This window comes from Pistacia vera, unplaced genomic scaffold (assembly GCF_008641045.1).
Source record: "Pistacia vera cultivar Batoury unplaced genomic scaffold, PisVer_v2 Contig495, whole genome shotgun sequence".
NCBI classification, from domain to species: Eukaryota; Viridiplantae; Streptophyta; class Magnoliopsida; order Sapindales; family Anacardiaceae; genus Pistacia; species Pistacia vera.
The window spans coordinates 473,481-761,838 of NW_022196329.1; the positions used below are offsets into that span (position 1 = coordinate 473,481).

General features: G+C 34.9%; 16 protein-coding genes, 1 non-coding gene and 1 pseudogene across 26 annotated transcripts in view; 11 read left to right on the forward strand and 7 right to left on the reverse strand.

Annotated features, from left to right (window-relative positions):
• Positions 1-184, forward strand: part of LOC116105182 (protein DETOXIFICATION 40-like) — a 4,929-nt gene extending 4,745 nt beyond the window's left edge. The window contains exon 7 of the mRNA XM_031391614.1: positions 122-184. Within this exon, the coding sequence (XP_031247474.1) occupies positions 122-184 (63 nt within the window). The remainder of the gene's footprint in view (positions 1-121) is intronic.
• A 1,272-nt stretch (positions 185-1,456) lies between these two features.
• LOC116105172 ((S)-2-hydroxy-acid oxidase GLO1-like) lies at positions 1,457-5,579 on the forward strand. 2 transcript variants are annotated; one of them, XM_031391596.1, is made up of 12 exons: positions 1,457-1,609; positions 2,277-2,449; positions 2,574-2,698; positions 3,378-3,424; positions 3,597-3,674; positions 3,885-4,009; positions 4,157-4,223; positions 4,316-4,378; positions 4,480-4,549; positions 4,649-4,749; positions 4,914-5,018; positions 5,239-5,579. In XM_031391596.1, the coding sequence occupies exons 2-12, from the start codon at positions 2,313-2,315 to the stop codon at positions 5,422-5,424; spliced, it is 1,104 nt and encodes a 367-aa protein (XP_031247456.1). In that variant the 5' UTR covers positions 1,457-1,609; positions 2,277-2,312; the 3' UTR covers positions 5,425-5,579. The 2 variants fall into 2 exon arrangements, with proteins under 2 accessions (XP_031247456.1, XP_031247457.1); XM_031391597.1 differs by having other exon boundaries at positions 1,462-1,579.
• A 23,650-nt stretch (positions 5,580-29,229) lies between these two features.
• Positions 29,230-30,058, reverse strand: LOC116105220 (protein TIFY 5A-like). The gene is made up of 3 exons (XM_031391654.1): positions 29,854-30,058; positions 29,659-29,764; positions 29,230-29,554 (listed from the first exon to the last, which is right to left on the reverse strand). The coding sequence occupies exons 1-3, from the start codon at positions 29,964-29,966 to the stop codon at positions 29,345-29,347; spliced, it is 429 nt and encodes a 142-aa protein (XP_031247514.1). The 5' UTR covers positions 29,967-30,058; the 3' UTR covers positions 29,230-29,344.
• Positions 30,059-36,206: 6,148 nt separating this feature from the next.
• LOC116105195 lies at positions 36,207-43,505 on the reverse strand. Of its 4 annotated transcripts, none has more exons than XR_004124044.1 (7): positions 43,156-43,505; positions 42,526-42,637; positions 42,233-42,325; positions 40,703-40,903; positions 39,514-39,756; positions 37,278-37,365; positions 36,207-36,715 (listed from the first exon to the last, which is right to left on the reverse strand). XR_004124044.1 is itself a non-coding variant. In XM_031391630.1 (6 exons), the coding sequence occupies exons 1-5, from the start codon at positions 43,470-43,472 to the stop codon at positions 39,523-39,525; spliced, it is 957 nt and encodes a 318-aa protein (XP_031247490.1). In that variant the 5' UTR covers positions 43,473-43,505; the 3' UTR covers positions 36,731-37,365; positions 39,514-39,522. The 4 variants fall into 4 exon arrangements, 2 of the variants coding, with proteins under 2 accessions (XP_031247490.1, XP_031247491.1); XR_004124045.1 differs by lacking the exon at positions 36,207-36,715 and adding an exon at positions 36,731-37,190; XM_031391630.1 differs by lacking the exon at positions 36,207-36,715 and having other exon boundaries at positions 36,731-37,365.
• A 4,352-nt stretch (positions 43,506-47,857) lies between these two features.
• On the forward strand, positions 47,858-50,857 carry LOC116105193 (pyruvate dehydrogenase E1 component subunit beta-3, chloroplastic). The gene is made up of 4 exons (XM_031391626.1): positions 47,858-48,156; positions 48,242-48,345; positions 48,430-48,473; positions 49,640-50,857. The coding sequence occupies exons 1-4, from the start codon at positions 48,048-48,050 to the stop codon at positions 50,610-50,612; spliced, it is 1,230 nt and encodes a 409-aa protein (XP_031247486.1). The 5' UTR covers positions 47,858-48,047; the 3' UTR covers positions 50,613-50,857.
• Positions 50,858-56,891: 6,034 nt separating this feature from the next.
• Positions 56,892-71,654, forward strand: LOC116105209 (pyruvate dehydrogenase E1 component subunit beta-3, chloroplastic-like). Its single transcript, XM_031391643.1, has 5 exons — positions 56,892-56,916; positions 59,694-59,726; positions 59,809-59,912; positions 69,250-69,293; positions 70,437-71,654. The coding sequence occupies exons 1-5, from the start codon at positions 56,892-56,894 to the stop codon at positions 71,407-71,409; spliced, it is 1,179 nt and encodes a 392-aa protein (XP_031247503.1). The 3' UTR covers positions 71,410-71,654.
• Positions 62,554-66,750, reverse strand: LOC116105176. Its single transcript, XM_031391604.1, has 5 exons — positions 66,381-66,750; positions 65,751-65,862; positions 65,458-65,550; positions 63,928-64,128; positions 62,554-62,981 (listed from the first exon to the last, which is right to left on the reverse strand). Exons 1-5 carry the CDS (start codon positions 66,695-66,697, stop codon positions 62,748-62,750), a joined length of 957 nt encoding a protein of 318 aa, XP_031247464.1. The 5' UTR covers positions 66,698-66,750; the 3' UTR covers positions 62,554-62,747.
• An 18,015-nt stretch (positions 71,655-89,669) lies between the features above and the next one.
• LOC116105184 (9-cis-epoxycarotenoid dioxygenase NCED2, chloroplastic) lies at positions 89,670-91,781 on the reverse strand. Its single transcript, XM_031391621.1, has one exon. It carries the CDS (start codon positions 91,728-91,730, stop codon positions 89,919-89,921), a length of 1,812 nt encoding a protein of 603 aa, XP_031247481.1. The 5' UTR covers positions 91,731-91,781; the 3' UTR covers positions 89,670-89,918.
• A 21,097-nt stretch (positions 91,782-112,878) lies between these two features.
• On the forward strand, positions 112,879-117,384 carry LOC116105171. 4 transcript variants are annotated; one of them, XM_031391594.1, is made up of 4 exons: positions 112,891-113,016; positions 113,503-113,586; positions 116,292-116,570; positions 116,688-117,384. In XM_031391594.1, exons 3-4 carry the CDS (start codon positions 116,561-116,563, stop codon positions 117,254-117,256), a joined length of 579 nt encoding a protein of 192 aa, XP_031247454.1. In that variant the 5' UTR covers positions 112,891-113,016; positions 113,503-113,586; positions 116,292-116,560; the 3' UTR covers positions 117,257-117,384. The 4 variants fall into 4 exon arrangements, with proteins under 4 accessions (XP_031247451.1, XP_031247452.1, XP_031247454.1 ...); XM_031391595.1 differs by having other exon boundaries at positions 116,302-116,570; XM_031391591.1 differs by lacking the exon at positions 113,503-113,586 and having other exon boundaries at positions 112,879-113,016.
• Positions 117,385-119,892: 2,508 nt separating this feature from the next.
• On the forward strand, positions 119,893-121,997 carry LOC116105170 (F-box/kelch-repeat protein At1g30090). Its single transcript, XM_031391590.1, has 2 exons — positions 119,893-120,024; positions 120,680-121,997. The coding sequence occupies exon 2, from the start codon at positions 120,704-120,706 to the stop codon at positions 121,910-121,912; it is 1,209 nt and encodes a 402-aa protein (XP_031247450.1). The 5' UTR covers positions 119,893-120,024; positions 120,680-120,703; the 3' UTR covers positions 121,913-121,997.
• Positions 121,998-124,063: 2,066 nt separating this feature from the next.
• LOC116105218 lies at positions 124,064-124,665 on the forward strand. Its single transcript, XM_031391652.1, has one exon. The coding sequence runs from the start codon at positions 124,223-124,225 to the stop codon at positions 124,454-124,456; it is 234 nt and encodes a 77-aa protein (XP_031247512.1). The 5' UTR covers positions 124,064-124,222; the 3' UTR covers positions 124,457-124,665.
• Positions 124,666-126,193: 1,528 nt separating this feature from the next.
• LOC116105174 (cullin-4) lies at positions 126,194-134,992 on the reverse strand. 3 transcript variants are annotated; one of them, XM_031391601.1, is made up of 18 exons: positions 134,731-134,992; positions 133,463-133,734; positions 132,207-132,322; positions 131,751-132,097; positions 131,372-131,552; positions 131,045-131,167; positions 130,657-130,944; positions 129,837-129,962; positions 129,594-129,695; positions 129,459-129,512; positions 128,157-128,263; positions 127,983-128,043; positions 127,757-127,888; positions 127,512-127,649; positions 127,331-127,411; positions 127,020-127,100; positions 126,822-126,902; positions 126,194-126,580 (listed from the first exon to the last, which is right to left on the reverse strand). In XM_031391601.1, exons 1-18 carry the CDS (start codon positions 134,802-134,804, stop codon positions 126,467-126,469), a joined length of 2,478 nt encoding a protein of 825 aa, XP_031247461.1. In that variant the 5' UTR covers positions 134,805-134,992; the 3' UTR covers positions 126,194-126,466. The 3 variants fall into 3 exon arrangements, with proteins under 3 accessions (XP_031247461.1, XP_031247459.1, XP_031247460.1); XM_031391599.1 differs by lacking the exon at positions 133,463-133,734 and having other exon boundaries at positions 134,504-134,992; XM_031391600.1 differs by lacking the exon at positions 134,731-134,992 and having other exon boundaries at positions 133,463-133,936.
• Positions 134,993-138,580: 3,588 nt separating this feature from the next.
• Positions 138,581-139,019, forward strand: LOC116105210. Its single transcript, XM_031391644.1, has one exon. The coding sequence runs from the start codon at positions 138,660-138,662 to the stop codon at positions 139,017-139,019; it is 360 nt and encodes a 119-aa protein (XP_031247504.1). The 5' UTR covers positions 138,581-138,659.
• Positions 139,020-160,502: 21,483 nt separating this feature from the next.
• On the reverse strand, positions 160,503-160,609 carry LOC116105224. Its single transcript, XR_004124046.1, has one exon. It is a non-coding gene; the product is annotated as a small nucleolar RNA R71 (small nucleolar RNA).
• Positions 160,610-228,179: 67,570 nt separating this feature from the next.
• On the forward strand, positions 228,180-229,198 carry LOC116105211. The gene is made up of 2 exons (XM_031391645.1): positions 228,180-228,521; positions 228,707-229,198. The coding sequence occupies exons 1-2, from the start codon at positions 228,180-228,182 to the stop codon at positions 229,196-229,198; spliced, it is 834 nt and encodes a 277-aa protein (XP_031247505.1).
• A 14,225-nt stretch (positions 229,199-243,423) lies between these two features.
• Positions 243,424-249,772, forward strand: LOC116105212 (disease resistance-like protein DSC1). Its single transcript, XM_031391646.1, has 9 exons — positions 243,424-243,642; positions 245,972-246,202; positions 246,322-246,473; positions 246,687-247,746; positions 247,887-248,017; positions 248,114-248,201; positions 248,308-248,389; positions 248,750-249,171; positions 249,245-249,772. Exons 1-9 carry the CDS (start codon positions 243,424-243,426, stop codon positions 249,770-249,772), a joined length of 2,913 nt encoding a protein of 970 aa, XP_031247506.1.
• Positions 249,773-281,369: 31,597 nt separating this feature from the next.
• LOC116105213 (leucine-rich repeat receptor protein kinase EMS1-like) lies at positions 281,370-284,293 on the forward strand. Its single transcript, XM_031391647.1, is given in 4 exon segments — positions 281,370-281,450; positions 281,992-282,121; positions 282,869-283,814; positions 283,816-284,293. Coding segments are annotated over 4 exon segments (1,446 nt in total). The 3' UTR covers positions 284,105-284,293.
• Positions 284,294-285,699: 1,406 nt separating this feature from the next.
• The window catches only part of LOC116105214, a 5,134-nt pseudogene continuing 2,475 nt past the window's right edge, over positions 285,700-288,358 (reverse strand).

A 288,358-nucleotide genomic window follows, 5' to 3' on the forward strand; every position in this document is an offset into this window, starting at 1 on the left:
ACCTGCAAAACTTATTATCCGAATGATAAATTTGGAAACCGTAGGGGTAGTCTATGGGGAGATTACCGCAATGAATTCATTATTCTGTTTAATTAATTCTTAAATTTTTATTGATTTTCAGGTTGAGAAAACAAAGAGTCGTTTGGATAAGTGGGAAGACCAGAAGGAGCCCATTTTGAATTAGTTAAAGCCCAATTTGAATTTGGGCCCAGTAACAACAATCATAGGAAATTCCTGATCCAACTTGAATTTCAAAGATCAGCCGTTCGTTAGTTCATCAATATTTCTTGCAATCTTCATTTTTTGTTCTTTCTTTTTAAGAGTTTGGAGTTGCAGATTTTCATTTGATCATCCATGTCTTATTATCAAGTGTGTAACTTTCAATCGATTTTATTTTCTTTTTTTACTTGGAAATTTAATTTCTTAAGGTTGATTTAATAGTGTCAAAATTAAAAATATTTTAATGTGGTAGATGAATATCTAGTCTGTGACCAACTATTTGTATTGGCTATTGATTAGGAAAAAAAAATTCAGTAAAATATTTCATGACCGGAGGTGGCCGACATATTTCAATTAATCTTTCGAAACCTTAAAACTACCGACTGGATAAAAACTCTATAATAATCACCTTTATTAACAACTGTGTGAACTCAAAATCAAGAAATCATGATATATGCAAAAAATCTCACCAAATTATTAGAAATTTTAAAAATACCCAAATTTCTTCTTTCTTTTTTTCTTTTTGGGTAACCAAGGTGCGCAGAGGTGTCCGGGTTAACTTACGCGTACCTCAACTAATCTCCAATATCCATTGAACATCCTACAAGCTTAAAGAACCAGATAAGCTATAATATTATTATAGTAAGTGACCCTAAAGTTTAAACCCAATAACCTCCTTGGCTACGGGTCAATCTCTCAGAGGTTAAAATACCCAAATTCATATATAGAGAATCTTATGAAATTATTGATGCATATGACAGAAATATTTATATGCAAAGAATCTCACCAGATTATTGTATTAATAAGTTGTCACGCGACTCATCAATAATATAAATATGAAATGGTCTTCACCAAACCAGAATGCTAAGATAATGATATCATCCCATTAAAATCTGTCAAATATTACCTTTTAAGACAGTTTCAATAACTATTGTTTCGGTCGATGATTTTGTTAATTGACAATAAAGTAAGAGTTTTTTCAGATTAATTGCATGGTAGATGGAGATGTAGATGGAGGGTGATATGCACTGGGAAGCAGCGAAACAAAACCCTTCTGTCAATTTCCCAAAAAGATTTCTCACCATCGTTCTTTCTTACGTAAGATGAGCAATGATAAGAGATGATAATGATAATAATTCAAATTTCAAGCCCAACTGTCACTGTTTTTTAATATTCGTGTGTCAGTCATCCGTGAAGCAAGATTTTGTCGCATTGAATAATCAAACTTGTCAATCCACATAAACCGCCACCATTTATATTTTTCTCTACCCTTTTCGTCTTCACTCCCTTTTTTTCTGTCTTCAAGAGTTTTCAGTTTCAGAGAGTTCACTCTTATCTCTTCACGTTTCCTTTTCTTCAGGTTTTCTTTCTATTGCTTGAGGGAGCAAAGTTCTCTTTATCAGCCATTACTCTCTTTCTATATGTTAATATCAGCTCTTTCTTATATTTTGACGTTATTTTCATGATTTTAAGTTTTAATTATCCGTTTATTTCATCTGGGTGTAATCAAAATCTATATCAAATTTGGTTTTTTTCAGTGTTTGGGTGATATGTGTTGCATGCAGGGTGATTATATATGATTTTAGTTGGTGGGGTTAATTCAAAATGTAATTTATTTTTTTCTGCTAAAACTTTTAGTTTAGAATTGAATCTCTTAAATCTTATTTCCACTACTATTGTTATGATGATCATGATCTGTTAGGTGGGGCTCACTTCCCTTTGTGATCAAAAGTACATATGTACTTTTCGCTTTTCGTTTTTACAACATTCAAGAACTTTTTCCTATGAAATGGGAGTAGGAATTTTGTCAAGAATTAAATAATAATCAATCATGTATATTTGGTGGTTGTCTCAATGTTTCCTGAAGTTCATAAAATTGTGGTTTATAGAACTCTGGTTTTGTTGGATAGATTGTATTGTTCTTTCTCTTACAGGTTCTTAGTTTGATATTGGAGTATAAATTCTACAAAATATGTCTCATGCCTTGTATATGTTTATTTTTTATTTCTTGATATTGGAAGCACTTAAAATGGATTCAATGTTATCCCAATTTACAGATCATTCTGGGATAGAATCACATAATCATCAGAAAGATGGAGATAACTAATGTGATGGAGTATGAGACCATTGCTAAGCAGAAATTGCCAAAGATGATTTATGACTACTATGCATCAGGTGCAGAGGACCAGTGGACTCTTAAGGAAAACCGGAATGCGTTCTCTAGGATTTTGTAAGCTCTTCTGGATTTTGTAATGAGTGAATTTTTTTGGTGGATTTGATTTTGCTTTTGATTAATGCCTTCCATCTTTTATTCGCTTCATTTCTGAAAGAAGTGTTCTTTTTTGTAAAAAAAGGTTTCGACCACGCATTCTTATTGATGTAAGCAAGATTGACATGACAACAACTGTGTTGGGGTTCAAGATTTCAATGCCCATTATGATTGCTCCAACTGCTATGCAGAAAATGGCTCATCCTGAAGGTATAAGTCCCTGCTTTCATGAACGTTTCCTGCTTGTCTGAGTTGCTGATGTTTGGAATGAGTGTGATAGGGTAAACTGATATGTGCATAGATGCATATCGACTTGCATTCACATGAGCAGCTTTGTCTGCATATATGCGTTCACAGAATGTACATACATAAAAAGATACATATATCTGTGATACCTGTGATGGTATCGACCTTAAAGCTCCATTGATCTTATGGTACTTGCAGACACAGTTTCACAATTAACATATCCTAGTGTGTTGTTGGTTTGTAACGAATTGTAAAGTTCATGTACATATATGTACTGTCAAATTTTCGTGACAGGTTGAATATATTTGTTTGGTCACAAGAAGGAAGCATAGTAGTGAATTTTGACTTCTTTTGTTGAACAATTTGGAATAGTTAATATACCGGTTTAATGATTTTAGATGAATACTAAGTGTTATTACCTCTAAATTGGACCTATGGAACGTCATTTTCTGATTTAGTAACTGTACATTCTTGAAAAATAATACATCTTGAACACTGCTTAGATAGTAACACAAATGTTTCATGTCCTGTGGTAGGCTGTTTGATGTCTGATCATTTAGTTTTCCTTGTGACTCCCTCCTTACCTTCTTTATGACCATAAATAAATATATAGAAACGACCATAATAGCATATTTTTATGCAGGAGAGTTTGCAACTGCTAGAGCAGCCGCTGGAGCTGGCACAATTATGGTTTGCATCTCATTCCTTTTGTTTTCACTTGAAGTTGCATTTTACAAGTAGGCTCCAGAGTTGCTTTCATAGGCGCATCAATAGGGGCCTGCCATTCTTTATCGGTTGCATAAAGTTATGATCGAGATAGTCTGTCTGTTTTACTCAATTTAAGAATGACTTGTTATTTCAGACGCTTTCCTCATGGGCTACTTCCAGTGTTGAGGAGATCGCTTCAACAGGACCTGGCATTCGTTTTTTCCAGCTCTATGTGAGTTTGAAAATTGTTTTTCACTTTCTGTTGTTCCTCCCTTTCTGCTTCTATAAGAGATCCATGAACACACAGTCCTTAAATTTCAATTGCCCTGTTTGATTCATGAGTTTCAAATACTCCACGGTGCAAATATTTTCTAAATACTGAATATTTTTCCTATCAATTTGTCTCATCTGGCCTATCAACGCTTTTCCTATCTGAACTCAGGTGTACAAAGACAGGAATGTGGTCAGACAACTAGTGAGAAGAGCTGAAAGGGCTGGTTTCAAGGCGATTGCCCTTACTGTGGATACTCCAAGGCTTGGTCGTCGAGAAGCTGATATCAAGAACAGGTGAGTATTGTTCCAAAGCAAGGCATAATGAGCAATAAAGAAATTCTTTAGAGGGATTTAGTTTTAGACCCTTCAATGAACTTAAATTTTACAAGATTAATTCTGTATTTAAGAACATATTTAATTTCTCAATGGCTTTCTTGGCAGGTTTGCCTTGCCTTCATATCTGACTTTAAAGAACTTTGAGGGCTTGGATCTTGGCAAGATGGATAAGGTGTGACATAGTGCTAACTGATTTCAGTTTATGCTTTATGGTTTCTATATGTTGTACATTTTCTTTCACATTTATTATGGATGACCTTGTAGACTGATGACTCTGGATTAGCTTCATATGCTGCTGGCCAAGTAGACCGATCACTTAACTGGAAGGTAAGATATCTGTTTTGGTTCAGAGATTTGAACATTTTCAAATGTTTTTTTTTTTTTTTTTTTTTTTTTAATGCATAAATATCACTATGGCATTTGAACAGGATGTGAAGTGGCTTCAAACGATCACATCATTGCCAATTCTGGTGAAGGGTGTTATTACTGGCGAGGATGGTAAACAAACTGTTTCCTAAAGAAAGAATAACTTTTAAATGGACTTCCTAACAATATACGATGTGATTCAACCTTTTTTTTTTTTTTGTAAATATGCAGCAATTCTAGCCATACAGCATGGAGCTGCAGGAATCATTGTATCTAATCACGGAGCTCGCCAACTAGATTATGTTCCTGCAACTATTACTGCTTTGGAAGAGGTATATTTGTTTGCATTACTTATTTTTATGCTGTGCTCTATCCATGTTAATAATGTTCCAGACAATCATACAATTTTGAATGCACATAATTTTTTGTAAAGCTGTTTGGACTTAATATTATGGTATATAATACTTTGATTTACTAATTTCGTTGAAACTTAAAGGTCGTTAAAGCTGTACAAGGCCGAATTCCTGTTTTTCTTGATGGTGGAGTCCGGCGTGGAACAGATGTCTTCAAGGCTTTGGCTCTAGGAGCATCTGGAGTATTTGTAAGTGTATATATAAATGTGAAATATTCACCCTTTTATGGATATATAAAAAGTAATGGCCTTTCCATTTTTCATGGAAATAAATGAATAAATATAATCTTGAAAGCTGAGTAGAAGCACTCAATTTATTGAGGCTTGAATGAAGTTGCTCACAAGTTTTAGGACCTTTGGTTAGAAAATATTTTCTCATTTTGATTTGTTCCCGGTACATGAATTTCAGATTGGAAGGCCGGTAGTGTTCGCACTAGCTGCTGATGGTGAGGCTGGTGTGTGGAAAGTACTTCAGATGCTTCACGATGAGTTTGAGCTAACTATGGCACTAAGTGGCTGTCGTTCACTTAAGGAGATTACTCGTAACCACATTATGACCGATTGGGACACTCCTCGAGCTGTATCGAGGTTATAATAATCCAGTCTTCTACATCAATACTGAAGCTGCTGAAGGTCTGTTGTTTAAATAAGTTAATCCCAGATTGAAGGGTTGATTGTATTGGAAGAACTATTACTTTTGTAGCGACTATATCATATTTATAATGGAAAGGGTGTGATGATTTATCTCCAGTGAGAAAGTAGAATCAATAAACAAGGTAGACCTTCCGTAATGGCTCATAGTTCATGCACTTAAACTAGTGAAGTGACAGGTTTATCATTGAAAGATTATGTCTTTCCCCATTGAAGAACCTAAAATACAGTACTGTTTTGCATACCATCTTCTCTGAAGAAATGGTGTAGAAAGTTGGCCCCAGAAAACGGCAATTTCTTTAGCTCCCCACAATCCCAGACATCAATAGAAATCAGAGACGGAGAAGGGAATCTGTTGTTTATTAATGATAATTAAATAAATGAGAATTCAAAAGGATTAAGAAGAAGATAAATTAAAAAGATTAGGAGATTAGAGAAATCTAAAAGGATCAGGAAAAAGTTAATTTTAGAATAAAATAAAATATATTTAAATTTAATTAATTTTGTGGTTTAAAAAGAGTTTCGGTGGGCTTAAAGAACACCACTCTAATAATAAGGGCTTCGTTTGGTTGGATTTTGGGAATACTACTTTTAGTATTCCCAAAAAAGTTAAACAGTAAAATACCCAAAAACTTACAATATTATTCAACTTTATTTAATATTTTTTAAACCCCCTAAATTTGTTAATTCAATTAAATACCCCTAAATATTTTTAATGTTTTTGTTACGGCGACTCCGACCACCCTCCGACGGTGGTGGCCGGCTGTCCGTATTTGAGGGTGGATTGGGGGTGTTTTTGTTAACTTTTAATGTTTTATTATAAGGGGTGTTTTGTAAAAAAACAAACATAGGGGGTATTTTAAATTTGTAAATCCTACATCGTAATACCCTCCAATTCAACTTTTTTTTTAACTTTTTTCAAAAAAACTTTTCCCAAAAACACAAAATTGTGAACCAAACGGAGCCAGTATTCTGTATTCCTGGGCTTAAACACAGTGTTTATAAAACCCAATAATATCATTTTTACTTGACCCAATACCCAATTCAATTATTTCAAATTGATTCCGTCGCTCGACTAATCCTCAGGGATACTATCTCGCGCAACCCCTATCCAACGAGAATCGAACTTGAAGTGTGGGTTAAAGTCATTCACACTTGCACAGTCCCCTTGTTTCGCTTACTGCTGGGCTACCCATGAGCGGGTAATAGCCTTTAATTTAATTACCACTAAAAGGCAATAATATTCATTACATTTCTTTTATATTTTTAAATCATTGGCGCATGTAAAATATTTTTTAATTGAATATTTTTAAAGTATATATATTAATTTTTTGTTTAATACACAACAACAAAAAAATACAGTACTTTTAATAAGAGTCATTGAAATTAATTCTCCACCACATATAAAAAATTTACTAAATTTTAGGTGGTAAAATAAACCAAAAGTATAATTTTGTGAATACCCATTTATTATTACATTATAGTTTAAGGGATTAATTCTTTTAACTCTTTGAATAATTAAAAGTAATTTTGATTGAATATTAAAAGCAATTTTGAATAATTGATGATTGAATAATTAAAATAATAGAGGTGACTACTGGAGTTCTTATCTGACATGTAGTTTTAAGATTCTGAAGAATTAATTGAGATACGTGCAAGCTAGTTTCAAACACCGTCAGTCATAAAAAAAAATGCACTCTTAGAATAATAATAAAATAATAATAATAATAATAGCATTTAGCCCCACCCAAACTCTTTCTAAACCCCAAGATCAATACAAAATAATAAATTTAAATTGATTCCAAAATTACCCATTTTCTAATCTTTTTTAACTTTTCCACTTTCTTAATCTTTTTAACTTCTCTATTTTTTTTTTTTTTTTTTAAATTTCTTTTCTTTCTAAAAACTCATTATTTAGAAACAAGTATGGAAAATCCATAAAAACAAACCAAAACAAGATTGGAAAGAATATTCCCCACAAAATCATGAGTGAAACAACCTTGTTTTGCTTGTTTTTATGGGTTTGATAACTTTTTTCTAAATCACAGTATATTAGAGCAAAATTTCATTCACTTCCAAAAATAAACAGACAAAAAAAAAAAAAAAATCAAGAAGTTTGTTTTTAAATTGTTATTAATGATAATTAAATAAATGAGAAGTTACAGGATTAAGAAAAGATAAATTAAGAGATTAGGAAAGTAAAAGTTTTGAATGATTAGGAAAGATTAACTTTGGAATAAAACAAATATATTAAATTTAATTGATTTTGTGGTTTAAAAGAGTTTAAGTAGAGCTTAAATAGCATCACGCTAATAATAATATTTGTTTGAATAAAGATAAGTTGATACTTCTCATAACTTTTTTTTTTTTTATAAACATGACTTACATTTGATAAAATGGGACTCATTGTTAGGTAATGGGATCTTGTAAGCGACCAATTAACTAACTATCGCATTTGTGAGAAAATGTTTTAAGAAATGTTTATCAGTGCAATATACTTGTATTATCCACAAGTAATACTACACAACAACCCTCTCTCATAAACTGTTTCTCACAACCCTCATGTGATAATTTACAATTTGTCACTTGCAATTAATTAGTGGGACCCATGTAGGACCTATGTGGGACCTATTATGAATTGACCAATTGTAAACTGTCACATCGGTGTTATGAAGAAAGTTTATGAGAGATGATTGTTGGTGTAGTATTATTTTGTCCACGAAGGATATTTATGGTTGAAAAGAAGTGGGGCTTATCCGATTACTGTTTGCACTAACATTCCTAAATCAAATCAACTTGAAGATTAAGAAAACTAACTAAACATTTACAACGTTTTATATTTATTTCTTTACCTTTAATCAATCATCTTCATCTTCAAACTCAATCTACATACAATATATATCCATGAATTATGAGTAAATCATGCAACAAAAATTGAAAAAAAAAATATATATATTAATATTCTCTTCTAACCTAAGCTTACCTCAAAAAAATATAACACTGTAATTGACCATTAATAAAAGAATAAAAACAAAAAATAAAAGTTAATATATAATGTTATAGATCTTTAAAAAGCTCATGAAACTAAAAATCTGGTATATAAGAAAATTAATTTTTCACAAACACATGCCCATGAGTGAAACAATTAACACAATTAATCTGTGCAGAATCAAGCTTAATTTTCTTGTTAATAATAAGTGAAACCGTGTATATTTTCATATTTGCTATTATTAATTATAAGAATTACGAACCATGCTTGCATCATCCACGGAATATTATTTTAAAGTTTATAGTGAAAATTTGATTTGATTTTCCTTTTTCATGTTAATTAATAATTCAATATTGGAATGGGAATACTGTTTATATTTCAAATCGGTTCAATAACTGAGCATAAATTATATAAAATAAATAAATAAATTGATTTGATTCAATCAACTACTATTATTGGTTTAAGAGACATAATATGTGCGATTAAGATCGAGCAGCTGGCAACAATATTATAACAAAACCACCGATATTAATTAAATTAATATGTAATATTATTAATATTAGAGTTTTTTTTTTTTTTTAATCTGTTAATATATGCAGGTTTGGTAATCTAATTTAATATATTTAGAACTTGTAAATTAAACTCCATTTAATGAATACAAATCTTGGAGCTTCAACATTAATCCAATAATTATGTGATGCATGAGTTAAATTTGAAACCATATTTTAAAGGTATTTTACTTCGANTTTCCCCATTGAAGAACCTAAAATACAGTGCTGTTTTGCATACCATATTCTCGAAAAAATGGTGTAGAAGAAGTTAGGTACTCGGCTCATCCCCTTCCAACTCATTCCACCACTTTCTGCTTCCCCCATGACAGGATTTTCGCAAGTGTTCGGATTTTCGCAAGTGTTCAAAATCGTACAAATAATAAAGGAAAAATAACGAGTGTCGAATCCTAAGAGAACTATTAATACCAAGTACCAAATTAACATATTCTATCACTATTTGATTAATCAAATTCCTTAAGAAAGAAGTAATGAAATTAAAACAAATTAAAAATTAAATAGCCGCAGAATTTTTATTAAAACTTTGGTTGAAAACCAATACAATTAAACCTAGGGCATAGATTTTACACCAATTTAATCTTATACATTGACAATTATTACTAACCTAATTAAGTTTAATCTAAAGGCCAAATTCCCTAATATTTCACTAATTTCTCTCAAACAATTACCGGATTAACCCTTAATCATCAACCCAAGATATCTCTAAATTGAATTTAGAAGATAAAATATCATTACACTTTATAGAATTTACCAGAGTCTCATAGATTACAGTAACCTATTTTTAGTGTTTGCTCAATCTATGATTTTATTACCTTAGACTAATTAGGTTTTATCTCTCGATCTCAATGTAACCCATAAAATCATTCAAATCCATAAGAATTGAAAGCATTACATATAATAATAGAACTTAGAACAATGCTCAACTAAAATTTAACAATAATAAAATCAATACATATTCATAAATTATGCTACATCTTAACCCTAGAAAATATATTTAGTTCATACTTTTAATAAAAACAACAATTGTATTAATAAACATGAGTACAAGAAAGAATTAGAAAAACTTCTCTAATTGGCGAAACAAGACTCCAAGAACTTTAATCTCCAAAGAGTGGTTAAACTTCTCCGTCTCTCCTCTCAATTAATAGCTAAAGATCTCTCTTTATATCACTAGGGTTTTAAGAGTTTGATTAGGACAAATTCTATTATAAAATAATACAAGTAAATTCGGACTAGGCTTAACACAGCCCATATAGGCCTAGGAAATTGTTGCGACGCCGACAGAAATCTTTGCTATGACATGCGTTTTGTTCCTCCCACAAGTCTGATATCTTTAGAATTTGACGAAGTCATCAACATGAGAATTATAGCTCTCTAAATCAGCTTTCCAACATCATAAGAATCATCCAATTCCGAGGTTCACAACTCAAGTTATGATCAAAATACTGATTACGTATGGTTTCAAAACGGTTAACCGTTTACCGCTTTTCTGAACCGAACCGATTTTTTGGTTCAGAAAATTTCCGAACCGAAACCAACCGGTTTTAAAGAAAACCTTTTTTCGGTTAACCGTTTGAACCGGTTTTCCATTTTTTATAAAACTTTTTTTTTTAAATTTTATCCTAATTAAATTGTAAATAACTAAATATAGAAAAATACATATCCAAATAAAATTAAACATTTATACATATCCATTGACCACTACTAACAATAATTAAAATTGATACAAATAAAGTCCGAAATGAAATAAAATAAAAGTCCATAAAAACAAAAAATAATAAATAAGTCCCAATAGAAAAACAAAAGAAATTGGGCAAATACAACTCCACAAGTGAAAGCGAAACCAACATTAAGTCAATACGAGTAGATCTCCAATATCTGCCCAAATAAAATTGAATGTTAGAAGTTTATAAAAATTAAATCATATTTTTTTTCATTGCCTACGATAAAAACTATTAAAGAAATCAAACCTCAATAAAATGCTGCAAAACCTTCAATCATCAAGATGAATACGATGTATTTTCCCATTGCCGAAGACCCAAATTCTATAAAAATAGGTCATATAAAATATGTTAATAAAATTCAGTCAAAAATCTAATAAAGACAACAAATAACAATAGAAACAAAGCAAAAACCCTGACTCAGCTCTGCTATCTCTTCCAAGCTCCTCAATCATGAATGGTGCACGTGTAGCCCGAATCCAATCTTGTGTGCAAATAAGAGCCTCCACTGTCTTAGGAGTGAGGGAGCTACGAAATGGATCTAATACACTACCCCCAGTGCTAAATGCTGACTCAGATGCAACAGTAGAAACCGGCATAACTAACACCTCTCGTGCTATCGAAAGAAGAACTGGATACATTGAATTGACTTCCACCAACTCAAGACATCAAACATGTCGTCCATGAGCGGCTCACATTCACCTCTAAATATATCCACTCAAGATTAGTACTGTAACCTCCTGTCCAGCCATTGCCCACGCTACATACAAAACATCAATTCTTGGGATCAACACCATCCTCACATTACTTGACTGCTGTTGAGACGGGACTAGATTGCCCACGGAGATAGAACATTAGCGTAGGTCAATAAGAATACAAGTGTAGGCACTACCAAAAGTCAGCAACCATCATAAGACACACCCACACAACCAACAACTAGGATCACCACGCTAAAAACACATGATAAGATACAAATTGCCAATAATCATGCCCCTTCATTCCCGCCATAGCTAAGCCACACAACCAACCATGTGAAATCGCATTCCAGCAAAGACTCGCGCATGGATTCAACCGGTAACAAAGTGAGCGACACGCAGTAGAGTAGCACATAAAAACCAAAAAAGGAACCAGTAACGGGCTACCTCCCAATCACTAGGCATAGGCAAACCCCGACTTTTCCCCCCTAGTACAATCTTAACTAACCTTGGTATGCCAACAACTCAAGCCATTCAAATAAAGCCACATCCAACATAACGAGAGTTCCACCTTGATCTACCAAGAACCAAAGAGTTTGTTAAATCTTCGCCTACACACTCCTAAACCGTAATCTCGCCGGAAGACCTCACAATCTCACTGCAGAGCGAATTCTAAAATGGAGTCCTCCATGTCTTTTAACCCCTCTTACAATGAGACTCAATATGTGCACAACCCATGTGCAGAAAATCACCACTCAAAACACACCCTTCCAACTTCAACCGGTTCTAGGATTTATTTCCAACACATAGAACTTGCATGTCACGGTAATGGTGAAACCTTAGAAATCCACCCACTCAAGCAAACACCTCCAATGCCTTACAATCAAAACCTTGTACAAATAATTGGACAAAACATAAGATCTTTGTTTATTCCACCACACAATGAATGAGCCGCAAACAATATATTAAGGTTTTGGCAGATGTCCATGTACCGTGGTAAGACTTACTCTCCTAACTTACTAAAAAAGGCCTTCAACTTATTTCTCCACCTCAACATAAATATTAAAACAATCCTAGCCACAATTACGAGAGAGAACTTGAATAAAGGTTGTGCATCCTTCATCATATCACGGAACCCCTCACGTCTACATGCCTAAAGGGCAACTCATCAACATTATCATTCTAGCTAGAGACCGTCTAAGCCTATCTGGATTGAATTCCAAGTTGTAAGTGAAGATTTGTGTGGAGGCGGCAGCAGTACCACTTGATTGGTCATTTGATTGTGTATGTTGAAAAACTAAGATCTTTTGTTTCTTATCTATCACATTCAAAGGGTACTTTTACATCAACTTAAGAATTCCGTACAACTAGTACCACTTTTACTTGGACATGCAAGCACATCCACAATAATCACATGTGCGTCCATCATCCATATTCTCACAAGGATTTACAGTAAAATGATCCACATTGCAGAAGTATTTTCGAGTATATAAACTTACACGTTTGGGACTGTGGTGGTCGTGTCGTGGTCAGGATCATCGTAGAAGCGTGGGGCTACCATGAGTTTGGAGTTGGATCCTACTAGTTTGGTGTCCTCGGACTCTCATCAGTAAGAAGGTCATCACATGGGGTTGAGTGGACATCTGCAACATTACCACGAAGATCTTAATGTAAGTAAAAGGACCTTCCTAGCTCCCATACACTAAAAGGAACCAAATTTCATAACAAGCGACATTAAGATGCATTTACCTAAAGAATTTCATTGAATGGTTTTAACTTGACTCCAACCAGACAACAGTCTATTGCTTTAGTGAGGTGACGGGGAGATAATGGGGATGTGTGAGGTTGTAACGATGTCAAATTAGAAACGAAATATAATTTAATAGAAAAAGGCATTTTAAGTCATGGGTGGAAGTTTATTAAGCCATTATTGGGTAGAAAAAAAAAACTTTATCTCTTAGGTTCGCATTTCTCAAAGAAACCAAAACTTTATCCGATTCCTCTATTTTTTTTAAATTATTATTGGCATAATAGTCTAGTCATTCGTAGAACATTTAACATGTACCTTGAAGCTAAAAACATTTACAGTAATAGCATTAATTACAGTCACTCAATCATACAAATCAAACATATAACAAGCATGAAAGATGTGAATGTTACTTTTTCAATTTCAACCACCATTTTTCCCTTATGAATCCACACACACCACACATATATATATGCGTTATTTATTTTCAGTTTAATACTAACATATAAAATTTCCTCTATATAAAACTAAAGTAAAGAGAAAGATATAATAACAGAATCATGAAAGTAGTCATGATGTTTGAAATTAATGAAAGAACTGATTGATTCCCTAATTGAAATCCGTGCAAGTAAAAATAATCAATTAAAACTCTTCCTCCTTACTGAAAAAACTGATATTAGGATGCGTATACGCAGCTACACGGAAGTGTAAAACTGATACTTTACCTCCTTGCCGGAAGAATCCCGCGCGGAGGATAACAGTTGAACTGAGCTGATCAGAGCACTAACAATGGCGTCTTGCTAGAAGAGAGCTGGAAGAAGGAGAAGGATGATGCAGCTTTGCTGGAGCTGGAAGAAGGAGAAGATGATGCAGCTTGTTGATCTGGAAGAAAAATGAAGAAAATCGGTATTTTGAACTGAGAAGGGCCTCGGGTGCTTGCTGGAGCTGGAAGAGGAGAACGATGCCGCAACTTTGAAACCACGTTCCATGTATTTATTAATCCTTTTTCCAATCCTAACACTCTCACCATTCTTCTTTCTACCTTCCTCGATTTAGTCCATCACTAACCATTAACTTATATCTTAATTCATATCCCTGCTTTTTTTCTTTGCTCTATTTTCCAACCTACACCCATTTTTGTCCCTAGCCCTCAACTCAGTGCACATGCCTTTTATCGTCAAGATTCTAATTATCGCCCTCCCCCACCCTGCCATTCGTCGAACGCTAGAAGAAAATGAAATACTCGTAATTTAGTGAACTGCCGTAGAATGGAGTAGGCGTAGGAGGCTGCGGAAATAAAAATGGTTGAGGGCGACGTGCGAGAACTTTGGAGTCAAAGGGAAAGGGAATTAGGGATACGAGTATTTACTGTAGTGTCATGCAGATAAGAGAATAGAGAGCAGATAGGAGAGAATATAGTGATAACGTTGGGACGAAACCGGTGCATACCGGGAGGCCGGTGGGTAGTGGTGCCCGTAACCGGGATAACCAAAACAGGAAACTGCGGGGGTGGTGGAAGGGTCCGGAACCGTAACCGAACCGGGTGGGCAGTAACCGGGGTGCGTGGGGGGGGGGAGTGTGGGGCAAGGTGTGTCGGAACACCCCTACGGGGGGACAGGCCGGATCCACAGGCACTTCGACGGACGAGACAAAGGCTTCGATGCGGAGGCTCACCATCGGAGCACGGGCGAGGGGCGGATCCGCGTGCCCCAGGCAACAACCGTCTCGGCGCGGCTCGGATCGTGCTGGAAGAAAAAGCAAGTTGCTGGTCTGGGTCTGAAGAATTGAAGTAGAAGGAGGGGATGTTGACGTGCGTTCGCGGGGGGCGGTGAGGGGCTCAGAGATAGGATGCATGGAGATGGGCGGCAGCGGGGTATGCGTTGGAAGTCCATACTGAAAGGCAGAGCAGGGGCAGGGGGGGGCCAGTCAGGTTCGACCATCGACAAGCGCAGGCAAGAGCAAAGCGTCATATTCAGGTGCTGCACGGCACTTAGAACGGGCATCAACAATTGGGCATGGCATGACAAACACTAAGTTCTGGCACACTGCTAAGCGCTCCAGCAACCAAAATTGGAACATAACCGCACTAAACACACTTCAAACCGACCAGGAAAATCACACTTTACATTCTACTCCAATTCTTTCATAAATCATCCAAACTCCACCAATTCACCCCATAATAAACACTACTTCCCTGACGAATTCGAACCATCAGGCATCATCAATTCCATCAACATTCTCAACTATACAAACACATACAGACAATAAGGAATCTCTCTCACACAATTCATTGCTCAAATCACCTACTAGGGGTTGGATTTCTTACTTTAGATGTGAGCAACACAAGCACTTAAACTCTGCCCCTTTGATACAACTCGCCTCTCTAAACCCTAAGCATATAACCCTAAGAGGTAACACTTGTAAAAATAGTCCACAGCTAGGTGCAGAATCTACCTATGGTGCTGATGAGTGAAATGCGAACAAAAGTGCACCAATTCGATGGATGTTCGGGGAGTTAAGTGGAGATAAGTTGGAGAGCTTGTGGGATGAAGGGGGCATGAAAGGATAGAAGTGCGAGGTTTTCATTGCGGGAACCCGCATAGCACAGAAGATTATGGAGCTTGCCCCGTTTCCCCTGGGGCATTGCACAAAACTTGCATCGGGGCCCCTTTGGTCAAGGACAAGAAGCCCCCTTTCCATTACAGGCGCCAGTAAGCTACTGCTTGTCACGCCCCCACACTGGCACTAGGAGGGGGGTAAGACCTTTGGGCCCTGAACAGGGGGCGAGGAAGGGGCGCAAAAAGGCCAGGAGAATGCGGGCCCCGGAACGGGTGTCGGGGCCTGAGCGAAGGCGAAAGGGCTAAACACGAATTGGGGCAGGATCTCATTCCACGGCCAAAAAAATTCCTGGGCTGGAACGGCGAAAGGGAAAAGGCCAAGGGTCCGTTGTCTTCACCTGGGGCAAGAAGGGACGACGCAACAGGAAACAGAAGTGAGACAGGCGGACCGTCAAGGGGGTGGCAAAGGAAGGGGGAGGGGAAAAGGGGCAGACCAACTCGCAGGTCACGTGCCAGGCATTGTCGGGGAGGCCAAGGGTAAGAAAAACCGTGGGTAAAGATTGAGTGATCCGTCTCTATATTATTGTTGAGGTAGAGTATTTGCGGACGGGGGGTGGAGGGCGAAGGGGGCGGGGGTGGGAACAATCGCCCAGATGGAGGGCGGTCAGCGGAAGGCTGCAAGAGGATAAGGGGGAGGACGATAGGCAGATTGAAAGGGAAAGGGGAAGATGAGGTGAGCGCGATGTGAGACGGAGGAAGCAAGAAACAGGGTAACCCGGTGGTAAGGACGCAGAGGCAGGCACTGAATGTGAAACGGAACCAAAGGCTGAATCAGTGGGTCACAAATAGAGGGGAAGGAAAGGGGCAGACGAGGGAAGAAGGGTGAGCAGGGAAACTGAGTCGTGGGCCGGGCAAAAAAAAATACAAAAAAAGGGCAAACCTACAAATACAGGGATTGTTGCAATACCATCGTGCTCGGAAGAGGTGTAGAAGAAGTGTGGGACCAGCTCATCCCCTTCCAACCAGGCACACGTGCGGCTTGCCCATGACAAGTGGCCAGGGGACGGCTATCGCCAAGTAAACTAAAACGGAAGAAATGATGGGGTGGAAAGACAAATAAAGAACCGCTACTAACCAAGGATCACGAACCGATAGAGCACTAGGGGGATTAGCGGATGGCCGTGAAAAAGAAGGAACGGAATGAAAAACAAATTAAAAAGGAAACAAGAGGCAGAAGGGGGAGGAAAACGGGGGGGGGGGAAAACCAAGGAGCACGAACATGGGGGAAGATGGCACACCAATGGGAAGCGGATCGTGACCAGGATGGGGGACTGATGAACTGAGTTGGTAAAGGCCAGGGCCCCGAATAGTGCGCAGAAGGGGGCGCAGAACGGTGAGTGGAGACCGGAAGCAGCACCCAAATAGCGCGAAGGGGGGAGTGGAAGCGAAAAGCAGATACGGTGATGAGAAGTTGATTCATAAGCCGTTATTCACAGGGAACGTGATGTCGAGAGGGCTCACGCACGCGAAGGGTTGATGACCTGAACGAGGAGGGATGCAGAGCCACGCGTCACCGACCCGAATCAGGTCAAGAGCCAGAAGAAGGGGAAGCAGGAGGGCCTACGAGAAAAGCTTGAACAATGGCCAACCTAAAATAAACAAGAATAAAAGCATACATATCCATAAATGATGCATCGCAACCCAGAAAAAAGAGCATACTGAAAAAAAACAACCGTAAATAAACTAGTACAAAGAAGACTTAGAAAACTCTTCTAATGGCGGCAACCAGACCCAAGAACTGTAATCCCTCTAGGGGCAAACGCCCCTCTCCCTCCAAGAATAGCTAAAGACTCTCTTAATATCACATGGGGTTTTAAGAGTGGAAGGACAACTCAAAAAAACAAGTAAATCGGACTAGGCTTAACACAACCAAGGGCCCGGGAAACTGAGCACGACGGCACATAAATCTTTGCTACGACATGCGTCCCCCCACGCCCAATCTTAGAATCGACAAAGTCATCACATGAGAATTGTAGCTCTCTGAATCAGCTTTCCAACACATAAGAATCACCAATTCTGAGGTTAACAACTCAAGTTATGATCAAAATACGAAGCAACGCATATTGAAAAGATTTCCAGATTGCAAATCATCTTAAAAGCACCTAACTTTCTCATTTAACTCCGATCCGTTGCTCCTAATTGTCACAAATTCTATTGAGTCGTTCTTTTTCATCCAAGTATCATAACCATTTATGACTAAAAATACTCAAAACACATATTGATCCATAAAAGATATTATGGAATAATTAAGTCAAATTTCACAATTTAAACAAATTTACCCTCAAATTATCTAATAAATCACTCAATAAACATGTATTTTCAAGCTCTTAATTATCATTTCCCAAGGTGCGACGAGAATGGAAAGTTGGCCCCAGAGAAGGCAATTTCTTTAGCTTCCCACAATCCCAACACATAAAATCAGAGAGGAGAATGAATCGTTGTTTATTTTGTTGTTTATTAATGATAATTAATAAATGAGAATCAAAAGGATTAAGAGAAGATATATAAAAGATTAGATTTTTTTTTTAATTGGATGTCGCTCGACTAATCTTCGGAGGAAGTTATCCCACAGACCCCACTGTCCACGGAAATCAAACCTCGAACATAGGTTTAAGCATGCACAACCCTCTTTGGTTCACCCTTACTGTGGACTATCAATGGATGTAGTGGCGGATCCAGCCACTTTTGGCCCACCCTCAAATTTTTTTTTTAATATTAATATGAAAATATTTGAGCCCACCCTAAAAAAAATAGAATAGACAAAGTAATGTATAATAAATTTTTATGGGCCACCCTAAAAGATCCTGGACCGCTATGGATGGGAAAGCTTCAATTAACAACTAAAAAGCAAAAATCATTACCTAAATAATGTGCTAATTCAATAGAGAGAGATAAGACATATAAAGTTGAGGGTTTATTATATGTCTCCGCAAGGTTTGGCAATAAAAAAATACTATAATTTGGGGTGCATAGAAGAGATATCAAAATAATGATATAAGACATAAAAAAAGAATTTAATAAAAAGAAGACAGGTGCTGAATTTCGTATAATAAATGCAGACCTTTTTCTATAATACTCGGAAGAAAAATGGTAACATTAGTCAAAATTAAGTTTTAAAAAAAACGCATAAGCAATCTAAAAGATTAAACAAATGAAAATAAAGAAAAGACAAGATAATACAACATCATTACACACCTACATCAAGTAATAAAACTCTACATTCAATGTATTACATTGATCTAGACCAATGACAGATTATGCGCGCTAGTTCTCAAAACTAGGGTAAGGTTTCATATGGAACCCTGAAATGGCAACTTGCAGAAAATTAACCCAAATGAGGGTTTGGTATTAAGTTAAACACATAAACGTATGGCATAAGTAGAGGACCCAGAACATTACAATAGCACCCCGACGTGATAATTAATTTCAATGTTTTTGACTTTATAATATATTAATGCATCAACATCATCTCGTGCATAGTTGACAATCTACCTAATGAGATTAAACAACAGTAATCAGAATATTCTTTGCTTAATTACAAATTAACCCAAAAATAAAACCATCAATGTCAAAAAATAAAAAAATAATCACATGTGATAATCGTAGATTGCTTAGGATATGAAATGAGAGGTCGATATGAAGAGATAAATGAATAAATAAGATAATACAATATAGGATAAGACGTATATTGGTGGTGATATTCATATCAAGACGAACACAAAAGAAAATAATCAAATATTCCTTCAAATTAATTATTACAACCTATCATATAACGGCTCTTATCTTCTGAAATATTAAAATTATCATTGAAAGATTATGTCTTTCCCCATTGAAGAACCTAAATACGTCTGTTTTGCATACCATATTCTCGAAAAAATGGTGTAGAAGAAGTTAGGTACTCGGCTCATCCCCTTCCAACTCATTCCACCCACTTGCTCTGCTTCTCCCCATGACGGCATTTTTTCCAAATTGTTCTATTTTCGGCAATATAAGATAGTAGGCCCAAAACTAACTTTACTTTCATATACAAATTTCTACATACATGTAACAAAGTCTCGCAAAAATAACTCAAGGTACAATTAGACAGTGTTGCCAAACTCCTCCGCTTCTTGATGTTCCATCCAACCGCATCTCATCTATTACTTGCAAAAACAGTGAAATCAACGGAGTGAGCACTAATTGCCTAATAAGTAAACCCACTATGCTACTCCTTCTTCCTCTGTTGCTCATATTCTAAATTTCTTTCCTTACATCAAACTTTTCTATTCTTCTCTACTCTCTCTAAGATTCTAGTTTCTCACTTACTGATATGTAAGCACAATTAGTAAAACGAATTATGGATAGTAGAAATGGCATAATGTATAAGAACAAATGCATAAGAGATGCATTTTCTTTTCTATATTTTTGTTTTCTTATTATGTTTTCTATTTCTCATTTGTTTTCTGTTTCCTTTCTGTTTTCTTTCTTTTTCTGTGTTTCTTTCTTTTTCTTTTTCTGTTTCTCTTCTTTCTTTCTCTTCTTTCTTTCTTTCTTTCTATTATTTTCTCTTTTATTCTAGTTTGCCGATAGGACTCGGTTGAGGCATAGATTTAGAACCCTGGCTATGTGAGTGCATTCTGAAATTCTTCCTGGGTACAGTCCTTATCCACATGCATTTCTTACGGACTATACAAATTCTTCTTTCTATTCTGAGGCCACTCACTGAAGGCGGCGTGCAGGTGGGGCTATTCTGTTTCTCTGTCACTCACGGGTTCCCCATCGCAACAACCTTCTCTTCTCTTATCTTTCTTTTGAATAAGAATTCAATTTCTTTTCTTTTCTTTAATAATTGAATCTATAATGAATTTTATTTTCTTTCTTTCTCTTTGTTCTTTAGTGTTCTCATATATGTATGTATGCATGTAGATGGGCTTATTCTTGTTATTCTTTTTAAATTCACATACTTAAATGCAAGAATGCAATATGTCATGTGGACATGTCATTCTCTACCATCTACAAGCTCATATCAAGATCACAAGCTATCATATTCATGCATGCACTTCAACTTAGAATTTCATCAAATAATTGCATGCAATACAAACACTAAGTTGGCAACACTTCTACATCTCTCTCAAGCAACCAAAATTTGGAACAAAACTCACTAAAATCAACTTCAAACCTGGCCAGGAAATCACACTTACAATTCTACTCCAATTCTTTCATAAATCATCCAAACTTCCACCAATTCACCACATAAATAAACATTACTTCTCAGACTGAATTTAACCATCATTCATATCAATTCCATCAACAATTCTCAACATACAAACACATACATACATATAAGAATCTCTCTACACAATTATTGCCAATCATAACTAGGGTTGGATTTACTTACCTTAGATGTGAGCAACACAAGCACTTATCTTCCCTTGATACAACTCTCCTTCTTTAAACCCTAAGACTATAAACCATAGAATTAACACTTTAAAAAAGTCTCACATCTTAGTGCAAGAATCTTACCTATGGATGCTTATGATTGAAATTCTACCAAAAAGTGAACCAAATTCTTGGATTTCCTTGGAAAGTATTGGAGAAAATTTGAGAGCTTTTGGGGTGAAGGTGGCATGAAAGGAGGTAGAAGTGGCTAGGGTTTCATTTCTTGAACCCTTAATATCACATAATATTTTATACTTTCCATTTTACCCTTGCAATTTCTAAGAAATTTCATCTTTGCCCTTAGTCAATTATAATTGCCCTCATTTCCATTACATTCTCCATGTAATTCATTTTTTCACTCCCACACTTTCAACTAATTATGGGTGGAAGACCATTTTCCCTTAACCAAGTTTTCTAGAATTTTCTCAAAAATTCCAAGAATTCTTTGGGCCTTCAGCGAAGTCTAAAAATTCTAACACACGAATTGGGCAATGAGTTCATTGCCGGCAACAAAATTCCTTTGCTGCGGCGAAAAGTGAAAATGCCAATTTTCTTTCTTTCACCTTGGAATAAGTAATACTAAAAGCATTAAGACATAAGTAGAGTTACGTACCTCAATGTGGGTGTTACAAAATGAATGGAAAAGTGAATACCAAACTCATCATATTCACTTTCCATTCATTTTCTGGTATATCAATTTATATAAAAATCTTTGTAAGATTTATTATACGTCCAGTATTATTGTTTATTAATATGTATTTCTGCTTGTTGAAGTTGCTGAAGGTCTGTGTTTAAACAAATTAATCCCAATTGAAGGGTGATCGTATTTGAAGAATTATGAATTTGTAGTGACTATATCATTTATAATGGAAAGGGTAAGATGATTATCTCAGTGAGAAAGTAGAATCAAAAACAAGGTAGACCTTTTGTAATGACTCATAGTTCATGCACTTAATGTGGAAACTGGAAACAAAATCGTAATCAATTGGGGTCACAAATAGAAGAAGCATAAAGTGAAGTGAAAGTTTTATCATTGAAAGATTATGTCTTTCCCATTGAAGAACCTAAAATACAATGATGTTTTGCATACCATCTTCTCGGAAGAAATGGTGTAGAGAAGTTTGGTACCCAGCTCATCCATTCAACTCATTCCACCACTTTCTGCTTTCCCATGACAAGATTTTCGCAAGGTACAAAATCGCACAAGTAATAAAAAAATGATAATGAGTGTTGAATCAAAAAAGAACTACTACTACCAAGTACCAAACTAACCTATAGTATCACTATTTGATAATCGGATTCCTTAAGAAAGAAGTACTGAAATTAAAACAAATTAAAAAGTAAACAATAGCAGAATTTTTATTAAAACTTTGGTTGAAAACCAATATGACTGAACATGGGGTATAGATTTCACACCAATTTAATCTTATGCATTGACAATTATTGTAACTTAATTAAGTTATTTTAAAGGCCAAGTTCCTAATATTTCGCTAATTTTCTCTGAACAGTTATTGAATTAACCATTAATCATCAACACAGAATCTCTAAATTGGATATTAGAAGCTAAAAATCATTAGTTTTATGGAATTTACCAAAGCCTTATAGATCACAGTAACTATTTCAGTGTTCGTCAATCTATGGTTTTTACCTTAAACTAATTAGGTTTCATATCTCAATCTCAACCTAACCCATAAAATCATTCAAATCCATAAGAATTGAAAGCATTACGTGCAATAATAAAACTTAGAACAATGCCACTAAAATTTAACAAAATAATCAATACATATTCATAAATATGCTACATCTTAACCCTAGAAAATATATTTAGTTCATACTTTTAATAAAACAACCGTTGATTAATAAACATGAGTACAAGAAAGAATTAGAAAAACTTTTCTAATTGGCGAACCAAGACTCCAAGAATTTTAATCTCCAGAGTGGCTAAACTTCTCTCTCTTCCTCTCAATTAATAGCTAAAGACCTCTCTTTATATCACTAGGGTTTTAAGAGTTTGATTAGGACAAATTCTATCTAAAAATACAAGTAAATTGACTAGGTAACAACTAAATAGGCCGGAAACTGCTATCCTACGGCGACATAAATCTTTGCTACGACATGCATTTTGTTCCTCCACAAGCCCAATATCTTTAGAATTCGACAAAGTCATCAACATGAAAATTGTAGCTCTCTGAATCAGCTTTCAACACCATAAGAATCATCCAATTCTGAGGTTAACAACTCAAGTATGATCAAAATACCGAAGCACAGTTCATTATTGAAAAGATTTCCAAGATTCAAATTTCATCTTAAAAGCACCATAACTTTCTCATTTTAACTCCAATCCGTTTGCTCCTAATTGTCACAAATTCTATTGATGTCGTTCTTTTTCATCCAAGTATCATCTTAACCATTTATGACCTAAAAATACTCAAACACAATATGTGATCTCATAAAAGATATTTTATGAATAATTAAGTCAAATTTCACAATTTAAAACAATTTACCCTCAAATTATCTTAATAAATCACTCAATAAAAATGTATTTTCAAGCTCTTAATTATCATTTCCCAGATGTGCATGACAGAGAATGGAAAGTTGGCCCAGAGAAGGCAATTTCTTTAGCTTCCCCACATCCCAAATCAATAGAAATCAGAGAGGAGAATGGAATCGTTGTTTTTTTGTTGTTATTAATGATAATTAAATAAATGAGAATTCAAAAGGATTAGAGAAGAGATATTAAAAAGATTAGAATTTTTTTTAATTGATGTCGCTCGACTAATCTTCGGAGGAAAGTATCCCACAGAACCCACTGTCCAGCAGGAAATCAAACCTCGGACTATAGGTTTAAGCCATGCACAATCCTTTGGTTCACCCTTACTGTGGACATATCAATGGATGTAGTGGCGGATCCAGCCACTTTTGGCCCACCCTCAAATTTTTTTTTTAATTAATTGTAAATTTATATATTTGGCCCACCCTAAAAAAAATATTAATGGACAAAAATAGTAATGTATAATAAATTTTATTTTGGGCCACCCTAAAAGAATTCCTGGATCCGCTACTGATGGATGGGTAATAGCTTTCAATTTTAATTACTACTAAAAAGCAATAATTCATTACCTATAATAATGTGTCTAATTCAATTTATTGGAGATATAAGATCAAATTAAAGTTTGAGGGTATTTATATTGTCATCCGCAAGGTTTGGCATAAAAAAAATTTTACTATAATTTTGGGTTGCATATTGAAAGGTTTATATCATTTAAATATAAGATATAAGACATAAAAAAGAATATTTATATAAAGATAGACAGGTTGTCTTAGAATTTTTCGTATAAATAAATGCATGACCTTTTTTCATACTATTATATTTCGGAAGTAAAAATGGTTAATCATTAGTCAAAATATTAAGTTTATTAAAAAATAATACTAGACGTATAATAAATCTTAAAAGATTTATATACAAATTGATGTACAGATAATGAATGAAAAGTGAATATCAAACTCATAATATTCACTTTTCATCTTTTTTGGCACATCATACATCAGTTTATATAAAAATATCTTCTAGTATTAGTTCAATGTGTATTTCTTGCTTATCCAATTTGGGATTAGCGACCTAGTTTCTCAAAACTAGGGTTAAGGTTTTATATGGAACCCTAAGATGGCAACTTGGCAAGTAATTAATTAACCCAAAGTTTAATGGTTTGGTAATTTAAATTATTGGTTTTAAACACATAAACGATGGCATAAGTATGATTAGGACCCAGTAAACATTAATCTAATAGCACCCCCGACGTTGATAATTAATATTTCAATGTTTTTTGACTTATAATATATTAAAATGCATCAAACAACTATCTCTGTGCATAGTTTGACAATCTACCTAATTGATTTTGATTAACAACAGTAAATCAGAATTATCTTTTGCTTAATTACAAATTAACCCAAAATATAAAACCATCAATGTCAAAATAAAATAAAAATAAAATCACTGTGATAATCGTAGATGCTTAGGATATGAAATGAGAGGTCGATATGAAGAGGATAAAATGAAATAAATAAGATAATATAATAATTAATTATGATTAAGACGAATATTGGTGGTGATAATTCAGATTCAAGACGAACACAAAAGAAAATAAATTCAAATATTCCTTTCAAATTAATTAATACAAGCCCTATCATATCAACGGCTTCTTATCTTCGATATAATTAAAATTATCATTGAAAGATTATGTCTTTCCCATTGAAGAACCTAAAATACAGTGCTGTTTTGCATACCATATTCTCGAAAAAAATGGTGTAGAAGAAGTTAGGTACTCGGCTCATCCCCTTCCAACTCATTCCACCACTTTCTGCTTCCCCCTGACAGGATTTTCGCAAGTTCGGATTTTCGCAAGTGTTCAAATCGTACAAATAATAAAGGAAAAATAACGAGTGTGAATCCTAAGAGAACTATAATACCAAGTACCAAATTAACATATTCTATCACTATTTGATAATCAAATTCCTTAAGAAAGAAGTAATGAAATTAACACAATTAAAAATTAAATAGCCGCAGAATTTTTATTAAAACTTTGGTTGAAAACCAATACAATTAAACCTAGGGCATAGATTTTACACCAATTTAATCTTATACATTGACAATTATTACTAACCTAATTAAGTTTAATCTAAAGGCCAAATTCCCTAATATTTCACTAATTTCTCTCAAACAATACCGGATTAACCCTTAATATCAACCCAAGATATCTAAATTGAATTTAGAAGATAAAAATTCATTACGCTTTTAGAATTTACCAGAGTCTCATAGATACAGTAACCTATTTTTAGTGTTTGCTCAATCTATGATTTTATTACCTTAGACTAATTAGGTTTTATCTCTCGATCAAGTAAACCATAAAATCATTCAAATCCATAAGAATTGAAAGCATTACAATAATATAGAACTTAGAACAATGCTAACTAAAATAACAATAAAAATCAATACATATTCATAAATTATGCTATATCTAACCCTAGAAAATATATTTAGTTCATACTTTTAATAAAAACAACCAATTGTATATAAACATGAGTACAAGAAGAATTAGAAAAAAAAATTCTCTAAGTGGGAAACAAGACTCCAAGAACTTTAATCTCCAAAGAGTGGTTAAACTTCTCCTCTCCCTCTCAATTAATGCTAAAGATCTCTCTTATATCATAGGGTTTTAAGAGTTTGATTAGGACAAATTCTATTTAAAATAATACAAGAAATTGGACTAGGCTTAACACAGCCCATATAGGCCTAGGAAATTGTTGCGACGCCGACAGAAATCTTTGTATGACATGCGTTTATTCCTCCCACAAGTCGATATCTTTGAATTTGACGAAGTCATCAACATGAGAATTATGCTCTCTAAATCAGCTTTCCAACATCATAAGAATCATCCAATTCCGAGGTTCACAACTCAAGTTATGATCAAAATACTGAAGCACGTTCATTATTGAAAAGATTTCCAAGATTCGAATTTCATCTAAAAGCACCATACTTTCTAGTTTCAACTCGATCTGTTTGCTCCTAATTGTCACAAATTCCATCGATATCGTTCTTTTTCATCCAAGTTATCCTTCTTAATCATTTATGACATGAAAATACTCAAAACACATATGTGATCTCATAAAAGATATTTATGGAATAAATAAGTCAAATTTCACAATTTAAACAAATTTACCCTCAAATTATCTTAATAAATCACTCAATAAACATGTATTTTCAAGCTCAATTATCATCCTCGAATGTGCATGACGAAGAATGGAAAGTGGTCCTAGAGAAGGCAATTTTTAGCTTCCCAGAATCCCAAATCAATAGAAATCAGGGACAGAGAATGGAATCGTTTGTTTATTTGTTGTTTATTAATGATAATTAAATAAATGAGAATTCAAAAGGATTAAGAAGAAGTAAACTAAAAAGATTAGAATTTTTTTTTTTTTAATTGGGGTGTCGCTCGATAATCTTCAGGGAAAGTTATCTACAACAACCCACTGTGTCAACGGGAAATTAAACCTCAGAATATAGGTTTAGCCATGCACAACCCTCTTGGTTCGCTCTTGCTGCTGGACTATCAATGGAGGGTAATAGCTTTCAATTTTAATTACCACTAAAAAGCAATAATATTCATTACAATTTCCTTTATATTTTATGAAATCATGGTGCATGTAAAATTTTTTTTAATTGAATATTTTTAAAGTATATATATTAATTTTTTGTTTAATATAACAACAACAAAAAAAATACATACTTTTAAATAAGAGTCATGACATTAATTCTCCAACGTATTAAAAAATTCACAAATTTTAGGTAGGAAAATAAAGTAATAAACCGTAGAAGTATACTCTGTGAATACCCATTTGTTATTACATGATAGTTTAAGGATTAATTCTTTTAAGTACATCTTTTGAATAACTAAAAGTATTTTTGATTGAGTGATTTATACAATGTTGTTCACGAGAAGGATAATTATTGTTGATTGAAAAGACGTAGGCTTATCCGATTACTGAGTGTTTGCAGAAACATTCCTAAATCAAATCAACTTGGAGATTAAGGGAAAAAACTAAACATTTACAACGTTTATAATTTATTTCTTTACCTTTACTCATCATCTTCAAACTCAAATCTACATACCATTTATATTATCCCATGAATCATGAGTAGATCATGCAATATCCACGCAATAATAGATTACAGGTTATAGTGGAATTTTGATTTTCTTTTCCTTTTTCATGTTAATTATATTTCAAATTGGTTCAATAACTGAGCATAAATTATATAAAAATAAACAAATTGATTTGATTCGATCAACTACTATTATAGGTTGACGAGACATAATATGTAAGACTACGATCGAGCAGCTGGCAATAATATTGTAACAAAAACCACCCACATTTTAAAGGTTTTTTTTTTTTTTTTAAAATAATTTTAGGCATGTAGTCATTTTATAGTATAATAATGTGTCTAATTCAATTTTATTGAGAGATTTAAGATCAAATTGAAGTTTGAGGGTTTATTATATTGTCATCCGTAAGGTTTGGCATAAAAAAATTTTTACCTATGATTTTGGGTTGTCATATTGAATAGAGTTTATATCATTTAAATATAATGGTATAAGAGATAAAAAAAAATATATATATTTTTTATATAAAAGATAGACAGATTTGGCTTAGAATTTTTGGTATTAAATAAATGCATAACCTTTTTTCATACTATTATATTTCTCAGAAGTAAAAATGGTTAATCATTTAGTCAAAATTATCAAGTTTATTAAAAAATAATACTAGACGTATAAGCAAATCTTATAAAAAATTTTATACAAACTGACGTGACAGAAAATGAATAGAAAAATGAATACCAAACTCATAATATTCACTTTTCAATTCATTTTTTGGCACATCACTACATCAGTTTATATAAAAATCTACTTCTAATATTACTTCAATATGTATTTCTTGCTTATCCAGTTTGGGATTAACGACGCTAGCTTCTCAAAACTAGGGGTGAGAAATTATTGGTTTTAAACACATAAACGTATGGCATAAGTATGATTAGGACCCAGCAAACAATAATCTAAGAGCACCACCGACGTTTACAATTAATATTTCTATGTTTTTTGACTTTATAATATATTAATATGCATCAAACAACTATCTCTATGCATGGTTTGACAATCTACCTAATTCGATTTTGATTAACAACAGTAAATCAGAATTATTCTTTTGCTTAATTACAAATTAACCCAAAATATAAAACCATCAATGTCATAATAAAATAAAAATAAAATCACATGTGATAATAGTAGATTGCTTAGGATGTGAAATGATAGGTCGATATGAAGAGGATAAAATGGAATAAATACGATAATATAATAATTAATTATGATTAAGATATAATATTGGTGGTGATAATTCAGATTCAAGATGAACACAAAAGAAAATAAATCCAAATATTCCTCTCAAATTAATTAATTAATTAATTTACAAGCACTATCATATCAATTGCTTCTTATCTTCGATATAATTAAAATTTAAAATTAATTAACCCCTAATAATCAAAACAAAACTATCAGTTTCAATGCCCGTACGCGTATGGAGATGTTGCTAAAGCTCTGTGCTTTCTCTTCTGCAGGAAACGTTGAAGTGATCTCTTCATGGAAAGACCGGATGTTGAAGATGGGGTGTATAACGGAGACGGTAGAGACGGCGACACCGGTTCTGATCCTGTCAGCGTTTTCATTCTCTCTTCCATTTCCCGACTCGCCAGCGATAGAATATGTCTCGCCTGCATATAATATATTCGCAACAAATTTATTATTTATCTTAAAAAAAAAAAAAAAAAAAAAAAAGAACCAGACAAAAACGAAGGAGAAACGGTCAATTAATTACCTGAAATTCTGTAACATCGCAAACGCAAACCCTTCCATTGTAGAAAATGGTTAACTGTTGAGGCGGTTGATTAATGTGCGGGCTTGAACTTGACTCTTGATCCATTCTTCATTAACAAAAAGAAGAAGATTAATTGATTTGCAATGAGGTAAAGAAAATATACATAAAAAAAGAAAGACTGATCAGTGAGCTTACATGTTTTGGTTGTGGGGGTGGTGGAGGCCGCCGTATTCGGCCTCTAAGGCGGCGGCGGCGGCGGCGGCGGAAGGAGGAAGAAGACAAAGTTCCAAGTTGCAGTTCCGCTTCATCTTCAATGAAGTAATAATAGAAATAGGGATGAGAAGATCGATCTGTGAAGATTGAATATGGATTGAGATTTGGAGGAAGAATTGAAAAGAGGGGAGAGTCATATATAAAGATTGAAATTAGAAAGGTTTAATGAACACGAAACGCACGAAAACCGGACACAGAAACTTTCGTTGTTTATAGCACGTGGAACATGCTTTTTTTTTTTTTAAATTTTAGGTGCCACAAAAAACCGCCACGGTGTGTTAATTAGCTTTTCGTGTTTTTTATTTTTCTCGCACGTGCATGCTTTAGTCGACATGTGTTTCTTTTTGTAATTATTTTATTTTTAGGATTAGCGAAATTTATTTATTATTTTCAAACTAATAAATGTAATAATTTTCGGCTTCTCGATTTAATCTCAATGAACTCTTACCTCAAATGTTTGATTTAGTGAATGGAAGCTCATTCAGTCTTGATCTCTTTAAGGGTTCAATGTTATTAATAGGGGTGGTTATTGAAACTTTTACCTGAACTGATAATTTTAAGATCTCAGAAGATAGTTTTGATATATATATATATTGAAAAAAAAAATTACATTTATTATACGTTATTTGTATTTGAATTTTATGTGAATTGTTATTTATGACCTTTATTTATGGTATTAACCATATATTAAATAGGATATAAAGATAGTGGAAATCTTGTGTGATCATTGGAGATCTATTTAAAAATATTATATATTTTTTTCAAATGAATAATAATATTACATATTCAAGTTTTTTAATGGATGAATTATTATAAATATCAACTTAAAAAAAATATAATAAATAAGATTAAATAATAAGACATTTTTAACATAGAAAGACTTTGTATATATAGTATTATTCTTTTATGTATACATAATATTATTTGCATTTTAAAATTGACACTTATCCTTATTATAATTATCAAAAGTAAAAAGAATATATATACGTGTGTGTGCGTGCACGCTGTCCCAAAAATAAAAGAGTTTTTTTTTTTTTGTTAATTATGAACGGAAATAATTAGATATATGTATAAATATGTACGAGAATACGATGGATATTTACATAAATATATGTATTTGAAAATATATTTGACTAATTCTGGGGGTGTTTAATTAGATAAAATATGATGTAAAATGCACAAATAAAATGAGAATTAAAATACTTGGTAAGTGAATCTCACTTAAATAATTTCCATTAATTGTAGTTAGAACATGGGGCGGCCAGTGGCCCACTGCCAGTCTTCCCGACATTAGAAAAGGACGTGGAATGGAACGCGAAATTGCGGTGAATAGATAGAAGTCATAAAACGACAAGGCCAAAATGTGTTTCGCCTACCGTTGACAATGAGAAGCCAACAATCCAACATTCATAACATCAATTTTTCATCACCCTTTTTCTCTTCAATTTCCAAGTTCTTTCATAATTTTCTTATTTCTCCCATTATTAATTCTTATCCATTGTTGGTAATTTCAGTATTATTTCAAACAATCTTTTCTATCACATGTTTAAAATAATTTTTCACATTATATGATGTTATGTGTTGACGTTCGTTTTTGAGTGATTTTAATCAATTGTATGGAGTTTGTGTAAACCATGGGCTAAGGTTGAGTAAGAAAATGAGTTTGTTGACAATAAAGGTGGTTGAGTAGTTCGATAGAGACTCTTAAGTGTATTATTCAAGAAGTTTTGAGTTTAAGTCCATCATCTATTATTAATAGAAATAAACATTGGAACTATTACCAGATCAATAGTTTTAAGGTTCTGAGAGATTAATTGAGACACGCGTAAATTGGTTCGGACATCCTGATTATTAAAAAAAAAAAACTAGCACAGATATTTGTTAACGTGTCCTTGAGATTGTATCTTATTGGGTATTTGAGCATGTGAGTAAAATATCATTTCCCGCACGTGTTTTTTTTAGGGCACGACGGCTACTGAAGTGATGTTTGGTTTGGACAGAACAGAAGGGTTAGAATTAGAGGATAATGTAGTAGCCTAGTAGGGCATGAGATTGCGGCTTTGTCTTAAAAAGTCATAATTCAGAAGACAGCTCATTCTACGCAAACCTCACAACTGGCAAATTTAGAAAAAATTGTATGAAAAATGTGGAGTTGGGTCAAGAATTACATATTCAAAAAGTTCAAATCAAGACTATCTTAAAAGGGGAATTTTAGGGTTTCGTGATAATTAATTTATAATTTAAAATATAATATACATAGACAGATCGTGTTGGTTGTTGATATTAATTTAGTTTAATGGGTTTGACTCTTGTGATTTAATTAAATTACACATGGGTTTGACTCTTGTGATTTAATCAAATTACACATGTTTAATGGGTTAAGAACTTAAGATATATAAATATAAATTTTTTATTTTATTTTTTTATATTAAATCGTCTATCTTTATTATTTTAATGACAGATAACGACTTTTTCCCATTCAAATAATGGTTTAATAACACTTTTTCATCCACAGACTTTTAAAATACCATTTTACTATCTAAATCTATATCCGAGCAGTAAACAGAGAACAAACTTGGTCTAGGTTGTTGAGGCTTTTGAAGAGGAGAAGTCTATGAGTCTTTTGGTGGTGGAAGGTTGGATTTTGGTGATTGGGATTGATCGAAATTTGACTTGGGAGAGGCGACTGTGCAAACCCTAATCGCTCGAGATGATTACCTGGAGGGTTCAAGAGGAGTAGGGTTTTAGGGGTTTTGGTGAGTGATGATAGAGGAAGAGAATGGTGATGGTGTGGGCTCGCAACGATGCTGAAATCAAAACGAAATATAAATTTAAGTAGTAAAGTGATATTTTAAAAGTATATAGGTGAGAAAGTGTCATTAAACCATTATTTAGGTGAGAAAGTGTCATTAAACCATTATTTAGGTGAGAAAAAGTCGTTTACTTTTTTAATGATGATATAAAAAAAAAAACGTTGAATTAACATTCACGTTATATTAATAAAATAAATAACTAACAAATAGTATTAAATGCTTGTATTTAATTAAAGTATTAGGCTGTGCTCGGTACACTTTTTTTAATGGGATTTGTAAAATCATATTCTGAATACATTTTAGGATATGATTATGAGAATGTGTTTGGTACATTATTAAAAAACATTTTCTGAAAATATTTAGATTATTTTTTAACCCCTTACATTTGTTAATTTAGCTAAACACCCCATACAATAAAGTTTATAAATTAATAAAAACACCCCTACTCACCAAATCAACTTCCGGCAGTTGGCCACCGCCACCGGATGATGGTCATCAATCGCAAGAATTACGCACGACTAGTTTGATCTAGCCGATCGTGTGCCGATCTTACACTTTCTGGGCAAACTCACCGTGGATTTGGCTAGAGAATGTCAGATCTATGGCCAAGATATGGCCTCGTCAACGACCAGATCTCTAGCCATAGATCTAGTTGTTTTCGACCAGATTCACAGTGGATCTGGTCGAAAAAGGCAAGATCGGCACACGAACAGCTAGATCTAACAGATCGTGTATTGTTAAGGCACCGACGATGGTAGCGGCAACGGATGGTGGCAGTGATGTCGTCTGGCGGGTGATAGTGGCTTGGGTGGGTGAGGCTGTTTTTGTTAATTTATAAACTTTTATTGTGAAAGATAATTGTTAGATGTTTTGAGTTGAATAAAATATAATTGGATTTTGCATAATATTAAAACAAACACATTTTTCATTTTTTAAAATATGGTAGTAGAATATGATAGAGTGAAAATATTAAAACAAACGGAGCCTTAGGTATTTGAATTAATGGATCCTTAATTGTGTTGGGAGAAAATGCGATACACATTAGTTGAAGCACTTATCACATGATTTTGAAAAATTCAATAAATGGTATTATAAGTTATCTTTTATTTTGTGATTTCACGATTATTCCTTCTCATTAAATTAAGTTAATATATATCAACAGCTGCATACACATACATTAATTAATTTGATACTTTTCATCATGCGTTACACGATATTCCTCAATCCTAATTAATTAATAAATAATAATAATAATAGGATTAAACAAACTACATAATAATTTTTTATTTCTATAAATTATTCTTCAAGTCTCAACATCAAAGAAGACGTACCTAATTAATAAGAAATAAAAATATAAAAGCAAACTACATACTCTTGTGGATACCTATATAGTCAATCTTTTTTACTTTTCAAAGATTGTAGAGTTCGGCAAATATTCTAATTTTGAACTCAAGTTCGTAAAGCCAGTTCGAGAGATTTCTAGATTTATGGGTTCGATTTCTCTTATGAATATATGTGTGACCAATTTTATATTTTCAAGTGGTTGCAGAGTTTGGTTACTTCTAGAGATTCTAGATTAAAAAATGATTTCGATTTATTTAGTTTTATTATTAATGCACACATGAAAAAAAAAAAAAAAAATTCTACACAAACAACTTATTCATTTAAGTTTTTATAAATGTGTAAAAGTAATGTAATAAACCCACATTTCAGCACATTAAAAATCGGAGGCTCGTATACCTAATTTTTCATTTATTAAAAGAAAAAAGACTAAACCATCAGCTATAAAGATGAGTAGCTAATCAAATATAGGAATTATAAAAGAAATGCAGATATTGCATTAAAAACGTGAGAATATAGTGTGAGACCCTTCACGAGCTCCCACATGCCATTGTATTTGTAGGGCGTGGCGACTACGCATAAAGAAGAAGTGCTTCAATTCTAATTTCCAATTTTCTATCCAATTACCAAGAATTAGAGAGATTTGGTACAGTGCATCTATTTTTATCTATTTGGAAATCGAAGAATTTGGTTACATTATAGTATTAATGTCATTATGTTGAAGTGGACCACTAATTTATAATACTAAAATAAATACTATATATAATTAGAAGTCAATATTGAACACATGCGAGAAGTCCATTATTTTTCTTTATTTTTATTTTTTTATGATCGGAGATGTTCTCAACTAATCTTTAGAGGTTCTGAAACTATCAGTCAAGTAAAAACTCTAGTAGTCACTCCTATTAATAACCGAATAGAGACTCGAATTCAAGATCTTTTGAGTAATACATCCAAGAGTCACTATTAAACCACTCGGTCACCCAAAAGTTTGTTGATAAACTAATACAGCAACCCACAGCCATGACGCTCCACTTAAATCGTGGATGATCGGATGAAGAATCGAATCTAAAATCGTATGTCTATCTACACTATTCCTAATTTATCCTAACCATCTGAGCTATCCATAGATGAGATCATACTGAATTCTTAATAAGTCTATTACAAGTTCATAATTATAATTACAACGTTAAAATTCATTAAATATGTTGACTACAATCACACAACCTCGTTATAACTTGTAGAATCATCATCGGTGATAATCAACAACCAATTTGAACTATACACATCACTAAAAGGAAATTCCATAGGTTGATTAATGATAACGAATGATAATGCACAATTAGCACCATACCAATCAATTCGTTCAACAATGTAAGCAGTAACTAACTACCATTGAACTTCCTATCATTTTCATCAAACAATTACATATTATTGAATAAATATTCAATTTTATTATACTATAAAATTCATTTAAATATGAAATTGAATAACACTAAAGGACTTTTAAAAAAACTACGGGGAGGTGGGTGTGATAGAAGATGCCCAGAAAAATATGTTGTACAACATACAACAAAGATTTTGTAAGTTGCTTCAATATGATTTAATTATTCTGTTTAATATAATATTTTGGCTTCATTAGGCTTAATGGTTCACCGAATTTGACGTCTTTAACTAAAGAAAAAATGTCGGCTCTACTTGTTATCAGTTTGTAGCACCCTGAGGTTGAAAGCATTTTTTATAGTGGCTTATAAAAATAATGCTCTTACTGCAAGTAATCTGTATATTGTTACTTCTTCAAAATTTATTCACATCCGCATCCCATAATTCTTAATATGATAATATTATAAACATGTAAAATACACAAATTAATAAGTGAGAGTTAAAAAAAAAAAACAAAAACAAAAAAAAAAATATTCCAAGATTTTGATTCTATAAAAGTCAGTAATTTTTTTTTTTTTGTTATGATTGAGGTGTGTAGTTTGTTATGATTGAGGTGTGTAGACTAATTTATACGCACTTCAATTCTGAGATCCATTGAATATCTTATAAGATCGAAGCGTTCGAACTAGCTTACGCATACCTCAATTAATTTCCAAAATCTATTGAATATCCTATAAATTTAATGGACTAAATAAGTCATAAATATGATAAATGAACTATTAGTTAGCCTCCAATAAAAGACTCCTGTCTAACCTAAAGTCTTGTATTCCTACCGCAATCCCAAGTAGTTAAAGTCAGTAAATTTCATCTCATAAGTCGCTTCTTTACGACTAATTTTAAAACTTTTCTTTCATTTAACGGCTAGCAAATTGCTGCACGCAAGGGGCAATTAATTACGCCACTAGATTGAGTTTGAGAATATGTTTTCGAAAAACGCTTTATTACTGTTTTTCGAAGAAAACGTTGTAAAATGTTTTCATTTTTTAATCTTTAAAATCATTGTTTTCTATTAAAATAGATAAAGCGTTTACACTTACATCGACATCATAAAAGGTCACTTTTTTTAGCGTTTATACGCAGACAGGCAGACGACTTTGAAAACGAATAGTAGAATGAATTTAAATTATACAGCTGAATATGAATGGAAATTACCTCAAATAGTCAGAAGAGTTTGTTAATCGGTTGACCTATAAAAAAGCAACCAGGAATTAAATTCTTGAGTGGGGTCAGTCCTCCCAATTTACCTCATTGTAAACGTGACAACACTATGCCAATCAATTCAACATATAAATCACAAGGTTGTATGGACAAAGACAAACTAGGAAATGGGAATTCAGCCAACTTGACTTAAATGAAGCGCCGTATGATGTGAAACCATCTTGTATATTTGGAAATTAGGCACGAAAACTGCCAATATGTCATATGCTATCACATTTCATGCATGAAAAGAAAGAATCTTTAATAACATAATAAAAAAATGCACATCGTGGATTGAATTTGCAACATGAATTGCCCAAGTAGATGTCAAGAAAAATCGAACATAGCATATTGCAGCTCATGGGGTTGATCAAATCACGATGGAAATTTACCTAATGGGACAAATGCAGACCATTAAACTCAGATCCATGATCCATCAATGTCTTGCATTGCATGAAACACTAGCTAAATAACAAACCCACCAGTTGAGAAGCATGGTTGAAACTTGAAACAATGTGCTGTTGTCTCTCATGTATGAAGTTAGGTTCTTACCATTTACAGCAAAATATCTCTAATGTGGTTTTAGTACTTCTCAATGGTTGCTTCCGATGCATTAGTCATATCATGATGAAACAATCCCCTGTTAACACAAAGAAAATTGTGTCAAAAGGAGATGCAATTGATAATGTTTTAGGCAATAAAATTAACGAGTACTGGTATATTAGGGATATTTGTCAAATGAAGGGAAAAATAGTCATAGCAAACAGTGAAAATTTAGGGATGAGCCCTCAATGCAATGCTGATAATTGGTAAAGTTTACTACTGTTTATTAACAGATTAACAGCCATGATAAATGGCGCCCCAAAAGTTTATGACATAGCATCAAGCCCCATTGCTGAAGGTCAAGGTAAGAACAGAAGTTGAGAAAACAAGAATCATTGATAAATGATGGGAAACTTTACCAAGAGCAGGTTCTCTTTTGATAGCAATAGGAATCTGCTATGTTACATGGGGTTGGAGTTACCCCATGTGACAGCCCTTAGATCAAGGACAACCTTTTCCTGATGTCTTTGCCTTAATCCTATAAACTAGTATTACCCAATAAAAAAAAATTTAAAATAAAGGGAGGATAATTGGAATGGCCACATGAGTTTGAGAAGCATGTATGGTAAGCACATATCCTAGCAATCTGTACATATATTTATGCAAGAAACCGTATTCACATCAAAATTCAGGACCACAGACATGAACATGGTATCTAAAAAATCACATGACATGCAATAACCAAATAGTTCCCAATATTTAGTCCAAGCATGTAAGATTTGAGCCTAAATTTAAGTAACAAAATATGATTACTACAGTGCTAGTACCAACTATTAGGTTTGAAAGTGATAGAAAGTTATGCTCACAACAACAGCCACGAAAGAATGACTTAAAATGGAGCATGCCAGCCCAATCTGCAGATATCCTACCTTGTTTAACCAGGTTTTGCAAAACTATATATGAATGGAACACACCATCAAATTTTAACTCTGAAATCTGAACAAATAAGAAAATTAGATAGTTACATTTCACTGCCCCACCAAATCCTGCAGATTGAAAAGACACTACTGCAGATTCACAGGCAAGGTCTAGTCAGAAGTTAGGCTCCTAGTGCTTCTTCCTTAAGTTACTTTTTGATAGTCTTTCATGAGCTTACGCTAACAGGAGCAAGCCTCAGAATGCAAAAAAACTATCATCACAACCATCAGCTAAGGGAAGCTATTTATGACCTGAAAATCTATACTAGCTAATCCAATTACTTAATCATCTACAATCTCTCAGCAAAAGCAATTTTCATCTTTGTTTAAACACTTGGTCGTGTATCAGCATTTTTAAAAAATATTGCAAACTCGACATCCAATCAGTGGTAGAGCATTAAACTTCCTATAGTGGAATCAATCAAGGACTGATTTTTAACATCAATATCTGGTTCTACAGAAATTAAAAGATCCCAACACTTATAATAACATCGTAAAACTGCAATAAGTCAAGCTTGCAATTACGTTCTACTTTTTAATTTTTTGAGAATATTTGTTAATTTTCACTTAATTCTATTACTCCCATCATTTATGTTTAAAAGATATGAAGTTGTAGTAGTCAAACTACAACAGTATACTTAAAGGTTTTAAAACTTTATACTTAAAGGTTTTAAAACTCACATAGACCTCATAATTTTTTACCATATATAAATTGGAATAAATTCCCTGCACTTTTTTTGTGCAAATATACTTGAATCAAAGCAGAAGCATCCTCAAGATCATATTTTTCCGACTAAATATATGAAAGTTGGTAATCAGTACTCCAAATCTATTAAAACAGGTAAAAATAAACACATACACATGCTCAAGATGAAGATGACCGAAGAGGGGAAAAATGAGTGTAAACAGTTTGCCAGTACAGCTAGATCCATGCTTTACAGGATGACACTGTTTGATATGTATTTGCCATTTAAGTATTTCAATCAAGTCTAAAAATACACCCAAGTAATAACAGATTGAAAATTTGAGATGGGAACCAATGAATTCCCTCATTACAAAGGATTATCAGAACATTTACTTGCTTTACTAAAGAAAAAAGGGAGCTCAGTGAGTAACTTCCCTTCAAATGGGAAATACCATTCAGTCATAAAATATTTATTGCATACCAATGAGCGTGGCAAACCCCACATATATTGGTAACAAACTATACATAGGAAGAATAAGAAAAAGCATCTTTTAATATTGAACCAGACAACGTAAAGGCTTACCGATAACATTCAAGACCAAGGCCACTTAGCATCTCTCCATGCAAACCAACGATCCCCAATATTCCGGTCAGCCTGATATCTCAGATCACTTCCTTCAACTTGCAAATAATTATCATTATTGCCTCCAACAGCTGGACAGCATTGAAGTTTCTGATCACGTATCAAAGCTTCCTTCCTATACTCTGGGTTAGTATACCTAGGGTGTTGGATAAATGACAAATTTTTCCACCATAGCTTAATCGCCTAGAAAAACATGTTAAAAACAGATAAATAATTGATTCAATTTGAAGCACAGGGAAATGTATTTCATTTAAAGTGTTCATTAGACAATAGGTACAATATCTAATGGCAAGAAAATCAAGAATCTTTCTGAAAACTTATGTGGAGATGAAGTATATTGATAAAAAAAGGAAAATAAGTGCATTCTACAGGTTCCAAACTCATTCAAGTTCCCACTCAAGTTGCCATTTTTGCAGCTTATCCTGCAGTGAGCGTGTCTGAGAAATGCCAAAAACTCCAATTAAGCACTCAGATAAGGCTAAATTGAAGCCACCTTGAGTCAGGTGCACATCTTTTGATTGCATGGGAAAATTTTAGTTGATACAAGAAGCACAAATGGTGGCTCTTGCATCAGAGTAATGATCAAAATTTTTGTGTATCAGTTTCTGCTATTTTCAATATGTAACAACAAATCAAAATTATCACTAATGTGTCCCTCCTAGCAAATCATGAAAACAGTACTCTTGTCACTAATTAATGGCTTCTATTGATAGCTTTTGATTTGACTTAAAATTTTCAGCACTTTGGTCGGTTCATTAAAAACTTGGTTCAGTTTATGTTAATTTTGCATAAGAAGTAGACTGTATAAAGTAAAATTGGTTTCCCTTTTCTTTTCCATTTGTTAGCAGTATAGTTAAGTATTAAATTATATCAATTCTAGAATACAAACATACAGTTCTCTCAAAGAGGGGAACAAAATATATTACCCCTAATTCTTAATTTTGTGGTTCTTAATGTTGTTAGGAGACATTTATGAGTCAATCCAATCATGAAATGCATGTTACAGCAAAAAAATATTTTCCCCATGTAATATCTTTTGAAATCTCTAGTGTATCCATATTCTTTCATAGATTAGATGTTTCTATATCAAATGCATCACATTGTTTAACAATCTTTCAATTGGACTTACATGCCAATATATCCACAGTGCAACCTTATGAGGCATTAACCAGAAGAACATGGCATGATCAGACACCATTACTGAGGAGACCCTTTTTGCTCTCAAGGTAGCTACAAAATAGTCACCAAGCTGAGGATGCTGAACTGAGATTGATATATTTAAATTCTCTCCAGGAGAATTAGCCCTGATGTTCCAAGTCCCAAGCATATCCTGAAATTTTTGTGGAAATTATTGCTTGGTATCTCTTTTGTATAAGAAAGAAGAGCATAACCATGTTACATTGTGCATGATATGTGAAACTCCCAGATATAACATCAACAAAGCATGCCTTTTCAAAAGGCATGAATCTTGCATTACTCATACAATTTCAAAAATAGGATATTACTATATTTGAATTAACTAACACTAGTATCTTTTCCCTTGATTTGTACATGAGAAATCAAAACTAATATAAATCTGGACAAAGAAAATAGTAGCACTCATTACTAGATGTCAACCGTTTTGCAGGCCCTACTATGAGGGGATTTCACTGCAACCATTGTATCTTCCATTAACCATTCAATTTAACCACATAAAATACCTGATGATGCCATTTATTTTTCTTCATGTGAATCATTCATTGGAGAATAAGACTTGAAGTTCATTATAACTCTCTTTTATTTTGTCGCTACATCATGGCAACAATTCACTATTCTGCTGCCACTTTTAATCCCTTCATCAAAAAAAACAACTCATACCTATCGCTACCAATTTACTGTTCATGGTAACTGATCACTGGAAGGTTTGTTTCCCTATATTGCAACTCAAACAAACTCTTCTTTCATCCCATCAAAATCCTAAGTTTCCACAAATTATCTTTACCTGTTTCTGTTAACCAGCTAATCAAAAGCATAACTAAAATCCTTAATTTAGTTGATGCCCAGAAATGCAACCCAATTCCTCGGTGCCAGAAATCTTATCCTCCTTAAACATCAGTACAATCTGTTCTGTATCAACACAACACCTTGAACCATTCTACTAGATGTCTAAAGCCACCAAATACTGCCTTTTAAGCATTAGCCACCATAAATCAGAAATTTGAATTCTCTCAAAGTTGTACTTCATCAAGGATACCACAATGCAATCCCCTTTGTCCCCATGATTGGGCATGTCAACCAACACTTCCAGTTGATTCAAAATTTTCTAGTCATATAAGTAAGACAAGCAAACATAATTTTGACCTTCCTTTCCTTTCATCAAACCAAAAGCTTGGCAAGGATACTTATACTCTTTCTTTGAGAAAGCATTGACAGAATCAGTTAAATTTAAAGAAGACAGCCTATAGCATTCCAGAGCATATACAATTATATAGTGTAGCCATGTGTAGTGCTCCAGAACATAGTAAATTCAAAAGAATGTAAGAAAATCAATGACATCAACTAAATTTCCAAATATTATATAAAATATTTATCAATAAAGTATCTATCAGAAGCATGCGGTAGTGAAATTTATAAAATAAATAAATAAACAGTGCAATAGCAAAAGAAATGCAGAACCTACCATAAAAGGACTGACATGTAATGGTTTAGCCACCAAATCTGAATTGGGATTAAAAACAAATGTTACTCTTTCGCCCCATGGTGTATTAGTTACCTATAAGAAGAGAAACCGTCAATACCATCAGCAAAAACCTTCCAGCTTCAATCATCAATTAGATTGACAATTAATATAAAATCAAAATAAAGAAGATGCAGAAGCATAATATGCTTGATTTATTAAATGGATGGCCAATGACTTTAAGAACACCATGCTCCATGCACATTTCAAATTAAAGAAGCACATAATTTACATACCTCAGCAATGCATTTCTTCAAACACTGAGTAGAGCCTTCCACTTGATAGCAGTAATACAAACTCAAAGGATTTTGTTCATATCCCACACTACGAGGTATAGTTAAGAGTAAACTGCAAAATGCATCACAATATCAAATTGTTTGAAACACTTTTATGAATTGATTTGATATTCAAAAATAATTTTAAAAAGTAAAATATAATCCAAAATCTGTGTTGTATCACTATAGTTTTCATATCCGAAAAACTGTTTTCAGGGTTTAACTTTTTGAAAATTAGAGCACGGATCATTTTTTTTGTTCATTTTCTGATTTTACACTAGCTATTAGTATCATATCCCAAAAATGCTCGCTCTCTTAAAATCTTTTGTTTCCTTTTTTCAAAAACACAGTACCTGTGTTTAAATTCTAAGCCAAACGTAAGTTACATAACACTCAAAACAATAAACTACGTTGAAAATAAATGCAAATTCAAATGCTGCTTCAATTCAGTTGAAAATCAACAGATTAAAAAAATTTCATGAAACGAATATTCAGCATGTAACTAAAATGAATTCACTAGTATTATAATTCACATTACCAAAATATGAAATTCACGTGCTAAATAAAAAAGAATAGTAATAGAAAATGTACACTGGTCCATTAGTCTCAGCCACTCGGCGAGCTTCTCCAGCGGAGAGATGGTCAAGCGGCGCGTGGAGCGCATGGTCAAGGTCGAAGAGCGCGTAGCGTACGGGATACTTGAAAGAGTGGCGGACAGGGCGACGGCGCTCGTGCCACACGGTGCCTTCGTACAGAGAAACTGAGTCTGAGACGTCAGCGGCGGATGAAGGAGACGTCAGCGGCGGATGAAGGAGGCGGAAGACCGTGCGGAAGGGAAGGAGGAGGGAGAGAGCGAGGGAAGTAAAAAATGTGGAGAGGATTGAGCACAAGAGATAGAATGCTTCCATTCTCTTGTCGTTTTGTAGCGACAGTTTGATCGTTTTGAACTGGCCGATGAGGCTTTGACACTTTTCTTATTCTAGTAGTACACACTACACAGTTGGAATTTTATCCCATGCAACTAAAAAAATATTTTTTTTAATTAAATTATATTGGGTGGTTTTTTATTTTCTTAATTCCACCAAATATAACTGGCGTTTTATATTTTTAAGATGAGTTTGATATTTTTTATTTTAAAATTATATATTTATATTGTCAATAATAATAATAAAATAATAGTTACATAATTAACAATAAGTTGTTATTATTATATATAATGTCAATACAAATTTATATTAATTGAAAAAATTATTTTGATTTTTGATGTAAAGACTTAATAATTAAAAATATATATATTCTTGCTTTTCATTTTTCGATAATTTCTTTAATTATTTTCTTACTTGGTCAAATTTAACATGTATAATAGTTTTCTTTTTTGATAGAACCTTAAAGTGTTAAAACAATCATAATCAATTATTTCCGTTCCAATATTACATTTTCCAAAGATTAAAGGTTTTTTATTTATGATTTTAAATATTTAGAAATGAAAGGTTATAATTATGATTTTAAATACTTAAAAGAGATAATTGAAAATATATTAAAATGTTATGGATGTAGGAATAAAGGGTAAAAAAGAAACTGAATCTACCTAACCCCAGGGTTGCATTGGCAGTCAAAAGAGATTTATTGTTTTTTCTTAAGTTTTTGGGTTCAAAACCTTGAGGCCACTTATCACAATAACATTGTGGTTTACCTGGTCCTTTGGGTTTGTAAGGTGTTCAGTAAATCTCGGAGATTAGTTGAGTTATGTATAAGCTAGCCTGGACACCCCGATTACCAAAAAAATAAATAAATAAATACCTCTCGGTGGCCGAGTGGTTTGATAAGGATTATTGAGTGTATTACTCAAGAGGTTCTGAGTTTAAGTCTCTCCTCGATTACTAATAGGGGTAGCCGCTAGAGCTCTTACCTGATCAGTAGTTATAGGGTCTTCAGGGATTAGTTGATAGGGATTCTTGGGTGTATTACTCAAGAGATCCTGAGTTCGAGTCTCTCCTCGATTACTAATAGGAATAGCCAATAGAGTTCTTACCCGATCAATAGTTATACGGTCTTGGAGGATTAGTTAATATACACGTAAGCTGGCCCAAACACCTCCGATCATAAAAAAATATATATCCGGAAGTTCAATCTTCTTACCTTCCGCTTTTGAAACAAAGTATTCCTCTTTAACAGCCTTTAGATACAAGTTTTCAGCTTTTTCCCAATCGCCTTGGGATTCCTGAGCTACAAAATCTGCATAACCTGGAGGAAGACCAGGAAATTTATTTTGTAGGCTGGCAGCAAACTGTTTTAGCGTATCCTTGTCTGCCATGCTTTTTCCTCAATGTTGGAGATAGGTTTTAAATCTTTAATCAGATCCAAAATCTGATCCAGACTCCCTGAATCGTTTTACCCGAAGATGTTCTAACTCTTCCTCTAGTTGGGCTAGATCGCTAGAACCTTCAGTGTTTGGATCTTGAGATTCTCCAAACCAATATCCAATTACAGAACTTAAAAATATATATAAAAAAAAAAAGTATTCAAATCATGAATAAAATATATATATCTTCTATAAATAAATACTTTTTCAATAATTAGATATAATAATCTTATGATTATGGAACTGGAACATTTTCAAAAGCATTAGATATGACTTCTCATTTAAATTACTTTTTTACCCTTCAACCCGTCAGTTTTAACGTCCAAAACTGATGGCATGGGAGGTATTTGTGTAATATCCCACTTTTGGGTCTAACAAATTTCAGATACTTCAGGGGCGGTAGATGGTTGAAACTTGAAACCCAAGAATGTTATGTACCGGTGGATTATGTTGAAAATCACGAGGTTTCACTAAATTGAATTGTTTCAACCATACACCTTTGAATTTTTTTAGAGTTAATTGAAGAAGAGAACCTTGAAGATCAAGTGATTTGATTTTCTAATCTAAAGTATAGTAATAACGCTAAATAGTGTAACATATAAGAAACTTAAGGCCAAGTAGCAAATCTATTAGATATACGATTGATATAAAAAATTCTATTTTATGGGGCGTTTGGTTGAAGGTTATATAGGGTTATTGAGGTTTTGTCATCTTATATTACTTGATTATCATGTTTGGTTGTCAACATGGTTGTCAAGTAATATAAGATTTTAGTAATTTTCCATTATAAATAGTAGTTACTGATATGATTATCTCAATTTTCTTAAGTATTATAAGATTACTTGATTATTTTATTTTTGTTACAACTTTATCCTTTATTAATAAAATTTTGGACAATAATGCCCTTGTTTTAAAATCAATTTACATGAATCTGGCTTTTACAATTTTACCCCAATTAATTAACTTTTTGGACAAAATTACCCTTGAATTCAAAACAAGTTGCAGCCTACCCAAGCCACCACCCCACCCACTTGCCGCTATCGGCCACCAACAACCACCGCCGACGGCTAGTCGCCCTCGTCATTGGAACGGCGCACAATTCCAGCCTTCTGTGTGTCAATATGGCCGAAAAATGGTTAAATCTAATATAGTCGTTTCCGGCTAGATCCATCGATTTGGTCAAAAAACGACCAGATCCTTTTGTATGCCGTTAGGTTGCCAGTTGCTGGCGGCCAGTAGTGGCTGGGTTGGTGGGGGTGTATTGTTGATTTTTTAAACTTTTATTATGGGGTTGTTTTTGCCAAAGTTTTAAATGTAAGGGGGTTATTTAATCTAAATAATAATATTTAATTTGAAGACAATTCAGTAATTTGAATAACATATCCACTAATCTATTCCTCTCAACCAAACATATTAATATAATATACCCACCAATATATTCCAACCAACCAAAAATATTTCCCTAAACATTTCCAACAATCTTTAGGAGACGTTTGGTTGGAGGTAATATAAGATTATTGGGGTTATATCATCTTATATTACTTGATTATCATGTTTAGTTGTTAAGTAATATAAGATTCCGGTAATCTTGCATTACCAATAGTTGTTATTGTCGGTAATAATGGAGGTAATAAGATTACCAAAGTAATCTTATTTTTGTTACAATTCTATCCCTTATTAATAAAAATTTTGGACAATAATGCCCCTGTTTTAAAATCAATTTAAATTAATATACCATTTCAATTTTACCCTTGTTTAATTAAGTTTTTGGACAATAATACCCTTATATTTAAAACAAATTACAGACCACCAACGTTACCCAACCACCACTGCTGACAGCGGGCCAACCACTGCCGGAGTCCCTAAAAATGACCGAGAGTCACTAGGAGGCTTCGATATGGCCGTTTCTGGCCATATTGATGGCCAAAAACAGCCATATCAATCTAGATCCTTGGTCATTATCGGTCAGATCTTTCCATTTTCGGCCATCAATATAGCTAGAAATGACCATATTAGAGCCTCACGGTCACGGTGAGCTACTCACGGTGATTTTCGTCGGTGGTTTGCGGTGGCGACAGGCGGTGGCAAGGGATGGGGGTGATTTTGTTATAAATTAAAGTTTTATATAAGCAGGGGTGTTTTAGCTAAATTTGAAATATTGGGGGTTAAAAGAATTATTCAAAAACTAATAATAAAAATAATATTATATTAATATTTGGCAATTTAGTAATTTAAATAACATACCCACCAATTTATTCCCCCTAACCAAACATATTAATATAACATACTTATCAACTACCCAAACACATTTTTCCTAAAGATTCCCAGTAATCTTCAACGTAATATAAGATTTCAGTAATCTAACATTCTCAGTAATTCAATATTCCATGAACCAAACACACCCTAAAGATAATTTTTTTCTACTAATATAACATTCTTAATAATACAACATTTCTTAAACCAAAAACACCCTTGATATAATATATCAAGATTATAATACAAAGGTATTAATTTATTAACATAAAATGAATTATTAAACTGACACGAGCATATCCAAATTCTTAATCCTTTATTCCTTTGTGATACGCATGATGAATGAACTAATATCTATTTGAAATCAACACAATCACAACACAATACCATAGAACAATATGTATTAGATCCCTTCCTAGTACACATTAACGAGCTGCTAGTTACGGTTGGTCCAGGTGGGTCACCAACGATCCATAATCCATTACCCCAAAAAGCAACAGAGCTTACGTTACGTGTCTCTTCCCACTTAGGGCAATTCCGTAGTTCAAAATCCCGAAAAGCCAACTTGAATTGACATAATCACCCTTCAAAATTCTGACGTGGCTGCTTCCAATTTGATAGCGATTAATAAGACAGACGGCGATGTAAACAATGTTTGTGGGCTGTTAACATGTGGTAGTTCTCCCGCTTCTTCAATTAAATCGCCGAACGAACGCTACGAGAGCAACGTGAAAGAGCTCACAAAAACAAACTGGCCTCAATTTCTCCGCCCATTTTCCTTTCGTTTTTCGATATAAATTTAAACCACTGTCTTTCTTTCTTCCTTGCACTCTATAACAAGCAGCTCTCTCTATATTCTGTGAATCCAATGGCCGCGATTTTCCAGGGAATAGGAGCTGCCACTGCCTTATCACCGACACCGTCCAATTGCTTCGATTCTAAGAAGCTTCCGCTTCCTTCTCGCAGATCTCTCTCAGGTTCGCTGCCGACAGATACTCAATTACATTCGTTTTAAACAAATTAAATTAAGATTTAGAATATGATTTTTTGTAATTGAATTAGGAAGAAAAGCGAGCTTCGTCGTCGTCAGATCTGATGGAAGCACGAATTTTGGTTCGGGCTCGAGATCTCAGAAGGCTCAAAAGTTGATCACTAATGCAGTTGCAGTAAGTAATCATTAATCTCTAAGTTTTGTTTCTCTATAATTTTTCTATTCTGTTACTGAATTTGTTATTCTTGTGAATTTATAGACTAATCCTGATTCTGCGGCTTCTACTTCAGCCTCGAAGCCTGGGTACTTTTCTTGCTCTTTTACTCAAGTTTTTTTTTTTTTTTTTTTAGCTTTAGTTACTGATTAAAGTAGTTCTGGATTGACTTAATACTTAAGTATGTTTTATTTTAAAATTTAATATCAGTTGGTCTATATAACTATAGGATATTTTAATTTTGTTGTTACATAATCACCATTGATAAAGAACAAGAATTTTTATTGACATAGAGATTGTATGTTATGAGACTATACTAGTACTAAGAATTTCTGAGGCATGTTTGGCATGCATAACAGAATTGGATAATTGTATGAGCACAAATTCCCCAGAACTAATGAAATCTAATTTAGATTAAAGTTGATTAATATTTAAATTTTCTTTCAAATTAATTTAAATATTTTGTTTATAATACCACAATTAATTTTACTATTGGCTATGGAATTTTACAATATTAACTAATTAAAAAACATTTAAATAATATTTCTGATTACTCATTGAATATTTATGTACTTTTATTTAAAAGAATTAATCAGTTATGTAATTAAATAAATAAATTTAAAATTTAAAATATAACTCAACAATAAAGATTATATCCTGAAAATGTAGTCCAAAAAACATGGACAACCTGAACTCAAGGTTCTCAATGTGTTTAGTTATAGTTTGCAAGTGAGATTGATTGGTGGAGCAGGGATTATTAATCTTGTCTCTGTTAGAAAGCCGAACATGGGAACTCTCATTTACCAAATGCACCTTTACGGTATTCCTTGAAAGTGATTTTCTCGGATATTATCTAATACATTTTAGTTGATGTATCTTTCCTGTAAGATGTAGAATAATGATGCTTCTGAACCTACAGCTTTGGTGTTTCTCATGCCTTTGACAAAATATGCTCCATCCTCTGTGCAGTGGTCCAAAGTTATCCTTAAATGGAATTTGATTAGCTAGATAGAATCTAAAGGTGATATATATTTAAGTGCTTGGAATACCTCTGGAGTTATCTTTGTATTTGAGAGTCTAGTTAGGCAACAACTAAATTGACCTTTCAACTGTTTCAAGTTGCCAAATGGAATGAAATTGAGATTATTTGTTATAGCCATTATCTTCCACTAATTTCTAATTTATACAAGTGGAATGGTTTCAATGTTACTAATGGAGGATACAGTTAACTGATTTTTGCATTTTCTTTTCACAGGCATGAACTCTTGCTTTTTGAAGCTTTACGAGAGGGCTTGGAAGAGGAAATGGACAGAGATCCAAATGTATGCGTGATGGGTGAAGATGTGGGTCACTATGGAGGCTCATACAAAGTAACAAGAGGTCTGGCTACCAAGTATGGGGATCTCAGGGTTCTTGACACCCCTATTGCTGAGAATTCCTTCACCGGTATGGGCATTGGAGCTGCCATGACCGGCCTGAGGCCAATTGTTGAGGGAATGAACATGGGATTTCTCCTTTTGGCATTTAACCAGATCTCCAACAATTGTGGAATGCTTCACTATACTTCTGGTGGCCAGTTTAAAATACCAATTGTTATTCGTGGACCTGGTGGAGTTGGTCGGCAACTTGGAGCTGAGCACTCTCAACGCCTTGAGTCATATTTTCAATCAATCCCGGGAATTCAAATGGTAGCATGCTCAACTCCATATAATGCAAAGGGCTTGATGAAAGCTGCAATCCGAAGTGATAACCCAGTGATACTTTTTGAACATGTTTTGCTTTACAACCTTAAGGAGAGGATTCCAGATGAAGAATACATTTGTAATCTTGAGGAAGCTGAAATGGTTAGGCCTGGGGAGCATGTCACTATTCTTACCTATTCCCGAATGAGGTATCATGTGATGCAGGCTGCCAAAACCTTGGTTAACAAGGGGTACGATCCCGAAGTTATTGATATCAGGTCATTGAAACCATTTGATCTTCACACCATTGGAAATTCAATTAAAAAGACGCATCGTGTGCTGATCGTGGAGGAGTGCATGCGGACTGGTGGAATTGGTGCTAGTTTAACTGCAGCTATCACTGAGAATTTCCATGATTACTTGGATGCACCTATTGTATGCCTGTCTTCTCAAGATGTTCCAACTCCATATGCTGGAACATTGGAGGAATGGACCGTTGTTCAGCCTGCCCAGATTGTGACAGCAGTTGAACAATTATGCCAATAGCTGCAGTAGTTATGGCATAGTTGCGATTGTGGTAACCCTGTCTTCTCTCTATGCATATTTTCGCCCTTGCTGTTTTTTGTGGAATCTTTATTTAATCTCAGTTTTTTAGCAATTTTTGTTGTTAAAACATGCAAATGTGGATTAAGTTTGGTGGTCTTCTTTTTATTCAATGTAACTGGACTGATATCTTGCTATTAGGGAAGAAGGTGGCATGCTAAATGGTATTTTCTAATTATAGTTATTTATGTTTGATGAGCCAGTATGAACATTCATAGAATTATAGTATATTTTTCCAATTCCCATCTTTCTAAAGTATCTGTGATATGAAGATTTATGTCCTAGTAACTTTCCTATTAACGATTGCTGGCTGCTGCCGCAAGGACATCAGTTTCACTTTCTGACTTTGCTGGATACTACTGTTACTTCCAGCAAATGCCAGAAAATATTATCTTATTAGGCTGAATGACATTTTGACCCCCAGTCTATCACAAGAGGATATATCCCTCTTGGCAAGGTTTTAAACCAGGCTCGGGGTGAAACCCGACAAAGTGGTTGGGTCTCAGGTTGACCGGTTGAGCCGATGGGTCAAACTGGTGATGTCAGCATGTCCAAAGGTTTGAAATTCGGCAAAAACACCCCTAAAAATTATACATAAGTCTCTACAAGCTTGAAATCTTACAAAACACCCAAAATTACACCGTCAGCATCGACAACCTAGGCCAAATATGGTCTATTTCCGGCATCGACAACACATCCTATCACCACGAAAACACTCTCCTCAGCCTCGTGACCAAAACACATCTCATCCCACCATTGTTCCTCTCGCCAATTGGGTTGTTGCTATCGATTGATTTTTGTGATTTTCAGTCGTTTAACTTATTGGAAATCGTCTCCGTCATCACTTTTCAACTCATCGGCCCTTCCTCTTCAAAATCCCCAATATTCCAACCACCAATTATTCGTCGATCGTCGTCCTAATCTTAAGGGTTTGTCATGAAAAGTCAAAATTGGTAATCGATCCCGTGAAGGCCCCGGGTTTTAAAACATAGTCTCTTGGTTTTAGAAACACTCAAATGTGCTATGTTTGTTTAGCCATTTCTACCATATCCTATCTTTATCCTACCCAAAATACATATTTGTTTCCCAATTCCGAAAATCCAATTCTATTTTATTCTACTTTTTTAAACCCCCTAGGTTTATTAATTTAACTAAACACCCAAAAAAGTTTAAAAATTGACAAAAACACCCCCATCCACCCACATTTGTCAGATTCTGGTTATCTCCGTCTGAAGGTGGTCGGAATCTGATGTAACAGAGCACTATCAACTGGATCTGGTCGGTAGTGCATCGATTAAGCCTTTTCTAGCTAGATCCACCATGGATCTGGCCAAAAAAGGCTTAATCCACGGTCAAAGATCTGGCTGTAGTTGGTTGTCAACGACGGCAAAGATATGACTGTCATTGACCATTAACAACAGCCATATCTTTGGTTGTCGTTGACGACCAAACGTGGCCAGATTTGGCCATCAACAGCTACATCTGGTCGGTAATAGCCATATCTGGCATTAGGTCTGGTTGTAGATCTGACATTTTCCAGCAAGATCTATGGTGGATCTAACTGAAAAATGTCATATCGGCGCACGACCGACCAGATCCAGTCAGTTGTACGCCATTATGACGACTACCGGCCACCCTTCGGCGGTGGTGGCTGGCTGCCGACATTTAATGGGTGGGTGAGAGTGTTTTTATTAATTTTAAATATTTATTATAGGGGTGTTTAGCTAAATTAACAAACCTAGGGGATGTTTTTGTTAATTTTTAAATCCTATCTAGTAATAACCACCCAACTTAAGTTTTTTAAAAATCTTACCCAAAATAATAAAACAAACATAGCCTCAAATGTAGGGTTAAGCACGGGTAGCAGGTAGAACTGGAATTGGAACCGAAACCGAAACTGAAACCAGAACCGGAACTTACTCGGAACCGATACTATGCAGGTAGGTTTCGATTCCATTTTATTGGAACTGACACTATGTCAGTTCCGATTTCGGAACCGAAACTGGAACCTAGAAAAAGAACTTGTAGCGGGTACTCGGCTTGGAACCTGCAGCGGATTCCCGGTTTGGAGCCTATTTGGAACCAATGGCGGATACCCGGTTTGGAGCCTATTTGGAACCAATGGCGGATACCTAGAATGGAACCTGTTTTTGAACATGGGTTGAAATGAAATATCTATGAAGAATGGGGGGTCCATGTAATTTTACATATAAAAAAAAATTTAAATGGAAAAGGTTAAATTTTTACAATAATCTAATTAAATAAATATACGATTATACTTATTACATATAAACTACACCATATAAAAAACTTTAATATATTATAATATATTAATATTAAAGTTTTGATTAATTAAGTGTATAATTAGAATTAGCCAATTAGGATCCAATTAAAAGTGTTTTAATGTTATTAAAAGAATTATTTTTGAATAAAATAATATATTTGATTGAATAATAACATAATATTTAGTTATTTATTTCAATTATTAAATTCTAGGTCTCTACCTATCGCTACCATTTACTGTTCATGGTAACTGATCACTGGAAGGTTTGTTTCCCTATATTGAACTCAACAAACTCTTCTTTCATCCTATCAAAACCCTAAGTTTCCACAAATTATCTTTACCTGTTTCTGTTAACCAGCTAATCAAAAGCATAACTAAAATCCTTAATTTAGTTGATGCCCAGAAAGCAACCCAATTCCTCGGTGCCAGAAATCTTATCCTCCTTAAACATCAGTACAATCTGTTCTGTATCAACACAATGCCTTGAACCATTCTACTAGCTGTCTAAAACCACCAAATACTGCCTTTTAGCATTAGCCACTATAAATCAGAATTTAATTCTCTCAAAGTTGTACTTCATCAAGGATACCACAATGCAATCCCTTTGTCCCCATGATTGGGCATGTCAACCAACACTTCCAGTTGATTCAAAATTTTCTAGTCATATATAAGACAAGCAAACATAATTTTTGACCTTCCTTTCCTTTCATCAAACCAAAAGCTTGGCAAGGATACTTATACTCTTTCTTTGAGAAAGCATTGACAGAATCAGTTAAATTTAAAGAAGACAGCCTATAGCATTCCAGAGCATATACATTATATAGTGTAGCCATGTGTAGTGCTACAGAACATAGTAAATTCAGAAGAATGTAAGAAATCAATGACATCAACTAAATTTCCAAATATTATAAAATATTTATCAATAAAGTATCTATCAGAAGCATGCGGTAGTGAAATTTATAAAATAAATAAATAAACAGTGCAATAGCAAAAGAAATGCAGAACCTACCATAAAAGGACTGACATGTAATGGTTTAGCCACCAAATCTGAATTGGGATTAAAAACAAATGTTACTCTTTCGCCCCATGGTGTATTAGTTACCTATAGAAGAGAAACCGTCAATACCATCAGCAAAAACCTTCCAGCTTCAATCATAATTAGATTGACAATTAATATAAAATCAAAATAAAGAAGATGCAGAAGCTAATATGCTTGATTTATTAAATGGATGGCCATGACTTTAAGAACACCATGCTCCATGCACATTTCAAATTAAAGAAGCACATAATTTACATACCTCAGCAATGCATTTCTTCAAACATTGAGTAGAGTCTTCCACTCATAGCAGTAGTACAAACTCAAGGATTTTGTTCATATCCCACACTACGAGGTATAGTTAAGAGTAAACTGCAAATGCATCACAATATCAAAATGAATTGATTTGATATTCAAAATAATTTTAAAAGTAAAATATAATCCAAAATCTGTGTTGTATCACTATAGTTTTCATATCCGAAAAACTGTTTTCAGGGTTTAACTTTTTGAAAATTAGAGCACGGATCATTTTTTTTGTTCATTTTCTGATTTTCACCAGCTATTAGTATCACATCCAAAAATGCTCGTTTTCTTGAAATCTTTTGTTTCCTTTTTTCAAAAACACAGTACCTGTGTTTAAATTCTAAGGCAAACATAAGTTACATAACACTCAAAACATAAACTACGTTAAAATAAACGCAAATTCAAATGCTGCTTCAATTCAGTTGAAAATCAACAGATAAAAAAATTTCATGAAACGAATATTCAGCATGTAACTAAATAATTCACTAGTATTATTCACATTACCAAAATATGAAATTCACGTGCTAAATAAAAAAGATAGTAATAGAAAATGTACACTGGTCCATTAGTCTCAGCCACTCGGCGAGCTTCTCCAGCGGAGAGATGGTCAGCGGCGCGTGGAGCGCATGGTCAAGGTCGAAAGCGCGTAGCGTACGGGATACTTGAAAGAGTGGCGGACAGGGCGACGGCGCTCTGCCACACGGTGCCTTCGTACAGAGAAACTGAGTCTGAGACGTCAGCGGCGGATGAAGGAGACGTCAGCGGCGGATGAGGAGGCGGAAGACCGTGCGGAAGGGAAAGGAGGAGAGAGCGAGGGAAGTAAAAATGTGGAGAGGATTGAGCACAAGAGATAGAATGCTTCCATTCTCTTGTCGTTTTGTAGCGACAGTTTGATCGTTTTGAACTGGCCGATGAGCCTTTGACACTTTTCTTATTCTAGTAGTACACACTACACAGTTGGAATTTTATCCCATGCAACTAAAAAAAATTTTTTTAATTAAATTATTGGGTGGTTTTTTATTTTCTTAATTCCACCAATATAACTGGCGTTTTATATTTTTAAGATGAGTTTGATATTTTTTATTTTAAAATTATATTATTTATATTGTCAATAATAATAAATAATATTTACATAATTAACAATAAGTTTTATTATTATATATAATGTCAATACAAATTTATATTAATTGAAAAAATTATTTTGATTTTTGATGTAAAGACTTAATAATTAAAAATATATATATTCTTGCTTTTCATTTTTCGATAATTTCTTTAATTATTTTCTTACTTGGTCAAATTTAACATGTATAATAGTTTTCTTTTTTGATAGAACCTTAAAGTGTTAAAACAATCATAATCAATTATTTCCGTTCCAATTACATTTTCCAAAGATTAAAGGTTTTTTATTTATGATTTAAATATTTAGAAATGAAAGGTTATAATTATGATTTAAATACTTAAAAGAGATAATTGAAAATATATTAAAATGTTATGGATGTAGGAATAAAGGGTAAAAAAGAAACTGAATCTACCTAACCCCAGGTTGCATTGGCAGTCAAAAGAGATTTATTGTTTTTTCTTAAGTTTTTGGGTTCAAAACCTGAGGCCACTTATCACAATAACATTGTGGTTTACCTGGTCCTTTGGGTTTGTAAGGTGTTCAGTAAATCTCGAGATTAGTTGAGTTATGTATAAGCTAGCCTGGACACCCCGATTCCCAAAAAAATAAATAAATAAATACCTCTCGTGGCCGAGTGTTTTGATAAGGATTATTGAGTGTATTACTCAGAGGTTCTGAGTTTAAGTCTCTCCTCGATTACTAATAGGGTAGCCGCTAGAGCTCTTACCTGATAAGTAGTTATAGGGTCTTCAGGGATTAGTTGATAGGGATTCTTGGGTGTATTACTCAGAATCCTGAGTTCGAGTCTCTCCTCGATTACTAATAGGAATAGCCAATAGAGTTCTTACCCGATCAATAGTTATACGGTCTTGGAGGATTAGTTAATATACACGTAAGCTGGCCCAAACACCTCCGATCATAAAAAATATATCCGGAAGTTCAATCTTCTTACCTTCCGCTTTGAAACAAAGTATTCCTCTTTAACAGCCTTTAGATACAAGTTTTCAGCTTTTTCCCAATCGCCTTGGGATTCCTGAGCTACAAAATCTGCATAACCGGAGGAAGACCAGGAAATTTATTTTGTAGGCTGGCAGCAAACTGTTTTAGCGTATCCTTGTCTGCCATGCTTTTTCCTCAATGTTGGAGATAGGTTTTAATCTTAATCAGATCCAAAATCTGATCCAGACTCCCTGAATCGTTTTACCCGAAGATGTTCTAACTCTTCCTCTAGTTGGCTAGATCGCTAGAACCTTCAGTGTTTGGATCTTGAGATTCTCCAACCCATATCCAATTACAGAACTTAAAATATATAAAAAAAAAAGTATTCAATCATGAATAATATATATATCTTCTTAAATAAATACTTTTTCAATAATCGGATATAAAATCTTATGATTATGAAACTGGAACATTTCCAAAAGCATTAGATATAGACTTTTAAGTCAAATTACTTTTTTACCCTTCAAGCCGTCAGTTTTAATGGCCAAAACTGATGGCATGGGAGGTATTTGTGTATATCCCACTTTTGGGTCTAACAATTTCAGATACTTCAGGGGGAGTAGATGGTTGAAACTTGAAACCCAAGAATGTTATGTAGCGGTCGATTATGTTGAAAATCACGAGGTTTCACTAAATTGAATTTGTTTCAACCATACACCTTTGAATTTTTTTAGAGTTAATTGAAGAAGAGAACCTTGAAGATCAAGTGATTTGATTTTCTAATCTAAAGTATAGTAATAACGCTAAATAGTGTAACATATAAGAAACTTAAGGCCAAGTAGCAAATCTATTAGATATACGATTGATATAAAAAATTCTATTTTATGGGGCTTTGGTTGAAGGTTATATAGGGTTATTGAGTTTTGTCATCTTATATTACTTGATTATCATGTTTGGTTGTCAACATGGTTGTCAAGTAATATAAGATTTTAGTAATTTTCCTATAAATAGTAGTTACTGATATGATTATCTCAATTTTCTTAAGTATTATAAGATTACTTGATTATTTTATTTTTGTTCAACTTTATCCTTTATTAATAAAATTTTGGACAATAATGCCCTTGTTTTAAAATCAATTTACATGAATCTGGCTTTTACAATTTTACCCCAATTAATTAACTTTTGGACAAATTACCCTTGAATTCAAACAAGTTGCAGCCTACCCAAGCCACCACCCCACCCACTTGCCGCTATCGGCCACCACAACCACCGCCGACGGCTAGTCGCCCTCGTCATTGAACGGCGCACAATTCCACCTTCTGTGTGTCAATATGGCCGAAAAATGGTTAAATCTAATATAGTCGTTTCCGGCTAAGATCCATCGATTTGGTCAAAAAACGACCAAATCCTTTTGTATGCCGTTAGTTTGCCAGTTGCTGCGGCCAGTAGTGGCTGGGTTGGTGGGGGTGTATGTTGATTTTTTAAACTTTATTATGGGGTTGTTTTTGCCAAAGTTTTAAATGTAAGGGGTTATTTAATCTAAATAATAATATTTAATTTGAAGACAATTCAGTAATTTGAATAACATATCCACTAATCTATTCCTCTCAACCAAACATATTAATATAATATACCCACCAATTATTCCAACCACCCCAATATTTCCCTAAACATTTCCAACAATCTTTAGGAGACGTTGGTTGGAGGTAATAAAGATTATTGGGGTTATATCATCTTATATTACTTGATTATCATGTTTAGTTGTTAAGTAATATAAGATTCCGGTAATCTTGCATTACCAATAGTTGTTATTGTCGGTAATAATGGATATAGATTACCAAAGAATCTTATTTTTGTTACAATTCTATCCCTTATTAATAAAAATTTTGGACAATAATGCCCCTGTTTTAAAATCAATTTAAATTAATATACCATTTCAATTTTACCCTTGTTTAATTAAGTTTTGGACAATAATACCCTTATATTTAAAACAAATTACAGACCACCAACGTTACCCAACCACCACTGGACAGCGGGCCAACCACTGCCGGAGTCCCTAAAATGACCGGAGTCACTAGGAGGCTTCGATATGGCCGTTTCTGGCCATATTGATGGCAAAAACAGCCATATCAATCTAGATCCTTGGTCATTATCGGTCAGATCTTTCCATTTTCGGCCATCAATATAGCTAGAAATGACCATATTAAGCCTCACGTCACGGTGAGCTACTCACGGTGATTTTCGTCGTGGTTTGCGTGGCCAGGCGGTGGCAAGGGATGGGGGTGATTTTGTTATAAATTAAGTTTTATATAAGCAGGGTGTTTTTAGCTAAATTTGAAATATTGGGGTTAAAAGAATATTCAAAAACTAATATAAAAATAATATTATATTATATTTGGCAATTTAGTAATTTAAATAACATACCCACCAATTTATTCCCCCTAACCAAACATATTAATATAACATACTTATCAACTACCCAACACATTTTTCCTAAAGATTCCCAGTAATCTTCAACGTATATAAGATTTCAGTAATCTAACATTCTCAGTAATTCAATATTCCATGAACCAAACACACCCTAAAGATAATTTTTTTCTACTAATATACATTCTTAATAATACAACATTTCTTAAACCAAAAACACCCTTGATATATATATCAAGATTATAATACAAAGGTTTAATTTATTAACATAAAATGAATTATTAAACTGACACGAGCATATCCAAATTCTTAATCCTTTATTCCTTTGTGATCGCATGATATGAACTATATCTATTTGAAATCAAACCATCACCAAACTACCATAGAACAATATGTTTAGATCCCTTCCTAGTACCACATTACGAGCGCTAGTTACGGTTGGTCCAGTGGGTCACCAACGTCCTACCATTACCCCAAAAAGCAACAGAGCTTACGTTACGTGTCTCTTCCCACTTAGGGCAATTCCGTAATTCAAAATCCCTGAAGCCACTTGAATTGACATAATCACCCTTCAAAATTCTGACGTGGCTACTTCCAATTTGTAGCGATTAATAAGACGACGCGATGTAAACAATGTTGTGGGCTGTTAACACGTGGTAGTTCTTCCGCTTCTTCATTAAATCGCCGAACGAACGCTACGAGAGCAACGTGAAAGCTCACAAAACAAACTGGCCTCAATTTCTCCGCCCATTTCCTTTCGTTTTCTCGATAAATTTAAACCACTGTCTTTCTCTCTCCTTGCACTCTATAACAAGCAGCTCTCTCTATATTCGTGAATCCAATGGCCGCGATTTCCAGGGAATAGGAGCTGCCACTGCCTTATCACCGACACCGTCCAATTGCTTCGATTCTAAGAAGCTTCCGCTCCTTCTCGCAGATCTCTCTCAGGTTCGCTGCCGACCGAACTCAATTACATTCGTTTTAAACAAATTAAATTAAGATTTGAATATGATTTTTGTAATTGAATTAGGAAGAAAAGCGAGCTTCGTCGTCGTCAGATCTGATGGAAGCACGAATTTTGGTTCGGGCTCCAGATCTCAGAAGGCTCAAAAGTTGATCACTAATGCAGTTGCAGTAAGTAATCATTAATCTCTAAGTTTTTGTTCTCTATAATTTTTCTATTCGTTACTGAATTTGTTATTCTTGTGAATTTATGACTATCCTGATTCTGCGGCTTCTACTTCAGCCTCGAAGCCTGGTACTTTTCTTTGCTCTTTTACTCAAGTTTTTTTTTTTTTTTTTTAGCTTTAGTTACTGATTAAAGTAGTTCTGGATTGACTTATACTTAAGTATGTATGTTTTATTTAAAATTTAATATCAGCTGGTTTATAACTATAGGATCTTAATTTGTTTTTTTACATAATCACCATTGATAAAGAACAAGAATTTTTATTGACATAGAGATTGTATGTTATGAGACATACAGTACTAAGAATTTCTGAGGCAATGGATAATTGTATGAACAAATCCCCAGAACTAATGAAATCTAATTTGATTAAAGTTGATTATATTTAAATTTTCTTTCAATTAATTTAAATATTTTGTTTATAATACCATAATTAATTTTACTATTGGCTATGGTTTTACAGTATTAACTAATTAAAAAACATTTAAATAATATTTCTGATTACTCTTGAATTTATGTACTTTTATTTAAAAGAATTAATCAGTTATGTAATTAAATTAATAATTTAAAATTTAAACTATAACTCACAATGAAGATTATATCCTGAAAATGTAGTCCAAAAACATGGACAACCTGAACTCAAGGTTCTCAATGTGTTTAGTTATAGTTTCAAGTGAATTATTGGTGGAGCAGGGATTATTAATCTTGTCTCTTTAGAAGCCGAACATGGGAACTCTCATATACCAAAGTGCACCTTTACGGTATTCCTTGAAAGTGATTTTCTCGGATATTATCTAATACATTTTAGTTGATGTATCTTTCCTGTTAGATGTAGAATAATGATGCTTCTGAACCTACAGCTTTGGTGTTTCTCATGCCTTTGACAAAATATGCTCCATCCTCTGTGCAGTGGTCCAAAGTTATCCTTAAATGGAATTTGATTAGCTAGATAGAATCTAAAGGTGATATATATTTAAGTGCTTGGAATACCCTGGAGTTATCTTTGTATTGAGAGTCTAGTTAGGCAACAACTAAATTGACCTTTCAACTGTTTCAAGTTGCCAGATGGAATGAAATTGAGATTATTGTTATAGCCATTATCTTCCACTAATTTCTAATTTATACAGTGGAATGGTTTCAATGTTCTAATGAGGATACGTTAACTGTTTTTTGCATTTTCTTTTCACAGGCATGAACTCTTGCTTTTTGAAGCTTTACGAGAGGGCTTGGAAGAGGAAATGGACAGAGATCCAAGTATGCGTGATGGGTGAAGATGTGGGTCACTATGGAGGCACTACAAAGTAACAAGAGGTCTGGCTACCAAGTATGGGGATCTCAGGGTTCTTGACACCCCTATTGCTGAGAATTCCTTCACCGGTATGGCATTGGAGCTGCCATGACCGGCCTGAGGCCAATTGTTAGGGAATGAACATGGATTTCTCCTTTTGGCATTTAACCAATCTCCAACATGTGGAATGCTTCACTATACTTCTGGTGGCCATTTAAAATACCAATTGTTATTCGGGGACCTGGTGGAGTTGGTCGGCAACTTGGAGCTGAGCACTCTCAACGCCTTGAGTCATATTTTCAATCAATCCCGGGAATTCAAATGGTGCATGCTCAACTCCATATAATGCAAGGGCTTGATGAAAGCTGCAATCCGAGTGATAACCCAGTGATACTTTTTGAACATGTTTTGCTTTACAACCTTAAGGAGAGGATTCCAGATGAAGAATACTTTTGTAATCTTGAGGAAGCTGAAATGGTACGCTGGGAGCATGTCACTATTCTTACCTATTCCCGAATGAGGTATCATGTGATGCAGGCTGCCAAAACCTTGTGTTACAAGGGTACGATCCCGAAGTTATGATATCAGGTCATTGAAACCATTTGATCTTCACACCATTGGAAATTCAATTAAAAAGACGCATCGTGTGCTGATCGTGGAGGAGTGCATGCGGACTGGTGGAATTGGTGCTAGTTTAACTGCAGCTATCACTGAGAATTTCCATGATTACTTGGATGCACCTATTGTATGCCTGTCTTCTCAAGATGTTCCAACTCCATATGCTGGAACATTGGAGGAATGGACCGTTGTTCAGCCTGCCCAGATTGTGACAGCAGTTGAACAATTATGCCATAGCTGCAGTAGTTATGGCATAGTTGCGATTGTGGTAACCCTGTCTTCTCTCTATGCAATTTTTTACCATATATAAATTGGAATAAATTCCCTGCACTTTTTTTGTGCAAATATACTTGAATCAAAGCAGAACCATCCTCAAGATCATGTTTTTCCAACTAAATATATGAAAGTTGGTAATCAGTACTCCAAATCTATTACAACAGTTAAAAATAAAAACATACACATGCTCAAGATGAAGATGACCGAAGAGGGGAAAAATGAGTGTAAACAGTTTTCCTGTATAGCTAGATCCATGCTTTACAGGATGACACTGTTTGATATGTATTTACCATTTAAGTATTTCAATCAAGTCTAAAAATACACCCAAGTAAATAACAGATTGAAAATTTGAGATGGGAAACAATGGATTCCATAATTACAAAGGATTATTAGAACATTTACTTGCTTTACTGAAGAAAAAAGGGAGCTCAGTGAGTATCTTCCCTTCAAATGGGAAATACCATTCAGTCATAAAATATTTATTGCATACCAATGAGCGTGGCAAACCCCACATATATTGGTAACAAACTATACATAGGAAGAATAAGAAAAAGCATCTTTTAATATTGAACCAGACAACGTAAAGGCTTACCGATAACATTCAAGACCAAGGCCACTTAGCATCTCTCCATGCAAACCAACGATCCCCAATATTCCGGTCAGCCTGATATCTCAGATCACTTCCTTCAACTTGCAAATAATTATCATTATTGCCTCCAACAGCTGGACAGCATTGAAGTTTCTGATCACGTATCAAAGCTTCCTTCCTATACTCTGGGTTAGTATACCTAGGGTGTTGGATAAATGACAAATTTTTCCACCATAGCTTAATCGCCTAGAAAAACATGTTAAAAACAGATAAATAATTGATTCAATTTGAAGCACAGGGAAATGTATTTCATTTAAAGTGTTCATTAGACAATAGGTACAATATCTAATGGCAAGAAAATCAAGAATCTTTCTGAAAACTTATGTGGAGATGAAGTATATTGATAAAAAAAGGAAAATAAGTGCATTCTACAGGTTCCAAACTCATTCAAGTTCCCACTCAAGTTGCCATTTTTGCAGCTTATCCTGCAGTGAGCGTGTCTGAGAAATGCCAAAAACTCCAATTAAGCACTCAGATAAGGCTAAATTGAAGCCACCTTGAGTCAGGTGCACATCTTTTGATTGCATGGGAAAATTTTAGTTGATACAAGAAGCACAAATGGTGGCTCTTGCATCAGAGTAATGATCAAAATTTTTGTGTATCAGTTTCTGCTATTTTCAATATGTAACAACAAATCAAAATTATCACTAATGTGTCCCTCCTAGCAAATCATGAAAACAGTACTCTTGTCACTAATTAATGGCTTCTATTGATAGCTTTTGATTTGACTTAAAATTTTCAGCACTTTGGTCGGTTCATTAAAAACTTGGTTCAGTTTATGTTAATTTTGCATAAGAAGTAGACTGTATAAAGTAAAATTGGTTTCCCTTTTCTTTTCCATTTGTTAGCAGTATAGTTAAGTATTAAATTATATCAATTCTAGAATACAAACATACAGTTCTCTCAAAGAGGGGAACAAAATATATTACCCCTAATTCTTAATTTTGTGGTTCTTAATGTTGTTAGGAGACATTTATGAGTCAATCCAATCATGAAATGCATGTTACAGCAAAAAAATATTTTCCCCATGTAATATCTTTTGAAATCTCTAGTGTATCCATATTCTTTCATAGATTAGATGTTTCTATATCAAATGCATCACATTGTTTAACAATCTTTCAATTGGACTTACATGCCAATATATCCACAGTGCAACCTTATGAGGCATTAACCAGAAGAACATGGCATGATCAGACACCATTACTGAGGAGACCCTTTTTGCTCTCAAGGTAGCTACAAAATAGTCACCAAGCTGAGGATGCTGAACTGAGATTGATATATTTAAATTCTCTCCAGGAGAATTAGCCCTGATGTTCCAAGTCCCAAGCATATCCTGAAATTTTTGTGGAAATTATTGCTTGGTATCTCTTTTGTATAAGAAAGAAGAGCATAACCATGTTACATTGTGCATGATATGTGAAACTCCCAGATATAACATCAACAAAGCATGCCTTTTCAAAAGGCATGAATCTTGCATTACTCATACAATTTCAAAAATAGGATATTACTATATTTGAATTAACTAACACTAGTATCTTTTCCCTTGATTTGTACATGAGAAATCAAAACTAATATAAATCTGGACAAAGAAAATAGTAGCACTCATTACTAGATGTCAACCGTTTTGCAGGCCCTACTATGAGGGGATTTCACTGCAACCATTGTATCTTCCATTAACCATTCAATTTAACCACATAAAATACCTGATGATGCCATTTATTTTTCTTCATGTGAATCATTCATTGGAGAATAAGACTTGAAGTTCATTATAACTCTCTTTTATTTTGTCGCTACATCATGGCAACAATTCACTATTCTGCTGCCACTTTTAATCCCTTCATCAAAAAAAACAACTCATACCTATCGCTACCAATTTACTGTTCATGGTAACTGATCACTGGAAGGTTTGTTTCCCTATATTGCAACTCAAACAAACTCTTCTTTCATCCCATCAAAATCCTAAGTTTCCACAAATTATCTTTACCTGTTTCTGTTAACCAGCTAATCAAAAGCATAACTAAAATCCTTAATTTAGTTGATGCCCAGAAATGCAACCCAATTCCTCGGTGCCAGAAATCTTATCCTCCTTAAACATCAGTACAATCTGTTCTGTATCAACACAACACCTTGAACCATTCTACTAGATGTCTAAAGCCACCAAATACTGCCTTTTAAGCATTAGCCACCATAAATCAGAAATTTGAATTCTCTCAAAGTTGTACTTCATCAAGGATACCACAATGCAATCCCCTTTGTCCCCATGATTGGGCATGTCAACCAACACTTCCAGTTGATTCAAAATTTTCTAGTCATATAAGTAAGACAAGCAAACATAATTTTGACCTTCCTTTCCTTTCATCAAACCAAAAGCTTGGCAAGGATACTTATACTCTTTCTTTGAGAAAGCATTGACAGAATCAGTTAAATTTAAAGAAGACAGCCTATAGCATTCCAGAGCATATACAATTATATAGTGTAGCCATGTGTAGTGCTCCAGAACATAGTAAATTCAAAAGAATGTAAGAAAATCAATGACATCAACTAAATTTCCAAATATTATATAAAATATTTATCAATAAAGTATCTATCAGAAGCATGCGGTAGTGAAATTTATAAAATAAATAAATAAACAGTGCAATAGCAAAAGAAATGCAGAACCTACCATAAAAGGACTGACATGTAATGGTTTAGCCACCAAATCTGAATTGGGATTAAAAACAAATGTTACTCTTTCGCCCCATGGTGTATTAGTTACCTATAAGAAGAGAAACCGTCAATACCATCAGCAAAAACCTTCCAGCTTCAATCATCAATTAGATTGACAATTAATATAAAATCAAAATAAAGAAGATGCAGAAGCATAATATGCTTGATTTATTAAATGGATGGCCAATGACTTTAAGAACACCATGCTCCATGCACATTTCAAATTAAAGAAGCACATAATTTACATACCTCAGCAATGCATTTCTTCAAACACTGAGTAGAGCCTTCCACTTGATAGCAGTAATACAAACTCAAAGGATTTTGTTCATATCCCACACTACGAGGTATAGTTAAGAGTAAACTGCAAAATGCATCACAATATCAAATTGTTTGAAACACTTTTATGAATTGATTTGATATTCAAAAATAATTTTAAAAAGTAAAATATAATCCAAAATCTGTGTTGTATCACTATAGTTTTCATATCCGAAAAACTGTTTTCAGGGTTTAACTTTTTGAAAATTAGAGCACGGATCATTTTTTTTGTTCATTTTCTGATTTTACACTAGCTATTAGTATCATATCCCAAAAATGCTCGCTCTCTTAAAATCTTTTGTTTCCTTTTTTCAAAAACACAGTACCTGTGTTTAAATTCTAAGCCAAACGTAAGTTACATAACACTCAAAACAATAAACTACGTTGAAAATAAATGCAAATTCAAATGCTGCTTCAATTCAGTTGAAAATCAACAGATTAAAAAAATTTCATGAAACGAATATTCAGCATGTAACTAAAATGAATTCACTAGTATTATAATTCACATTACCAAAATATGAAATTCACGTGCTAAATAAAAAAGAATAGTAATAGAAAATGTACACTGGTCCATTAGTCTCAGCCACTCGGCGAGCTTCTCCAGCGGAGAGATGGTCAAGCGGCGCGTGGAGCGCATGGTCAAGGTCGAAGAGCGCGTAGCGTACGGGATACTTGAAAGAGTGGCGGACAGGGCGACGGCGCTCGTGCCACACGGTGCCTTCGTACAGAGAAACTGAGTCTGAGACGTCAGCGGCGGATGAAGGAGACGTCAGCGGCGGATGAAGGAGGCGGAAGACCGTGCGGAAGGGAAGGAGGAGGGAGAGAGCGAGGGAAGTAAAAAATGTGGAGAGGATTGAGCACAAGAGATAGAATGCTTCCATTCTCTTGTCGTTTTGTAACGACTGTTTGATCGTTTTGAACTGGCCGATGAGGCTTTGACACTTTTCTTATTCTAGTAGTACACACTAGACAGTTGGAATTTTATCCCATGCAACTAAAAAAAATTATTTTTTTATTAAATTATTTTAGGTGGTTTTTTATTTTCTTTATTCCACCAAATATAACTGGCGTTTTATATTTTTAAGATGAATTTGATATTTTTTATTTTAAAATTATATATTTATATTGTCAATAATAATAATAAAATAATAGTTACATAATTAACAATAAGTTATTATTATATATAATGTCAATAAAAATTTATATGAATTGAAAAAATTATTTTCATTTTTGATGTAAAGACTTAATAATTAAAAAAAAAAATTCTTGCTTTTCATTTTTCGATAATTTCTTTGTTTTCTTTAATTATTTTCTTACTTGGTCAAATTTAACATATATAATAGTTTTCTTTTTTGATAGAACCTTAAAGTGTTAAAACAATCATAATCAATTATTTCCGTTACAATAATACATTTTCTAAAAATTAAAGGTTTTTTATTTATGATTTTAAATATTTAGAAATTAAAGGTTGTAATTATCATTTTAAATACTTAAAAGAGATAATTGAAAATATATTAAAATGTTATGGATGTAGGAATAAAGGGCAAAAAATAAACTGAATCTACCTACCCCCAGTTTTGCACTGGCAATCAAGGAAAGGCCACTTACCAGAGTTTTTGGGTTCAAAGAAACCACTAACCATAATAATATTGTAGTTTATCTAGTTCTTTGAGTTTATAGAGTGTTTAATTGGACCTCGAGGATTAGTTGAGTTATACATAATTTGATTTGGATACCTTGATACAAAAAAAAAAAAAAAAAAAAAAAAAAAAAAAAAAAAAAAACCCTATCTTTGGATGTCGAGTGGCTCGATAAGGATTTTTAGGTGTATTAATCAAGAGGTCCTGAATTCGATCCCTCGTCGATTGCTATTGGGTAACCACTAGAGTTATTACCTAATCAGTAATTATAGGATATTGAGGATAGTTGAGTTACAAGTAAGCGACCCGGACACATCCAAATCACAAAAAAAAAAAAATTTAAAACTTAAAAATCTAAATAAAATATTCAAATCATTAATAAAATAATAAAAATAATAATTTTTATAAATAAATACTTTTCAATAAATAGATATAATAATCTTATGATTATGGAACTGGAACATTTTCAAAAGCATTAGATATGACTTCTCATTTAAATTATTTTTTACCTCAACCCGTCAGTTTTAACGTCCAAAACTGTGGCATGGGAGGTATTTGTGTAATATCCTACTTTTAGGTCTAACAAATTTCAGATACTTCAGGGGCGGTAGATGGTTGAAACTTGAAACCCAAGAATGTTATGTACCGGTGGATTAGTTGAAAACACGAGGTTTCACTAAATGTGAATTGTTTCAACCATCACCTTTGAATTTTTTTAGAGTTAATTGAAGAAGAGAACCTTGAAGATTAAGTAATTTGATTTCTAATCTAAATATGTAATACGCTAAATAGTGTAAAATAATAAACTTAAGGCCAAATAGTGGATCTATAGGTATTAATTTATTAACATAATATGAATTATAAACTAACGCGAGCAACATGATATCAAAATTTTTAATCCTTTGTGATACGTACCGTAAATGAATTAATATCTATTTAAATCAACACAATCACAACATAATACGATAGAACAACTTGTATTAGATCCCTTCCTGGTACACATTACGAGTGCTAGTTACGGTTGGTCCAGGTGGTCACCAACGATCGTAATCCATTACCCAAAAAGGCCACAAGCTTACGTGTTCTTTTCCACTTAGGGCAATTCCGTAGTCAAAATCCCGAAAAGCCAACTTGAATTGACATAATCACCCTTCAAAATTCTGACGTGGCTGCTTCCAATTTGATAGCGATTAATAAGACAGACGGCGATGTAAACAATGTTTGGGGCTGTTAACATGTGGTAGTTCTCCCGCTTCTTCAATTAATCGCCGAACGAACGCTACGAGAGCAACGTGAAAGAGCTCACAAACACAAACTGCTCAATTCTCCGCCCATTGTCCTTTCGTTTTTCGATATAAATTTAAACCACTGTCTTTCTTTCTTCCTTGCACTCTAAAACAAGCAGCGCTCTATATTCTGTGAATCCAATGGCCGCGATTTTCCAGGGAATAGGAGCTGCCACTGCTTATCACCGACAACGCCAAGCTTCGATTCTAAGAAGCTTGCTTCCTTCTCGCAGATCTCTCTCAGGTTCGCTGCCGACTGATATCAATTAATTCGTTTTAAAAATTAAATTAAGATTTAGAATTGATTTTTTGTAATTGAATTAGGAAGAAAAGCGGCTTCGTCGTCGTCAGATCTGATGGAAGCACGAATTTTGGTTCGGGCTCGAGATCTCAGAAGGCTCAAAAGTTGATACTAATGCAGTTGCAGTAAGTAAACATAATCTGTAAGTTTTGTTTCTCTATAATTTTTTTACTCTGTACTGAATTTGTTATTCTGTGAATTTATAGACTAAACCTGATTCTGCGGCTTCTACTTCAGCCTCGAAGCCTGGGTAATTTTCTGGTCCTTTATTCAAGTGCTTTTTAGCTTAGCTACTGATTAAAGTAGTTCGTGATGACTTAATACTTAAGTATGTTTTATTTTAAAATTAATATCAGTTGGTCTATAAACTATAGGATTTTTAATTTGTTGTTAAATAATCACCCTGATAAAGAACAAGAATTTTATTGACATAGAGATTGTATGTTATGAGACTAACTAGTACTAAGAATTTTGAGGGATGTTGGCATGCATAACAGAATTGGATAATTGTATGAGCACAAATTCCCCAGAACTAATGAAATCTAATTTAGATTAAAGTTGATTAATATTTAAATTTTCTTTCAAATTAATTTAAATATTTTGTTTATAATACCATAATTAATTTTACTATTGGCTATGGAATTTTACAGTATTAACTAATTAAAAAACATTTAAATAATATTTCTGATTACTCATTGAATATTTATGTACTTTTATTTAAAAGAATTAATCAGTTATGTAATTAAATTAATAAATTTAAAATTTAAAATATAACTCAACAATAAAGATTATATCCTGAAAATGTAGTCCAAAAAACATGGACAACCTGAACTCAAGGTTCTCAATGTGTTTAGTTATAGTTTGCAAGTGAGATTGATTGGTGGAGCAGGGATTATTAATCTTGTCTCTGTTAGAAAGCCGAACATGGGAACTCTCATTTACCAAATGCACCTTTACGGTATTCCTTGAAAGTGATTTTCTCGGATATTATCTAATACATTTTAGTTGATGTATCTTTCCTGTAAGATGTAGAATAATGATGCTTCTGAACCTACAGCTTTGGTGTTTCTCATGCCTTTGACAAAATATGCTCCATCCTCTGTGCAGTGGTCCAAAGTTATCCTTAAATGGAATTTGATTAGCTAGATAGAATCTAAAGGTGATATATATTTAAGTGCTTGGAATACCTCTGGAGTTATCTTTGTATTTGAGAGTCTAGTTAGGCAACAACTAAATTGACCTTTCAACTGTTTCAAGTTGCCAAATGGAATGAAATTGAGATTATTTGTTATAGCCATTATCTTCCACTAATTTCTAATTTATACAAGTGGAATGGTTTCAATGTTACTAATGGAGGATACAGTTAACTGATTTTTGCATTTTCTTTTCACAGGCATGAACTCTTGCTTTTTGAAGCTTTACGAGAGGGCTTGGAAGAGGAAATGGACAGAGATCCAAATGTATGCGTGATGGGTGAAGATGTGGGTCACTATGGAGGCTCATACAAAGTAACAAGAGGTCTGGCTACCAAGTATGGGGATCTCAGGGTTCTTGACACCCCTATTGCTGAGAATTCCTTCACCGGTATGGGCATTGGAGCTGCCATGACCGGCCTGAGGCCAATTGTTGAGGGAATGAACATGGGATTTCTCCTTTTGGCATTTAACCAGATCTCCAACAATTGTGGAATGCTTCACTATACTTCTGGTGGCCAGTTTAAAATACCAATTGTTATTCGTGGACCTGGTGGAGTTGGTCGGCAACTTGGAGCTGAGCACTCTCAACGCCTTGAGTCATATTTTCAATCAATCCCGGGAATTCAAATGGTAGCATGCTCAACTCCATATAATGCAAAGGGCTTGATGAAAGCTGCAATCCGAAGTGATAACCCAGTGATACTTTTTGAACATGTTTTGCTTTACAACCTTAAGGAGAGGATTCCAGATGAAGAATACATTTGTAATCTTGAGGAAGCTGAAATGGTTAGGCCTGGGGAGCATGTCACTATTCTTACCTATTCCCGAATGAGGTATCATGTGATGCAGGCTGCCAAAACCTTGGTTAACAAGGGGTACGATCCCGAAGTTATTGATATCAGGTCATTGAAACCATTTGATCTTCACACCATTGGAAATTCAATTAAAAAGACGCATCGTGTGCTGATCGTGGAGGAGTGCATGCGGACTGGTGGAATTGGTGCTAGTTTAACTGCAGCTATCACTGAGAATTTCCATGATTACTTGGATGCACCTATTGTATGCCTGTCTTCTCAAGATGTTCCAACTCCATATGCTGGAACATTGGAGGAATGGACCGTTGTTCAGCCTGCCCAGATTGTGACAGCAGTTGAACAATTATGCCAATAGCTGCAGTAGTTATGGCATAGTTGCGATTGTGGTAACCCTGTCTTCTCTCTATGCATATTTTCGCCCTTGCTGTTTTTTGTGGAATCTTTATTTAATCTCAGTTTTTTAGCAATTTTTGTTGTTAAAACATGCAAATGTGGATTAAGTTTGGTGGTCTTCTTTTTATTCAATGTAACTGGACTGATATCTTGCTATTAGGGAAGAAGGTGGCATGCTAAATGGTATTTTCTAATTATAGTTATTTATGTTTGATGAGCCAGTATGAACATTCATAGAATTATAGTATATTTTGCCAATTCCCATCTTTCTAAAGTATCTGTGATATGAAGATTTATGTCCTAGTAACTTTCCTATTAACGATTGCTGGCTGCTGCCGCAAGGACATCAGTTTCACTTTCTGACTTTGCTGGATACTACTGTTACTTCCAGAAAATCCCAGAAAATATTATCTTATTAGGCTGAATGACATTTTGACCCCCAGTCTATCACAAGAGGATATATCCCTCTTGGCAAGGTTTTAAACCAGGCTCGGGGTGAAATCCGACAAAGTGGCTGGGTCTCGGGTTGACCGGTTGAGCCGGTGGGTCAAACTGGTGATGTCAACATGTCCAAAGGTTTGAAATTCGGCAAAAACACCCCTAAAAATTACACATAAGTCTCTACAAGTTTGAAATCTTATAAAACACCCAAAATTACACCGTCGACGTCGACAACCTAGGCCAAATATGGTCTATTTCCGGCATCGACAACACATCTTATCACCACGAAAACATTCTCCTCAGCCTTTTGACCAAAACCCATCTCATCTTACCCTTGTTCCCCTTGCCAATTGGGTTGTTGCTGTTGATTGATTTTTGTGATTTTCGGTCGTTTCACTCATTGGAAATCACCTCCGTCATCACTTTTCAACTCATCGGTCTTTCCTCTTCAAAACCCCCAACATCTTAACCACCAATTATTCGTCGATTGTCGTCCTAATCTTAAGGGTTTGTCATGAAAAGTCAAAATTGGTAATCGATCCCGTGAAGGCCCCGGGTCTCGGTTCAACCGGACCGGGTTTTAAAACACAATCTCTTGGTTTTAGAAACACTCAAATGTGTTATGTTTGTTTAGCTATTTCTACGATATCCTATCTTTATCCTACCCAAAATATATATTTGTTTCCCTATTATGAAAATCCAATTCTATTTTATTCTACTTTTTTAAACCCCCTAGGTTTATTAATTTAACTAAACGCCAAAAAAAAGTTTAGAAATTGACAAAAACACCCCCATCCACCCACATTTGCTAGATTCTGGCTATCTTCGTCTGAAGGTGGTCGGAATCTGGCGTAACGGAGCATTACCAGCTGGATCTGGCCGGTAGTGCGTCGATCTAGCATTTTCTAGCTAGATCCACCATGGATCTAGCCAAAAAAGGTTTAATCCACAGTCAAAGATCTGGTTGTAGTTGGTTGTCAACGACGGCAAAGATATGATTGTCATTGACCGTTAACAACAGTTATATCTTTGGTTGTCGTTGACGACCAAACGTGGCCAGATTTGGCCATCATTAGCTACATCTGGTCGTTAGTAGCCAGATCTGGCATTAGGTCTGGTTGTAGATCTGACATTTTCCAGCAAGATCCACGGTGGATCTAACTGAAAAATGTCATATCGACGCACGATCGACCAGATCCAGTCAGTTGTACGTCATTACGACAACTACCGGCCACCCTCCTGCGATGGTGGCTGGCTGGCGACATTTAATGGGTGGGTGAGAGTGTTTTTATTAATTTTAAATATTTATTGTAGTGGTGTTTAGCTAAATTAACAAACTTAGGGGGTGTTTTTGTTAATTTTCAAATCTTATCTAGTAATAACCACCCAACTTAAGTTTTTCAAAAATCTTACCCAAAATAATAAAACAAACACAGTCTCAAATGTAGGGTTGAGCACGGGTAGCAGGTAGAACTGGAGTTGGAATCGAAACTGAAATCGGAACCGGAACCTACTCGGAACCGACATTATGTAGGTAGGTTTCGATTCCATTTTATTGGAATCGACACTATGCCGGTTCCGATTTCGGAACCGAAACTGGAACCTAGAAAAAGAACTTGCAGCGGGTGCTCGGCTTGGAACCTACAACGGATACCTGGTTTGGAGCCTATTTGGAACCAATGGCGGATACCCAGAATGGAACTTATTTTTGAACATGGGTTGAAATAAAATATCTATGAAGAATGGGGGGTCCATGTAATTTTACATATAAAAAAAAATTAAATGGAAAAAGTTAAATTTTTACAATAATCTAATTAAATAAATATACAATTATACTTATTACATACAAATTACACTATATAAAAAACTTTAATGTATTATAATATATTAATATTAAAGTTTTGATTAATTAAATGTATAATTAGAATTAGCTAATTAGGATCCAATTAAAAGTGTTTTAATGTTATTAAAAAAATTATTTTTGAATAAAATAATATATTTGATTGAATAATAACATAATATTTAGTTATTTACTTCAATTATTAAATTCTAGGTATATCTATAGTGAATTAGTAATTAATTAATTATATATGATAAATTGATAAACATTAATACATTAATAGTTAAATGATTACTTAATCAATTATAATATTACATTAGAGTTAAATGATTACTTAATTAATTATAATATTACATTAGAGTTAAATGATTATTTAATTAATTATAAGTTTATAATATTACATTATTAATTTAGTATATTACTTAATTAAATAATTAGAAATTTTATTAATTATAACATTACATTAATAATTTAGTACATTACTTAATTAAATAATTAGAAATTTTATTAATTATAACATTACATTATAGATTTATAGTATAATTACTTAATTAATTATAACATTATATTATAAACAAATGATTACTTAATTAATTATAATATTTTATTATAATCATTAGTATAATACTTAATTAAATGATTAAAAATTTAATTAATTATAATAATACATTAAAGATTTATAGTATGATTACTTAATTCATTATAACATTACATTATAGTATGATTATATAATTAATTATAACATTACATAGTTAAATGAATACTTGATTAATTATGACATCATATTATAAACATTAATAATTTACTAAGTAATACAATATTTAATTAAATAATTAAAAATTTAATTAATTATAATATTACATTAAAGATTTATAATATGATTATTTACTTTATTATAACATTACATTATAATATGATCTCATAATTAATTATAACATTATTTAATTAAATAATTAAAAATTTAATTAATTACAATATTATATTATAAATTTATAGTATGACTACTTAATTAATTATAACATTATATTATAAATATTAGTATAATACTTAATTAAATGATTAGAAATTTAATTAATTATAACATTATATTATAGATGTATAGTATGATTACTTAATTAATTATAATATTATATTATAATTACTTAATTACTTAATTAATTACAACATTAGTACATTACATTATAAACATTAATAATTTATAACATTAAATTTACTATATTAGTATTTAGTACATTATAAATACCCAATTATAACATTAAATTTATAAACATTAATAATTTATTAAACATTAGTTATCAAATAGACCCCTGTTCAATGTTAATATAAAACAACAGGGGGTATGTTGTAAATTTACATTTACAAACACAAAGCAAAATACCCATTTCCATTAGGGCAAATCGAATTGGTATTATCTCAATATCTCTTGATTCTCTTCTTCTCTGTTCTCTCTGCCATCTTCTTCTCCTATGTTTTCTGGAACTTCAACTGTTGATTCTTCGAGGGATACTACTCAGATTGAAGGTGCGTGATATGAAACTAATCAACTATCTTAATATTATTCTCTCTCTTTGGCGTAATTATGCTGTAATTCATATTTCTCTCTTTCCTTTTATTCTTTCTGTTCAGTTGCCTTTGTGTTGTGCTTGTGCTTGTAGGGCTTCTCTTTTGGCCCCTCAAAACAATGGTAATCAAAAGAGATTAGTGATTTGTGAACTGGTTTCATTTCTTTGAAGCAATTTCTCAAAATTATAATCCATAACCTCTAACTATAATCCACAGATATGTAATGCACAATACTATGTATGATTGTATTTTATAAATTTTTATATAACTGGACAGCACAAATTGCAGCAACTTGCAGGCTTGCAATTGCTGCAATTTGCAATAGGGGGTGTATTTGTAAACTTTTAAGGTATTTTTATTATTTTTTAAACTAATAGGGGGGTAATTGATTTTTTATAGGGTACCCGAGTAAAGAACCAGAACCTGCATTTTAGGTTCTAGTTCCTTGAATTTAAGAACCTGCACTGTGTGGTTCCAATTCCGGTTTCTTTTTTCAGGAACTTACACTGTGTGGTTCCGGTCCCTCGAAAAATGCAGGGTATCCAGAACCTCTTACCCCTGCTCAAATGTTACTTCTAGTTTTTGAAGTCAGATATTAAACTTAACTGTGAAAGGACAATCTTGTCAATCTATCATGAGTTAGTATAAATATGAGGTGAATTGATAAAATGGGGATAATAAGAGGGGAAATCCTTTTGTGGGAGATTGAGGGTCAAAATGTCATTCGGCTATCTTATTCACTCTTTCTTTTTGTCCGACCAGAACCAGCTACATACATTCCCTGGGTCTTGAAGATATTCATATGAACCCAAACTGCAAGAGCTCTAACAAAGCCCTCATATTTCTGCATGTTATTATTGAATTTGAAAATTTCATTTAAACCTTGAGTTTTATGAAGCATAAGTGTATTGACCACAGTGAAAAAAATTCATTTATTGTGAGGGAGATGATGATTACTAGATTAAGCTTAAGCAAATACCAAATGGTGAAATTTAAACCCAAACTATTTCAAAGTCCAAAATCCATTAATTTTGGGTTATTTGATGTATTGATAGGCAAGCCCATTTGGCTGTTTTTGCGTTCCACCATTTTTGGTATCCATTTCATGCTGTGTGGTAAAGTGGGATTCATACCTGGACAAGTTGGATGATCAAGTGGCTTCTGCTGAGGCTGAGCATGTGAGTGATTCATCAATTCCTAGACATGGTAATGTGAAGGCCAGTTGTTTTTATTGACCTTCAAAGGGACATGAAAGGGTGGAGGTGGACTAATTTCAACCACTTGCATATGCATCAATGTTGTTGTTTCTACTAAACCTAATTTCATCATTCTCTAAATATTTGTCCCCAATTCCAGCAATACAATTAATCAATTCTTCCCGAGATTGTTGGTCTATCTAGGCATATAGAATTACATTCATTTATTCATAAATGTCTACTTGTTACGATTAATATGTTAGTCTTTTGTATAGTCAACAATCACTCAACTAGGTTAAGAGGTGTTAAAATAGATTTAGACTTTCATCCATTATGAACGATAAAGGGATAAGGTCAAATCACTACTACTAGTATATGGTTAAATGTAACAAAGGTGTCAATTAAGTCATGAGTTGGTTCTACCATGTTACTTATATCTAGGGGTGTCAGCCGAGTCACTTGCAAGCGGCTCAAGCTCGGTTTGGTAAAAGCTCGAGCTCGACTCGTCTTGGCTATAGTGTCGAGCCAGCCAGATTTCGACTCGACTTGAGCTCGATTGGAAAAGCCAAAAAAATGAAGAATTGGCGAGTTTTTTTTAGTGAGCTTGAACTCGAATTTTCAGTCTTGAGCTCAAGCTCGGACTGTCGAGCTCGATTAGCCCAAAACTCGATTCGGCTTGGCTTGTTTACACTCCTACTTATATCTATCCATCCGCCCAACTAAATATAATACTATGATTAAGAATTGGCGAAGACTCATCGATTTGACAACACATAATTAAATTATAGAGAAGCTGAGACCCACCTGCATGTAGAAATATTCCTGATTGCACAAAACGCGTTTATTATTTAAACACAACAAAAATCTTTTCAAAACCAAACAACTGAGATCAGTTTTACTGTCTGCCCGAAACATGCACCAACCATGTCCATTTGCACTATTTTCTTCGCCATGTGACTTGTTTCCTACAAGTTGCAGCCCACTTTACAACAAGTTGCAGCGGCGCTTGATGTGGTCAGGGAAGGAATCAAGATAGTGGGTGGGCAATTGCGTTAATAATTCTTCTCTATATAGTTTATGTTTCAGCTATCTTCCAGAGCGCAAATCTTTCAAGATATGATTTGTCTCTTGCCTTGTCTATTTGATTTGCATTAGAATTAGAATTTACCCATGTGGAATCCGATTGGAATATGTGGATTCGCAAAAAGATTGCTTGATATAAACTATGATTTTATATGTTCTTATGTACCAGCTTTTTGGTCTCCACCTGCAGCCAAATTTTACAGAAGTGGGGTTTCTTTTTTCTCTGATTGCTTTGTCTTTTGCTATTGCACGTGTATGATAATAACTTAGATCGTTTAAAATTCATAATCAAATCAAACCCTTATTTTTTTTTTTTTTTTTTTTTTTTGTTTAAGTAGCATTGTTTAAAAGAAAAGAGAGAAAGAATATCACAAAAAACTATAAAAAACAAGTAGACTATAAAAAAACAAGTTATCCTACCTTTTTTTTGGTTGTAAGTAGCATTGTTAAAGAAAAGAGGAAAGAATATACAAAAGACTATAAAAACATAGACTATAAAAAAACAAGTTATCCTACCTTAAGACAGGTCTTGGTTAAGAAAACCTATGTTCGTCAAACTTAACTATACTAAACTATATTTTCTTTAATTTCCCCACGCCTAGAGATATATAAAATCATCTAGTTAGGTCGGGCCTGAGTTGATCATCTATGAATAATCTTTAATTTACCAAGTTCAATGAATTAAATTAATAAAATGCTTCATTAAAGTGCTGATTCAAGACGTTGCAAACATGTTGAAACTTGTCTTATGCCCTTGGAGACAATGAAAGATACTAAAATGCTTAATTAAAGTGCTGATTAAATAGAAAGGTACTAATTTGTTTGGTATGGAACACTCACTACATCTTAGACAATGAAAGATCGTGAATAATTGTGTCACTCACAAGAAGAAATTTTAAAGAGAAATCAGAGTCCTATAGTATAGAGATAAGGCAATAATGGCCATGCTTGTGTTAGCATCAAGTTTTTGTTAGAAACATGCTTTAAACATGTCGTGATGAGCATGTGATTTCTCTATGATAATGACCATGCAGCGGTTCTCTGCAAGCACAAGGCCCATTGGTAGCCTTTCGGCTTTTCTGTGGAAGCAGTAAAGCTTGACCAACTGCAATATTATGACTCTGTGAGGCATGGCTTTTCAGATACGTTTCTTGTTGTCTCAGATCAATTTTCCAGTATGGGAATTCATTAACGAAATCTACCAATATGGAAAATATGTGGAATCGAATTTGACTTTGTCAGCCGCCCAGTAGATATTTCAGTAACAACGTGTTGTACTTGTTGTTGCCTAATTAGATCCTTTCTTCTTTAATATTATTGAATCTCAAGAGTTTTGCGTTGAATAATTTAAAATCCTGCATCAAATTTATAAGTAAAGAGAATAAGATATCTCACTCATAACATAGACTGATCTGAATTGGATTCTAAGATTCTCAAACAATCCAAAACTATGAACTTTTTTTACCCTTGTGATAAAAAAAATTGGGTTCCTTTAAGATTTGGTTTTCCTTTATATTAATTCTTGTTATAAGATTTAGGCACCAATCGATACAATTTGATTGAGCATAAGATTTCAATGTCCAACTAATCAATATGTATATAGAAGATACAATTATATACGAAGAAGATAAGTTTTTTATGATTGTTTGGTTTGCATAAACAACCTGAAAGAAGTTTTATATAGAGGTGTGACATTGATATATCGAAGTGTAGGTTACAGTGTGGACTGTGTAAAGTGCATTCTTCATCGGTTCAGCACGTTTAACTGACACGGTGTATGGTGTAGTCAGCAAACTTTAATGTTTCTTTTTTCTTTTCTTTTCTCTTTTTTTAAGAAATAAATGAAAAATCAGTTAGGGTTTTGAGTATTCTAATATTTACCCTGGAAGTGTTTATGATAAGAAGTGTTTGTTTATTTTCTACGTTGAAGTGCAAGATTTTGAGACAAAAATTGCTTTAGGTTATTCTCTCTATATAATATCTGAATATATCATCCGAAGCAATATAAATATCGCTTAGTAGGACAATTTCTGAAAGCCGACTAAGATTGAATTCACGTGCTAGCTAACCAGAAAGATGAGGAAAATCTTCGCCAACAGAGCATCTACTTGTGCCCGTTTGCGGCAGTTTGGTGTGCACTGTTCACAAACTTTCGATATTTTTGGGGAGTATTAATGCATGCATAGTCACAAATGGGGTCCAACTGGATTAATTTTCTGAAGAGAGTTTGATTTTGTTTTGGCCAAATTGATCAACACTTTGTTACGTCACTTAGAATCTCATTCATTCAAATCCTATATATCTGTGTGTGTGTCTCCTGAAATTTTGCCCAGTTTGAGAATACGGGCCTATTCAATGTCTCGAATTCATCTGGTCACTGCTAAGTCCTAATTTCTAGCTAGGAGCCTCTCGACAGTTCTATTATTTATTTATTAAATCAAATGAGCTGTGTTATGGAGAAGTCCTGGATCAGGTATAAAGGATAGTAAATATAATATTGAACGAAAATTACGTATATTTATTTATTTCTTTACACATGGTTTCCATTTTATTAGAAATATTGTCTGGTTAGGTTGGCTAGAAAGAGGTCGAAAGGTCAGGGAACGAGAGCTCCCATGCAAGCCGTACGTCAATCTCTTAACTGTTCATGGCATTCAAATTCAATTATATTTCCAACCGAAATCTGGGGAGCCTTTGACGCGTGATACGTGGCTAAGTTTTCTCTTGACACATTCAGATTTTCTGTATATCCACATCCACATTTGGCTATACACATGTTCTCTTCTCCAAGCCCGTGGGAAATTTTGTGACGCTATCGTGAATTTATTGCCTTGTTGTGCTGCCTGCTTGCCGTAGTTTGCGGTGGTTGATAGTGTAGTGATTCACTTTCATTATATATATATGAGAAGGATCACGTTAGCAGCTAGCTGTGATATCCTTGGAGGCTTTCTTGGAGAAGAATGTCTGATGTCATGTTGTCTCTCCTCAACATATGCCTCTTCGAACTGGATATACTACTAATATGTGGAGAAAGCTTCTTCTTACACGTCTGACTACAAATAATAATTTTTTTTTTTAATTTCTTTTACATTAATATCTCCTTGCATAGTTAGTCATCTCTGCCATAGTTTACTTCATTTGGTGTGAAAAGAATAACAATGTGTTTAGCCATGAGAGCAAGACGTCATGTGTGATCATCAATGAGATCTTTTTCATAAAGATCGAGCTACTGACCTAGCAGCCAAATATGCCATCCATCCTTAACTTAGGGCTATCTCGAGTCTGCCCAACTAATTGATCTTGTTTGTTCTGAGCATGTGCCCTCTTGTCGGGCTCCTGTGCCCGTTTCTCTTTTCTGCTTCGTATGAGCTTGTGAGATCCTTTAGGGTGCCATATTGTAACTCAAAGTTCTTTTCTAATACATCTCTACCAACATTATGATTGAGGCATAGATCCATCATCCATCTAATTTGAGCGCGTTGGCTATAATACCACATTGCATACATATGCATTTTATAAGTTTTACGTTTTTTTTGTTTTCTTTTAATTTGCAAGTTTTACATTTATGATTTTACAAATTTTATGTAGATACATTAATACAATAACATATCGTAACAAAACTATTGAAGTCCCACACTGATTAGGCACACTCAAGCCTACTGGTTTATAAGAGGGGGTAATCCTCTAATTCAACAAGACCTTATTGGGTGAAGAGTTCGACCACCTCAAATTCTATAATGGTATCAGAGTCCAGGTTCAGTTAAGCTAAGTCCTTGACTAGTGGGTGAGGAGTTAGTTAGAGCCGACAACTACCTCCAATAACAGGCATGACCCAACATATGAGCTCGACCTTGAGGAGGAGTGTTGAAGTCCCACACCGACTAGGCACACTCAACCCTATTGGTTTATAAGAAGGGGTAATCCTCCTATTCAACAAGGCCTTATTGGGTGAGGAGTCAGACTCACTCAAATTCTATCAAAAGCCTCTAATTTGAGTTTATGCATGGAAAAACTAGGGTAAGNCCCGTGGGAAATTTTGTGACGCTATCGTGAATTTATTGCCTTGTTGTGCTGCCTGCTTGCCGTAGTTTGCGGTGGTTGATAGTGTAGTGATTCACTTTCATTATATATATATTTTTGAGAAGGATCACGTTAGCAGCTAGCTGTGATATCCTTGGAGGCTTTCTTGGAGAAGAATGTCTGATGTCATGTTGTCTCTCCTCAACATATGCCTCTTCGAACTGGATATACTACTAATATGTGGAGAAAGCTTCTTCTTACACGTCTGACTACAAATAATAATTTTTTTTTTTAATTTCTTTTACATTAATATCTCCTTGCATAGTTAGTCATCTCTGCCATAGTTTACTTCATTTGGTGTGAAAAGAATAACAATGTGTTTAGCCATGAGAGCAAGACTTCATGTGTGATCATCAATGAGATCTTTTTCATAAAGATCGAGCTACTGACCTAGCCTCCAAGTATGCCATCCATCCTTAACTTAGGGCTATCTGCCCAACTAATTGATCTTGTTTGTTCTGAGCATGTGCCCTCTTGTCGGGCTCCTGTGCCCTTTTCTCTTTTCTGTTTGGTATGAGTTTGTGAGCTCCTTTAGGGTGCCATATTGTAACTCAAAGTTCTTTTCTAATACATCTCTACCAACATTATGATTGAGGCATAGATCCATCATCCATCTAATTTGAGCGCGTTGGCTATAATACCACATTGCATACATATGCATTTTATAAGTTTTACGTTTTTTTTGTTTTCTTTTAATTTGCAAGTTTTACATTTATGATTTTACAAATTTTATGTAGATACATTAATACAATAACATATCGTAACAAAACTATTGAAGTCCCACACTGATTAGGCACACTCAAGCCTACTGGTTTATAAGAGGGGGTAATCCTCTAATTCAACAAGACCTTATTGGGTGAAGAGTTCGACCACCTCAAATTCTATAATGGTATCAGAGTCCAGGTTCAGTTAAGCTAAGTCCTTGACTAGTGGGTGAGGAGTTAGTTAGAGCCGACAACTACCTCCAATAACAGGCATGACCCAACATATGAGCTCGACCTTGAGGAGGAGTGTTGAAGTCCCACACCGACTAGGCACACTCAACCCTATTGGTTTATAAGAAGGGGTAATCCTCCTATTCAACAAGGCCTTATTGGGTGAGGAGTCAGACTCACTCAAATTCTATCAAAAGCCTCTAATTTGAGTTTATGCATGGAAAAACTAGGGTAAGTTGCACAAGTTATTTACTAATTAGCTACTTATCCTATCGCGAGTTCAAGTTCTTGTCTTTATATTCTAAAGTTTAACTAGCTAGCTTGTTGAGGTTCAGGTTCCACAGTATTGCTGTTTTTAATTTAGGGAGCAAAAAACCCCTACCATATTGGAGAAGATCAGCTTTTCAGTTTTCACTCCAAAAACTAATCTTCCATTGGCACTAAATTATTAATGTAGGCGTTGTTGCTTTCCATTGGCACTACCTCTGAGGAACTAAAGAATGATACATTGATAATCTGCAAACTAAAAAAATATCTGTTATGCTGATGATACTTATCTTTGAACATAATTTAGTTGATATCATTAAGAACATGAACAAAGTATTAAATAATATCCCCTATAAAAAATCTGAAGAAGGCCAAAGTGGAAAAAATACAGGTGGGATTGAGACAAATTCAGTCATAATCATAAGTCAAGTAACTATTAACGGTTCATGAATTAATATAAAGAACACGCTTTCTATAAAGTCTTTTGCTTGCTGTTCTACATTGGCCAATTAGTAGGAGAGATTGCCATTAATGGAATACCCATGATAAATAGACGCAGATATGTTATATAAGTAAAGCTCATGTTTGGTTTGTGTATTAGAAATGAATGGAATAAAAGTATTATGCTTGTACTAAGGGTTGAAGGAATAGAAAACTATTTGTTGCTTTTGGACGAAAATGTCCTTCATTTTTTATTTAATAAATATAGTTTTTATTTTTTATTTAAGTATAAAATTTCGAAATTCAAAAAATCTAAAACATTTAAAATAAAACAAAACTAAACCGGTTAATTTTGCCAGTCAGCAACTTTTTGTCAGGCTGTCAGTGTCACTGTCGGCGCATGAATTATCAAAGACAGTTGATCTATCGACGTGACGTCACGCGCGGTTGCCTTGATCGACGACCATTGCGCTTAATATTGCTACACCGGTTTTCAGTGATTGGGAGATCACCGGCCTCTAATTCGTCACGTGTCAACAATGACACCAATAGCGTGATGGAAAGTCGTCGGCTGGCGACTTTGATCGGCTTTGACAGGTTTGAAATTTTTTAGGTTTTTGAAATATTTAAAAATTTAATTATTTTAACAAAATAATTATTTATTTAATAGTTAAATTATTAATTAATTTCTTTAGAGATAAAGAGAAATTGAGATTTAAAAAGAGTAAACTGGACAGTTTAACATTCCATTACTAGTAATGAATATCATTCTTGATTCCCTATTTTGGAATGTATGCTACTCTATCAATTTTTTTTTTTTTTTTTTTAATGACTGAGGGTGTTCGATTCAGCTTGTGTATACCTAAATTAATCATTTAAGACCGTGAAACTACCGACTGGATAAAAGCTCTAGTGATTACCTCTACATTTTTTACTCTCGTTATGAATGATTCTCAACAATATATACCAAAATAGCCACAAGATAAAGAATATAGACCATTAATATATATGATCCCAATTGATCTTATATTAACGAAATTTGTAGTGGTCGTCAATGTGCTGTTATATTAAACTGTTGGCTCTAATGTTAGTTGGAAGAGGATAAACACATATATATAGATATATATATATAATTTAATGTTTGACCGACCACAAGCAAGGTACACTTTTAGGGTTTCTTTTGTGTATTTTATACGATTGGTGTTATAATGTCAATGCCCACCACTTAAATTTATACAATTTTTTTTCTGGATTTTAAGGTTTCTTTTAGTTTTCTAGGTTTTATTTATTCTTATCCTCAGACCACAATGGAAGTTCTATACCTATCCATCCAATGGAAGTGGATAAAGCAAGAGTGGCCACTCCCTCTGAAAATGAAAGTCTCAGCTGATAATTTATATAAATAATGTTTCATTAGAAGACTAGGGGATGGGGTTTGGTAAATGTGAAGATGACATAAGATAATAAATATATAAATAATTTGTCGTAACGTAAATGCACAAACCTTTTTATAAGTTTATGTATTGTTTATCAACTGAATTAAGCATATTAAAATTGCACTGTAAATTTTATAATGTTTGTGCTTGAATGAAATCATTATTTTTTCCTTTAACAATGGTAGAAGTTTACATCACTGTCTTCGTCATGGTCCACAGATTTTCAGTATTCTCTGAAAAGGATCTGTCGGTAATCCAGCTCTCTCGTTCTTTCCTTCTTTCTTTCTTTCAAGGATTAGAATTAACAAAGTGAAAGGTGTGGCCTCCACTTCATTTTCTTGAGCCAAAAAATAAATAAATAAATAACTACAGGGGAAGCGACGACGTGTCCGCCCGCCGCAATCGTGCACTGATAAAAATTTCAGAGTTACTGAGATTTCGGCCTTTTTGTCAGGACGAACCAACACCTACCAAACCAAGGACGGCCGTTGTCGACTCTGACGCGACCATTTTTCAGCAACGTCACTTTTTCTCTTTCTTCGATCCTTTTTTTTTTTTTTTAATCGATTAATATATTACGTGTACTTCCTCTCTTCTCGTTTTTTGATTTCATTCTTTTGTTTTCACGTGTGTTCCACTTCCATATCTCTCCATACACTGTTCCAACTTTAATTTTATTGGAAATTTTTAAATTATATTTTAGCTTTTCATTCAATTTTTTATACCCATATAGTTTGACTACAATTTTAGCTTTATATATTTACAGGGTATATTGAAATTTCAGAAATCTAAATTATAATTTATCCATTATTTTCTGTTTGTATTTTGGTAGTGGGAATTAATTTTTTTTTTTTAAGTATACGAGGTATTCAGACGAGTCTATTTAATTATTTTTTGGTTGTGAGAATTAATTATTAGTATTATTTTTAGGTATTTAAAGTATCAGACTCACAGGTATGCTTGCCACTCAAGCAAATTTTGGTAAGTAGGACATTTTCAGAACATGATTGAAGTTTCAACTAAGTTTTTTCTAGTAGATTCTATATTATAGCATTTCAACTCTATTTCTTGGGCGGTGAGGAGCATTTGACTACTTGAGCAGACCTTTAAAAGCCACAGAAAAATCATGCGCGGTATGGCTAGCCATTCAAGACTTCAAGTCGAAGAATAGTAAGGGTGGATTTTCTATTTTTATCATATCTTATTTTTATCATCTTCAAAATACATATTTATTTCTTTATTCTAAAAATATTATTATATTTTATTTTATTTTTTAAACCCTTAAATTATTAATTTAACTAATCACTCCTAAAAAAAGTTTAGAAATTGACAAAAATAACCTCATCTACCCATATTTATCAGATTTCAATCACCACCGTCAAAAAGTGGTCAGAATCTAGTATAATAGTACACTATTGACTGGATCTAGCCAGTAGTGTGTGGATATAGCCTTTTTTCGCCAGATCCACCATGGATCTGGTAGAAAAATACCATATCTATGGTCAAAGATCTGGCTATTGACAGTTAGATCTTTGGCCGTAGCTAGTCGTCAATGATAGCCAAGATATGACCGTCGTTGACGACCAAACGCAGTCAGATCTAACTATCAATGACCAGATCTAGTTGTAGATCTGACCTTTTCTGGATAAAGCCACAGTGGATCTAACTAAAAAAAGTTATCTCGACTCATGATCGGCCAAATCCAGTCGATCGAACTTGCCAATTACCGATAATTAATGGGTGGATGAAGGTGTTTTTGTAATTTTTAATGTTTTTATTACAGAGATATTTAGAAATTTACAAACACATAGAATATTTTTATTAAATTTTAAATTTTACCTCAGTTATTATTATCCCATTCTTACTTTTTTTTTTTTTTTAAATACTATCCAAAATACTAGCACCTCAGTTATATATTATTTATGCCTTGTAAATTTGTAATCTGGTAAAGGCTCACAATTAATATAAATTGTGAATAACAAATACTGACAGTACTAAAAGTAAAAGTTTCAGATTGCAGAGAATAGTCAATTCATAAGTTTCAGCTGGTAGTGATGAAGTGACAACCGCAGCTTCCCCGTAAGTAACATTTAACTGGACCTGCAAAAACAGTCCATTAGTCTTACTTGAATATGATACATCAACATCACCTTTTTTTTTTTTTTTTTTTTTAAGAATAATTCTCAATATATAAACTATATACAAAACAAACCGACATGATATGAAATTAATAAAAAAGTGAATGAAAATAAAAAATCTATCTCAAATGAATGATGTTGTAAGTAAATTTAATACATAAGTTTGTTATATAAGAGTTTCTATACATACTTTATATTTGTAATTTTATTTTTCTTCTGTCATGAGACATATGTATACATACATTTAATTTATTAATGAATCGAATAATTTAAGTAATTAATATTTAACTGTAACTTTATTCAGTGCATGGCTATTGGTCGGCTATGGCAGCTTAGACTCCCGTCTATGACAAAATATTGTTTCATATATATATATATATATGTTTGTGCTTTGAGTGCTCGAACTTTTGTCATTTGATACATTCAAAAAGATACAATATATATATGAAACAATATTAATAGCGGTTGGCAGTGTCCACAGCGGCTGATATAATTAATTACCCTAATCTTGTTATTAATATTTTGATCAAAGTCTTCTTAATTACAGTTAATAATGGTGAGTCTTCAAAACTCTATATATATATATATATGATTAATACTAATGGTCGCTGGGAACTTGTGCATACGGTGACAAGTTCTAAAAATTGTCTATTACCCTCATAGGTGTGAAAGCAGTCGAGGAAATTTATTGAGGGAAGCAATGAGGGACCAACATTAGAGACCTTAATAAAGCAGATAATGGGACCAAATAAATTAATTTATATATGATGGAAAATCACTGTATTTAATTGGCAATTTCAACCTATCAGGTTGCAGCCAAATGCACATTAATAGCGGTTGGCAGTATTAATATTTTGATCAAAGTCTTCTTAATTACAGTTAATAATGGTGATTCTTCAAAACTTGTTCCAGCAAAGGACCAAAAAAATAAGATGAAGAGTCGCAGTTTTTGTCTTGGTAGTTGAATATTGATCACGTGGTGGGCACTGAGGTTTCTTGTAAGAGAATAGGTAAAGTTTCTGGAAGTATATTACTGCATGCGCAAAGGATAATAATAATGTTTTGCATGGATTTGATTTAAGAAGAAAATTCACAGGTCGGTGGATCCATTTGTTACGAAAATTATTCTAATTCAATGTTTTGAAAGAGAAAAAATAAATAAAAAAATAAAAGTAGGGTTTTGTTATTAGTCTTCTTCTAAGTGATCTTTTCGAGAATAAGAGACTTTTTGAACAACCTGCGATAAAGCTTTAGTGGGACATTTTTGCTTCCTCCCTCTCTCTCTAAATTACAAACCTAAACATCCAAAGTAACTGTCATTGCCCACAAAACACCTTTTCTAAAGTTGTGGCTAACATTGATTCTGCGGCAAAATAAAGAATATTAAATAAATATTTCGGGTTTTCATTATATATTTATGACCATACGTTTCAAGAACTGAATTGAAGAACATGCCTTCCTTTTTATAATTCTCACGTGATTCATTAAAAAGGATAAAAAATGTACAGAAAGATCATAAAAAACCGATCATCCTACCTCAAAACAGGTCCTGGGATAAGAATAAAAACACAAACCTAATAGGCTGATGAGATAGAGGAGAGGAACAAGCAAAAGAATACAAAAATAAAAACATCTTATCACAGGACATGTCTGGATTTAAAAAAAAAAAACTGCTATACACAACATCATTTAATTCATATTTCATGGTCGTTTTCGCAAGTAGACAAGATTGCATATGGATGGCTAATTCACACACAAAAATCTCTTGATTAAAAATTTACTTGGTGAAATTATTAATCGATAATTAGTCAATGGGTATCAACTTTCTTTTTACATAAAGTCAATAGCCTTCTGGAAATGGCATCTCCTGCTTTCCCCGGCAAACATGTTTCATGATATTGAAAGATGTCCAATTACATTGAGTGGGTTGGTGACGTAGCTGGGCCACAATCCCCTGATGCAATCTCATTTCGATTTTGATCGGAAGGAAAATTCATTCATTATGTATTTGATCGGGTGATGAGTCAGACGCACCTCAATTTCTATCGTTACGTCTCAATCAAGTTACCAAGTTGGCCAAATTATTAGCCATTTCATTTTTTTTCAATTATTAATAAAGCTGTTAATTGTATTATTTCCTGAACGTGCCCCAATGATTTCTTGAGTCAGAGAATTGCAGGCCAAAATAATATTAGTTCTGAAAGGAGAAACGAAGAAAGATGTAATAGAAGAAGAACAGAATTTGCAAGACGACAATATATATCCAAAAAGGTGCTGAAGTATTATATAGAAATTGGCAAATTTGTGAAACTGATAAGCGAGACATTTGTCATATCGTATCAGTCCTTAATATCTCCACACGTGATATGTGTACTACTGCATTTACGTCTCCAAGTCTAAGTCTAAGAATTCTATTGCTCGAGTTTATAAAATTATCGAATAGGTAAAAATTTTTAGTAATCACTTTTATAACTGTTGGGAGAAAGTCGATCTGAATAGTTTTTAAATTTTTTTTGTTTTTTTATTATCAAGTTATTTAATAGTGATTTAAAAAAATTAAATCTTAAAAAATAATTTAGTCAAACAGTTTATTTTCGACAAAATTTGAGCCGCAATCGGCGAAAGTGCAAAAAATTTCAATGATATATTTATATTATATATAACAAGAAAGAGATTATTGGTTCTTTAAGGCTACGTGCATTAAATATTTTATCGACAAAACTCAAAAGAGAAGAAGTTTGATACAATGAGAGAGATAATATTCTCTTTCTTTTACAAAGGTAAATAATTTTAAAATACAAAATTCAAAAGAGAAACAGAAACCAGCTGAGCTCGAATTCTACCTATATGTCATAAGCTACAAGCTGGTTCCTTGGAAACTACAATAATAATGACAATAAACGTAACAAAAACAAAAGGGTTGCTAGGGTTTTCAAATCTCCAGGAGAATCCGAGGACCTGTCTTCTCTGACGCATCGATCCCTATGTTAAAATCTCCCAGTAATTTTCTCAAAAACTCACCAACAACACATTTCACAAAAACCTTTTCCTCTATGCTTGGTTCACCAAATCCTTTGCCTCCACAAACGTTCCATGAAAACCGTACGGTACTCTTGAAGGTAACTTAACCGAAGCTTCAAGCTGTAAATTATTGGCGTTCACAATCTGTAGCTCTGATTTCCATGTCTTCTCGTTGTGAACAAATGCAAGAATATAACCATCATCTTCATTTTCAGAATTTGCATCTGTTGGTAGGAAAAATGGCTCACCACCGTATTTTCTATCACCATAAATGTATTTTTTTACCTCTCCAGTAGAAAGATCCACTTTGGCAAAACCTGATACTTTTGGCCACGGCTCAGCAATGGCAAGATAAGCAAACCGGGTTTTTCTCCCGAGTCGGTTCCGGTTCACCATTCCAGCCTCTAAGTTCACTTGGTCAGATTGAGAAAGTATGGGTCGGCGTGTGGACTTACCAGTCTTTAAATTTAGCCGAATTTCAGATAACACACTCTTCAAACTCTCGTCACATTCATTGAAAATTGAGTCAGCCGGTGTCATGCATGATCCTATAACGACAACTTCATCAGATTCCGGTTCCTCCCAAGCGTTCCACAAATGGAAACAAAACGTATCCGGTGATTCAATCCAAATTATATCTTTAGCATCAGTCGCATTTTTCGCCAGAATCCCAAACCTGGACTTCTTGTTCTTGTCATATATCACCGGAGACCCTCCCTTTATCATTTCTTGAAGCTTGAACACAACTTGCTGATCCGGGATCACCACAAAATTCTCAGTGATAGCGAAATCATGCATCATGGTTGGCATTTCAAGAGGAATTTCAACGTCCGGTGACTTCGTTCCATCCGGAGAAAATCGGAAGTATTTAAGATAAGGCTTTTGAACGACATCATAGCTCAAAGAAAACAATTCTTTGGAAATTGGATCAACTTTAGGGTGAGCTATCATAGTTGAAGTTAATTGTTCATCAAAATTGTATCTTCCAACAGTTTCAAGATCACCTGAAGAAGAAATACGCACTTGGTAAGGAAGATCATCTTCTGACATGGCGAGCAAACGGTTATTGAAATAAACTAAGCCGGCGTTAGCCACTCCAGTGCCTTGTTTGTGATCAAGAAGACCGAAAAGTCCTCTTGCATAGAACAACAAGAGACGAGCTACACCATTGTGGCCGTGTAATTCGCCTATGGCTTTAGGAAACACTGGGCGACCAAGCTCTTTCTCTTGAACTAATCTTTGTGTTTCGGTGAAACGACAGGCGTAGCTTGCGTTTCCGTTGTCAATGCTAACGGCGTGAACCATGCCGTCACCGTCAAAGAAGTGGTGACCAGCGACCGGCTGGAATAAAGGGTTGGCGCCGTTACGAATATAAACGCCGTTAATGCATTTGGGGATGGAACCAGTGACTGGGAGAGAGTGCTGGACGGGCTGTTCCAGTACCGGAGCGAAGTTTCCACAGATTTGAACACGTGGGTCAGCGGTCTTGGGGAGTGGGTGTTGGCGCTCGCGTGTGATCAACGCGCTTTCAGCCATGTCAAAGGCCATGGCTGCAGCTCGTTGAAGCAGGTTCCACTGATGGTGGGTCTTTGTGGGTTTTACGGGAGAGTTTTCTTTGGGGATTACTTGGTTTTGGTAAGGTTGTTTAGGGAAATGGAGGACTGAAGGAGAGTGTAAAGCAGAGTATACCCTACTATTGGGCTTCTTCTTCTTTAAGGTGATGGACTTTGATGAAAAGCCCAAATCTACAAAAGAAGATGATGAAGAAGAAGAAGAGAAAGGATGAAGAAGCTGAGATTTAGCCCAACTATTAGAGTTGGGTGTTAGTGTAGAAGCAGCCATGGCTTTTTAGCTTTGATTGTCGTCTCAGGTTGAAGGCAAAGAGGAGAGTTTTGTATTGAGAGAGAGAGAGAGAGTGGAGTGCGTTTTGGGGGAAATATGGAGAGAAAAATTGGGTATAAATAGAGTTTGAGGAAATGGTGATGAAAGAGAGAGAAAACTTATTAACGTTTGCTTGAAGTAGAGGTCCAACTCAGACATCTAAGAGAACACCACGTGGTGGATTTGTGGAAAGGGCACTTGGGGATTGATTGACATTACATTAGACATTAAGACTAGACTAGAAAAAGGGTGTTTTTCATTATTTTTTTATTTTAAGAAAATTAAAAATAAAATAAAATAAGAATTTTAGGTTGCTTATGACACAACACAACTAAATATTTAAGGGGCTATAATTGGATGGAATCCTAAAATTAAGGACCAATAAGAGTTAAGTGTTTTGTAATGAGAGAAACACGAAGAGAAATAGTGAAAATTCAGTGAGGAAAAGCCCATTAATTGTAATTATTTTTTTTTTTTGTTTTGTTGGTTGGTCTTCTTTTAATTAACTCCGCGTTTTGCCCTTCCCACAGAGGACAGAGACAGAGGCCGAATTCGCTCGACTCGACCCCCAACCACGTGGCCGTTTTCCACTCCCTTTCAACCACAAATCTTGGTCAAAATCACTTAGCCCCACACGCTCTCTCTCTCTCTCTCTTTACCCGTCTCTTCTATTTCATTTCATATTCATTCGTACAACACAAAACGGTCATCCCCAACAGTGAGCTACTGTATATATAAAAGAAGAGAACAGAGACCCCTCTCTGATCACTCTCTCTTCTTTCTATCAACATCCTTGAGCCCATTTGCCTGCGATCACCACACTCCGTACAAAACAAACCATTATCTCTCTTCTCTTCTCTTCTTTGTTCTTTCTTTGCCTAATTTCTCATTAATTTACTTTTAAATTTGATTTTTTTACCGTCATTTTAATCGCCTTCTGTCAATGCATGGTATTAATTCAACAAATTTGTGTTTAGGGTTCTGATTTTTTATCGCCTTCTATCAATGTATGGTATTTAATTTGCTTAAAAGAAAATAAACTATACAGAAAACTAAGGATATACCATATACCTCCAGAAGACGTCTAGAGAATATTAAATTAGATGTGCCCATCTTTTTGGGAAAAACCGCTCAAAAGGGAGTACACAAGCTCTAAACAAAGGAGGGAGATGGGCTTAAACACCCTAACAGAGCTCTTAGATTCAAACCAAACAGAAAAGAGAAACTGGTAAAGACGCACAACCAGAGCGCACAAGCTCAGAACAAACAAGACCCATTAGTTAGGTAGAGTCCAAATGGCTCTAAGCTGATGATGGATGGCATACTTGGAGGCTAGGTCAAAATTTGCGTAGCTCTATCTACATTTCAAGTCAAACATTCTCGTGTTTTGAAGGAATATATATATATATATATATATATATATATGTACTTTGGCTTATTAAATAGATATTAAAATTTTTAATAAAATAGTTGATAGAGGGGGATGGTTTCAATAATATCTCACTTATCATAAGTGTCACGTCAACAAAAAAAAATCTATACAACTAAAATAAATATCATCTTCAAATAGTTGTAATTTTTAACGTATGCCACTCAAATATTACATTTTCATGTTAAATAAGTTATTATAAATATTGAAAATTATAGGTTATGATCAATATCTAATATGCACTTATCAATTGATCCATGTCGTATTAAATAGAGTATGGGAATATTTGTTACAGCATCAAATATGAAAATAACATTTTCGATATTTTACAAAAGATAAAACGGTGTAGCATTAAATATAGAGGTCCCACAATGGGTTCATCTATGCGGAAAAAAACGAATTCAATTTCACAATTGTAGCATTCAAGACGAAAGATGAAGCAATTAATGCTGGAGATAGCTAATCGTGTTATCCATTTGGATTGTAGTTAATTCTCTACCTGCGGTCCTCACCGGACCAACCGGCGACATTGTCAAGGGCCACCGGACAAAGAAGGATGAAAACGATGGCTGACCCTGATGCCTATCCGTTCTCCTTTTAAACCTTTCTCTTTAACATGAACCAAAAGTTGTGGATGTTATGGAAAACTTTTAGCTCTAAAGAATTGGCTTGTCGAATATTTAGAAATTTTTTTAACATCTTGTGACCTCTTCCCTTTTCGCCTCGTATTCTTCTTGATAATGTGACAATCCCACCATGGCAATTTAATAAAAAAAAGCTTAATATAAACTAAAACGATTTAAGAATTAATAAAAATCAGGGCACAAACAATTTATGGGTGGCCAAGTGGTTCGATAAGGATTCTTAGATGTATTACTCAAGAGATCATAAGTTCGAGTTCTTCCTCGATTACTAATAAGGGTAGTCACTGAAAATTTTACCATATCGGTAATTCCAAAGTCCCAAGGAATTAGTTGATATTGCAAGTAAGCTACCCGAACACTCCTGATCATTAAAAAAAAAAAAAAAAAAAAAAAAATCAGGGCACATGCATAAATAAAGCATATAATTTGCTGCTCCATTTTGTTCCTTTTTTTAATTTTTTTTAATTTTATATAATACAATATTGTTAACTACCATATATAAACAAAATCAAAGGGGGATTAGGAGAAAATATTCTCTGTAAAAACTTAATTATTGTTAATATTATTAATAATGTATATCTTATACTCCTCCATTGGGGAGCAAGTGAAAGTTAGGTGTCCTAATTATATACAGCATTGTATATCTGTTCATATTGTCAGTTTTCGGAAGCAAATCTTTCATGTAAAGATTTCATCTCTCTTAAATTAAGAAAAGAGCTTTCTCTTTGTCTTGAGTTAATGATAAGAGACCTCTAACCTCCAATGATAAACTTACAGATACCTCCTCCTTTTACTTTTTTTTTTCTAATTAATATATAATTAATCAAAAAAGTTTAGTCCCCCCTCATGTCATGGATGACCCTTAGCAGCAGCAACTGCAAAATTTATATCCTTCTTTATCATATATTTATAAATTAATAACACTAAATGGGCAGACATAGATGCTCTTTTCAAATAATACTGCGCTCCTCCATTCATTTTCTGACATTACATATATATCCAGATGTCGAACATTTATTCTTAATATAATGTTAATTCGTGATAATATAATATAATGTTAACCCTTTTCATGGTTATTTCGAAAGGTATAGTTGTTTGAGATTTCAATAGTGCAGTGATGGTCGTATAAATTGATCGAAAAGCGAGAGAGAAGGATAGTTGAATTAGGGTTATATAAATTAATTTTTCTGCTTCGTCCAAGGTTAAGGTTGATGTATCTTAGGATCGAGAGCACATGTAAATGAAATTCCAGTGATGTATTTTTCTCATAAGATAATCAGATGATTAGATTGCATACATGATAAAGAAGATTTTGTTGTTGGCAAAGATTCTTAAATTTCAAAATATTTATTTTACTTTGCATGGCAGTAGGTGAGGCCGCGCCGCTCAAGGGAAACTTTATATACATATAATCATCTAAACCATTTCTCTCAAATCATATCAAACTAAGATCTTTCAGAGTTGTCATATATTCCATGACAATTTTTGTTTCATTTTTATTTTAAATCCCTTCTTCTTGGTTACAATATAATAAACAATTAATTTGCCAAAGTGTCCAAATCCATCCACTCATGCTCACCTTGAAAGATTAGTGAGTAACACGAACCAATAACAATATTAAACATACAAATCACAAATAGTAAAGAGTAAAAAAACCACGCTCGATTTTATTCTGGTTCGCTCAATTAACAGACTATATCTAGTAGAGTTAATATTATTGCAATACTGTCTCACCTCTCTCGTTTACAATGAGTGTAATTTACCCTATGATTTGCTATCATACTCATACTAGAGAAAAATATGTTATATACTAGGTTTAAAAGACTAAAATATGATATTATAAGGATTTATATTCTTATATCCAAACCCAATAATGGATTAATAACTTAGAGAAATTCTTCAGCTAGAACCGAATGCGTTTACGTGGCTCCTAATTGTTGAAATAGTCAACAACTCCGACGCACCTGACCTATTTCTATTGAAAGAACTGTAAGTATATCAAAATATGTTATTGCATGAAGATGCATTAATTTTGATGTCTATTCATGCAACTTGGTATAAAAATTGTCGTGTGTGTATCCAATCAAAAGAATAGATCATTTCAGCACCATGTAAATTATAGCTGAAGCTATTTAATTAAAACATGCACACTTCCTCAAAGATTAGGGAATTGGGGTTGGGGCATGGGGCCTCTTCGCTACCAGCTAATTAAGCAAAGTGACAAGCTGATATGATAGACATCGATGCTGCGATTTTATTATCCATGTGACAATCAAGAACAACTTGCATAACTTATCCATCTGGTTAGTTCTTAGTTTTGGCTATTGGCCAATACCGCTACTTGGGATCGAAAATGTACTATAGTTTCTGCTTGGCCAATTAAGCAAGTTCAATTATCAACCATGTATATTGAGAAATGATAAAATCCCACTTCATATGGTTCGTCCCATTGCTATGACATTGACAATTAATCCAGCAAGTGGCTTCATGTTATGGGGAATTGGGGATAAGTGTACCATGTTGTGAAATGACACTTGTACAGATTAAGTACTGCTCGTGATTAATTAGTATATGTTTATTTAACTATGTACGTACGCCATTATTGAATGAAATCAGGGTTTTGATTGGGTCGTTATTTTTCTATGTTATTTTAAGGAAGAAAGTTATTGGTATTATTTGTAGCATTATGAGAATTGAGAGGTTGATTGTTAGTTTATTAATCTTTAATACTTATTATATACAAGAGTGGATTATCCATAAAATCAATGGAATCATAGTATAACTAGTGGTTGCCTTCCACGGTGCCTGTAAAAAGGTTACTTGGTTTGCACTAAATTAAGACTTATTTCAAGAGTTAACTGACTTTTTTCTCATCCAAATAATGACTTAATGATATACTCTCACCGATAAACTTTTAAAATATCACTTTATTATTTAAAATTATATTCTGACGATAAATAAAGAGTAAACTTGGTTCAGGATGTTGGAGTTTTTGAAGACGGAAGGCCAATGAGTCTTTTGATGATGGAAGGTTAGATTTTAGTAATTGAGATTGATCGGATTTGACTTGATAGAGACAGCTACACAAACCTTAATCGCTTGATTGTTAACGATTGTTGGGGTCGACGGGAGTAGGTTTAAGGGATTTTGGTGAGTGATGATCGGGGAAAAAAATGGTGGTGATATGATGTCGTAACAATTTCGGAATTGAAAATGGAATATAAATTTGGATAATAAAGTGATATTTTAAAAGTCGTTTACTCCTTGTTTAAATTCCATATAAGATGATTTTAATTTGCTTTTTTTATAATTAGTATTGGAGTTTTAATCGTTTGATTAAACATTAGAAGACGAAGTTGCGAGAAACCTTAATTAAATATCAAAGTATGTAAATTACATATCATTAAACATTAGAAGACTAATAAATGTTAGTATCAATACTATATGTTAAACACATGATACCATTTATGAGTGCAATTTTTTTTTTTTTTAATGATTACCCCCCTATTATATACACAATTTAAAAACCATACAAGTAGTTCTTGACGTTATTACTTGTTAATTATTATATCACTGACCAATAAATAACAATTAATAACCAATTTTGGGTTATATATAAGATTTAATTAAAATTTTGGGTTACATGTAAATATAATTAATAATTAATAACCAATAAATAATAAGACAATTAGTGTAGTTGACCAATTAAAAGTGATTAATACGTAAAATCTCAAGAGCCCAAGTTCATGACCAGGTGGCTTATCTAAATGCGGTACCGTTTCAAGGTTCAACCACTAGAAATAAGACTTGCCTAATTGTCCCTAATCATGAGCATTATTAATCTATTAATTAACCATGTCTTTAATTAAATTAATCCTAACAATGATTATGGATCAAGATCGCATGACTTTGAAATCTAATTGGTTCAATTCTCTTTTGACCGCAGAATCTGAATTTATTTCTTCATTGTCTAAACATATATATCATTATAAAACCAATAAAGATCGGTTGACAAACGAATCTTACACCTTCTCTCACAAGTCTGATTTGGTAGCTGATAATTAGTTTTTGATTAATTTTTCCCGCTTGTTAACATCGCTTAGCGATATGGTGGGAATTCCACGTCGAGTTTATAATAGAAAGTTTATGAGATTTGTTTCTCAGGAGCTTACCAATTTTTTAATATAAATAATATAATAAATGCCCAAAATATATAAATTTAGTCACAATAAAAATAATTAGCAGCTCAGCCCACGTGTGGCACGTGCGACCATAGCTTAAAATTTTCTCTAATAAAACGGTTGGTCCATTCCCACGTGTACACGTGGGTGCACATTATTTTTATAAAGATCTTCTTAAGCATATTCCCGAATATAATATATAAATATATATACACTTTTTTTATTTTAATAGATAGTTGAATACAAGTGTTCGAATTAATCACAAATGGTATATAAACAAAAGCTTAACCTGTTTAAAATTTGACTAGCAAAAGAAACTTTTTCTTTCTTTGTTCTTAGGTGTTATAAATGGTCAAGGCAGGTAAGATTAAGCAAATCAAACTATAGCTTATTGGTATATAAATCGACGGACCTTCCCAAACCGGCCATATATTTCTATATAAAGTATTTATTTTATTAGTTTAAGATAAAGTTTTTCAACACAGGGTCATTAATCAGGGAAATTATGTATGGGAATTGGGATGCAAATCATGCGGTTCTCTTCTCTTTGTTTATATAAATAACTAAATAAATAAGTATATATATAATAATATGTGATCGCCCATAAATGTTAATATAAAATTTGTGCGATTCCTAACTGACCTGACTAACCAGAAAAAACTACTAACTGCCGCTCTCCACCTAACAATGGCAGCCAATAAAAACCCTAATGCCATTAATTTTATACTATATAATATAATATAATAAATGAGGCCTGCCTTTCCTATCTTGTTCTTATTAGTCTTGTTAATGAATTATATTGGGGATTTCGATTTCACACTCGTTAAAAAAAAGGGTCTAATTCTTCTAGAAAATAAAATAAAATAGATTTATCGATGATCATAAAAAGAAGTCCATTAGGTTAAGGGAAGGAAATTAATTAAGGAATGTTTGGAGCTTAGTCAAAAGGTGACAAAGACAAAAGGTAGGTTCTTTAATTAATTAAAGAGATAGAGATGGAGAGATTTTAATGGCAATTGTGTTTGGTGGCACATGGTATGCATATAATATAGGGAGAATGTGCAGTGGTTGGATATATATTCTTTGGGAAAATTATATTGATCGATCGACCCTTTACCCAGAAAATTAAAGCTTTATTTGATCGATCATCCTCCATTTGTTTGGAACTGATTATTTGTTTTTATTTTTGTTGTTTTTTCTAGGGTTTAAGAGTAAAATAAAAGAATAAACCAAAATGGATACTTTAACCGGTATTATAGAATTAAGTGTGTTTGAGGGAATCACGCATTCTAATCAAGAGTTTTGCACGTTATTCTTATATAAAAATCTCTTCCCATGGCCTCAGCAAATTTCCTCGAGGGCAATTATAGCAGCTGTTCATGGTCTCAACATTCTCTTATTTGGCTAAACTCCTTTCTTGGGTTAAGATTTCCAATCGTCCTGATGCATGAACCCGACAATTAATTGGATTTCTCAGTACTGTCATATATCATATATAATTCTCCTTTATAAAAGTAGTGATCATCGATAATGCTCCAATTTCAAGGTAGGTAAGTCGTAAAGTGGAAGAAGATATTGTCAAGGTTAGGTACTATACATATATTTACTTCAAACTTTTATAATTTCATTTCTTTTGGAAATCGTACACCAAGATCAATGATTAATTTTAGACACGATTCATTCAAAGAACCTGGTAGAATTTTTTGTGTATATTACCAAGAGGTCAAAAGGGTTGAAACCCTAGTGATATTTTAGTCGGTTGATCAAGCAAAGTTTTGATTTACTCAGGCGGACAAGTTCATGGCTCTTTTTGACTTCGAAAATGACCTAGAAATGATCGTTTTAACAGGGACAGATTTCCGAATCAAGAAGAAATATTTTTTAACGGAATGAAAAGAAACTTTATTGACTGATTATTCTTGATAAACCGATGAATATCAACTTATGGACAAAATTAAAAAGATAAGAGTCTCCCTCTTTACCTGATCAACTTGCCTGCATGTGTGTGTGAGGAGAAATATTGAAATATGGCTGCTGCCGAATGTATTGAAAATTTGGTACGTAAGAAGATGTAGGCATATATCATATATATATATATATATGTTGATTCAATTGGACGCAAGCTTTCTGGAACAAGCAAGTTGCTAAGTTGGGAAGAGTATACGTCAACTGGAGCTGGAGCTTTCAGAGAAGGTTGATTATATAAATTTTGTTGGCCATTAAGCACAGTCACAGACCACCCAAAATGATCAGATAATACTGCGTCCACTTAAAGCTGCCCGATACTCCCTATCATTAAAAAAAAAAAAAAAAAAAAAAAATCAGGGCACATTCTAAATAAAGCATATAGTTTGCTACTCCTTGGTTCCGTTTTTTTTTTTTTTTTATATAATACATATTGTTAACTACCATATATAAACAAAATCAGGGGATTAGGAGAAAATATTCTCTGTAATTTTGTAATATTATAATATAATATTAAAGCTGTTAATTTAAAAAAATAAATGTATATCTTATACTCCTCTATTGGGGAGCAAGTGAAGTTAGGTGTCCTAATTATACAGCTTGTATATCTTTTCATATTGTCGTTTTCGGAAGCAAACTTTCATGTAAAGATTTCATCTCTCTTAAGTTAAGAAAGAGCTTTCTCTTTGTCTTGAGTTAATGAAGAGGCCTCTAACCTCCAATGATAAACTACAGATACCTCCTCCTTTACTTTTTTTTTTAATTAATATGTAATTAATCAAAAAAGTTTAGCCCCCCTCATGTCATGGATGCCCTTAGCAGCAGCAACTGCAAATTTATATCCTTCTTTATCATATATTTATAAATTAATAACACTAATGGGCAACATAGATGCTCTTTTCAAATTACGCGCTCCTCCATTCATTTTCTGACATTACTATATATCCAGATGTCGAACATGTATCTTAATATAATGTAATTCGTGATAATATACATAATGTTAACCTGTTCATGGTTATAAATTGATCGAAAGCGAGAGAGAAGGATAGTTGAATTAGGGTTATATAATTAATTTTTCTGCTTCGTCCATAAGGTTGATTATCTTAGTCGGAGCACATGTAAGCAATTCCAGTGATGTATTTTCTCATAAGATAATCAGATGATTAGATTGCATACATGATAAAGAAGATTTGTTGTTGGCAAAGATTCTTAAATTTTCAAAATATTATTTTACTTGCATGGCAGTAGGTGAGGCCGCGCCGCTCAAGGGAAACTTTATATACATATAATCATCTAAACCATTTCTCTCAAATCATATCAACTAAATCTTTCAGATTGTCATATATTCCATGAAAATTTTTGTTTCATTTTTATTTAAATCCCTTCTTCTTGGTTACAATATAATAACATTAGTTTGCCAAAGTGTCCAAATCCATCCACTCATGCTCACCCTTGAAAGAATATGAGTATACGACCAATACAATATTAAACATACAAATCACACAGTAAAGGAAAGAAAAATAAGCCGTTTTATCTTGTTCACTCAATTACAGGCTATGTTCAGTAGAGTTATATTATTGCAATACTATCTCACCTCTCTCGTTTACAATGAGTATATTTTATACTACCACCATACTAGAGAAAAATATGTTATATACTAATTTTAAAAGATTAAAATATGATATTATGAGGATTCATATTCTTATGTCCAAACCCAATAATAGATTAATAACTTAGAGAAATTCTTCAACCCAAACAATGCGTTTACGTGGCTCTTAATTGTTGAAGATAAACAACTCTGACGCACCTTACCTATTTCTATTGAAGAACTGTATATATATCAAATATTTATTGCATGAAGATGCTTAATTTGATGTCTATTCATGCAACTTGGTATAAAAATTGTCGTGTGTGTATCCAATCAAAAGAATAGATCATTTCAGCACCATGTAAACTATAGCTGAAGCTATTTAATTAAACTGCACACTTCATCAAAGATTAGGGAATTGGGGTTGGGGCATGGGGCCTCTTCGCTACCACTAATTAAGCAAAGTGACAGCTGATATGAATATAGATAGACATCGTGCTGGATTTTATTATCCATGTGACAATCAAGAACAACTTGCATACTTTCCATCTGGTTAGTTCTTAGTTTTGGCTATTGGCCAATACGCTACTTGGGATCGAAAATGTACTATGTTTCTGCTTGGCCAATTAAGCAAGTTCAATTATCAACCATGTATATTGAGAAATGATAAAATCCCACTTCTATGGTTCGTCCCATTGCTATGACATTGACAATTAATCCAGCAAGTGGCTTCATGTTACGGGGAATTGTAAGTACCATGTTGTGAAATGACTTGTACAGATTAAGTATTGCTCGTGATTAATTAGTATATGTTAATATGTACGTACGCCATTATTGAATAAATCAGGGTTTTGATTGGGTCGTATTTTTCTATGTTATTTTAAGGAAGAAGTTATTGTTATTATTTGTAGCATTATGAGAACTGAGAGGTTGATTGTTAGTTTATTAATCTTTAATCTTATTATATACAAGTGGATTATCCATAAAATCAATGGAATCATAGTATAACTAATGTTTGCCTTCCCCGGTGCCTGTAAAAGGTTCTTGGTTTGCATCAATTAAGACTTATTAAAGAGTTAACTGACTTTTTTCTCATCCAAATAATGATTTATGATATACTCTTACCGATAAACTTTTAAAATATACTTTATTATTTAATTATATTCTGACGATAAATAAAGAATAACTTGATTCATGATGTTGGAGCTTTTGAAGACGGAAGGCCATAAGTCTTTGATAGTGAAAGTTAGATTTTAGTAATTAGATTAATCGAATTTGACTTGATAGAGATGCTACCAAACATTAATCGCTTGATTGATAACGATTGTTGGGGTCAACGGGTAGGTTTAAGGATTTTGGTGAGTGATGATCGGAAAAATGGTGGTGGTGTGATGTCGTAACGATGTCGGAATTGAAAAAGGAATATAATTTGGATTATGATATTTAAAAGTCTGTGAATGATAAATATTTTAAGTCATATTGGTGAAAAAGTCGTTTACTCCTTTTTTAAATTCCATATAGATGATTTTAATTTGTTTTTTTTATAATTAGTATTGGAGTTTTATCGTTTGATTAAACATTAGAAGACAAGTAGTTGCGAGAAACCTTAATTAAATATCAAAGTTGTAAATTACTATCATTAAATATTAGAAGACTAATAAATGTTAGTATCAATACTATACGTAAAACACATGATACCCATCTATAGGCAATTTTTTTTTTTTTTTTTTTTTTAATGATTTCCCCCCTATTATATACACATTTAAAAACCATACAAGTAGTTCTTGACGTTATTACTTGTTAATTATTATATCACTGACCAATAAATAACAATTAATAACCATTTTTGGGTTATATATAAGATTTAATTAAAATTTTGGGTTATATGTGAATATAATTAATAATTAATAACCAATATAATAGAACAATTAGTGGAGTTGACCAATTAAGTGATTAATCGTAAATCTCAAGAGCACAGTTCAGCCAGGTGGCTTATCTAAATGCGGTACCGTTTCAAGGTTCAACCACTAGAAATAACATACGACTTGCCTAATTATCCCTAATCATGACACTTATATTTATTAATAACCATGTCTTTAATTAAATTAATATCCTAACAATGATTATGGATCAAGATCGCATGACTTTGAAATCTAATTGGTTCAATTCTCTTTTGACCGCAGAATCTGAATTTATTTCTTCAGTTTCTCCTTTTAAACCTTTCTCTTTAACATGAACCAAAAGTTGTGGATGTTATGGAAAACTTGTAGCTCTAAAGAATTGGCTTGTTGATTATTTAGGAATTTTTTTAACATCTTGTGACCTATTCCCTTTTCGCCTTGTATTCTTCTTGATAATGTGACAATCCCACCATGGCAATTTAATTTAAAAAAGCTTAATCTAAACTAAAACGATATAAGAATTAATAAAAATCAGGGCACAAACGACTTCTGGGTGACCGAGTGGTTCGATATGGACTCTTAGGTGTATTACTCAAGAGGTCATAAGTTCGAGTTCCTCCTCGATTACTAATAAAGGCAGTCACTGGAGTTCTTATCCGATCAGTAGTTCCAGAGTCCTAAGTAGGCATAGCAATGGGGTGAGGATCTCATTCACCGTACCTATCCCCACCTTCAAAATCACTCCCCACCCCCGTCCCATCCCTGTCACGGGGATTAAAAAAATTCTCCTTCCCCGCCCCATAGGGAAATGTTGGAGGCCCATCCCCGCCCTGTTAATTTTACATAAACCTAAATTAATTTGAGCATTACCAAACATAATAGTTAATTCACATCCACATGACAAACATTTAAATTAATCATTTAAACATAGTTAATTTTACATAAATATGGGTTAGGGATTGTTTTTGTTCAATTGTTTAGGGTGAGAGAAATTGGAAAAATATGAGTTTATATAGGCAAGATAATTGTGTAATTAGGTGAAATATAGGGGTATTAATGAAAAGTAAGTATATATATATATATATATATTTTTTTTTTTTTTTAAATTTTATATATTATATACAGGGCGGGGCGAGGGAAAGGCATCACCCACCCCCGTCCCATCCCCAAGGACGGGGATTAAAACACCTCCACACCTGCCCCTATCCTCGAAAAAACTAGGGCTTCTCCGCCCCAGATGGGGTGGGGCGGGACGGGTCCCCGGAATTTTGGGGAACACTGCCATGCCTAGTCTCAAGGGATTAGTTAATGTGCACGTANGATTAATAACTTAGAGAAATTCTTCAGCTAGAACCGAATGCGTTTACGTGGCTCCTAATTGTTGAAATAGTCAACAACTCCGACGCACCTGACCTATTTCTATTGAAAGAACTGTAAGTATATCAAAATATGTTATTGCATGAAGATGCATTAATTTTGATGTCTATTCATGCAACTTGGTATAAAAATTGTCGTGTGTGTATCCAATCAAAAGAATAGATCATTTCAGCACCATGTAAACTATAGCTGAAGCTATTTAATTAAAACATGCACACTTCATCAAAGATTAGGGAATTGGGGTTGGGGCATGGGGCCTCTTCGCTACCAGCTAATTAAGCAAAGTGACAAGCTGATATGATAGACATCGATGCTGCGATTTTATTATCCATGTGACAATCAAGAACAACTTGCATAACTTATCCATCTGGTTAGTTCTTAGTTTTGGCTATTGGCCAATACCGCTACTTGGGATCGAAAATGTACTATAGTTTCTGCTTGGCCAATTAAGCAAGTTCAATTATCAACCATGTATATTGAGAAATGATAAAATCCCACTTCATATGGTTCGTCCCATTGCTATGACATTGACAATTAATCCAGCAAGTGGCTTCATGTTATGGGGAATTGGGGATAAGTGTACCATGTTGTGAAATGACACTTGTACAGATTAAGTATTGCTCGTGATTAATTAGTATATGTTTAATTAACTATGTACGTACGCCATTATTGAATGAAATCAGGGTTTTGATTGGGTCGTTATTTTTCTATGTTATTTTAAGGAAGAAAGTTATTGGTATTATTTGTAGCATTATGAGAACTGAGAGGTTGATTGTTAGTTTATTAATCTTTAATTCTTATTATATACAAGAGTGGATTATCCATAAAATCAATGGAATCATAGTATAACTAATGGTTGCCTTCCACGGTGCCTGTAAAAAGGTTACTTGGTTTGCACTCAATTAAGACTTATTTAAAGAGTTAACTGACTTTTTTCTCATCCAAATAATGATTTAATGATATACTCTTACCGATAAACTTTTAAAATATTACTTTATTATTTAAAATTATATTCTGACGATAAATAAAGAATAAACTTGATTCATGATGTTGGAGCTTTTGAAGACGGAAGGCCAATAAGTCTTTTGATAGTGAAAGGTTAGATTTTAGTAATTGAGATTAATCGAATTTGACTTGATAGAGATGGCTACACAAACATTAATCGCTTGATTGATAACGATTGTTGGGGTCAACGGGAGTAGGTTTAAGGGATTTTGGTGAGTGATGATCGGAGAAAAGAATGGTGGTGGTGTGATGTCGTAACGATGTCGGAATTGAAAAAGGAATATAAATTTGGATAATAAAGTGATATTTTAAAAGTCTGTGAATGATAAAATATTTTTAAGTCATTATTTGGGTGAGAAAAAGTCGTTTACTCCTTGTTTAAATTCCATATAAGATGATTTTAATTTGTTTTTTTATAATTAGTATTGGAGTTTTAATCGTTTGATTAAACATTAGAAGACAAAGTTGCGAGAAACCTTAATTAAATATCAAAGTATGTAAATTACATATCATTAAATATTAGAAGACTAATAAATGTTAGTATCAATACTATACGTTAAACACATGATACCCATCTATAAGTGCAATTTTTTTTTTTTTTTTTTTTTTTTAATGATTTCCCCCCTATTATATACACAATTTAAAAACCATACAAGTAGTTCTTGACGTTATTACTTGTTAATTATTATATCACTGACCAATAAATAACAATTAATAACCAATTTTGGGTTATATATAAGATTTAATTAAAATTTTGGGTTATATGTGAATATAATTAATAATTAATAACCAATAACTAATAAGACAATTAGTGGAGTTGACCAATTAAAAGTGATTAATACGTAAAATCTCAAGAGCACAAGTTCATGACCAGGTGGCTTATCTAAATGCGGTACCGTTTCAAGGTTCAACCACTAGAAATAAGACTTGCCTAATTGTCCCTAATCATGAGCATTATTAATCTATTAATTAACCATGTCTTTAATTAAATTAATCCTAACAATGATTATGGATCAAGATCGCATGACTTTGAAATCTAATTGGTTCAATTCTCTTTTGACCGCAGAATCTGAATTTATTTCTTCATTGTCTAAACATATGTATCATTATAAAACCAATAAAGATCGGTTGACAAACGAATCTTACACCTTCTCTCACAAGTCTGATTTGGTAGCTGATAATTAGTTTTTGATTAATTTTTCCCGCTTGTTAACATCGCTTAGCGATATGGTGGGAATTCCACGTCGAGTTTATAATAGAAAGTTTATGAGATTTGTTTCTCAGGAGCTTACCAATTTTTTAATATAAATAATATAATAAATGCCCAAAATATATAAATTTAGTCACAATAAAAATAATTAGCAGCTCAGCCCACGTGTGGCACGTGCGACCATAGCTTAAAATTTTCTCTAATAAAACGGTTGGTCCATTCCCACGTGTACACGTGGGTGCACATTATTTTTATAAAGATCTTCTTAAGCATATTCCCGAATATAATATATAAATATATATACACTTTTTTTATTTTAATAGATAGTTGAATACAAGTGTTCGAATTAATCACAAATGGTATATAAACAAAAGCTTAACCTGTTTAAAATTTGACTAGCAAAAGAAACTTTTTCTTTCTTTGTTCTTAGGTGTTATAAATGGTCAAGGCAGGTAAGATTAAGCAAATCAAACTATAGCTTATTGGTATATAAATCGACGGACCTTCCCAAACCGGCCATATATTTCTATATAAAGTATTTATTTTATTAGTTTAAGATAAAGTTTTTCAACACAGGGTCATTAATCAGGGAAATTATGTATGGGAATTGGGATGCAAATCATGCGGTTCTCTTCTCTTTGTTTATATAAATAACTAAATAAATAAGTATATATATAATAATATGTGATCGCCCATAAATGTTAATATAAAATTTGTGCGATTCCTAACTGACCTGACTAACCAGAAAAAACTACTAACTGCCGCTCTCCACCTAACAATGGCAGCCAATAAAAACCCTAATGCCATTAATTTTATACTATATAATATAATATAATAAATGAGGCCTGCCTTTCCTATCTTGTTCTTATTAGTCTTGTTAATGAATTATATTGGGGATTTCGATTTCACACTCGTTAAAAAAAAGGGTCTAATTCTTCTAGAAAATAAAATAAAATAGATTTATCGATGATCATAAAAAGAAGTCCATTAGGTTAAGGGAAGGAAATTAATTAAGGAATGTTTGGAGCTTAGTCAAAAGGTGACAAAGACAAAAGGTAGGTTCTTTAATTAATTAAAGAGATAGAGATGGAGAGATTTTAATGGCAATTGTGTTTGGTGGCACATGGTATGCATATAATATAGGGAGAATGTGCAGTGGTTGGATATATATTCTTTGGGAAAATTATATTGATCGATCGACCCTTTACCCAGAAAATTAAAGCTTTATTTGATCGATCATCCTCCATTTGTTTGGAACTGATTATTTGTTTTTATTTTTGTTGTTTTTTCTAGGGTTTAAGAGTAAAATAAAAGAATAAACCAAAATGGATACTTTAACCGGTATTATAGAATTAAGTGTGTTTGAGGGAATCACGCATTCTAATCAAGAGTTTTGCACGTTATTCTTATATAAAAATCTCTTCCCATGGCCTCAGCAAATTTCCTCGAGGGCAATTATAGCAGCTGTTCATGGTCTCAACATTCTCTTATTTGGCTAAACTCCTTTCTTGGGTTAAGATTTCCAATCGTCCTGATGCATGAACCCGACAATTAATTGGATTTCTCAGTACTGTCATATATCATATATAATTCTCCTTTATAAAAGTAGTGATCATCGATAATGCTCCAATTTCAAGGTAGGTAAGTCGTAAAGTGGAAGAAGATATTGTCAAGGTTAGGTACTATACATATATTTACTTCAAACTTTTATAATTTCATTTCTTTTGGAAATCGTACACCAAGATCAATGATTAATTTTAGACACGATTCATTCAAAGAACCTGGTAGAATTTTTTGTGTATATTACCAAGAGGTCAAAAGGGTTGAAACCCTAGTGATATTTTAGTCGGTTGATCAAGCAAAGTTTTGATTTACTCAGGCGGACAAGTTCATGGCTCTTTTTGACTTCGAAAATGACCTAGAAATGATCGTTTTAACAGGGACAGATTTCCGAATCAAGAAGAAATATTTTTTAACGGAATGAAAAGAAACTTTATTGACTGATTATTCTTGATAAACCGATGAATATCAACTTATGGACAAATTAAAAAGATAAGAGTCTCCCTCTTTACCTGATCAACTTGCCTGCATGTGTGTGTGAGGAGAAATATTGAAATATGGCTGCTGCCGAATGTATTGAAAATTTGGTACGTAAGAAGATGTAGGCATATATCATATATATATATATATATGTTGATTCAATTGGACGCAAGCTTTCTGGAACAAGCAAGTTGCTAAGTTGGGAAGAGTATACGTCAACTGGAGCTGGAGCTTTCAGAGAAGGTTGATTATATAAATTTTGTTGGCCATTAAGCACAGTCACAGACCACCCAAAATGATCAGATAATACTGTGTCCACTTAATATTTCGATCAGGCCATGTCACGTTTCCAACTTGTCCCAGTTGTTTTCAGAGAGTCTTTGTTAATTGTCACCACTCATCAAACCTCTCCCTGTCTTTATCATGATCGCTAATTTAGTTGAAGATGTGATTTGAATAAGCATTCTCGCCTTGATGTGATCATCCTCAAACTTATGAATATTTCCCTCCATCTTCTTCTTCTTCTTCTTCATTTCTCCCGTTAACGTCCATTTTTCATGTTATGTGAAGGAAAGATATAGTATTTTATTTTTAAGTTATTACTAAATGACACTTTTCTCACAGACTTTTTAAATACCATTTTATTATTCAAATTTATATTCCAATAGTGAACAGAAAGCAAACTCGGTATAAACTGTTAGGACTTTTAAAGAGGGAATGTCAATAAATCTTTTAGTGGTAGAATGTTAAATTTTAATGGTTGAGATTGATAGGAATTTAACTTGAGAGAGACAGTTGTGCAAACTTAATCTCTCCATTGTCTACGATTGACAAGGTCGACGAGAGAATAGTTTGAGAGGTTTTGGTGAGTAATGATCGGAGAAATAGAATATTAATTTGGGTAGTAAAATGAAAAAAGTCAGTTTACTAAAAAATGTGGTGCATTAATGATGTCTCAAAATGTCTTGTCATGAAACGAAGTTACAAATACCTAATGTGTTCATTGTTAAAGTCTAACTAGAAATAACCACAAGGTTTGGTGCAAAATCACTTGCAATATTCCAATATTCAACAAAATTTGATCTTGTTGGTGCCTTCACGCAAACGATTGTCCAAACACCAAAAATTCTGCAAGTTCAAGGTATATAAAAATATCAGAAAAATAATAATAAGATCGATGATATAGAGCATACTATATATATATACCACAAACATGCAGTGATTCAATCAAAGGGGAAAAATAAATAAATATTGGGCTTGCTTTGAGAGCCCAATATTCCAAAATGAACTTGGGCTATCTTTTTTTAAATTGGGACCTTCTATTTGTTTTTTTGTCTCAAAGCCCATTATGGTGTTTCAAATAACATTTATTTCCTATACCATACATTAAAAATCAACAAATCAGTAATGAAAATTCTGTGAAATAAAAAAAATATATATTAACTATTTGGGACTCTTGGGTATATTACTCAAAAGATCTCAAGTTTGAATTCTCACGACTACTAATAAGAGGTAGTCACTAGAGGCTTATCTGGCCGTTAACTTCAGAGCCCCGATGAACTAGTTCAGATGCGCACAAGCTAGTTAGACACCTCTAGATAACAATATATATATATATATAATAAAACCTCTCTATAGTCATAATAGTGGGATTAACTAATTTTATTATTATAAGGAGGTTATAACTTAATGGAAGTGTAGTTACAAAAATCATAGTTTTGATTTCTTATTTTTTAATTCATGTTTTAGTAGTACAGTATTAGGATTTCAATTCATATTTTAGTAGTATTAGGATTTCAATTCAGCGCTTCAATTGCCTACTTTTGAAATGGATAGAAGACCGTATCTTGGAACCAACAAAGATAAGTGTCATTAATGGAACTATATATGCAGTTGATACATGGTCAATTGATATGAAGCCACAGACAATTGCCAATGGTTTTAAGCATTATAAAATTAGGACTCCCGATTTCAATGAATTGTAAGTTACAAATAAAGTGGACGAGGAAAATAAAAGAGTCATTGCAAAATTGAGTGATTAAATTCGACAAGAAAATAGAAGAGTCATTGCAAAATTGAATAATCAGATTTGACAATTTCACTACACTAATCGAATGGATATTAACAGTAGCGGATCCAGAAATTTCTGTTAGGGTGGGCCAAAATAAAAATTAATTATACATTAATATTTTTGTTAGGGTGGGCCAAAATCTAGAAATTATACATATTAGTATTTTTTTTAAAAAAAAATTGAGGGTCAGCCATGGACCACCCAAAAAGAAAAGAGGCTGGATCCGCCTCTGGATATTAATGTCTTCCTCGATTATCCAAATGAGTAACAAATCATGTATGCTTTAACCGAAGAAGAAATCATTGCTACAATTAGACAAGAAGATAAAGGAAATAATTATAAGGATGATAGTACGGAAATACAAAAAGTTTCGTGCTATGAAGCTTTAAACATGCTTAAAAAGCTAAAAATATTTTGGCTTCAACAAGAAGGTGTCCATGCTAGCAAGTTATTACATACTAGCAAGGTAAAAGATGTGGTAACAACTCTAAAATATAAATCATTGTCTCAAACAATTTTAGACAAATATTTTATTTCATCTTAAACCTTTAATGTAACATAACATATATTTTTTGGTAATATACAGATAATTATTATTACGTAGAGACAACTTTCCTTAAGACGGGAATTAGAAAAATTATAACTTATTACAACGTGGAGTTTATTCTTATTTATAACTATCCCAAATTGAGACTATAATTTTTTATGATTACGTAAAGTTTATTCCTGTATAGAGTATCACTAAAGAGTAGTTTTACTCTGTGTTTGTGTGTGTGTATATATATATATATATATTTTTTTTTTTTTTTTTGAGTTAAAAAAAATTCTCTTAATGAATTCTCCCTAAGAGATCTTCGGCTCTAATCATGGAGTCCATATCGCAAGATATCTCTAGGCCAAAATAAGAATTATAACGTAGTTTTTGCACAATGAACAGTTGAACGGTTTGAAAAACTTCTCTTGTTTTTAATAATTATTCTTGCAAACTCATCATCGCACTACCTTCATCGTTGATCCATCGGGATCACACAAACATCATACGTGGTTCTATCATTGTCAATCACATACTTCTAGTTAGTGCAATTTTTCGCATTAACAAATATAGTAATACTACACTCACAAACCCTTCTAAGTAACTTTTTCTCACAAATGTGATGTATCAACTCATAATTGGTCAGCTCACAATGGGTCTCGCCTAACTAATTGCGAGCTACCATGTTAGCGTTTATGAGAAAAAATTGTGAAAAGTGTTTATCAACCTTTATTATTTTAACAAATATATAAATATATAATATTTACTATACTATATTGGGCAATTACGAAACGTTAATTATAATTTTATTAGAATTGAGAAAAAAAATGTTATATTAGTCAGATTTTAAATTGAATTTTCTTGTTCGGAATACCCTATGAGAAGTGCATTATTATTCTTATTTTATAATTTTAAAAATTACATATTACAAAATTTTTATTATTGGTTTATTTCAGTCTAAAAATTTGAGTTACAAATTGAGAGTGAAGTCAAAAGGTGAACATAATTGTTTACTTACCATAAATTTAAAATAAAATAAAAATAATCTAATATATCAAATATTGTAAATTTCCCTACCTGCCCTAAACTTTTGTTAACAAACAGTTAGACCCCACAGGTATAAAAATGATGCAACCATCCATGCGTAGTATTGCGTACCATATAGTTATCACTTACCAAGTGGTGTATCAGTGCCATCGGGCAATGTTCATGGTGGCGCTGACTATTAAACTTACAGCCGGCGACTCCGGCTCAGAATCCGGGAAAACACCGAGAAGGCAGGGCGAAACAGAGTCATTCTCTTGGTAAAGCGCTGTTAAACGTCGTTTAGTTTCATTATTTTTTGTTTTGCGTTTAGAAATTCTGTGAATTTTTAAGTATGTGCTTAGAGCTGAAACCTGAAGTCTGGACGATCGGTGATATCTTGTTATGCAATTATATTTTCGATTAGTAAATCAAATATTACTTTATAGATTAGATACTTTATAAATGTAGATTGAATGTAAATTCAGCCCTAACCTTTATTATTTTTGCATGGACTTTGGGATTCGGATCTGTGCTTAAACCTTTGTTAGCCTGAGACTGTGGCTACTTTAGTAATTATTTGATTATTGTTGATGTTTATAAGTTATAACTACAAATTTTGGGTGGCATTATTAATTCATTGTTGATGGGAGAAGAGTGAGGAATTCACTTTAGTGTATTACTTGGAGTAATGATTTATTGGACTTAGTTAAACACTTCGGACCTGTATGCTGTAAAAATATGGGATTTTGGTTCCTTATCTGCAGGTGGCGTCATGTTATATTGATATTGAGGTAGCTCTGGCTTTTTTGTCAGTAAAAGGAGTACCATATATGTTGTTTTTCATTCTGGTAAGTTACTAATTATTCGTGTTATTGGAATGCAATGTAGCGGTGATCATTAAAAGCTGAAAAACAGTTTAACTGGCTACTCGTATTTACTATTAAATTTGTGTTGTGGAGATTTGATGCTTTGTCTAGTTTAGAATAAGTGTTTGTCTCTCATTGTAGAGTTGGAACTAGTAAAGATTCTCTATGTAACTTCAAATAGTATGCTGTCACCCATGTTTGCATTCTTCAATAAGTTCCTGGATGGAATAAGAGGACCACTTTGGTGAAGCTGGTAAGTAGATAACCTTCTGTTATTTGATAACCATGTGAATCTTACGGTTGTTTTCTGCCTGCTAGAGGCAAGTTTTAGAGAATGTGTGAAACTATATAGGATAGCGTTCATAATGTAATATATAGTCATTGAATAACGGAGTGTTCGGAAGAAATTTTTATAAGGGTTCACTTTGACAATTACCTTTTTAATGCCATAAGTTGCTTCTTTTTGTATGTTGCATACATATTACTACTAAAATTAGGCAAATAATTCTTCACTATGTATTTCTGTTTGGATTAGGTAATTCAATTACGCCAAATACATCTGCAGTATTTCCAGATAATGTGTATCACTTATTTGTTTCGCTCATTAGGTGGGGCTTCATATGTCTACCTTGATACCAGCTAGTTATTCCTTTTTGGGCTAGACTTAGATAAAGCAATATATGAATCATATATGTAATGAGAAGAATGAGCATATAAGATATTGCCTACAGAAATAAGGTCAGTTCAATGTTGTTCTTTACATATTCTCTGCTACTTTTTGAGAATGGCAGCTGGAGGATCAAAAACCTATGGCTTAGCTAGCGTACTTGAGATTAAGCTGGGTTAGAATGAACTCCTCTTCTAGTGGACCCAATACGGAAAAAAAAAAAAAAAAATCTTAATTTTGTGAGTTATTTTCTTGTTGAAACTCTTGTGGCCCCCACCTTTAGGAGTCAAGCTTGGCTTCTCTTATATATTGTGTTCTTGTTATTGTGACCTTTCGCTTTCTTACTGAATTTTTCTACTCACAAAAGAAAATAGAAGTTTAAGACTCAAGTTGTTTGGTCCGACTTTCAGCTTTTCATATCTGCAATTTTGTTTGGTTAAGTTCCCCTTTTAACATTGAAGAAGTTTCGGTCTAACCATATTTGTTAAGTCCAATATTAAACCATGTCATAGTTTTTCATTTAATTACTTAGTTTTATTAATAGTCAAAATTTTATAAAATGCATGCTCAAACACGTGCAACTTGTGGTCAGAGTTGTCATCTTATGTTAGTCATTTCAGTGAAACTTTCTCTCTCCTTTTATTTAAAACGATGTATGAGGTCAACTAACTTAGATTTTCCTTTATACATATGCTTAGAGTCAATAGAACTTGTCCTTAAAGGTCTCATGTCAGCAATTTACTTCATTCATTTCTTCTCCTTTCTCTGGACTTGAGACTGAGTTTTACAACTAAAACCTAGACATGGTTACAGGCAGTTCATTTTAACTTCTATATTTCCTAAGATTACCCTGTCAAAATATAGGTTTCATAATACTGGCAGATAGATTAATGCAATTTTGAATAGACTGTTAGTCATGTAAATTATAATAGTGACAGGCTGTTCAGAATACAAACCCTCCACTCGCACGATATGTCATCCTATACAACTTGTGTAGATAACGGCTTGGATAGGGTGGATTTAAGGAAAACGATTCATGTAGCCCGTTCCCATCAGTCTGAGATTGAGGATTAGTTTAATTGAGTTGGATTAAATATGCTAGGTTTAAGTTCTAATACATATAGTCATTTATAAATAGGACGAGTTCTTAAATTGCAATTTTTATCTTTGACATTATATGATATGGATGTCCTTTCCAAACCTATCAAGCCTTCTTTTTTTTTTCTTTTTTTTTTCAAAATAGAACTTTATATCTAGATGGATGTTATTAAAATTGTTGCTTTTGTGTCTGGTGCTTGTGGACTTGACCATTATCTAGGCAATTTGGAGACTTAATGATCGTCTCATTTAAATCTTGTTTGAAGAATAAAATGAGTGAAGACCAACATTCCCTAACTGTTCTCTCTGCCATTTATGGTCGTTAGTTAGTAATTAGGAGGAGTTACTACTTTGTGCTCATGACTGCAAACTATGAAGCTATTGACTATATTTAAAATCATCACTTTCTTGCAATTATGATCTTGGGAATAGGGCCTCTTATGGCCTACTTTCATTTTATGCACTGTTTTCAATTCCCGAAGCTGCCCCTGAGCGGATGCACAAATTAGGTGACATGTTGTTTCCGGTCATTGTAATAGCTGGACTACCTTTTTCACTTGGTTTTGACATTTGATTCGCAAGGTCGTGATTCTTTCTTTAAGCATTTATGATTGTTCTAAATGTATATAATTGTGAGTGAGGCTGTTTTAAGCTGCCAATGCATAGAACTCTTCTCTGGATATTTTTCCTATTTGTGCCTTCTTTTCTTAAATGATCTTTATTAGAATTGTCGTTTTACATTAATTTTTCTAACCAATATGACCTATTTCTTTCCCCTGAACCGGATATAAAAAGGGTAAGAACTGAGGCATTCTTCCTCATCATATGGTTTTCCTGGCATTTGCTCTTTCCCTTCTCTTCTTGTTGATAGTGGCCCCATTGTGGGTCTCTTTTCCTACTCAAATAATGAATTCAATTTCAGTGTCTAACAGAGAAAATTCAGAGAAGCATACAAGTCCCTATTCTTGCCTCTATTGCAAAAAGGTGTTTCCTAACCACCGGGCTCTAGGAGGCCATCTTAAGACTCATACTACTGAGTTTAAGTCAAGGTGGAGGAGGCAACCTCCTGGTCATTCTGGCATTTCCATTGGTCTTCCTAGCACCAACGCTAATCCCCTCTCCAACAACCAATCCGGAAATTCTTCTGGAGGTGCTGGGAACAATAGTTCCTGCTCAAACAAAGTCATTCCAATGCATGCAAGTAAGTTCTCTGAATCCAGTCCTAAAAAGATCAAAACTCTATTTATTTTGTCTCCTAATCTTTCATCTGGCTGTGGCCTGAATGAAATTCACCTTTTGAACTGTTTACCGTCAACAGCATTTGCACCATCCGGTAGCACTGCAGCAACTGGTGTCCCTTTGGACCCTTCATTATGTTTGGGCATGCCTGGAGTCCGTCAATTTGGTACTGGTGAGGATCGAACTCCCCGGGATGGTATGACATTCCTCCATGGAGATGCCTTGCAGAACTTTGAGCACAACCTTAGTAAGCCTTCATTTCCTGCCTCTAACGTTGCTAATCCGCATTCAGGTCTTGATTTAAATCAGTCACCTGGCTTCAAGGATACTAGTGCTGTCGGTTCCTTCATTATGGACCCTTATCCATGTTTGGGCCATGATGAAGGTTGTCGTAACAAGATGAAAAATCTCTTTACTTGTGAAGAGGGTAAGAGGCAGTACTCAGTTGATTCCCTTGGAAATACTGACCTGGTGAAATCATCGAAAAGGCCTAAGATCGTCTCCAACCTACCTGTGGAAACAGAGAAGTTTCAAAACAAAGAACCACTTCTCTTTAAGGATGTGGAGAAGCCATTTACAGCCCTGGGAATTTCAATTAATGCTGAGCCGGAAGTTCCGGCAGATTTAGATCTGTCTCTGCATCTGTAGCTTGTTACCTTTTATCTTTATAATAAAACTGAAAGCACCATGGATAATTATGTTAACAGTGAATACATATGAGTTGTGTATGGGAATGGATTTCATACTCTTAAGAAATGTGCTATTTGTTTCTTGTGTCTTATATGACCAAAATTTTAATTTGGGTTACTTAGATTTTTGAATGTGTTTAAGAACGGATTGAAGGAGTAATCAGGTTGGATTAATATGTAGACTTCATTGACAGGAAGATCATATTACATTAGTTCGAATGTCGAGTATTCTCATCTCTGGACATGGTTGAAGGTTTTATCAATAATGTTATATGTATTCTTCTGGGCGTATCATCTGTTTTTTCTATATCGATTACAGATTAGTCTGTTCCAGAGCTCATAGTTTTACTGTAGTTTTCCATCCTCAGGCTATATCAGTAGTTTTCATCTTCTTTCTTTCTTTGTTGTCTTGATGCTATAAACATATGTTATAGATTCATTTAACAAAATATTAGTGATGTTTGCTTAATCTTCATGGGATTTTCTCTTTGTTTGTTATTCTATTGCAGATGATTTTATCAGACTGATCTCCCATGTACTGATTGAATATTGAGTTTTAACTGTTAAATGGCACATGATTTCCAAAGCTTGCCTTGTTGGGTTAATTAATATTATATTGTTGAAATTTATTTTAGTGTAATCTGGCCATATTTGGTTTTGCCACACTGCATATACCATAAAAGCATAGTATACTATTGAGTAATTCATTTGGTTATTAACAAGTCTCGATACCCTAGGAGAGATTTAAAAGTGAGTTAATGAACCCAATTGACTCATTTCACTGAACATTACAAGATTTGGAAAGTAAGAAATGATAGTCCATAAAAGACTCAAAATTCCAATCGCATATTGAGTTGCCACTCTATGACTTTGTACATCTAAGTTTTAAGAAATTATTTATACAATTTATAAAGTTAATGGCATCTTGGTTTAAGTTTTAATTATTAAAAAAAAAACATGACATTATAATTGGAGAAGAGAAGATTGACACGGCAATAGCAAAAAAAAAAAATCCCATCATTGAGTGTCATTATGGTAAAAGAATAAAAAAGTATATAAGTTTATATAATTTCTATTTATGCCCTTAATTGGGGTGGTCATTAAAACTCTTATTACTTTTGTTTTAAGTCTCGAGGATTAGTTGAGATGCGTACAAACTGCTCACCCCAATTCATTAAAAAAAAAAAAAAAAAAAAAAAAAAAAAACTTTCATTCTTCATGTCTAAACTACAAGTTTAAATAATAAATTAACCATAATTAATCATTATTTAGAGAAATCAATGGTTAATTAACATAAAATTATTATTTCATTTTAAATTAGTTAAAAAGTGCTTTTGTGGGGCACAATTTTAAGAGGATTTGCTAAACAAATTCAATCAGGAAGAGATTGCAATTGATTGAACAAAGACAGGACAGCCCACAAGCAAAAAAGATTGTTTTTTGATTGGTGGGACTAGAAAGTTGAACCGGATTCTGTGGTTGGTTTGACACCAACTCACCCTTCTTTAATGTGTAATCTAATCCTTATCTCAATCTTACCTTTATTCCATAATGGATGCTCTATTTGTTGGGTTTCTTTTTTCTTTTATTGGATTTTTTTTTTTTTTTTTTTTTTTTTGTGATGGAGTGTTCAAACCCTTTACGTATCTCGATTGATCTTTTAAGATCTTAAAGTTAACGATTAGGTATACTCTCCATGATCATCTATATTAGCAAATAGCTAGAGATGATTCAATTCAAGACCTCTTGATAATTCACCAAAAGTATTTATTCACCACTCGATACCGAGAGGTATTAAATTTTTTATTTTCATTCAAATCCTAACTTACATTATGTAAAATAATTTACTTAATTTTTTAGATAGTACTACTCTGAAAAAGTTTGTAACAGAATAAGAATACAAGGGTTATTAAATTTTTTTATTTGTTTATTCCATGTTAGGAAAATAACTTTTAATTTTAGATAATTTGTTACATTAAAATTAATGAAGTATAATAGTTGAATGGGTGGTTAAATTCAATGATTTTTTGAGATTTTTAATATGGTATAAATTATGCTCATTAAAATATTTTTTTTTTTTAAAAAAGAAACTTACATTTAAAGAGAAGACTCATATCAGATTCTTTACTTTATATGAAACTCATTTGTCAAGTTGTAATAATTATTTTTAATATTTATTTTACAAATACAAATTGATTAAATATTATTATAAAATTATTTAAACCCTGTAAGATTAATAAAATCCTATATAAATTTTAATATAAATATTAATTATTATTGATTTAATATCAAGAATTAAATAGTTTAATGACTAAATTATCCACATAATCAAACAAAGTTACCTTAAACTACGCGTTTTGCACTTTAATCCTCTTTCTCAATCCTCCACGTAATTACATCTATAATTCTCTAACCACCCTCAACCTCAACCTCAACCTCACTCACAGTCACAGCAATTGCATTTCACTCTCCCTAAACAGACAGACAACAGTACATTTACAGAGTCTGTCCACTTGCCACGTGTTCTCAACACTGTCAACTGTCGCGTGTGAAACTTGTCTTCAGAATCATCAAAACCATGTTTGCCGCAGAATAATAATATAACAACACCTTTAGGCAAAAGGAGAAGGAGAAGAAGAAGAAGAGTTCTGGAGATCACCTGAGTCTCTGCAAAATAAACCCAGAGCGAAATCTAGTCAAAAGTCCTTACCTTTACTATAATTAGCTGTAAGTTCTTGGCTTCTAAGTTCATAAATTGGTTTTTTTGTGTCTTTTTGCTCACTGGTTTTGGTTTATATAAGTTGTATAGTTCAAGATATGTACTTGGGTTCGGTTTGTTTCAAATTACCAGTCTTTTAGGTGATAAATTATCCATTTCTATCTGATTTTGTGACCTGGGTTTTTTGTGGGTTTTTTGGTTAAATTTATAGCAAGTTAGATATTTGAGTTTTTGTAATTATCTGGGTTTTGTTTATAGTGTTTTTTTGGGAGGTTTATGTATTTATCTCAGTAGGGGCATGGTGTTGCTCAGCTTTTGTTGTCTAAAGTTGCTGTCTTGATTGGCCATAGTAGTGATAGGTGTGTATAAAGAGCCATAAGGAAGATTCTGTTAGATGTAATAATTTGTTTTGCGATTGTGTTCAATGAGTTTTTAGAGGAAAGGGAATTGTTTCTTTACTTCAGTGTAATCCTAGGTATGGAAATCCATTTTTTGGCAGTAAAGTGTAAAGAGTTGACGTATTTTGATTCTAGGATATATTCTTTTCCTTGGATTTGAAGCAGAGTATATTAGTGTTGCTCTTCTATAAAATCCATTTGGAGGCATAATATAGATAGGGAATTTCATATTTGAAAAAGGATTCAGTATTTTTAATTTTTTTAGATATTGTATACTAAGAGGAGCAGGATGCAAAAGGTTCGATTATCATCTGAACAGGCGCCTGTACACAAGCTAGGGGATTCCCAAATGACATTATCCCCAAAGTTTAGGTTAGCTGTGATCCAATCTTCTTTATTAAATCCTTCTCCTGAGTTAGAGTTATCTCTTAGAGGAGAACCCCTAATTCCAGGCCTGCCTGATGATGTTGCACTCAATTGTCTCCTGCGACTTCCAGTTGAGAGCCATGCAACCTGCCGAGTTGTTTGTAAACGGTGGCATCTACTACTTCGTAATAAAGAGCAGTTTTTCACCCGTCGGAAGGAATCGGGATTCAGAGACCCTTGGCTCTTTGTTTTTGCCACCGACAAGTATACGAGAAAGATTCAGTGGCAGGTTCTTGACCTGACTCACTATTCTTGGCATACTATCCCTGCAATGCCTTGTAAGGACAAGGTCTGTCTCCAAGGATTTAGGTGTGCTTCAATCCCCCGAGAAGGTACTCTGTTTTTGTGTGGAGGTATGGGCTCTGATGTTGATTGCCCTCTTGATTTGGTCCTAAAGTATGACATGCAAAAAAATCGTTGGACTGTCATGAACAAGATGATTACAGCTAGATCATCTTTTGCTAGTGGAGTGATTGATGGGATGATATATGTGGCTGGAGGAAGCAGCTCAGACCTTTTTGAGCTTGACTCAGCTGAGGTTTTGGATCCTGTAAAGGGGAGTTGGCGTCCCATTGCAAACATGGGGACAGATATGGTAGCTTATGATGCTGCTGTTTTGAATGGGAAGCTTCTTGTTACAGAAGGTTGGTTGTGGCCTTTTTTTGTCTCTCCTAGGGGTCAGGTTTATGATCCAAAAACTGATAATTGGGAGAGTATGGCTGTTGGACTGAGAGAAGGGTGGACTGGTTCGAGTGTGGTGGTATATGGGCATTTATTTGTGGTTTCAGAGCTTGAAAGGATGAAGCTTAAAGTTTACAACAGTAACACTGATTCCTGGGAACCAATAGAAGGGCCTCCATTACCGGAACAGATATGCAAACCTTTTGCTGTAAATGCAGGTGATAGCACAATTTATGTTGTCGGGCAAAACCTACGTGTTGCTGTGGGTCGTATCTCAAGGCTAAACACCTCTGAGAAAAAGTGGAGCTTTAGGGTGAAATGGCATGTTGTTGATGCCCCAGAAAGTTTTTCTAACTTGACACCCTCGAGCTCTCAGGTTCTGTTTGCTTAGCTCTTGAAAAAAACCTTGATGTCATCTTTTGTATGTTTTTCAATAAACTGATATCAAAAGAATTATCAAAGCTGTAAAGTGGCAATAGCTGTGTGTTATTAGAATGAATGTAGCATCTTTTACAAACGTTCAGCTTTATATTTCTCTTCTTTTTCCTGGAATGGTTCCCCAAGTGATGTGTTTAATTGTACCCTTCTTTAGATATCTAATGTTTTCCTCATACTGTGGGATGAATTATTGTCTATGGCAAGATAGCATTAATCTGCTTATCTAATCATAAGAGGATAATGCTCAACTGGTTCTGCAAATTGATGCAAACGGAAATTTGACTTGAGAGATCAGCACAGCAGGCCTTTCTTGACTTGCAGAATAATTAACTTTTTCACTCATTTCTTTTACTGAATATTATGTGAGTTATTTACATGACTGAGAATCATCATTGTTCATTTGAGTCGATTTAGTCTCTAAGAATGATCTAAATCTTAGACGAGTTTAAGGCTTCTTCCAGTAAACCTATGGTGCAGGACCTATGCAGTAAGTTAACTTATTTATCAAGCTATATCTACATCTACATTCTCTTAATATGTTTTCAGCTTCTTTCTTTTTCAAAGGGCTAAATGTATAATGGCAGCCTGAAAGAGACATTAATGGTTGAGAGGTTTGGTTAAGCTTTTTGCTGTAAGTTTTATTATTTTGTCATCTAAATCAAGTTCTTTGGTTTTGACATTATTAAGGTTGGAGTTGCAGAGAGTTGTGGAGAACATGTTCAAGAGGGACAGTGTTGTAATAAGCAAGTATTGATGTTGGTATTGGTGTGGTGGGTAATCAGCTAACCAATTTGATTTAGGTGTTGGTTGGTGGGTTTGTTGAGATGTGCTGATGATGGTTTTAATGATTCTGGTCGGTTTGGTATTACAATTATATAAGGGGAAGAACAATAATCAAATCTAATCATCCTTGTGAAAAAAAAAAAAAAAAAAAAAATCTTCATGTTTGGTCAGCTTTTCTTTTATGCAATCAAATCCACGTTATGAATATGAATTATGTTCTTTCAATAACTGCTTCCTTTATAAGCATTTTTTTATGAAAGAAAGATACACCCACTTCTCTGGTGATGTTGATATTAACTCTGTTTTAAAAACCGGACCGGCCGGTCCGATCGGGACTTGGCAGTTTCTTCGGTCCGGTTTAGGTCTTAGGGGGGTTTTGATAATATTTCAAAATTATAAGGGTTAATTAGTGATTTTATAGGGGTGTTTTTGGAGATGTGTCTAAAGTTTAGGGATTAATTGGTAATTTTTTGGGGTATTTTGGAAATAAATAAAAAACTTAGGGACTAATTGCAAATTTTTAGGGGAATTTTTGTAATATATTAAAATTTGAGAGATTGATTTGTAATTTTTTAAAAATAAAATTGTCGTTGACGTCATTGGTCAAATCGGTTGGACCGGTTGACCCGTGACCTAGGCAACAAAACAGGTTGCCCTCCTATCCAGATTTTAAAACAATGGATATTAACATAACATTAATCTTTTTATGCAATGTTAAAAGAAATTTAATCAGTAATCTAACAACTTAAATACATAATTTTGTCATAATAACTCTCTATTAACATATGTTGTTTCGCTTTAGTAAGAACAATACAATCTAATAAACTATCTTTGGGTGGCCGGGTGGGGTGATAGAGATTTTTGGGTGTAATATAAAAAAGGTCTTGAGTTTTATTCCTCTTGATTGCTAATATAGGTGGTCACAAGAGAGTTTATCTTATTGTTAATTTGAGAGTCTTAAAGAATTAGTCGAAGTATGCGTAAATTGGTTTAAATACTTCGATAATTAAAGTATTGAATGGATTAAGATGTCTTGTAATTTAAAAATAACCCATTCCTTCAATCCAGTCACTTAATAAAGTGCTGCTGAATTTGCTTCATTAAGGAATTGAACTTATAATATGTCAAAAAAGGCCTTTTTTTTAAGAGTTTGTGTGGTGACAAAATACAAGGTCAAATGGTGAATAAACTATTGGAATATTCACTGTATTAAAATATATAAAGTATTAATTAGATCTTGAAGTTTATTATAAAAATCCTATTTGAAAGTGATTAAAAAAAAGTGGTTTTTTATTTTATTTTATTTTAAATCATATATTAAAATTCGAGTAGAATTTAAGACAGCTTTGCCCAAACACATCTTTTCTAAAGGTAGAGCACAGGAGGCCACATTAACATCAACTGAAAGCTAATCAAAAGTGAAAACCTCTTCCTCTTCAAAAATAAACTTTTTTATTGATCCAGAGAGAGGGGAACGAACATGGCGGCGATGACAAGCGCGTTAATAGCAATAGCAGGAGTGGTGTTGGGATGGATAGCCATAGAAATGGCGTGCAAGCCCTGTCTGGAGAAAGGCCGTGAAGCCATTGACCGATCTCTGGATCCTGACTACGATCCCGACGACAACGACGTTCGTGCTCCTCTTAACCCAGATCCAGAACAACCCAATTCTAATGCCACCGCCACTTCTTCAGAGGCGATTAAGAGCGTCTGATTTACCTCAATTTTGCCATCTCCCTGCATTTTTTTTACAAAATGAAACAAGAAAAATTGAGTGTAATTTTGGTGTGATGGTGTTGGTTTTTTTAAGTGGAATTGAATCTTCTTTTCTAGCAATGAAAGGATGAAAGTTGTTGGTTCTATGAAATGAAATCTTGAAAGCATCTCTTTTTTTTATCTTTTCTTTTTAGTTTCATATATTTATTTTTGGTGCTATAAAATTGTTTGTGAGATATTAGACATTTAAATTATAAATTAAAGAAAGAGGATATCTATTTTTTAATTTTTAATTTCTTATTGAATTAAAAGAAATTTAAAGTATTATACATGAGTTATTTTTCTCAATTTTCTAATCTTATTGCATATAAATAATTAATAATTTATATTATTTCTAAAGGCCGAATCATTTTTTACCCTTATTTTCTTTATTTGACCAGCTTTATCACTGAAATTTTAATTTTACCCTTATCTTCTTTATTTGACCAGCTTTATCACTGAAATTTTAATTTTACCCTTATTTTCTTTATTAAAAGAATAAATAGTTAATTGTATGGGAGATGAAATAAAAAAATTATCCTTTAAAGATTGAAATCAAAATATAGTAATAACATTGGGTAGCTTTTGGTTCGGGGTAATAAAAGATAACTTCAGTAATTTATCTTTTAATCCGACCATTACTATGTTGGTTGTCAAGTAATAAAAAATTTCAGTAGTGATTACTGTAAATAATATGAGAGGTAATTCAATTACTGATTAAAATGGTGTTATTTTTTTATTACCAGAGTAATCCACTATTTATACCAATTTTACCTTTAATTAGTAGACATTTTGTATACAAATACCTTCACGTGTTTACCAAATAACAATTAACACAAATGTGCGAAATGACCTTTATAACCTCGTAAATCAATTTTTGGACAAAAATGTCACTCACTGTTTACATGAATAATACCCAAAATACCCCCAACCACCCAAGATGACTACTAGCAGCCGTCAACAATCTTCTTGGGTGGCTGGGGGTATTTTGTTAAATTTTAAACTTTTGTTGTGTTGGAATATTTTAACTAAATTCTCAAATATAAGGATTAAAAGTAGTCTAAACTCTAAATAATAACAGTAAAACATACTACATAGTAATAATGTAATAATATTATTAAAAAAGAATAATAATTCAGTAAAAACCTTATAATATCTTATTCCTCCTAATCAAATATATTAATTATTTATATCCACCAATATAACCAAATATATTAATATAACATTTTTCGTTAATTTTCAATATAATATATTTTCTCATTAATATAACATTTCCAGTAATACAATATTCCTTGACCCAAACATTACTTTGGTGTTTTTAAAACAAGAGAGGTACTTGTTCTTACACGATAGATTGGGGGTCAAAATGTAATACAACCTATTTCGAAATACATTAATTATGCAATTACATATTATTTATTTATCATATAATAACACCTATATAAGATATCCCATTCTTTTAACTAATTATTAAAGTAAAAAACGTGATCAAAAATAAAATTCTAGAATGAGATATAGTATGATCCAGAAATTGGTTAATCTCCATACCTCTCCAAGGGTTCACTATAATTGAAGTGATATTCATTATAATCTAAAAGTAAATTAGAGGGAGAAAACGTTACCCTAATAACATGCCTTGCTGTTGTTTTCTTACCCTTTCTTCTAATCTCATAACCCAAAAAAAAAAAAGAAAAAAAAGAAAAGGGGTGCAACTTACTTGAAGAAACTCAAGTCCATGACGACAGTATCAAGACAAAGGCCAAATATGCTTTACAATTACAATGTTGAATTCAACAAAAATAGTTAAAGAGAAAAAAGAAAAAAGACTACGACTTTCTGTACAGTACTCTTGACAAATGGGACGTAACGTTTTTGCCGCATGAGGATTGTGGACTGAAATTTCCCATTTCATTGACAAGAAAAAGATTTTGATTTTAGATTTGTGTGTGTATTGTGACTAGGTGGTGGATTAGGCCAAGTAATTGTATATCTGCGGGTTGTTCTTGTCACGCTCCAGGTACTCCCTGTCAATCAGGCTTTCAATCCTTTTCTTCAGATCAGCTGGCTTTATGGGAAATTTGAGCTGTTCAAAACAAATCCACATAAATTTACTCCAACTCATCAATTTCTTCCATAGATCTTACTCACATGGTGCTTTCATCACCACCACTTCAGATTTTTTCAATTACATTGTGGGAATGAAGCGATCAAGAAAATAATAATGCATGCAACAATGTGACTGTGACCTGACTTTAAGGAGGCCTATACAGCAAAGATTTCATAATGCATAAGGGAAAGTAAAGATGAAATTGAATAATGTTTACCTGTTGGAAGAGCTCGGTTATCAGAAGTGTGTGACTTAGCACTTTCCTTGTCTTCATTATTCGCACAATTGCAGCATCAACCTGGAAAATATTGAACAACATAATAAATAAATCATCTAGCTAGCTCATCACTCCATCAAACATATGAGATGATGTTTGAATAAAAGTTTTGATGAACATGAAGCAGAGGTGGTGAACCTGATATTGACGGTCCTGGAATACTCTCTCGGTAGTGCTTGTGTTCTCCTCCACTGTTTCCTTCATCTGGATTGCATTTACCTGCATTTCACAGAAAATACATTATCAAGCTCCATCTTGGTGGCAATCCAATGGTCTAGCATAAAGGATCTATCACAATGTTGCTGTACTGTTCCTATTAAAATGTGAGTTGTCTACAGAGTTAGAAAATGACAGGAAAAGTAATTTCAACAAGTTTACTTTTGGTTCTTGTTAGGCTCAGGCAAAGTTTGAGATCACCATCAACAAGATAATTAAACAGAAAAGCATACCTTAATACGATAAAGAGGGGCAGTAAATCCTTCATTGAACACAAATGAATCATCATCCTCCACTTCCCTCCCTTTTGGCAACTGTAGAATATAAAAATGAGGATAAAAAGAAATTCAAACATAAACCAATTATATCAGCACAAATAATTGAGCACGAAAGCAAACCCGGGTAACAGCTCACCTTTTGCAGGACACGAACTTTACCACATGCAAGGGACTGCAGAGTCCTTCTTAATTCCTTCTCCTCTATGCCTGTCGAATCCCTAATATCTTGAAAGCTAAGCTTTTGGGCGTCATTAAAAAGCATCAAAACTACTGTCTGAAATCATACGGAAAGCATGACACAGGCAATATTAGAATTTGTGACACAAGTCATATCAATGAAAAAAAGCAACTAAATTCAAAATGCAACTAAGCATTACCAACCTGGAATAGGGAAACTGCCAGCTCTTTTTTACCTTTCGGGAACTCCGCCTTTAACACACAGTGACCTAATGAATTTTGCCACATTAAGCGCCTTCCACTGTACTTGCTTAAGTAGAACTCCTTAAAAATGTCCTGTAGCAAAAACAGATAAAAATGTCACACATATGTATACCTCACATGACAAGGACCTGTAACCAAAAAGAATCATCAGCAACTTCTACCAAACCTGATAAACATTCAATTCATGAGGTAGCCTAACATCCATGGGAGGATATGTGGGCCAATACCTGCATGCAAACCACCCAGACAGAGATTAAATTCCTCAGAATCAATAAGTGGTTAAATATCATAATGAGGTTGCTAAAATTATGCTAATATAGGATCTAAGATCTCAACCTACCCTGTTGTTAAGACATGAACACTCATCTCGATCCCCGATGGGAGTTTTGTCCGGGCTTGGGACGACTGTTTGAAGGACTCATTGATCTCCTTTGATAATTCAATATCCTGTAAACATGTGGTGAAAAAAAAAAAAAACAATTGCAAAAGACACCGCTCAGAATAATGAATATGAAGTCATTGTAAAAGCTGAGCTATGTAGTGATAAAATGAACACTACCAAAAAGATTATGCATGAAAGAGAGAAAAACAAGAGCTTTATTTTAAGTGGCCATCTAAGAAAGCAAATATTTATTTATCTTTTGATAATCCAAAAAATCCCTCAAGTTTTGAAACTGGAGCCACCGCCAAACCCTGCAATCTTTGGAAAGCGGGAAGCAATGGTCTTTGGCCATGTCAATCAATAGCTCAATTGCTACATTTAATTAATTGAAGATCACAAGGATAGTTTAATGTTAGGATCTCACATTGGAAAGGAAAGGGGTGGGCATGTGGGTTATAAATGGCTTGGGCACCCCCCCTTGACAAACCGGTTTTCCAAGAATGGTTATACCCAAGCCAATAAAAGACTCATTGCCCAGCCCAATTGTTGAGATGTTGGAGTGATTCCTATTAATTGGTATTAGAGCATGATCCTGCGCCTACGTGGCAACGCACGCATGGTAGGCAGACCCATGGCAGACTAACCTTGGGCCCGGGTTGTTACCCCCAAGAAGGGCGGATCGACCCGAGGTAAGGGGATTTGCGAAGTCACCCAAGGGGTAAAGAGGCTGACGTGGACGTTGGTTGCAGAAGCATGGTGGAATGTTAGGATCCCACATTGGAAGAGAAAGGGGTGGACATGTGGGTTATAAATGGCTTGGGCACCCTCCCTTGGCAAGCCGGTTTTCCAAGGAGGGTTCTACCCAAGCCCATGAAAGACTCATTGCCCAGCCCAATTGTTGAGTTGTTGGAGTGGATTCCTATCATCTATGCATCAAACGAGCATGCATACGAGGCAAGCATGTCATAGCAGTAGTAGAAATTTTGAACTCGACACTAAATATGAGTATGTCTACAATTTCAAAAAGCTAATTACATAAAACTTCCAGGGATGTATTACTATTATCCACATCATCATTTTGCCTTTATATGGAGAAGGATCCAATGCTTTACTTAATTTTAGTACAGATTTTAGTCACAAATGATCAATTCATTCAGAAATGTGAACACACAATTAGGGTTAAAATTGGCACAGAGCTAAATCACATTTCCTAAACATAAAAATTATTGAGGAAACGCATTTGAGGAAACGCATACAGACCTTGAACATTCCTTCAAGTTTGTTTGTAAATTGGCTGCCACATTCTGTCTTCAGCTGCATTAGCAATACATATTTGTCAACATGATAGCTAGATAAACATATGGCAAAACCATCTACTCAGAAAAGGAAATTAACCTTAGAAATCATAGATTTCTCGGCATCAATAGAAGCACTCTTCCCCAATAGTAACCTTTTTGCAAGATCCTTCTTATAGAATGCTTCAAACACATCCTTACCCTGCATTTATTTAAAATATAAAGAAAAAAGACATCCATTAGTAATTGTGATGACAATACAAAGAAATAACTATAACACGATATTAACTTTTGTCTACTGTGACAGTAATTCAATACTTTCAATCAAGCACACATTGTTTACCTGGATAAACCTGAATAAAACTAAAACTTTATCAAGTGTACCCTCTAGTTCCTCTTCAGAAGTACCCTTGTTCCCCGCACGAAGCTTCTCATCCAGAAACTTTGCAATCAACTCAGCAGGCCGATTCTATTAAATAAAGCAAACTGTTAGCCCCAAAAAGTAGAGATATGATGTTACAAATCACTGATGATGGCTATAGAACAACCCAAATGCTGCCCAGGCCTAGCAAACAATAAGAACCATGGCCCCAAGATCAACTGTAGATGGAGGCCACAAGAATATGATTTTGCATCAGTGTACTTGCCACAACAAGACACATCAAGAACCAGAGCACCTAAGGTAACACTGGCCATGAGTCTGCCAAGTGATCCTAAGCATGTGGCCATAAAAAACACTGATTCCAGTAGGAAGGCGTGGTAGCTCACATACAATTAATTTCCAAACTCAAAAGTAGTCAACAATGCCAACTAATGGAGTTATGTATGTAACTTCCCAGCAAGGAGGTAAATACAAAATTAACAAATCTGGATCTTAAAAATTGAGGAAGGGAAGAGGGAGGAAAATAGAAATTAAAAAAATTTTATTAACTCAGACGTGGTGCCAGTTTTGATATACTAACATCCTGTCAAATATTAACAATACTAAATAACAGTCTCCTCAAATGCTACTCTAGTGTCTTCACCATGATAAATAGTACTTTCCTATCCATGCAAATCATTCATTTATGCAAGACATGAAGGAATGTTGTGCTTTGTTTTATCGATATACTATACTGTTGCAATCAAGGGAGGAGAAAGAACAAAGAGTAGAACATGCTGACCTGACGCAAATTAATTAGATGCTCAAAAGCATCCTTTATGGTATTGCAAAATGCTTCATTCTTAGAAAAGCTTTCTTCCCATATTGTGTCAAGGGACGCCTTAAATTCTAAGAGGGAGGAAACCATATCTTTATCTTTTTCTTCATCCATAACAATGCCATGCCCAGTTCTTCGAATATATGAGGCAAGAGCCTGCCTTAACGATTCAAGGGCATTCACCCTCAAAAACAGCACATACATCCTCTGAAGGTCTTCAGTACGATGCCCATCCATCAGCATCGTGAACCCCTGAATAGATCAAAGAAACCATAATAATTCAAACCCAATAAAAATTCTAGCATATTAATATAGAGGACCGAGGAGTACTTTAAAAAACTCAAATCCAGACCTTGTCAAGAATTGCAGATATGTGGCGTTCAAGAAGTTGTCTTTCAGCAGTTGCTATAAGTGGCTTTCTTGTACTCACGTCCAAGTAAAGTACACATCTTTCGTGCTCTTCATGCAACCTTATCTGTCAGAATGAGTAACCCACAAATCTTACATATATCAACATATATCATATATCATATGACAAAAACAGCAAGCTATCTCAATATTCTCAGTCAGCCAAAACAAAATAATAGACCAAAACTGTTAAAGAATAACAAAATAAGAAAAACACAACAATATAGTGGCAACATCACATATGATAGAGCTACATGAAAAACAAATGTACCTCCACATGCTTCAAATAATCTGGAACATCTGATTGCTGCATGTATTTCATACCTTCTGCAGCATAAAATTCAGATGTACACTCAAGAAATGGCTTCTCAAAGCTTTCTGTGTAAATTCCTAAAGCAGTAAACATCTTCAAAAGATGATTAAGAAGAGTCCTATCAACAGCTTCACCTAATCTGAAACCAGACCAAAAAATAAATTAATAAAACACTGGGAATTCCAAGATGCAAATTATTGATGAAATTTAACCCGAAAAAGAAGATGATGATGATGGAAAACAGTTTCAAACTAACAGACATATCGACTCATTATCAACAACTATCTAGGAAATCCAAAATTTAAAGCCGTATGTAGTTTAACTTTCGTAGAGTTACCTTTCTCTCTCAATCATTCTCAAAAGGCCAGTGACAGTTTTATGCTCGACTTCTGAGTATGAAGAAAGATATTTCCGGAAAAGCTGCAAGCCCATGTCCCACAACGAGCGAACATTGGGTGTTTGTTTCACATATGTTCTATCTAGATACAAAGCTATACCACGAATCATCAACATCTGATCACAAAGATCCTGCCAGCATCTCTCAACAAGTGATAAGAAAACCACCAAATCCGGGCTTTGACCGACCAATGATTGAAGTGCTGCAGATATATGTGCTTCACACTCCTTTTCAATCCGTTGATAAAGATTTCCTCCCATCTTGTGCAGGCAAAGATCATTGACAGCCTAAGGAAAATGTTATTGTTAATTTTAAAAAACCCCACACATAACAAGTATTAAATTAAGAAAAGCTGCAGCTTTACAACCAAAGAAAGAAAAGCGTATGCATATCTACCTGATATAACTTCTCTAAGTCGCAGGAATCTGGTTGCTTCAAGAATATAGCTTTTATAGCTGACTTCAGCTTTGCCCATGTATCCTCCTCAAAATTTGAAGGCAGTGTTGGTTTACCTTCATAAAAACAAAATTTTGAGATTCCAAATTTCACAAAAGCTAGTACTAGTACTAGTATACTTCAACAAGGCTTTTTTGGTTGCATTAAACATTCACAAAATGCAGTATGAATCTAATTAGTAATCCTACGATCAAAAACTACCAAGTATTGTAATAGATACAAATGTGAAAAAAAGAACTAATCTTAACTCAGCTACAGTAAAACAGCAAGTATAAAAAAAAATATAAAGCTTGTTATTGTATCATATAGAATTAGGACATGGATCCAAACTTCATTAACAACTTTTTAGGATGACAGAATTAGAATGGGTAAAATGGGAATATCAATAAACTCTACAAATGACAAAAAAAAAAAAAATGTTGTCAAGCAGCCCGGGGAAGAGCTTATAAGGGTGCTGTTACTAAGCCTGATTTCTCCCCTTTCATTGTGTTATCACAAAATCAAAACTGTTTGTAATAAATCAAACAAATGAAACCACCCATAAAAGATGTATTTAAAAAAGGCTTGTTATGTAAAAGTAAGGTTGTGCATCACCCCAACACTTGTATGTAGCAGCCAGAAGGTAATCATATTGAAATGAACCTAAGCTTCTTTACAAAAAAAATTATTAAATTAGATCAATTTCCCATCACATACTAAAAACCCTAGCTTGGTCCCATTCTTTCCTTTCTGACCAATAAAACTAAAAACCCTAACACAGCTCTTCTTAAATGACTAACCAGACAAATTTTAAGAAAATGAGAACAATTAGATACACCTGTTCAATCCAAAAGTTAAATATTTCCTAATAACTAACAAGAAACAGATCCAAATCTTGAACCACGAGTAAGTCTCTAAGCTTGATTTATCAAAATACCCATAAGAAATTCAACTACCCAACGTTCAATTAAAAGTTAAATTTCCTCAAATGAACTTGTTAACACACGAAACCACTACCCAGATTCCACAATCCAACCAAACAAATTAAAAAGACGCATAAATTAAAGTAATTAATCAAAATAACGAGCTAAAAACCCGCCAACAATCACACAAAAACCCAACATTTAAACTTCACTAAACCTAAAAACGACACAAAACCCAATCGAAACAACAAACAAAAAAACCATAAAATTCTTCCTCAATTGTCGAAACCGTACCTTTAACAAGCTTGATGACGAGCTTCTTAGCAGGCTGAGGCGGCTGGGCTTTCTTGCGTCCCAAATTGGCGGCGGCAGGGGCACGAGAGTCATCGGTTTTAAGATCCTCATCGAGGGACAGAGAAGAGGGGTCGAAAACGACATCGTTGTCGGGGTTATTGGTATTATTAAAGTCGTGGTGGAGACCGTTCTTGGCGGAGTCGACGGAGCAGGCGACGGTCTGAGACTTGGCCTTCTTCATGGAGGAGGTGTGATTAGTGTTGGAGGTGTTGCTGATTGTGCGTTTGTTGGGGAGAGACATCAAAAACTCGTCAATTAAAGCATTGTAATCGTGTATTGAAGAGTGAAAATAATGAAGAAATGGAGATGATTTTCGAGTATTTTTTTTTTCTATCTCTTTGATGTATGAATAAGTGTGTTTGTGTGAGAAGATGGAAATGGATGGAGACGCACACAACACAAAGCCCCGTTCGCNATTGAAATGAACCTAAGCTTCTTTACAAAAAAAATTATTAAATTAGATCAATTTCCCATCACATACTAAAAACCCTAGCTTGGTCCCATTCTTTCCTTTCTGACCAATAAAACTAAAAACCCTAACACAGCTCTTCTTAAATGACTAACCAGACAAATTTTAAGAAAATGAGAACAATTAGATACACCTGTTCAATCCAAAAGTTAAATATTTCCTAATAACTAACAAAAAACAGATCCAAAACTTGAACCACGAGTAAGTCTCTAAGCTTGATTTATCAAAATACCCATAAGAAATTCAACTACCCAACGTTCAATTAAAAGTTAAATTTCCTCAAATGAACTTGTTAACACACGAAACCACTACCCAGATTCCACAATCCAACCAAACAAATTAAAAAGACGCATAAATTAAAGTAATTAATCAAAATAACGAGCTAAAAACCCGCCAACAATCACACAAAAACCCAACATTTAAACTTCACTAAACCTAAAAACGACACAAAACCCAATCGAAACAACAAACAAAAAAACCATAAAATTCTTCCTCAATTGTCGAAACCGTACCTTTAACAAGCTTGATGACGAGCTTCTTAGCAGGCTGAGGCGGCTGGGCTTTCTTGCGTCCCAAATTGGCGGCGGCAGGGGCACGAGAGTCATCGGTTTTAAGATCCTCATCGAGGGACAGAGAAGAGGGGTCGAAAACGACATCGTTGTCGGGGTTATTGGTATTATTAAAGTCGTGGTGGAGACCGTTCTTGGCGGAGTCGACGGAGCAGGCGACGGTCTGAGACTTGGCCTTCTTCATGGAGGAGGTGTGATTAGTGTTGGAGGTGTTGCTGATTGTGCGTTTGTTGGGGAGAGACATCAAAAACTCGTCAATTAAAGCATTGTAATCGTGTATTGAAGAGTGAAAATAATGAAGAAATGGAGATGATTTTCGAGTATTTTTTTTTCAATCTCTTTGATGTATGAATAAGTGTGTTTGTGTGAGAAGATGGAAATGGATGGAGACGCACACAACACAAAGCCCCGTTTGCTTTCCTTTACTTTGCCTTGCCTTCACTTTGCTCCTTGTTTTGTTTTTCTGCCCTTTATAATTTTTATTTTCTTTTTCTTGTAATAAAAAATTAGGAAAAATTGTGATCGGAAATTTTTTTTTTTTAAATAATCCTTTTAATGTAATATTCAACAACTATATATTAAAAATTTAAAAGAAGAGTATCATATTTCCTTAAAAAAAAAAAAAATTATTGTAACTTTGAATTATATATTAAACATTTCGTAATACATATTTGCTATTAGGATTCAATAATATTTTATTTACAATTGAATCATATAAAAAAGACAAAAATGAGACAAAATTCATGTAAAATGATTATTGTATCTTTTGTTTTTTTGTCTGTTTGTATAATTCAGTTATAAATATAACATTGTTCATTGGGATTTATATTTTTCATTTTTCGAAATCGTTGATACGCAGATATTGAGGAAACATGGCTAATTGAAATATTATTTCATTAATAAAATCTTCAATTGAATTTTTAGACTCTAGTAAAATTATAAATTCTCTCCCCTCGTAATCGGATGGCAAATTCTTGAGCCACTATAGGTAAACTATACCCATAGATTATTATCTTCGAGTCGCGGAAAAGACAATTACTTGGTTTATACTAACTTGTAAATTTCAAATATATATATATTATGTAGCTTTTTTAACTCTTAAAAAAAAATTGTATATTAATAATTAAATATGCTATCATGTATTTAAATTATGATACATAATTCAAACCTTTGGATTGTATCATTAACATTTAAAAAAAAAAAATTACTTTTGAATTACAAATAAAAATAAATATTTAAACTATTTTCCATTTATAATGCGGGTATTTTTTAATTTTTCTTATACCTCTGAACGGATAAAGTGGATGAGAAACGACTTCCAATAAAATCCATTTAAACGTTTGGGCTTTAAAGGTTGAATGGGCCTGCCATTTAGAAGGTCTAGAATCTTCTGGACTACCCATTTAGAAGGCTAAACCTTGCAATCTGGGCTGAAGTAGCCCAACATTTGTTTAGCCCAAGAGTTTTTTTAAAGTAATTTTTAGCCCCCCACCTAATTGATCTTCACCCTTTACTTTTAAATTTATTTTTTATTTTGATAAATTTAACCTTAATTTAAATTACTAAAAATAACATTATAATTTCTTAATACACTCATGCTCTATTTTATATATATATATATTTTAAATTTCATAATCGCTGAAACATTTTATTTTGTTTTAAATATTTATTTATTTGATAAAAACATAATACAAATTATGAAAAACATAACAGGATAAATCTGAATCTAAAGAAGATAAAATAAGTTAAACGATGTAAAACAAAAATCTAATTAAGTTTTAAATTGGGCAAAGTAGATCTAATTAGCTTTAAAATGTTATTTTTAGTTTCAAATAATATATTTTTTTATTATAAAAGAGATGTATTAACCATGACGGTTGATAATTCAATTAGATGGGGGTTAAAAATCATTTTTCTTAAAAACAAAGTTTGAGCCTGTAATAACTGTACAAGATAAACCCAATAACAATGACATAATATAAGTAACGGTAAATCCTGGCCGGTCGATCCACTATAATTCTAAAAAGGTTTATTTCATCCTTTTTAATATATTAAAGCCATTTATATTAAGTTAAAACTAAGAAACACTTTTAAATTTAACACAAATAAAGCAATTGATATTCCAATAATCACCTTGACCATGACTATAGAGGACTAAGGAGGGTTAAATATGTAAAAACACAAGTATTCAACGCAATCCAGTTGGCCGCGGTGACAGAAGGCGTCTTTGCTGCTATGAATATTGAATAAGTCATGAATAATAAGACCAATCATGAAATCTTACGTTTTCTATTTAGAATTTCTGTTAGCAAACGCAAACGGCTCCCAGGGGAGATTTGTGACAATTTTTTAAAAGTGGGAGGTAATTTTTCATACCTTTGGGGTGTGATTTATAAATCTAAACCTCAAGGGAGGCTAAGGATAGCAGTCCTAAATTAATATTTTTTTTTTTTTTTGTCAAATCAGCTTACGTATACCTCAACTAATCCATCAGAACTTTAAAATTATCGATCGGATAAAAGTTATAGTGATTACCCCTATTAATAATCAAAGAGAGATTTAAACTCAAAACTTTTTAAGTAATATATTCAAAAGTATTTATCAAATCATTCAATCACCCAGACATAATTGACCTAAAGTAAATTGCGTTTGCATGCTACGAACAAATTCCCAAGGCTAGGCTTCCACGGAAAGTAATTGGAATCAATATGGGTGTGACAAAAAGAAAATTATTGCAGAAATAGGACAAAATAATTTTAATGATCAATTGACTTTTTAAGCAGTTAATAAATTTTCCGATACTATACAGTTTTGAATCATTTGACAAATTTTATTTGAAGAACTGGTTCTTCTTCGCACCGTGTAACTTTAAAAGTCTAAAATAGTGATGAATTGATGAGCTAAAATTTGTAGGTAAAGTATCTAATTTAATTAAATATTATTATATTAATGTGCTTTGGATATAAAGTGATAGGATGTTTGATTTTTTAAATAATACATTAATAATAAATAACCTTATAAGTGGATTAGACTTATCATATTATAAAATAATATATAAAATTGGCACTTTATAAATATAATATTTCTATTTATTATGATAATTTCATGAGTTATTAAAGTGTTTGTGTTGTTCAGGCCACCAGGGCTCTCACAAAAATATTTAATTTTTATGTGCCCTTACACTTTATTGTTTTACATTTGACCTCCTTTACTTGTTAAATCTTACACATTGTCCCCCTCAAATGCAATTTCTTAAATACATTTATTATCTTTGGTCTCCAATTGTAATTTCCTGATTCCTCCACTGTTCCCACGTGTCATAATTTCACATATCACAATATATCACATATTTGTACTCGTATATATATAATTTGTATATACCTGTACATCAAGTATATATACTTGTAACTTTACTTACTTTTGGGAATATTCCTGTACGTGGTATAAATAATATCCATTTTATGATAGCAATAAAGATAAGCTAACAAATCATTCTCAATAATTTTTTTTTAGAAACGCGATATGACAGTTCACAATTGGTTATATGAGACATATTGTTGGACAAGCGAGATTCATTACTAGTTGGCCAATTGCAAACTGCTATATCTCGTTTATGAGAGAAAATTAATAATAAATATTTGTGAGCGTAATATTATCCTTATAGGAAATGGTATGCCTTACCACGGTATACGTACGAATAACGTACCATTCGTAAGTACTTAAAATCTTATGAAAATAACATATCGGGATATTTTGAGAAATTTATAGCAGTTATGAAACTGAGAAAATTATTCAGATGCATGTGGTCTAAAACCTTAGTGCATAATATTGACTTGATCGTGATTCCAAAATGCGTGCTTTGACTTAGACTTGGTGTTCTTTCAGACTGCTAGTTTTAACGGTCAATTGGTCTCCTCTCCTAACAGTCAAGAACCACACCCCGGCCGTACTCTTTTTCTTCTCTATAAAAAGTTAAAACCACTCACGAAATCAATATAAAATTATAATTCACTAGAGATTCAGCTCAAACTACTCGGAGAAACTCCCAGAAAGTTAGCGCCTTCAAGAGAAGATTCGAATCCAGTTCTCTCTTATAATAATGTCTGGTTCAAAACGTCAGGCGGTCAAAATAGTTCTTATCGATACTCAGTACGTTGAAACTGACCAAAAGAGCTTCAAATCAGTGGTTCAGCAGCTCACAGGCAAAGATTCATGCGTTGCATGGATACAAGGGAGCTCCCCCAAGGGTGCAAAAACAGAGACATTGCATAACAAGCAGCTGGAAGATAATCATGTTTATAGTTATGATAATCAAAGAGGCAATGATGGTACTACTGCATCGGCTTCTATTTTGTCAAAAGGCATGTCGTTTAACGATTTAGATGGGTTGATTTTGGAGCTTCCTGTAGAGGATTTCTCATGGTTGTATAACTATTGCAGTACTGATTCACAATGCTAGTATTTTTTTTTTTCTTTTTTTTTTTTTTTTTTTGGTTAATAAAAATTCTGTCTTATTATTATAATTTGTTGAGTACTGTGTGTTTGTGAATGTGTGGCTGCCCAGGACTCCACGGCGCATGGAGATAAAATACTTGGTGTTGGTGGTGGGTATCTTTCAGAGAACTGGCAAGTGATGAGATATCAGATTAAAATACATTAAGCTCTGAGATATTTATTTGAAGGAATGGGTGATGATTAATAAAGAATAAAGATAACAATTTACAATTATATGAACTGATAATGAGTTTCTGAAACACGGAGGAAAAAAAAAAACTAAAATATACGAACTGTCTACTACTTACAAAAATATGATTTCCCTTCATCTTCATTTCATTTTGTTAATATCATACCATAGATTAATAAATTAATCAAATTATTGTTTTACATTGTTAGAAGTTGTATTTGTTTCACGTCGCCAATTGATGAACTGTTATGTTATATATATGTGGTTGGACTCTCTCATCTCTTGAGTTAGCTTTTGCGGGTGAGTTTTACCTCTTCTGTCTCCAAGATTGACTTGGGAGCCTAAGGGATCCCTAAAATGCCTACCCCAAATGGGACTGGGATTTCCCGGCCTAGGGGATATGGTTACTCCCATCCTCGGCCTAGCCCGCCTTGATATTATTTTATATTCTATTATTTAGGTTTTTCTTATCATGCTTTATTATTATTATTTTTTTCAAGAAAAAGTAAAAAAATATTATTTTTCATTATGCTACTTGGTATATGAAAATATAGTAAAATGAAATTGTTTCTTTAAAAATTTTAAAATATAATAATATTATTATTAGATCAATTGAGCTTCAATATTATGATTTACTACTTCTTACGTTTATATAGTTAGTCTCGTAATTGTGATATTTACTTTCCATGGATAGAGAATATAATGTATAAAAATATTTATCATATTAGTAAGTTGAATTTGTAACCCAAAAAATAATTTTTATTGTAACTGGGAATTATGTATGTATCAAATTAATATTAAAGGGGAGGAAAAGCATGATTTTATTGATATTAAATGTGAAATATATATATATATACATGAGTCAGGGATGGAGCAGGCGAGGGACATGACCACCTTCGTCCCCGAGACCGGGAAATGTCATTGGGCCTAGGCTCGTCCCAGCTCCCAACTATTTCGGAGAATCCCCCACCTCGTTTGGGCAAGGGCAAGGTGGGTTTGCGACGAAGCGGGGTAAATGTCTGTCCCTAGTAAGAGTAATGCCACAATTACCGATGGTAGTACATCGAATTTGTACACCGAATGATGTGGTAAAATCTTGACCGTTAATTAATATTAAATTAAAATTAATCAACGATCAGGATTTTGCTACGTTATTCAGTGTACTACCGTCAGTGGCTGTATTATTTTTCCCCTAGTAAACGGCATCATAATCACATTTGTATGGGTGTATTTTCTAGACTTTTCCTAACAATGTTCTATACTGTTGCACTGGTTTCTGGACTTTTCCTTACGCCGTTTCTTCGAGGTTATTGTAATCTGTTTTTTTTCTTTTAAGTCTCTATTATTGTAAGAGACAAAAATGTCGGCAAAAAGGTCTCCACTTGTATGTTAGCTATGAAGAAAGTGATGGTTATATACATACATATGAGCTCCACATGTAGTGGACCGGTATTTTTGTCATCTAATGTTTATGCATGTCATTGATTCTTGACTTATCGCTACATGCAACTTATATATCAGACCGAAACATAGTACAGTATTATTTTAATTAATTTTCCAAACACAATTACATAAGACAGAGTAATGTAAAGAATTTATAACCAACAAAATTTTCAGGTCAATTTTTTATGATATCAAATAGAATAAAATTTTGAGTATTACAATGGTATTGTGTAGGGGTTGGCAAAATTTTAAGGTAGAACCATAACCGACGGGTACCTGAGTGTCGGTTCCGGTCCCTATCCAGAACCGATCGTAACAAGGTAGGTTTCCGTTCCAAAAAATTGGAACCGATACTGTGCAGTTTCGGTTCCAGTTCCAAATCAAAGGAACCAAAACCGGAACCATAACTAAATTGATATAATATTAAAGAATAGGGTTTTTTTTTTTTTTTTGATATTTTGCATATCATATAAATATATAAGAAAATTTTGGTTTTTTTTTATCTTATTATCAAAAGTCTTATTAATTTTCATTAAAAAATCAATTTTTCAAAATATTCTTATTAATATTTAAGTTTCACTGATTACTTGATTAAAAAATTAATATACATTAAGACATTTATGTTAAATAATAGCTTTTAAATGTTTATTATCGGTGAAAACAAATAATTAAATACTTATAAGTTATAATCAATCATTAAACATCAAGTAAATATAAACAAATATATTATTTAGTGTTTTACACTTAATTGTTAGGGGTGTAATTATAATTTTATAAGGGTTTATTTGTCATTTTTTTTAAATTAAGGGATAATTGATATTTTTTAAGGTACCCGAAATTGTCGGTTTCGGTTACGGTTCCAAATCAAAGGAACCAGCTGGTTCTGATTCTGGTTCCTTTGATTTTGGGTGGGTACCCAGACCCACCCACCCCTAGTATCGTGTTAGTTATGTTATAAACTTATATATCAAATGATTAAGTATTATAGTGGCATCACACTATCACTATTATTCCATCGGTCCAATTGTGGGTCAAAGTAGGTTAACTGTTAAAAACGATTTTTTGGTGTAACTGATCTGACTAAGCCCCTATTTCTCAGGCTCAGCTGGGCCAGGCTCTAAAACATTGGTCCCATGAATTGAGATACATATGAAAACAAGGAATTACATATGATGCGCTCTTATGGCTTGTGGGAACTGCTTTGACCTTGACACGCTAATAGTCTTGACCTAAAATTCAATATTTGTTGGCCCATGAATGCCCCATTTCCTCGTTTGTGGCACAAAGCAAAATAGAGACTCTCCAAAGTGGACTTTGAATTAGAGAGGACAGTTCGTTCGCCCATCATGAATACCTCATCTTTCCTGTTACATATTTGGCAAGTTTCTTACCAGCCAATCATCAACCAAATAATCCAAAATAAATAAATAAATAAAAATTATGCCTTCCAATACCCATTAAGGTTCAAAACAAATTTAAAGAAATATTTGAAACCATGTTTGTCAAAATCGTGTATTATATCGTATATCAAAAACCTAATTTTTTGTATAGCGTATCGCATAAATAAAATAATAAAAAATTCTAAAAATGAATATCATTCCGAAGATTAATTAACGAATTTTGTCATATTATTAGCTTTAAATTATGGTTTTACATAATCAAAATTAATCACAAAATTAAGAATCTATATTATTTCCTCTCAATTATTCATATCATTTCCAAGATCAATATCAATATTTATGTTATTATTATCATGTAAAATAGGCAACACATCTTCCTCTTCACTTTCTCCATGCAAAATGGGTAAATTTGGGTGGATTTTAGTGAATTGGGTTAGGTGACCCGGATCTGACCTGAAATTGTTTTTGGGCCTTTGGCCCAACTTAATAAAGTCGTATCGATATTTTTAAGGATACGAACTAATACGTATCGTATCATAGGATACATATCAACGTATCGAAAGGTTTATAATACACTTTCTGATACGTATAGTTGGTGACTCGTATCGAATCGTATGGTAGGATACGTATCGTGTATCGTAGGATACTAATAAACATGGTTGAAACATGTAAACATATTTATAAGCCTTTGTTTGGTGTCCTTGCATTGAATGAAACATGTAAACATATTTATAAGGCCTTGTTTGGTGTCCTTACTTGCATTGAATGAAACGTGTAAACATATTTATAAGGCCTTGTTTGATGTCCTAACTTTTTTTATTTTTATTTTTATTTTTTATGATCAGGGTGTCTGGATCAGCTTATGCGTATCTCGACTAATCCTTGTGATCCACTGAATACCCTACAAACCCAATGTTCTAAGATAAGTCACAAATGTGATAGGTGACCCTAAGATTCGAACTCAAGAAATCAATGAAGAGAGAAAATCTTCTTGACCGTCAGACCAACCCCTTAGAGTATTATTCATATCATTCCCAAGATCAATGTCAATATTTATGTTATTATTATCATGTAAAATGGGCAACACACCTTCTTCTTCACTTTCTCCATGCAAAATGGGTAAATTTGGGTGGGTTTTAGTGAATTGGGTTGTGTGACCTGAATTTGACCTGAAATTTTTTTTGGGCCTTTGGCCCAAAGTAATAAAGTCGTATTGATATTTTTAAGGATACGAACTAATACGTATCGTATCGTAGGATACATATCAACATATTGAAAGGTTTATGATACACTCTCTGATATGTATCGTTGGTGACTCATATCGTAAGATACATATCGTATATCTTAAGATACTAATAACCATGGTTGAAACATGTAAACATATTTATAAGCCTTTGTTTGGTGTCCTTGCATTGAATGAAACATGTAAACATATTTATAAGGCCTTGTTTGGTGTCCTTGCAGTGAATGAAACATGTAAACATATTTATAAGGCCTTGTTTGGTGTCCTTACTTGCATTGCATGGAACGTGTAAACATATTTATAAGGCCTTGTTTGATGTCCTAACACTTTTTTGGTGATATGGTTTACACCCTACTCCTCGCCTAGCTAGCCTTGATATATTTTATTTCTATTGTTTAGGTTTTTCTTATCATGCTTTATTTTTTTTTTCAAGAAAAAATACATTATTTTTTATACGCTACTTGGTTGAAATATAGTAAAATGAGAATTGTTCTTTAACAATTTTAATATAACAATATTATATAGATTATTGAGCTTCAATATTATGATTTACTATTCTTACTTATATAGTTATTGTTCGTAATGTGATATTACTTTCCGTGTGATGGCAAAATAACGGGCCCGAGACCAGGTAACCCTTGGCGCTAAGGCCTAAGCCCCACCTAGGCAAAGGCCCAAGCCCAGTCTGGGCCTAGGCCCGACACGGATGACAGGTAAAGCGCAAGTCCGACCCGCGAAGGGCTTTTTGTAACTTTAGGCCTAGCTGAAGTACCGCTCATTGTATAATGGATTTTTACATATTAATAATTGTAATTTTGTTTTATATTTTTAATTCTAGAAACAATTTTTAAATATTAATTTATTTTTAATACTCACCAAATATATAAATATTTTCCATAAAATGCATGCATCTCATCCATGTAGTGATGCAATGGGCCAGTCCGGGACGGTACTCTTGGCACAGGCCAAGCTAGCCTCATGAAAAAGGCCAAAGCCTGTCACGGGTATGACAAGGTAAAGCCCGGACCGGGCTTTTTGCAACCTCAGGCCCGGCCCAACCTACCCATTTTTATAAGGGTTAATTTAATATTAATAAATTTTAATTTTTTATTATTTTAATTCAGAAACAATTTTAAACTATTAATTATTTTAAATACTCACTGAATATATAAATAACTTTCCACAGTTGCCAATCCATCTATCCATAGGTTTGGGGAAAAATGAGTGTATATTATATATATGTAATTCTTGTAATTAAATATATAGATAAGGGTAATTAGTATAATTAATATGAAATGTTGGGCCGGGCTAGGCCTGAAGACATACCCAGGCTCGGCCGTACCCGAGGTCGGGCCTTAAAATCAGGCCAGACTCAAGCCCAAGCCCGCTAGCATCGGTAAGCTGACCTTTTCGAGTCGGGTACTCAGAAATATCGGGCCATTGCCATGCTCTACTGCAGTAGGTTTGGGAAAATAAAGTATAATATGTCGGATAATACTGGTAATTAAATATATAGTATAAAGTGTGAATTTAAATATAATTATAACTAAAATTATCGGGCGCGGGCTTGAAAACAAACCCAAGCTCGGCCTATACCCGAGGTCGGGCATTAAATCAGGTTAAGCCCAAGCTCTTACGAACATGGGGGAAACCAAACCCTTTTCGGGCTGGGCAGGTCGGCCACTGGAATATCGGGGTTTATGGCCATCTCTATTCCATGGTAGAGAATATAATGTACAAAATATTTATACATATAAGTTAGTTGAATTGTAACCAAAAAATTTTTATTGTAATGTGAGATTATTATGTATCAAATTAATATTAAAGGGAGGAAAAGCATGATTTATTATATTAATGTGAAATATATATATACACGAGTCGGGGATGGGCAGCAGGGACAGACCACCTTCCAGTCTCCCCGAGACCGGAAATTTCATGGGCCTAGGTTCGTCCAACTCCCAACTATTCGGAAATCCCCAACCTCGTTTGGGCAACGGGCAAGGGTGTTTACGACGGAAGCCCGGGCAAATGCCTGTCCCTCGTAAACGGTACCATAATCACATTTGTTTGGGTGTATTTTTCTAGACTTTTCCTAACAATGTTCTATATTGTTGCACTGGTTTCTGGACTTTTCCTTACGCCGTTTCTTCGAGTGTTTGTAATCTGTTTTTTTCTTTAAGTCTCTATTATGTAAGATAAGACGCAAAAATTCTGGCAAAAGGTCTCCATTTTGTTAGTTTGAAGAAAGTGAGTTTATATACATACATATGACTCCACATGTAGTGGCCGGTATTTGTCATCTAATGTTTATGCATGTCATTGATTCTTGACTAATCGCTACAGCAACTTAATATCGACCGAAACATAGTACAGTTTATTTTAATTAATTTTCCAACAATTACATAAGACAGTAATGTAAAGAATTTATAACCAACAATTTTCGGTCAATTTTTATGATATCAAATAGAATAAATTTTGAGTATTACAATGGTATGTGTAGGGTGGCAAAATTTTAAGGTAGAACCTAACACGTACCTAGTGTGTCGTTCCTTCCTCCGATCGTCACAGGGTAGGTTTCCGTTCAAAAAATTGAACGATACTGTAGATTTCGTTCAGTTCCAAATCAAAGAACCAAAACGGACCACCATACTAAATTGATATAATATTAAAGAATAGGGTTTTTTTTTTTTTTTGATATTTTGCATATCATATAAATATATACGAACAAGTGGTGTAAGCCAATATTCAAGAGAGTATACATGTCTTTTAAATTCTCCCGTCCAGTATACTGAAATAGAAAAGTATAAAATTGAAAGTGGAGTCAGTAGAGTTTTAAACATATAATGGGGAGAAGTCTAGTATTTATGGAGCTTGGCCAAGTATTGGGCTTCTCTCAGGGCTTCCATTTCCTGGGAATTAAAGATGTGCACTTTTTTCTTTATTCATCTCACAATTGGGAGATGGCAATGATTCTGTATTGGGGTTCTTTGCTTGTTGCTGTCTTTTAGGAATTTTTTGGAATGTCTTAATCAATTGGGTCTAGATTTTGATTGTTTTTATAGAACACAAGAGAAACAGCCCATGGCATAAGGAAGTTGCCTTTGGTCACTATGTTTATTAAACATTATATGTATGTTAAATTCTTTTGAAGTTGAACTTGGCAAATTTTTTGCAGGAACAATGTCATTGTGATAAGCCTCCTACAACCAAATTATACAAAAAGAAGAAAAAGGGCAGCCTGGGAAATTCACTGGACAGGGGCAGCAAAGGAAATGCAGTTTCCTTAAGAGAACATTTTGTGAGCTGAGGAGGATGAAATCTGTTTTGTAATTTCATCGTTTTAGTTTTGGAGTTTATAATTTTGAATTTGTGATTTTCAACGGAGTATTGTATTATTTTAATTTTGGAGTTTGAAATTTGAAATTTATAATTTTAATTTTGTTAATAACAAGTGCCAAGTGGGGGGTATTTGTAAGTTTTTAAGAGTTTTTTTTGTTATTTTAAACACTTGGGGGACAGAAAATAAATTTTACAGGGTACCCAGAACCAGAACCGGAACCGTTGTTACAGGTTCTGGTTCTGGGTATCTAGGAACCGGAACCGTCGGTTCCGGTTCTGGTTCCAAAATTCAAGGAACCGTCGGTTCCGGTTCCGGTTCCGGTTCCTTCCAAAAGTGCAGGGTACCCGGAACCGAACACCCCTATGGCTCGCTATGAAACGGGTTACTATTGGATTGACCCGTTAATGACTCAGACCAATAAAGATACACTGAAAGCCACTTTTAACGAATAAGTTCATATCATGTTATCAGGTCATGTCAAATTTTTTAAGGCTTATTTGCGCTTTTTTTTATAGAAATTTTCACTTTAATGTATATTTTTAATTTTTAAAAACTAATTAAGAGGCTTTTAAAGATATTAAGTAAGACTCAAATAATACCTCTATTTCTCAAATAACTATTATTCCTTGAATGTTTTTACTAGGAATTAGGTAGTTAGTTCTTAAACAAAAAGCCACCAACACATCTAAATCTAGAGTCTAAAGACATATGTTAGATCAATTTTATAACAAATGATTTATGAAAGAAATATACCAGATTTTTAATATTGATTATATTTCATAGTAACTAAAACAATACAATAAACGTTGATCCTTTTATTGAGTACTTTTAACAAAGTCATTCTCAAACTGTCGGTAACTAACAAAGACAAATCTCATATCTTCATGACTAAATTTATAACACCTTATCTGCAAAAAAAGCTAGTTGATTGAAAAGTCAACAATTTAGATTTGACTTTAATTTGTTGGAAAGATATTAGTTTCAAGTATTAAAAATCTGGTATATTTCTTTTCATAACTCGTTTGTTATAAAATTGATCTAATTTATGTCTTTAGACTCTTGATTTAGGTGTCCCTATGGCTTTATGTCACAACTCACAAATCTAATGTTTAAGAACTAATTAAATAATTCCTAGCAAAAAATTTAAAGGAATAATAGTTATTATTCTTCATCTAAATTCCTTAAAAAATAAAATTAATAATGAATTAATCAATAACAATAATAAAAAAAAAAAAAAGACAGAAATAGGAAATTAAATCATGATTGCTGGGTACAAATTATTAAGGCCTCGCAATTTTAGAGGGAATCTGAACTAACAAAGAATATTGAAAAAAAATTGATAGATTCCCAAACCATATTGGAATCCTTACTAAGATTTGGTTATCATTGTATTTCAATACTCTTAAAAATCAAAGATCAATTTATTGCAGTAAGTGATTGGTTATATGTAAATGGTATTGATTGTTTCAAATAATTAGGTATGAAAAAACAAGGGACAAGGATCCTCTTTTTGTTTTTCCATCCTAGTTTTTTTCTTGATTTTCAAGGATTTCACGCCCTGTGTCAATTAGAAAACTCAATAATTGATGTTTTATTTTAACAAATTGTAACGTATACACATTGTATTATTTACTCCTAGAATCACTTCTACTTAAATCTCTTTCGATCTAAATAACTTGCTTAAGAAAATAGTTCATGAATCTTAAAATCCCTATTCTTCATTTCATCCATTTCATGCAAAATAAAACACAGATAATAGAGTTCATTCAAAATCCAGACAATTTGAAGGTATATGTTTGTTATTATTATTATTCTTAATTCATTTTCCAATCATTTTTTAATTCGTTTTCTCTATTTTGATACGAAATTTTTCACTATTTTTTTTTTTTGTACAAATTGCAAAAAATTGCTATAAAGATAAGAGTATTTTTTTTTTTTTTTTTAAATTTGATTTACAGTCCCTTATTTAATTGGTTTTTCATTTCAACTATGGATATCAAAGCTTCTAATTTTTATTTTTTTTAAATCAAATGACTTGAAATTTTGAGATCAAAACAACTTCTTTTCCCTAATTTTTTTTTTTCAATAACAGCGTATCCTTATAATAAAATTTAAAGGAAAATATATCAATTAAATAATCTTGCCTTACTGAATTATAGTTATAGCCCTTTTCAAATTGTAAAAAGAAATTGCTTCCGTTACTATGTTAATTGAGAAAAAAGATATGTTTTGAGTTTATTTTAATCGATTTGCTAGAGTCTTATGTTTGAATATATGAATAATTCCTTACTAATTTTCCAAATTTTACATTTTTTTAAAGGTCATGGTTTCTCTTGTTTTAAAGAAAAGCAAGCCATGGTTTTACAATACTATTACAAACACAAAAGTCAATTGTATTTTCCAAGTCAAGGTCAAATGGTCAATGGATGTCATGCCCCCTCTCGGGTGGTCCCTATATCCGGGCACTCCAAGAGACTCAGGATCCCAAGAGGACGGTGAAATTTTTTCAAAAACCGTTTATAAAACTCCATTCATATAAACTTTAATGACATTAGTACAACAAAATAAAAAATATAAATCTTAGAAAACAGTTTTACATAAAATAATTGTATCAAAGTGCTCTAACATGTACAAGCATCATGCCAATAAATATGCGTCTATAGCCAACCGAAAGCATATAGCATGCACCTCACGTAACCCATATACAATCTTGGGGACAAGAACATAACAGTGAGTTGAGAAGCCCAGTGAATGGATAATACAGTTTATAAAAAGAATAGTTTTTAGTCTTAAAAACATGCATAAGGAAAACCATAAAACCTTAATCCGTACAACTGATGCCAGACAAAGTAACCCACAACCTCGTACCAAATTTCTGAATGCCATGAGTCATCATATCAAATTCACCTGAACCAATACACCCATCACCAAACTGAGTATATATATAGTACCTTTGCCAACATGAATCCATCTTTTACCAAAGCCTACACCCACTTGGTATCCACAATTTCTGCCCCAACCCATACCCATGGGGTACCCACAAATTTCACTCATTCGGTTAATGCAACCACTATGACCATGATCACCACCACACTAGTACATAGAGTCCCTAACACAAACTAANTTTTTTTTTTTTTTTTTAAATTTGATTTACAGTCCCTTATTTAATTGGTTTTTCATTTCAACTATGGATATCAAAGCTTCTAATTTTTATTTTTTTTAAATCAAATGACTTGAAATTTTGAGATCAAAACAACTTCTTTTCCCTAATTTTTTTTTTTCAATAACAGCGTATCCTTATAATAAAATTTAAAGGAAAATATATCAATTAAATAATCTTGCCTTACTGAATTATAGTTATAGCCCTTTTCAAATTGTAAAAAGAAATTGCTTCCGTTACTATGTTAATTGAGAAAAAAGATATGTTTTGAGTTTATTTTAATCGATTTGCTAGAGTCTTATGTTTGAATATATGAATAATTCCTTACTAATTTTCCAAATTTTACATTTTTTTAAAGGTCATGGTTTCTCTTGTTTTAAAGAAAAGCAAGCCATGGTTTTACAATACTATTACAAACACAAAAGTCAATTGTATTTTCCAAGTCAAGGTCAAATGGTCAATGGATGTCATGCCCCCTCTCGGGTGGTCCCTATATCCGGGCACTCCAAGAGACTCAGGATCCCAAGAGGACGGTGAAATTTTTTCAAAAACCGTTTATAAAACTCCATTCATATAAACTTTAATGACATTAGTACAACAAAATAAAAAATATAAATCTTAGAAAACAGTTTTACATAAAATAATTGTATCAAAGTGCTCTAACATGTACAAGCATCATGCCAATAAATATGCGTCTATAGCCAACCGAAAGCATATAGCATGCACCTCACGTAACCCATATACAATCTTGGGGACAAGAACATAACAGTGAGTTGAGAAGCCCAGTGAATGGATAATACAGTTTATAAAAAGAATAGTTTTTAGTCTTAAAAACATGCATAAGGAAAACCATAAAACCTTAATCCGTACAACTGATGCCAGACAAAGTAACCCACAACCTCGTACCAAATTTCTGAATGCCATGAGTCATCATATCAAATTCACCTGAACCAATACACCCATCACCAAACTGAGTATATATATAGTACCTTTGCCAACATGAATCCATCTTTTACCCAAGCCTACACCCACTTGGTATCCACAATTTCTGCCCCAGCCCATACCCATGGGGTACCCACAAATTTCACTCATTCGGTCATTCGGTTAATGCAACCACTATGACCATGATCACCACCACACTAGTACATAGAGTCCCTAACACAAACAAACAACTAGGCCACCCACAATCTACCCTCAAGATAGCGAAAGCATCACAGAATGACCATACTTGACCCACGGTCTACCCTCAGGGTGTCAAGTAACAACATCTCACCGATAGTCTACCCTTGAGGTGGTACCATCCACATTCTACCCTCAGGATGTTATACTCATCACTGGTTAACCATACTCAACCCACAGTCCACCCTTGGGGAGTCATGATATGGTATCCTATAATATCTTACCTAGGGCTTGTCAGGCATCCGTCTTGTCCCGATAAGATGGAATGTCACGTCATCGTTTGGTAGGACAGATCATCTCATCTTGTGCATGAGGTCAAATATAGATACTAGCTGATGTTTAGAAGGGGAAACAAGTTCTAGAAAGGTGGTTACGCTCCAAATAAAACTTCCACAATCGCACCTCCGAACTTTCAAACCTTCAATCATATTACATGCTTTCATGCAAGTATTCAAATATGGGTGCCATATAATTCTTAATAACGCTAGCATGTAAAAACGAATGTAACATTCCAAAGTATACAACTTGTAAAATATCAATCTACACTTCATATTTACCCTTTAATTTTGTTAGTCCCAAAGGTTTTAAACCTTTCAATTAACCCGCTGCCTAAGTGCCTATGCTTCAACGTTCACAGAAATGACAATCTGCCCCCTGGGAATTGTGCTTTCTCCTATTATTCCTTCCACCAATTACAATCAAACTCAATACCCCAAACAGGGTAACTGGGCCTCATCATTATTAACATGTCAGCGCACCAAATATAAACAAAACCCAAAATTAATTTAATATATCCTTTCAAATTCATAAAGCCAACCCAAAATACCCATCACTCACAACTTCTTAAATTTGGGCCGAGCCCATGTCTTTTTTTAAGGTCATCCATACTTCAATTTGTCAAGAGTTCAACAAACAAACTGCCAAGATTTTATTCAATTTAACAACAGCCCATATCCACCAAGCTATATCTACTTCTCCAACTCAACCCAAACCAAGAATTTCATTTCATCCCAACAATAATTCTATTTCCACCAAGCTTGTCCTTCAATTTCCTCATCCTCCATTCAAGAATAAACAAACCAGCCCTCCCCCAAATTTGGCTGGATTTTCCAATTCAACTACCAATTCCACAAGCAATTTCTCACAATTTAATTTCTAATCATCCAAATTGTGCAATTTCACACAAACACACACGCATGCCAAAAATTCCCTTCCAATACATGATCCATAACCCATAATATATATATATATATATATAATTTAAAAACTATGATACTTTATACGCCCATATTTTTAATTAATAATCAATTTTGATAAAGCACATAAAAGCAAGACATGCGTGTTGAGGACTTGAGAGTATTTTGTGACGCTATAAAACAAGAAGTTTGCATGCAAGTTGTAACATTTTTTTAACAGTAATTCAATTTGGTGGGAAAGCATATTTTTTTTCCCTTTGATTTTGATCTTCAAAACTAGGGGTGAGCGGTTCCGAGTACTTTGCATTTTTCGAGATAATCGAAACCGGAACCGCACAGTGTAGGTTCCCAAAAAAAGGAATTGGAACCGGAACGGCACAGTGCAGATTCTTAAATTCAAGGAATTGGAACCTAAAATGGAGGTTCCGGTTCCTTTCTCGGGTACCATATAAAAATTCAATTACCCCTCTATTAGTTTAAAAAATGACAAAAATACCTTAAAAGTTTACAAATACACCTCTAACAAATTTTAATTACTCATTCATTTGTGTCCAATGTAACTCATAAATCTTCTAATCTCTAGGCAACACTTGAATTCAATCAATTTATCACAATGTATATAAAATTTCTCAATCAAAACTAAGACACAAAAAATTATTCATTTGTATGTTGTTAATTTAATGTTATAAATTGTTAATATTTATAATGTAATATAATAATATTGTAATTAATTAAGTAATTATTTAATTATAATATAATGTTATAATTAATTAAGTAATCATACTATACATGTATAATATAATGTTATAATTAATTAAATTTCTAATTATTTAACTAAATATTATACTAATGTTTATAATGTAATGTTATAAATTAATAACTAATTAAGTAATCATTTAACTATGTAATGCTATAATTAATTAAGTGATCATAATATAATATAATGTAATGTAATACTGTTATAATTAATTACTTAATAATTCAATTAAGTAATCATTTGTTTATAATGTAATGTTACAATTAATTNAAAAGTGAGGTATCGATCACTGGTTTGATTTTGTATTTTGTGAGGCCAGCAGTTGGTTGTTTATTTTTTTATCCATGTGTTAAAAACTGAGGACCTATATATTATCTATATATATAAGCTTGCTATAAGATTGATGCGAAACCAGGTAGACTTTGATACTGTTATGCCTGGGAAATCAAGGGCTGACGTGGGAAGTCACGTGATGAAGTGTGACCTGCTCCCATCAGAACGGTAAGCGCACGTCAGGCCTGCCAGACGCTGTGGAGCTCCCACGTGTCCATTTCCCTACTCCAAATCGCATGAAATCAGCTTGGGACGTGGGCAATATGACGTAAAGCTGGATTATGTCCTGACATTCACACCAACCCATGGATTTAATGATGATTACATGCATTCATCTCGTTATAAAAGGAGGAAGACCCCTTCATTAAGGAGATTCGGCCATTTTACACTTGAACTCTCTCTCTCTTGCAAACTTTGTATTTACTTTTTCTAATCATTTGTAAGTCAGTCCGCTGTTGCGACCTGACCCACTATACTAATACAAATCAGTGGATGTAGGACTTGCTACCTTAGCATCCGAACCACTTTAAAAAGCTCTCATTGAATTTATTCTACATTCTCTCCATAATCACGTGTGTCCCTTGATCAATCAACGTTACGCACGTGTCGATTAGTTGGTGTCAAAATCACGCATCAACAGATACTAATCATTACCTGAATGAGATTCAATCCCATCACACTTTGATATCCGGTTTACTGTATTCCCTATATAAACCTTTATTCATCGTTATCCAAGATGTTCAAATTGGTATCTAAAAAAGATAAATCCAATCTTATCAAAGGAATAAACTTTATTCATCAAATTCTTATTATTGAAGTTTAGGATAACAATAAAGTTTCCAATTTACCGAAAGTTTTTATTCTTGGGTAAGGGATAAATTGAGAGGACCCAAGAACATGAGTGATGCTTTTATCAAAGAATTGTTGCTATTACAATTCTTTAAATGATGTGAATATGATATATTATTCAAGATGGATACAAAGTTAGAATTATTGCTATATATTTCCCACTTTTTTTTAAGAATAAAAAGGAAATAGACTAGCGCTTTCAAGATTCTGATTCCCAGAAATCTAAGCCTTGTGGAAAGTTTATTATATCGTAGGATTTCCTCTGTGAAAATGATAGGATGCGAATTCCGTGTAATAATAATACTATAATTCTTAATTAGTTAAGTAGTTTTGAATGAGAAAAGAAGGTATAAGAGGTATACTNAAAAAAAAAATGAAAACATTATCCTTAAATTGAAATACAGATTTAAATCATTTTTATCTGCAAATGTTGCCGTCACATAGGAATTATATCAATTAAACTAGGTTTCAATCAGTTGAATTCTTTTACTTCTTTTTAATTTTTTTTTTTTTTTTAGAATTTCCTAAAAAGTCGTGAATTCAAATCTAGATTTTGTTTTTGAAAATTGGATCAATGTAAGGATATCTCAGAATGGGGGCTCGATAAGTGGATCCGACCAACAAAAACTGAAATCTTCTTTTATTCTCGTCCCAAGAGAGTACAACATTATAATATTTAATTACAAATTAAATTTTGTTTGATATGCTTTTTAATTAGTTCAGTTATTGATTTGTCATATTTTAATATGAGAAACCAAATTACTAATTGATCATTGTAGACAGTAAAAATCTATTGTTACGAAACGGACTGATCCTATGAGGTTAAGATCACTAACAATTCGCTGAATCTGCATACAAAGAAAACAAGCGCGAAGTTTACGTGAAACACCGGTGTGGTGTCTGCTGTAAGTACTTCGACGCTCAAGTCAACAAGGCTAAAAGAGGCTATTTAGTGAAGGTTAGGGGAAGGAAGGGTTACTGGAAGTTTAGTCAAAGACTAGATAGTTGTATAGTTCTTAGGACCAAGAACTTAGGAGCTAGTAGGTGGTATTGAATAATGGCTCTCTAATGAGAGGCAAGGCCTCTACTTATACAGTGGATGTATGATCTTTGAATCCTAGTAGGATTTTGAGTCCATAATAGTTTATTTCTAGTAAATAGGAAAGACCCTAATTTACCTGTCTTTTTAAGATTGAGAGCCCTAATTCATATAAGATATAGGATCTTGAGTGAATTAGGATAAATACCAAATATGAAGCAGATGTATTAGGGTTTTTGTGAAAATGGCAAGCATGATAGGAGAAAAAGTAATGATTTTGAACTGTGTTATTCATTCAATGATCGTAATAATATATAGGCAAATTACAAGGAAGATTTAAATTTAAAATATATAGAAAAGTAGGAAACTAATTAACAAACACAGTGAGCGGAAACTAAAAATTGTTACAAAACTAAAAAGCCTAAAAAGTAGAAGTTGACTTGGTCTTGATTCTTGAGTGCGTCCAACACCCCCTCTCAAGTTGGAGTTGGGATTGAAATGTCAAGAACACCTAACTTGCGAAATGGTCGGCGATAAGCATCACCTCCAAGTGGTTTGGTAAAAATGTCCGCCAACTAGTTGTTAGAATGTAGGTAGGAAGGAGCAATGAGACCTCCTTGAATTTTTTCTCAAACAAAATGACAATCAATCTCAATATGTTTGGTGTGTTCGTGAAAAACAGGATTTTCGACGATGTGAATAGCAGCTTGGCTATCACAATGAACTACAATTGGTTGTGAATGGTTGAAACTAAGATCGGAAAGAAGATATCTTAACCATTGCAACTCAGAAGTAAATGCAGCGAGAGAACGATATTCTGCTTCTGCAGAAGAACGAGAAATAGTGGGTTGTTTCTTGGTTTTCCAAGAAATAGGACTACAACCTAACATGGTAAAATAACCAGTGGTGGATCAACGTGTAGTAGGACAACCGGCCTAGTCAGAGTTAGCATATCCAACAAAAGTAAGAGAGCTAGATGCAGAAAGGAATAATCCTTTACCAACAGTACCTTTAAGATAACGAAGAACCCGGTTGGCAGCATCAAGATGAGTCGAATGGGGAAATTGCATGAATTGACTAAGTGTGTTTACAACATATTGTATATGTAGTCGTGTGACCGTAAGATATAAAAGATATCCCACCAGTCGATGATAGATTGTCGGATCAGGGAGAGGAGTATCATCCTCTGGTCATAAACGAAGATGTTGTTCCATAGGAAATTCAGAGGGTTGAGAACTAGTCATACCAGAATCAGATAAGATGTCAAGGGTATATTTTCTTTGACATAGAAAAATTCCTTGTTTAGATCGAGACACTTCAATACCTAAAAAATATCGAAGATTGCCAAGATCTTTTATGGAAAAAGATTGAGCGAGAAATTGTTTGATATCAGTGATGGCATCATCATTATTGCCAGTAATAATAATATCATCGACATAGAAGAGAACAAAAATAGAAGTCTGATCATGAATATATGTAAAAAGACTATAGTCTGCAACAGATTGTCGAAAACCTCGATGAATAAGAGTGGTTGAGAATTTAGAAAACCATTGAAGAGAAGCTTGTTTGAGACCATAGATTGATTTATTTAATTTGCATACACGAGTCTCCCCTTTACGAGAGAAACTAGGAGGAAGTTTCATATAAACTTCTTCATTGAGATCTCCTTGGAGAAATGCATTGTTGACATCGAGTTGATGTAGAGACCAATTTTTAATGGCAGCAATGGAGAGAAGGAGACGAACAGTAACTAGTTTGGCCACAGGTGCGAAGGTATCATGATAGTCGATTCCTTCAACTTGAGTATAACCTTTGACAAATAAACGAGCTTTATATCTCTCAATTGAACCATCAGATCGATATTTAATTTTGTAGACCCATTTACAACGAATGGGTGATTTTCCCTTGGGAAGTGAGCATAAAGACCAAGTATTATTATATTCAAGGGCCTGAATTTCTTTGGCCATGACATCACGCCATTCACCAGATTTTATGGCTTGAGAATAAGAGTGTGGTTCTTGATGTTCAATAATATTTGTTAGAAAAGCACGATGATAATGGCTTAGATGGGACAAAGAAAAATAATTGGCTAGTGGAAAATCAGTTGAAAGTGAAATATGGTTACAAATATAATCTTTGAGATGACCTGGTGGACGACGAATTCGTTGAGAATGATTATTTATTATAGAACTAGGTGCGAGTGGAGAAGAAGTATTAGAATGAGTGTCCTCAGAAATAGGTGGAGAGTTGGGTGAATTATTAAGATGAGGACTAGGTGCCATTGAAGGATTATTAGAGGGAGTATCCATAGAAATAGGTGGAGAATTGGGTGTGTCATGAAGTGGAGAATCATTGGAATAATCAACTAGATTATGAGGGATAGAATCACTAGAAGAAATATTAGTGGGAACAATCGGTGGTGTAGTGCAGTCAAAAGTTCCATCATCATTAATTGGAGTAATAGTAATTGAATTTTTTAATGATGGAGATGGAAGATCGCGATATGGAAAAATTGACTCATGAAATATAACGTCACGAGAAACATAGATTTGATGAGTTTTGCAATCATATATGTGATATCTTTTTTGACCATATGGATAACCAACAAAAATACTAGGTTTGGTTCGCTCATCAAACTTATGTTGAATATTCATATTTTTAGCAAAACATAAACATCCGAAAACTCGAAGAGACGAGTATGAAGGAACAGTTCCAAGTAAAACTTGATGAGGTGATTTATAGTAGAGGATCGGAGTTGGAAGTTTGTTAATAAGAAATGTGGCAGTGAGAATACATTCACCCCAAAAAGAAAGAGGCAAGTTTGCTTGAAAACGTAGAAATCTAGCAACATCAAGGAGATGTCGATGCTTACGTTCTACAACGCCATTTTGTTAGGGGGTCACAATGCAACTACGTTGGTGAATAATACCATTTTCATGAAACCATGTTTGAATTTGTTTAGAAAGAAATTCAGTACCATTGTCTAAATGAATGGTTTGAAGTTGAGGAAGAAAAATCTGCCCATTACCAGAGTTGATACGAGAAATTTTCGTGTTGAATTGACGATTGATTTGATTAAAAAAATGAATTAACATGTTGAAAGTTTCAGATTTATGTTTCATTAAATAAATCCAAGTACACCTTGAATAATCATCAACAATAGTTAAAAAGAAACGTGATCCATTTTTGGACGGGATAGAAAAAGGACCCCAAATGTCAACATGAATTAATTCAAAACAATGAGACGAACAAGATGATCTTTGAGTAAAAGAAAGGCGCGGCTGTTTAGCACGCGGACATACATCACAAACAAAATCTTTATTCGCAATAATAATGGGAAAGTTCTTAACAATGAAATCAAAACGAGACCTAGATGGATGACCAAGGCGAGAATGCCATAGGTCAAATTTATTACAATGCTTGAATGAAAAAGCAGAATTAAAAACTAAATCTGCATCTAGGTAAAAAAGACCATTTCGAGCACTACCCCGACCAATCTTCTTCTTCGTTGCTCGGTCCTGAAATATACATTCAGAAGATGAAAAGAATACATCACAATTTGTTGAATTGGTTAATTGTGAAATAGATAACAAATTGTATTTGAAAGATGGAATGTGAAAAACATTAGTGAGAATAAGTGATGGTGAACAATGAACTGTGCCTATGTGTGTCACAAGCGTATGAGAACCATCAGGCAATTGAACTGCCATGCTTTTATGAACAGTAGAATATGAAGAAAAAAAATAAAGAGATGTACATATATGATTAGAAGCACCTGAATCAATAATCCAACAAGAGGACAAACAAGTGAGAATTGTACCTGCCAAATGGACTGATGATCCACCAGATTCCTCTTTGGATAAAAGTGCAAGAAGCTTGTTGTATTGTTCAAGTGTTAATTGATTAGTAGCGGAAGTGGATGGAGGTGGCCCTAATTTCTTCACCTGCGTATTTGGAAAGCCATGAATCTAGTAGCATGTGGCAAGAGTATGACCATGCTTGTTACAATGTTCACAAAAAGGACGTTGATGCTTTCCTGATGGCTGAGAAGGTGGTTTAAATGCCTGAAACAGTGCCGAATCAATGGTAGGAGTTGTTCGAATATTAATCTCTTGTTGTTTTTCTTCTTGACGTACCAAATTATGGATACACTGAATTGAAGGGAACGACTCCATTAAGAGAATTTGACTGCGAATTGCTGAAAAACGATCATGGAGTCCTTGAAGAAACTCCATGGCACAATCTTGATTTTGCTAATCAATACTGCTTTTAGCATTACCATAGATACATGGAGTGACACAGACAATGGAACTGAGTTCGTCCCATAAGGATTTGAGTTGTGTGAAATATGATGAAACAAACATACCTTCTTGCTTGAGAAGTCCGAATGAAGTCAAAACCCTACCCGTTTTGCTTGAATTGATTTTTATCCGTGTTTTCATCTCGCATTCATAGTTTATTTTTAGTTTAAATTTTATTGTTCAGTTCTAATTAGAAATAGCTCCCATCAATCCAAAACTAATCGATTGCTCCAACTTGATAACATTAGGAAACTTAGTGCTTAGCTAACAATCCTCATGGGAACGATACTCTACTCATCACTTTATTACTTTGTACGACTAGTATATTTGCTACATATTGCATGTTGTAGGAAACACGCAACAAGTTTTTGGCATCGTTGCCGGGGACTGTTTTAAGTTAACATTGAGTTTTTCTATAGTTAGCTAGATTGAAGTTTTTATTTTTTTGTTTTTAATTTTCAGTTGAGTTGTGATCTCACTTTCCTTCACCTCTGTTCGTGCAGTTTATGCGAAGAGCGAGACGTCAACCAGTGGTTCCTATTGACCTTGAGATTGAGAGAACCTTCAGAAGACGTAACAGAGAAGAAGAGAAAGAGAGGATCTAGTTGTAGAAGCGGAAGAAATAGTTGTTGAAATGGCTGAACTAGAAAATAGGACACTGAGGGAATTTTCAGTTCCCACAGTGAATGGTAGTGGGTCGAGTATCACTAGACCTACGGTGCAAGCCAATAACTTCGAGATCAAGCCGACAATCATCCAGATGATCCAACAGTCGGTTAGATTTAATGGTGATTTGAAGGAAGATCCGAATCAGCACATTGCAAATTTCTTAGAAATTTGTGACACCTTCAAGTCAGATAGAGTATCGGATGATGCCATTAGATTGGGGTTATTCCCATTCTCACTAGGGGATAAAGCCAAGGGGTGGTTAATGGCTTTACCACTGGGAACAATAACAACTTGGAATGATCTAGCACAGAAATTCCTCACCAAGTCCTTTCCTCCAGCTAAATCAGCAAAATTGAGAAATGATATCACATCATTTCTACAAGATGATTCCGAGTCGTTGTATGAGGCTTGGGAGAGATACAAGGAGTTAATGAGGAAATGCCCATACCATGGTTTGCCAGTTTGGCTTCAAGTCCAAACATTTTACAATGGTTTGATAGGTAATGTGTAAACCATGGTAGATGCAGCTTCAGTAGGGGCCTTGCAGAATAAGACACCAGAAGAGGCTTATGAGTTGCTTGAGGTTTTAGCAAGCAACAACTATCAAAGACCAAATGAGAGAGCAATAACAAGAAAATCTTCGGGTCTACATGAAGTTGATGCTTTTACAACCATCTCAGCCCAACTCACGGCACTTCAGAAACAGTTGGGAAGTATGCAGTAAACTCTATGCAAGTACCTCAACTAACTTGTGATTTTTGTGCAGGAAATCATGGGAGCAGCAACTGTCAAGTTGGGAACACCTTTGCTTCGTCATCTTCATCAACGGAGCAAGTGAACTACTTGGCAGGAAATCAGAGACAACCAAACAACCCATATTCCAACACATACAACCCGGGGTGGAGAAATCATCCAAATCTAGCTTGGGGAAATCAGAACCAGCAAAATAACCAATGGAACCAGAGGCCAGTTCCAAATAACCAACCAAGGGTGACAAATCAACCGGAAGATCAAAGAGTGACAAAGTTGGAGGATATGTTTGGTAAATTCATGCAGGAGACCACAGGTTTCATGAATGAGACGAGGACAAATTTTAGAAATCAAGGGGCATCCATTCGGAATCTTGAGGTACAGGTGGGCCAATTGGCTGAAAAGCTTAATAAGAGACCACAGGGTTCCTTACCAAGCAATACAGTAACTAACCCACGTGAGCAAGCAAATGCCAAAATGTTGAGAAGTGGGACAGTTTTGGAAGAGGTAGAGCAAGCTACCAAGGAGGTTGAGCAAACAGGAAAGGAAGCTTCTGATGAGGAAGTTGATGAAGAGATAGTTGCTGAAGAGAAACCAAGTGGTTTGGACCAAGAGAAAAAGAAAAATGAAGAAAGGCAAAAGAAGAAGGAGAAATTGCCATTCCCCTAGATACCACCAGAATTGGCACATCACACCCCACTCGTGCCTTTTCCTTAGAGATTGAAGAAAAAGAATCAGGATAAGCAATTTTCAAAGTTTATTGAAATTTTAAAAAAATTGCATATTAACATTCCTTTTGCAGATGCATTGCAGCAAATGCTGAGTTATGCGAAGTTCCTGAAGGAAATCCTATCGAACAAAAGGAAGTTAGAAGATAAGGAAACGGTGATGCTCACGAAAAAGTGCAGTGCCATCCTCTAGAAAAAGTTACCCTTGAAGCTCAAGGATCCAGGGAGTTTTACTATTCCTTATATTATAGGGGATATTACTTTTGATTGTGTTTTATGTGATCTAGGAGCTAGTATTAATTTGATGCCTTTTTCTGTTTTTAGGAGATTGGGAATTGGTGAAGTGAAGCCAACGACCATGTCGTTGCAACTAGCGAATAGGTTAATAAAGCACCCGAGGGGGATAGTGGAGGATGTATTGGTGAAGGTGGGGAATATAATTTTTCCAGCAGATTTTGTGGTGTTGGACATGGAAAAGGATAAGGAAATTCCTCTCATTTTGGGCCGACCATTCTTAGCCACGGGGAGAGCACTGATTGATGTGTAGGAAGGGAAGTTACTGTTGAGGGTTCAAGATGAAACAGTAACTTTTAATGTTTTTGAGGCAATGAAGTTTCCGTCTGAATCAGATTCATGTTTTAGTGTCGATGTGGTGGATAAACTGGTTGTGGACGCTATTGAAGAAAACACCCCACAATTACCACTAGAAGCATGTATAGCCAAGTCTAAAATTTTGGAGGTAGATGAGTAAGCTTGTAATGAATGTGCTAGGATGTTAGAAGCACTTCAACCGATCGATGAGAGTAAAGATGTAGAATTTGAGGAGTTTGATTTTGACAAAGAGAAGGAGAAGGAAAAAAATGAAGAACCTCCAAAGCTTGAATTGAAACCTTTACCTTCCCACCTCAAATATGTTTATCTTGGAGACTCAGAAACCTACTCGGTGATCATTAGTTCAAGATTGAGTACATTAGAGGAAGAGAGGTTGATTAGGGTGTTGAGGGAAAATAGACTAGCAATTGGATGGACCATTTCGGACATTAGAGGTATCTTGCCATCATTTTGCATGCATAAGATACTCATGGAGGATGATATTAAGCCTAGGGTGCAACCACAACGGAGATTGAATCCTTCGATGAAGGAAGTGGTGAGAAAGGAGGTGGTGAAACTCTTAGATGCGAGGATTATTTATCCTATTTTTGATAGCCCATGAGTGAGCCCGGTACAAGTGGTTCCGAAGAAAGGAGGGATCACGGTGTTAAAGAATAAGAGTAATAAGTTGATACCAACGAGGACGGTGACGAGCTGGAGAGTGTGCATTGATTATCGAAAATTGAATGAGGCAACAAGGAAGGATCATTTTTCATTGCCTTTCATTGATCAGATGTTGGAGAGGTTGGCAAGACATACTTATTACTGTTTCCTGGATGGGTATTCAGGATATAACCAGATTGCCATCGCTCTTGAGGATCAAGAGAAGATGACCTTCACTTGCCCTTATGACACCTTTGCCTACCGAAAGATGCCTTTTGGGTTATGCAATGCACCAGCAACATTTCAAAGATGCATGATGTCGATCTTTGGAGACATAGTGGAACAGTTTATAGAAGTCTTCATGGATGACTTCTCAGTTTTTGGTTCATCATTTGATAACTGTCTAACTAATCTTTCTCTTGTTTTGCAGCGATGTAAGGAGACAAACTTGGTGCTGAATTGGGAGAAATGTCACTTCATGGTCCAAGAGGGAATAGTACTCAGACATAGGATTTCAAAGGATGGGATTAAAGTTGATCGAGCAAAGAAAGAAGTGATTGAGAAGCTACCACCACCATCAAATGTCAAGGCAGTCCGAAGTTTCTTGGGGCATGCGGGGTTTTACAGACGCTTCATCAAGAATTTTTCTAAGATTTCTAAACCCTTTTGCAATCTATTGAATAAAGATGTTGTTTTTTATTTTAACGATGATTGCATGCATGCCTTTCTAACTCTAAAAAAATTATTAGTATCTACACCTATTATTGCAGTTCCCGATTAGGGACTGCCCTTCGAATTAATGTATGATGCTAGTGACTTTGCTTTAGGGGTAATATTAGGACAGAGGAAAAACAAAGTGTTGCATGTAATTCAGTATGCTAGCAAAACACTCGTTGATGCACAACTGAATTACACCACCACTGAAAAAGAATTATTGGCTATAGTTTTTGCTTTTGACAAGTTTCGTTCTTACTTGTTAGGTGCAAAGGTGATCGTATACACAGACCATTAAGCACTCAGGCACCTATTGGCAAAGCAAGAAGCAAAACCTCGGTTGATAAGATGAATTTTACTACTTCAAGAGTTCGAGTTGGAAATTCGAGACAAGAAGGGGTCGAAAAATATGGTGGCTGATCACTTGTCGAGAATTGAGAGACCAATCAAGGGAAATGAGGAGGAAATACCAATTAGAGAAACATTTCTGGATGAGAAGTTGATAAGAGTGGAAGAAGCACCATGGTATGCGGATTTTGCAAACTCTTTGTCATCAAGGGTGCTCCCAAGTGGTATGACGTACCAACAAAAGAGAAATTTTTTCTCAGATTTGAAGTACTACTTTTGGGAAGAATCGTTTCTGTACAGACACTGTATTGATCAAATGATACGGAGATGTGTCCCGGAGAAGAGATGGAGAGCATTTTAAGGCATTGTCACGAGAAGGAAGTAGGTGGCCATTTTGGGGGAGCTAGAACAGCAGCCAAGGTTTTACAATCGGGATTTTATTGGCCAACCCTCTTTAAGGATTCCTTCCGGATGATTCAAGAGTGTGACCAATGTCAACGGATGGGTAATATTTTAAAAAGAGATGAGATGCCGTTGAACAACATCCTGGTGGTTGAACTTTTTGATGTGTGGGGGGTTGATTTCATGGGTCCGTTCCCAAGTTCTTTTGGGAACACGTATATCTTGGTAGCGGTGGATTATGTGTCGAAGTGGGTTGAGGCAGTTGCATTGCCAACTAATGATGCTAGGGTAGTGATTAAGTTTGTGAGGAAGAATATTTTCTCAAGGTTTGGGGTACCACGAGCAATCATTAGTGATAGAGGATCTCACTTTTGCAATAGGCAAATGGATGCACTGTTGAGTAAGTATGGAGTGACACATAGAGTTGCAACACCGTACCATCCACAAACGAGCGGGCAAGTAGAACTGTCGAATAGAGAACTCAAGGGGATTTTGGAAAAGACAGCTAATGCATCTAGGAAAGATTGGTCAAGGAAACTGGATGATGCATTATGGGCCTACCGAACCGCATTTAAGACTCCGATTGGTATGTCTCCATTTAGGATGGTTTATGGGAAAGCACGCCACTTGCTGGTAGAACTTGAGCATAAAGCATACTGGGCCGTCAAGCAGCTGAACATGGACTTGAAAGCTGCTGGAGAAGAGAGGATGCTGACTTTGAACGAACTCAATGAGTTTCGTCTCGAAGCATATGAAAATACCTGGATTTATAAAGAGAAGACAAAAAGGTGGCATGACAAGCATATCCGAAGAAAGAAATTTGAAGTAGGGCAGAAGGTGTTGTTGTTCAACTCTAGACTTAGGCTTTTCCCCGGAAAACTTAAGTCTAGATGGTCCGGACCGTTCACAGTGACAAGAGTTCACCCATACGGAACGGTGGAAGTGTCACATAAAGAAAAGGGCACCTTCACGGTAAATGGACAAAGATTGAGGCCCTACATTGATGGGATGCTGAGTTGCAAATCCATCCCAATCCGGCTGGACATCCCCACTTGAAGGATCGAGAGAGTCGAGCTTTCGACTATAAACAAGCGCTTCTTGGGAGGCAACCCAAGTGTTTTTAACTTTTTGCTTTTCATTTTGGTTGTTTGATTTTGTTTAATTTCATTATGAGTTTTTATGAATTTTTATGTGTTTGTTTTTGGGTGTTTCAGGTGACGTTTTTAGCAAGAGAAGGGAATCCAAATGCTCCAGGCTTCGCCACGGCGAAGATTGTTCTTCTCCGGGGCGAAGCAAGCTGAGAAAAAAAGAGAGTTGCCCCTGTAGGATTTCGCCCCGGCGAAGGAATTGTCTTCGCCGTGGTGAAGAAAGGAGAATTAAATTTTTTTAAAATTTGGCTAAAGGCATTTCGCTGCAGCAAAAATTTTTCTTCGCCGAGGCGAAGTAAGCCTTGTGTCCTCGCGAGGTTTTCGCCCCGACGAAGGATGTTTCTTCGCCGCGGCGAAACCTAGGTAATTTCTAGGGTTCATCAACGATGAACGTCGCCGCGGAAAAGCTCTTTCTTCGCCACGGCGACGACACTTTTCTATATATACAAACTTTTCTCTTTCATTCTTCACGCAAACCTTCACTTCCATTTGAGAGAAAATTTTTCAAAATTCAATCTTTTGCTTCCCTAGTGCTTTTCCAACCAAATTTCTTACTCCATAACATTCCTAAACACTAAAACAATCCATTTCAACAACAATTTTCACGAAAATTTTTGGATAAAAAATTTGGGGCTTTTCAATCTGGGTTGTTTCCGGTTCAATTGGTGGCAAATACTCTTTCATATTGGTAAGATCTCAGGTTCCCTAACCTTTTTATCGCTAAATTTCAAGTTTTAGTTTGTAGGTCTGAAGATTTTTGTTGAGATTGAGTTGTGGAATTTGGGTAAGTTTGAGCATTGATTTTGTTCGAAGAAGGGTAGTTCGTGCATTGGGTGATTGTTAGGAGTGTGGGTTTTGAATTTTTGGAGTGTTTGTGTTGAATTGAAAATTTGAAGTTTGGGGGGTGAATTGTGAATTTTTGGAAGTGTGGGTTGTTTTTACAGGATTGAAGTGGCTGTGTACAACAACTAGGTCTGAATTATTGGGTTATAATTTTGGATTGAAGTTAAATTGTGAACAATGGCTCCAAAAATTAAGCAGCTATACAAGGGTAAGGGCAAAGGAAAGCAAGTGGATAACCGCTTTGTAAGTGATGCCGCCCGTGAAAGGTATGAGAAAGCTATCCAAAGGAAGGATAAGGGTATTATCCCAGAGCGCGGTTTAACCACTAGTCAGGCCTTTGATTGGAGTAGAGGGAGACGTTGGGACATGTTTATAAGAGCTCCTGAGCAAGCGGCTGTTGAGCCGATAGTAAGGGAGTTCTATGCCAATTTCCCATATTGTCAGGAAGGTATAGTTTTTGTGAGAGGGGTTGATGTGCCATTTACGGACAGGGAGATCAATCAGTTCTACAACCTGCCTAACCTTGGTCAGGATGAATACATAAGGTTTAAGAGGTCCCGATTGAGGATAGTATCATCCTTCCAATTATTGCAAAACCGTGTGCAGAGTGGGAAGTGTCAAAGAAACAGAAGAAGACTCTCAAGGGAACACAGTTGACACCGATAGCTCGGCTATGGCAATATTTTGTCTTTGCGAAATTAATGCCAAAATCGCAGTACAGTACAGTGACTCACGAGAAGGCAGTTTTGCTCTACTCTATTGCCACAGTGAAGAGTATTGATGTGGGAGACATGATTTTGAACAGCATCAAGCTAGCATTCAAACCAGGGCGAACAAGTTACTGTTTCCCACATCTCATCACAGCCTTGTGCCTTAAAGCCAAAGTCGAGGTTCAGGATGACGAGCATCATATTCATGCTACTCCAATTCTAGACTCAAAATATTACATGAAGCACCTTGATCGTTCGAAAGCTGCGCAACCAAGAGCAGGAGCAAAAAGGAAGCGAACAGGCCCTACCACATCCTCCAGCTCCACAGCTACGCAGAAGGAAATGATGCAGCAAATGATGGGCTTAATGAAATATATGAAAAGACGTCAGGATTGGGTGGTGGAGCAGACTCAGATGATGCATAAGCTGCTGACAAATAGCTTTAAAGAGCTCAATGTTGGCACTTCAGTATACCAATGGGCCTACTGGAACTCGGATGAGTGGATGGACTTCGAGGAAGAAGAGGAAGAAGAGGAAGAAGAAGATTGAGTCAGAGTACCTGTTTTTGTTTTTGTTTTTGTTTATTTGTTTTCATTTGATTTTGTGTCCATTTGAAACATTAAACTCAGTTTTATTTTGGTTTTGGATTTTGTTTAGTTGTTTAGTTGTTGCTTTTAATTTGTAGTTGTTGAAAAGACGAGATTAGATTGTAATATTTTCAAGTTAGTTGTGAATTTGTGCTAACATAAGGGACACCACAGTTTCAATTGTTTTGACAGATTTTGGGTGATGAAAAGTCCGAGACCGGGTGTTCATTGTGGAGCAATACTTTATGGATTAACCAGGGAGCATTCTCGTACCTTTGTTGTTTTTATTATTCTCTATTCCTGATTTATGCATAATGGAACATTGGGGACAATGTCATGATTAGTTTGGGGTAGGAAATAGCATTAAAACTAGTTTAAGGGTATATTGGCTGGAAACCAGTGCCCGCCTTAAAAACTGCCTAGCAGCACTTGGCGACTTCTGGTATAACAACGCCACGTACACCTTAAACTGAAATAAAAAATAAAAAATAAAAAAAAAATTCTTTACTTTGTTTGTTTTTGCCGATGATGAATTGTACAATTCAATGATGAGAATAGGGTTGTTGCAATTTTATTGTTGAGAAATGTTAAGCATTGCTTTAAGTTTTCGTGTATTGACTGGATTGTTATTGAGGTTTGTTGAGTGGTTCAGCCACAATGTTAATTTATTTCGGCATGCTTAGATTCATTTTATGTAGTTAGGTGAAGTCTTGATAATGTTGATGGACTCTAGAACCTAGTAGAGAAGTGTTTGAGGCGAAATTTTAGGATTAGACATGGTTGAGGAAATGATTTAGGCATTCTTTTTGAACGTTTGAGCCTTTCTAGCCAACCTATGAATGAAATTGTCCCTAGTCACCCGTTTGAGCCGAATGAATCAGTATTGCTTTGTTTTTCTTGGCAGACCGAAAATTGTCTGATCCTGTTACCCTAAACACTTTGTCGTACCCTTAGGAGAATTCGGCCTTAGTGCAAACACAAAGAACAGAAAAAGAGTTGTACGAATAAGCCAAAAGAATAGTTTGGGGGTTGTGAGAAGGGCAGAAATAAAAAAAAAATAANAAATTTCCAAGAAATTTGCAATATGCTGATTCGGATCTTCCTTCAAATCACCATTAAATCTAACCGACTGTTGGATCATCTGGATGATTGCCGGCTTAATCTCAAAATTGTTGGCTTGTACCGTAGGCCTAGTAATACTCGACCCACTACCATTCACCCTGGGAACTGAAAATTCCCTTAGTGTTCTGTTTTCTAGTTCTGCCATTTCAACAACTATTTCTTCTGCTTCAACCACTATATCCTCTCTTTCTCTTATCTCTCTGTTAAGTCGTCTGACGGTTCTCTCAATCTCAAGATCAACAGGAACCACTGGTTGACGTCTCGCTCTTCGCATAAACTGCACAAATAGAAATGAAGGAAAGTGAGATCACAAACTAACTAAAAATTAAAAATGAAAATAAAACAAATAATGATGGCAACAAAAATAAAAACTCCAATCTAGCTAACTATAGAAAGACTCAATGTTAACTTAAAACTCAATCCCCAGCAACGGCGCCAAAAACTTGATGCGTTGTTACTACACCATGCAATATAGCAAGTGCACTAGTCGCATAAAGTAATAAAGTGATAAGAAAAGTATCATTCCCACGAGGATAGTGTTACTAAGTACCGATTTTTCTAGTTTAAGTCCTAATTGAAGTATCAATAAATTGGATTGATGGAAAATTAACAAACTAAATACAAATGCAAAACCCAACAACTTAACTAATTAAACAATGCTAAAACAAATGCTAGGGTGTTGATTTCACCTAGATACGCTAACCCAAATCATAGAATCTATTACCCAAGTTCTAATTCCTTAATTGAAAATCGAATTCCCTAAGTTGTAAAACATACATTCTCATGCTACATTTCCCTACTTATCCCTATTAAGCTTTCGCACCCAACAAAATGAAGATTAATAGTTCAAACTTCAAAGTCTTTTAAGCTTTATGGAATTCTATCTAGATTTCATAGATCGCTAAACCTATCTCTAGCGTTTGCTTAATCTATGGTATTTATCCCAAGAGGCATAATCACAAATCACTTCTCAGTCTCATTGTGAACAACACACATTTGAATGGTGATCAAGCATCCAAAAGTCATTAAGCAAAGAGATAAACACTCAATCATGAAATTAAAACTCAAAGTAAATCAATTCATATAAATTTGAATCATTGTATCAAGGTTACATCAAACCCTAGCTAAACAACTCAGTTCATACTCAAAAACGAAATAAAATAACAAAAACAAACTGAATCAAGATTCATCATTGAAAAACAAGCACAAGATGGAGAAATCTTTTCTAATTTGAGGCCCAAATCTTCAATAATCTTCTCCTTCCATGAGCTGCCTCCCAAATGATGAACCAAGACCCTTTTTCTTTCCTATTCGTCCTAATTTATACCTATCTCACTTAAGGACCAAGCCCTAAGAAGCCAAAACGTGTCATTTTATTTTTACAGCTGATGCAGGTTTCGCCGTGGTGAAGCTTTTTCCTTGCCACGGCGAGGAATTTCGGGCCACATTTGAGCATGATATATTCTGAATCTGGAAACGTGTTAAATATATGAATTGTATCCCTTTCAATTATCTTTCTACTCGTTCAAGAATCAGCACAATCCAAGGTCTACAGCTCAAGTTATAGCAGAAATACTGAAGCATGTCCAAAGACGTTTTTTCTTCAGTTCCCAGCGTACTTTTCACGACTTCAAGCCAAGTTTTCACCCTTGTCCAGTCCGAATTAGGGAAAACCCAAAACATAAAAGTTGTAACTCTTCTTCTTATCTTTCTAAAGCTTCTAAATTCAGGTCATTCTGAGTTTTCAAACTCAAGTTACACAATTTAAGCTCAAAACTGTCATTAATGCTCAAAATCATCGTTTAGGCCTGCAAAGACAAATTAATAAAATTAGGTAGCAATTATGGCCCAAATTGTATGAAAAGTATACTAAATCCTATCAAAATTCAATGCAAAATCATAGTGTAAAATATGATTATCAGAAACCAAATTATTAATTGATCATTGTAGATGGTAAAAATCTACAGTTATGGAATGGTCTGATCCTGTGAGGTTAAGGTCATTGACAATCTGCTGAACCTACACACAAAGAAACCAAGCGTGAAGCTTACGTAAAACAACGGTGTGATGTCTGCCATGGGCACTCCGACGCTCAAGTTAGTAAGGCTGAAAGAGGCTATTTAGTGAGGGCTATGGGAAGGAAGGATTACCGGAAGTTTAGTCGAAGACTAGATAGGTGTATAGTTTTTAGGACCAAGAACATAGGAGCTAGTAGGTGGTATCGAATAATGGATCCCTAATTAAAGGCAAGGCCTCTACTTATATAGTGGATGTAGGATCTTCGAATCCTAGTAGGATTTTGAGTCTATAATAGTTTATTTCTAGTAAATAGGAAAGACCCTGATTTACTTGCTTTTGTAGGATTAAGAGCCCTAATTCACATAAGGTATAGGATCTTGAGTGAATTAGGATAAATACCAAAAGAAAAGTAGATGTATCAGGGTTTTAGTGGGATTCTGGACCCTTAGAGGATATCATGGACCAATGGATCTGGCCTTAGGTGGGCTAATGATGAGGCCCAATCTGGATGATCCAATCTAGAGAGGCTAGGTTGGTGTCATGGGTCTGACCCGTGACATAAACCTTGACATAGATCCAACTGAAATTGGGCTATGGCTTTAGGCCACGTAGTAGATGTTTCATGTTTAAGTCTGATAAGGCCCAAAATAATTTTTGGCCCATACAATCATATATATCACTTTTTTAAGTTCCTTATATCAATTGCTTTATTGGTTTATATTTTGATTTCTATTTTAATCTTAGTATATATTAAAGTATCTCAGGGAATTTATATCAATGTAAAAATATTTTACTAGTTAAAGCTCTCTAAGTGATGCGCTAATCTATATATACTGGCTTCTCTTTTTTTTGAAATACAGAATCCTGACCACCTTAAAATGTATTCAGGGTGGTTTTTATGGAAGAAGCAAGGACTTTCTATCAGTGGCCATATATAGTTAGGGAGAAGTTGATTTAAATGGTCAGTGATCTGTCTTGGTCTTTCAAGCCAGGGATCTTAATGGTCATTCTTATTATTTTATGCATTCCAATTGTGTTTCTTTCCTTGTCATTTTCTGTTTTAACATTATTAGCAATCAGAATACTTAGATAACTGAATTTGGGAATCTGTTGAGAACTTTCATTGGATCCAAGTTTTCCCATTAACTTCTCATGATAGAGAATTGGAGTAAACATAAAATTAGTTTGATTTCAAATTTACAAGTGTTGATGCTTGATTTTGACACCAACCAAACGCACATGTGAGACACTGAGCTAGCCCAAAAGACACACATGAATGATAAAACGAGAGTAAATGAGAGTGATAAGACAATGTTTTAAAGTGGTTCAGATGCTTAAGGAAGCAAGTCCTACGTCCACTGATGTGTATTAATGATAGCGATCTGGTCGCGATCAACGAGCTAACTTTACAAGAGAGATACAATGTATGCTATTTCTTTGAGAGATTAGCTAATCCCCAAATTGAGAGAGGAACTCTCAATTTATAGTGGGATGGATTAAGGTTACGATTGCTGAATCTGTGAGTTGATGGGATTATCCGTACAAATCTTCCTTTATGTCCCATTGCACACCTTCCAGAGCGATTTGTGCGATTTGGTGCAGGCATTGGACACGTGGAAGCTTTCCAGCTCTTGGCTAGCCTAGTGTGCACCTATTACACTGACAGAAGCAGGCTGCTCCTTCGTCACATGACTCGGCTGCGGGCTTCCCAGGTTCTAACTTTTGCATGCTGAGTTGGCCTTACGTCAGCCCTGCTTTCTTAAGGCATAATAGAAGTCCCCTAGTTTTAAAGGTTTGAGGATCGAACCTTGAAAACTAATTCATGCCGTGGATGGATGCCTTCGAAGTTCTGGTAATCCCAACCTGGCTGAAGAGAGGTTGAGGTTACGCTGTTGTGATCGCGACCTTGAATAGTCAAAAGAGGTTGAGGTTGCACTTTGGTGATCGCATCCTCGCATGGTCATCCCTTTTTAAAGGTGGGCAACCTGACCTCTTCAGATGTTACCTTTTGTACTTTCAATATGGATGCATTTAATGAAACAACTTCTGCTTTGTTAGATGTGCTCTATGCGCAGTAAGTGCCAGTCAGGCGCATTGAATGCGTGACAGGTTGAAACGACACCCCCTGCCAGAGCATTGAATGCAGATTGAGGCGCATTAAATGTGTGACATACTGAAACGACATCCCCTATCTGAACATTGAATGCAGATTGAGGCATATTAAATGCGGAGTACGAGAGTATTGTCATTTGAGTTTTTCAACAGAAAAGGATGGCAGTTGGGTTTTCTTGAATTGCAACGGTCAGCCTCCCTCACCTGATTCTCAACACATGGTCGTGATGAATGGTGAGGCACCCTTCTGGCCTAAACGTCATTTCGATTTAGGGAAAACCAAGCGTCATTCCCTTATAAAAACTCGAATTTTTCTTAGGCAGTGTCACCGCTCGTCTGTTTCAGAGAGAGCAAGAGATTTTCGCAAATTAGATTCTTAGTCTTCCAAACCAACGCATTCCTGACATTTGAAGCAGAAGAAGCCATTTTCGCACTCCAAGAGGTGAGAATAGTTCTATTTTATTTTTTGTTCTATAGTTGAATAGCGTTAGTCTTTTGGCAGTTGTTCGGAGACGAGACGCTCTTACTGGGTTCAAGCCGTGAATGGTGGCTCAAAACACTTTGTTAGGGTTTTTCTGGGATTTAGGGAGTTTCTTCCACGTCATCGTGTGAAATAGCGTACAATGGCTAAATTACCCCTTGCTTGTCATTTTTGCAGACTGTAGTAAAATGGACTCGACGACCAAATCCGAGGAAGGGACTGGTTCATCTATGTAGGACGTTCCTGCGAGCCTCACTCAAGAGATCTACTCTATGCTTACTGGGGATGAGCTCGAGTGGTATCGGTGTGGAGGTTTTTCGCGATGGGACACGTGTAGCTTGGCATCCGCCAAGTGGGCTGGCCGCGATCTCTGGGGAGATATTCAGGGGGGGGTTGATCCCTCTCCACCGTTTTGTCAGGTCGGTTCTGGATCATTTCGGGATCGCACCGATGCAACTCACGCCAAACGCGTACATGATCGCTATTGGCATGTACATCGCGTGTCGTGAGAACGGGTTGGACAAGCTAACTACGTTAGAGCTCAACTGCTCGTATATCCTAAAGAAGAGCAAGGACAAGGATTCATATTACCTGTCCAGGCAACCCACAATAGCAACGGGGATACACAGTTACCCCAACAATGTAGAGGCCTACGAAACGAAGTTTTTCTTCTTTTGTTATGACAGCCACTGCCTCTTTCAAGACCCGAGTAGGTTATCTTCCTTCGAATTCATGGACTTCATTTTGTATTGTTTTATTACTAACGACCTGTTTGTTTCTGGCAGTTAATAAGACAACCGATTTGGGGCTGCTCTTTGATTCGGACAGAATCGTATCCTTCAGTTTCTTGCCCGAAGCGAGTCACGATGCGAAGAAGCTCTTGACAACTGCGAATCTTCAGAGATATAGTTTTTTCAACGTTGACGCGACCTTAGAGGCCCCATCTCGTAAGTAGTGCTAACTTGATTTATTTCGTGTAAATGAACTGTTTACTAACGATGTTCATGTGCAGCGACCATGCCTCCGAAGGTGCCTGGGTCGTCAAGACCAAAGCAGTTCGTCTTCCCTCGGATGAGGCAACCACGATGACTGGAGCTACTCCCAGTGGTCCCCCGACTGAAGGAGGAACATTGGGTGCTCTGGCGAGACCTGCTGAGGCTTCCCAGCCATCGACGGATGCTCCAATCCGACCTACAGGCGCATCTCGGCCTTCGGTTACTCACCCAAGGTTGAAGACAACGGTTTAGCGACCTAAGAAAAAGAGAAAGAAAATCCAGGTTAAAGAGTCAGAATCTGAATCTGAGGGTGATCAGTTGGGAGGTCGCAACCAGATGTTGGGCAGACGTTGGGGAAGGAACCGACGGGTGACACAACCTCTGCTGGAGGCACTAGTAAGGATAATTCGATGCTAAACTCGATGGGGAACCTGTCGGAGCACCTTCAGTCGATAGTCTTCACATTGCTGGAGTGTGGACTCGTCGAAGTATTCGAGGAGTTCGTGGGCTCCAACAATGTGGACCTGATGTCCACATTGATCCAACATTTAAGCAAGGTAAACGAGTTGCCTTTAGCTAGTTTGATTGCTGTTCTCTTACCAATTCTGATACTTGATATTTTTGTTTGCAAGCCCTACTCTCCATGCAACTATCCGTGCAAACTAGGAGCTACTGCAGGGGAGGTTGCGATAAAGGAAGAGAACGCGAAGCTCAAGCGGGACCTCAAAGCCGCTGTAGCAGAAAGAGAATGATCCTCGACAGAGGCAAACCGGCTCCTAGGCGAAAGGAACACGGCTCTTTGCACCTTGGATTTCCAAAAAACTGAGCTCGAGAAGCATGGGGACGAAGTAAAGGAGCTCTAGAAGACCATAGCTAGACTCTCCAAGGAGGTCAAAGAGAAAGATCAAGAGCTCAACGTGACCTTCTAGCAGGACTTGCGAGCAAAACAGGATAGGGAGGCCCTCGAGAAGCATAGGCAGGCTCTCGAGGACGAACTCCAAGTCACTTCCCTAACTGAAGAGATGCAGGTCAAGGCAAAGGTTGTTGATTGGGCGATTTAGTCTATCTACGCCTTACGGCCGAAGAATCCGCGTCTTGACATGTCCGACCTATCGGAGGAATGGCAAGAAATGCTCTTATCCATGGCACAGCTCAATGACAAGGATGCAGAGGAGGCCACCCAAAGAGTTGACCCAGGAGAGAGTTCGGACAACCCTCGGAGCCTACAGCCGACTAGCCCTAATGTGAGGTCGGGCCTCATGGAGTTGATCAATACTTGCAATAATTTTTTCTTTTTTTGACATTGCTTGTTGTACTCCATTTTGCTAATGAAATACTGCCTTTACAAATTTTGTCTCTTTTGTTATGAGTTCGCATTATTATAACTTTCCTAATTGTATATCATTAGAACAAGTCTGCGAATGTAATCATAACAAGCCTATGCGAACAGAATTACATGTGAAGATTATTAAAAGAGAATGATACATTTGTTATTTACATATAGAAAGATTACAAAAAATATTTACAAGAAAAATGAGTTTGGAATTACTGATACTATGGTCGGAGATGCTCAGCATTCCAAACTCGGGGCACTTTGGAACCATGCAGCCGTTTGAGATGATAAGTCCCCGGTCTTATCACTTCGACGATGCGGTATGGACCTTCCCAGTTCAGACCTAGAACTCCTGCACTTAGTTCTTTAGTGCCGAGAAGAACTTCTTTTAAAATGAGGTCGCCGACTTGAAAGTGTCTTCTCTTGACCTTAGAGTTGAAGAACCTCTTCGCGCGTTGCTGATAGTCCGCTATTCTTAGCTGGGCCTTGCTGCGATGTTCTTCAACTAGGTCCAGACTTGCACACATAAGCGCTTCATTGCCTACTTCATTGTAGAGGTCCCTCCGAAGTGAACTGTTTCCTACCTCCACAAGGATCATCTCTTCGTAGCCATATGCTAGCAAAAAGGGAGTTTCTAAGGTAGAGGTTCTCGGAGTTGTCCTATAGGCCCACAAAACTTCAGGGAGGTCGTCGGCCCAATTTCCCTTGGCTGCGTCAAGTTTGGCCTTCAAAGTGTGCTTAATGGTTTTGTTGACAGATTCAACTTGACCATTTGCTTGCGGTCTTGTGACAGAGGCAAACTTTTTGTAATACCCAGCTCATCACAGAACTGCTTAAACTCCTCGTTATCGAACTACTTTTCGTTGTCGGATATGAGGGTATGAGGAATTTCGTAGCGGCACACGATGTTCTTAAAGACGAAGTCCTTGAGCTTTCTGGTCGTGATCTCGGCTAATGGTTTGGCTTCGACCCATTTGGTGAAGTAATCCACCGCGACCATGACATATTTTACTCCCCTTTTACTAACCGGCATGAGGCCGATGAGATCGATCCCCCACATGGAGAACGGCCAGGGGCTGGTCATAGTTGTTAGTTGGTGAGAGGGGGCCGCGGTATATTCAAGAACCACTGGCATTTGTCACACTTCTTGACAAAGTTTTATGCGTCTTCTTGGATCAGGGGCCAATAATACCCTTGACGAACAACTTTGTTAGGGAGAGATCATGCGGTGGTGTGATTACCGCAGATCCCTTCATGTATCTCCCTCAGGATGTAATCTGCATCTTCGCTGTTTACACATCGGAGGAGAGGGGCGCTAAACCCTCGCCTATACAGCTGGTCTCCAATGAGGGTAAAACAAGCAGATCTTGTTTGGATGGTCCTTGCCTCGACCTTGTTGTCGAGCAATGTCCCATCTTTGAGATACCGAATAATAGGGGTCATCTACGAATCTGACTCTGTTACATTCACGGACTGTTTGATCGGGCTGATACTGGGGATCTCGATGAATCGAACAAGAATGTTTTTCGATGCATCCGAGTCCAATGATGAGGCTATCCTTGCCAAGGCATCTACCACAGAGTTGTTATCTCTAGAAATCTGTGTGATCGTGAAACGCTTGAATGGTTCGAGTGTGGCCTAGCTTTCTCCAGATAGTTGATCATATTTTCCTCTTTGGCTTGATTAGAGGAGAGGGGCGCTAAACCGTCACCTGTACAATTGGTCTCCGATGAGGGTAAAATAAGCAGATCTTGTTCGGATGGTCCTTGCCTCGACCTTGTCATCGGGCAATGTCCCATCTTTGAGATACCGAATAATAGGGGTCATCCACGAATCTGACTCTGTTACATTCACGACCTGTTCGATCGAACTGATACTATGGATCTCGATGAATCAAATAGGAATGTTTTCTGGTGCATCCGAGTCTAATGATGAGGCTATCCTTGCCAAGGCATCTGCCACAGAGTTGCTATCTCTAGGAATCTGTGTGATCATGAAGCTCTTGAATGTTTCGAGTGTGGCCTTAGCTTTCTCCAGATAGTTGATCATATTTTCCTCCTTGGCTTAATACTCCCCCAAAATCTAGTTAACGACCAGCATGGAGTCGCTGTGGATACTGACCATGGTTGCACCCATTTCCTTGGCCAATCACAGTCCAGTGAGTAGAGCTTCGCACTCGGTCTCATTATTGGTTACCTTAAAACCAAACCGGAGAATGCCATGAATGCGAGCCCCTTCGGGACTCAATAGGAGAAGACCCACCCCGGCCCTCTTTCTATTCGATGATCCATCGATGTAAAGGCTCCAGGTCGATAGATTTTGGGCAGTTTCTTGGATGATTTCACTAGGCTGTTGCTCTGACTCATTCGCTGGATGATGCGAGAACTTTGATATGAAGTCGACAACAGCCTGCCTTTTGATAGTTACTCTCAGTCTGTACTTCAGATCGAACTGACTTAATTCCATGGCCCATTTTAGTAATTTACCTGATGCCTCCAGTTTTTGGAGGACCTGCCTGAGTGGGTAATTGGTCATTACATTGATTGTATGGGCGTGGAAGTAAAGTCGCAACTTTCTGGAAGTGATCAGCAGGGCATAAGCTAATCGTTCCATTTCTGGATACCGCATCTTGGCATCTAACAGACGTTTGCTTGCGTAGTATACTGGCCATTGGACCTTGTCTTCTTCTTGAATCAAGGTTGCATTAACCGCGAACTGAGAGATGGACAGATACAAGAGGAGGATCTCTTGCGGGAGAGGTTTGGACAGAAGGGGTGGCTTCCCAAGGTGTTCTTTAATACTCTAGAATGCCTGTTCAAACTTGGGAGTCCACTCGAATTTTTTATTGGCCCTTAGCACATTGAAGAATGGCAAGTAGTGATCTGTTGCCCTCGATATGAAGCGACTTAGCGCCGCTATTTGCCTATTGAGGCTCATTCCCAACTGTTTATTGATTGGGCTCTTCATATTGAGGAGGGCTTGGATTTTTTCGGGGTTGATCTCGATTCCCCGATGGTTAACCATGTACCCTAGGAATTCTTCTGAGGATACTCTAAACGAACACTTAAGGGGGTTCAGCTTCATTTAGTACTGTCGGAGGATGTCGAACATCTTAGCGAGATGCACTATGTGATCTAAAGCGACACGCGACTTGACCAACATGTCATCTACATAGACCTCTATCGATCTTCCTATCTGTTCGGAGAACATTCAGTTAACCAACCGCTAGTAAGTTGCGCCAGCGTTCTTGAGGCCGAAGGGCATAACTTGGTAGCAGTACAGCCCCCGATCTGTAACAAAGGATGTATGCTCTTTGTCAGGTACGTACATCGGAATTTGATTGTATCCCAAGTACACGTCCATAAAACTTAGTAGCTCGTGCCATGAGGTGGCATCCATGAGCTGGTCGATCCTTGACAGGGGAAAGCTATCTTTTGGGAAAGCCTTGTTGAGGTCGGTGAAATCGACGCAGGTTCGCCATTTGCCGTTAGGCTTCTTCACTAGGATCGGGTTGGCCACCCAAGTCGGGTAAAGCGCTTCTTGGATGGATCCACTACGAAAGAGGTTATCTACCTCAAGTTTCAAGGCAGCATATCACTCCGGATCTATCGCTCTCCTCTTTTGACAAACCGCCTTGGCTTTACTGTCGATGTTCAATGAGTGGCAAATAATGTCCAGGCTGATCCCGACCATATCCGCGTGTGACTATGCGAACACATCGATATTCTCCCTGAGGAAGCTGGTCAATTCGCTGGCGAGCTAGGGGTTGAGATTGTTCCCAATCCTTAACACCCTGCTCAGTTCATTCTGGTTGACCAGTACTTTAGACAGGTCCTCAACGGGCCCACTGGAAGGGCATTCCTAAATACAAGGATCCATATTATCCTCAGCTGGGCCAAGCTGTGGCTCGATCCGACGGCTGATCGCTATTGTCTATCGGGGAATGCCGCACGAGATGCCTTTCCCTTTGTACGCCATCTGCACTGCCTTCACATAACAGTCGCGAGATACACGCTGAGATCCGCTGACTTCCCCTATCCCTATCGGGGTGGGGAACTTCATCTTCAGATGATATATCGAAGTGATGGCCTTGAAGTTTCTCAGCAGAGGTCGCCCAAGGATTCCATTAAAAGCGGATGGGCAATCCACTACCAAGAACTCCGTTACCTTGGTCACTTCGTCAAAATCACCCAGTATGACTGGGAGCAAGATCGTTCCTTTGGGGATCAGGTGGTCCCTTGTAAAACTGTACAAGGGGAACGAGGCAAGCTTCAAGTCGGCCTCGTCCAAGTTCATTCTTTTGAAAGTTGACGCAAACAAGATGTTCACAGCACTTCTGTTATCCACCAGCATTCTTTGGATGTTATGGCGCCCTATTAAGGGCGTGATCACAAGGGCGTCGTCATAGGGATGATGCAATCGAGTTGCATCTTTTTCGGAAAAGGAAATTTTCTCCTCCCTGTGACCCTTTTGTGGTCGCTACGTCGCACTCATCACTCTAATAGGGTCGTGATGGGCTTCGCGAGCATACCTTTCCTAGGCACCTCATGAGTTCCCCGCGAAGTGCGGTGCCCCGAAGATCAAATTGAGGGTGCACACCCCTTTACGATCACGACGCTTCTTACTCGATTCCCCCTGATTTTTCTCTTGAGAGGGAGCAGAGTCCTCAATATATTCCTTGAAGTGTCCCTGCTTAATGAGGTTTTTGATCACCTGCTTGAGGGCTCAGCACTCATTGGTATGGTGCCCATTATCCAAATGATAGCGACGGTATTTTTGACTGTTCTTGGCCGATGGGGATTTTTCATGGGCTCAGGTTCTCCGAGCAGGTTGGCCTCTTCTGATTTGTCAAGAATAGCTTATACGAATGCATTCAATGGCGTATATTGGTTCTTGTCGTGATCGCGATGAGGACTTGGGGCATAAGACTTTTTGGGCTCATAGCGCAGCTTTTTTCCTTTTTGTTGATCGTTAGAAGTCCATCGCGATCAACTCTCCTTCTTTCTCCTGACCAGGTGCACTACCTGAGGCGCCGCAGTCGTGGTGGTAGAGTACCGCTACAGAATTTTCAATACGGAGCTACTTCTCCGCAAGGTTGTAAAAGCGGGTGAGGGAAACATCATCCTCAGCCTGTAGTTGTTTCCACAGGTCGGTCTGTGAGCGAACTTCTGCGATGATGAGAGTCCGAACAGACTCTTCGAGAGTGTGAGCTACTTTGTTGAGTTCTCTGTGGAATCGGTCTATGTAAGATTAGAGGGATTCATCCCTCTCTTGCGTTATATTGCTAAGGTAGCTCAAAGGCATTGAGAACTTTCTGTAAGCTTGAAAGTGTCTCAGGAACATTGTGCTCTTCTGAGGCCACGAATTGATCGATCCTGACGGGAGTGACCTGAACCATCGTTTGGCATGAGAGGTCAAGGTCACTGCCAGACAACGACACTTTGCCAAATCCGAGACCTGGTGAAGCTCCATCAGGTCGTTGAATTCATATAAATGATCCTGCGGATCAGAATCTCCATCGAACGCCTGCATGTCGGGCATTCTAAATCTCGATGGGAGTAGGGCGGCTAACATCGTCGGAGAAAAGGGAGACGCCGATGCGACCTGCCCTTACTCATACTGTTGAGCTTTCAGCTGGTCTAGAGCTCGCTGCAGCTCTTTGATCTGGGGCATCGGAGCAATCTGAGGATTGCTTTCGCCCACGTGGGTTCGACCCTCACGGTGGCAATTAAGGAAAGTCCAGAGGTCGGACTCTACTTCGCCTCAGCCGGCAGTTTCGACTGCTCTCGACACACGCTGGCTAAAGCCGTGTGATGGCGATGAATGGTGCGGGGAATTCTCACGGCCTCCACGGTGGGACAAACTACAAAATCGAGTGTGGGAACCTTCTGCACGACTGCGATCAGGGTTGCCCTGGCGGTGATGAGAATCGCACCGCCCAACACTTTTGTGTGGGTTTTCACGCGACGTGGCATGGGATGGCTCGGGCTGTACCCTTTCACCAAGTCTTAGAGCCATAAGTATTCTACTCGGGACGTGGTCAGTGTTCACCGGGCCTTTAGAGCTCTTAGGCCTATTTTTCGCCACTTGCTTACCCTTTCTTTGATGCGCTGCAGTGCTCGTGGCACGGGCTATCGCCTTTTGTCGCTCTTTTGCGTGACCTGCAGGCATTTTTGGCGGTTGCACCGCCTCATTTGATTGGGGTGGTACACTCTGGTCCAAATGGTCCAATCTTTGCGTAACCGTTTGGCGAGTATGTTGAACCTCTCCAGGTAGCTTAGGACAGCGGGGTCAAGTTGCGAACTTGACGAGATATCCCCCGCGATAGTCTGCGGGACCAAGGGTACCCCAAGAGAGGTGTCCTCCTGCATTTGGGGGATCCCCTTAGTACTTTGGTTGGTTCGCTCAGGTTCAAATCGGCAAGCCATTTGCTGTTATGGGATCGGTAAGGTAGAGATTCTCCTGATGAAGGATGAACATTAAATCGGGCCCTCCTTCTAGCGCCAAACTGTTGATGCTTGATTTTAACACCAACCAAACGCACGTGTGAGATGCTGAGCTAGCCCAAAAGATACACGTGAATGATAAAACGAGAGTAAATGAGAGTGATAAGACAGTGTTTTAAAGTGGTTCGGATGCTTAAGGAAGCAAGTCCTACGTCCATTGATGTGTATTAATGATAGCGATTTGGGCGGTCAGCGAGCTGACTTTACAAGAGAAATACAATATATGCTATTTCTTTGAGATATTAGCTAATCCCTAAATTGAGAGAGGAACTCTCAATTTATAGTGGGATGGATTAAGGTCATGATTGCTGAATTTGTGAGTTGGTAGGATTATCCATACAAATCTTCTTTTATGTCCTATTGCACACCTCGAGAGCGATTTGCGCGATTTGGTGCAGGCATTGGACACGTGGAAGCTTTCCAGCTCTTGGCTGGCTTGGTGCGCGCCCACTACACTGACAGAAGCAGGCTGCTCCTTCGTCACGTGACTCGGCTGTAGGCTTCCCAAGTTCTGACTTTTGCATGTTGAGTTGGCCTTACATCAGCCCTACTTTCTTAAGGCATAACAAGAAGCATACTCTATCTATTTAATTTACATTTGCCAAGTGGGTGCAAGATGAAATTCTTGATAATAGAGACGATAAGATATATATATATATATATATATATATATATATATATATCACTTTAGTTTTTTCCACCTGCTTTAATTTTTTGTTTTTTATTATTACTATTATTATTTTTCCTTTTGAATCTTATTAAGTTAACTTACATGGGTTCTTTGTCAGCATGGGTTTGGGTAACGTAGGCAACTTAAACGTAGCTAAGTCAAAACTTGGGCTATACCTTAGTTTTATATCGGTAATTATAAAATAAATAAATAATATAATAATTACATAGTTCAACTAAAAATATAATTAAATATATAATATATATTTAATGAAATATTTAATATTAGTTTTTCTTTTTAGTAAAGTTTTGATGTTTATTTCTTCAAAATTCGAGTTCTCTTTAAATTGTTACTTACTAATGCTATTTATGAAATTATTTACTAATTTTGTAATGTTTTTTATCAATAACCGGATAGTGCTTTGAGTTTGAGTTAGTATACAATGTTGTGTGTGCATTATGTTTGAGCAAGCCCATGATACTTCATATTCGAATTAACTAGTTTAGATGTTTATTCGAATTAACTAGTTTAGATGTTTATTGGTAATATAAACTGATTGTTGACATTTAGTGCAGTTTAACAGGCTTGTTAGGTATTGCAGCGAATGTTGAAGTTTGCAGACACCTGGCTGCGATCTGGCACTTGCCTCGGATGGGTGTTTTGTTTGATTTTTTTGGTGTGGCATTCGAGCTGGGATCGTTATGCTTCCCCAGGCTCGAGCTGGATTTTTATTACCGTACAACAATAACCCAATCTTAGTAAGGATTCCAATATGGTTCGGGAATCTATCAAATTTTTTCAATAGTCTTTGTTCGTTCAGTTTCTCTATAAAATTGTCCAACCTTAATAATTTGTACCCAACAATTATAATTTAGTTTCCTATTTCTGTCTTTCTTTTTTTATTGTTATTGAATAATCAATTATTAATTTTTTAAAGGAATTTAGATGAAGAATAATAACTGTTATTTGTCAGAGTTTGAGATTGAAGGTGGCAAAAGAGACTGTCGAAGAATGCCTACAAGAAAGCTTGATAAAAGGGCAGAAATGAAGACCAAAGAATATCAAGCAAAGAGAGAGATTTGTATTTGTATTTTATATTATGTAATGTGTACATCAGCCAATTTATACAGTGGCTTTGAATACAATAAAGGAAAGGAAATAATATTGTAAAGGAAAAACAATAAACTCTTAATTACAAAATATTACAATCAATCAAATAATTAGAAAATCAATGACTGCTTGATTCCAGCATAGATATCCTCAGCATTCCATATTTCATCACTCCCCCTCAAGTTGGTGGTTTGTAGATATCGAAAACCCCAAGCTTGTGTAATAAATAAGAATGCTGACGACTACATAAAAGCTTCGTGAATATGTCCGCTGGTTGTTCCGATGTTCGTATGTGCCTAGTCTTGATAATCCCTTCCTGGATTTTCTCCCTGACGAAATGACAGTCAATTTCTATATGTTTGGTTCTTTCATGGAAAACTGGATTTGCCGCGATACATTAGCAGCTTTGTTATCGCAGTATAGAGTGACTAGTTTTCCTGTTTTTACTCCCAAGTCTTTGACTAATCCAAGAATCCAGACAATCTCACAAGTTGTTTTTGCCATTGCTCTATATTTTGCTTCAGCTGAAGAAAGTGATATTGTTGATTGCCTTTTTGTTTTCCATGATATAAGAGATCCTCCAATTTTAATGCAAAATCCTGTAAGAGATTTTCTAGTCATAGGACAAGTACCCCAATCTGAATCGCAGTATGCTGTGATGTCGAAATTCCCATCTCGAGGTAAGAGAAGTCCTAATCCAGGACATCCTTTTAAATATTTTAGCACTTTGATTGCTGCGTCCATATGAGATTGTTTGGGTTGATGCATGAATTGACTTAGTATATGGATTGCATAACTTATGTCAGGCCTTGTCATGGTGAGATAGATAAGTCTTCCTACAAGTCTCTGGTAAGGAGATGGGTCTTGTAACAGAGGATCATTTTCTGAAGAGGCTGTCTCACGGTCATATTGTTGTGATATGAGTTTGATGTTTTGTTCCACAGGAATGATACTGGGTTTGCATGCTGATAAACCAGAGTCGGATACAAGTTCTAAAACATATTTTCGTTGACTTAAAGAAATACCTGCCAGGGATCGTGCAATCTCAATGCCCAAGAAATATTTTGGTTCCCTCAGATCTTTTATACGGAAATTTTTGTTGAGATACTCTTTTAGAGTGCAAATGCTACTCTCATCGTTCCCAGTGATTAAAATATCATCAACATAAATAATAAGAGCAATGACAGTGGTACCTTTGTGCCATGTGAAGAGAGAGTAGTCATGCTTGGATTGAGTGAATCCCATGTTAGTCAGAGCCTCTGTGAATTTTGCGTTCCATTGACGTGATGCTTGCTTCAAACCATATAAGGACTTGCGTAGACGACATACCAAATTCTCCCCCTGTCTACGAAGTCCGGAAGGAAGGTCCATATAAATTTCTTCATGAAGATCTCCATGGAGAAAGGCATTATGGACATCCATTTGATGAAGGGACCAATTACGGATGGCAGCAATGGACAAGAAGGTCCGAACAGTGACATGCTTGGCTACTGGAGAAAAGGTGTCTTGGTAATCAAACCCTTCACGTTGTGTGAAACCTTTGGCAACGAGACGAGCCTTGTAACGCTCAATGGATCCATCAGCACGGTGTTTGATCTTGTAAACCCATTTGCAACCAATGGGTTTTCTATGAGAAGGACGAGGAACAAGATCCTAAATATGATTCTGAGAGAGGGCACTGAGTTCATCGGCCATGGCGTGACGCCAATGTGAATGGGAGACAGCTTTAGAGTAACATGAAGGTTCCTGGTGTGTAGAAATCTAACTAATGCAAATCCCGTAGGCAGGGGACAGTCGATCATAAGTAACATAGTTGGAAATAGGGTAAGTAATACCTGAGGTAGTCTGGATGGTGGGATAGACATAATCTGTTGTCCAAACAGGTAGGCGAGTGACCCTTGTGGAAAGTCTCTGAGGAGTAGTAGGAACAATGGGAGTATTTGCCAGTGGAGGTGGATTAAGAAGCTGGTTCTCTGGAGATGAAGCAGGAGAAGGACCAGGAAGTTGTGTCTCTGTAGAAACTGGTTCAAAGGTTGATTGGGAGGGTCCCATGTCTTGAATGGGATGCATGGTATAATAGGGGCTGGATAAGTCCGCTGCTGAAGGATCTTCTAAAAAAGTGGGAGACAGCGGGGAGTCATCAGAGGGGGACTTGTCTAAAAAGGGAAAAGAATCTTCATGAAAAACCACATCCCTAGAAACCAGGAATTTTTCTGCGGTGATATCATATAAGTGATAACCTTTCTGATGCATTGGGTAACCCATAAAAACACATGGAATAGCCCGAGGAGAAAATTTATCGTGCCCACTTAAATTTGTAGAGTAGCATAAACACCCAAATACTCTGAGATGATCAACTGTAGGTGGTTTACCAAAAAGAACTTCATAAGGTGTCTTGCCATCTAGAGTCCGACTCGGCATCCTATTGATCAGGTAGGTGGCCGTGACCACACATTCGCCCCAAAGGGTAGTAGGGATGTTGGCTTGGTGTTTAAGGGCACGGGCGACCTCTAAAAGATGTCGATGTTTCCGTTCAACTATGCCATTCTGTTGAGGGGTATAGACACAAGAGCTTTCATGGATAATACCAAGAGAGGAAAAAAGTTCCGAACATTGGGTGTTGAAAAAATCCCTAGCATTATCTGTCCGAACTCGTTGAACTGAAACATCAAATTGGGTTTTGACCATGGACAAAAAATGTCTGATATGAGTGAGTGTCTGGGTTTTAGAGTGCATGAGGCAGACCTAGGTTCCCCGAGAGTAATCATCTACAATGGTAAGAAATATCTAGAGCCATCGTGATTGGCTGTGTGATATGGACCCCATATGTCCATATGAACTAAGGAAAAATTACGGTTTCTGGAAGGCATGTGTTTGGGAAATTTTGTGCAGGACTATTTTGCAAGAGGACAAATAGGACAATTGGGTTGTGGAATAGATGCACAATGACCTAGACGTTGATGCAAAATAAAAGAAGTTTTATTAATGTTAAAAAAAACTATTACAAGACATTGAATTTTTAGCATCAGAAGCACCTATCCAATAATAAAGGCCTTGGTGAACTTTACCCGAGCCCATCAGATTCCCAGTCAAACGGTCCTGAAATTCACATTTGTTAGGAAAAAATTTTAAGAGACAGACATTATCTTGATGAAGTTTCGAAACAGAGATGAGATTGAAACGGAAAGCAGGAACAAACAAGACATTATGAAGAATTAAATGCTTATTTAGATGAACAGATCCTAATTGTGTGGCTGGTGCATGTGTCCCATTTGGCATGCGGACTGATGTGTAGGGTATGGGAAATGTTGTGGAAAAATGTTTGGGATCGCAAACAATGTGGTCACTGGCCCCTGAATCAATTATCCAAAAATTTTCTTTTGTAATATTGGAATAAAAGGATGTACCTGCATAGGATGTGGTATTGGGCTGCTGACTTTGATTTAGCAGTTCTAGGATCTGATGATATTGTTCTTGGCTAAACATAGGGACCGTAGCGTTACTCTCAGAATTGACAGGGTGACTTACTTGATTAGCAGTGGCAGACCTAGACTGTTGATTTTGGTTATGGCCATGTAGTTTCTAACAAGTGTCTCTTGTGTGGTTCCTTCTCTTGCAAAAATCGCAATAACAATTTTTGTTGGTCTTGAATGACCCTTGGGAGGAATTAAAATGTGTGAAGTGGACTGGGTTACTGCCTGAGTTTGGGCCAGCTGCAAAAATTTGGGTATTTCTGGAATTTGGGCTAGTAACCAAATTTGGGCCCAAACGGTTATTAAGCCCAGTTGGGTGTGAGCCGTTGGATGAGGAGATCAAATCTGGACCGTTAACTCCCCCATATAAATTATTGTGTTCACCATTAGTTTGCCCTAGCCTCCCCTTGCCGTTTCCAGTTTTCATTTCAGATTGTCCACTTTGCCGCCATTGGGAATGGACAGCGAAGGCAGCCGTTTCAGTACTGGATTGAGGTTCAGACGAAGTTGACCTCTGGCTTTCATCTTGTACGGGCAATTGGTAGGTGAGTCGGAGAGATGGCGCCGAAGACTTAGCCAACATCTGCGTTCAAAAAGCCAAAAAAACTGTCATTTAAACCAATTAAAAATTGTATTAACCTGTTTTGATCTTTCAGGTGTTTGATCTAGTGAAGAATCGCAGATGGCCCTTCAATCGGTTCTTCAACAGCATCGAGCTCGTTCCAAATCGCCAAAAGGCGATTGAAATAAACCGTGACTGGCAGATTGTGTTGTTTGATTTCAAGGAGGTTTTTACGCAAAGTAAAAATCTTTGCGAGATCGAGTTGGTCGTACATCTCTCGGATGTTCATCCACATCTCATGAACGTTTTCTATCTGAGGCAAGCCGGTAGCAATCTTCTGGGTCAAGGAGTTGCTGATCCAGGCACGAACGAGGGTGTTGCATCGAATCCAATGCTAGATCAAATGCGGTTCAGTGGGTTGGGGAAGGGTTCCATCGATGAACCCTTCTTTGTTTTTGGTTCCCAGAGCGCGTCGCAAATCTCTGGCCTAAGTGGCGTAATTTTGAGATCCGGCCAATGGCTATTTGACGAGTACGAGTTCAGATCCATTGAAAACGGGTGAGAAAAGGGCATCCCCGGGTTTCTGTCGACCGGTGGAGGCTGGAAGAATTTGGAAAATCGGGTAGGGATTTTGACCCGTCGAGTTAGGGTTTTGACCCATAAACCCGAATGGGAATGGGCCGGGTTGAAAATTGGATCAGGGTTGTTGGTCTGGTGGAGAATTTGGACCAGTGTGAGTGTTTGGGCCTGGTGGAGTTTGGTTGTGTGGGCCTTCATTTGTGGCTATGGATGTTGAGTCTGGTTCAATTGGTATTTTGGTTGGGTCCATTTGTGATGTCTAGAAAAACTAATTATGTTGCCTTATTTTGCAGGTTTAGAGAAACAATGGCTTAGAGAGGATTGTAGCAGAAGCAAAGGTTTGCTCTGATACCATGTCAGAGTTTGAGATTGAAAGTGGCAAAAGAGACAGAAAACTGCTGAAGAATGCCTACAAGAAAGCTTGATAAAAGGGCAGAAATGAAGACCAAAGAATGTCAAGCAAAGAGAGAGATTTGTATTTGTATTGTATATTCTGTAATGTGTACATCAGCCAATTTATACAGTGGCTTTGAATACAATAAAGGAAAGGAAATAATACTGTAAAGGAAAAACAATTAACTCTTAATTACAAAATATTACAATCAATCAAATAATTAGAAAATCAATGACTGCTTGATTCCAACATAGATATCCTAAGCATTCCATATTTCATCATTATTCCTTGAATTTTTTTGCTAGGAATTAGTTCTTAAACATTAGATTTGTGACATAAAGCCACCGACACACCTAAATCAAGAATCTAAGGACATACAACTTTAGATCAATTTTATAACAAATGAGTTATGAAAAGAAATATACTAGATTTTTAATATATATCTATTTACTTAATATTGATGATGTATCATGATAGCTAAAACAATACAATGACCGTTGATCCTTTTATTGAGTAATTTTAACAAAATCATTATCTTAAGTTTCCAACTTTAAAATGTTCTTTACTGACCACTTCAAACCGCATTATAGCTTTCTTGAAACTAATATCTTTCCACCAAAAATTCCACCGACATTCATTCTTTTTTTTTTTTTTTTTTTTTTGGGGGGGGGGGGGGGGTGGGGGGGGGGGGGGGGGGGGAAGTAAAAACTATTGAAATAAAATAGAGTTTAAGTTAGAGAAATTTCCACAGAGAAATTCATTTCATCCCAATTTTTCTAGCTTGACCTATAATGTTATGTTAGTTTCTTAATGAAAGTGGTAACTTTACCTCAACATTTCAAAAAAATATTGTTGATTGAGTTGAAAAACATAGTGAATACGATTTGTTTTCAGTTTATTTTAATTGATTTGCTACTAATAAATGTTTATTAGAGTCTTATGTTTGAATAAATGAATAATTCCTTATTAATTTTCCAAATTTTTCATTTTAAAGAAAAGACAAGCCATGGTTCTCCAATATTGTTGCAAACACCAAAGTCAATAGTATTTTCCAAGTCAAGGTGGATGCCCAGTTCATTTTTCCAAAATAAAAGTCAAGGTCAATGGTTGTCAACAGAAACAAAAGTAACTACAATGACTTGGAAAATTGTGTTCATTTCACATTAGTTTTAAGATGTGTTTTGTTCAGGAAATATTGTATTACTGACAATATTATATTAATGTAAAGATAAATTACCTTAAACATTATTGAAAATGTTATATTAAATGTGTTTGGTTAAATTAGAATAAATTGGCTTTCAGTTTATTTTAATTGATTTGCTACTAATAAACATTTATTAGAGTCTTATGTTTGAATAAATGAATAATTCCTTATTAATTTTCCAAATTTTACATTTTAAAGAAAAGACAAGCCATGGTTTTGTAATATTGTTACAAACACAAAAGTCAATAGTATTTTCCAAGTCAAGATGGATGTCCATTTAACAGTTCATTTTTCCAAGTCAAAAGTCAAGGTCAATGGTTGTCGATGGAAACAAAAGTAACTACAATGAATTGGAAAATTGTGTTCGTTTCACATTAGTTTTAGGATGTGTTTGGTTCAGGAAATATTGTATTACTAACAATGTTATATTAATGTAAAGATAGATTACTTTGAAAATTATTGAGAATGTTATATTAAATGTGTATAGTTAGATTGGAATAAATTAGTGAATATGTTATATAGATTACTTAATTGCCCTTCTTTTATAATATAATAATAATAATAATAATAATATTTTTAGTATTTGAACTATTTTTTTACCCCCCTAGATTAGAGATTTTGCTAAAACACCATAGCCATAATAAAAGTTTAAATTTAAAAAAAAAAAAAGTCATCCCCACCCACCCAAGCCAGTAAGCCACTGTCGGCTGCGTTCAGTGCTAGATATGGTTGACCGTGCGCCATTCCCGCCATGATTGCAGCATCCGGCGATGGTTGCCAAATCCAACCATCTGTCTTGGGTAATTCGATGGAAGTACAAAAGTAATAATTTCCTAAAAATATTGTGTATAAGGACAAAATAGTCAACGAATATTCTTGTAAATTTTTTTAAAAATAAGGGCACTATTGTCCAAAAATTTTAATAGTTAGATGTAAAATTGTAACAAAATCAAGATTACCAAGTAACCTTAAAATACCTAAGAAAATTGTAGTTATTAGATTACCTCCTATATAACCAAAAGTAATTATTATTGATTTTGGAGGATTACCGGAATCTTATATTACTTGGCAATCAAACATGGTAATGAAGATGACATTATTGTAATACTGTAAAATGCCCCCCAACCAAATGCACCCTTAAGAAAATATTGATACAAAGTAATTCTCTATAACAATGAATCAATTAAACTTGAATAAAAATTAACATAGATTGACACATATGCATGAAGATAGATCCTTGAATGTGTCTTATTAGCGTAAAAAATTTGGCCATATAGGGTTTAACTGGATTTGGCCAAACCTCGAAGGACCCCCAAAATAATTTCTATAAATATGGGACAGGTCTGTTTTCACCGATAAAGTTTGAGTAAGTCTACTTGGACTCACATGTTTCAAAAAGTGACAAATACATCTAATTTTGTATTGCCTTGAATGAATATTAATGAGCAATATGGATCCAAGTGTCACATGTTTCAAAAAGTGACAAATACATCTAATTTTGTGTCGCCTTGAATGAATATTAATGAGCAATATGGATCCAAGTGTCACTTACCTCAAACCCCGTGGGTGAAAAAACGATTCATATTCATATATCATTATTTTATTACTTTATAGTCTATTTGTAAGGCTATTTATTTTCTCTCTTCCTTATTTTTCTCTTGTCTGTTCTCTCCAAATTATCTCTCTACTTAAACCATCTGCAACCACAAACACTAAATTGGTGTAATTTCACACCAAATTAGTGTGACTTTTGGTGTATTTCACTATTACATCTTCAGTCCATCGCATCAAATATTACATCAAAAAAAATATTCTTTAGAATATTCTTTTTTTTCTATTAATAATCAATAATTAATTTATTACACTAATTATTTTTGTATATATTAATTAAGCATTGGGAATGATATTTTTATTAAATAATAATAACTTTGAAAATTATACTAATTTAATAAAATTAAGTATTTATTCTATCAAATAAACATTACATTTAATATAAAAAAAATTACATCTAATATAAAATTCTACAAAAATTAAAAAAAAAAAAACAACAACAACACAAAAGTAAAATTCCATATTGTTATTTTAGTTTATATTGTATTTTCTTTTAAATTTAGTGTTTTTAAATTAGTTTTAATTTATTTTGAGCTATTGTAGTTTAATATTTGCATTAAATGAAGTTTTATTTTTAATTTTTCATCATTTTTTGAATTATATAATTATTATGAATTTGTTATTATAAATATTAATATAAATAATAATGAAATAAACATAAATACAAATTAAAAAAATTAAATAACAAAAATAAGATAATAAAATATGTTTTGTGGTAGATGAAGAGTGTCACACCAAATTGGTATGGACGAATAGTGTTGCACCAAATTTGGTGTGATACTATTCAGTCACACCAATTTGCTGTGACTTTTGGTGTTGGGTTGTGGCAAAATTTCTACACCATTTTGGTGTTTTACGTCAAAATGGTGTTGGGTTGGAGATACCCTTATTTGTGTATGTTGTGAGTAAGTTACATAAAAATAATAATAATAAATAAATTAAATCTAGAATTAAGGAAAGAAATTAAAATTATAATCTATACATCTTTATTGAGTTAGAAGTCTATTAATGAAATAAAGGAACTAATTTGAGTTCAACAAAGTTAGATGAAGTTTAAAAATTTTTTCCTTAAATCCAGAATTATATGTTTTTCTATGTAATTTGATCATAACTCACACAAAGATTGCCTCTAAGTGGAGAGAGAAAGACCAAGTTTTATATTATTAATTATAAAATAAGTAAATAATATAATAATTACCTAGTTCAACCAAAATATAATTGAATAATTAAATATTGAATGTAATTTTTTTTTTTTTTTTTAAAGTTTTGATGTTTATTTCTTCAATATTCGAGTTCTCTTTATATTGTTACTTAATAATGCCATTTATGAAACTATTTACTAATTTTGTAATGTTTTTTTATCGATAGTGCTTTGAGTTTGAGTAAGTACGCAATGTTCTGTGTGCATTATGTTTGAGCAGGCCCATGGTACATAATATTGCATTAACGAGTTCAGATGCTTATTGGTAATATAAACTGATTGCTGACATTTAGTTTTAAGTTCGATAATACTTTAATGTTTATGTAAACAATTACATGATTTCGAATTATGTTGAATGATGTTTTGGATGATATAAAATTATTCATTATTTTGTATATGATTATGAAGTATTTACAATAATATTAAATTATATTGTATTGAATATTATAATAAGTTGTTTTAAATTATTAAAATGTTATTGTAATATGAAAATAGGTTTTGAATTGATTTGAATAAAAAATGACAATCATTTGTATCAAGGAATTGATGTTTCTTGTGATATTCATTATTTGTTTTTATGACAACAAACAATTATTTGTAGTAGGGCATTTGCTGTCACAAAATATTATTTGTGATTATTTGCCATTACAAGTGGTTTTATACCTGTTACAAAGCTGTCACAAACTTTTTACAACACCGCTTTTTTTTTGTAACAGGTTGAAATGTGTTACAAAACTGTCACAAAAACTTTTTGTGACAGTAAATGCTCTGTCACCAAAAACCTTATTTCTTGTAGTGACACAAATTGATTAGTGAACGAACACTATTTTTTCTAAGAAAAAGCTAGAATTGACAAGGGAATGTTAGACTTTTGACAATATGGTCCTACACTTCTCATATAATTACATTTTGGTCCTTGTTGATGTGGACTGATGTGGTCATACGGTTGTGTCTCTTGAGCAGTTGTCTTTGATGGAAAGACAACTGCATATAAGAAAGAGACTTTATAGGTCCCCATTGATGCAGTTTTTATTTTTAGTTTCAAAACCATCACTCCAAAATTGTAATCAGTGGAAGATCTCGTAATTTATAAAGGAGCAAGAAGAACAAATAACAATTGCTATGGCCGGAGGTTTGTCATTTACTTCCGCATATATTCCATAGAGATTTTATATTGAAATTGATTGTATTATCAATGAATATTGGAATATGAATGTGTTTTACATTTGGTATCAGAGCTTTATTTGAATCTCTGCCTAGCATGAAGTTGTTTGTTGCAAATCTGAAAAATATTGCATAAAATTAGGATTTTTTCCATTAAAACCCGTACTGTAAATCAAGCATAACTTTTATTATAAATAGAATCTGTTTTCGATTTTGATGTCATTGGAATCCTTGTTGAAAAAGCTTTCCAACGGTATATTATTTGTCAAAAACGGAGTTCTGGATGCAAAGTTATGCTAGTTTAAAATTTTGGATGGTAGTTATTGTTTGGGTGTTTTCGGAAGCCATTTATGGCATCGATTTAGGACGAAATTGTCATTTGGGATGTCACTGATATATGTTATATGTCCACATTCAAGTTTCCCATCGAAAACGCCGGAAAAAATGGCCGGAAACGGGCTGTTGAAAATCTGAAAAAATTGGGTAAAAGTTGCAGAAAAACGGGTCAAGAAGAACTGACCCAATAGGATAAACGGGTCAAACCGACCCGGTCAAAGTCAAAAGTCAAAACGGGTCAAAGGACCCGGTCAACCCAACCCAAAACCTGTTAGTCAACCTGACCCGATCAACAGCCCAGACCGGTCAATAGACCGGTCAACGGGTCAAACCGGTCAAACGACCCAGACTGGTCAACGAACCGGTCCAACGGGACAAACCGGGTCAACCGACCCAGTCAAACGAGTCAACCCGGCCCTGTTCAAGACCCGGCGCGTGTTGGCGCGTGAAGGGCTTGTGCTTGCGTCAGGCGCGTGAGGGTGTGTGTTTGGGCACGTGTAAGCGCGTGCAGGCGCGTGAAAGACCGTGGAGGCGCGTGAGGGCACGTGAGAGTGTGTGCTGCCTTCTGGCGGCGCGTGGGGGCGCGTCCTTTAGTCACGGTGCCGCGTGGAAGTCGGTGACAGCTTGTATGATGGTTTTTTATGTTATATATTACTTTGTTATGCATAAATAATGTATTTTTCTTGTATTGATTTGTGTTATATTATACAATTCATGTTATAAATTATTTGATGTTTTATGATCGTATATATTTTTGATTAATTTAGAGTAGCCGCAGCATCTAAATTATGATAATATATGCATTAAGAAATATTANCGAAAACCGTTTGGATTCTACATTCAGCATCTAAAAGAGTTACAATTAGCCACTAAAGTTTAGTCACAAAAAGATACATTCGTCGACTAATAAAATAGTTGCGAAAGCCTTTGATGAAATTACCCTTACACCTTTGGCGTCTAATTTGTGTGGGATTCGCGACAAATTATTAGACACTAAAACTAACATTTTGCAACTAATTGATTAGTCACTATACAATTTTACATAATTACCCTTCAACTTTTAGCGTCTAAGTGGGGGGACTATTTTGAACAACATTTGCCGACTATTTTGATAGTCGCCAAAAAAAACTTTTTGCGTCTAAACCACAATATAGACGCGCTATGAATCTGCGACCAGCCTACCGCAACTAAGGGGGCGACAACCGAATTTAGACGCTGAAAATGGCTTAGCGTCTAAATGTGACTTTCTGCGTCTAATTTTGTTAGACGCAGAATATCAGTTTTCTTGTAGTGCTTATATATACTCGTAATTATTTAAGTAACTTAAAACATATGGATTTTATGATATTTTTTAAACCTTAGGGTAGTACAAGTATTTTTCTTAAACTTCATAGAAAGTAAGTATATTTTGCAGTTTCTATAATGAATTTAATATAATGCTTAAAACGTTTCAAGTGGTAATGAATATAATAGTATTTATGGCCAGTGAGGCATGCCTCACAAGTCTATTGGAATAGTAATTAAGTTAATTTCATATTAAATTTCTACAAGTCCATGGTCCACAATTGGAATAGTAATAGCTAATCAATCTCTATCAATGGAAGAATCAACTCAACCCACTTAGTGTAATTAGTACGTTAATTCTATAAAACATATCGAAATTAATACGTTGATTTTGTAAAGCATAATGAAATTCAAGTCACAGCTTCTTTACTCACGTTTATATATATGGCAAGCAAAATCAATACTAAGCTATTATAGATAAAAGGAGAAGGGTTAATATGGCAAGCAATATCAGTACTTCTCGTTTACTTATTTGTTTCTTCCTCTTCATTATCGCTCTCCTCTTTACTCCGTTGGTAGCTCTTGCTGAGGGAAATCTAAGCGGTTAATACTTTCTCTTTATCTCTCTCTCTCTCTCTAAATATATATACACTCCTATAATTTTTGTAATAATGATTTCCTGTGGCGTTATGATATATATCTTAATTATTATTTGCTTTTAACAAAGGGTTTATTTTAATTAGTAAAATTACAATTAGGATACATATTAATGTAAATGATAATCTTCTATTCAAGTCAATTTTCATAAGACAATGACTATTATTGAAATTTTACAAATCATAAGAAGTCAAACTATTAAGAGCTAGCTAATAACGAGAATATCCTAATGATAGTGGTTTTGTTGATATTTATGAAATTATAACGAGTATGTCTATTAGTAACCAAAATTTCAAGGGTCTATTACATTACCTTATTTTGTTTTTTTGAATTTGTTTGCATGTCTTTATAGGTAATTTAAATATGAGGAAATTATCTGGTAGTTCATATTCTCCCAGAGTCCAAAAGTGCAAAGGCAATCCTTCTCATCCTGGTTCATCAACCATTCCCGGTTGTAGCTGATAATTGAGAATGACCACTTTAGAAGATAGCATATGATAGGCATACAAATAATAGATCATATGCCGCAACAAAAGTAAATGTTAATGTTATTTATGAAGAGCTATTGTGATTTGTCATTCATTAAATAAATCAATGATAGTAAGAGTAATGTTTTGTTAAAGGTAATCGATAAAAGGATGATCATGCATTATATTGTTTTAGGTAATATAATACACCATTGATAATAAGTAAATGGATATATGTTATGAATCTTGTATATTTATTTTTAAAACTCATATTTCTTATAAGATTGATCAACGAGTTTAAAACAAATTTCTTGTAGGTTTGATTAAATAATAAAAATTCCCTCGACATTCCAAAAATTACATAAATCTCCATACCATTAAGTTATAGGTGTTAAAATAAATGGTAGGAGAGTAATAAGGTAAATATTCATTAATCAAATAGTGCATCAGTTCTAATGGCTCATTACCTGTTCATTAATAGTAGGGGATATTTGTTATTTCAAAAACCTCAGTACGACTTTTTTGTTTAATCAAACCTTAGGGCAAATATTATAGCTGTTCATGCCCTGTGATTCTTGATTCAAGTGTATGACTCGTTGTATCTTACAGATATAATATTTTAAGTACTAATTATTAAGTAAATTCCTTGCAAATTAAGAATTCAAGGAATAATAGTTATCCTTCTGTTGTCTAAATTAAAAAAAAAAAAAAAAATTATGGTAGCTAACAATTGAGATGTCAATTAATCAAATTGTTCTAAACGCGCGTGTGATTTTTATTCATTAATAGTTGACCATTTACATCAATTGTATGCGTTTGATTATGAGACTATATTGAGGACTTATTTAGTCTGAAAGGCACATACTACATAGGTCTTGTTTGGTTCTTGGAATGGGAATGTGCATTAAGAATAGAAATCAATGGAGTAGAAAAATTAGTAATCAAAGGAAGGGGATTGCATTAATTGCTTGTAGTCAAGAATCTTGAAGGAATGAAATATAATTTATTTTTCTGGACAAAAATACCCCCAATTAATTTTATTAAATGAATATAAATTTTATTTTTTATTTAAATAAAAATCTCAAAATTTAAAAAAAATTAAAAAATTTCAAAATTATTAAGCCAGTCAACGCCAATAAAAATTGCCAGTCAGTGACTTCTCGTTACTTTCCCAGTGTCACAGCTAGCATATGGAAAATGAGCGGTTGACGATCTGGGCTAATCCCCACCGCCAAAAGTCAGCAAAGTGATAACATGCGTGATAGCCGTGACAGAATGCCACCGTGAGTGATCTGACTAGATCAGTAGATCATCGGCCTCTGGTTGTCCACTCGCAAGAGGTGGTGTGGAAAACGTGAAAGAAATTCGTCGCCAACTAATTTTCTGGTGGTTAGTGGTTGTTTTCGACAATGGCACCGGTGGTGGCAAAATAGTAAATATGTTTGGTTACTTTAATAATTAATATATATCAAATTTAATTTAATTTAATTTTTCTCTTTTGAACTCAATCGAAAATCTTATTCGAGATCTTGAGATAAAGTGAACATTTTTGTTAAGGCCCCTGACATCTTTGGTTATCAAATTAATTAGGGACATTTAGTATAAGATTTTGGTGAAAATTTATATAAACTTATTGATAGACATTAATTTTATGAAAGCAAATAATGAATTGCTAAATGAGACGGTCTTAATAAAATAATGACATGAATTGCATATCTACAAGATAAATCATATTGAATAGTTGCAATAGATTATAAATTTAGATATAATAATTTATTTTTGGGATTATATATATATATTGCAAAATATAGATCTCAAAATGCATTTACAACTCTTAATTAATATGTGTTCTAAGGTATATATTAGCTCCATATATGTAAGAAAAATTAATTATTAATAAATTTCCATATATTTTTATATATATTTTACAACCGTTCAATTGAAGCAAATCAAGGGTTGAAAATTTATGTCATCATTTCAAGTCAAAAAATTAATTAATTTCAACATGACACTTTTCATAAAGTTGAATGAAAGTAACCCAAGTTTTCAAGTTATTTTACTTTATTGAAGTCTTAAAGTGGTGAAAAAATAATTAAATTATCCTTGCTTTATTGAAGTTTTAAAGAGGTGAAAACGTGATTAACTTTATATATTTTCATTTTTATCGAAAACCATTGACAATAAGGGAACATATATTTGAACCTTTGATTCTTTTGGTTGTTTTTTCCTTTCTTTTTACTCCCATATTATGTCTTAAATTTCACCTTTTCCCGTTATTTGGAGTAACGGCAAAGTTAGGCTCAACCGGTATAAAAAGTTTGATGCGAAGATAATTTTTTTAATAAATTGTTTGATTTTAATTTTTTTAATGTTTTTCAGTTGACTCATTCTAGAAGAAATAATTCAGTGGGTGCAAAAAGATAAAATCAAAATTACAGAACAATGGAAAGTTGTTGAATTAAACCCTTATAAGAAGTTACAAATGAAAACAATATTTTAATATTTTTGAGTTTTTATTTTTTCAATAGAACAAGCAACTTTATTGGGTGGAAAAAAAAAAAAGTTATAGAATATGGAAAGTTTCATTTAAGAAGTTATAAGTGAGGATAATATCGTCATGGGTGAGGATATCTCAACTTAAATTTTTAACTTAAAAGGGTGATATAAATTTGTAACCTTTGATTTTTTTTTTTTTCAATCTAACGGTTATGGATGAGTAGTTACAAGTAGTTAGTTTATGTGTCTCTTCACCACTTTTGAAATAATTAGATATGATTTAAAATTGGCTATTGATTAGTGTTTCAAGTACGTGGTGTGAAATGAAAATTGTATCAAAAAAAAAAAAAAAAAAAAATTAAAAGTGTAAAATAACTATCGTACCACTAAATTGAAGTAAGCAAGTAGATGCTAAATTAAAGTGTAAAAATTTAAATTTACTTTTGTTTATATAAATTTACGCTATGAATAATAATATTTTTTAAATTTAAATTTTATTTATTAAATAATATAGCAGTAATTGTATTGAATGTAAATATGTATTTGTTTTTATTTTACTAAGTGCATTCACAATTTTATAACTATTATTAACATTATTCACAATAATTCGGGCACAGAGAGATTATAAATTTATGAACATTAACATTAACTAACAAACGATAATAATCTTTCCATTAATTCTTAGTTACGCAAAAGTTCAAGGGAATAGTAATAATTAATAAGGAATAATAATCTTTCCATTAATTTTACCCTCTTTTAAATGAAAGATGAGGGCTATTAATAAAATTAATGGGGGTTAAAAATCAATAATAATTTTCCAACCATCGATTTGTTAGGTCAAAAAGAAAAGAAAAAAAATAAGAAAAGAGTGTACCAATCAATGCCATCATCCAAAACGCTGATAATCTTCAAAACCATAATAGGCCCAAAATCAAACACAGCCCAATATAGCTTCAAAATAGAAGCCCAAAAGAATTGTTCAAACAACGTAGTTTAATTCAATGTCTAATCAGTATAGCGCATTGGTAGAAGAAAGAAAATTCAATTACGGCCACGACAAAGTTATTGTATGACGGCCAAAATCAAGGGAAATTGAGAAGAATTCAGAAAGGGAAAATGACTTTTAACCCCCATCATTTTCTTGTTTAGCCCCCATCTACTTTAAGTGGGGATATGACTGTAATAAAAACTTTTAAATAAGACTCCAGATGTTTTGGACAGGTAAGACGACCATTTCCAGATTAGATTAAGTTGAACAAGATAGTAACTATTATAACCATATAAAGCATGAAACTGGATAAAAAGAAATCATCATTGGTTAGTCAAGCACTGTATGATTCCTTTGCACCAACATCAGGCTAATCAAACATTCAATATCTATTGATGCATATATCATGCATTGACTATCTATGCCACTTAGATTCAATATCTTTTGTGGAAGTACATAGTCGCTTGTCCTTTTTCATTCAAGTAATAAAACCGAGTCATATTATTCTTTGGCCCCACAATTCCAGTTAAATTCCTTCATATTGTCAGGTTATGGCCATGGGGATGGTGGTACAATTCCCAAAATCCTTTTGTCACCAATATGACTTGCATGAAGTTGATCTCTCGCACATCAGTTTGACAGGAGAATTTTCAAATTGGTTGTTAGAGAACAATACAAAATTAGAAACACTTCTTCTAGTCAATAACTCTCTTTCTGGACCACTCCGTTAACCGGTTCATTCTCACCAACATCGAACAACATTGGATATCTCCACCAATTTCTTCCAAGGTCACATTCCAACAGAGATAGGTACAAAACTACCGAGGTTAATATTTTTAAACATTTCTAAAAATGTTTTTAAAGGTAGCATTCCATCTTCTATTGCTAAGATGAACTCACTGGAAAGTCTAGACCTTTCTAATAATCAATTGTCTGCAAAATACCTGAAGATTTGGCCACAGGTTGTTCCTCATTGCAACTCCTTGCTTTATCAAACGACAAATTAGAAGGTGAAGTATTCTCTATAAATTTTAACTTGACAAAATACCTGAATCTCAGTGACAGTCATTTCTCTACTAAAATCCTAGGATGGTTGGGAAATATGTCAGAATTGGTGGATATTATGATGCCCAATAATCATCTTGAAGGTCAAATTCCTATGGAGTTTTGTAGACTTAATTTTCTTGAAGTTTTGGACCTTTCATACAATAACATCTCTGGGTGCTTACCATCTTGTTTCAAGCCTTTGAAAATCAAACAAGTTCACTTGTCAAGAAATAAGTTACAAGGACAACTCATTGATGGTTCTATCATAGCCTTTCTTTGGTGACATTAGATCTTAGCTATAATCTTTTCAATGGCAGCCTTCCAAATTGGATCGGCAAACTTTCTCTATTACGCTACCTCATCTTGGCTAACAATAATCTAGAAGGTGAACTGCCATTGCAATTGTGCAAGTTAGACCAATTACGTATCTTGGATCTTTGTCAAAACAATTTTAAAGGCTTTATTGTTCCTTGCTTAAATATAAGTGAATTTTATAATAAAGGTGTTATGCCTGAAAATGTAGGGTTGACGCAAGACTCAGTCAGCATAAAAAGTCAGAGCTTAGGTAGGCCAGTAGCCAGTCAGAGACAGCCACGTCATACAATGACAGAGGCAACATTCTCGTGTCAGAGCAGTGGGTGCGCGTCAGACCAGCCAGGAGCTATAGCGATTCCACGTGTCCAATCCCTGCGCCAAATCGCATAAATCACTCTAGAAGGTGGGCAATGGGACATAAAGAAGGATTTGCATGGATAATCCCACCAACTCATAGATTTAGTAATGATAACATTAATCCATCCCACTATAAATTGAGGGCTTCTCTCTCATTTAATGGATTAGCTAATCTCTCTAAAGAAAAAATAGCATTCACCCTCTTGTATAATCATTTGTAAGTCAGTCCGCTGAACGCGACCTGACCACTATCATTAATGCAAAATCAGTGGACGTAAGATTTGCTTCCTTAGCATCCGAACCACTTTAAATGTTGTTCTCTAATGTTATTTCCTATTTCTCTCATCCATGTGTGTCTTCTGAGCCAACTCAATATTTCACACATGCGTTTGGTTGGTGTCAAAATCACGTATCAACAGTTTGATGCTAGAAGGAAGGCCTAATTTAGTATTCGTCCTTCATCAGGAGAATCTCTAACTTACTGGTCCTACAACAGCAAATGGCCCGCCGACTTAAGCCTGAGCGAACCAACCAGGGTGCTGAGGAGATCCCCCAAGTATAGGAGGAGACCTCTCCCGAGGTATCTTCGGTTCCGCAAAATGTCGCGGGCGATATCCCATCAAGTTCACAACTTGACCCTGCCACCGACTTAAGCCTGAGCGAACCAACCAGGGTGCTGAGGAGATCCCCCAAGTATAGGACGACACCTCTCTTGAGGTACCTTCGGTTCTGCAAAATGTCGCGGGGGATATCCCATCAAGTTCACAACTTGACCCTACCATCATGAGCTACATGGAGAGGTTTAACAATACTCTCCAAACGGTCAAGCAAAGGTTGGACCGTTTGGACCAAGGCGTGCCACCCGAATCAAATGAGGAGGTGCAACCGCCAAAAACGCCTACAGGTCGAGCGAAAGCATGGCAAAGGCAATAGCTTGTGCCGCGAGCATTGCAGCGCACCGAAGGAAGGGTAAGCAAGTGGCGAAAAATGGGCCAAAGGGCTTCAAAGGGTCGTCGAACACCGATCACGTCTCGAGTAGAATACCCGTGGCATTAAGACTCGGTGAAAAGTCACAGCCCGAGCCGTCCCATGCCACGTCGCATGGAAACCTCGATAAAAGTACTGGGCGGGGCGATTCTCATCATTGCCAAAGAAGCAATCCTGACCATAGTCGTGCGGGAGGTTCCCACACTCCACAGGGCAGTTCTTACCACCGCAGAGGTTGTGAGAATTCCCCGTATCATTCATCGCCATCACACGGCTCTAGCCAGCGTGTGTCGAAAGCGGCCGAAATTACCAACCAAGGCGAAATAGAATCCAACCTCCGGACTTTCCTCAACTGCAACCGCAACCGCAACCGCAAGGGTCGAACTCCCATGGGGGAAAGCAATCCCAGATAGCTCCGTTGTCTTAGATTGAGGAGCTGCAGCAAGCTTTAGACCAGCTAAAAGCTTAGCAAAATAAGCAAGGGTAGGTCGCATAAGCGTCTCCATTTTCTCTGGTAGTGTTAGCTACCCCACTCTTATCAAGATTTAGAATGCCCGACATGTAGACATTCGATGGAAATTCTGATCTGCAAGATCACTTGTATGAATTCAACGACCTGATGGAGCTTCACCAGGTTTCAGATTTGGTGAAGTGCCGTTGTTTGACAATAACTCTAACCTCTTATGCCAAACGATGGTTCAGGTCGCTCTCGGCAAGATCGATCAGCTTGTGGCCTCAGATGAGCACGAAGTTTCTAAGGCACTTCCAAGCAAACCGAAAGTTCTCAATGCCTTTGAGCTACCTCAACAATATAAGGCAAGAGAGGGATGAATCCCTCCAATCATACATCGATCGATTCCATAGAGAACTTAATAAAGTAGCTCACACTTCCGAAGGGTTTGTTTGGACTCTCATCATAGCAGAAGTCCGCCTACAGACTAAACTATGGAAAGAGTTATAGGCTGAGGATGATGTTTTCCTCACCCGCTTCTATAACCTTGCGGAGAAGTACCTTCATATTGAGAATTCCATGGCGGCGCTCCACTGTCGCGACCCCTACGCTTTAGGTAGTACGCCTGGTCGGGAGGCAAGCAAGAGAGTTGATCATAGATGGGCTACTGATGATCAACGAAAAGGAAAGAAACCGTATTATGAGCCCAAAAAGTCTTATGCTCCCGTTCCTCATTGCGATCGCAACAAAAATCAGTATACGCCTTTGAATGCATCTGTGTCGGCTATTCTTGACAAGTCAGAAGAAGCCAGCCTGCTCGGAGAGCCTGAGTCCATGAAAAATCCCCCATCAGCCATAAATAATAAGAAATAATGTTGCTTTCATTGGGATAATGGGCATCACACCGATGAATGCTGAGCTCTCAAACAAGCAATTGAAGACCTTATCAAGTAGGGGCATTTCAAGGAATATATTGATGATTCCACTCTTGCACAAGAGAAAAATCAAGGGGAATCAAGAAAGAAGTGACGTGATCGCAAAGGTATATGCAGAGTCAATTTGATCTTTGGAGGGCCACACCTCACGGGGAACTCACGAGGTGCCTAGGAAATGTATGCTCGAGCAGCCTATCATGACCCTATCAGTGTGATGAGCATGACGCGACGACCACAAAAGATTCACAGGGAGGAGGAAATTACCTTCTTCGAAAAGGATGCAGTTCGATTGCATCATCCGCACGATGATGCTCTTGTGATCACGCCCCCAATAGGGCTCCATAACGTCCACAGAATGTTAGTGGATAACGGAAGTGCTGTGAACATCCTGTTCCAGATAGCTTTAGAAATAATGAACGTGGATGAGACCGACCTGAAGCCCGCCTCGATCCCCCTATATGGTTTTACAGGGGATGACCTGATCCCCAAAGGAATGATCTTGCTTCCAGTCACACTGGGTGACTTTGACGAAGTGACTAAGGTAACTAAATTCTTGGTAGTGGATTGCCCATCCGCTTTTAATGGAATCCTGGGGCGACCTCCGCTAAGAAACTTCAAGGCAGTCACTTCGATATACCATCTGAAGATGAAGTTCCCTACCCCGAAGAGGATAGGGGAAGTCAGCAGATCTCAGCGCACATCTCGCGATTGTTATGTGAAAGCAGTGTAGGTGGCGTGCAAAGGGAAAAGCATCTCGTGCGACATTCCCCGATAGGCAATGGCAATTAGTTAGATCGAGCCACAGCCCAACCCAGTCAAGGATAATATGGATTCTCGTATTCAAGAATGCCCTTCCAGTGGGCCAGTTGAGGATTTGTCTGAAGTATCGGTCGGCTAGAGCAAGCTGATAGGGTGTTAAGGATTAGGAGCAATCTCAACCCTCAGCTCGCCACCGAACTGATCAACTTCCTCAGAGAGAATATTGATGTATTCGCATGGTCACATGCGGACATGGTCAGGATCAGCTCGGATATTATTTGCCATGCATTGAACATCGATAGTGAAGCTAAGCCGATTCGCCGAAAGAGAAGAGCGATGGATCCGAGCGATATGTTGCCTTAAAACTTGAGGTGGATAACCTCCTTCGGAATGGATCCATCCGAGAAACGCTCTATCCGACCTGGGTTACCAACCCGGTTCTAGTAAAGAAGTCCAACGGCAAATGGTGAACTTGAGTCGACTTCATCGACCTCAACAAGGCATGCCCGAAAGATAGCTTTCCCTTGCCCAGGATCGACCAGCTCGTGGATGCCACCTTAGGGCACGAGCTGTTGAGTTTTATGGACACGTACTCGGGATATAATCAAATTCTGATGTACGCACTGGACGAAGAGCATACATCTTTTGTTACAGATCGGGGGTTGTACTGCTACAACGTTATGCTCTCCGGCCTCAAGAACACTGGCTCAACTTACTAACGGTTGGTTAACTGAATGTTCTCCGAGCAGATCAGAAAATCGATAGAGGTCTATGTAGATGACATGTTGGTCAAGTCGCATGTCGCTTCAGATCACATAGTGCATCTCATTGAGATGTTCGACATCCTCTGACAATACAGAATGAAGCTAAATCCCCTTAAGTGCTCATTCGGAGCATCCTCAGGAAAATTCCTAGGATACATGGTTAGCCAATGGGGTATAGAGATCAACCCCGAGAAAATCCAAGCTCTCCTCGATATGAAGAGCCCGACCAACAAAAAGCAGGTCATGAGTCTCAATGGGCGAATAACGACACTAAGTCGCTTTATATTGAGGGCAACAAATCACTGTTTACCATTCTTCAATGTTCTAAGGGCCAATAAAAAGTTTGAGTGGATTCCCGAGTGTGAACAGACATTTCAGAGTATTAAAGAACACCTCAGGAAGCCACCTCTTCTGTCCAAACCTCTCCCGCAAGAGATCTTCTCTTGTATCTGTTCGTCTCTCAGTTCGTGATCAGTGCAGCCTTAATTCGGGAAGAGGATAGGGTCCAATGGCCAGTGTATTATGCGAACAAGCGTCTGTTAGACACCGAGATGCGGTATCCAGAAATGGAACGATTAGCTTATGCCCTGCTGATCACTTCCAGAAAGTTACTACCTTACTTCCATGCCCATACGATCCATGTAATGACTAATTACCTGTTTAAGCTAGTCCTCCAGAAGTCGGAGGTGTCGGGTAAATTGCTTAAATGGGCCATGGAATTAAGTCAGTTCGATCTGAAGTACAGACCAAAATCAACTATCAAAGGGCAGGCTGTTGCCGACTTCATATCAGAGTTCTCATACCATCCGACGAATGAGTCAGAGCAACAGCCCAGTGAAGTCATTTAGGAAACTACTCAAAATCTGTCGACCTGGAGCCTCTATGTTGATGGATCATCAAACAGAAAGAGGGTCAGGGCAGGTCTTCTCCTTTTGAGTCCTGAAGGGGCTCGCATTCACGACATTCTCCAGTTTGGTTTTAAGGATACCAATAACAAGGCCAAGAATGAAGCTTTGCTCGCTGGACTGCGGTTTGCCAGAGAAATGGGTGCAACCGTGATCAGTATCCATAGAGACTCCATGCTAGTCTTTAACCAGATTCTCGGAGAGTACCAAGCCAAGGAAGAAAATATGATCAATTATCTGAAGAAAGCTAAGGTCGTACTCGAGCCGTTCAAGCACTTCACAATCACACAGATTCCTAGAGATAGCAACTCTATGGCAGATGCCTTGGCAAGGATAGTCTCGTCATTAGACTCATATGCATCGAAGAGCATTCCTGTTCGATTCATCAAGACCTCTAGTATCAGCCTGATCGAACAGGCCGTGAATGTAACTGAATTGGATTCCTCAATGACCCCTATTATTCAGTAACTCAGGGATGGGATCTTGCTTGATGACAAGGTCGAGGCAAGGACTCTGCGAGCAAGATCTGCTCGGTACACCCTCATCAGAGACCAGTTGTACAGGCGAGGGTTTAGCGCCCCTCTCCTACGATGTGTAGCTAGCGAAAAGGCAGATTACATCATGAGGAAAATACATGAAGGGATCTGCGGTAATCACATCACCGCACGATCTCTCGCCAACAAAGTTTCTCGTCAAGGGTACTACTAGCTCCTAATCCAAGAAGACATCTACAACTTTGTGAAAAGGTGTGACAAGTGCCAGCGGTTCGCGAACATACCGCGAGCTCCTTCCCACCAAATGATAACCATGACCAGCCCCTGGCCATTCTCCATATAGGGAATCGATCTCATCGGTCCCATGCCAGTTGGTAAAGGGGGAGTAAAGTGCATTGTGGTCGCGGTGGATTACTTCACCAAGTGGGTCGAAGCAGAACCATTAGCTGCGATCACAACCAGAAGCTCAAGGACTTCATCTTCAAGAACATTGTGTGTCGCAATGGGATTCCTCACACTCTTATCTCGGACAATGGTAAACAATTCGATAACGAGGAATTCAAGCAGTTTTGCGATAAGCTTGCTATTCATAAAAAATTTGCCTTACTTGTAAGGCCGCAAGGTCAAGTTGAAGTTGTCAACAAAACCATCAAGCACACTCTAAAGGCAAAACTTGGCACAAACAAGGGGAATTAGGCCAGCGACCTCCACGAAATCCTATGGGCATACAGAACAACTCTGAGAACCTCTACCTTAGAAACCCCTTTTCGCTAGCATATGGCTGTGAATCAATTATCCCTGTGGAGGTAGGAACTGGTTCTCTTTGGAGGGACTTATACAACGAAGCCGACAATGAAGCGCTTATGCGTGCAAGTCTAGACCTAGTTGAAGAACATCGCAGCAAGGTTCAGTTAAGAATAGCGACCTATCAGCAACGCGCGAAGAGGTTCTTCGACTCAAAGGTTAGAAGAAGAGACTTCTGGGTCGGCGACCTTGTTTTAAAGAAAGTTCTCCTCGGTACTAGAGAACCGAATATCGGAGTTCTAGGACCGAACTGGGAAGGCCCATACCGCATCGCCAAAGTGATAAGACTGGGGACTTATCATCTCAAAAGGCTGAATGGTTTTGAAGTACCCCGAGCTTGAATGCCGAGCATCTCTGACTATATTATCAGTAATTCTGAACTAAGTTTTTCCCTGTAAAGATTTTGTTATTTTTCGCAATCTTTGTAAATGTAAATGGCAAGTGTATTATTCTGTTCTTTTGTAATAATCTTCGCATGTAATTCTGTTCGTATAGACATGTTATAATTATGTTTGCATAAACTTGTTCTAATGTTATAAACGGTTAGAATGCGATCTCATAGGGTACAGAAATTGTAAGTGCTCGAGATTTAAGATGCATTTCATTAATAAGTACAGCGAACAAGACAAGATCCTAAAATCAAATTACAATTATCTATCCTGATTCTCGACTCCTGGAGGACCGACGTCATCATCTCAGGGCTAGTCGCCAGCCGCCTGGTCAGTTGTAGGTTCCTCAGGGGCATATCCCAAAGCTTCTCCCTGATCAAATCCTCTGGCGGCCTCCGCTGCTTCCTTTTCCTCGCGCCGCACCATGGAAAGGAGAGTTTCCTGCCAATCCTCTGGGAGGTCAGACATATCAATCTGCGGATTCTTCAGCCGCAAGGCATAGATAGACTCGATCACCCATTCAGCAGCCTTTGCCTCAATCTCCTCTGCTTGATTCTACATCTCTTTGGTCAATGAAGTAACTTTTCTGTAACTTGCTTGGAGTTCGGCCTCAAGAGCTTGCCTTTGCTTCTCTGAGACCTCCCTCTCCTGCTTTGCTCGTAAGGCCCACTGAGAGGTCGTTTTGATCTCCTGATCTTTCTCACTGACTTCCTTGGAGAGCCTAGCTATGGTTCTCTGGAGTTCCTTTATCTCCTCCCATGCTTCTCAAGCTCGGCCTTTTGAAAATCCACCGTGGGAAGAGCTGTATCCCTTTCGTTCAGGTACCGGACCACCGATTCAGTGGATAACCTCTTTTTTGCTTCGGGGGCTCCTAGGTCCCGTTTGAGCTTCGCATTCTCTTCCTTCAGCGCGACCTCTCCCACAGCAGCTCCCAGCCGAACCTTTTGCAGGGATAGTTGCATGGAGAGCAGAGCTTGCGAACAAGAAGAACGTCGTTTCCTACAAAGAACAAAAGGGCAGTCCTCGCTAAGGACAGTTCATTTTACCTTGCCTATGTGCTGGATTGATGTGGACATCAGGTCCACGTGGTCGGAACCCATGAACTCTTCAAATACTTCCGCGAGTTTGCACTCTAGCAAGGCGAAGACCGTCGACTACAAATGATCGGGCAGTTGTCCCATCGAGTCCAACACTAGAGTGTCCTTGCCGGTGCCCCCAGTAGGGGTGTCACCCACCGGTTCCTTACCTGACCTCCTTCAGTTCCTGCGACCTTTCCTTGCCTTGCTTGAGATGCTCCTGAAGCAGTGGGAATGCCTGGTTACGACCTCCTGGACTAAACGTCTAAATCCTCCGATTCAGACTTTGATTCTTTGACCTGAATTTGTCGCCTCTTCTTGGGTCGTTGGGCCATTGTCTTTTTCTTCAGGCGAGCAACCAAAGGTTGGGAAACGCCTGTAAGTTGGGTCGGGGAGCCCGTCGAAGGTTGAAGAGTCTCATCAGGATGCGTCGAAGCCTCCATGTTGCCCTTTCGAGCAGAGGACCATTAGGAGCAGTTTCGGTAGTCTTAGCGGTCCTCGCCCGAGGGAAAGAAAACTTCCTTTATTGTGGCTACCTTGGCATCTTCGGAGGCATGGTTGCTGCATATGAAGGTCGTTAGTAAAAAATAGTTCATTGTGCAATAAAAAAGGATCTAGTTAACACAACTCACTTGATGGAAGCTCTAAGGTCGCGTCTACGTTGAAGAAGCCGTACCTCCGCAGATTCATGGTTGTCACGAGCAGCTTTGCATTGCGACTCGCTTCGGGCAAGAAACTGAAGGCTACGATTCTATCCGAATCCGTGAGTAGATCCAAACTAGTTGTTTTGTTAACGACTAGAAAAATAAGCGGTTCGTTAGTAAGAAAAACAAAGTCAATGAGCTCGTTAAGGGAAGAGAACCTACTTGGGTCCTAGAAGCAGCAGAGGCCGTCATAACGAAAAAAGAAAAACTTCGTCTCATAAGCCCCCATGTTGCTAGGGTAATTGTGTATCCCTGCTGCGATAGTAGGTCGCCTAGACAAGTAGTAGGAGTCCTTGTCCTTGTTTTTTTTAGGATGTACGAGCAACCGAGTTCCACTGCAGTTAGCTCGCCCAACCCATTCTCGCAACATGCGATGTACATGGCAACCACAATCATGTATACGTTTGGCGTGAGTTGCATCGGTGCGATCCCGAAATGATCCAAGACTGATATCCCCGCAGATACCGTATTGGTCTATCACCCTATCGAGCTTATCCTTAGTAAGTACCGAGAAGATCTCTTAGGTGGGACTCATAGAGAAGATCTCTTGGGTGGGACTCACATGAACATCCTACATGGACGAACTGGTCCCTTCCTCGGATCTGGTCGTTAAGGGGTCTATCCTACTACAGTCTGCAAAAGCGACAAGCAGAGAATCATTTTAGCCCTCGTACACCATTTCGTATGGTGACGTGGAGGAGAAGCGTAAATCCTAGAAAAACCCTAACAGAATGTTTCAAGCTGCCATTCATGGCTCGAACCCAGCAAGAACATTTTCTCTCTGATCAACTATCGGAAAACCAATCATTTATCAACTATTGGGACTAAGAAACAAAAACAAAAAATGATTCTTACCTCTCAAAATATGAAGATGGTTCCTTTTCCTTTGAATGTCAGGTACGTACTGGTTCGAAAGGCAAAGAATCCAAGTTTGCAAAAGTCTCTTGCTCTTTCTGAAAAAATGTGTGGTGACATTGCCTGAAACGAACCTAGGTTTTATAGCAAAAGAACTGGCGTTTGGTTTTCCTAAAGTCAAACGACATTTGATCGAAAAAATGTACCTCCCCGTTGATCGCGACCACGTGTCGCAGATCCACGAGAAAGGGTGACAATCACGTTCCAAAAAAACCCAATCGTCGTCCTTCTCCATTGAAAAACCCAAACGATGGCACAATTCTCCTACCGCATTAAATGCGCCCCAATCTACATTTAATGCTCTGATAAGAGTATATTGTTTTAGCATGTCATGCATTTAATACGCATAGCTGGCATTAATTACTCATAGGGCACGTTTGTCAGAGCAGAAGGCGCTTCATTAAATATATCCCTTATGAAAATGCAACAGGTAACGTTTGAAGAGATTGTTACGTAGAACACTCCTCGTCTGGCCAGTCATGAAGCGACGTGACTCCTCGGTTCTACCCATTGGTGGCTAAACGATGTGACTCAACGAGTATTTAGCTTCAAAACAACCTAATCCCTTGTCCAAAGAATTCCAAGTATAATCGAGTCGTAAACTTCAGAAAATCAAAATCAAAAGCACTGATATGGTCTGAGATCAGGTCATTCATCCTTAAGCGAAGACTATATCAGATCACGTGCATGAAAACGCAGTCACGACCTCTTCTCATACAGGTCGAAATCACCAAAGTTTCCTTGAAGGCATCTTGTCATGGCATGAATTATAGTTTCCAAGGTTCGATCCTCGCACCTTAAAAACTAGGGGACTTCTGTTATGCCTGCAAATGTAGGGCTGACACAAGACTCAGTCAGCATAAAAAGTCAGAGCTTAGGTAGGCCAGCAGCCAGTCAGAGACAGCCATGTCATACAATGATAGAGGCGGCATTCTCGTGTTAGAGCAGTGGGTGCGCGTGAGACCAGCCAGGACCTATAGCGATTCCACGTGTCCAATCCCTGCACCAAATCGCATAAATCACTCTAGAAGGTTGGCAATGGGACATAAAGAAGGATTTGCATGGATAATCCCACCAATTCATAGATTTAGTAATGATAACCTTAATCAATCCCACTATAAATTGAGGGCTCCTCTCTCATTTAATGGATTAGCTAATCTCTCTAAAGAAAAAATAGCATTCACCCTCTTGTATAATCATTTGTAAGTCAGTCCACTGAACGCGACCTGACCACTATCATTAATGCAAAATCAGTGGATGTAGGATTTGCTTCCTTAGCATCTGAACCACTTGAAACGCTGTTGTCTGTTTTTTTTTCTTATTTCTCTCATCCACGTGTACCTTCTGGGCTAGCTCAGCATTTCACACATGTGCTTGGTTGGTGTCAAAATCACGCATCAACAAAAGGATACAATGCTACAACTCTAGCTTTTGGTTTTAGGGATCAAGCTCCTGTTTTGTAGTCCCTTGCCTGTATTTTCTTATTCTCAAATTGGGCCTTCAAGTATATATTAAGGAAGAAACTATATAGATCACGACGAAGAATGCAACATACTCTTACACTGGTAGAGTTCTCATGTTTATGCTTGGAATTGATCTTTCTTGCAATGAACTAACAAGAGGAATTCCTCGTCAAATGGGAAACCTTATCATGCTCATTAGTTTAAACTTGTCACATAACAATTTGGTGGGTCCAATTTGATAATCCGAGGATTATACTGTTTTATTTAGGCTTTTAGGCCGGATTTTAGATACTTCTTAGTTCTTTTATGCCTGAATTTTTACTTAATTCTTTACATTTCGTGTTTCAGGCTAAAATGGACATTTTGAGCAAATAATGAGTGAATTAGAGTTTCTGGACTCAAAAGTAAGCGGATCTCAGAATTTGGGAGAGTTCTGAAGCAGAGTGAAGCACTATGAAGCTTGTTCCCATGGGAGAACACCGAAGATAGAAGATTCAAGCAAAGAAGTAAGAGGAAGGCAATTCTATAATTTTAGAATTCTTCATGGAGGTTCGCCATGGCGAAGTTTGTTCTTCGTCGCGGCGAAATGAGTCACGCACTAGAATCCATTTCACTTTGTCGCCGCGGCGAAGTCTAAAAATCCCAGTTTTTGTAAAACGCACAGTTTCATTTTTAGGCAAAGTTTTAGGTTTTTAGGCTAGGTATCAAATCGAAACTTTACCATTTTGAGAGGGGGTCACGTTTTCCTTAGCCTAGAGCAGCTTTTTCATCTTCTTAGTTTTAGATTTGATGAATTTGTGTTGAAAAGTGAGAAGATTTGGGATTAAATCCGGTGGATTCTTCAATTAGGGGAGATCTCTTATCTTTTCTCTCATTTTTGTTATGTTGAACTTTGTGTTTATTATTTATCTTGCTTATTGTATTGATTTAGCTATGAACTAACCCATTTTGGGTTAGGGTTTTGATGTAGTTCAGATTCTCATGGATTAAGCAATTGATTTTTATTATTTTCAAATGCTATTGCAATGATTGTGGGGTTATTCTGTTTTTAATGTTATTAATTGATGAACATGATGAGATTGAGAAATGAGTCATGTTAAACTTCTTGGGTAATCACCATTGTAGTATTAAATGCTAGAGATAGATTTAAGAATCAATGAAATCAATCTAGGATTCTAGGTGCTTAATGAGCTTAGAACTATTAATCTTCAAATTGTTGGGTGCGGAAGTTTAATAGGGAAAAGTAGGAAAACATAGAATAAGAAAGAATGTATACAAATTAAAGAATAAAATTTACAATCAATGCATGTGAATATGGAAATAGCATAATCAGTAGGTTTAGTCCATAGAGTTCGAATGAAATCAAAACCCTACCCGTTTGTTTAAATTGATATTACCTTATTTTTAATCTTGCTTTCATAATTTAGCTTTGAATATTTAGAAATTTTGTTTTAGTTTTAAGTTTAATTTTCTCCTATTAATTCAAACGAACTTGATTGCTCCAACTTGAAAACAGTAGAAAACTTAGTGCTTAGCAACCAATCCTCGTGGGAACGATACTCACTCATCACTTTATTACTTTGTGTGACTAGTTCACTTGCTATTTGTGCATGTTGTAGTTACCTCGCATCACAATTCTTCTGGAATTTTCAAACCTCAAGCAAATAGAGAGTTTGGATCTTTCTTACAACAACTTGAATGGTAAAATTCCTCCTAAGCTTGTTGATATAGTTACTGTAAGTGTTTTCACAGTAGCACACGATAACTTATCTGGTAAGACCCCTGGATACATTCTCCAATTTGGAACATTTGATAACGGTAGCTATGAGGGAAACCCCTTGCTCTGTGGAAGGCCATTGTCAAAAGTTTGCAATGAAATTGAACCATGATCTTCAATAGTTAATGACCATGAAGATGGTAACGCCATTGATAGTAATGTCACTGATAGTAACTTCATTGATATGAGCATCTTTTATATTACTTTTACCGTGTCTTACATAATTATTCTCTTGGGGTTTATTATAGTCCTTATTGGCGACAAACATGCTTTTTTCTTGTTGAGATGTCGATGACTTTCTTCTATTATTTTGTTCTAGATAATTTTTTTTAGCAGTTCTGTCATCATTTCTTTGACCAAAGCTCAGGGGGTTTAAAGTAATTATCCCAAGCTTTAAATATGTCAAATTTAGTTTAATTATTTTTTCTCTTTTGGACTCAATCGAAAATCTTATCTGAGATCTTGAGATAAAGTGAACCCGACATCTTTGGTTATCAAATTAAGAACATTTAGTATAAGATTATGGTGAAAATTTATATAACCTTATTGATAGATATTAATTTTATGAAAGCAAATAATGAACTGTAAAATGAGATGATCTAAATAAAATAACGACAAGAATTGCATCTCTACAAGATAAATCCACATTGAGTTGCAAGCCACCCCTTTTCTACCCTCTTGGACAATTTTACGTAGAAGCATTCCGATTGAATTGATTTGGGTTTTTGCGTTAAGATTTCATAACTTCTCTAAAAAGGAATGAATTGCAAAATATAGATATCAAAATGTATTTACAGTTATTAATTAATATGTGTTTTACGATATATATGAGTTCCATATATGTATGAGAAAAGTTAAATTTAAACAAATCAAAGGGTAGAAAATTTGTCTCAACATTTCAAAGTCAAAAAGTTAATTAATTTCAACATACAACATAACCCTCTCTCTCTCTCGATCTCTCTCGATATATATATATATATATATAAACACTTTTCGTAATATGAATGGTAACCTAATTTTTCAAGTTATTTTACCTTATTGAAGTCTTAAACAATATTTTTATTCCTAGACTGGGCCTTGACCTAGTCGAGGGGTTGGTTCCTGAGTCGAGCAGTCTAATTGGGGATGTCAACATGATGCAATAAAATTTTAAATATCTAATAATTAATAAATTTCTAAAATAAATCCATCCAAATCCAAAATCCAAATAGCCTTATAACATAAATAAAATAAATCTAAAATCAAAATCAAAAGAATTTTAAAATTTTTATTATGCCATGTTGATGTCACCAATCTGACTGGTATAATGCCCACATCAAGTTACGTAGCTTTATTCATGCCCTAATACCTTTAGTTGAATTTTGTTAAAGTTCTCTTGAACAAGTATGAAGAATATTCTTTAAAATGTTATTAGGGGTAAAATGATCATTTCACTCATATTTAGATGAAAGAGTGGTGTTAGAGTCATGAAAGTGACTCTAATCTGGTGATAAAAGACCCTATGTGTGATTAAAAGGAAATCATATTGAGATAATTAAAGAATTTATGAATTTATTCACGAAAATTGCTTCCTAATATTTTTCTTATGAATTTAACATGTTTGGAATGATTTTGGAAAGGGTATGAGTTGATATTAGGTTGTGGTTTACAGATTAGGGGTGATTTTGTCTCATTTATGCTGTTTAGGGGGTAAACTGTCATATTTATAAGGGTTGGTTTTGTCACTTTTCAATTATGTAGGGACCAAAGCATATTTTTTAGGTTGTCTATAAAAAGAAAGCGAAAGGTTGTGAACGTAAGCGCTGTTCATCCATTTTCCGGTGACTCTTCATCATCTTTTCCGACAAACTCCGGCGACGCTCCAACTTCTACGTCCACCGAGCATCATCATCATCTCGTCAATGCCACCACGATCAAGCACCACCGTTGCGACATTTTGCATTCCGCCGTCGCGACTCTTCATCTTCCAGCCATGATTTTGCCATGTTTTGGTGAACTCCGATGACGTTTGGGCTCCTTGGTGGTCGATCTATCTTCCCCAAGGCGGGATCTATCCTTTGCAAGCTTTAGTCGTCGCAAAAACTGTCGGAATCCGCCAAATCGCCATTGCGCCTCTTCATCTTCCAGCAGCAATCTCGCTCATTTCCGGTGACCTTTCATTTCCCTAAGACCTGATCTGAACTCCCCATCACCAGAGCTTTCCATCGGTACCTTCGGATCCCATTTCCGCCACCATTTTCTAAAAGACCCGCTAGAAAATTAACTTTTTCGGCGAGTGCGACTGTTCGTATTTCGGGCTGTCCATTGGTCGTTTTTGCCCCTTCTTTGCATCATATCACCGTCGGTTACTTCCTCTCTGCCATGATTAGCTTCATTTCCACCGTTTCACCCTCCGTCCTCACCACCATGAGCGGCTGAGTTCCCGGTTGTCTGTTACAGCATAGGCGAGATCGGGATTGACTCCACGACTCTGTTCATTAGTTCTCGACTAGTTGGATGAGCCTGATTATAGGACATTTGGTAGTATTGTGTTTCGAATTATATTTGTTTTCGTTTCATGTTTGCTTTCGATACTTTAATATGGTTTGAGCATAATTTGTGATGAATATTGTTGTCCATCGTGATTTAATGTTTTCATAGAACTTGCTGAATGATAAACGTTGGTTTGAAATAATTAAATGATGAATATCGCTTTTCATTACTTTGCATCGATTGTAATTGAGTTGTGTTCAGATTTAATTTCATTTCTACTGTTGTTGCGTTTATTGTGAAGTTGGTTGATTGGAAGATACGTGTTGACAAATTGAATTTGTTAATCATGTACCAACTAGTGGTATTACCTTATAGTATTTATCGGCGTTCAATGATAGTCTTTAACCAATCGAACTTGAGTGATCGGGTGAGATAGGATAGATTATACCTAGAGTGCCAGAAAGCCATTTCGTTGATTTGCCTTGCCTTGTAGGTTTAGGGGATCGTAGAGGGTGGAGGAGAATTGTGTGAGTTGGTCTCGTGTCGAACCAAAATCGTAACGGCAACGTTTTTATTATAAAGTCTTTATTAGTTTTAATTTCACACTTTTATTATTTGCATTTAGTTTGTTTAGTTTCATTAATCAAATTGCCAATTTCATTTCCACTACTCAAAATACATTAGGTTGTTAGTCTTGCTCTCTGTGGATTCGACCCTGCTTATCGCTAACTACGGTATTTAAGTTTGATTTTGTGACTGTGACGATCGGTTCAACAAAATTTTGGCGCCGTTGCTGGGGAGCAACGTGCTTTTGACTTTGTGTGTTTGGGTAGTCATTAGTTTTTATTCTAGGTTTATTTTAGTCTTTGTTTTTGTTTGTGTTATTTTCTTTGTAGTGATTATTTGTTTGGGTGAATTGTTTTATTTTTGTGTTCCGTCTAGCTTGTCTCTTTGCATTTTTTTTGGTTAATTATTTTCTTTTTAGGTTGCTTGCATAATTTCATTTTTACTTCATTTTATTTTATTTTCATTGGAATAGTTTCATTTGTGTTTTTTTTGCAGGAAAATTGCAATGGGGAAAACGCTTCATTGTGTCGTGAGCATTAAAGATCTTGCACGACCCGATTGTGAAATTCTCTTAACATTTGATTTTTTATTCCTAGGATTTAATTTTTGTTCTTAGAATTAAATTCTTTTAGGTTGCATTGATAACTTTTGATTAAGCATATTTGTTGTGTGAAATTTTGTTGGGTATAGTTTTATTAGATTTTAGATTTGTTTTAGTTTTGTTTCGTGTGCTTATTAAAATTTGTTTCTTAGGATTTGCACTTAGATAATTTTCTTTGAGATTGTTGTTGTGTTGCTTGTTGAGCCTTTTGTGTGTTTAATTGATGAATGCAAACTAGAAGGTCTTGTCACTACAAGAAAACTGATATTTTGCAACCAATTTTTTAGCAACTAACCAGAATTAGTTGCAGAAATGCTACATTTACCAAGAAAATCAACATTAGTCAAGCAAAGAGGATTAAAATTTTGGGGCCCACATGTTCCAACATTTGGCATCTAAAGTTAATTTTTTGCGACTATTTTGTTAGTCATAGAACCAGTTGCTTTAGTGACTAATAAATTTAGTTGCAATTTTTTCCGGGTGATTTTTCCCTCCAAAATTAGATAATTTGCATCTACATTTTTTGTTACAAAAAACAATTTTTTGCAACTACCCCTTAGTAGCTAAATTAGTTGCGAATAATTAGGGATTTATTAGTAACTATTATGATTAGTTACAGAAAAATGAAATTACCAAAATATCCCATACTTGGACAGTAATTACAAGGGCCCTAAAGTATATACAGCAACTAAATTTGATTTAGTTGCCAATTTAAGTTAAAAAATTCATATTCCCCCCAAATTATTTGTTCCTGCCAGACCTAAATTATAGGCAACTAACACTAATTCTTTACTGACTAAATTTTTAGTTACAAATTGACTTATTTATAAAATAGAATTATATTTCAAAATTAAACAACTAATTAGAACCCTTACTTTTAAAGTTATTCACAGAATACCCTAACCTATATAAATCAAGCATTTTTGTCAATTTCATATCTCTTCTCCACGCATCTTTGCCCTAGCTTGTTCCCCAAATTTCCCAAATGCACAACCCAAATTTCATATCTTTTTCCCACGCATCTTCATCTCTTCTAACGCGTCTTTATCTTAATCGTTGTTGCCCGAATTTTTGAAATGCAGAACTTGACTTCATCTCTTCTCCACTTCAATTGATCTTCTTGGCTTCCTTCATTCATCCAATACAAGGCAGTCCCTAAACTCCCATAAGTACAATTTTTGATTCTTTAGTTCTCTCACATTCAGCACATTGTATCTGATTTCAAATTTTTAGAAGCTGATGTATTTTTGTTTATTGACATTGCATTGATTTTCGTTTATTATACATGTCCTTTCTTTGTTCACTTAGAGTTGTTAGTGTGTTTGATAAGAAGATTGAAGTCTTGTGGTGTGATGATAGAAGTTGAAGTATTGGTATGTTTAATTGCTACTACAATATTGGTATTTTTGATAAGAAGTTGAAGGATTGAATTATGGACATTGAAGTTCTATGGTATGTTTGATAGAAGTTAAAGTATTGGTGAACCTGATGGGTATTGCTACTACAGTGTTCGTGTTTTTTTTTTTTTTTTTTTTAATATGTGGTTGAAGTTTAACTAAGGTGATATTAGTATGTTTGATAGAAATTGAACTACTAGTCATTTTTGATGATGGAAGTGTTGGTATCTTTCTTTCGTCAATTTTGAAGTCAATTTTGAGTTTGCTTGAGGGACGATGTTAAGGACATGAGCAAGCTGCACTCAAAATTAAATCCAAAAGAGGACTAACGTTGCTATTAGTAAAAAGGGAACTGACGTTAAAGAAATGAAGCCTTTGTTTTTGCACTCTGTTAATTGGCAAACTTTGGTTAAAAAGAAGTTATCCCGCCAGTTTAGGGTTTACCTCTTTTAGTTGTTCTGACTTCAGAAGGAAGAGTTCAGTTGTAAGTAAAAATAGTGCTGAAGATGCAATATAGATATGTGCAGACAATATTAAGGAAATTTATAAGGACCCATCAGTTAGCGACAATGTGATGCAGTGGCCACCAGTTGCATGTTATCATGTTTCCCAATAATAAATCCTTTTCACTGTTGAGTATTATCACTCTCCAACATTTTACCAAAACTGTTTTGCATTGGGCTCCATTGATTCAAAACACACTTCTTTTATTCATCCATTAACACATATGCCTTGGTGTGCAGGAAGATAAAACCAAACCAAATGAGGGAGAATAGTGAGAAACAAAATGAACTTACAGGACAAGTCCTTATTACCCTCCCTTTTGTAATTCTTGAATGCATCCAATTTTTTTGAGTGAACCATTTAGTGTTTGGCTGCTTTTGATTGTTTGGCTCACATTCATCTTTCCCTAACTCTATTAATCTCAAATTTATATATTCTTGTTGGCTTTAGTAGGGAAACAATTATGTTTTCTAAGTTGTTTGTTAATTATATGCATTTATGTTAATCGAATACGATGGTTTTGGTTTTAAGATAAACTTATTAGCCTAAAAATAGTGTTACATATACAAATTGATATAACATTTCTTATGACTATTTAAGTAAAAGATGTAGTTTAGAGGATGTCTCGCTAAAGTTGGTTGACTAATTTTTACTTACAACAAAAGCACCATCACAAGTTTAGAGATTCACACCTAGACATATGGTTTACTAAGCCATGGGATGATGAAAGAATTAACCGTATTTCATTCACATAATAATCCAATTTTACCTTGAATTGTATAAACAAAAGAGTAGTAATATTACAATTATCAATATGGATCAGTGCAAAGTACATATCCTCTGAATTATAGACTGATCTTCCTTATCTTTTAGTCATATTGCTTGTTTTCAGGCTGCCTTTGACTTTAATTTTAGCCATTGCTTGCTGATTCATTTAATTTAGAGTGTGGTATTTATTTTCATATAAGGAAAATGATATATTCTTAATAGATTATAAAATTATAACCTAATTATTTTGTTTTAAAAGGTATTTAAGGATCTTAAAGTTGACTTGAAAACCGAGGCTAAGAAGAGTGCGGGCACCACTGCTACTATAACCAAAAAAAAAAAGGTATAAGTTACATAAATTGATAATTTAAGTAATTATGATCATTTATACCATTTACATTATCACTAGTACTAATTCTTTGTATGAATGAATGTGGTTTGATTGGGTTGAGTATTGTCTTTGTGATAGAACATATTTATGATACTGATTAGGTTAAAGAGTCATGATTGTCATGTCTTGCTACAACAATTGTTGCCCATAGGAAAACATCCATTTTTGCATCAAGACGTTTGTACTGCACTTGTTGAGTTGTCCTACTTCTTACAACAAATATATGCTAGGACGGTCTGTAAAGATCTAAATAGATTGGAACAAGATATAGTTCTAATTCTTTGTAAGCTTGAAATTGTTTTCCCTCATGCATTTTTTGATATTATGGTTCATTTGGCTGTACACCTTCCATTGGAAGCTAAATTGGGTGGTCCAGTTGGTATCAATGGATGTATCCAATTGAAAGGTTTTGGGGAAATTGAAAAAATATGTTAGAAACAAAGCTAGACCGGAGGCTTTATTGCAGAGGGTTATTTGGTGAATGAAGCATTAACATTTTGTTCAATGTATCTGCGGGGAATTGAAACTAGATTTAATCGAGTAGAGAGAAATGATGACAGTTTGCATGGACACCCAGAAGGAGTATTATCAATTTTCTATCAAAAGGCTTGTCCATGGGGTTCAAGGAAGTTAATCGAACTTCCGCCAGATGAATTGCAAAGGTCATTGGTACGTCTTGAACAATTGTGAAGAATTGCAACCTTTCTAGAGTGAGTCACTTTTTAAGTTTAGTTTGAAACCTGTTGACAAACAAATGTTTTAAATTGTATATAAGTTCAGCCTTATAACATATTCTGTCTTTTTATGAACAAACAGAGAACACTTAAAAGAGTTAGAGGCCCTAAATTGTGATAACATATTCAAAACACAAGAACAGATTTCCTAACTGGTTGCAGATGTGTAAGTATACCTTAATCGTTTATATAAAACATACAAAACAAGGTTTACTACGTTTAGGTTATGCTTAATGATTTTTATGGGGAAAAGTGGTGTATTAGAGTTAAATTATGTTAATGGGTTTCGGGTTATGTTATTCAGTGTAATTGGTTTGAAATTGATGAAAAAAAAGAGGAGGATACAAAAAGTTATCATCTCACTTGTATTAATGTTGGGAAATTATGGTATGAAAATGATTTTTTATACTTGCCATTCAAGCTCAACAAGTATCTATGTGTGATTACAAACTTGGGACTAATTGGAAAGTGGTTCGAAAAGCTCAACATAGAAACCTAGGGATGTACCAGAGATGGATAACACAAATGAAGAAGAGGAGGATATTGTTCCTGTACAAGAAGATGAGTTTGACAGGGGACATTTCATTAGACATGATGCTGATCTTGACTTGGTTGTGTAACAATTACACATGTTGGAGTGAAGTAGTGGGAGATGATGCCAATGTTGATGTTGAAGAAGAAGATGATACGTTGATTGATTTTATACTAATAATGAAAATGATTTAATGCCGATTTTGATAACAACTTCTGATGGTATGCTTGTATTATATGTATTCTTACTATTTTTTGAATGTGCAAATATAGTTAATGATTAATTTGGGATTAATGTATAAAGTGACTTATATCTTACCTGGTACGTTTCTCTTATGTTGATGTTTGTAGATTCCGAAGATGGCTCCTGGTACAAGAAGGACCCTAGCTAGACGTGCAAATGTTGTTCACAGAATCATAGTCCGTACCGACACTGAAATTGTTGCAATCACTGGTAAAGTTATGATATTGGTCCATATAAGCATACTGAAATATATACTTGGATTTTAGATATCGAGTACAATGTTTGTTTAAAATTTAAGAATACATTTTACTTTACCAATAGGTAAAAAGTCCTTGTGAAACATAGTATTTATTGCTGATGCATTATTGATTTGTAGAGAATATTGTGGCAAAGAACGTGAGAGGAAGAGTAGAGGAGTGGCTATGAAAGAATCCTAAAACAGTCAGTCAAAGTTGCATGTAGACTTCAAAAAGAAGATAGAGTACCTACTAGAGTAAATGCATCAAAGTTGAGTACTGAGGTAGGAATAGTTGCGGGAACATGCCCCCGTAAGAGTGTTACTTGGAAGAAAGTTCCTTATGATGTCGAAAAACAAATGATTGCTCGTATCACGGTAAGGTAGTTTAATATCATTATCCATATTGTCATACTTCTATGAAAATAATATATAATACCCATATAAGTTTAATGCATGGACATTATTGATGAATTTAGACCAAGTTTGCATTGATGTCACGGAGCCCATGTAATGAAATGGTTGAAGCACAAATTGTGTAAGAGATTCAACAGCTTCCAGAGTGCCCTACACAAGAAATTCAAAGCATATGCTACTAAGGAGGAAGCATTACAGAATAGACCAGAAGAAATTAAAGATCCTAATGATGGATATATCTTTGTGACCTTTTTTCTAGTGAAAAGTTTCAGGTAAGGTCAACATGGCTTTTAATGTTATTATTTATGTATTGCATTTTAATTTCCTGATTTTATGGTGTTAGGCATGGTCAAAAACTTATTTTGAGAATCGGTTGAAGATGAGGTGTAACCACCGCGGTGGTTCCAAGAACTTTACCAGCACAAAAAGGAAAAAGGTATTAATAGATTCACCTATAAAAATATACAACTTTGTTGTCATGTTTACTAAATTTATTTCAATTTATGGTCAATGACGATATGAAGTTAAGGAGCACCAACTTGGGGAACTGTCGGTCTATACAAATATTCATGACACTCGTTGGAGCGCGGAGGAAGGGTGGATTAGAACAAGCAAGAGAGCTATATGTAAGTTGATCATCTTTCAATTATCGATATATGAAATGTCTTACCATTCAATTGGGTATAAAAGTATTGTTTTTTCGTAACTGTTCCATACTGTCTGTTTTATTGTTTTAATTTGAGTCTCATTGCATTTCTCTGTCATCTTTTGATCACCTGTAATTATGTTTCTGCTTGTGCATTTGTTTGATATTAGCATTTAGTTTTCTGAGTGTTACCAAACTTTGTAACTTTGCGGTGGTTTGCTATTGATATGTTACAAACATTGCAGGATAAGGCTGAAATTTAACTTGTGTTATATTGTTTCTCTTGATGACTAACAGTTGTGATTTTTTAAAGCTGAAAGTTGGAGTTTCTTCTGTAGGAAAAACCTGTTTCATGGTTTATAATCTGTTTGGATTGAACTTAACAGTTTGGATTTATGATGTAGATATTATTATTGTCTGAATATATAATCTGAATGTCGTATAGCTGAACTTGGACGGATGAGATTAGATTTTTTTTTCTATATTTTTGGTGTGTGAAGTCTTCCTTCATGGAATTGAGATTCAGCTTGATTGAAACCACCTAAATCAGAATGATTTAAAATTGTGCACATCATCTTGTGAAATAAATTTTGATTTTCGAAATATTCAGCTTCATGATTGCTAAAGATCATGTATGTTAGTGGAGTTTTACAGTGTGGTAGTGTATGTCCTGGGAGCTCTGGTAGCAATGGCAGAGAACCATGGCTTTGGTTTGCCTCTTGCAGAATTAAAACACTTTGAAGATGGGAATGCATATGTACAATTTATACTTCTTGATGAGTAGTACTGAACTAATCAACTTCCATTCCGTATCACCATAGCACCCTTGCACATCACTTTTATGATTTAGAAAATGCAACAGCCCCTATCTTTCCAATTACTTAGCAAGTTTATCCATGGATATGTTAATGTAAATTTGTTGCTTATATGTGTATAAGAAAAACTTTATGTCAGAATTTGCCTTTTAGTATTATGATAATGTTTGAGATACTTGCTTCTCTACTCCATCAAATTTATTTTTGTTTGGTGCTGCAGATTTTTTATGTTGCTATTTAGTTTGTTGGTTGACTTATTGATTATGCATTCAATTGATGGCAGGAAAAAATGAAGAGCTGCAAGATGAAACACAAGCAGGGGAAAGTGAAAAAATAGAAGCTGAAATATGTGAGGAAGTTCTGGGTAAAGCTTCGGATTTAACTAGAATTTTGCATTTTCACAGATTGAGCATCAATCCACTACAGTAGAAGCAGAGTTAAGGTGCACAGTGCAACAACAAGAAAATAAGATTAAACAGTTGGGGTCAACAAAAGAGAAAATAAAAAGCCTGGAACACCAACAATTTGTCTTGTTGGAGATGATGAAGCAGTAACTATAGCCCTTGAACTACAGCAATCTGATAAAGCTCCAACCGAAGCACCTGCCATCTCCAACTGATGAAGACGCGTCTCATCAGCTACAGCTATTTCAAATACCGCAACTGGTGACACTTGACATGCTAACGGTATTGATGGTTATTTTTTTGTTGTATGGGTAGTTGATATTTGACATGGGGGTATAACCATCTTTGTGATGTTTGCATATATGTGTAGATGGTGTACATGGGTGGGCATTTTTTTGTTAGTATGCACAAATAGATAGGTACTAGGGAAAATGTGGGTGCATGCTATTTTTTGGGTTTGCACATGTGATAGTGCATTTTGGATTTTTATGCTCATCATGCATAAAAACCATGTATGGACATATAATATATGTATGAAAATAGATATTTGATTTAGTGATCAGTTTTTTTTTGTACCTTATTTTGTTGATGTTGAATGTATAATGTAGGTCAATACGAAATGCTCTAAAAAAAAACACATTCTGCAACTAATTTTTTAGTAGGAAAAAGTCATTTAGCATAATTGCATTCCGCTAAAGGTCAATATGAAATGCTCTAAAAAAACACAATCTGCAACTAATGTTTTAGTAGCAAAAAGTAATTTAGTATAATTGCTTCCACATTTAGCGTCTAAAAAATAGTCGCAAAAACCTTTTGGATTTCACATTTAGCGTCTTAAATGATTACAATTAACCACTAAATTTTAGTCACCAAATGATACATTCGTCCACTAATAAAATAGTCGCGAAAACTTATTGGATTCCACATTCAGCATCTAAAATGACTATAATTAACCACTAAATTTTGGTCACCAAAAGATACATTCGGCCACTAATAAAATAGTCATGAAAACCTATTGGATTCCACATTCAGCGTCTAAAATGACTATAATTAACTACTAAATTTTGGTCACCAAAAGATACATTTGACTACTAATAAAATGGTCGCGAAAACCTATTGGATTCCACATTCAGCATCTAAAATAACTATAATTAACTACTAAATTTTGGTCACCAAAAGATACATTCGGCCACTAATAAAATAGTCGTGAAAACCGTTTGGATTCTACATTCAGCGTCTAAAAGTATTACAACTAACCACTAAATTTTGGTTACTAAAAGATTCATTCATCGACTAATAAAATAGTTGCGAAAACCTTTTACGAAATTACCCTTACACCTTTGGCGTCTAATTTTTGTGGGATTCGCGACAAATTATTAGACATAAAAGGTACATTTTGCAACTAATTGATTAGTCGCTATACAATTTTACCAAATTACCCTTCAACTTTTAGCGTCTAAGTTGGGGGACTATTTTGACTAGCATTTAGCTACTATTTTGCTAGTCACAAAAAAAAAAAAAAAATTCCGCATCTAAACAAAAATTTAGATGCGCAAAGAATCTACAACAACGATACTGCAAATAAGGGACAGCTACCAAATTTAGAAGCAAAAAATGGCTTAGCGTCTAAATATGACTTTCTGCGTCTAATTTTGCTAGACGCAGAATGCCAGTTTTCTTGTAGTGTGTAACGAAGAGTTATTACCTTTGAATCTTGAAATTGAACGCACTTGTAAGAGGAATAGTAAACAAGCATGTAGAATGGCTGACCAGGATGAACCTGCACATGTGCCCCTTAGCCAACATTTCGCACCCACCACCTACACTTTAGCCTCATGTATCCGTATCCCTAATGTCCAGACACAACACTATGAGATCAAAACTAGTGTCATCCAATTGTTGCCAATTTATTATGGGAATTTGAATGAGGAGCCATACAAACACTTAGATGAATTTTTAGAGGTTTTGCTCCATAGTTAGACTTTAATATGTGAATGAAGATGTCGTGCGCTTAATTTTATTTCCATTTTCACTTAAGGATCGAGCCAAATAGTGGCTCAATTCTTTGGCAGTAGGGTCTATTATCTCTTCGACCCAAATGCAACAAGGATTCCTAAAAAAGCATTATCCCATTGGTAAAACCAACAGCATAAGACGAGCCATTACTAGTTTCGCTCAACTTGATGGCGAGGAATTTTATGAGAGTTGGGAATGTTTAAAGGAAATGCTTAGGAAGTGTAACCATCACGCAGTCCCTAGGTGGTAATTAGTTCATAGTTTTTATGACAGACTGACCGAGAGGCATAGGAATATGGTAGACGCCTCTTGTGGAGGAACATTTATGCACAAGGACGAGAATGAGTTATGGCAACTCTTCGAGACCTTAAGTGAAAATTCAATGCACCACATTTTTGCGTCTAGAATGCCTATCTCAGGGCAGCCATCTAAGAAGGGTGGCGTGTACGAGGTGTCACAGTTAGAGGTCATTAGTTCCAAGTTAGAGGTGTTGGCCCATCGATTTGACCAGTTTGTATCTATATAAGGGCAACCCTCTACACAATCATCTCAGTAGGCGAATCAGTATGTTTTTGCCATGCACTCCACTCTTGACCATCCAATTGAGGAACCCGCCCCTGACCCTTTTAAGGAGCAAGTGCAGGTTGCACAAGGCTTCCAGAGTCGGAGTGATCCATACTATAACATGTACAATCCTAGGTGGCATATCCACCCTAATTTTTCATGGAAGCCACAACCACCTCAGAATATCCCCAATAATATGCCGTACAGGAACAATCCTTCCAATTAGCAAGGCAATTATAGGGAGCAACCTTCAATCCAACCACCCATTCAACCTAGGATCCCACCTCCCGTCAGCAGCCCACTCTAGTGCCTAGTTCACTAGAATCAATGATGGCTCAAATGCTCCAAACCATGCAGGAGCAAAAAGCCAACATGAATGCTAGGTTCCAAGATTTAGAGCGGAATACCCAACTTCTACATTCTCATTCCCAATTCATTAGTAAGCTAGAGACCCAGATTGGTCAAATAGCCGAAGCAGTCAATAGGAGGGAACAAAGCCAATTGCCTAGTCAAGTCATAGGTAACCCTAGTGGTTCTTCTCAACAGAGAGGGTTTTTCGAACAAGTTAAGGCCGTGATGACTCTTCGGAGTAACCAAGAGCTAATTAGGCCTAAGAGGGAAGTAAAAGTTCAGGGTAGAGAAGAGGAAGGGACCAAGCCAAAGAGAGTGAGAGTGAGCCACTTGTAGAGTCGAGTGTTCAGAGACCAGGTAAGGGGAAAGTTGGGGAGAATGAACCATCCCCTGCATCGTACATACCGAGAGCACCCTTTCCTCAGTGCTTAGAGTCCCCAAATGTTCCCACTACTAGGAAAAGTGCTAGGATGGAGGAAATGATTGAGTTGTTTAAGCAGGTACAGATTAACATTCCACTCTTAGATGCCATTAAACAAGTACCTGCTTATGCTAAATTCCTCAAGGGCTTGTGCACGCAAAAGAGGCGAATGAAATCTCACACACCCAAGACTGTACATTTACCGGAAAATGTAAGTGCGGTTGTCTCAAACCGCATTCCCCTGAAGTTAAAGGATCTTGGAGCTCCTGTTATTTCTTGTGTGATAGGTAATGTCACGACTGATAGAGCACTCTTAGACTTAGGGGCAAGCGTGAACTTATTACCCACTTCCGTGTATGAACAGTTTAACTTAGGTGAGCTCAAGTCTACTAAAGTCATCCTGCAGTTAGCTGACCGATCGGTCAAAATGCCTAGGGGCCTAATTGAGGACGTGTTAGTTAAAGTTGACGAACTACATTTTCCGGTGGATTTTCTTGTCTTAGACATGGAGTATATGAGCAGTGGAAGTATGCCACCAAGGGAGACTTTTTCTAGCAACGGCAAATGCTTGCATTAACTATAGATCAGGAGAGATGGAAGTGTCTTTTGGGAATAGGAAACTGAGACTTAATGTGTTTAATGCTGGTTTAGGACCGATGCGTGAGGACGATAACGAGTGTTTCATGGTTGATGCTATTGACAGTCTAGTGGAGGCTCACGCCCTACAGATGTTATGTGATGATGCAATTTACACTCTTATGAATCTGTTTGTTGAGGAGATATGTAGCTTGAGTGTCATGTCTGAGATTCAGGAGGTTAGTGTGTATATGACTAGGTCGCTCACTCTAGAGCGTCGACCTTGGAACATCAAGTATGAACCCTTACCACTTTTGTCTAAGACAACACAACCGAGGTCAATTGAGTCTCCACCAGTCTTAGAGTTGAAGGTCTTACCTGATACTCTAAAGTATGTTTCCTTAGAACCCAACAAGACCTTACCCGTGATCATTGCCGCCAACTTAGATAGTGAGCAAGAGGAGAGATTACTGGCAGTCTTGACAACATATAAGGAAGCAATCGGTTGGTCGGCAGTTGATGTGCGAGGGATTAACCCTTCTTTGTGCATGCATCACATATTTTGTGAAAAGAATGTTAAACCAGTGCATGACGCTCAAAGAAGGTTAAACCCAAGCATGAAGGAGCTGGTGAAGAAAGAGGTGATCAAATGGCTTGATGCGAGTATCATCTACCCTATATCCGACAGCCAATGGGCGAGTCTGACCCATGTTGTACCTAAGAAGAGTGGTCTCATCGTTGTTGAAAATGAAAAAGGTGAGTGAATTCCTATCGTACTCACACAAGATGAAGAGTTTGCATTGACTATAGGAAGCTCAACCTAGCCACTAGGAAAGATCATTTCCAGCTCCCATTTATTGACCAAATCCTAGAAAAACTTGTAGGGCAGGCTTTCTATTGTTTTCTGGATAGCTATTTTGGATATAACCAAGTACCAGTTTCCCCCGAAGACTAAGAAAAGACCACGTTCACATGTCCTTTTGGTATGTTTGCCTTTCATCGCATGCCTTTCGGGGTTATGCAATGCACTGGCAATGCTTCAAAGGTGCATGTTATTGATATTTTCTGACATGGTGGGTCAATTCCTTAAGTCGTCATGGATGATTTTTCTATGTTTGGTGCATCTTTTGATGATTGTCTCGAAAAACTGGAGTTGGTGTTGAAACATTGTAAAGAGACAAATCTTGTTCTTAGTTGGGAAAAGAGCTATTTCATGGTTCAAGAGGGAATTGTCTTAGGTCATGTAGTTTCCAAGAAGGGGATAGCAGTGGATAAGGCAAAGGTAGAGTTGATTTCTCAACTACCACCACCTTCGTCGGTCAAACAAATTAGATCTTTCCTAGGCCATGTAGGATTTTATAGGCGTTTCATCCAGAATTTTAGCAAAATCTCTAAGCCTTTGTGTGATTTACTTGCTAAAGATGTGTCATTTGTTTTTGATGACTCTTGTATGATTGCCTTTACCATTTTAAAGGAAGTGTTGACCACAGCACCTATCATGCAACCTCCTGATTGGAACCTACATTTTGAAGTGATGTGTGATGCATCGGACTATGCCATTGGTGCAATCCTTGGCCAACAGGAGAATAAAAAGCTCATTGTGATCTACTACGCAAGCAAGACCCTCTCCGATGCTCAATGTAATTACACCACTACCGAGAAAGAGTTGCTTGCAGTAGTGTTCTCCCTTGATAAGTTTCGGTCTTATCTTCTTGGGTCTAGGATAGTTGTTTTTACAGACCACGTTATAGTTAGGTATTTATTAGAGAAGAAAGACACTAAGCGTAGACTAATTTGATGGATTTTGTTGTTGCAAGAGTTTGATCTAGAAATCAAAGATAAAAAGGTTAGTGATAATATGGTCGCCGATCACTTGTCTAGACTCTTTACAAAGTGTGTCCCTGGTCAATGTTTGAATGACTCTTTCCCGAATGAGCAATTATTTGTAATATCCCAATCCAAAGCACCTTGGTATGCCCATATAGTCAATTACCTGGACGTAGGACAATTACTATTAGGGTGGACCAAAACTCAGAAAGATCATTTTTTTGCAACCATCAAGCATTATTTTTGGGAAGACTCGGGCCTTTTTAGGGTGTGTGCAGACTAGATAGTTAGGAGATGTGTTCTCGACCACGAGTTTAGTAATATACTTGCATTTTGTCATTCTTATGCTTGTGGTGGTCATTAAAGTGGCAAGAGAACCTCTTTAAAGGTCCTCTAGTGTGGTTTTTATTGGCCCACTCTTTTTCGTGATGCATTCTTTTATTGTCGTACTCGTAATTCATGTCAAAAAGTAGGGAATATTGGTAGACGAGATATGATGCCCCTGAATCCTATTTTGATTGTGGAAGTGTTTGATGTGTGGGGTATTGATTTTATGGGTCCATTTTCCTCATCTTTTGGCTTTGAATATATCTTGCTTGCAATGTATTATGTGTCTCAATGGGAAAAAGCCATTGCCACTAGGACCAATGATCACAGGGTGGTCGTCAACTTTGTTCAATCGCACATCTTTAGCCGTTTCGGTCATCCGCGTGCCATCATCAGTGATGGTGGCTCGCATTTCACTAATAGGCACTTTGACTCACTATTGAAAAAGTACTCAATCACCGATCGAGTTGCCACACCTTATCACCCTCAAACTAGTGGACAAGTGAAATATGTTAATAGGGACATTAAGACCATCTTAGAGAAAATGGTACGACCCAATCGTAAGGATTGGTCGGTGCGTCTGGATGATGCACTTTGGGCCTATCGAACCACATATCGTACCCCTATTGGCATGTCCCCTTATCAGTTAGTTTTTGGGAAAGCATGTCATTTACCTGTAGAACTTGAACATAGAGCATATTGGGCCATAAGGAAATTCAATTTTGATATGACCACGGCCGATGACCATAGGAAACTTCAACTTTCGGAGTTAGATGAGCTAAGACACGAAACTTATGAGAACTCTCACATCTCTAAAGAGAAGACTAAAGCTTTTCACAATAAACGCATTGTTAGGAAGTCATTATTTCCTAATCAAAAAGTGTGGCTCTTTAACTCTAAGCTTCGCCTCTTTCCGGGGAAGCTTTGGTCACGATGAGATGACCCTTTTATTGTTCTTAATGTTTTCCCTCACGGAGCTATTGAAACCCGAAACCCAAAAACGGGACAAGTTTTTAAGGTGAATGGCCAAAGACTTAAACCTTATGTCGATGGCATTAATGATGGAGAGGTGATTGAGGAGTGTTCTTTATTAGAACCACATCAGCCATGTCAGTGCATTGAGTCTGGCTGAAGACTTTAAACTTAGAGCTTGTGGGAGGCAACCCATCTTCGTAAATATGTTTTTACTGCTTTTATGTTTTTGTCTTTATAGGAATTGCCATGTTTGGAGACTCATTAACTAGTCCAAGGCTATGCTTATGCATGCTCCACAAACTGTGTTGATGACAACCTCACCATTGTTCCTCAGGTTGTATCTCTCCACCTTATATGCTATTATTGTTATTTCTTGTTTCTCAAATATGTTGGACGATTTTAATGTTATTGATCATATTTCCATTTGAGATCATTTGATGCTAAGGGGAGCATGTTTGTAGTTGTGGGTCATTAAAGACAATGACATTTTAAGTTGGGGAGTGTTGATTGATTTTTATTTTTGTGGAGTGTGTTGTTGATGATGCTTTTGTGGAGATTGTGATATTTTTGTGAAGTGTTGTTGATGATGCTTTTGTGGAGATTGTGATATTTTTGTGAAGTATTGTTGATGATGCTTTTGTGGAGATTGTGATATTTTTGTGAAGTGTTGTTGATGATGCTTTTGTGGAGATTGTGTGTTGAATGGATTGTGCTTAAATTTTTGTGGCATGATGATGATATTTTTTTGTTTAAAATATGTTGAATCTTACTCTTGTAAGTCCAAAAGTGGTAAAAGTGAACTAAATTGAGTTATTTTTAAAATTTTTCATGAATTCATGCATATTCACAATTTTAGAAGCAATTGAGGTGCTAGTTGAAAGGTTTTGTGAGGTTTTTGAAACTGGTTTGTTACAACATGGTTTTAAACATTGAACTATTGGTTCTGTTTTTTGCTAGGTTTGTCCATAATTGTGATTAGATACTGTTTTGTGTAAATGTCATGTGTTTTTGTGTTTATGCAAGTCTCCCACACACTTTACATGCCCATGGAGCAAAGTTTCATTTATTATCTTGCGTGTGTTAAAAGTGCTTAAATGTTGCTTGATGATTTGGTTTTGGTTTTGATTTGTAGTCTAGTTGACTCGAGTGATTACGCCCGAGGGGTGTTCTACACCTAATCCCCTAAAGCTATCTAGCTTGGGAGTGATTGACCTAAAGCCCGTTACATGGGTCCTCTAGAAAGCTTAAGAAGTCATTACATAGATCATGAGCTTTATACAAAAAAAAAAAAAAAAAAAAAAATAATATTAAAAAAAAAAAAAAAAAAAAAAAAAAAAAAAAAAAGGTGATGAATGAAAAGAAATTATATATCATAATCTTGTGTGGAAAATGAGCATTATGTTGCATGTACATAAGTTGGGGAGTTTTGCATGACATTTTAACATTGTGATATGAATATGAAATGTGTGTTTGAGAAGCTTGAATGGAGATAGGCAAATCTTGACAGAAACTTTAGTTCTTTAGTTATGATTCTGTTGTTTGCTTGTTATGTTCAAATTCTTCACTTTACCTTTTGATGAATGTCTTGGTTGTTGATGAGTATGGTTGTGTATGGTTTTGTGAGAATGTTGAAAGAGTTCTTTTAACTTTACTTGAGGACGAGCAAATAGTAAGTTAAGGAGTGTGTTAGAGTCATGAAAGTGACTCTAATTTGGTGATAAAAGACCCTATGTGTGATTAAAATGAAATCACATTGAGATAATTAAAGAATTTATGAATTTATTCACGAAAATCGCTTCCTAATATTTTTCTTATGAATTTAACATATTTAGAATGATTTTGAAAGGGTATGAGTTGATATTAGTTTGTGGTTTATGGATTAAGGGTGATTTTGTCTCATTTATGCTGTTTAGAGGGTAAACTATCATATTTATAAGGGTTGATATTGTCACTTTTCAATTGTATAGGGACCAAAGTGATAATTTTTAGTTTGTCTATAAAAAGAAAGCGAAAGGTCGTGAACGTGAGCGTTATTCATCCATTTTCTGACGACTCATCGTTTTCTTTTCTGGCAAACTCTGGCGACGATCCATTTTCTGCGTCCACTGATCATCAACATCATCTCGTCAACGCCACCATGATCACGCACCACCATCGCAACGTTTTGCATTCCGCTGCCGTGACTCTTCATCTTTCAACCATGATTTTTCCTTTTTTCGATGAACTCCGGCGACGTTTGGGCTCCTTGGTGGTCGATCTATCTTCCCCACGGTAGGATCTATCCTTTGCAAGCTTCAGTCGCTAGAATCCGCCAAATCACCGCCGCGCCTCTTCATCTTCTAGCTGCAATCTCGCTCATTTTTGACGACCTTTCATCTTCCTAGGACCTGATCTGAACTCCCCATCACCAGAGCTTTCCATCGGTACCTTCGGATCCCATTTCCACCACCATTTTCTAGAAGACCCGTCGGAAAATTAACGTTTTCTGGCGAGTGTGAGTATTCATATTCCGGGCTATCCATTGGTCATTTTCACCCCTTCTTCGCATCATGTCATCGTCAGTTACTTCCTCTCTGCCATGATCAACTTCGTTTCCACTGTTTCAGCCTCCGTCATCACCACCATGAGCGGCTGAGTTCCCAGTTGTCTGTTACGACGTAGGCAAGATTGGGATTGACTCCACGACTCTACTCATCAGCTCTCGACTAGTTGGATGAGCCCGATTATAGGACATTTGGTAGTATTGTGTTTCGAATTATATTTGTTTTCATTTCATGTTTGATTTCGATAGTTTAATATGGTTTGAGCATAATTTGTGATGAATATTGTTGTCCATTGTGATTTAATGTTTTCATAGAACTCGCTGAATGATAAATGTTGGTTTGAAATAATTAAATGATGAATATTGCTTTTCATTACTTTGCATCGATTGTAATTGAGTTGTGTTCGGATTTAATTTCATTTCTACTGTTGTTGCGTTTATTGTGAAGTTGGTTGATTGGAAGATACATGTTGACAAATTGTATTTGTTAATCGCATACCAACTAGTGGCATTGCCTTGTAGCGTTTATCGGCGTTCAATGATAGTCTTTAACCAATCGAACTTGAGTGATCGGGTGAGACAGGATAGATTATACCTAGAGTGCCAGAAAGCCATTTCATTGATTTACCTTGCCTTGTAGGTTTAGGGGATCGTAAAGGGTGGAGGAGAATTGTGTGAGTTGGTCTCGTGTCGAACCAAAACCGTAACGGCAACGTTTTTATTATAAAGTCTTTATTAGTTTTAATTTCACACTTTTATTATTTGCATTTAGTTTGTTTAGTTTCATTAATCAAATTGCCAATTTCATTTCCACTACTCAAAATACATTAGGTTGTTAGTCTTGCTCCCTATGGATTCGACCCTGCTTACCGCTAACTATGATATTTAGGTTCAATTTTGTGATTGTGACGACCGGTTCGACAAGTGGGGAGTGAAAAGAAATAGAATAACATGGAGAAGATAATAAAAATGAGGGCATTCTTATAATTGACTAAGGGACATAGATGGAATTTTTAGAAAGTGCAAGGGTAAAATGAGAAACTATATATATATATATTATAAGAGTTCAAGAGGAGAAACCCTAGCCACTATACCCCTCCATTCATGCCATTTCTCTACCCAAATTCTCTCAAATTTCTTCACTAAATTTCCAAGGAAATTCATAGGATTTTGGCAAGACTTCGATAGATTTTCAATCTTAAGCATCCAAAGGTAACATTCTTGCACCAAGAAGTGAGATTAAATTTTAAAGTTTTGAATTCTTATGGTTGTATATGCTTAGGGTGTAAGAGGAAAGAGAATTCTACCAAAGAGAGATTATAGTGTTGGAGTTGCTTAAATTCAAGGTAAGTAAATCCAACTTTAGCCTTGATTTAATCACAAGTTGTGTAGAGAAATTTAGTTTATGTTGTATTTGTGTTTGGATGATGAGAAATTATGGATTGAAAATGGAGGTTGTTTGATATGTGAATTTTATGACCATGAGAAGTAATTTATTAGTATATGATGTATGTGATGAAACTTGATTCATTAGTATGTGTAGAGAATTGATTTATTAGTATGGGATGAGAATTGATTTATTAATATGTGATTAGAATTGATGTATTTATATGTGTTGAGTTGATGAAATTTTGGATGAAAAATGAAAGTATGGATGTGGAAAGGGAAAGTATGGATGTGGAAAGGTGGAGGATGAATTTCAGCTAGGTTGATTGTTGGCTTTAGGGAGTTCTTACTCCTATTTTGGTGGCTTGAGAAAGATATGGAAGTATAGCCAACTTAGTATTTGCATGTGCATATGAATTGTTTGATGAAAATCCTAAGAGAAAACATGTTACCATGGTTGCCCTGTCAAATCCGTGGCCTTCTGAGTGATTTTTGAGCATCTTACATATCGAACTGGGTTGAGACCTAAACATAAAAGTTGTAGCCCTTTCTCTAAGCTTTAAAATGAGACAAGATCATAGCAATCCGATGTGTATAACTCGAGATATGCCTCCTTGAATATGACCTATACAGAATGACTACCTCAAAAGTGCTTCCAATTTATTAGTTTATTTTTAGTCTAATAATCTATGATTGATTTCAAGTATGGGATTATTGTTGGTAGAGAATACTAGTTCCCTAATGATATCTTTATATGCCATAATGCATTCTCACATTCTCACATTTGCATTTAGAAAGAATAGCAAAGAATGAGCATATTTCCATGCACATACACATGTATGAGAACATTAAAGAATAAAAGAAAGAAAGAAAAGAAATAAATTGTATAATCATCCTCTAAAGAATATAATTAAAGAAGTTCAAATCTGAAATTTTATTTAAAGAAATGTAAAAAGATAAGAGAGGAGAAGGTTGTTACGATGGGGAATCTTGGCCCACATGCATGCCGCCTTTAGTGAGCGGCCTTAGAATAAGAAAAAAGAATTTGTATAGTCCGTTAGAAGTGCATGTGGATGAGGACGGTACCCAGCAGAGCATACCTACATGCACACTGCCTTTAGTGAGCCTCGGAATAAGAGAGAAGAATTCGTACAGTCCGTTAGAAGTGCATGTAGATTAGGATTGTACCCACTTACACGGCCAGGATTCCAAATCCATGCCTCAACCAAGTCCGATCGGCAAACAAGAAAAGAAAATAAAATAAAAGAAAGAAAAGAACAAAGAAAGAAAAGAAATAAAAGAATAGAGAAAGAAAAGAATAGAAAAGAAAGAAAGAATAGAAAAGCAAGAAAAACAGAAAAGAAAGAATAGAAACAGAAAAGAAGAAGAGAAACAGAAAAAGAAAGAAAACAGAATAAGAAAAAAAAAAATGCAATGCATAGAAAAAGTTTATGCATTTGTGTATATACATCATGCCATTTCTACTATCCCGAGTTAGTTTCCCTATTTGTGCTTACATATCGGTAAGTGAGAAACTAAAATCTTATAAAGGGTAGAGAAGAATTGAGAAGTTTGGTGTAAGGAAAAAAAATCCAAGATCTGAGTAACAAAGAAAGAATAGAAGCATTGTGGGTTTACTTACTGAGTAGTTAGTGCTCACCCCGTTGATTTCACTGTTTTTGTAGGTAGTAGATGAGATGCGGTCAGATCGGACGTCAAGTAGCGGAGGAGAAAGGCAACACTGTCTGACTGTATTTTGAGTTTATTTTTGTGACTATGGTACTTGATGTAGATATTTATATATAACAGTAATGCTACTTTTGGGTCCACTATCTTATACTTATGTACATATATGTTTTCTATAACATATTTAGTGATTTCTTAATATATTTTCCCAAAGTATACTAGCTAAAGAAAGTTATTACAACCAGCTGGTTCAACTGGTTAGACCAATGATTCGACACTGTTCTGTTGGTTCAACCCTAGGTAAATCCGGTCTAACTGTTATAACCAGGTTTAGGATTTACTCGATTCGGATAAGGTTCTGGTTCTAGGTTGGACAAGTACCGACCGATCCGATCCGGTCTAGGTTTTAAAATAATGATAGTTAAATTAATTAAATTATCCTTGCTTTATTGAAGTCTTAAAGTGGTGAAAAGTTGATTAACTTTATAAACTTTCATTTTTTTTGAAAACCATTGACAAAAGAACATATATTTGAACCTTTGATTCTCTTGGTTGTTTTCTCTTTCCTTTTTTTCTCCCATATTGAGTTAAATTTCACCTTTTTCCTTTTTTTTTTCTTTTTAATTAATGCCAAATTTCTTTCCTTTTTTTAAAGTTCAATGTGAAGATATAGTTTTTTAATAAAAATTTTGATTTATGGTCATTTTTTATTGTTTTTCGATCGACTCATTTTGGAAGAAGTGATTCAATCGGTGCAAAAGAAGTGATTCAATCGGCGCAAAAAAATAAATTAATATTATAGAAAAATGGTTCCTGAGTTGAGCAGTCCAATCGATGATGTTAGCATGAGGTAATAAAATTTTAAATCTCTAATAATTAATAAATTTCTAAAATAAATCCATCCAAATCCAAAATCCAAATAACACGATAACATAAATAAAATAAATCTAAAATCGAAATCCAAAGAATTTTAAGATTTTTATCATGCCATGTTGATATCACCGGTCTGACGATTCGGCACTGTTCCGTTGGTTCAACCCTAGGTAAATCCGGTCTAACTGCTATAATTTGGTTTAAGATTTACTCGAATTGGATAAGGGTTTGGTTCCAGGTCGGATTGGTATTGGCTAATTTGATCCGGTTCGGGTTTTAAAACAATAGCCTTAAAGTGGTGAAAATTAATTAAATTATCCTTGCTTTATTGAAGTCTTAAAGTGGTGAAAAGGTGATTAACTTTATAAACTTTCATTTTTAGCGAAAACCATTGACAAAAAGGGGACATATATTTGAACCCTTGATTCTCTTGGTTGTTTTTTCTTTCTTTTTTCTCTCATATTGAGTTAAATTTCACCTTTTTCCTTTTTTTTTTCTTTTTAATTAATGCCAAATTTCTTTCCTTTTTTTAAAGTTCAATGTGAAGATATAGTTTTTTAATAAAAATTTTGATTTATGGTCATTTTTTATTGTTTTTCGATCGACTCATTTTGGAAGAAGTGATTCAATCGGTGCAAAAGAAGTGATTCAATCGGCGCAAAAAAAAATAAATAAAATTATAGAACAATGGAAAGTTGTTGAATTAAGTATTAAACCCAGAAATGTTATTTTAATATTTTGTGATATTTGGTCTTTTATATTTTTCTCTCTAGAAGAAGCAACTTTATGGGTGGAAAAAGAAAAGTTATAGAATGACGGAATATTTTCTTGAGCCATCAAGAAATGATACCAAAATATACATTGATATACAGGAATAAATTATTTAAAGTAATTTATAATGTCAATTTGATATCAAGATAGTGTCATTTTAAGATATTAACTCAAAATGATAAAACAAACATATTGTTCATAAAATATTTTAATAGATCAAATGCATAATGGATAAAAGTTGGCTATTGTCATAGTATATAGCAATTTTTTTATTCTTATTTCATTAAGGGTATGTTTGGTACGACTTCTTCTAATAGAGCTTATAAAAGAAAAACTTAATTATTAGATTAGAGTTTATAAGAGTAGAGCTTTTATAAACAATTTGTTTGTAATTTGGTTAAAACTAGTATTAATTACCCAAAAAGACTTTAATAGAAGTAAATGGTAGGGGTTCGGTTCGGGTACCCTGCACTTTTAGAAGAACACGGAACCAACGGTTCCTTGAAATTTGGAACCAGAACGGAACCGACGGGTCCGGTCCTAGGTACCTAGAACCGAACCTGTAACAACAGTTTCGTTCCGGTTCTGGGTACTCTGTAAAATTACATTACCCCCAAAGTTTTTAAAATAGTAAAAAAAACTTTAAAAACTTACAAATACCCCCCACCTGGCACTTGTTAACAAAAATAAAATTACAAATTATAAATTCAAAATTACAAACCCATTACTTGTGAAAGGTAGATTCTCAAAGTCAAACCAACTTACTTTAAATGTTATGAAATATAAATAAATGTTCACATTACTTTTTCTACAAAAGTTTTATTAACCCCCCAATATTTAATTTTATTTATATTAGTCTCGGTTCCTAGTTCTTGGTTCCAGTTTCGGTTCCTAACTATAGGAACCGGAATGGAACCGACAGAACGGTTCCAAAAATTTGAAACCGGAACCTATCCATTGACGATTGGTTCTGGAAGGAACCGAAACCGAAACCGAAACCAAACCCAGGGTACCCACCGGTTCCGGTTCCAACCAGTTCTTTGAGACACCCCTAGTAAATGGTATCAAATATGAATAGAGTAAGGATATTTTTGAAATTTCAATAATTTAAATAAGCCCAGAAAGTGCTACAAGCCGTAAATTAACTTATAAGAACTTTTGAAATGTAACCAAATAGTCTAAATTTTTTTAAAAGTACTTATAACTTTAAATAAGCTTTTCAATCAATAGATTAGCACAACCAACAAACTAATAAACATTATATTCTTGTTGTTTTATATGGTAGAATTAAGTAACAATCAGCTTAAAATTGTAATGTAGAAAAGAGCAGCGGTAAAGAAATTAAGGAAGATTCTGTCAGACGGAATAAGTTCAAAATTTGAATTCCACAAGTTACTTCATCAAATCTTTTTAAGGGAATTTATAAGAAAACAAATAACCAACTCTTATTAAATGATAATGAGATATTTCAGTCTAATAAACTTATTTTGCAATCAACCGTCAATAAATTATGTTATCTGTCTTCACCTGCCTTGTGAATTACAATTTGAGGTCCTTAGATAGAAATACAGTCTTAATTTGATGTGGTTGTAATCAAGTAGGTAGACTTCTACCAATAAAATAAAAAGTTCAGACAGAGAAGAGCACAATTTGTGCTTTATCTACATAAATTAAGGTAAATGTTCTGTTTTGTCATAGATAGGTGAGCTCAGCTCTCTATTGTATTGTATTACAATAGACATGTTAGCTCCATGTTAATGGATGATTATTTATATGTTCCTAGTTATTCCTTTCCTTTTCCAGCATACATAATAATTTTAATGAATCATGTCATTGCTGACCCACACTTTTTATTTATGAGTTTGTAGAAACGTCATTTCTACATTGAGCTTTGCATTGTACAATCTCTGTTCTTGTCAAAGAGACATTTTTACATGGCTTTCATCATCTTCTTCCTCCATTATCCTTCAATCGAAAATATGAAGTGTTCCTGAGTTTTAGAGGAGAGGATACTCGTGATACCTTTACTAGTCATCTCTTTGCTGCATTGTGTCAAAAGCAAATTCAAACCTTCATTGATGATGATGGACTTAAGAAAGGAGATGATATTTCCCCTGCACTCACTAAAGCAATTAAAGAATCAAAGATTGCAGTAATTATTTCTCAAAAAACTATGCTTCTTCCAAATGGTGCTGGATGAACTTGTGGAGATTATTGAGTGTAAGAAAATGAATGGCCAAATAGTTATACCAGTTTTTTATCATGTAAAGCTATCAGATGTACGGAATCAAACTGGAAGTTTGAGGATGCTTTTAGAGAGCACGAACAAAATCTGAAGGTTATGCCAGCAAAAGTGCGAAGATGGAGAGCTGCCTGACTGAGCATCAATCTATGGGAAGGGCTTCTATGGTGATAAAGTGAGTTTGCCTCTTTTCTATATGTAAAACTTTCTATAGCTTTTACATAGAAAGGACCATGTGGTGCATGCCTTTCATTAGCTCTCCAAATATATGAAAATTTTACTTTAGTTATCTCACTAGCTTAAATACGATTAAGTTCATTTCTAATTTTCTGATATCTCTAATCTATCATGGCATTTTTTTTAACTCAGCATTTTCTTTTTCATATATGCTAGGCCGGAGTCTAAACTTGTAGCCGAGATTCTCAAAGAAATTTTGTAGCAATTGAATGAGCTATCACCCTCAAGTGATTGTGAAGGCCTAGTTGGAATAGAATCACGCATTGATGATATATATGAAATCATTATTACATATTGAGTTGCCAGATTTTAGAATAATAGGAATGTGGGGGATGGGTGGAATTGGGAAAACAACTATTGCCGGACTAGTGTTTAACCAACTTTGTAGTAAATTTGAAGGTTGTTGTTTCATTGCAAATGTTAGGGAAGAATAAAAAAGATGTGGATTGTGTTAGAATTTGAGATAGGTCTAACCCCTCACCCAAAAGGCCTTGTTGAATGGGAGGATTACCCCCTCTTATAACCCAATAGGCTTGAGCGTGCCTAGTCGATGTGGGACTCCAACACTCCCCCTCACAGTCAAGCCCATATGTTGGGTCATGCCTGTTATTAGAGGTAGTTGCTGGCTCTAACTCCTCACTCGCTGGTCAAACGCTTAGCTCAACTAAACCTGGGTTCTGATACCATGTTAGAATTTGAGGTGGGCCTAACTCCTCATCCAAAAAGCCTTGTTGAATGGGAGGATTATCCCCTCTTATAACCCAATAGGCTTGAGCGTGTCTAGTCGATGTAGGACTCCAACAGATTGGTTCATTTGCGAAATCAAGCTCTTTCTCAAATATTAGAAGAAAACCTGAAACAGGTTCTCCTGCTATACCTGCACCTGTTAGCAGAAGACTTTGGCACAAAAAGGTTTTAATTGTTATTGATGATGTAAATGAATTAGGACAACTAGAATTTTTAATCGGAGGGCTTCCTCAATTTGCTCCAGGAAGTAGGGTCATTATAACTACAAGAGATAAACAAGTGCTTTGTAGTTATAGAGTGTGTTGGTGAAAGGCTGAAAAGTGCAAATGATCAAAGTTAGAGGAGATGATTGTAATTTCTCATATGTCACTAACAAGCAACGGTGTCGTTTTGGAATTGTTAAGAGCAGTTGTCTTCTTCATTTCATAAGCTCCCTACTTTACTCTTTTACGTCTTTACTTTCTCTTCTTCGAAGCTCTGTATATAAATCCCTAACATTGTAATCTCATCATTTTTTTTTCTCAAGATTCAATAATATTGAATTCCCTTTCTCTTCATTTTTTCGATTTCTTTCAGTTTCTTCTCATGGTATCAGAGCCAAAGACTAACGTCAATGGCAAAAATTTCTGGAAACAATAGCTCTAACGAGAACTTTGTGAAGATGTTTGGCAGCTCAACTTCAGTTTTCTCGTCTAGTCTTCAAGTTGTCAGTCCGAAGCTAACAAGAGATAATTACAGAGATAATTATCGCTTCTGGAGATCGCAAATCTTATCAGCTGTCGGAGCTCATGATCTTGAAGAACGCTNTATATTTGAACCTTTGATTCGTTTGGTTGTTTTTTCTTTCCTTTTTCTCTCATATTGACTTAAATTTCACCTTTTTTTTTCCTTTTTTTTTTTTTTTTGAGAAATAAAGCCAAATTTCTTTCCTTTCTTTAAAGTTCGATGTTAAGGTATAGTTTTTTAATAAAAAATTTTATTTATGGTCATTTTTATTGTTTTTTGACTGACTCATTCTGTAAGAAGTGATTTAGTCGGTGCAAAAGAAGTGATTCAATCGGCACAAAAAAATAAATAAATATTATAGAACAATGGAAAGTTGTTGAATTAAGTATTAAACCCAGAAATGATATTTTAATATTTTGTTGATATTTGGTCTTTTTTAATTATTTTCTCTCTAGAAGAAGCAACTTTATTGGGTGGAAAAAGAAAAGTTATAGAATGACGGAATATTTTCTTGAGCCATCAAGAAATGATACCAAAATATTACATTGATATACAGGAATAAATTATTTAAAGTAATTTATAATGTCAATTTGATAAAACAGATAGTGTCATTTTAATGATATTTAACTCAAAATGATAAAACAAACATATTGTTCATAAAATTATTTTAATAGATCATATGCATAATGGATAAAAGTTTGGCTATTGTCATAGTACTAAGCAATTTTTTTATTCTTATTTCATCTAAGGGTATGTTTGGTACGACTTCTTCTAATAGAGCTTATAAAAGAAAAACTTAATTATTAGATTAGAGTTTATAAGAGTAGAGCTTTTATAAACAATTTGTTTGTAATTTGGTTAAAACTAGTATTAATTTACCCAAAAAGACTTTAATAGAAAGTAAATGGTAGGGGTGTTCGGTTCCGGGTACCCTGCACTTTTTGAAAGAACCGGAACCAACGGTTCCTTGAAATTTGGAACCAGAACCGGAACCGACGGTTCCGGTTCCTAGGTACCTAGAACCAGAACCTGTAACAACAGTTTCGTTCCGGTTCTGGGTACTCTGTAAAATTACATGACCCCCCAAAAGTTTTTAAAATAGTAAAAAAAACTTTAAAAACTTACAAATACCCCCCCACCTGGCACTTGTTAACAAAAATAAAATTACAAATTATAAATTCAAAATTACAAACTCCATTACTTTGTAAAGGTAGATTCTCAAAAGTCAAACCAACTTACTTTAAATGTTATGAAATATAAATATAAATGTATTCACATTATTTTTTCTACAAAAAGTTTCTATTAACCCCCCTAATATTTAATTTTATTTTATATTAGTCTCGGTTCCTAGTTCTTGGTTCCAGTTTCGGTTCCTAACTATAGGAACCGGAACTGGAACCGACAGTAACGGTTCCAAAAATTTGAAACCGGAACCTATCCATTGACGATTGGTTCTGGATAGGAACCGAAACCGAAACCGAAACCAAACCCAGGGTACCCACCGGTTCCGGTTCCAACCAGTTCTTTTGAACACCCCTAGTAAATGGTATCAAATTAATGAAATAGAGTAAGGATATTTTTGAAATTTCAATAATTTAAATAAGCCCAGAAAGTGCTACAAGCCGTAAATTAACTTATAAGAACTTTTGAAATGTAACCAAATAGTCTAAATTTTTTTAAAAGTACTTATAACTTTAAATAAGCTCTTTCAATCAATAGATTAGCACAACCAAACAAACTAATAAACATTATATTCTTGTTGTTTTATATGTTAGAATTAAGATAACTAATCAGCTTAAAATTGTAATGTAGAAAAGAAGCAGCGGTAAAGTAATTAAGGAAGATTCATTTCAGACGGAATAAGTTCAAAATTTGAATTCCACAAGTTACTTCATCAAATCTTTTTAAGGGAATTTATTAAGAAAACAAATAATCCAACTCTTATTAAATGATTAATGAGATATTTCAAGTCTTATTAAACTTCATTTTTGTAATCAACCGTCAATAAATTTATGTTATCTGTCTTCACCTGCCTTGTGAATTTACAATTTGAGGTCCTTAGTTAGAAATACAATCTTAATTTGATGTGGTTGTAATCAAGTAGGTAGACTTCCTACCAATAAAATAAAAAGTTCAGACAGAGAATGCACAATTTTGTGCTTTATCTTACATAAATTAAGGTAAATGTTTGTGTTTTGTCATAGATAGGTGAGCTCAGCTCTCTTATTGTATTGTATTACAATAGACATGTTAGCTCCATGTTAATGGATGATTAATTTATATGTTCCTAGTTATTCCTTTCCTTTTCCAGCATACATAATAATTATTTATTTGAATCATGTCATTGCTGACCCAAACTTTTTTATTTATGAGTTTGTAGAAACGTCATTTCTACATTGAGCTTTGCATTGTACAATCTCTGTTTCTTGTCAAAGAGACATTTTTACATGGCTTCTTCATCATCTTCTTCCTCCATTATCCTTCAATCGAAATATGAAGTGTTCCTGAGTTTTAGAGGAGAGGATACTCGTGATACCTTTACTAGTTATCTCTTTGCTGCATTGTGTCAAAAACAAATTCAAACCTTCATTGATGATGATGGACTTAAGAAAGGAGATGATATTTCCCCTGCACTCATGAAAGCAATTAAAGAATCAAAGATTGCAGTAATGATTTTCTCAAAAAACTATGCTTCTTCCAAGTGGTGCTTGGATGAACTTGAAGAGATTATTGAGTGTAAGAAAATGAATGGCCAAATAGTTATACCAGTTTTTATAATATAAAGCCATCAGATGTACGGAATCAAACTGGAAGCTTTGAGGATGCTTTTCAAGGGCACGAACAAAATCTGAAGGTTATGCCAGCAAAGGTGCAAAGATGGAGAGCTGCTTTGACTGAAGCATCAAATCTATGTGGAATGGATTCAATGGTGATAAAGTAAGTTTGCCTCTTTTATATATATAAAACTTTCTATAACTTTTACATGGTAAGGACCATGTGGTACATGCCTTTCATTAGCTCTCCAAATATCTGAAAATTTTACTTTAGTTATCTCACGAGCTTAAATACCATTAAGTTCATTTCTAATTTTCTGATACTTCTATCGTGGCATTTTTTTAACTTAGCATTTTTCTTTTTCATACATGCTAGGCCAGAGTCTAAACTTGTAGCCGAAATTATCAAAAAAAATTTGAAGCAATTGAATGATGTATCACCCTCAAATGTTTGTGAAGGCCTAGTCGGAATAGATGCACGCATTGATGATATGAAATCATTATTACATATTGAGTTGTCAGATTTTAAAATAATAGGAATATGGGGTATGGGTGGAATTAGCAAAACAACTATTGCCGGAGTATTTTTTAACCAAATTTGTAGTCAATTTGAAGGTTGTTGTTTCATTGCAAATGTTAGGGAAGAATCAAAAAGACGTGGATTGGTTAATGTGCGAAATCAAGCTCTTTCTCAAATTTTAGAAGAAAAACTGAAAACAGGTTCTCCCATTATACCTGCATCTATTAAGAAAAGGCTCCAACACAAAAAGGTTTTAATTGTTATTGATGATGTGAACGAAATAGGACAACTAGAATTTTTAATTGGAGGGCTTCCTCAATTTGGTCCAGGAAGTAGGATCATTATAACTACAAGAGATAAACAATTGCTTTGTAGTTATAGAGTGAATCACATATATGAAGTCAAGAGATTAAAAGACAATGAAGCTCTTCTACTCTTTTGCAATCATGCCTTTAAAACCAACCATCCAGATTTGGACTTTAAGGTGTTGTCAAGGACGATAACTGATTATGCCAATGGCAATCCATTAGCACTTAAAGTATTAGGTTCCTCCCTATATCAAAAGAGTAAACAAGAATGGGAAGGTGCATTCTGTGAATTAAGGAAAATTTCCAATCCCATTGTTTATAATGTGTTGAGAGTTAGCTACGATGGATTGAATGTAGAGCAAAAAAACATATTTCTAAATATCAATCATGTAACAGAAAATAGTTGTTACATCTCTTCGCAATTTGAACTTGGAGTTCTACTTGATAAGTCATTGATCTTTACAACACAATCTAATAGGATACAAATATCCTATTTACTCCAAGAGATGGGTTGGGAAATTGTTCGTCAAGAATCATTAACCGTGCCAGGGAAACGTAGCCAATTGTGGGATCATAAAGATGTATTTCATGTATTGAAGACGAACACTGTAAGTTTCAAATATTTGAGTTGTTTCTTCTACCAAAATTTCTATCAAATGATATTGAGTCACGTAATACTTGTATAAATTTTAGGAATTAAGATTGTATGTTTCATGCTAACCTACTCTTTTCTTTGGTATACATGAAGGGGACTGACGCAGTTGAAGGGTTGTTAGATATATCCAAAATCCCAGACCTGCATTTGAGTTCCAAAGCCTTCACAAATATGTCGAAGCTTAAATTTTTAAAGTTCTATGTACCTGGTCGGCATTTTGGAGAGTTGGTAAACATCAATAAAGTGTATCTTTCCCGAGGACTAAAATATCTCTCTAATGAATTGAGATATTTATATTGGCATGAATATCCTTTGAAAAGATTGCCATCGAATTTTAATCCGAAGAACCTAATTCGACTATCCTTGCCGTATAGTAATATTGATGGACAGTTCTGGGTGGATACAAAGGTATGATTTTGATTGTTAAAAATATTATTTAACTATGGGGAGATATAGATAATATGTTAAGTTTAATGATTTATTAATTTATTGGAATCATTTTCTTGTTTTACAGCACGGTTTTGGTTTCAAATTGTACAGCATTTCTTCACCTACCAATTATCTGGTCAACCTTCATAACTTGTATCTGAGAGGCTGTAAGAGTATTCAAAGATTTCCAAGTGACATTCATTTTGTATCGCTTGTCAGACTTAATCTATCGCAATGCATTAATCTCAAAGAATTTCCTCAGATTTCGGGGAATGTGAAATATTTATATTTAAATGGAACTGCAATAAACGAGGTACCCTCGTCAATTTCTCGTCTAACTAATCTTTGTGATTTATATCTACAATATTGCAGAAGGCTGAAAAGAATCTCAGCTAATATTTGCGAGTTGAAATATCTTTTTCGGCTTCTTGTTTCGTATTGCAGAGTTTCTACAACTCAATTACTATTCTCTCCCCGAAATTAGAAAGAAATTACTTGCTTAAAGTTATGTTTCTGCAATATAACAGACTTTCCCGAAGATCTGTGCAAATTATCCTCTCTGAAATGTTTAGATCTCCGTGGAAACAATTTTGAGCATCTTCCCTCAAGTATCAAGCAGCTATGTCAGCTGAAAAGTCTTTACCTACAGAACTGCGATATGCTTCAATCAATACCAGAGCTTCCGCTGGCACTAGTATATTTAGATGCTAGATCTTGCTGTCGACTCCAATCATTACCAAAGCCTCCATCAAATATAGAGGTATTGGATGAAGCGGAACTAGAAATAGTATCTGAATATTGTCTGCAACTGCAAAATACGGTAGATAAGTTTATAAGATTGAGTTTTATGAGCTGCCTGAAGCTGAATCGGAATGCAGACATTTTGGGAAATTCAGACGAGAGAATTGAACAAATGGCGATTTTAGCACTAAGACTCTGTTACGAAAAGGTTACTCTCTTCTTATGTCCCTCTCACTCGCACAATCTCTCTCTTATCAGATATTATGAATTTCATATTTCAGGTATTTGATAGAATACCTGGAGTCTTGTTATGTTTACCTGGGAGCGAAATTCCTAAGAGGTTTAGGCATCAAAGCTCAGGTTCAATTATAATTATTGAGCTACCTCAGCATTGGGATTATTACAATAGAAGGTTCATGGGATTCGCTTTCGCTGCTATTTCTGTAGTTGGGGAGAATGATGACGAAATCTCAAACGCGCTTGATATCTCATGTAATTACCGTTTTAAAGATAATTACGGTAACAAAGTTCGCTTTGGTTGGCATTGCGGTCTCAGCATAAATCATAAGAACTTGAATAATCCAGATCACATCATACTGGCATATCGTCCTTGTATGAATACTAGGCTAGTCGAGGATGGATATACAAATATCAGATTTAACTTCAGGGCAATGAAAGATGTACTCGGACAAAGACAAGTTTGCACAGTCAAAAGTTGCGGGGTTCATCCACTATTTCTAAAACCCAATATGACCCAGCCCAGCACCAGTGGAAGTAGAGGACCAAATGACGAAACCCCTGCCACTTAACTATAAGAGGAAGTTTCTTTTGATGGACTTTTTGTCTTTCGGCTTCTGGATCATGTTAAGGTTATTATCGACTGAATCTTAATTGGTTCTATTTTTTTTCTTTTTTAATTTATTTTAATTTCATTACTAAGTACTTCAATTTAAACAGGATAATGTTTATATTGAAGTTCTGAACTCTGAAGGTACAGCTTGTCTGGTGAAGTTATGAACCACTCCAAAAGTTACGAACTATGAAGGTACCCAGAAACTTTTTGTTATTATTCACTAGTACTTTTCTAGTTACAATACTATTGATTACCTCCTGCATGAGTGAGAAATTGATGATGGCTATTCCTTGTAACTCACGAACCGCTGCACATACTAGAAATTGATTTTGATGGCCAGGGCTAATTATTGCATCAAAGAAGATCATACTCGTTAATCATGCAACGTAATGTTACAATTGTACAACAGCTTAGTTTGGTTCAGATTTGAGGATAAACAAGCTGAATTGAGAAATAGCTATCTCTCTTTCTAAAATAATTGTCAATAAATCATTATTGATATAAGATTTTACTGACAATATTATAGTGTTCTCCTTTATCATCAACTTGAAACAGGAATTAAAAAAATTTGTTTTGCGGATTCTTGGTATTTGTCATTGCTTTAAACTTCTTAGATTTTAAAATTTTCCTCACAGGTTTGCATTGCTAAATTGAATCCAAGTTATGTGGCGGACTTGGATAATTATGTTCTTTGGCAGGATATATATTACTGTTGCTGATTTTCTTTAATCTTTTGTAGTAGCTAATTATTAAAACAATTTAAAAAATTTCTACATTTAAACAGCCAGGGAAGATGCATCAAATCTGATGAAAGCGATTTGCTTCTGAGAGTTAGTGGGCTGGAACAATTTCATTGGCTACTTATAATGGTAACCAATGTTTAAACTTTTGTTTCTACATAATTAACTTTGTTATCTGATATTTGAAACTAATTAAATTTCGCTGTCCACATATTGTAGGAGCTACATTCGACAAGCTGGATGCTCTGTTTATAATTGGATATTTTGATGGTTTTCAATTGTCACACTTACCAGGACAGCAGCAAGAAAGATTTCTTGTATCAATGAGGAGAAGCTTTTGGGTCTTTCTTGATTACAAGGGTGATTTTGCTTTCTCTGAGAAATGGCACAAGCTTCAGTGGGAGAGCGGTTCAATTTCAGTTTTGAAGTGCTTAAAACAACCCATATTGACCCGTCGCCGTAATGGATTAAGTGGTTAGAATGCCATTCTAAATTCAAAAACGTGTAGATCTACATTTACAAAGAGTATGATATGCTGGTACCTTAGCAAACTCGGAACTAATTCATCCAAATATTTATCATTGATGGGCCAATGCTCCAAAATAAATGAAAAGTCTCCTGCTCAAGGAGACTTGAGGTTTATCTGGGGTAAGTTTTTCTGAAAGTGTGTTTTTGTTTTTGCATCATTTTGCCATCGGCTTCTTGTTACTGTAATGTTTCATCTTTATTTGAAATAAATTACCTTTGGCGCCTTGTCGGTAACAAAGGCTTTACACCCCAAAAAAGAGTGGTGTAAATGTAGTATTACTAAAAAAAAAAAAGTTAAGAAACATGAAATGGCTTTGAATTCTAAAACTAAAGAGGGGCTGGAAGTAAACATGAACACGAGATGGTTTATGATTGTTGAAATAATTGTTTGTCAAATCTAACATTGTGGTAGTGCATATGTTTTAAGTGGCCCATGATATAATATTTGATTGTATGAATAGTATATGAGCTGATTGATTTTCTTAAATTTATTTGTAACTGGATTATAGTTTTTAAGGTTAATGTATAAACACTAATATTATGTAACTTCATTAATATATAGCTAAGCTTGCTAGATGTATAATTTGCACTTCAACTTCTGTTTAAAACTGTACGAGTAAAATGAGTTGCTCTGTTTTCCTCTATTTAATTTGTCCTTGTTTTAGACAAAATTTTGTCGATAGTCAGTTTTCTGCATTTTTACAAGTTGACTATTTTCAGTTAGTTGAGTAGTAATTAAGCTGAATCTGCATTTATTGAACTAATACGAAGAAGCCTGAAATAGACTTCCAATTTTACAAATTAAGAGTTATGGTTGTTGAAGGTTTATTTGGCTAAGATGGTTGTTTTCATGCATTTTCTACAACTCAAGTGATGGCACTTATAAGTCTAGTAGACAATATGCACCCAATTAACCCCAAAAAATTGGTCTAGCGATCGAGAGTGTTTGTTCTCTTCATTGACTCTTTGGATTCAAACCTTGAGGCCACTTATGATATTGTAACTTATCTATTGGACTTGTAAAATGTTCAATAGACCTCATAGATAATTGATGTGTATGCAAGCTAACCAATGTCACATTTTTATTACACAATCAAAGACGTTGGACATATACCTGCAATATAAGGAATAATTGTTGAATGTAGATTCAGAAAATAATCAGTCAAAAAAAAAAAATATATAAGCAGAAATTTTGCCAAAAACATGGGAGAAAATAGAGGAATGCCATAGACAAATTTGTTTCTCATTTGGTCAATTCTAGCACAATCCTGTAACTCTTATCTCAGCACTTCGGTTCACTTTTGGTCAAAGTGCAAACCTATGCAAAAATAGGCCTGTAGAAAGTACATTAGAAATACAATTCATCAAAGGCATGAAATAGGAAGAGTTTTGAATTAATTTCTAATAAAATTATAAAAATGATTATGATATTACTAAAAAAAAAAAAAATGATTCAGTGCATTAAAGCTTTGCCAATTGTATACAAATTAATGTAATATTTATATTATCTACATTAATTAATTTATTTTAATTTTCTGTATACAGTTTTCAATCATATTTATTTATATATAAAATTTATAAGTCATATCATTCGAGAATAATAATTTAACATCAAATTTGCATGTATAATGTTACTTTTTTTTAATTGATTTCATTATGTAAATACAATTGTGACAAACAATTACCTATGTAACAATTAATTTTAGAGTAATATTACACCAACAATCCTTTTTTTATAAACTTTTTTTCAAAACCCTAACGTGGCAATTCGCAATTGGTTAGCTTACAATTAATTAGTGAAATCTGTTGTGAACTGACCAATTGCGAGCTACCACACCAAGATTGTGAAAGAAAGTTTGTGAGAAAGTGTTATTAGTAATATAAAATAAAACATTCACTTGCTCAATCATCTGTTCTTTCTTATTTTTGGTAACTGAAAAAGTTGATCTACTAATTTTTCGTCAAACTTGAGTGCAATATTTATCCCTGAAATCCCAAAGACACTTTTACATTAGAAAGTGTGTCGGTTGAGTTATCGACGTAGTCTCTCCTACACTTAAGTCAGCTAATGATAATTACATATGAGCTTAATTGATAAAAGATGTTGATTAAATGTGATGGAATATTTTTAAAGAAATAGTGAATTTGTAAGAAAGTACTTAACATAACTTCTCATACCCATTTGTTGATCCACCTGTCCTTTATATTTGGCCTCAGGAATTTTTGGTTTTAACTAGCGTGCGTGCTCAACGTGACAGTTATGATTGTAACTGTCTGATCCAAGTTGTTGTGCAACAATTTGTTCGTAACTGTCTCAACATATTTTCCTTAACTGCTCTACATGCTTTGCTTGCCACAATTCAATTGTAGTGGCCTAGTTATGCTACAACTAACTTTCTCCCTTGGGCCTCTTTAGTTTTACTTGGGCTTTTGCATTTTAGGCTTTAGTGTTAGACTTGTGACCAGGGGCGGAACCAGCCTCTTTCTGGCCCACCCCCAAATTTTTTATTTTAAATATTAATATGTATAATTTATATATTTTAGCCCACCCTAATAAAAATATTAATGTATAATTAATTTTTATTTTGGCCCACCCTAGCAGAAATTTCTGGATCCGCTACTGTTTGTGACCCATTAACTCATTGAGCCCTTTTATCTTCATCATACAATTTTTAAAGGGGTGGAGTTATTGGCATCCCACTAGTGAACTAAAGAAGCCTCGTTTCTTAAGATACCCTATTTCCAAATTGTAAAATTAAAATGTTTTCTTATTGCATCTCACAAATTTCATATATGTCCTTAATTCCATTTTTTTATATACATTTTAAAAGAATTAATATTTCATTTCCTTCACTTATGCTATATACCTTCATCATCGTTATTTCGAAGATATAATTTTAGGTAATTAAATTGAAAGTTCAAAAAAATTAAGGCTAAAAAAAATCCTTACAAATGATCCCAATAACATAACAATAAATATATATGTGAAACAATTAAAAACTTACAATTAATATTACTTGTAATCTGATATATCTTACAACAATTTTTTTTCTACGGTTAGACTATCTCTTAACTAAAGAATGATTTGAATAGCATAAAAAAAAACAAAAAGTTAATGAGATAATAATGAAGTATCGAAAGTATTTGTAACGAATATGAAATTAAAGTTAATTTTAATAATCTTATATAAGGATAATTTGTCATTATAAATTTTATCAAAAAATGAGGCCTTTTTGGTCCATTAGTTAAGTGCTAATCACTACTAATAGATATGCTCTTTTTAAAGTTATAAGAGTCTCTTTAGTCTATGGTCCAAAAATAATTTTCAAAAACTAAAATATGGTTCAAATTTTTTATATATCTTAATATTTGAAAATCTGTTTAGTATAAAATTAAAAAATGGTTTCACGTAATAAACAAATATAAAACTGTGAAAATGACTTTTAATTGCTTTTTAAATTTACGCTAAATTTTAGGATTATATGCAAAAACTCTTTTTGTAAACCTTGTGAATCATATCTACTAAATACATTTTGGTAAAATTTGTTATATCATTTAAATTCAATATGAATATAACCACCTGTCAACAGCCCGTTAATCAAAATGGAAGTCCAAAATGTAATTATCTCTTTAAAACATTTTATCTATCGAACACCAAAGCCTTGTTCTCCACCTTCACCAAGAAACTATCGGGGAAGAGTAAAAGGTTCGAGAAAGTTGCAAAAAGTGTTCGAGAATTTCTACACGGTAAAGTTTACTTCTTCAAATCAAGAATCTCTTTGTCATGCCCACTGATTTTGCAATCATGGCTTTCTTTCTTCATAATTATTATCTTATTCAATCATTATCCATCAAGTTAGCTCTTTACATAATCATGGCTTCTTTGGCACAATCATGATCTTTTACTTGTTTTTGTTTTAGTTTTGGTTTGACTTTGTGTGTTTGATTTCTGTTGTTTTGGTCTCTTGTGCAAAAGGTTACTTATGATGGTTGAGTTGTGATTTTGAATTTCAAGTTTCTGGGTGAAGCTAAGGAAGTAAGGATCAGGGTCATTTTTAGTGTTTGACTAGAAGAGAATTGTTACAGGGGAAACATTTATGCTTGGTTTGTACTTAGCTACTTGTTTTTATGTACAATTGTTGAAGCTTTCTGGTTTCCTCTTTATCATTGCTAATTGGCGAATACTTTTTTTTTTTTCCCACTATTCCATGACATGTGTTTGAACAAGTTGTTGTTGCTTATCCTCCACCTTGGAAATTGATGTGAAATTTACGATGTTGTGTTTAACTGCTTAAGGATACAGTAGATGCTTGAAGTATATAATTTGACATGGAGACGTCGATATGATTCTAGAAAGAAGGGAAATAGTTACCAAGTCTTGATACCTCGTATTTGCAAAATATTCAATGGATCCTGAATCATAAACTTCAAGTCCTTCTTGGAATATAATGGATAAATGTATAGAATGTTATGCAACGGAAACATAACTCTAACGCTAGCTATTGAATAAATAAAACAAGTAATAAAGCATAAATAAATAGCCAAAATTAAATGTAAAATAAAGAATACCAGGAATTAACGAGGTTCGGTATTAAAACCTACGTCCTCGGCGCTGCAAAAAGAAACTCCACTATCTCAAACAATATTACAAACTTTTGGAAATACAACAAATACCCAAAACAAAGGGAGATTCAATAAAACTTGCAAACTAAAGGGTCCTTAAAGAAAGAACCCTAAACAAAAGATAAATGGAATTACCACTTGGGATGCCTAATAACATGATTTGTCTCTTAATATAGGCCTCAAAAGTTTCCCACTTTTCATCCTAATCAATGTGGGACAAACTAACTTGTTTTGGCTATTACTATAAGTCCTAAACCTTTCTCCATTATCATTTCTACCCTGTGATTTTGCTAAAAGCCATTTTTCAACAAATCTCCACCTTGGCGAATTAGCAAACCTTCAAAGTTTTGTATTCTTCGGTCAAATTTTGCAACACCTTCAAATGTGCCAAAAACACAATCAAGCTGCAGGATGTTGATCAAGTTCAAACAGTGATTGAACTTGATCATTGTCATACTTTCGTAAGACATCTGCAGGATTCTCAACAGTCCCAAGCTTCTCTAATGAGATTCTTCCTTCAGAAATATTTCCCGCACAAGTGGTAACAACATCTATATGCTTGGTGCGAAAGTAGAATACGGATTCTTTGCTAAGTGAATAGCACTCTGACTGTCAGAATAGATAGTGATCTTCTTCTGACTATTTTTCAATTCATCCAATAGCCTTTGTAACCAAATAGCTTCTTTCACAGCCTCTGTAACTGCCATGTATTCTGCCTCTGTAGTAGACAAAGCAATGTAGACTGCAAAGAAGATTTCTAACTTACTGGAGCTCTAGCAAGAGTAAATACATATCAGTAGTTGACCGACGCTTGTCCAAACACCAGCATAATCAGAATCAACATAGCCAACAGCATATGATTAGATTTTCATCCCGCTCAAAAACCAAACTAGTTCACAGTACCTATATATACCGTAAATCCACTTCACAGCTTGCCAATGTCCTTTACTAGATCATGCATATACCTGCTCACAATTCCAACTGCATGTGAAATGTCGCCTAGCACACACCATTGAATACATCAAGCTACCAACCGCATTTGAATACGAAACTTTTGACATATACTCCCGTTCTTCATGCGTACTTGAAGATAATGATGCCTAAGCCTTTATGAGGAGCAAGTGGAGTACTTAAGGTTTTGTACTTTCAGTTATGCCAAAACTTGTAAGACCTTCTTTAGATACTCTTTTGTGTCAACAAACCTTGCCATTTCCTCTATCTCTAATTATATCTCTAATTATCTCCATACTGAGAATCTTCTTGGCTTCCCCTAAATCCTTCATCCAAATTATGATTTAGTTGAGCCTTTAACTTCTCAATTTCTTAAGTTCTTTGAAGCAATCAACATATCATCAACATTAAGAGTAGATAAATGAGGTACACCTTGTAGCTTTTGAAAATACACACAGTTGTCAAATTTACCTCTTGTGTACTTCTGACCCATCATAAACTTATCAAATCGCTTGTACACTGCCCGGAGATTGTTCAAACCATAAACCGATCTTTTCAGTTGCAACCCAATCTTCTCTCCCAATATCCTAAATCCTTCTGCTGAGTCATATAGATTTCCTCTTCCAAATCACCGTGTAGAAACGCGTTTTCACATCAAGTTGAACTAGTTCAAGATTTATTTGAGCAACCAAGGCCAACAAAATTCTAATGGAAGAATGCTTTCAACTAGAGAATACCTCATTGAAATCTTTCCTTCCTTCTGGTGTACCTTTCGCCACCAACCTTGCCTTGTATTGGATGTCTTTCAAATTCGAAAATCCTTCTTTCTTTGCATATACCCATTTCATCCAATTGCCTTCTTATTCTTTGGTAATTAAAACACCTCCCAGTTTTTCTTTAGAGAGACTGCATCTCTTCTTTCATGCTTTCCTCCACTTACCATTTTTGGAACTGCTAGCTACTTCATTATAAGTGGAAGGAACTTCATCATCTTCAATTGGGAGTGCATAGGCCACTGTATCAACAAACGACAGCTTGCGAATTTCTCGTCTTGGCCTATAACAGCATGGATTCTTGTTGAGGTTCTTGGGAAGAATCATCTTCTTCATCTCCAATGAACTCCTCTATCATAGGAGTCTCATTTCCAACTGGGCTAACTGATGTTGTTTCAAACTCCACCTCTGCTGGTATGCTCCACCTGTTGCGGAGGACTGAAACCTTCATCTAGCTTCCTTTTTTTTCTTTCACATAGAAGATTCATCAAATGTCACATCCCTACTAAATAGTATTTCTTTCGAACTTGGACACCAAGACGGTATCCTTTCACACCTGAGGTAATCCCCATGAATACTGCTTTCTTTGCTCTAGGATCTACTTAGACTCTTTCATATGGTAATAAGTAGTGGAACCAAAAACATGTAAGAGTCATAATCAGAAACAAGTTTTCCAGACCATACCTCAATCGGCGTCTTGCCTTCAATTGCAGTTGACGGTAGACATTATGAGATGACATGCATATATAACTCCAGCTCAAAACTCTTTGCCCAACACAGAATTGGAACATACACAAATTTTCTCCAGATAGTTCGATTCATGCGTTCTGCCACCCCATTCTGCTGTGGTGTATTTCTTACTATAGTGACGTACTATTCTTTCATCTTGGCAAACTTTCAAAAACATCACTACGATACTCCCCACCATTATCTGTACGTAGCTCTTGATCGTTTTGCCAATCTGAGTCTCAATCTCTTTGTCCATTTAAGGAAACACCAAGTACATTCTCTTTAGTTTTCATCACACAGCCAAACTCTTCTGAAAAATCATCTATAAAAGTGACAAAATAGTGCATACCTCCCAAAGATGTTGTTTTGGTAGTCCCTACCATCAGAATGAACATAATCCAAAATACTCTTAGTATTATGGATTGCGGTGCCGAATTTCACTTTTGTCTGTTTTCCTAGAACACAATGCTCACAAAGTCCACCTACAGGTCTTGCACCTTTCAATAAGCCTTGATTAACCAAACTAAGTAAGGCTTTTTCACCTGCAACCCCAAACGCATATGCCACAAGCTTGAGCATTTCTGAATCTACATCTTTCTGCGACTACACGCTGTCGTTTCAATAACTGTATTACCATTATAGATACAGTTGTTTCTCCTCATGCCTTTCATTACCACAAGAGCGCCTAGAAGAAACTTTTAGAATTCCTCTCGCTTATTCACTGTGAAGCCTTTAGATTCCAAGGCTCCCAAAGAGATGAGATTCTTTTTCAACTTTGGTACATACCGAACATCTGTCAGAGTTCTAGTTGAGCCATCATGATTCTTCACCGAATTGAACCTATCCCAGTTTTTTTACAAGCACATCATTGCCCATATAAACAACTCCACCATCAAGTTCTTCAAATTAAAGAACCACTCTTGTGAGGACACATATGATAGGTACAACCTGAATCCATATCCACTCTTGTTCCAAGATGGATGGGGGCTAACTAGACAGAAATCTGACTCATCCTCTCACGCTCAACAACGTATGCATCAGAAGTAGCTTTGGCCTCTTTCTTTTGCACTTCAGAAAATCTTTCTTCAATGCCCTTTCTCATGACAAAAGGCACATTGATCCCTATTGAGTTTTCCTTTGAATGAGATCTTCCTCTTCTCTCCTCTTCTTAGACTCTGATTTTGACTCTGCCCTCTTGCTATAAGAGCTTCTGCTGACTCTCTCTATTCTCCTTCTGATCCTTCTTCCGAATTTCATGATTACAGAGCAGAACAACTTCTTCAAAAGACAATTTTTCTTTCCCATTAAGAAGTGTAATACTAAGATAGTCCAAATCATCCGGAAGAGATCCATTTAACACATAGCTTTTTTCATCTTTGAAGTTTCATCCAAATTTCAAACATCAGCAATTAATCTGTTAAATGATCAATATGGCTACTGATATTGTACTTGGTCTCAACTGGAGACGAAACAGTCTTTTCATCAAAAAGAGCCGATTCTCATACTTCTCTTCATATATTTGTTTTCTAGGCCCTTCCATAACTTATTTGCAGATGTCTCTTTCAGAATGAATTTCTGCTCTCTACAAAGACATGAGCGAATCATCCCACAAGATTATACATTCAACCTCACCCAGTCTTTCTCATAGACATCTTCTGGTTTTTCCTACTCCAGAACGATATCTAGATCCTGCTGATACAAGCTATCCATTACCTCACTCTGCCACAAGCCAAAATTATTTTGGCCATCAAATTTTTCAACATCAATTTTTGCATTTGAAACCGTTATCATCTTTACTGGTGCGGATGGTGCTGCCGCGGACGGTGATGCCTCGGACGATGAATCCTCAGACAATGATGTCATTTATGCCTTACTCAATTGGCTTGGTAAATAAAGTTCCCAATAACCAAGCACTACAAATTATTATATTTAATAGCTAATCAACAATTCAACAATAGCCCTAGATAGTAGTAAGTGCTGAAATTATTAAATACGCACCAGGAAAATTCCCAGGAAACAATGGAGGGGTCACAAATGGTCCCACTTAAAATCCAGTCTCCTTAGACTTTTATCGTCTTTTTGACAGAATTTTCCTAGACGTGCATATAACCATACAAATAGCTACTCACTGTCCTAAACCTAGGCTCTGATACCACTTATTATGCAACGGAAACATAAACTCTAACGTTAGCTATTGAATATAATAATAACAAGTAGTAAAACATAAATAAATAGCCAAAATTAAATGCAAAAATAAAGAATACTAGGAATTAACGAGGTTCAGTATTAAAACCTACGTCCTCGGGCACTGCAAAAGAAAACTCCACGATCTCCAAACAATATTACAAACTTTTGGGCAATACAACAAATACCCAAAACAAATGGGAGATTCAACAAAACCTGCAAACTAAAGGGTCCTTAAAGAAAGAACCATAAACAAAAGAAGTATAATGGAATTACAACTTGAGATGCCTAATAACAATTATTTGGGTCCTTATATATAGGCCCCAAAAGTTTCCCATTTTTCAATCCTAATCAATGTGGGACAAACTAACTTTTTTTGGCCTATTACATATAAGTCCCTAAGCCTTTCTCCATTATCATTTCTACCCCATGTGATTTTGCTAAAAGCCATTTTTCAACATAGAATGAGCTCCTGGAACTTTACAACTGGTTGCCATGATGGGGATAGTGCAAATACATGGCGATGAAGTATCTATGTGTTTCTCAATCTGCATTTTCGCTTTTGTGTGGATTCTGAACTTCCTTCTTATTTATTTCTTAATTCTTATGGTTACAATTGTGCAAGCTTTGACATTCTATTAATAATGGCGGGATTATTCATTTTCTGAGATGATTGATGAAGGTGTGTCAATCCATAATACGGAAAACTTTTGAACCATAGTTTGCTCAATGCAGTTATTTGATTTTCTTAATTCTTGGATGGAACCTATGTCAATGAGGCTTTCTGATTGGATACTGATTACTTAAGAATTTCTGATGTGCTTTTATATATTATCAAGGACAAATTAGGATTTTGTAGACTGCTTTTTCTCATTGGAGTCTATTCAATCAAAGCCTTTTAGAATTGAAGATTAATATGAACAAGAGCATGACTGTTAGACGAGGCCCAATTAAACCTGTAGTTGATGTATTTTCTGGTAGATGATTCCTGTTCGAAAGATAATTAAACGACTTTCTAGGAATTTGATTTGGCCATCACTTTTGGTAATAGGAGTCTTCATTAGAATGTCATCACTAGACCTAGACTACTGAGGCTATTGATGATCAATTCAATACATTGCATATTAATTGGTCAATTTAATTATATGATTTTATATTTTATATTTTTTTTGCTTCAGCTGGACATGCAACTCCTATAGAGCATCTATCATTGAGTGTAGTCATTGCAATTCCAATTCTTGGATCTTCTCTAATAGGATATGGACCAGTAAGCTTGATTTATGGCTGTCTTATGTTATTTGAGTTTTTACGAACTATGGGGCATTTCAATGTTAAAATTATTTTGCATGAATTGTTCAAGCCCCTAGCTACCAATTCTTCGATATCGTCTCTATACCCCCACGTAAGTATTTTCATTCTCACAATCAAGTACCATGGATTAATGCATTAGAAAGGTTCTAAGTTTCACATATCTTACAATTTTATTTGTCTAAGTTTAGTTTAATTTTCTATATAGGCAACATGTTGAATTGATCATTATTGGCCTCAATTGTTTTTAAGAAACAATTTGTAATAGAATGATGAAAAGAGAATTTTGTGCTTGAGTAACTTCTTGTACCTCCTTTATGGTGAGGATTTCAACAAGTCTTCATTAGATGTCTTCACTGGACCTCGACTCTTTAGATTCAAGCAAATTATTTATTGGGTTTGTTGAAGAAAAAACTTTATTCACGGCTTTGATTTCTTGACTCTTCATTGATTTTGTTAGCATCTTTATATTTCTTAGGAGCTTTATTAGTCGAGGAAGATATCAAATGGAGAGTTGATACCCCATTAACTATTGAACAAGCTTTTTTAAAAAAAAAAGAATACCATCGCTCTCTCTCTCTCTCTCTACACTCCTTATTCACTGTGGCCTCCCATCGCTCGCACGCGCTGAGTGGTTTGCATAGTTGGGTAGCAGGGAGTTGGCTGGGGAAAAAAGTCGAGCAGGTGGTGGGCAGGCAATAGTGGTGGGGTGCAAGTTGCGGTCGCCAGCAGTAGTCGGGCCTTCTCAATCCAAAAATCAAATCAACACAACAAATACTCCAATAATCAATCAAAACCAATCACAACCCAAACACTTCGACATCCATCAAAAACCCAAAAAATTCCAATCAACCGCGAAATCGGCAGCAATTGCGCCCCGACTGGCAGAGGATCGAGATCTTGAGATTGAGTGCACCATCGGGGGGTTTGTTTATTGTTTGTTTGGGATTTCTGGAGTTGATTTTTTATTCTCTCGCTCCATCTCTTTTCATCTCTTCCTTCCCATAATTTTCGATCTCTTCATAGCAAGGCCAACATGGTCAATGTGATGTTGGTTGCACTGGTAGTTGGATGCCGAGTTTATTTTTCAAGTGGATGAGAAGTATTTAAGGGTCCGTTTGGTTTACTCTTATGAATACTAATAATAGTATTCCCGATAAAGTTAAACATTAAAAATGACTTAAGTCCGTTTGGCTCACTCTTGGAATTAAACAGTGAAAATGACTTATTCTCAAAATATTATTTTATATTATTCAATTTCTTTTAAACCTCCCTAAATTTGTTAATTTAACTAAATATCCCCAAATATTTTTTTAGAAATTGTAAAAACCCTCCGGCCGTGGTGGTCGACTGTTCGTATTTAATCGGTGGGTTGAGGGTGTTTTTGTTAACTTTTAATATTTTATTATAGGGGTGTTTAGTAAAAAAACAAACATAAGGGGTATTTTTGTTAATTTCCAAATTCTACATCATAATACCCCCCCAATTTAACTTTTTTCAAAATATTATTCTAAAAATTATCAGAATAATGAATCAAACAGACCCTTATTGTCAAAATATTATTTTATATTATTCAACCTCTTTTAAACCCCCCTAAATTTGTTAATTTAACTAAATACCCCCAAATATTTTTTCTAGAAATTGCAAAAACACTCCGGCCACCCTTCGGTGGTGGTGGCCGGTTGTCCGTATTTAATGGGTAGGTTAGAGGTATTTTTGTTAACTTTTAATATTTTATTATAGGAGTGTTTAGTAAATGAACAAACATAGGAGGCATTTTTGTTAATTTCTAAATCCTACATCGTAATACCTGCCCAATTTAACTTTTTTTCAAAATATTATTCTAAAAACTATCAGAATAATAAACCAAACGGACCCTAAATAAATGAATGAGGGAAGAGACAAGAATGATCAAAAAAGGGAAGGGATGTTCAAGGCAGTGTGGTAAAAGTATGCTCTTCTCTTGTTTTAGAACCATTCATCGACGTTCATTTAAGAGTGAGGATTTAAAATTTATGAAATTAAAGATAATTATCTATGTCAATTGAAGAGTGAGAATTTAAAATTTATAAAATTAGAGATAACCAACTACATGAGAATTTGAAATTTATGTAACTAGAGGCACTATTTTAAAAACCAGACCGGACTGGCCGGTCGGACCGGTTGGACCGGGAACCGGCAGCTTCTCCTGCCCGGTTTAGGTCTTAGGGGGGTTTTTGAAATATTTTAAAAGTATGAGGGTTACTTGGTAATTTTTAGGGGTATTTTGGAGATATATCAAAAGTTTAGGGACTAATTGGTAATTTTATTGGGGTATTTTTGGAATAAATAAAAATTTTAGGGACTAATTAAACTTTTTAGAGGAATTTTTGTAATATATTAAAATTTGAGGGGTTAATATGTAATTTTTAAAAAATAAAATATTGCTTACATCATCAGTTCAACCAGTTGGACCGGTTGACCTGTGACCCAGACAGTAAAACAGTTTGCCCTTTGGTCTGGGTTTTAAAACAATGACTAGAGGTACTAGACGAGATTTCGATAAACAGTAAGAATATATACTTTACTTCTCATTATACGATTCATCCTTTAATTTTGGCGATTGTGCCTGTCAATTAGGCTTTCGTGTCTAAAATTTGGCCCCCACTGAGAATATTACAGTGTGCTTTCCAATTTTGAAATTTAACCAAGCAAAAGAAATAACAAATATTATTTTACAAGCAACATTTTTCTCTCTCCAACTTTTGACCCATCTTAATTTATAAACAATTAAACATAATTATCTCTTTATGATGACAATGGGAATAGAGATGAGACCGAGGATGTCTGAAAGAATAAAATATGATTATTTACTTGTAATCATGAATAGTGATAGAATTGAATAAATTTTGTGTTTTCTGGACAAAATTACCCTCAACTTTAAATTATCATCCGTGTATATTTATCACAATGTCAAATCTATTAAAAATTTCAGACAAAAATAACTCTGAAAATATTTTCATAAACTTTTAAATTTAATTCAATATTAGAATGATATTACTATTTTTAGATAATAAATTTAAAAAATTTCTTTTCTATTTGATTAAAAATAAATATAAAAAATTTTCAAAACTGGTCAACTTCGTTAGTCGACGACTGAGGTCATGCTTGTGTTGTCACTGTCGGCATGTAAAGGTTTTGCGGCCATTGATCTATCAATCTGGGCATTTGATTGATGCTTAAATATGTTTAAACTCCATAAAAAATAATTTACATTGAGTATGTTTTATTTTCTCATTTTTAAAATATTATTTTCAACAAACAATTAGTTTTCATTTTCTAAGCACACATAGCATAAATTATCACTTTTAAAATATTTTCATAAAACACAACTCGACTTTAAAAACGAAGAGAACCCAACCCAACAATTCACAAACACTGTGTTTTTGTTATTATTGAAATCTCACCTATTCCTCATTCCTGCTAAAACGAGTAATAAAGTAGGAAGAATCAAGAATTTTCAATAATAAATTTAAGGGTCAAAATTTTCTAATGTCTCCTAATAATTCTCTTTATGCCCAACAATAGTAGACGTTTATTGTTTCAAAACTCCTTAGACTAGAATGCTCTATGGAGAATAATAATTAAAATATGTTAGATGCTTCAATTTATCAATTGAATTCAATAACTTAAATTGCAATATTTACAAAAATTAAATGCACATCTTAAAATATGNCAAACCCCATGGGACCGGTCCTGGGCCCATGGGACCAGTCCCGACCAGGCCTAAGGCCTGGTCCGGGTCCTGGTTTTTCTCATGGGCCTGGGACCGGAGACTGGTCCCATTTGGGACCAGTCCCAAGGGACCCGTCCCAAACGGGCCTAGGCCTAGGCCCGCAAGGGACCAGTCCCTTGCCCAGGTATAAATTATAAATATATATAATATATTGGATTTAAACCTTGTGTTTCTAGTCTAGTAAGCATATATATATATGCTTACTAGACTAGAAACACAAGGTTAATAAAATATTTGAAGAAAAATGCTATCTTTACAAAGACTCATACAAAGAGGGCTACAAAGTGACATCATCCAAAAGAAAAAAAACAAAGAAAAAAAGGAAAAAGAGAAAAAGAGAGAGAAATCATGAAAATCAAGGGTAAAAATTGTCTTTGTATGCCACCTTTGTACGTATCTTTGTAAAACTAGCATTGCTCATATTTGCAACACAAAGCCTCGCTATCGAGTAAAACACCTTTATATATTTTCATTAGTTTATTTTATAAAAGATTAAAATGATCATTTATATATTTTCATTTACTAAATTACAGATTTCGATTCCGTTAACCATTTTCCTTCACCGTGGTTCTCTCTCTCTCCCTCTTTGTTCCTTTCGTTCTCCCTCTCTCTCTCTCTCTCTCTCTCTCTCTCTCTACACTCTTTATTCACCGTGGCCTCCCATCGGTCGCACGCGCTGGGTGGTTTGCATAGTTGGGTAATAGGGAGTTGGCTGGGGAGAAAAGTCGAGCAGGTGGTGGGTAGGCAATGGTGGGTGGGGTGCAAGTGGCGGTTGCCAGTGGCAGTCGGGCCTTCTCAATCCAAAAATCAAATCAACGCAACAAACACTCCAATAACCAATCAAAACCAATCACAACCCAAACACTTCGACATCCATCAAAAACCCAAAAATATCCAATCAACCGTGAAATCGGCAGCAGTTGCGCCACCCACTGGCATGTAAAACCCCTCCCTAGCCGGGTATTTCCTAAGTATCCCCTGGCCATTGAGAACCTAGAAAACGCACGCCTAGGAAAGAAGTTTATTTTTAAAATCCTATTTAAAGAATAAACTTGTAGTTTAAAACATATATATAGATATATGTGTTTAATTTTTCTCTTAACTATAATAAGTTCATTGTATAATCAAAAAATATAATTTCCTTTCTTGGAGTAAATTATGAAATCCATAGTAATACTTACTAGAACATACACACTTTTATAAAATTTACTAGCAATTTGATTTCCTTTATTAATACAACATATTTACTCCATTATAGAACATGGACATAATTACTACATTATGAGATATTAACATAATTTACTACACTAAATATTAGCAAAACCATTCAATAGTCATCATTAAACATCCCCTCATGCTCATAGCATCCCTTGGAATCCTCTCCTAGCTTCATGCCTAATCCTACTTATAAAACATTTTAAAAACATTTCGTGGGTGAGCGCTAATCGCTCAGTAAGGATATGGCCATTTATAAACTATATGGTTCATTATACAAGTAATTACTTAGGACTTTACCTACCTACAAAACATGACCTTCATTCTTTGACATCAACGTTCATAAAACATATCATACATTTTGGGACTTTTCTCATAAACATAAGTCATAACATAACCATACATAATATAACATAGAACATAAATAACTTATGAAATATTCATGTACATGGCATGCTTATTTGTTTTGTCTATATACTTGATGTTTCATTATTCTTTGTTATCGATCGGATTCATTTGAACCATTACCTTGTTCTTGTCGTCACCTCAAATGACTCATGGTTTCCATAAGAATTCCTTCCTCTAATCTTGGTTTACCTCAAGAGACTCATGGAATTCATTCATTAACATTTCATAATTTTTTTCATAAGACAACTAAATAAGCAATGCATTACCATTTGAATGCAAACATATGGACTACACTCTCCATGCTCAATCATACTATATTCTCCTACTAAACTTCTTAACTTAATTCATTTAATTCTCATACAATTCAAGGAATTTTGGTATTAAGTTTTTCAGGGGTTTATTAGAATTGAAAACAAATGGAATTTCATTAAGAGTTGGATGCCATATAGTTCATCCCTTTTCAAGCAATTTTTACCTTATCTTCCAATTCGAAATGGTTCTTTCCTAAACACAAAAGTTTTAGGTATGTTTCTCAAATTTTTAACACTTCAAGAATCAACTCAATCGGACTTCTATAACTTTAGTTATGACTGATTCAGTGAAGCAGTACAGTATAAGTCTTAAAATAGCCAAATCCGAATTCTATTCATTTTAACCATGTCACCTTCATTTGCACATTCATATTATTTCCAATCTTTCTAGTAAAAGGACATAAAAACCTCCCTTTTACAGAACCAAAAAGTGCCAAAACATCGTCCAACTACAATCTCTTAATTGGCATAACATCATCCATATGCACACATACACCAATTAACACACCCTTTAAAACAACTCATAACCAAAACATAGCATCACACTCATATTACATAATAAATGTAAGTTTCATAAACCCTAGGTGTTATCAATTGTAGTCATAAGGGAGATTTTTTCCTTACCTTAGTATTCAAAGCACAAAGGTACTCCTCCTTGGCTCCAAAGTTTCACCTCTCTACCTTACACACATAACCACTTATGAATTTCTCTTTAACTAAAAAATTCAGAAACTAGGGTTTTGAAACTCACCTTTAACCTGAAATTGAAGTTCTTTAAGGGTGGATGGTGATCTCCTTTAAAAATCAACTTGAAATCCTAAGAAAATTTGAGAATAAAGTCTGGATTAGTGGCTTTTATGGTGGATTTGAGAGATGAAGAGAGATGATATATTTGGGGTCTCCAAGCGCGTACTCTCTCTTTAAACCTTGTAAATATTCATTCCATTGATACTCTAATGTGATTGGTCAATAAAAGTTAGATATAAAGGCATTTGGCATAAATTTTTCATATAAGGGCGTTTTGGTCATTTTTACCACAACATAAAGATAAGTACTCTTTAATGCCATTTGACTTCTTTAAAACACTTAACCATTAAGTAATTCTACTAGGTAAATGTAATTTACCCTTGGTGCACTTTATGGACACTTAAATCATATCATTTTGTATGAAAAGACCTTATACCCTTGGTTACCGTTTATGCCATTTAACCTTATCAATTAACTTTATAACCATTCTACCCTCATTTCTCTTCAATGACATCATCCTTTACACTTTATAATGCCACATCTCAAAATACATGTAAATTGACCTTTTACCCTTCCGTTCAAAAAAGAAAATTACTTGAAAAGGTAAATTTCATACCTTAGGGCATCGGAATAATAACTGGGGTTTCATGGCAGAGGATCGAGATCTTGAGATTGAGTGCACCGTCGGGGTTTGTTTATTGTTTGTTTGGGATTTCTGGAGTTGATTGTTTATTCTCTCGCTCCATCTCTTTTCATCTCTTCCTTCCCATAATTTTGGATCTTTACATAGGAAGGCCAACATGGTCAATGTGGTGTTGGTTGCGCTGGTGGTTGGATGCCGAGTTTTTTTTTTAAGGAAAATAATAGTGAACTCAATTATACATCGAACGTAATAAAATCTTGACTATTTATTCAATACACAAATTTGTGCACCATCAATACAATTCTTTTTTAAAGTGGACGAGAAATATTTAAATAAATAATGAGGAAAGAGACAGAAGGATCAGAAAAGGGAAGGGATGTTTAAGGGCATTTGGTAAAAGTATGCTCTGTATATTGTTTCAAACCCAATCATCCAATTTATTTAAGAGAGAGATTCAGAATTTATAAATTAAAGATAATGAATTACTAATTTATGAGTGAAAATTTGAAATCTATGTTCATTTAAGGTGAAAATTTGAAATTTATGAAATTAAAAATAACTAACAACGATAATTTGAAATTTATTTAACTAAAGATAGTTTACTTCTCATTATATGATTCATCCTTTATTTTTGGCGATTGTGCTTGTCAATGGGCTTTCGGTCTAAAATTTGGGACCCACTGAAATATACAGTGTGCTTCCAATTTTGAAATTTACAACCAAAAACCAAAAGAAATAACAAATATTATTTTACAAGCAACAATTTTCTCTCTCCAACTTTTAACCCTTCTCATTTATAAACATAATTATCTTTTTGTGATGAGAATGGGAATAAAATATGATTATTTACTTGTAATCATGAATAGTATAGAATTAAATAAATTTAGTGTGTTTTGGAAAAAATACCATCAACTTTAAATTATCATATGTGTATATTTATCACAATATCAAATCTATTACAAATTTTAGACAAAAATAACTCTGAAATATTTTCATAAACTTTTAATTTAATTCATATTACAATGATTATACTATTTTTAGATAATAAATTAAAAATTTTCTTTTCTATTTAATTAAAATAAATATAAAAAATTTTTAAAACCGGTTAACTTTGTTACTCACTACTGAGGTCTGCTTGTGGTGTCACTGTCAGCACGTAAGTTTTGCAACCATTGATCTGTCAATCTGGCATTGATTGATGCTTAACATGTTTAAACTCCATAAAAATAATTTACATTGAGTATGTTTTTTTTTCTCATTTTTAAAATATTATTTTCAACAAACAATTAGTTTCATTTTCTAAGCACACATAGCATAATATCACTTTTAAAATATTTCATAAAACACAACAAGACTTTAAAAACGAAGAGAACCCAACCCAACAATTCACAAACACTGTTTTTGTATATTGAAATCTCTCTATTCCTCCTTCCTGCTAAAACGAGTAATAAAGTAGAAAGAATCAAGAATTTTCAATAATAAATTTAAGGGTCAATTCTAATGTCTCCTTAATATTATCTTTATCCCAACATAGTAGACGTATTGTTTCAAAATTCCTTAGACTAGAATGCTCTATGACATAATAATTAAAATATGTTAGATGCTTCAATTTATCAATTGAATTCAATAACTTAAATTGCAATATTTACAAAATTAAGTGCACATCTTAAAATATGTTCCAATGACAAAATTGTATATTATTTTTACTTCTCAAGCCATTAACAATTTAAATTAGGCAAGAAGGTTTCATTGCTTCTATGATGCAACAAAGGAAGCCTCTAAGTGGTGGAAGGTATTGGGATGATCTCAATTAAACAGTTAATGAACTATTCCTGAGTTTCCTTGGAGCTCATCCCCACGTGTACATTTTGTCACCGTCATTTTCATTCTCTATTATTCATAACAATTAAATTTTATGTACCATATGTGAGATATTAAAATAATTAGCAATATGAAAATTTTTAGGTGTTGATATTTGAAAGTGTTAATTGATTATTAAACATAGCGGAATGGGTTAGAATGTGTTCTTAATGCTTGAAAGGATGGGTCAATCAACACCTAAGCTATATCAAGCATCTAAAAAAACATAATGTAAAGCACACCAAAGATTTTTACATGGTTTGACTGAAAACAATTAGCCTACATCCATGAGACCAAGTCCAACTCAATCAAATCCACTAGCAACAAAAGTCAATACAAAGTTGAAATCAAATACATTAAAAAGTAACACTCCATGTTACAAAAATTTATTCCACACTCTAGATTGAACCATTGCCCAACTACGGTCTGATTGCATGCAAGCAACCACTTGGATAGCTCAAGCTCCACTCGAACTTGGACAGCGAAAGATACCTTCAAACTCACAAGCTTGAACTTCCTTCAAGCTTTAACAAGGAACCAAATTCCTTAACACTAAATAACAAGATATTAGATCGTCTAAGAAATGAGCAATTCACATAAAGGAACTTGACAAAAAAGCCCTGTAAAATTTCAGAGAACAAAAAAATGGAATATTCAGGTTCAAAGGAGCAAGGAAGAAGATGACAATATATATTCTTGCTCAAACAAATCTCAACAATACACGTTTCTACACTTTTTAACAACCTTTTGTTGGACCACCCTTGGAAAGAATGACCCTATAAGTAAACTTATCATGCAAGTTTCTGAAGAATATAAGAAAAATATCTTCAAATATAACAAGAGTGAGACACCTGTACTGTGAAAAACTAATGATAAAATGTTTATACATAAAAGAAATGTGCCCCTTTTTTTTTTAATATGATCCTATGAACAAGACAATGTGTACACATACAACAATATGTTATAACATGTGCAAGCAATATACAACACATTACAATATCCTTATTTTAAAAAAAATTCAAACAAGGGTTCTTGATGACAAGAATGCACTAGTAGACAAAATTAAAGTCAAATTTCTTGTAGCATAGATATAAAGTTTTTTGCCCTTAGTGTATTACTAACATCGGAAATACAGTTTGGGTTTAAAGAAAATTGAAATGTCACCTCTTCTCTTGTGATCGAATGACAAGCTCTTTAGCCATTAGGGTTAGTTATACCCAAGAATCTTGTGTTCGGGTCTACCTAGATTCATTGGGCTTGTAGGGTATTCTATGGTTTTGAAGATTAGACGGGTTCGACTGGCAATTGTGCTCGGAAATTGAAGTGTGTAGGAGAAAATATTGTTTTACATACAATTTATGCCTATGTAAAGGTGAATTCATCTTCATAAGCACTAACTACTAAAAAAAAAAAAAAAATGAAGAGAAAAGAGAAAGAGGACATTACATACTTAAACTGGCTATAAAAGGTTTAAAGGAGAGTGGTTGTCAAGAGTATCAAACCTTTTCATGAAAACATATCAGCTTGGAGAAGATTCCAAATGTCAGGTCCAAAGTTTGAACAAACTAAAAAAGTAATTGAATAAATTAAGAAATGCTCATTTATGTAATTACTCCTTGGCTAATTAAAATTCCACCTTCCATTTACAGTTGTTTTTATTCTGGAAGCATTGCTTCAATGCTTTGGCCAATTCAGATAAGTTAAAAAAACCATTTCACTTTTGTTAATTTAACCATAAATATTTTATTTGTTAAAACTACAGCCAAAACACCCCGAAAATAAAAGCAGAAAAGTAAAGAAGATACATGATTTACCCTAATTTATTTCAATAAATGAACTATCCAACAATTAAATAGAGTATTTTTATTGAGTATTAAAAAACTGTAGCAAATACAATGTAAATGAATGCAGTTCACTCTTGCTCTCTATTCTTCACTCTAGGTTTTCAACTACTACAAAATGCTATAAATAGAAAACCTAACTCCATATGGTTTACCCGATCTAAGTCAACCCGGCCCAAATATAAGAAAATTAATTCTGAACCCAATTACTAATTGGGCTTATCGTGAAGGGGACACTGTCGAATGAGTCGGTGTAAGTCGATAATTTATCAAAGCTAAGAGAAGTATAAACCATATTTAATATTATACATTTCTTTTAAAATTTTTCATTTTAGTAAACACAAGAATTACAAGACTAAAAAGGAGGCGGAAAAAAAAAACAAAAGAATCCGAAATATTACCCAAATAGTTGATATTTATTTGTAATAAAGCATAAATTTATTTACTGTGGAGGAAACTGAAACTATGTTTATCAGATCAAGTGCTTTGTTGCTGTATGACTTGAAACTTCTAAATTTCTAATATACCCAAATGAGAAGAAGGTTATGTTGCATTGCAAAACACACAACTTAAATCAATATTTTTTTCCCCCTAAAAGTCAGTATCAAAATAGATTGACATGACATTTTATGTTAGATGACTGCAAAAGTGGAAGAACAAAAAGAAACTAATCAAAGGGGACAGATACGTACCATCCAATTAACTACAAATTTCAAAACGTTTGCCCCCCACCATTCCGTCCATGCTCTGCATTACAAAGGTAAGAATTCCAGAACTCGTCAGAAATCAGTAACGATATAGCGAAGGAAAATTATTTACTCAAGTAACTGAGAAATAAGTCATACATAATCAGAAAAGTTTATTGATAAATTTGAAGACAAGTTTCAACCTGTTGATGCAGAATTCTCCTTTGCATAACGACTGTACTCAGCTATTCTTGGTATAACCTCCCACCGAAGATTTTTCCAATCCGGATCATGTCTTCAATGGTTTTAATAATCAGATTTTGGAGAGAGGGGAAATTTTATAGCTTGTTCCATTTGATCAGTAAGTCTTGGACATGACAAAATTTTCAAATCCACTAAAGAAGTGAGCTTTTCATCATTTCCACCGACAGAGATTCTACATCGGAATTTTAAACATATGTATAGACTTTAAATTGGACAGCGTGGCAGAAACTCTATTCATCAACATCATCGTCTGCTGCAGTGGTTTTGAACTCGTCTCGCTCAACTTTAGTTCTTCTAGAGATGGATACAGCGGCATAAACGTCAAGTTGGGGCAAGTTTGGATATCTAATTTGGAAAGACAATGAAATGAAGGCAACTCTGTCCATTATCAGCATCTCTCCTCACCATCCCTTTAATTTAGGACAATGATAGATTGCCAGTTCCTTAAGTAATGGGAAGAATGTTGAATAACTAGTACTTGCTTCCTCCGAAATGTATTCCACCACATCTAGATATGCAAAGAGACAAACCCTCAAATGAGGTAATTGATCCAACGGTGGGATACATTGGCATCTCTTACATTCTTTTATGCTAATTGAAGTTAGCTTTGTGAGAGAGGATAGCCAATTACATAGCTTCACACCTGTAAATAAACTTATATTAAATTTTTTAAGATTTGGGTGTGGCTTTAGAGCTTCTAACACATTTTCATCAGTCTTTTGAACCTCTCCATTTGCACTTCTCCCCAATCCAATATTAGAGACCAAAGATATGGTCCTTTCCAAGTTGGCCAACTTGCCAGTTTCCTCGTACTTTAAATTTTTAATCTTCAGTTTTCCTCTTAAGTTGTTTAACCCCTTTAATCTTCTATCCCACTGTGTTTGCTATTTCTTTGACTTCTACAAATATTGATAGAGTCTGAAGATTAGTCAACATCCTATCCATAAGGCATTCCACATAAAGAATCACATTTTTTATTATAAGATGCCTAAGGTTCATCATTTTTCTAATACTCTTGGGTTCCTTAAGCTTGTCACAATGAGAGAGTCTAATGTTCCAATTCCACAGTCTCGACATCGAATCGGAAAGTTTTTCAATTGCATATAAGAAAAATTAAGATACGTAAATGCCCAAATTCACTAAATAAACTCTTTAGCTTACCATTTGAATGTAACAACTTCTTAAACTTTAACTGTCCAAAATCTAATGATCGCAAGTACCTATAACTTGAAAAAATTTCATAACCACCATCCAATCAAATCTCCAATTTGATCGATAAAATAAAAGTAAACTTCTTATATTTTTGGCACTATATAATGCAATTGGAAATTTCCATGAACTTTTTACGTCCCCACAATCAAGTGACACATGACACATTATCATCCACACTTTGAACCGTGCCTATAGTTGTGAAGGTGCATTCAGTTCCTGCAACTAATTTTGCAAGTTCACGTAAAAGATCATGCATCTATATGCAACTACATTGCCCCATTCATCATATTGTGGGTCTTGGAAAAATGACATCAAAAGTAAGTCGTAAAATATTTATTACCAACTTCTTCAAGACATCATTCTTACTAATGCTGAAGAAACCCTTGTGCCATCCAAAGATAAATCAACTTTTGCTTCTTAATCTTATAATCTTTGGGAAACAATGCACAATAAGCGAAACATTGTTTCAAATGTGAGGGAGATAATCATATAAGCTTGAGTATTGGTAAAATATCACTTTCTTTTCAATCACCTTTGACATTTCATTGTCCTTGAAATGCAACCAATCATCTTCCTCATTAATGCCATGAAGTAAGTGTCCTACTGTCATTATAACAAGAGGAACTCCTCCACACTTTGCCACAATCTCTTTTCCAAACTCTACTAGTTTTGAATCTTTTGGCTTTATCCCATCTGCAAAGGCTATCTGCGTAAACAAAGACCAAGACTTGTTTTCATCTAGCACTTTCAGGGATAGACATAGAGTTAAGTGTGCTAGTAATCCTAGCAACCTGCTCACTACGTGTAGTTACCAATATCTTCTTCCTCTTTCACCATCCATTAACAAGTTTTTAATTTGTCCCACATAATGGAATTTTCATTCCATATATCATCCAAAACTAGGAAAATTTTTTCCCATTAATTATTTCTTTGCGTAGGCATTCTTTCAATTGATCTATATCAAGTCCTTCAGTTTTCTTACCAGTTGCAGATTGGATATATTTTCCACAATTATTTTCTCATTAAAGTTATTAGATACACACACCACATCCTTAATTGAAAATAGTTTATAACGCTCATCATTGATACAAGTTGAGCAAGTGGCAGTCTTTCCTAATCCTCCAAATCCAAATATGGAGATGATGAAACATTCTCATTAACGTCTGAGTCCAATAGAAGTTGTATAACTTTTTTTTTATCATCATCTCTCCCTACAACCTTTTCAACACGTACAAAAGAGTGTTTCCCTTTCTATATCCATGACTCTTTTTTCATCAAGACTCTTAATAAGTTGGAACTTTGATCTTTTCAATCACATCTAGTTTCTCCCTAATAGTCTTAATCTTATGAGCTATATTAAGACTATTAATCTGATTAGATTTGGAGAAAAAGATGCAACCTCCATTGCAAATTTATTTCCAGTCATTACCTCCCCATTGAAGGTAAGTAGAGAAATCGTCCAGCAAGTCATCAGCTTCATAAAATGCATCTTTGAGCCTTTGAATCCAATATGTCACCGCATAGTTCTTTCTGCTGTGCTGCTCCTCAGCATCTAGAAGTACAAGTCTGATAGTGTGGACAGTGGTACTAAGTTTTTGAATCTCATCTTTAACACCCCATGCCAATTTGCCTTCTCGGACAACCAAGGACCCCAACATTTTGAAGATTTTCCCTGCAATGCCAAATACAATTCCTTCTGCCATTTGTTCTTGGTTTCAGTGATAAAAATTGATTTTAAGAGGGTGAAGTTAGAAGGGTAGTTGTAAAATTGATTGTAAGATCATGTTACTCATATTTATAGACAAAAGTAATTCCATTCTTGATCAACACAAAAATTTAAAATATGAAAAATGATACTTGACTTAATGATGGAAATTAATCCCAATTAAGCTAGAAGAAAAGTAATATATACTTGGCGTAATGATAGAAAAAGAAAAGCAACTATCAGCACAAGATCTTGCTTTCCTTTGGTACTAATCAAACATTAGTACATTTTTAAGTTTTAACATATTAGCACCCATTTATCTTATATAATTATTTACTCAAAAGGCAAGAAAACAATTTTCACTATAATTTTGAGATTGCCTTCCAAATACCTAAAATTTTAGCCCCTTTGATGGTTAAATTTTGAGTAGTTTATAACTTTTTATAAGTGACTTCAAGGATTACGTGATTACAAAAATAAGATTAAAACTTACTTTTTATTGTTTTTCAAAAATCTTTGTAGAAAACGCGTTTTCTGTAATTTTAATTTAAGATTCCTATTTTTAGAAATTAATGACATCAAATCTGTTCCTAAATTTTGAAATTACAAAATTCAATTTTTTTAATTTATTTTTTTCCTCTAAACAATTTTGAAAATTAACATCAACATATATAATTTAACTTTTCTGATTAGATATTTTAGAGAGGTTGATGGGAAGGAACAAAATAGTTTCTTTAAAAATGTAAATCATAAAATTTCATTCTTGATATTTACATATCTACATATCTTTATGATTTACATTTTTATAAGATCAAATTTCATTTAATTTCATTAAAATTCCTTCTTTTTTATCTAATTTTAAAAATACACATGATTTTTGAAAGTTTTCACTTGATTTTCATTGATGTTAAAACACCCCCTTAAAAAATTTAAAGTATTAAAGAGACTATTTAATTCATGGAAAAACACGCATTTCAAGTTTATGTTTCACTTTTTACATCTCAAACGATGTTGCAGTAACCAACTATTCCAAAATGGTGGAATGCTATTTCTCTAAGGCCAAGAGTAGGAATACTATTGAAATTCTTGTTTGCCCCTATTTTAATTTTTTTTCCCAATTTTTCTTTGAAACGGTTGATTTAGAATTTAAATATTTTATAATATAATAATTAAAATATTATAGAACTTAAATTATTGTTTAAACATTATCACCATAACCTCTACCACCGCCAACAACACTACCACGTCATTGTCACTGGTTGTCGATTGTCGTTGGAAACACCCTATCAACATCATCACCAGCAAGTGCAGAACCTATTAAGCATGACAATGTTCCTCAACATTTCGGGGACCGTCCTGCCCCAACCCCGGTTTTTTTGGGGATAAGAGAGGGGGGGGGGGGGGGGGGTGTTTTTATCCCCGGCCTGGGGGGGGGGGGGGGGGGGGGGGGGGGGGGGGGGTTTAAACCCCGGTCGTGGGGGATGGGGTGGGGGTGGGTGATGCCTTTCCCTCGCCCCGTATATAATATATAAAATTAAAAATTATGTATATATATATATATATATATTTACTTTTCACTAATACCCCTATATTTCACCTAATTACACAATTATCCTACATATATAAACTCATATTTTCCCAATTTCTCTCACCCTAAACAATTGAACAAGAACAAACCTTGACCCATATTTATGTATAATTAATTATGTTTAAACGATTAATTTAAGTGTTTGTCATGTGGACAAGAATTAACTATTGTGTTTGGTAATGCTCAAATTAATTTATGTTTATATAAAATTAACGGGGTGGGGACGGGCCTCCACCATTCCTCTTTGGGGTGGGGAAGGGGAATTCCTGTCATCCTCGTAATGGGGATGGGACAGGGGTGGGGAGTGATTTTGAGGGCTAGGATGGGTATGGTGAATGAGATCCCCGCCCCCATGCTTATAACCTACGTCTAATAGTTTGGGTAGGTTCCAATAGCCACAGACACCATAGGTGACATCATGTGTGGCAACATGAATAATATGTCGTTGCATGTGATGTCACTTCACTGATCTTTGATGACCTAAATTTTCGTAGATTGATAGATTGTCGGACACCAATTCTGCACGTGTTAGCAGTGATGTCAAAACGTGAAGAAATGTTGTTGGGCTAGCACTATTGATCGATGATTGACCATTGTCAAAATTTAATTTTTTAGAGTTTTTATTTAAATAAAAAATAATATTTTCAATTTATTAAATAAAATAAACAATAATACTACCTGTCCGAACTAGACCTGACAAACGGGCGGGCCAGGTAGGTATGGGCCAGGTAACTGCAGGTAACAGGTTAAACGGACATGGGTAAACAAGTATATTTTTGGAACGGATAAAAATATGCATCACTTGTACCAACCCGTACAGGTACAGATGGACCCACGGGTCACCCGCAAAAAGAACCCAAACAAAGTTACAAAACCCCGAAAGATAAAAGATAGAACTCTCTCGGTAACTGCGCATATTTGTATTTTTACTTGGGCTCTCATTTCTAATCTTGTCTTCTTCCTCTCATTTCCTCTTACAATAAAATTTTGAGTCAAATAAAGCTCATCACCACACTCATTCTCACCCATTCTCACTAAGACTCCACCCAATGCCACTCGTTTTTGTTTTTTTTTTTTTTTTGTTTTTTTTTTTAAGCATTATTCATGGATGTAATGGAGAAAATAGAAAACTAAAAATTAAAAGTTGCAACCACAGCAGAGGAAGGAGAAGCAACAGTGGAGATAAGAACAATGGCTTCCACAACACAAATCTTCTTTGTTGATCTAAAACTCTCTCTCGACTATGCTTTCTCTTTGTCTATCTTCTTCTCTTTGCTTTTGTAGCTGCTTTGTTATATATTATGAACTATGAATATCAAGAGTTTAGATTCATGAGAATGAATGACAAAACGAGACCCTAAATCTCTAATTCCTATCGCATTATTCCTATTTCAATTTGTTTTAAATTCTGTGGGTACTCGTAGGTATCACTCGGTCCACTCGCAAATTTTATGGGCGGGCTGAGCATAGGTAACTTTGGAACGGATAAATATTATAGGCTCCGTTTGGTTCAAAATTTGGGGGTTTTGGGAAAAGTTTTTTGAAAAAAGTTAAAAAAAGTTGAATTGGGCGGGTATTACGATGTAGGATTTATAAATTAATAAAATACCCTATATATTTATTTTTTTTCAAAATACCCCCTATAATAAAACATTAAAAGATAACAAAAATACCCCTAACCTACCCTCAAACACCCCCAGTCGGCCATCACCACCGGAGGTGGCCGAAGTCACCTTATGGACGCATGACCGGCTGGATCTTGCCGGTCATGCGCCAATATGGCCTTTTCCGGCCAGATCCACGGTGGATCTGGCCGGCAAAGGCCAGATCTACGGCCAGATCTGGCCGTCAACCGCCAGATCTGGCCGTATTTGCTCTCAACGACGGCCAACAAACGGTCGTCGTTGATGGTCAACGACGACCGTTTGTTGGCCATCGTGACCGACTATTATGGCCAAAGATCTGGCCGTCAACGGCCAGATCTTTGGCCTTAGATCTGGCCTTTTCCGGCCAGATTCAGCCGGTAGTGCACCATCCTACCAGATTTCGGCCATTTTTCGGCGGTGGTGGCCGGAATCTGTTAAATGTGGATTATTGGGGTGTTTTTGTAATTTTAAAAAAAATATTTAGGGGTATTTAATTAAATTATCAAATTTAAGGGGTTTAAAAAAAAGTTGAATAATATTGGGAGTAGTATTCCCAAAAATCTGAGTTTTTGGGTATTTTACTGTTTAACTTTTTTGGGAATACTAAAAGTAGTATTCCCAAAACTGAAACAAACGAAGCCATAGACATCTGTAACTGTCCATTTTACTTGGGTACCGCATACCCTCGGATATGGGTCAAAGATTATTAGGTCTAGTCCGAACTCTTATCTTAAAAATAGTATCCCATGATGAGACAAACTGGAGGCCACTTCCACATCATTAATCAACTTAAATATATAAAAAATTATAATGAAATCCCTATAAACTGTAATTTTATACATTAACCCACCATCACTATCATATTAATCTTTTATTCTCAAAAACAATTAGACTTTTATTTCGACATGCCTCTTCTATTTCATACGCAAAAAATAAAAAATCGAATCAAATTTGTGCAACTTCAATTGCCGGTATTACATTCTTCAAATTAAAAATCTAAACAATTTTAAAGGCAACTTCAATCGGCTATATTTCTCTATTCCTCTTTTATTTCTTATACAAATAAATTAAATAAAAAACGCTAATCAAATTTGGGGCAACTCCAAGCAGTCACACAATCACACTTGAGTTTTAAAATTTCAATGTGTTCAAAGACCCGTTTAGGAAATAAGGAAATGAGCACTTGAATTGTGATGAGAAACACTTCGTTAATTAGTGAAACACATCGTTAATTAGTGATTCCTTTCTTGTTCTTGGTGACCTCAAAAAAAAAAAAAAAAAAAGATACTTAATGCTAATTCGAAGAACTTCTACTCGTTAGAATAGAATTAAAAGAAATTACTTATGAATCTTAATTTCTAGACTTATAATCCTTTAACACATTAACTTAATATCAATAATATATGGAATGGAAATTTCAAAGCTTTAAAAACAAGTTTATATATAAAAGAAAATTTTAAATCTTGGTGCGTTTGACTTATTATTTATGCCCATATTCCCAATCATATTCTCCAAATAATGTTTGACACATTATTCTAGAAATATTAACCTATTTTTTTAATTACTTTTAGACACCATCAGGTTATTGATTTCATTAAATACCCCCTGAAAAAAAAGTTTAAAAAGTAACAAAAACACCCCCGCGATCCATACTTGCCAGATTTTGGCAACCATCGTCGGTGGTAGGCGGAATCTGCCACAACGGTGAATTACCAACAGGAACTGGCCAGTAATTCACCGATCTGGCCTTTTCCAGCCAGATCCACAGTGGATCTGGCCGAAAAAGGCCAAATTTGGTCATCGTTGACTGACAACGATGGCCATATCTTTGGCTGTCGCTGACGACCAAAGATGGCCTTCTTTGGCCTTTTCTGACCGTCAACGGCCACATATGGCTGTAGATCTAGCCTTTTCCAGCCAGATCCGTGGTGGATCTGGCCGGAAAAGGCCATAGCGACTCCATATCGGCTAGATCCGGCCGATATGTGTCGTTATGCAATTTTCCGGCCAGATTCCGGCGGTGGTGGCCGAAATCTGGCAATGCGGGTGGTGGGGGTCTTTTTGTTATTTTACATATTTTTATATATTGGGGTATTTATTAAATTAGCAAACTTAGGGTTTTTTTTATAAATTTTTAAATTTTACCTCGTAATATTCCCATATTCAATTATCCAATTCTATCCTCAAAATCCTATCCAAAATAATAAAACAAACGCACTCTATTATTGTTTATATCCTTATGAATTGATTTTATATGTTATATTCTATTACACAAATATTGCTCTGTACTAGCCATGTAACATTATTAAATAAAAGAAAAAAATAGTTAGACATAAAACATTATTTAAATAAAATATAAAATCTATATTACATGGTTATTTAGCTCATCCCATCCCATCCCACCATAGTGGCGGCATAGCCTTTCACATATCTAAAAGAACATAATAATATTTAATTCTGAAAATAAATCCACAGATCATTCTTATTTCAATTTTGTCGCTTCATTTTCGTCTTCCTCTTCTCTCAATGCTGCACCGTCTCTCCCACGACCTTCTCTTCAGGTTCCCGGTAACTCTCCTTTACAATAGCTTTTTATTCTTTGAATTTGTTTGCTGGGTTTTGGTTTAAATTTGGTTCTATACTTCTGTATATTAATATAATCCTGAGTCATTGCTCGTAACTATTCAATTTACTGATTCATGAATAATTATTATTTTTCTTTTTTAATTTTTTTTTTTTTTTCTGGGTATGATTTATGAGTGACATATGTGATATCTAGATCAAGGACTTTTTTTTTTCCTTTTTGTGGGAGCTGAAATATTTAAGGTTTGTTGTTTTTGAATGCTGGTTGTGCTAATTGAGAGCCAAAATGATAGTGTGTGTTGGACTTGAGAGTGCTTTGGGAACTGCCAGAAGTGCTTTTAAATGTTCAAAAGTGGCTTTATGTTAATTTTGTGGAGCTGGGTTTAAAAGTGATTTTGAAGGAAGTGTTTTTTTAGTAGAAGTGCTTTTCATAAAAGCACTTAAGTGTACCTTAATTGTTTATTTAGTGTTTTTTTAAAACTCACTTTACTCTTTAAGAGCTGTTTGTTGTCACAAGATAAATAGAGAATTATCTACTGCTTCTCCCAAAAGCACTTTTTTAATAGCATTTTTATTGGTTTCAGCTAGACACTACAGTAGAGCTTACAGCTTTTAGCTTTTAACTATTTGACAACATTTTCCAGAGGCACTTCCCAAACTCCCTATGATCATCCGGAAAAATTGTGGCTATTTTTAGTTGATGTTTCACTACTTTCTTATTTTGAATTGCAGTTAAAAAAAGATTTGAAAGTGGTATTTGCCAAAACCTATCTAAAATTACACTTGCCGGGAACAAAGATCTGTGTGGGAGAGTCCTGGGCTTAGATTGCCAGATCAGAACCCATGATAAATCAGCACTGTTAAATGCTTGGGGACTTGCTGGAATTGTGGTCGGAAGTGCATTGATCATTTTAACTGTAGTATGTGCTCTGCGGAAATGGATCGTAAGAAGCCATAGGCAAAATGATCCTGAGGATAATGAGGAAAGCAAGCTAAATAGTTTCATTGATCAAGATCTCTATTTGTTAAGTAGTAGCAGATCCAAGGAGCCTTTGAGCATCAACGTTGCTACATTTGAGCAGCCTCTCCTGAAATTAACCTTGGTTGACATTATTGAAGCCACCAACAACTTCTGCAAGACAAACATAATTGGAGACGGTGGTTTTGGAACTGTATACAAAGCCACTTTGCCTGATGAGAAATCTGTTGCAGTTAAGAAGTTAAGCGAGGCTAAAACACAGGGTAACCGAGAATTCATCGCTGAAATGGAAACCTTGGGTAAAGTGAAACACCAAAATCTTGTGCCATTGCTAGGATACTGCTCATATGGTGAGGAGAAGGTCCTTGTTTATGAATACATGGTAAACGGGAGCTTAGATCTTTGGCTAAGGAATCGCACTGGAGCTCTAGAAGTCCTCGATTGGCCTAAACGTTGCAAAATTGCATGTGGTGCTGCTCAAGGGCTAGCTTTTCTTCACCATGGTTTCATCCCCCACATCATCCACAGGGATATCAAAGCCAGCAACATCTTGCTAAATGAAGACTTAGAGGCAAAAGTTGCTGACTTTGGACTAGCTAGACTGATAAGTGCCTGTGAAACCAATGTCAGCACCGACATTGCCGGAACATTTGGTTACATTCCACCAGAGTACGGTCAGAGTGGCAGATCTACCAACAAGAGATGTTTATAGCTTTGGAGTGATCCTTCTTGAATTGGTGACTGGGAAAGAGCCAACTGGACCTGACTTCAAAGAGAAAGAAGGCGGCAATTTGGTGGGATGGGTGTTTCAGAAGATTAAGAAAGGGCAGGCTGTTGATGTTCTGGATCCTACCGTCCTCAATGCGGATTCAAAGCCAATGATGCTTCAAGTTCTGCAGATCGCTGTTGTATGCCTCTCAGATAATCCTGCTAACAGGCCAACAATGCTTCAAGCATTAAAATTCCTTAAAGGAATCAGAGATGTCTGAATAGAAGTGGCAAATAATTACAGGTTTGCCTAATTTAACTGTTGATTTTGTTGATTCATATATGTTCTATTTCTTTCACAAGTATGCACGACACCAAATATAGTAGCTAGCAACTTGCAAGCCTAAGCCCTTGCATGCATATAGAACAGCAAAAAAAAAAAAAAAAAAAAAAAAAAAAAAAAAAGAAAACCAAAAAAAGGCTAATTGGGACTGGATGTAGCCACATAAATTCATTTGTGCAGTGTGATTTATGATTGATTTCTTGGTTAATTGCACCTTTTCAACCGAAAAAGTTTACATAGGAGCTGGAAGCACTCCTTTGCATTATGCTGCTTGTGGAGGAAATTTAAAACGCTGTCAGGTGAGAATTCTACTATCCTTTAAAGATTTTCATAAATGACTTTGAGATGACAATCGTACTATTTCTGCAGATCCTTCTTGCAAGGGGTGCTAGTCGAATGTCTTAGAACTGCAATGGGTAATTAATTGCCTATGGTTTCTCTTGCAATGTGTGCTCTATAGAATTCAATCATTGGTTGATTTTGTTTATGATTGGGAGGTAATAAATAACATATTCCTGTTTGTGCAAATATGACACGTTGCAATTAATCTTTGCCGAATGTGGGTTGCAATCCTCAGATGATGCTGATACTTGTGCTGTCTGCCTGGAGAGAGCATGCACGTGTTGCTGCTGAAGCTTCCTTCTTTCTTTGACTATTTTTATTTTTTCAAATGTTGTTTGACATTGATCTCTGTCTTATCTGATTAACGTATCTTTATTAGCTTGTGATGGAGTAGCTCTAAAACAAGGAATATTACTTGCATAATTAATTCCTTCATTATTGTTAATACCAGCATCCTTTCTGTTTGGTTCATTTTGTGTATAGGTTTTCTTTAACAATACTTTTATGAAAAACTCTAAATTCAACCCTAATTGGGTGAATAGTATCACCTAAGATAGGTCTAATTGGGTGAATTTACTTTTTAATGGAGCCCATAATCCCACTTAGTAAAGCCCATAAGCATATAACACTTCAACTTGATCATAAATGATAACAAAATCAATTTTTTAACCAAGTTTCACTCTTATGTCAAACCTCAACTTGTTCGGTTTTCGAATAAATCAAGATGATGCCAACTCTACCCGACTAAAATCTAATTATTTGACAAAAGCTACCTCTATGTAATTTAGAGAAACATTACTAGAACCAAAGCTAGTTAAAGCATTTGTAGAGTCCAATTTGTAGATTTTGCCTACCTTCAAAATAGATACAATAAAAGCATATATAAGCTAGTTTCGTCCTCATCAGAAGGTTTTAATCATAGTATTACTTGTCCGATAGGCAAAGACAAAACAGATGATTGAAAATTCTCAAGTAAAGATAAGATTTTAAGAAGTTATACCTCTAATAATAAAACTAATAACAACATAACATATTAAGATTACCGTAAAATGTTACATATTGATAAATCTTGATTTTTTGTCATTAATCTTATAAAAAACAAAAAATCATGATAAAAATTAGTTAGAATCAGAAAATGAGATTGAGCAGACATACCCATGTATCCAAAGGGAGAAAGACTTAATTTGCAATTCAAAAGAACTTGAATTTCTTATTTCTTTCATGTAATTGTTCCTCGTCATCATTGGTAGCAAGGCTTCTCTTAGCTGTTACAACATGCATAGTTGGATTGAACTCTTTCAGATCTTGCTCATATATTGGATGCGCTCCACTCCTCTTCACCTCCAATCCATGACATTCTTTAAATAAAACCTCAATGTGATTAAACTTGTCCTCCCACTCGCAAGGCCAATAGAATAACCAAACATGCTCTGAAATGGCATAGATGAATTCGTCATAGCAATAACCGAAAGGGAAAAAAATAGTATTTCTTACATCAATTTGCATACAGCATTGCAAAGACAATAAATCTGGAATATTGTTGGGGACAGGCAGATGGCTGCTAATGGCAAAAACAAAGCACACAAAAAATCCCATCAACTTCTTATTATAAAAAGTTGGAGGCCTTTCTATTCTTATTGAAGAACCCTCACTCTGATGCTTCAACCACAATGGAATTGCACTTCCAGGAACAACCAACCACAATTTAATACTTGGATTTTGCAAACAACGTACCTCAAATTAATTAAGGAAAAAGAAGTCAGATAATTAAATGCATAAAGTTTAATACATGTGCAAGTGAGAAAGAAAGAGAGACTGACCTTGAGGAAATCTTTCGCCATCAGTAGGGTCAAGCTTTTGTTGTTGAGCAATTTGAAGCAGTTTACACAAGAAATACAGAATTTTTTTACTGTTTCTTTGTAACGAAAAAGGATATTCGATCGAAGTTGTGGCAACGACTCGACCAACTTGCAATCGTCTAAGTAAAGATATTGAAGTTTTGAAAGATGACTGATGCTTGCAGGCAATGAAATGAAATTATTTGAGCTTAAATTTATGCGTTCTAATGAATATAAGCTTGCAAAGAAATCACTGGGGATTACTCCTTCCCCTAGATTACAGTCACTGAGATCCAATATTGTTAGAGAACACGAATTTGATAGAGAAGGCAATATCAAAGTCCTCAAATCTGAACTTCTTGGTGGCCCTTTGCATCCTTGAAAATTCAATTCTATAACATTCCTCAAAAGAAATATGGACGACACTGTTTGCGTTATAGCACTTCCATTTAGATTAATCTCCGTCAAACTTTCAAGTTCCCCCAAAGTCTCTGGTACATTTTCAAGTTTGGAGCATCTAGAGAGGTTCAAAGTGTGAAGAGATTTCAAACCATTTATAGATTTCGGAAGACTAATAAGACTAATGCCACCAGAGAGATCAAGAGTTTGAAGAGATCTCAAACCATTTAAAGATCTCGGAAGATTGATTAGACTACAACAACCAGATAGATTTAGAGCTTGAAGAGATCTCAAACCATTTATGGTACATGGAAGACGGACGAGTTTGGAGCAACCATGGAGATTCAAAGTTCGAGGAGATTTCAAGCAATTGATAATACTTGGAAGACTTGCAAGTTTGGAGCAACCAGAGAAATTGACAGTTTTAAGAGATATCAAATATTTTATAGAACTTGGAAGACTCTCAAGACTAGAGCAACCAGAGAAATTCAAAGTTTCAAGAGATCTCAAACCGTTTGTAGAATCCGGGAAAGTTGAAAGGTTAGAGCAACTAGAACGATCTAGAGTTTTAAGAGATGTCAAACCATATATTGAACTTGGGAGACTCACAAGACTGGAGCAACCAAAGAGATTCAAAGTTCTAAGAGATGTCAAACAATTTATATTACCTGGAAGAGTCAAGAGATTAATATTATGGTTTAGATGCAACTCTTCAAGTCCAATCAGAAGTTCAATTGACAATGGCATATTAATTTCAGTCTTCCTAAAGTATAGAAACCTCGTACGCCCCACAGTTCTCATAATCTCTGGAAACTTCTTCAGTTTTGGACAAGAACTAATCACAAATTCTTCAAGAGCTTCCATATGAATCTTGCTTGGAAGTGTTGTTAGACGAGCAATCAAACACATCCAAATAAATAAGTTTCTTGTAAACAAGAAAAGGTGATTGTATCTCATGCAATCTTGGACATCTAGAAAGAATCAACTTCTCAGGATTTGGAGCCCATGTGAGATCTGGAATTTTTTCAAGATTTTGACAATCTGTCAGACTAATTGATACCAATGTGTTGAAAGGTTGTCGGAAAAAAAAAAAAAAAAGATCTGCTTTTCTTAATTGACCGTGTTAAAAATAAATAATTAATTCCTAGGCAAAATTATATAAATACAAAGTTGGGATCCTGACTGATAATGTTGTTGATAAATAAGTTCATTTAATATGGTGCTAATGCATCAACAATCCCATAAGTTGGGATGCTAACTTTATATTCATAGTATTACTTATAAATATTTGGATGAATCAATCTTACCTTGACTATTCCCTTCCATGGTTGTTCGATGCTGCTACAATGCAAATTAAGTTTGACAAATTTATCTGGTTCGAAACTTGATGGCAAAGACTTTAAAGAATACCCATGCCATTCGAGCAACCGTAACTCATTAGAAAGGTATTCAAGGTCTTCTAGAAGCTGCACATTGTGAAGTTCAAGTAGTCTTAGATTGATCATCTTCGAAAAAACTTTAGCACTTATAATCAAATTCAGTTCCATTTTAACCATTATGCCTTCAACTCGTTTAGATCCCTAGAAAATATTAACAGCAAAATATAAGTGACG

Bases quoted from the DNA above. Each gene is read 5' to 3' on its own strand.
- LOC116105172 (XM_031391596.1), top strand. From the start codon at position 2,313: ATGGAGATAACTAATGTGATGGAGTATGAGACCATTGCTAAGCAGAAA. The intron at 3,675-3,884 runs GTGAGTTTGAAA...ATCTGAACTCAG, and splicing joins TTCGTTTTTTCCAGCTCTAT to GTGTACAAAGACAGGAATGT. The intron at 4,224-4,315 runs GTGTGACATAGT...ATGACCTTGTAG, and splicing joins ATCTTGGCAAGATGGATAAG to ACTGATGACTCTGGATTAGC.
- LOC116105220 (XM_031391654.1), bottom strand. From the start codon at position 29,966: ATGAAGCGGAACTGCAACTTGGAACTTTGTCTTCTTCCTCCTTCCGCC. The intron at 29,765-29,853 runs GTAAGCTCACTG...TTGTTAATGAAG, and splicing joins CACCCCCACAACCAAAACAT to AATGGATCAAGAGTCAAGTT. The intron at 29,555-29,658 runs GTAATTAATTGA...TATTATATGCAG, and splicing joins GCGATGTTACAGAATTTCAG to GCGAGACATATTCTATCGCT.
- LOC116105195 (XM_031391630.1), bottom strand. From the start codon at position 43,472: ATGGAAGCATTCTATCTCTTGTGCTCAATCCTCTCCACATTTTTTACT. The intron at 42,638-43,155 runs GTACATTTTCTA...TGCATTTTGCAG, and splicing joins GCTGAGACTAATGGACCAGT to TTTACTCTTAACTATACCTC. The intron at 42,326-42,525 runs GTATGTAAATTA...CTCTTCTTATAG, and splicing joins TGAAGAAATGCATTGCTGAG to GTAACTAATACACCATGGGG.
- LOC116105193 (XM_031391626.1), top strand. From the start codon at position 48,048: ATGGCCGCGATTTTCCAGGGAATAGGAGCTGCCACTGCCTTATCACCG. The intron at 48,157-48,241 runs GTTCGCTGCCGA...TAATTGAATTAG, and splicing joins TTCTCGCAGATCTCTCTCAG to GAAGAAAAGCGAGCTTCGTC. The intron at 48,474-49,639 runs GTACTTTTCTTG...TTCTTTTCACAG, and splicing joins ACTTCAGCCTCGAAGCCTGG to GCATGAACTCTTGCTTTTTG.
- LOC116105209 (XM_031391643.1), top strand. From the start codon at position 56,892: ATGGCCAAAACTGATGGCATGGGAG. The intron at 59,727-59,808 runs GTTCGCTGCCGA...TAATTGAATTAG, and splicing joins TTCTCGCAGATCTCTCTCAG to GAAGAAAAGCGAGCTTCGTC. The intron at 59,913-69,249 runs GTAAGTAATCAT...GTGAATTTATAG, and splicing joins TGATCACTAATGCAGTTGCA to ACTAAACCTGATTCTGCGGC.
- LOC116105176 (XM_031391604.1), bottom strand. From the start codon at position 66,697: ATGGAAGCATTCTATCTCTTGTGCTCAATCCTCTCCACATTTTTTACT. The intron at 64,129-65,457 runs GTAGGTTCTGCA...CAAAAATTTCAG, and splicing joins TACATGTCAGTCCTTTTATG to GATATGCTTGGGACTTGGAA. The intron at 62,982-63,927 runs GTAAGTCCAATT...ATGTTTTTCTAG, and splicing joins CACTGTGGATATATTGGCAT to GCGATTAAGCTATGGTGGAA.
- LOC116105184 (XM_031391621.1), bottom strand. From the start codon at position 91,730: ATGGCTGCTTCTACACTAACACCCAACTCTAATAGTTGGGCTAAATCT.
- LOC116105170 (XM_031391590.1), top strand. From the start codon at position 120,704: ATGCAAAAGGTTCGATTATCATCTGAACAGGCGCCTGTACACAAGCTA.
- LOC116105218 (XM_031391652.1), top strand. From the start codon at position 124,223: ATGGCGGCGATGACAAGCGCGTTAATAGCAATAGCAGGAGTGGTGTTG.
- LOC116105174 (XM_031391601.1), bottom strand. From the start codon at position 134,804: ATGTCTCTCCCCAACAAACGCACAATCAGCAACACCTCCAACACTAAT. The intron at 127,889-127,982 runs GTTTGGTAGAAG...TTTTTGCTACAG, and splicing joins ATGAATTGAATGTTTATCAG to GACATTTTTAAGGAGTTCTA. The intron at 127,101-127,330 runs GTATGCTTTTCT...TGTGAAATGCAG, and splicing joins CCCCTCTTTATCGTATTAAG to GTAAATGCAATCCAGATGAA.
- LOC116105210 (XM_031391644.1), top strand. From the start codon at position 138,660: ATGTCTGGTTCAAAACGTCAGGCGGTCAAAATAGTTCTTATCGATACT.
- LOC116105211 (XM_031391645.1), top strand. From the start codon at position 228,180: ATGGCTCAAATGCTCCAAACCATGCAGGAGCAAAAAGCCAACATGAAT. The intron at 228,522-228,706 runs GTGAGCCACTTG...AAGCAGGTACAG, and splicing joins CCAAGCCAAAGAGAGTGAGA to ATTAACATTCCACTCTTAGA.